Source organism: Diceros bicornis, chromosome 18, assembly GCF_020826845.1.
Source record: "Diceros bicornis minor isolate mBicDic1 chromosome 18, mDicBic1.mat.cur, whole genome shotgun sequence".
Taxonomy (NCBI): domain Eukaryota; kingdom Metazoa; phylum Chordata; class Mammalia; order Perissodactyla; family Rhinocerotidae; genus Diceros; species Diceros bicornis.
The window spans coordinates 60914764-61130349 of NC_080757.1; the positions used below are offsets into that span (position 1 = coordinate 60914764).

Below are 215586 nucleotides of genomic sequence, written 5' to 3' on the forward strand. Positions count from 1 at the left end.
CGATGCGGGGCGGCCGCCCCGTCCCCAGCGCCGCGCTGCCCCGGCCCCTCCTCCTCCCGGGTCCCTTTCCGCGCCCGCCGCCGCCTCGCCCGCCCCCCGCCCCGCAGCCGAGCGGCAAGGGGAGGAGACTAGGCTTCGGGAGAAGTTTCAAGTCAGCTCTGCTTCGGGGAATAACTAACAGAATCAAGGGCGGCTGCGACCCCCGCCGCTTCCGCGGAGGTGACTCATCCCGGGTTCTGAAGGGCCCGCGGGGACCGGGGGTCTTCCAGGGCGGGAGCTCGCCCCCTGCCTCGGGAGCTCGGCCTCTCGCGGGCCCCGCCCCCGCCTCTGTCCGGCCGCGCGCTCCCGCCTCGGGCCCGGGCGCCCGGGCGGGGCTCTAAACAAAGGCTGCAGGGACCCGCAGCCTTGGCGGGGAGTAACTCGGTCCTGTGCCCGGGCCGGCTGACCGCAAGCGAGGCCCCTCGGGGGGAGGGGGACCTCCAGGAAGGGGAATGGGCTGAGTGAGAGGGCCGTCGAGCAGGTGCTGCCTCCACTCCCTCCTCCCGGGAGCCCAGCTCAGTGCGGGGAGCCTTTGGAAAGGGACATGGGTGCCAGGGCCGGCAGCACCAAGTCCCTGTGCACGATGGAGGCCGCGCTGTGGGGACATGTGACCGCGAGAACAGCGGGAACCGTCGGCCCCATCTCCCTTCCCGTCCCCCTCCCTGTTACAGGGAGGCCTCGAGGGGCCATGTTAGACCCTCACAAGGCCTGGGCCTTTGCTCCCCAAGGGCTGCCTGGCTGTGGATCAGAAACCCCAAGTCCCAGAGGGGAGGGAGGGCGGGCAGACCAGGAGGTCCTCAGAGGGGCCTGTGGACCCAGGGCTGGGGGGCTCTGACTCCATAAACCTCTGTAAGTCCCTCTGCTCCCAGCCTCAGGGCTCGCTCCCCAAACTGGGAATCCCCTTTAGCTGCCTGCTTGCGCCGCGAGAGAATTGACGCCTGCTGCCCAGCCCTCAGAGAAGCCCAAGTCCTCCCGGAAAGCAGACCCCACCTAATCTGCCCTTCTCTCCGCTCTGTCTGCCACCATTTGGTGGCGATAGACTCTCACGGCTCCAGATGCACTGGGCTCCCTGCAGTCCCTGAAATACACCCAAGCCTGTGCACACCCCAGGGCCTTTGCACTGTTCCTCCCTCTGGGGACTGTTCTTCTCCCACCAGCTAGCTGCCACCAATCTCCTCCTTCAAATCTTTGCTCAAATTGTCTTCTTTTGTTCTCCAAGGGGCCTCCTCTAGCCCCCTATTTAAACTTTTGACCCCCTGACTCCCTGTCCCCTCGTCGTCCAGCCGTGGCTTTGTAGCTTTGTTTCTCTGCAGCTCTTGTCTCCTCTAACCTACTGCACGAATGTTTCCCTGGACAAGGATGTGACTTCTTCCTGCCCGTTGTCTTGCCATCTGTGTCCTGCCTGGCTCCCAGGAGGCCCTCGCTAAGTATCTGCTGACAATAAAGTAGTGAGTATGAATCCACATAAATCTGTAGACCACCCTTCAGGTCAAGGCCAACCCTCCTCCCAGCCCCACACGAGAGCCAGTGCTGGGGCAACAAACCAGCCACTACGTACAACATACACAACGGAATATTAACATTCTCAACATGTCGGAAGGTGTTTGTTAATCAGCGAGGAAAAACAGCAGCCCCTCAATAAAAAATAGGCAACAGTTGTGAACAGACATTCCACCGTGGCCCCAGACAAGTGAAAAGATGCTCCAGCCCTCCCAGATCAGGCGTGCACATTCAGACAACCAGGAGGTGTCATTTCTCACCTTCCGGATTGGCAGACATCACAGGGTGGTCGTGGCTGGTGTTAGGGGATACAGGGAAAAGGCACCCACAGGGAGGGAGGGAGGGGGGACAGTGGCCCCACAGGGCCCTTGCAGGTTCATGCTGAGGACCCTGGAGAGCACAGCTAGTGGGGGCCGTCTTGGCTCCAGCTCCCGGCTGCTGAAACCCAGGCTGCTTAAACCCAGGCACAACTCTCAGGGGCACTCAGCTGAGCTCAGGCCGCAGTGTAGCCACACAGGAGAGCCTGGTCTTGAGGGCAGCCAGTGAGACCTTCCCCGGCCAGGACAGCCCCTCCTGCCTGCACCTTGCCCCTTCCTCGGCTCTTTCCCAATTCCCTTTGTATTGGATGTTCCCGAGGCACCCATTCCAGCACCAGTGGGTGCCAAGTCTGGGTGGCAGCTCCGCTCACGACCCCAGTGGAGGGGCCTGCAGGCACCATGTGGTTGGCAGGAGGCAGCCAGGGCAGCCCCAGAAATATTGATTAAGAAGCCGGTAAATCACTGCTCCACCCACCTCCCGCCCTCTCCCCTCCACATGGCTGCCTGCCGTTTTTATATTGCTGCATTTAATTTATCTTTAAAAATGGGCAAGACTGCTTGTTTGATTTCCACAGGGGCCATGCAGGGCAGAGAGCTGACAAATTATCTCCTGACCCTGGACGGCTGATGTAATGGGTCCCCGGCACTGAAGGCCCTGTCCCCGTCTCCCCGATGCTCCTCGGTTTGTCTCTGGGCCGCTCCCGGTGTGTCACATCAGAGCTGGTGCTGTGTTCGGCAGCTGGCTCATTTGCCCATAGCCAAGGACACGCATCAGTCCAGGAGGCCCCTGTCAGGCGGTACTGCCTGGGCCCATGGCCTCTCTTGGCCATGCTTCCCTGGGGGACAGGAGGTCTTGGGGCTGGGGTTGGGTGGGTGCTGACCCCTCCTTGGGCCTGATAAGGCTGCAGGGACAGCATGGATTATTCCTTTGCCTAAATCACCATGACAGGCAAGATCTTCAAGCATCACAAAAAGGAATTTATTTGCAGGAAATGAGTATTTTCAGCAAAAAGAAATCTGGAGAAAGTATCCAAGGGAATTCTTTGTCTACACTGGACCATCTGAGCCTGTAGGACCTCCCAAGAAAAGATTCCAGAAGAATCCCAGCAAAAGAGCCACATTCTATTTTCTAGGTGTTAACCTCAACCTGCTTCCAGTGGACCTGAGGCATCTTAATAACAAAACTGGCTAATTAGCTCTTAAACACATAGGCAGGCAGACACACTGTAGCAGCCATCCGTGGTGGGCCCAACGGCCCCACCTCCTGGTCCTCAGGCCCCTGTGTCCCCTCCCACCCTTGCCTGGGAGGTCTGGGTGACCCACGGCACTGCTAAGATTAGGTTGTAGACAGCTTGGCTCTCTCAGATCACTTCCTCCCCCGGCAAGGAACGGAGGCCTCCTGCCACCAGCCACACGAGCCAGTCCCAGTTAAGTCTTCAGAGACCATGGCCCAGCCCACAGCTTGACCACAACCTCATGGAAGACCTCGAGCCAGGACTACCCAGGGAAGTGGCTTCCTGACCCTCAGACACTGTTGTTTTAAGCCGCTAAGTTTTGGGGCAGTTTGTTACACAGCGGTACAGACGCACCACGGGAAGAAGCAGATGGAGTAGATGTAGCCAGGCACCTCCAGTGAGCTGGTTGTGAAAACAGAAGAGGAGGGAACCCTGTGGCTACACGATTTTCCTTTCCTGACAAAGGACAGAGGGTCAGAGCCCTGGGATGGAGCCTCCAGGGCCCCACTCCAGCCATGGCCCAGCCCTGCAGGTGCCCATCCCTGGGGCTGCCGGCCGGCTCTCTGGTGCTCCTTCTGCCCGTCCTGTGCACTGGAGGGCGCCTGCTCCTGCCCACCTTCCAGGAGAGTCTGCCCACACAGGCATTCCCTCCCACCTAGAGGCAGGGCCTCCCTGGCAGCAGGCATTATCTGAGCTCAGGGATCTGCTCACCACCAGAGGGGTGGGCTGCAGACCCAGCACCGCACATGGCATACAGTGGGTGCTTAATCAGGGCATGCTGCATCAACTTTCAGTCTCTGTTTTTAATCAGAAAGCAGAGGTGGAGGGGAGATAATAGCACTTACTCATTTTCATGAGTTAACTCATTATTCCCCACAACTGCCCTGCAACTGAAGGTAGGTACTCCAGTATTAGGATCCCCACCATATAGATGAGAAAACCGAGGCTGAGGAACAACTAAGATGGCACAATTGTTAAGTGGCAGGGCCAGGATTCAGACCCTGGCAGGCTGCTTCTGAAGCCGTGCTCTTAATCACTGCATTACTGCTTCTGCCTGTTGGGGTGGCCTCCCATCAGCCATGCCTCCCCACCTCCTGCATTAGCCATCACGCACACGGCACCAGCAGCCAGGGCCCCACAGGCCAATTGGATCAATGCTGCCTCCCCTCCAGGTGATTGGTCAAGCAGTCCAGGCCTCAACCAATCTGAACACAGTTCTCTCTGACCATGGATCAGCGTGGAGCTGGTGACTTTAGGTCTAATCCCACCTGATCCTCTTGAGCAGTGTGGGGTAGAGGCAGATCTGGAGACACTGCAGTTACTTTGCCACCTTGAAGCCAGCACAAGTATAAAGCAGATGTCTGGGATGGGCAGAGCTGAGAAAACAGAAGAAACCCTGTGGAGCCCTGATCAAACTGTGCCTGAAGCCTACATCAGTTATATGAAGCTTGATGTAAGACAAGGGCCGAATACGACCTCCCACTCTCACCCCTGTGGCTCGTGTACGCTGGCAGAGCAAACATTTCCATTGAGACCTGTATCTTGAGGTAGTGACAGAGAAGACTGAGATTCTTTGGATCAGCAGCAGCTGCACTGAGAGTTTTGGGCCCCACAGCAGAGAGTGCAATGCCAGGAGACCCCACAACTGGACCACCCTGGGTGCACTCGGGCTGGATGTCCGCTTCCTGGGGTTCCTGCCCACCTGCCAGGAATGGCTCTCAGCTTCCCTGAGGCTCCCTCCGGTGGGCTGCCTGATGTCATCCTGTAAGTGAGCATAAGTGAGGCCATCTTGTTACACTAAATGGCCCCAGCCCCTCCTCTGTGTGACTACTCACTGCTCTGCAGGTACTCCAAAAAATTCACATGCTCTCCTGATTTACGGCCTCTGCTTATATGTACTGATAATATAGCCTGATATGTACTCCCCAATAGCTTGATAAATTAAAAACTTTGTTCTATGAGTTTCTCTCCAGGAACAGGCTGACCACAGGTGGGAAACACAGGTGCAAGGTATCCGTCACAGCTGACAGAAGAATGGAACAATGTGATACCTGGAGACCAACATCCCTGGACCCCCCTCTCCTTACTGCCCATTTTCCCTATATTACTACTTTAAGATTCTGTAATCTTTGAAGACGGTTTTTTGAGACATTGGTCTACCATCTTCCCGGTTATGCTGGCTAATCAAATTAAAACTTCGTTTCTCGATCCCTAACTTGTTGTGATTAATTGGCTCTGGTCGCAGCAAGCAGAGCGAGCCCATTGCTGGGTATCAATCCCCAAACTATCTTTTCTTTGTTACCCAGGGTTGTATCTATTGCTTAGGACCAAGAATCCTGTCTGAGGACATAGCCTGAAATGGCCATTGTGGTATATAAAAGTGACGGCCTTTGTAAGCCATTGGGCATCGTGCAGATACACACATTTGTCTGCAGAGGCAAGCCCAAGTGTGTCCAGGTAGGAATGGGGTATTCGTTAGGAATGAACTCAGATACAAGTAACAGAATACCCAATTAACAGAAGAGTCAACTCATAGGGGCTTACTTTCCTCCTCTAAGCAGAAATCCAGAGGTGGAGGGTTGTCCCCCTCAGGGGCCCAGACTTCATCAGTCTTTCTGCTCCTACATCCATAGCAGGTGGACTTGGACTTTTGTCCTCATGGTTTGAAAGGTGGCTGCTGGGACTCCAAACATCACATATGCCTCCACAGTCAAGGCATGAAGAAAGGAGGGAGAAGTAGGGCTAGTTACATCTGTCCCTTTTTATAGGGAGAGAGAAGCCTTTCCCAGAAGCCCCTGTGGCAGATTCTCCCTGAGGCCTCTGTGGCCAGGACAAGCCACATGGCCTCCCACCCTGTGAGAGATTCCGAGACAGCAGAGAACCAGGGTATCATGATTGGCCTTGGCCAAGCATGCTCCATCCCTGGGGCCTGGCGGCCCCAACAAAAGTGAGGTTCCACAGGCAAGAAAGAAGTGGGAGTGAATATTGGGTGGACTACAGGCATGCGTGCCACAGGTGGAAGACCTCAGCGTATCCAAGCAGGAGAGGAATCTTTTAAGACAAGGGGGCTCACAGGTTACCAGGCTGGGAGGAATCAGGATCAAGGGTCATGTAGCTGAGTAGGAAGCCTGAGACCCTGCTGCAGAGCTGGACAGGTGAGCACAGCCTGCATCGGAAACCACCGATGCTACAAGCCAGTCGTCCCCTAGGCCCTCTGCCCCACCTGCCGTCCCCACTGCTGTCAGCCCTACCAGCATCACCAGAGTGGGCTCTGTGCTGCCTCTGCTCATGGTGCAATTCAAGGCTGGAGGTGGATGCGCCAGGTTGATGGAGCCTGGACCATTGGCCTTAGGTGAGAGGGAGGTGCCTTACCCTGCTGGACTAAATTAGCACAACTTTTTGGAAAACAATTTGTCAATACGTGTGAAGAGCCCACAAATGGCTTCACCCAGTGGCCCAGGAATTTCCCTTTAGGTAATCCCTCTTCCGGATGCTGGTGGGAGTGGTGGGCAAACCCTAACACTCGTGTCATCACAGCAAGGTTGCTTATAAGCACAACATGTGGCAGCAACTGCCCTGTCCAACAAGGAGAGCAGGTGAGTCTTGGCCCACCACCTCACAAAGAACACTTAACAACCTGGGAAATGCTTAGGTGCACCTGGCAAGTGAAAAGAGCAAGCTGTACCTGCTGTATCTTGGCACAGCCTGACGAAGTATTATTTATCGAAAGCAAGAAAGCAGTTGCACAGGCCTGCCTGATTTGAATTTAGTTGGCAGAAAGGTTTGGAAGAGTCTCCACATTTAAACAGAAATTGCCCCACGAAGATTAGGAAAAGTCTTAAAATGCAAATGCCATTGGATAAAGCTCAGGGTTGGTTGGCTGAGAGGTTTCAAGAAGTGGGCATTCCCAGACAAGTGCATAAAGATGTGTAAATAACAATGCCCATCACTGTGGGCAACAATGTGCCAACAATGTGCCACTGTGTTGTCTGTAATAGTAAGAAACTTAAAGCTTCCTCAGTAGCCATAAGTAGAGAGGTAGTTGACTGATGGTAATTTTACACAACAGAATACAGATATTCCTCAACTTATGATGAGGTTATGTCCTTATAAACCCATCATAAGTTGAAAATATAATAAGTCAAAAGTGCATTTAATACACCTAACCTACTGAACCTCACAGCTTAGCCTAGCCTACCTTACCTGTGCTCAGAACACTTACATTAGCCTATGGGTGGGCAAAATCACCTACACAAAACCTATTTTATAATAGAGTGTTGAATGTCTCATGTAACTTATTGAATAGTGCACTGAAAGTGAAAAACAGAATAGTTACATATGTTCAGAATAGTTGTAACTGTATCCGTTGTTCACCCTAGTGAGTGCAGGCTGACTGGGAGCTGCGGCTTGCTGCCACTGCCCAGCATCAGGAGAGAGCATCGTACAGCATATTACTAGCCGTGGAAAAGATCAAAACTCAAAATTCAAAGTATGGTTTCCAGTGAATGTGTATCACTTTTTTGCACCATCATAAAGTAAAAAATTGTAAGTTGGGTCATTATAAATCTGGGACCATCTGTACTACGTAGCCATGAAGAATATAGATCTAACTGTATTAACAGGAAAAGATGTCACTAACACGTTAATAAAAGAAAAATCAGGTCATAGAAGAATATATCCTTTATGTGTAAAAATATGTCGATATACACGTTACAAAATATAGAAGGAACTTCTGCTTGTGGCCATCAAGGGATAGCTGGGATTTGCCCTACTGCCATAAACAACTAGAAACCTGGAAGGAAAAAACATGAGGCAGCTGTTTTTAGGCACTGGACAATAGGCAGCCCAGGACTGATCCCTGAGAGAAGGAAAACATCAGATGTGAACCCTACAATTATCTTGGCTTTCTGCCTGGAGGAAGTTTCTGGACTGAAGCACAGAACACAGAGATCTTGTGGGTTGAGAAACAGAGATTAGAGTCTGAAGAGGCTGAAATGGTTGGAATTTGCAAGGCGGAGTGCCTAAGTGGAGGAAGCTATGCAGAGAATGAGCTCCAGAAATCGACATAGAGGTCCCCTTAAGGCTTTTGGTGAATTTTAAACTGTGCATGTGTACAAGGAAACCCCATGAGACTCTGCAAAAAACGACTGCTGGGGAGCTGTAAAGCTGAACAATCCCCAGAACCCATGCAGGATGAGAGACACTTGGGTTCCCAACAGATCACATCAAGCTCACAGGGCATTTAGCGGATTCCACAAGAGTCACAATAAAGCAGGACTAAACTATCCCAGAATAAAAGGCTAATCTAGACTCGCTCTAACAAAGCTTTATTTATTTATTTATTTATTTTCCCCCAAAGCCCCAGCAGATAGTTGTATGTCATAGCTGCACATCCTTCTAGTTGCTGTATGTGGGACGCGGCCTCAGCATGGCCGGAGAAGCGGTGCGTCAGTGCGCGCCCGGGATCCAAACCCGGGGCCGCCAGCAGCGGAGCGCGTGCACTTAACCGCTAAGCCACGGGGCTGGCCCTTTAACAAAGCTTTAAAATCGCCTCAAAAATATCAAACTGCTCTGCAAGTAAGTTGACTTCCTGTCAAAACAAATTTCAACACTCAAAAAAAAAGGACAGTAAAATCCAGAGATTCAACAATATAACATTTACAATGTCCAGCATTCAGTGAAAAATTACTAGACGTGTAGAAACAGGAAATTGTGACTCACAACCAGAAGAAAATGCAGCCAATAGAAACAGATCAAGATATGAGAGGGATGATAGAATTAGCAGACAAGGACTTTAAAACAGATATTATATGTGCATTCATGAATTTAAAACAAAGTATGAACATAATGAGGAGAAAGAGATGATATAAAAGAAGCCAAATGGAACTTCTAATGCTGAAAAATACAATACCTGAAATTAAAAATGAAATATGGACTTAGCATGTAGACAAGCAAAACAAAAAAAATCAGTGAGCTGGAGGCTCTGATAATAGAAACTATCCAAACTAAATCAGAGAGAAAATTACTAAAAAATGAATAGAACCTCAGTGACCTGTGGGACAATAGCAATTAGTCTAGCATATATGTAATTGGAATCCCAGAAGAATAGGAGGGGATAACAGAAAAAAATTTTGAAGAAATAATGTCTGAAAATTTTCCAAATTTTTGAAAACTATAAACCCACATATCCAAAAATTTTGACAAATCCCAAGCAAGATAAAGATAAAGAAAGCCACATCAGGACACATCTGAATCAAAATTTTGAAAATCAGTGATAAAGGGAAAACCTTAAAAGAAGCCGGAGAAAAGAGACATGTTTTATTTAGGGAAACAAAGATAAGAATGACTACTGACTTATTGTAAGAAACAATGCAAACCAGAAAACAATGAAATAAATTGCTAAAAGGAAAAAAAAGAAAACAAACAAACAAAAAAACCTGTCAACTTAGAATTCTATATCCAGAGAAAATGCTCTTCAAAAATGAAGTCAAAATGAAACATTTTCAGAAAACAAAGCTGAGATACTTTATGGCCAGCAGTGCTGCACTACAAGAAATGTTAAAGGAAGAGCTACAAACTGAAGGAAATTGATACCAATGGAAATAAAGAGTGCAAAAAATGGGAAATATGTGGGTAAAAAAGTTTCTTTTTAAAATTTCTTTAAAATATAGTTGACTTTAAACCAAAAATAATAGCAATGCATTGTCAGGTTTTAACACATTTAGAAGTAATATATGGCAAAATTAGCACAACGTTGAGAGGAAGGAAAGAGAAGTGTACTATTTTAAGGTTCTTACATTATATGTGGGCTGGTAAAATAATATATGAAGGTAGACTGTGATATGCTTTAAATGCATATCATAAACCCTAGAGCTAGAAAGAGAAAGAGAATGAGAAAAGATTTACCAAATAAGCCAGTAGAGGAGATAAAATGGAATACTAAAAAATACGCAATAACAAGAGGGTAGACCTTAATCTCAACTATATCAATAATTGCACTAAATGTAAATGGTCTAAACATGCCAATTAAAAGTCAGAGATTGGAATACTACTCAACCATAAAAAAAGACAAAATCGCCCCCTTTGCAACAACATGGATGGACGTGGAGGGTATTATGTTAAGTGAAATAAGCCAGAAAGAGAAACACAAACACTGTATGATTTCACTCATATGTGGAATATAAACCAACACATGGACAGAGAGAACTGTATGGTGGTTACCAGGGGCAAGAGGGGTGGGGGGTGAGCACAAGGAGTGAAGGGAGACATATATATGGTGACTGACAAACAATAATGTACAACCAAAATTTCACAATGTTATAAACTATTAAGACTTCAATAAAAAAAAAGTTAGAGATTGACATATTGGATGAAAAAACAAGACCAAAATAACTGATGTCTGCAAGAAATATACTTTAAATATAAAGCGGTTAAAGAATGGAACATGTTATGCCGTGGAAACACTAATCATAAGAAAGGGGATTTGCTGGGCTGGTCCGGTGGCGCAAGCTAAGTGTGCGCGCTCCGCTGCGGAGGCCCAGGGTTTGCAGGTTCGGATCCTGGGCACGCGCCGATGTACCGCTTGTCAAGCCATGCTGTGGCGGCATCCCATATAAAGTAGAGGAAGATGGGCATGGATGTTAGCTCAGGGCCAATCTTCCTCAGCAAAAAGAGGAGGATTGGCATTGGATGTTAGCTCAGGGCTGATCTTCCTCACAAAAAAAAAAAGAAAGGCGATTTGCTATGTTAATATCAGACAAAGTAGACTTAAGGACAGAGAATATTATCAGAGGTAAAGACACAACAATCTTAAAAGTATATACACCTCGTAACCAAGCTCCAAATACAGGAGACAAGATCTCACAGAAAACTCACAAGTAGAGCTGGAGATTTCAACAATCTTCTGTCAGAAATTGAGACAATAATTAAAGAAAAATAGTAAGGACATAGAAGACTTGAACAACAGTCAACACTATCAAAACTTGATCTAATTGACGTTTATAGAACCCTACACCCAACATGGCAGAAGGCACATCATTTTCAAGTGCACATAGAAAATTTACTAAGATCAACCAAATTCTGGGCTATAAAATGTCTCAATAAATTTTTAAAAATTGAGATAATATAGAATATGTTCTCTGACCACAACAGAATTAAGGTAGAAATTAACAACAAAAAGATTCTAGAGGGGCCGGCCCAGTGGCGTAGTGGTTAAGTTCACACGCTCCACTTCAGCGGCCCAGAGTTCACAGGTTTGGATCCCAGGCACGGACCTATGCACCGCTTATCAAGCCATACTGTGGCAGGCATCCCACATGTAAAGTAGAGGAAGATGGTCATGGATGTTAGCCCAGGGCCAGTCTTCCTCAGCAAAAAGAGGAGGATTGGCAGCAGATGTTAGCTCAAGGCTAGTCTTCCTCACCAAAAAAAAAAAAAAGAAGATCTGGAAAAATTTAAAATATTTGGAAGCAAACAACATATTTCTAAATAACCCATGGATTACAAAAGAAATCACAAGAGAAATTAGAAGACATTTTTAACTAAATGATATCAAAAACACAATATATAAAAATTTTAGAGATGCAGCTAAAATAGTGCTTAGAGGGTATATATAGTTTTAAATCTTTATATTAAAAAAAGAAAGGTCCTGGGCCCGCCCCGTGGCTTGGCAGTTGGGTGCACGCGCTCTGCTGCTGGCAGCCCGGGTTCGGATCCCGGGCACGCACCGACGCACCACTTCTCCCGCCATGCTGAGCCCGTGTCCCACATACAGCAACTAGAGGGATGTGCAGCTATGACATACAGCTATCTACTGGGGCTTTGGGGGGGAACATAAATAAATAAAATCTAAAAAAAAAAAAAAAAAAAAAGAAAGGTCCAAAATAAATTATCTGTGTTTCTATCTTAAGACCTAGAAAATATAAAAGCAAATGAAACCCAAAAGAGAAGGAAGGACAAAGAAAATAGCAAAAATCAATGATAATGATATAGAAAATGAATAAGCAGTAGAGAAAAATCAATGAAAGCAAAAGCTATTTCTTTGAAAACGTCAATAACTTTGATAAACCTCTGGCTACACTGGTGTTGTGGGCTGAATTTTGTCCCCCAAAATTCATATGTTGAAGTCCCTAACTCCTAGTACCTGAAAATATGTCCTTGGAGAAAGGGCCTTTAAAAAGGTGATCAAGTTAGGGGCCAGCCTGGTGGCGCAGGCGGTTGGGTGCGCGCGTTCCGCTGCGGCGGCCCGAGGTTCGCCGGTTCGGATCCCGGGTGCGCACTGACGCACCGCTTGTTAGGCCGTGCTGTGGCGGCGTCCCATGTAAAGTGGAGGAAGATGAGCATGGATGTTAGCCCAGGGCCAGTCTTCCTCAGCAAAAAAAAAGAGGAGGATTGGCATTGGATGTTAGCTCAGGGCTGGTCCTCCTCACAAAAAAAAAAAAAAAAAGTGATCAAGTTAAACTGAGGTCATGAGGGTGGGCCCTGATCCCATGTGACTGGTGTCCTTCTAAGAAGAGGAGATCAGGACACAGACATACACAGAGGAAAGACCACGTGAGGACAGAGGAGGAAGATGGCCGCCTACACACGGAGGAGAGAGGCCTCAGGAGGAACCAACCCTGTGGACTGACACCTTGATCAGAGACTTCTGGCCTCCAGGACAGTGAGACAATGAATGTCTGTTGTTTAAGACCCCCAGTCTGTAGTACTTTATTATGTCAGCTGTAGCAAACTGATAAAACTGGTCAAGAAAAATCGCAAATTATCAATATCAGGAAAGACAAGAGTGGATGTCACTATAGATCCCACACACTTTAAAAGGATAATAAGAGAGCATATGGACAACTTTATGCCAATAAATTTGACAAATTAGATGAAATAGACAAATTTCTTGAAAGATACAAATTATATAAAAGAAAAATTATATATGTATATACACATACACACATATACAGATAGATAGATACAGGCACATATACATAGAAACATATATACATTCTCTAGGTCCAAATGGCTCCACTGGTAAATTCTACCAAACATTTAAGGATGAGATAATACCAATATTATACAAACTCTTTCAGAAAATAGAGGAGGAAACACTCCTCAATTCATTTTGTCAGGCCAAAGTTACCCTGACACCAAAAGTTGGCAAAGATACTACAAGAAAATACTACTACATATGAACGAATATCACTCAAAAACACAGATTCAGAAACACTTAACATACTAGCAAACCAAATCAGCAATATATAAAAGAATAACACATTATAACTAAGTGAGGTTTATCCCAGGAATACAGACTACAGAATAAAGGGAAAAAACACATGATCTTCTCAATGATGTAGAAAAATAATTTGATAAAATTCAACACCTATTTATGATTTTAAAAAAAAAAGCTCTCATCAAAATAAAAATAGAAGAGAACTTCCTGAATCTGACAAAGAATCTGATAAACCCGGGGCTGGCCCGGTGGCGCAAGCGGTTAAGTGCACGCGCTCCGCTGTGGTGGCCCGGGGTTCGCCGGTTCAGATCCTGGGCGCGCACCGAGGCACCGCTTGTTAAGCCATGCTGTGGTGGCGTCCCATATAAAGTAGAGGAAGATGGGCATGGATGTTAGCCCAGGGCCGTCTTCCTCAGCAAAAAAGAAAGAGGAAGAGTGGCAGATGTTAGCTCAGGGCCGATCTTCCTCACACACAAAAAAAAAAGAATCTGATAAACCCACAGCTAACCATACTGAATAAAGAAAGACTGAAAGCATTCCCCTAAGACAAGGAACCAGACGCCTGTTCTCATCACTCCTATTCAGTTTGTTCAGGAACATACTGGAGGTGCCAGCCAGTACAATAAAACAAAAGAAATTAAATTAAATTAAAGGCAAAATTAAAATTAAATTAAAGGCAAATACATATGAAAGAAAAAAAGTAAAACATTAATTATTCACAGGATATGATCCTGTATGTAGAACATCTGCTTCTAGAATTAACAAGTGAATTAGCAAGATCATAGGATGCCAGATCATTATGCGAAAATCAGTTGTTACTATTTCTACATACTAGTATGAGCAATTGGAAAGTGAAAAGAACAATACCACTTACAAGTGTATCAAAAAAAATCAAATTCCTGAGAATAAATTGAATAAAAGACATTATTACTCCTCAACTGAAAACTATAAAATCTTACTGAGAGAAATTAAAGAAGACCTAAATAGATGGACGGATAGAAGATGTTCATTATTTGGATGTAACTGTTAAGATGTCAATGCCTCTCAAACTGAACTGTAGATTCAGTGCAGTCCTAATCAAAATCCCAGGAGACTTTTGTTTGTAGAAAATGACAAACTGATTCTAAAATGTATATGGAATGCAAAGGACTTAGAACAGCCAAAACAATTTTAAGAAAGAAGGACAAAGTTGGAGAACTTACACTACTTGATTTCAAGACTTACTATAAAGCTGAAGTCACAAGACAGGGTAGTGTCGGTATAAAGATTCACATAGATCAGGGACAGAAGAGAGAGGCCAGAAATAGACCCACACATATAGTCGGTTGATTTTTGACAATAGTGTCAAGATAATTCAATGGGGAAAGGAAAGTCTTTTCAACAAACGGTGCTGAAACAACTGGATATTTTTGTGGGAAAAAAATTAACTCTTACCCCACACCATTCACAAAAATTAACTTTAAATGAATCATACATCTAAATGTAAACATTAGAACTTCTGGGAGAAAAACAGAGGAGAAAATCTAATGGTAGGACACAAGAAGCACTAATGATAATAGGGAAAATGGGTAATTAGACCCCAACAAAATTGTAACCTTCTGTTCTTCAAAATGCACCATGAATAACGAAAAAGCAAATGATAGAGTGAGAGAAAGTCTGATACATTATTAATATCCAGAATATTTAAAGAGCTCTTACCACTCAATAATAAAAATCCCAACAACTCAATAAAAACAGACAAAAGATTAGAACAAGTACCTCACAAAAGAAGATATACAACAGGCCCAAAAAACACATAAGAACATGCTCAACATCATTATCCGTCTGGAAAATGCAAATTAAGACCACACTGAGATACTACTAACATCTAGGAAATGACTACAATTTTAAAACACTGACAGCAACAGATGCTGGTGAGGATGTAAGCAACAGGAACTCTCATACACGGCTGGTGAGAATGCAAAACGGTTCAGCCACTATGGAAAACGATTTGGCAGTTTGTTACAAAGATAAACATAATCTTGCCATACAGACCAGCAATTACACTCCTAGATATTTTACCTAACTGATCTGAAAACTTATGTCCACACAAAAATGTTTATAGCAGCTTTATTTGTAATTGCCAAAAACTGGAAGCAAACATGATGTCCTTGAGTAGGTGAAAGGACACACAAACTGTGGAACATCCACACAATGAATACTATTCAGTGATAAAAAGGAAGGAGCTGTTGAGCTGACACAAAAAACATAGAAGAGGGCCGGCCCGGTGGCTTAGCGGTTAAGTGCGCGCACTCCGCTGCTGGCGACCCGGGTTCGGATCCCGGGCGCGCACCGACACACCGCTTCTCCGGCCATGCTGAGGCCGCGTCCCACATGCAGCGACTGGAGGAATGTGCAACTATGACATACAACTATCTGCTGGGGCTTTGGGGGGAAAATATAAATAAATAAAATCTTTAAACAAAACAAAACATAGAAGAATCTTAAATGCATGTTGCCAAGTGAAAGAGGCCAGCCTGAAAAGGCTCCATACTGTATGATTCCATTTGTATGACCTTCTAGAAAAGGCAAAACCATAGAGACGGTAAACAAATCAATGATTGCTGGGGTTTGGGGTGAGGAGAGGATATAAATGATGAAGCATAGGGCATTTTTAGGGTAGGGAAACTATTGTTCATGGTACTGTGATGGTGGATACATGACACTATGTATTTGTCAAAACCCAGAGAACTTTACAGCAGAAAAAGTGAGCCATAATGTATACAAAGTTTTTTTAAAAAATTTAGGCTGTCAGAGGATCCCAGGAAGGAATGCAGACTGGGACAGAAGAATCTAGCTGCATTATGAATGCAGGAAACCTCCTCACCGAGGGGCTGGGGAAGGTGCTGAACTCAGTCACATTGGAGATGAGTGGGGTCTGAGAGATTAAAGGTGCAGGAACTGCACACAGACCGTGCTGTAGTTGCTAGAGTTGTTTCCCACAGGCTGCTAGTCAATTCTGAAACCACGGTCCATGTGCACTGGAGCTGAGCCACTGAGTACGTGGGTGACGGATGCCGGGAGCCAGGGTTCTCACTGCTGGAGTGGGAGCTGACAGATAAACAAGGAGGAGGGTAGATTGATCCAGGAGGTGATGAGTTAGAGTTCGAGACATCAGTAGGAACTCATGTTTAGCTTAATATAGATACAGATGGTTGCATACAGAAATATATATGTGTGTGTGCAGGTACATGGATTAATATGCACACATATGTCTCCTTCCTCTGTCACCTGAAAAGACCTAGAAGCAAGGACACCCGGCTAGCAATGAGCATAACCAGCACCCAGATCTTGGTCTCTAACACCATTCTCCAATAAAAGAAACCAGGGCTGATTTTAGGACTGAGACAGGAAATGTACGAGATGATCCTGGAACATCCCGTAGTGCCAGAAAGTAAGGAAGTGCTAAAACAAAAATCCACATTGATGGGGGCATGTCAAAGAGACACAGGAACCAACTGAAAGAGCTCCCAGTGGCCAAGGCTGGAACAATTTGAGCAACAAAATAAATGAAGTAGTACTGGATTATAACCCAAAGCATAAAGTAAATATCCATAAGTCCATACTGATATAAGTACACGATTGAATAGACAAATGAATGGAGGAGAATAGACAAGTCTCCTGTGCAGAATTCTGAACTATTTATAGTCATGCACCACATAACATTTCGGCCAACGACAGACCACGTATATAACAGTGGTCCCACAAGATTACTACCATACAGCCTAGGTGTGTAGTAGGCTACACCATCTAGGTTTGTGTAAGTACACTCTACGATGTTCGCACAAGGATGAAATCGCCTAACGATGCTTTTCTCAGAACATATCCTCATCGTTAAGCAACACATGACTGGATGTAGATTCTCCCTCCTCAAGGAGATGAAGCGTAAGTCCCTACCCCTTAAGTGTGGGCTTCGTGTAGTGACGTCCTCCCAAAGAGCACAAGATGGAAAGGGGGGAAAGAACAACAAGGGGAGACACCTGCAAACACACCTCAGCCGGGTGACCAAGGTCACGTCAACAGAGACGAGTCCTGAGAGAGCACGGACCCCTGACAGGACGTGAGGAGGAGAGACTGGACCCTGTGCTCTTCCTCCCCCAAACCCACAAGCCCAGGCTCATCATGAGCAAACATCAGACAAATCCCAGCAGAGGGACAGTCTCCAGAGTCCCCGACCAGCACTCTGCAAAGTGTCTCGGTCATCCGGGACCAGGAAAGTCTGAGAGACCGTCAGAGCCCAGAGGAGCCTCAGGAGACAGGACGACCAAACGTCAGATGGGATCCAGGATGGGGTCCTGGAGCAGAAAAAAGACACTGGGTAAAAACTAAGGAAACTGAATAAAGCCCCGATTTTAGTTAGTACTAATGTATTCTTGGCTCATTAATTGCAACAAATGCACCATACTCATGTAAGATGTTAATCACAGGGGAAATTCGGTGAGGGGTATATGGGACTGTCTGTACTGTCTTTGCAACTTTTCTGTACATCTAAAACTGTTCTAAAATTAAAAGTTGATTAAAAAGAAAAGAAGGAAGGGAGAGAGGGAGAGAGGCAAAAGAAAGAAAGAAAAATATAAAAATATGTTTAACTCAGGCGATAACACAGAATATTCAATATAATTGTCTTTTTTTTTTTTTGGTGAGGAAGAGTGGCCCTGAGCTAACATCTGTGCCAATCTTCCTCCATTTTTTATATAGGATGCCACCACAGCACGGCTGATGAGTGGTGTAGGTCTGAGCCCGGGATCCAAACCTGCAAACCCAGGCCACTGAAGCGGAGCACAGGAACTTAACCATTATGCCACTGGGCCGGCCCCTAATTGTCTTTTCTTTTTTAAAGCACGGGGAGAAAAATAAAGGATGTTACTGCAGTACTCACAAACTTTACCTTGGTGGTTATGGTGACTTTTTTTCCCTTACATTTTTCTATATTTTCCAAATGTTCTACCTTTGCAATCAGACATAATAACAAAGAAATACATGTCTGCTTCCCAGGGGCAGAATTTCCTCATGACTCAGCACGTTCGGGCCTTCCACCTTGCGGGGTCCTTTCCTTATGGGGACAGGGGCTGTGACGGGGCCAGGCCAAAGTGACCAAGTGTCGTGGTCATATGAGCAACCAACAGTTATGCGGCCCTCCGCCCCACCATGGTGCCAGCCCCACACAGCAGGACAGGCAGTCCAAAAGCTGGCCCAGCCTCCAGCGGCCACTCGCGTCCTGCTACAGTGATGCGGCCCGCGGAGCCATCCCTCCTGGGCACCGGGAAGTCCGAGTTCTGCTGCCTTGGGCTCTCCCCTCCTTGGCAAGAGCCAGCTGGTCTGCAAGGACCAGCCCCCTTGCTCTCACTGGCCAGCAGCGACAAGCTCGGCCTGGGCGGAAAGAGCAGCAAAGCAGGAGCAGCCGTGGACTAGTGGTCAGGCTGCAAGATGGCCATCAGACAGTGGACAGGCTGATGCGGAGCTGTGTCCAGGGCCCCAATCCCCACGCTGCACCCCCGACCACAGTGCTGGGCAGGACCCCAGGGCAGGGGCACTCAAGTCCCCCAGGGTCTTGGGATCCTGGAGCCTCTTCCAGAAGCACAAGCTGCCTTTCCAGAAAGGACAGGGAGGCAGGCAAAGGGTGGGTGTGATGCTGGAGTGGTGGGCAGCCGAGGGAGGGGCAGACAGACTGGACAGGGGCTGAGCTAGTCATGGGGTGCTTGCCATTGTTGAGGCTTCACCTTGGATGGTCTAGCCCACAGCCCCCAGGAACCCCCTCCCCGGTGGGACAGCTGAGTCATCCCTTCCCTGGGAGCAAGGGTCCCTGAGTGAGTGTCCCAGGGACTCGGGGCTCTCTTCCATGGTCCCCACCAACTTACAGCTCAACATCAGCCTCTGCTCTGGGGAAACGAGGTGGTGGGAAGGGGAGGGGCATGGCGCCAGAATCCTTACTTCTGGCTCAGGCTCAGGCCGCCTCTGCGCCTCCTCTTCTCCAAAGGCACCTGGGGGCAGTGACCAAAGGAGGGCGTCACCCAGCCTTTTTATTGAAGTATAAATGGCACCCAGAAAAGCGCACGTTGAAGCTTCTCTTTACCAAGAAAGTCCCTGGGGAGTTTCTGGGCTAACCGCCTGCCTCCACGCCCCTCCCAGGGCCCGTTTCTGAGGACGTGGGGAATTCTGTGGTTTCCCAGGAGATGCCGGGAGGCAGGAGACTTAGCCCACCCCCACGTGGTGCTGGGACCCCGCCCTTCACCGTTTAGGGAGCAGGATGTAATCCCCACAACGACTCAATTTACGGGGGGAGGAGAGTGCGAGGAGCTGCTGGTCCACATCCGCTGGACAAGAAAGTGACTCCTTCAGAAGAGGCGTCTGCAGGCAGGGACGTTACTGGTCACTTGTCTGAATTCAGCTTTAACTGGGCAGCCTCTACTCTTATTTGCTGACTCTGGCAGCCCTCCCTTCTCTCTGCCCGGCCCCCTCCCCAGGGAGCTGCCTCCTCGAAGAACTCCTTCCTGGGAGCAGGGAACAGCCTCAAGGACCAGATGCTCCCTGGTGACGGGACAGGGCCACGCCAAGGCTGATCGGGCCAACAGCTGGGCTGAGGGAAGGAGTTGGACTCGGGTTCCCTGAGGAAGGGGAAGGAGGGGGTGGATGCTGGGGGCCCTGAGTCAGAAGCCAGTTCCTCGTGAGGACTCCCTGGTGGCTGTTGACACCCCCCCCATCCACAGCATCGGCAGCGGCCTCACCCCCACGGCGCTCCCTCCCCATGGCCGGCCCTGCCAGCCCTACTGGGCTTCCTCCCCATCTCAGACCCCATTCCAGAGGAGTGGACCCGCTCTCTGAGAAGGGCTCACAGCATGTGTTTATGGCACTTGATGATTTGCAAAACATTTTCATGACTGTGTCCCATTTTGCCCTCATGCAGCCCTGCAGGCTCAGTGAAGGAGAGATGCTGATGGTCTGGGCGTCCTGTTCCTGCTGGCAAACCTTGTCCACACTGCTGTGACAGCCCACGGCCCCCCACCCTGGGCCCCTAGCCCGCCCTGCAGCAGCCCGGCCCCAAGGGCTTGTTAAGACTTCGCTGAGGAGCCAGCCTGGTGGCGCAAGTGGTTAAGTGTTCGCGCTCTGCTTCGGCGGCCCAGGGTTTGCAGGTTCGGAACCCGGGCGTGCACCAACGCACTGCTTGTCAAGCCATGCTGTGGCAGTGTCTCATATAAAGTGGAGGAAGATGGGCACAGATATTAGCTCAGGGCCAATCTTCCTCAGCAAAAAAAAAAAAAAAAAAGAGGAGGCTTGGCATTGGATGTTAGCTCAGGGCTGATCTTCCTCACAAAAAAAAAAAAAGACTTCGCTGAGCAGAAGCAAAGGGAGTGTCCACTCAGCGTGAGGGGACACAGCCCAGAGGGGGCACAGGGGGCTGACAGGGGCCTCTCCAGGCCATTCTCAGGGCTTTCCCCATGTACCATGTCCCAGCTGGGGAGGGAACTGTGGCTGCTGGGAAGGCTACAGAGCAGGGCTCAGTCCCTGGGCCAGGGAGTGTCAGAGGGGAACGAGCCATGGCGGGGGATCCCAGGCAGACTCTGACCCTGTAGGCCTGGAGGTGATGCAAAGTAGGGCAGGTGGGCTGGGCCCAGGGCAGGGGCTGAGCTGGGACAGACCCCAGGTGACACCCAGCAGCAATCAGCAAGCAGTGAGGCGCCCACAAGAGGACGGGGGGGCCTTTCTCTTCTGTTCCTCAGATGAGATCCCACCTCCGGGGCAGACGTTGGGGCCTTGGCTTTCCTCTGGGGCCTCTGCTGTGGCTCTCCATGCCAAAGGCCTTGGCCAGCTCAGGGAGGAAGGGAGCCAGGCCCCCTGGGGCATGGAGCTCGGGGAAGGGGTGGGTCAGAAAAGACAAAACTGCCACATGGCCAGGCTTTGGCATCTCAGTCCCCCGCCTGACCTCCATGGCAACTGACTGGTAAGTTCTGGACATGGCGTCCCCTCTGGGCTGAAGTCCTCCAAGTGGGCTAAGCTCAGGTAAGTTCGTCCTGAATACCCCTCCATGCTCCAAAAGGCCCCAGGCTCCCCTGCACCCTGACCTGCCCAAGGCCATGGACATGCACCGGCCCCCTCCCTGTTTCAGCCCTGCTCCCTAATTCTGAGCATACGAGTCTCCTGGGTGCTTTGTCTTATTGCCCTGAAGGCAGGGACTGAGTCTGTGCAAATAAATCCTAGACATGTCCTGGGCACCTACCCCATCCCAGGCAGGCCCCAGGTGAGGGGGCGAGAGACCAGCCTCTGCCCTCAGAGGATGCAGCACACCCACCAGAACGGCTACCACCAACAAAACAGAAAATGACACAGGTCGGCAAGGATGTGGAGAAATTGAAACCCTTGTGCACTCTTGGTGAGAATGTAAAATGGTGCAGCTGCTGTAGAAAAGTCTAGCAGTTCCTCAAAAAAGCAAACATAAAATTACCATGTGATCCAGCATTCCACTTCTTGGTATCTACTCAAATGAATTGAAAGCAGGGACACGAAGAGATACTTGCACACCCAGGTTCACAGCAGCATTACTCACAATAGCCAAAAGGTGGAAACAACCCAAGTGTCCACCAACAGGTGATGGGTAAGCACAATGTGGTCTATCCATACGATGGGATATTATTCAGTCTTAAAAAGGAAGGAAATTCTGACACCTGCTACAACATGGAGGAACCTTGAAGACAGTATGCTGAGTGAAATAAGCCAGACACAAAAGGACAAATATTGTATGATTCCACTTATATGAGATTCCCAGAAAAGTCAAATTTATAGAGACAGACTATCATTTGATGCACAAATTTTTTAAATCTTCATGAGGTCCAATCATTTATTTTTTCTTTTGTTACCTGTCACTTTGGTGTCATATCTAAAAAATCATTGTCAAATCCAATGTCATGAAGCTTTTGCCCTATGTTTTCTTCTAGGAGTTTTACAGTTTTAGGTCTTACATTTAGGTCCTTGATCCATTTTGAGTTAATTTCGTATATGATATCAGGTCAGGGTCCAACTTCATTCTTTTGCACGTGGATACCCAGTTTTCCCAGCACCATTTGTTGAAAAGACTGTCCTTTCCCCATTGAGTGGTCTTGGCACCCTTGTCAAAAACCATTTGACCCTATATGGGACGGTGTATTTCTGGGCTCTCTGCTCTATTCCATTGGTCTATACATCTGTCTTTATGCCAGTACCACACTGTTTTGATTACTGTAGCTTTGTAATAAGTTTTGAAATCCTGAAGTGTGAGTCCTCCAGCTTTGTTCTTTTTCAAGATTGTTGTGGCTATGTGGGGCCCTTGAGATTCCAAATGAATTTTAGGATGGATTTTTCTTTTTCTGCCAAAAATGTCATTGGGATCTTGATAGGAATTGCGTTGAATCTGTAGATCACTTTGAGTAATATTGATATTTTAACAATATTAAGTCTTCCAATCCATGAACATGGGATGTGTTTCCATTTCTCTTCTTTAATTTCTTTAAGCAATGTTTTGTAGTTTTCATTGTACAAGTTTTTCATCCCTTTCAGAAGCTTCCATTCATTAAGCTGAATGGCTTTTAAGACACTGTCAGGGCCGGCCCCGTGGCTTAGCGGGTAAGTGCGTGCTCCACTGTTGGCGGCCTGGGTCCGGATCCCGGGCGCACACCGACGCACCGCTTCTCCGGCCATGCTGAGGCGGCGTCCCACATACAGCAACTAGAAGGATGTGCAGCTATGACACACAACTATCTACTGGGGCTTTGGGGGGAAAAAATAAATAAATAAAATTATATATAAAAAAAAGACACTGTCAGCCTTTGAGGCTTCATCTTGCATAAGTTGCCTATTCATATGCTTTTCTCTCACTCGTCTACAGATTGTCCTGACTCGTTCTGTTGACTTGCAGTTCCGTGCATAGTCTAGAGATTAATCCCTTGTTTTCAACTTTGAAGACGTTGCCTCCAGGTACCTGTTTGTTGACTTTGTTGATGTTCTTTTTTTGTTGTTTTTTTGTGAGGAAGATCGGTCCTGAGCTAACATCTGCCAATCCTCCTCTTTTTGCTGAGGAAGACTGGCCCTGAGCTAACATCGGTGCCCATCTTCCTCCACTTCATATGGGACGCTGCTACAGCATGGCGTGACAAGCGGTGCGTCAGTGCGCGCCCAGGATCCAAACCTGCGAACCCCGGGCCGCCGCAGCGGAGCGCGCGCACTCAACCTCTTGCGCCACCAGGCCAGCCCCTGATGTTCCTTCTTGAAGAGAGTTCCTTTATTCTTCTTGTGCAAGTTGGCAAAAACTATTCATGTCTCGCTTTGGCTGGAGCAGACTCACAGTTACAGAAGTTGTGGTGGCTAACAGCTATCTTTCTTTTCTCAAGTTCCATCTCCTTTCTCAAAGCTCAGCGTTTCAGTGCACTCAGGACTCAGAGTTACCTGGAGAAATGATGCTGACAAACATGAGATTTTCCACAGGGGCCTGAGGTGACGCCACATGTCCTCACGAGGGCCTCGAGGAGAGGAGTCACTGTGACAGGCCTCCCTCGAGCAGTAGTCTCTTTTTGTGGATGTGAAGAATCGGGACCCGCAGGCCAAGGCAGTGTGCCGTGCCCTACAACACGCGCAGCCAAGCAGCAGCACCCCACAGCGAGACTTCCGCACCATATTCCCCCACTGAGTGGGTATAGTGATGGGGTCTGACGTCTGGTTACTGTCCCAAAAGCGCCCCCCAAAAAAATCCTGTGTCTTCTGTCCTGCAGAAATCTTGCTACCCCAGAGGCGGGAGGGAGGGACATGTGCCCCTACCACGTGTGGGCAGGGTATCCGGGGCCTCGAGTCCTCACATCCATGTGGAGTATACGCTGCTCTGTTTGCAGAATGGATGGACGCACGGAGTAGAGGGATGTGCCCACTGGTCCCAACGCCAGGAGGTGGAGCCACGACAGGGCCAGCCAGTGTGGCTGCCACACCAAACAGCTACCTCCTTCTCCTCCTGGTTCCTTAATAAAGGTGTCCTCTCCTCCTCTGCTGTTCTAAGCAATGTGTTGCCAACTCAGCATGGAGTTATCTGCTCTGTTCCCTCAATCCACTCACACTGCCAATGAGATCTTTCCTCCTGAAAAGTGGAAAGCTGCCCATGGCAAAAACAATTTCTTCTCATCACTCGGTGTGTTTCATGGGGAGTCAAAGGGCCGCTGTCAAACGCCAGCAGCAAAGCAGGATGGAGGCCTGAGCTTGGCAGAGTCCACTTTCTGCTTGACTCTCCACAGATCCGTCATGTTTTTGGGGCCCCTTGCTCCTGACCCAGCCTAACAGAGCCCCCTCCTCTGCCCTCCCATGGACTCTTAAGACCCCTCCCCAACTAACTGAAAGCACTGCTAGACAAGATCCCCGCCGGTGTAACCTGCTTCCCAGTGGCAAAGGCAAAAAGAGCATCTTTTCTCTCCACATTTGAAAATAAGTTCTTCCGAATCCTCAAGGTTTTTCAATCTAGTGCACCTTTACCTCCCTGACCCAACCTGCAAAGAATTAAGTTTGAAAATTTGTAACAGCTGCAGAAGACTCAAGTCTGCCCTCAGACATGCTAACCCTCCTTCACTGATGGGGAAGGACCTGGGAAGAAAGGTCTTGGGAGGACAGACTTGCCAAAGACCCCAGAGCCAGTTAGCCACATTCACACTGGAGTCCCGTGGCTCCGTAATTACGTTCCGTTTGTCAGTTCCACGGTTGCTGTCCTTTGATGTGCTTTTCAAAGAAAAACAATCCCCAACCCCACTCCCACCTAAACGTAAAGACCCGGGAATTCGCATGAAAGCCCAGGGTCCGTGTGGCTCCAAGCACTCCTGTCAGCACAGCATAATGCCAAATGCTCAAGTACCCAGGACATTTCTTCCTAAGAGTCCACAACATTGACTGCGGATCTCCAACCCTAAAACTGCGCTATGCCCCAGCCCTCCTTGTTCTTACACTACCCTCCAGTTTGAGAGAAACCACATCATTGCCCACCTGAGCTGAAGCTGTCCCACCCACGAGACCTCGCAGGCAGCCCTCCCCCACAACAGGAGGCCGCGCTCGGTTCACTGCAGCACTTTATTTCCTCACACAAGGACGCGTTGCTGGGGCCCAATGTTCTCACATGACAGTAGAAAACCAAAATTTGTCATCTCAAGAATTGAGAATTGCGTACAAAAACCTTACATAAATTAAAAGAATGAATAAATTTACAGGTGTAAATGCAAACCGTTTCCCAACTCAAGACAGGTAACAACCCATGGTGTTCTAGCGGGAAAACATCAAGGGAGAAAGGAAAGTGGGTCCTAAGGCTCGGCCCTTCCCAGTCCCATCAGACCAGCAAGACAGAAATGACAACTGCTCAGGACTCTGGCCAGCCTCCAGAGAAACCCTGGAACAGGCAGCTCTTACACGTTAATACCCTGCACAGATCAAGAAACTCGGTCTCAAATTCTCAAGCCAATGGACTTCTCTTCCATGGACATGTTCTCACCTCAGCCACCAGGTGACCAAGCTGGGTGTACCAGGGGATTAAACCAAAGATATGTACAGGGTATTAAACACATACCAAGATAACAGTTAACTTGAATACAAGGTCAAAATCAGCAACAAGTTCTACAATCCAGTGCTGATATCAAATACAAGCTTCAAGGACAAATTTCTTTTCAAAGGCTTATTCCAGTTTCATGAGGCTAGCAAGAGGAGTATACATTTGCCAGAGCAAATTTATACTTCTGAATTCACTCATGCAGCAAATGCTACGCATCTGCCCACAGTCCATTTAGAAGCATTTGCGGTGGACGATGGAAGGGCCCGACTCGTCGTACTCCTGCTTGCTGATCCACATCTGCTGGAAGGTAGACAGCGAGGCCAGGATGGAACCCCCGATCCACACTGAGTACTTGCGTTCAGGAGGAGCAATGATCTGAAAAGACAAAAATATGGCTTTAGCTCACGGCACTCCCATCCCAGCAAAGCCTTCTAGCCCAAGCCCTAGCACTTGACTCACCTTGATCTTCATCGTGCTGGGGGCCAGCGCCGTGATCTCCTTCTGCATCCTGTCGGCAATGCCGGGGTACATGGTGGTCCCACCAGACAGCACAGTGTTGGCATAGAGATCCTTGCGGATGTCGACATCACACTTCATGATGGAGTTGAAGGTGGTCTCGTGGATGCCACAAGACTCCATACCTAAGCAACAAAGTCATCCCTTAGCATCACATAACCCTTTCAAGGGGAACAGCACTGGCACCCCTTGCAGCCTCCAAGAGAACTCATGGAGCCCAACACCTACCCAAGAACGACGGCTGGAACAGTGCCTCTGGACACCGGAACCGCTCGTTGCCGATGGTGATCACCTGACCGTCAGGCAACTCATAGCTCTTCTCCAGGGAGGATGAAGAGGCAGCAGTGGCCATCTCCTGCTCGAAGTCCAGGGCGACATAGCAGAGTTTCTCCTTGATGTCACGCACAATTTCCCGCTCAGCCGTGGTAGTGAAGCTGTAGCCACGCTCCGTGAGGATCTTCATGAGGTAGTCTGTCAGGTCCCGGCCAGCCAGGTCCAGACGCAGGATGGCGTGAGGCAGGGCGTACCCCTCATAGATGGGTACAGTGTGGGTGACTCCATCCCCAGAATCCATGACAATACCAGTGGTGCGGCCAGAGGCGTACAGGGACAGCACGGCCTGGATGGCCACGTACATAGCCGGAGTGTTGAAGGTCTCGAACATGATCTGCAGAGGGCAATGGGCTCCTTAAGTAGTGGCAGAGACCCGGGGCCACCCCATGCACACACGCTACATGCTAGCATGCTACAAATGTGATGTGTGGAGAAAAGAAAAGGAGCAGGCACAAACACAAATAAGAAACCTTGAGACTTCAGGGAGGAAATGCCAGGAGAGGAACAGAACCCTGGAAACATTGAAAGAAATACTTGATTTTCAGAAAACAAACTCGAACAAAAATGACTTGTGAATCAGACCAAAAAGTGGAACTGCGGGGCGGCGCTTACCTGAGTCATCTTCTCACGGTTGGCCTTGGGGTTCAGGGGGGCCTCTGTCAGCAGCACAGGGTGCTCCTCGGGGGCCACGCGCAGCTCGTTGTAGAAAGTGTGGTGCCAGATCTTCTCCATGTCATCCCAGTTGGTGACGATGCCGTGCTCGATGGGGTACTTGAGGGTCAGGATGCCGCGCTTGCTCTGAGCCTCGTCGCCCACGTAGCTGTCCTTCTGCCCCATGCCCACCATGACGCCCTGGTGTCGGGGGCGCCCCACGATAGACGGGAACACAGCCCGAGGGGCGTCATCCCCAGCAAAGCCAGCTTTGCACATGCCAGAGCCATTGTCGATGACAAGCGCGGCGATTTCTTCTTCCATTGCGATCTGTTTAAAGATGCAACCGACTTACACGGGTTCCGGCGCCCCGGAACAGGCCCTGCAAAGACCCTCTTCACACAGAGGCTCCGCCTCCCCCAGCAGGACCGTAACCGCCTGGAACCGAGGTCGGGCCTTTCACGTAACGCCGCCCCCCCCCGCCCCGCGCCGTTCGTTCCGCGGCGGCGCGGCCGGGGTCTCTCCGCACTGCGGCCCGGCCCCGCCCTAATCCCCTCCCCCCACGGCCGCGCCCCGCCGCGGCGACCGGCGAGGCGCCCCCGTCCCAGCCCACGCACCCGGCCCGGGCCACCCTTTGTTCCGAAGGCGGCGCGGCCAGACTTCTCGGGCCAGGAACAGCCTGCGGAGAAAAGCACGGGAGCTCGGGCCCAGGACTTAGCGCGAAGGACCGGCCGCTTACCGGAGGAGGTGGCGGCCGCGGGGTGCGGAGGAGCGAGCAGACGAGTCACGAGAAGACACGGAACACGAGACGGCTGCAGCAAGTGAGACCGACTGCGGCCTCCCCCGCCACTATTTAAGTGGAGCGGGGCGCGCGCGCGGGCGGGTGGCGCGCGCGGCCCCAGAACATGTCCATATATGGCGATCTTTCCGAACGCCGGGCGCCCATTGGCCCGCCCGGCCGGGGCACGTGGGGTCCCGCTCACGGCCCCGCCCACAGCTCGCACCGCCCCCAACGCCCCCTCCCACCCGGTGCTGTCCCCGCACCCAAGACCCTACGTCCGAGACCCGACGCCGGAGGCCCTGCGCGCGAGACCCCGCGCGGGCCGGCGGGCGGGCAGACGTCCCTCGGGGGTTGCGGGGAGGGCCACGGGGCCGACCGGCCGGCCCCGCCCCGGGACTGCCGCGCGCCGTGGGGGAGGGCCCGACTGCACCCCGAAACTCTCCAGCCCGGCGCTGGGCCGCGCCCCGGCCCCGCTGGGGGGTTTTGTTCCCCGCGCGCCCCTTGCGAGCTTCCCCCCCGAGGCTCCTCAGAGTGCATGGGCCGCGGAGGCCGGTTACCGGCGCCGGGCTGGGGGAGGGAGGGATGGGGGTCCCCGCCGGCCGCCTTTGCGGCACTCTGGGCCCCGCGGCCCGGGGGAGCCCCGGGGAGCCGTGACCTCGCCCCCCGTCATGATGGGAAGCAGCCGCCCGTTCCCCAGCGAGGCCACGACCGCGCAGGCCCCTCCGCCGGAGGAGAGAGTGCCTTGGGGTCCCTGGCAGTGCAGAAACACTCTACCCACGACGCATTTTGCGTCTCAGACTGCAGGCCCGATTGTCCTCAGGAGCGGACCCCACTCGGGTTTGGGGCCACCCCACTCTCCATCCAGTGGGAGGGGATGGGGCTTTGCTTCATTTTAATCACCTGTAGGCAGTATAGGGAAACTGAGGCAGAGAGCATTCTGACTGCCCAGTGATCGACTCCCCCCGAGACTCGGGGGGCTCCCTCTTCTCTGCTTATGATACTAGAAGAGAGTCAGGGCTGGAGTGGGTTTGCTGACTCCTAGGAACAGGCCGACCCCGCTGCTCCCCTGCCCTCGACCCCAGCTGGCCCTGGGCCGGTGAGTTCTCCCGGGCCCAAGGCGCGCCCTTTATCCCAGCAGCCTGCGCTGAAGGACCTGTCATCGCGGCAGGGTCCTGGCTGCACCTGCTGGCGCCAAGGGTTTCCTTATGCCCAGGGGTGAACCAGGTACTATGGTTTTCTTGGGTTATTTGTAAGCTTCTGGAATCGCTGCGTACAGAATTAAACATCAGAGAAGATGTGAGGAAGACTCGTGGCCGAGAGGAGTGGCAGTGGGGCCCGGCAGAGTGAAGCGAGGCCCTCAGCTTGACTTAGACAGGTGTGTGACAGTGAGGGGCCTGGGCCGGGTGCCCCGAGAGTCCTGCAAGGCCAGGCGGTGACCACATCCAGGGATGAGAACGCTGGGCCCAGAAGGTAAAGCAGCTGCCCAGCTCACCTGCGGACTGCAGTCCTTTAGATGCCAAGGCCTTGCCTATGGCCACCCCTGCCACTGGGCCTAGCTGGGTCTCGACTCCCCAGACTTGCCAGGTGCGCAGGGCAAGGTTGCTGTCCGTCAGGTGTGTGCCCTACCCATGGGAGAACGCGGGGATGGGCCTCCAGAAACCCATGTTACTCGGGCCCTTGGGCACAACCATTGCCTGCTCAACCCCCGGGTGGGGGCGTCAACGATGTGAGGACGACTCCTCAACTTGGGGGCCCCAAGATGCCACACAGGACACGGGGAAGTTGGGAAGTAGCTAAGGTCTCCTGGCCGTGTGTGCGGCCCAGTCGCATTCCACTCCGGCTCCTCCCAACTCCGATTCCCTCTAGCCTCCCGTCTCGTGTGTGCCGGGAGCGGCGGCCGCACTTGGCTGCCCTGGCTGCTTCTGGGGAAAGATGGGGAGGGGGCGGAGGCCCATGGACCTCTATTCTCGCCCTCCCTTCCTTCTTCCCCATTTTGCAGTCTGCAGGACGCCAGGTGCACCGCGAAACGGTCGTGGGGGAAAGTGGGGCGGCCGAGGAGCCCCGAGATTCCCGCGGCTCCCCTTCGGTGGACCTCCAGCCCCACACCCGCAGGGCTGCAGTTACGGGGGAGGGGAGGGGGTGCTCCCGGCCGGCCTGGCGCGGGGGCGGGGGGGGCGTGCTGCGCCCTCTTCCGCAAATGTGTCACCCAGCGCGGGGGCGGGGGGGGGCAAGGTGCGGCCGCAGGTGTGCGGGCCGGGGGCGGCGGTGCGCGGCGCGGCCATATTTGGCGATTTCGGCGCCGCCTGGGAAGCAGCGGCGCGGGCAGCCCCGTCCCCGCCCGGCCGTCGGCCCTGAGTCACCGGCCGGGCGGGGGGCGGAAGTAACGGACGGGGGGCGCGCGGCGCGCTCCTCTCCTTATTTAGTCAAGGAGACCGCGGATTGGCCGGCGGAACAAAGGGGCGGTGGCGGGCGGCCTGGGAGGAGGCGGGGCGGTCCCGGCGCCTCCGAGCGGGCGGGGAGCGGAGGGCAGGGGCCCGACCCCCACCCCGGTTTTCCGCGCCCCTCCCCCCAGACTCCGCTGCTCCGCGTCAGGCCTGGCCGCGGGGGGAGTGGGGGCTGCCTGTGGCCCCCGAGGCCAGGTGTCCGCCGAGGGTGGGGGGATGCGGAGCTGGATGGTGGCAGGGGAGGGGAGGGGGCGCCCTCCCTCCTGGGAAGTACCAGCAGGAGCCGGGAGTGAGTGGACGCGGTGCGGCCAGGCCTCGCATAGAGCGAGGCCTTCAAGCCCGGCGCCGGGGCTGGGGAGCCTCGCGTTTTGCACTATGATTTTTCTGTTTTGCAACTGGACAGTGAGAGGCCTCCCAAGGTCGCCTCAGGGCTCTGCTCTTGGAGAGCAGGGCCGCTCTCACCCCTCCCGGAGTCTGGAGCTGGAGAGGGCCGGCGTCCCTGGGGAGGGGACCGCGCAGATGTGTGAGCCGGGAGGCCACGGGGGAGTGAGAGTCAGCAGCTGCGCTTCTGCCCAGAGCCGGTGTGTCCTTCCATCTTGAGGATGGAGACTTGGGGCTCAGAGAAATGCCGTGATTTTTTCTAGCTCAGCGCTGGTTTTGGTGGATTATTGTGAGCTTGCTGCGTCTCATTTTATCTTTCATCTGTTTAATCACAGAGAAAGGAGGTGGCATCACCTTGCAAGGAAGTGTGGCCTGGCTGAGACTTAGCCGGAAGCCTGCCTCCCTGGTCCTGGGCACTGCCTGGCACCCACCTCAGGGTCCTTTTTTTTGTTTTGTTTTGTTTTGTTCTTGTGTTTTTGTTTTTGTTTTTTGGTGAGGAAGCTCAGCCCTGAGCTAACATCCGTGTTAATCCCCCTCTTTTTGCTGAGGAAGACCGGCTCTGAGCTAACATCTATTGCCAATCTTCCTCCTTTTTTTTCCCCAAAGCCCCAGTAGATAGTTGTATGTCATAGTTGCACATCCTTCTAGTTGCTGTATGTGGGACGTGGCCTCAGCATGGCGGAAGAAGCGGTGCCTCAGTGCGTGCCTGGGATCCGAACCTGGGCCGCCAGTAGCGAAGCACGCACACTTAACTGCTAAGCCACGGGGCAGGCCCTCAGGGTCCTTTCTGAAGGGTCTTCTTCCTGACACCCAACCAGTCTGTCATCTCCCTGCTCCAGCCTCCAGGCTGCTCCCCAGGATCGGGGTCACCTCTGCACCTGGTAGCAGAGACCCCAGCCCACCTTCCACCCCCCAACCTCCCACCCCCTGCCTGCCTCCCACCTCTAGCTACCTCCCAACCAGCCAGTTACTTGTCAGGCAGACAGGATAGAGTACTTGGTAATAAGTCCCAGCTCCTGGCTTTTGCCTCTACTATTCTACCTGCTAGGAATGCCTTTCCTTCTCCTCCCTCCAAAGGCATCATGGGATCCTGGGTTGGATCCTGGAACAGAAAAAGGACAGTAGTGGAAGAACTGGTGAAATTTGAGTAAAGTGGAGTTTATTAATACAAAGTACCAAGGTCAATCTCTCAATGTAACAAGTGTACCAGGACTGTATAAGATGTTAACATTAGGGGAAACTGGGACTCATCCTGTCTTTGCAACTTTTCTATAAATCTAAAATTATCTCATAATAAAAACTTCATTTAAAAAAGCCCAGGGAAAACCAAAGTTTCCCTACCCTCAGCTCACTGTCCTGTTCTCCCAGGTCTGTGGGCAGATCAAATACGAGATGATTGTTCTGTCACCTAAAGCCCTCTCCAGGGTGCCAGGCTGGCTCCCATGGGGGCAGGGCCAGCCCCTGGAGTGGCTCTGTTGGGAACAGTGGTCCCCAGGGCTGCGCTGGTAGGCAAGGCCAGGTTCCTGCCGGCTTGGCCTGCCTGCCTCTGAGTTTCAGGTCGGAGGACAATGTCAGGGCCACACACTTCTGTCTCTGGTCTGGTGCCCAGCAGGGGCTTGTTCTCCTGCCAGGACTGTATAGACTGAGGCACAGAAGGTCCAGCTGTCTGGAGGCCGGCTGTGCAGTCACTTGGGCTGCTGTGAGTTGAGTTGGGTGCTGTGTGCTCAAAGCTGCCATTTATCCTGTGCCAGGATGCCCCAGGCCAGGCCTCTTCATGCCTGAGGAAACGCCATAACTGTGCCATTTTACAGGTGGGGAACCTGAGGCTCGCAGTGTGTGCCTCCCACGTGAAGTTCCCAAGTGCACAGAAACACCAGGCCAAGGGTCCCCCCCCCACCTCCCCTTCCCCCTGCTGCTCCAGTGGTGGAGGGCTCCAGGCCTTTCGAAGACAGGTCCCATTGGAGTTTATAGGAGATCCCTGTCTCTCCACTATGGTGCAGCAGGAACCAAGGAGGCCCCTGGAAGAACGCTGGGCTGGGAGTCAGGAGCTGGGTTCTGGGGCAATCTCAGCCCTGTGTCAGCTATGGCCTCCCTGGGCCTCGGTTTCTGTAAAGAAGATAGGCCAGGGGCCAGCCCCGTGGCTTGGCGGTTGGGTGCGCGCACGTTCCACTGCTGGCAGCCCGGGTTTGGATCCCGGGAGCGGGCAGACGCACTGCTTGTCCGGCCATGCTGAGGCCGCGTCCCACGTGCAGCAGCTGGGGGGATGTGCAGCTATGACATACAACTATCTACTGGGGCTTTGGGGAGAAAAAGGGAAAAAAAAAGGCCAGTGACATGAGGGGTATGAGGCTCTGAAGCTGGTGGTGGCCCTCTTGCACTGGACAACAGGTCTGGGGACAGAAGACCATTGGGTGACCCAGCAACTCCCCCAGGCCTCACCACTGAGGTTTTCCAGGCCTCTGGCCTTGAGGTTCAGTTTTTGGTGATGATTAAGAAGCAATCATTCAGCACCTCTGTGTCAGACCTGAGATTCCAGGGAGCAGAGGCTCCCCACTCTGCTTCCCAGGGCACAACCTCAGGCCTCGGTCCCTGGGCCTCCATAGACAGAGTGACAGTGCTCCCTACCCCATGGACGAGGGACCTGGCATGGTGCTCCCCACCTTTGCTGGACACACTGCCAAGAATAATTGTGTCACGGGCCCAGGAGTCCGGGCCTCCAGCTGCTGCATGGCACAGTCCTACCTCAGCACATGACAAAAGCCAGAAACCAGGGTGCCCGCCAGGCCACAGCACGCCCCACCCATTCCTGACCTGCCATGGTGTCTGTCCAGCCCAGCTGCCCACCCTCCTCTTCCCCACAATGTTGCAAATCAGGTGACTCTGCCCCCCAGTCTACCCACTGCCTCGAGATGGAAGCGGAGCCCCTTACCCTGGGGCTGGAGACTCTCACGGCGCCTCTGCCTGCCCCTCCGCCCCTCCGCTTACCACACCTCTCACTCACTGCCCTCCAGCCCCACACCAGCGGCTGGCTGTTCCTCTGCCTGGAAAGTTCTTCCCATTGGCAGCCTTCTCCCTACAGGTCTCTGAACCATCCCCTGGCCTGGGGTCAAGTCCTCACCTCCCATTGGAATACTGATTATTCACCGTTTGTCTGTCCTTGCCCCCCCGCCCTCCCTAGAGCTTAGGTTCTTGGAGCACAATGGTGAAGCTGGTTTCCCCTGTGCGTGGAACAGCATCTGACACCTACATGTCGGCAGAAGGCATGAATGAAGGGAGAAGGAATGGAGAGGGAGGGGCTCCCAGCCCTGGAGGAGGGAGGAACCTTCACTGAGAAGCAGAAAAGGGCCAGGAGGCTGGCCAAGCTGTCTCCCCAACCCCGATTCCAATGTGCAAAGGGGGGATATGGCTCTAGGGCTGAGATGGAAGGGAGCCCCAGAGCCTGACTCTCCCCAGGGACCCTCTCCCCGCTCCCCAGCTAGTAGGCTTGTGGCGCTTCAGGGGACAGAGGTGGGGCAGTGGGGAGACCCATAGCGAAGGCTCAGGCTAACTTCATGCCCTTCCCGTTCTGGCCCCAGGCTGCGGGGAGTGCAGCCCGCCGGCCGAGTTCTCCTGAGCTACACTAGGTCAGGGCCCCGCGCGACAGGTGTCCCCACTCCCAGGACAGCTGGTGCCACGCCAAGGACCAGGAGGCAGATCAGGGCGGGGCACAGGCAGGAGGCTGTTGGTCTAAGCAGCCTGTCCTCCCCGCCAGTGTCCCAAAGGCTGCAGCTCCGGTGGGCAGAGTAGGGGATGGCGGGGTTCAGGACCGGTCACCCTGGCCTTCGCTGCACCCTCCTTCTGGGGCACAGACTTCCCAGGGAAGTGGCACAGTGCTCCAGGGGCAGGCCCAGCGCAGGGTGGGTGTTGTGGGGAACAGGCCGGCGTAGACTGGGCATTATGCGGGGCGGGTCCGGAGGGGGTTGGATGTTGCTGCATTCGCCCTCGCCCTCCCAGCCGGTGATGGGGGCCGCACAGCCCAGAGGAGCAAGTCTGATCCTGCAGGGCACAGAGGGAGCCCTGCTGAGTGGGCCGCCGGGCGCTCACTCACCGGCCCGGCCCGGGCCTGGGTGCGGGCCCGCATGTCCCAATTTGGTCTGGGGACGGTGCCCAGGCCACACGTCCTCACGCACCCCACGCCGCGTCCCAGTACTGCCACGCCTCCGGGAGCCTAGTCCCCTCACCAGCTTTCCCTATGCCCTTTGGGGTCAGCACCGGTGTCCCAGGGAGAGATGGGGTCCCAAGAGACGGCTGGGCCCCGGAGGGAAGCCAGGGGGCGGCTGGGGGAATGTGGAAGAGGCTGCCCCAAAGCAGCACAAGCTAGGGCCGGAGGCCTGGGGTGCCCTGGCCAGTCCGGATTCTCACCAGCTCCAGGGATGTGAGGCGGCCTTGGGGCAGCCCTACCACCCGTGGCCATTCTGCACCCTGGCTGTCATCTGGTCTGAGACCTGACACCAGAGCCCCCTCTCCTCCACCACACACCTCCATCTCCTTTGCCCAGGGGCGTGGTGCGGGTAGGGCACAGCACCTGGGGCCCTGGGAATGGGGTAGGCAGGTGCAGTGGCTGCACTCAGCACGCACCTCTCCCGCAGGGCATGGGCTGGGAGCAGGGACACTCCCCAGGGCCAGCGAGCTTGGAGGCCTGGGCCAGGAGATGGCGCCCTGGCCAGCCGCGGCGGCTGCAGCCCTGAGCACCCAGCTGAGGCAGGTGCGGTGTTATTCCCAGGTGGGCCGTCAGGTGGGTCCCATTGTCGCGGCTGGGCCCCCGGGGCTGGGCAAGGAGTCCAGGTGGCACCTGCCTGCAGGCCCCACCCCCCATCGCCCTGGCCTGACTGTCCCCAGGATCAGGAGGGACCCCTACAGCCACTGACTGGGGCTGGAGAGGCACCTGGTGCTGCTGGCCGGCTGCTGAGTCACTGCCACCCCAGGGTTACAGGGGAGCGGCTGGTGACCTCAGCTAGTGCTGACGCAGGGAGAGAAGGTGGGATTGGGGTCATCTTGCACCCAGGGCAACAAAAGAAGGGAGGACCAGGGCCTCGACTCAGCCAGGCAGGGCCAGCCCACCCCAATGTCCAGGGCACTTTCTGCCCAGGGGCAGACAGCACCCGCAGAGAGACCCTAAAGCCAGGGCAGAGCCAGGATCTGACGTGTCCTGCCGAATACAGGGTGCCAGGGGATGGATGCCAGCTGCCATGTGCCATCTGCTTACTGGGCACGGTGGGTTATTTCAGCAATTAGGCCACCCTGGCAGATGGCTATTGATCACCAATTCAGAGACAAGGAAAGGGGAGCTCAAAGAGGCTGAGGCTGGTTCCAGGTCACGCAGCAGGAAAGGTGGAGCTGGGATTGGAGGGGTTGGATTCTGAGCCCACTCTCCCCACTAGGCACACCCTGCTGGCTGTGGGAGGCTGGGGTTGGGGGACACGGGGGGGTATGTTTATTCTGCTTTTCCAGGGGCTACCCCAGGGCTGTGTCCTGTGGGGCTAGGTTGTTTGGGGCTGGGTTAGCCGCAGGAAGTGGGAGGGGGTGCTGGTAGGGGGACAGCCTCAGGGGACCTGGAGTACCACACCAGGGCAGTGGGGAGCTACAGAATGCCCTGGGTGGGTGGGGAAGCAGAAGGCCCTGAAGAGGGGTGGAGGGTGGACAGAGCCTGGCTGGGGTCAGGTTATTCTGGGGAAGGACAGACAATGCCCATGGGCAGGTGGCCGGAGTGGCGCCTCCACCTTCCTCGGTAACAGGTGGATTGGCCCCAACTGTGTGTCCACCTGGGACTGTGGGAATGAATTGTCACAGGGAGCCCATCTCCAGGAGGCGCCCCTACCCACAGGCACCCTGAGTGAGCCTGGAGATCAGCGGTGCTGAGCACTTCCACAGACCCCTCCCGCCAGTCCCCACTTCACACGGGGCTGGCTGAGCCTGGTGGGCTACCAGGCTGGGCAGGGGCAGGAGGGGGCCTGTAAGTAGGAGTGTGAGTTTGCCCATCTGCTCACGCCTGCATCTTATCCTACCAGGGAATGGTAGTTTGGCGAGGGAGGGAGCTTCTAGATGAAATGTTCCCATGGATTTTGAAGACTTGACTTCCTGCCTCTTGCTGCCCTGTTGCTCTTGGGAAATGGTGTTATTCAAGTCCTGATCCAGTGTTCATGATGCTTAGGTGTTCCCCTTATCCTTGCTGATCTAAAATTCCTGCTATGCCCTGGGGAAGCCGTTTCATGCTTGTCTAGGCCCTGGCCACTCATGAGCCTTCAGTTCTGGGGAATGTTCTGGTATTATTTCTTTCACAATTTATTTCCTGTTTTATTTTTTCGTTCTTTTGTTTTGGAGATTTTTATTAATTGGGTGTCATACCTCCGAGATGAATCCTTTAACATTGTTACTTTTTCTTCTCTCTTTGTCTTTTTTTTGTTTGTTTTTTTTGCTTTCTGGGATATTTATTGATTCTTCTGACCCTGCAGTGGAATTTTTTATTCTAGTTAATATAGTTTTTAACCTTTTTGTTTTGAGATCATCTCACACTTACTAAATTTTACACATTTGCCACATTTGCCTTATTGTTATTTTTCTCTCTCTCTTTTCAGTTCTGAACCATTTGGGAGTCAGCCTCAGACACTCTGCCCCACCCCTTCATATGGTTTTCCTAAGAACAGGGACATCATCTTATATAACCACAGTACAGTGACCAAAATCAGGCAGTTTCACATCGATGTGACACTATTCATCTAATCTGCAGTCTATATTTCAGTGATAACAGTTGTCCCAATAATGGCCTCCATAGCACCTTCTCCTGACCTGCTCCAGGATCCTGGGTCACATTTAGTCTCATAACCTACCGCATGTTTACTCCCAGGACCTCTCTCCTGTTCTCTGCGCCGTTTAGAGCATCTCCTAGAGGTGAGAAGATCTTTATTAAAAGCAGACCAGCACTAGTGCCTCGAGCTGAGCAGTGTGGCACTGTCTCCATGGGAGTCACTCGACAAAGGAAGGTGACCAAGTGCAGAGCCTGTCTCACTGTAGGACGAGGCAACGGTCCACTTCTGTTTTGTCACAGAAGTCAGAGATGGAGTCACTTCCTTTTTGGACCCCCAGCAAGGTTTCTGGCACACAGTAGGTACTAAATGAATGCCTGAGATTGTTCAACATGAGGGGTCTGGTTCGTGGGTGACGGGCTAAGCCTCTGCAGATACATTCAGCATTGTGCATGCATGTCTGTGTGTGCATGTGTCTGTGCGCATGCACGTCTGGGCACGTGTGTGTGTGTGTGTTTGTGTGAAGGTGCACACAGATGGGGGGTGGGCAGAGGCTGCCATGGTCTCTTGTGGAGTTATGAGCTCATGACTGTCCACACCAAGTGTTGACACATCTCAGCTGTGCACTTGTGTGTCTGGAAGCCCAGGTGGGCAGCTCACTCTCAGATATTCTTGTGAACGCTCCCCTCTTGTCCCAGGAATGTGCACATGTCCTGGGGTTTGGGTGTTGGAAGATTGCCCAGTGGTCACAGGGCACCTGGGCTTGCTTTGATGCTCTCAGTCCTGTCCTTGTGGTCCCTTAGGGGACTCTCAGCCTTGCTGGGGCCCAGAAGCCTCTGGTTTCTCGCTCCCCTCTGCAAGGTGCTTTCCCTCTCCTCCCCTGCCAGACATAGCCCCCCTCCAACCTTACGATTTTACAAGAGACAAAAGCCAGGAGATGCCAGCTTTGGACCCTGACAACCCCAAGCGGGGGCTTCCCCAGCAGCTCTCCACTTGAAGTGGGCAGAGGCAGGAGAGGATCTCAAGGAGCTGCCTTGCCCTGATGGGGAATAGTCAGGGGTCATGAGGGATGGGGGGGGGAGGTAGAGGCAGGGGGTGGGGTGGGGGAGAGCAGGGGTCTTGGGAGACGGGCGTGGGGATGGGTCTTCATGTGGAGCCGGTCGGAGGCGCAGGCTGGGCAGCCCCATGTGTGCCCACATGACACAGTCTGCGATGCGGCAGCCCCTTTCTCACACTCTTCATCCCAGCATCGCCCCCTCCCTCCTGCCCTGAGCGGGGAGCTGTCACCCTAAACCTGCAGGCCTCCAGTAAACCAACCCAGGCCAGAGTAACAGAAGTGTGGGCCCCGCCTGCCCATGTAAGTGGAACTGCAGAGCAGCAGAATGCTCCACCATGAAAAAATCATGAGGCAACCAAGTTGTGAGCCTGTTTTCAGGAAGAATGCAGGAGGCTGGGCCCTGGGAGCAGGTGACAGGCCCAAGAGTGAGGAAATCAGGGTCTTGGGCAGTGCTCAGCACCGCCCAGGCCAACAGAAGGGCCCTCGCCTTGTGGGGCGAGGAGCCCTGGGGCCAGAGGGCGGAAGGGGGACAGCAGAGGCCCTGCTATGGGCTGGTCAGCATGGCCTGGCCGTGCAAGGGCAGAGCGCCCGGGGTGGGGCGGGACAGGAATGCCAACAAGAGCAGCAGCAGCCAGGGCCTGGGGCTGAGGCGGGGGCTCTGGACACCGGGGAGAGGCTTCCGGGAGGTCCTCTGCGTAAAGTAACTCCCAGAGCCTCGTGGCCCTGCACGGAGGGCACGTCTGGCACAGCTCAGAGCAGGGGGCCAAGACCTGGGTCTGGGAAAGGTGTGGCCTGTGGAGGTCCCTCAGCCAGTGGGGCTGCTCTGGGCTCTGTCCTGGGCCATTTCCCAGTTTCCTGGGCTCCAGGCCAGCCAAGGCAGGGAGCGCCCCCTCCCCCAGCCTGCACACACACAGCCTGTGCCAGCTCATGCCACCAGCATCAGTGTTGCCCCAGGCACCCAGCCTGGCACATGTGCTGGTCGCCATGGCAGCAGGCAGCATGCTGGCTCTAGTGTCCAGGGCCAGCAGTCTAGACATGCAGGGGCGAGAGTCTTCTCCCTGGTAGCCCCAGAGGGGCATGACTGGGTGAAGGGGGAGGGGGACCCTCCAAGCGGCCAGGCCTGCCCATCCCCCAGCATCCCTGGAGAGCAACAGTTTCCTGAGAGCTCTAGGGTGGACACTAGTGTCCTGGGGGGCTTCAAGGCCCTCTCTTCTCCTGGCTCCAGCTGGATACTCACTAAGAGGGGCAGGGGGCCAAGGATTGGCCCTGGCCTTGTCTGCTGGGGGCTTCTGACAGCTGAGGCAACCCCTGCCTTGCAGGCCCAGCTGCAGCCAAGAGGGTCCATCCAGCTGTGTCCATCTGCAGATGGCCAGTCCCTAAAGTAGGGGCCAGGGGTGCTGCTCGCCTAAGTGGCCTCTCGGTGCCCATCAGGAAAAGGTGCCCCTCCCCAAACATGTTTAAGTTGGTGCATTGGGCAGCCTGACATCTGTGCCCAGGCCTGGTCCAGTGGTCGCAGATGGCATCCCTGGGCAGTGGGCACACACCGGGTACATGCCACTCCCCCCCAGGGAGGGGACTACATTAGGTTCAGAGGTGAGTGGGGGCAGGTGAATGGGGCTCCCAGAGTGGCAGTGACTTTGGACGCCCCAGAGTGCGGGCTGGACAGGACACAGTGGTGGCCACGTTTGTGTGTCCCAAGTGGGTGGCTGCATGGACACCCTCTGCCACAGGGTTGTGTGAGGTTCCATGAGAGGGGTGACCCCTATTGCCTGAGGATGCTGTGAGGGCCTGGAACACCCAGCCCACCACAGTCTCTTGTAAGTAGTGTACATCTGGGGTGTGAGTGGTGCCCCTGAAACAGATTCCCTTGTGCAGTGTACAGCCTGATCACCCTGCTGGGCAGCCATGAGTGGGCTCTGAGGCTGGGATCCAGGGCAGCATCTCCAGGGCCAGGGCTGGCCTAGCAGGTGGCCATGGCTCACTCTGCGCAGTCCCCATCCATGTGTACTTTCACACACACATACCCAGACTGGCACATGCACTGCTGCATCTATCTGCAGAGTCTCAGCCCATCACACAAGAACCTCCACATCAAATATTCACAGACACTTAAGTACCTACTGTGTGCCAGAACTTTGTGGGGGATCCAGAAAGGAACCATGACCCTAGCAGGCAGGTGGGCGTGGGCCTTGGGTCCTTGGTTCCTGAGCGGGGGATCCATGCAAACAACCTCCCTCCAAGGACGTCTGGACTGGGAGGCCCACCTCTCAGAGTCTCCCTGTAGCCCAAAAGGCCACCCCTTGGCTCACACGCCTGGGTGACTGCCAGGCAGCCCCACCCCACCCCCACCTGGGGCTGCGGGGCCCCAGAATTGAGAGGCCACAGCCACTTCTGGTTCTGCTGCCGAGAGGCTGCCTGGAGCCAGGCACACTTAGCACCTGGCAGCCAGGCCTCCTCCCGCTGGGCACATGATGCCCATGAGAGCCCTGCCAGCGCGTCAGTGCTAATGAGGCTGTCATGCGAATTGGGACATCCCGGGCTCCTTCAAAGCCTGGCTGGGAGTTGGGGTGTGGAGGAGAGGCCAATGCCCATGCCTGGGGGGACCACGGGCACAGAAGAACTGACGTACAGACAGCACCGTGGCTTGTACCCCCAAACCGGGGACATTTCCTCGGCATTAAGGCTAGACTTGGGTCCCTGGTCCCCTGGGAACTTGGGGAGATTTTGTGTGGGCATCATCCCTGAGGAGGGGGTGCAACCCCAGATGGCGTCTTCCTACCATAGGGCAGGAAGCCTCGTCGGGCACACAGTCGGCGCCCCATGAACGTGTGTGGGTCACAGAGGTGGATGACACCAGCCCACAGGGAGAGCCCACCAGCCCCTTGCTCAGCCGACCCGCGGCACACACGGTGCTGTCTCAGGGATTTGTGCTCAGGTCTCCCCCTGCACCTTGCTCATGCCTCAAGTGAGGCGACAGGTCCCTGTTCTCAGCGTCTGCACGTGCCTGGCGAGGTCACTGCCCGGGGCTTGGAGAATGGAGGAAGGACTCTGGACCCCGTGCCCATTCCCTGGTCATCGATCCCTGTGCCTGGCTGCCCTGCCCACCCCCTGGGGCCCACACACACCCAGCCCATGGCCCTTTCACTCTGCTGGACCTCCACAGCATGGGGCCCCCGTCATGGCCTTGAGAAGGCTGGAGGGTGCTGCCTGGAGCATCAAGGGCCCACAAGGATGGGGTGAAACTCTGGAGGCTGTGTCTGGAAGTACCCCCTGGATCCTGGCCCTGATCCCCTCAGGGAGGCTTGAGGGCCACATGCTGTGATGAGGAAGAGGACACCAAGGCTGGCCCAGGCCCAGGATGGGCGGCTCTGGTTTCACTACTTGGCTCCCTACCCCTGAGGCAGGTGCAGGAGACAGATAGGCAGGGTGTGGCTGAGTCCTCAGTTCCAAAGATGGCCCCTTAGGCTCAGGGGGAAGGAGTGCAGCCAGGCGGCCCCAGCGGCTGGGGCTGGGAGGTGCCGGGAGTCAGGGGTAGCCAGGCATCGCTGCCTCTTCTAGTCTGCTGGCCTCATCCCTCTGCCAGAGGGCTTTGCCCTACATGGCCCCCTGGGACCAACCCCACAAAGACCCCAAAGTCAGGCCAGTCACTCCAGTGATGTGAAGAGCAGTTCAGGGGTGCCAGATGACATCTGCTCCACGCTCATGCTCTTGTGTCACCCTCCAGTTGTGCAACCCATGAGGCAGGGGTTACTGTCTCCATCATACGGCTGCCATCTCAGCCCAAACCAGGGCCCTTTCCCTAGGGCCCAGCACAGCCAAGCTGCTGGGCCCAGTATAGACACAGCCGAGCGGCTGCCTCTCCACACCACCTGCACCCTGCGTTGGAGCTGGGTGCCATGGGTGCCAGCACGGGGACCCCTGGGTACTTGGCCCACTCACTGGCACCAATGCCCCCACCTGCCACTTTCGCAACTCAGGCCACTCTCAGGGAAGTATCAGGCCCAGGGCTGCAGGTGGCGGCCAAGGAGGCCGGCGCGTGACTTGGGCCGCAGGCCACCCAAGTGGGGGGCCTTGTGGTGCTCCTGGCAGCAGGAATCAGAGAAGCAGTAACTGGATCTGGCTGAGGATCTGGCAGCCTCAGAGGGTGGAGGGCTGTGATCGGGTTGCGGTCACGCTGCGAGTTTTCCACCGGCAGCCTTTTCTACATTGGGAAAGGGCTGGGCTGGTGAGTTCGTGCCGTGTGTCTGGGGGCCTTGAGGTCGGGGCAAGAAGAAGAGAGGCTAACAGGTGCGGAGACCACGAGGCAGGGCACAGGACCCGAGTCTTGGGCCCGGGCAGCCGGTGGCCAGGGCGAGGAGGTGATCAGCCGTGCAGCAGGCGGTGCTCCCAAGCCCTGAAGGCCCTGGGCTTCGGCCCCTGGTGCAGTCGGGAGTGGCTGAAATCCAAGCTGGGGTAATGAAAGGCAGCCGCTGTTCTTAAGCCAACACAGCTCTGATCCGCCCTCCCACCCGCCCTTTGCTGCCGGCTGGCCATGTAAGAGCTGCCTGGGCCCACGGCCACTGGTCAGAGGTGGCGTCTGAGCAGACAGTGTGTCCATGACGCCAGCCAGTCTCGGGGGTCAAGGGCCAGCCCAGGCACACTGCACCTCTGGGGGACCTCGGGGGCTGTAAGCACTCAGAGAGAGCTTCCCAGGCCCCTTCTGGGGACCTGGGCCAGTCCTGAAGATGCCCACCAACAGCCTGCACCAGGTGCTGAAGATCCAGTTTGGCCTCATCAACGACACTGACCGCTACCTGACAGCAGAGAGCTTTGGCTTCAAGGTCAACGCCTCGGCACCCAGCCTCAAGAGGAAGCAGATGTGGGTGCTGGAGCCTGACCAGGGGCAGAGCCCGGCCGTACTGTTCCGCAGCAGCCACCTGGGCCGCTACCTGTCGGCCGAGGAGGACGGGCGCGTGGCCTGCGAGGCGGAGCAACCGGGCCGAGACTGCCGCTTCCTGGTGCTGCCGCAGTCGGACGGGCGCTGGGTGCTGCAGTCGGAGCCGCACGGCCGCTTCTTCGGTGGCACCGAGGACCAGCTGTCCTGCTTCGCCACAGCCATCTCCCCGGCCGAGCTGTGGACCGTGCACCTGGCCATCCACCCGCAGGCCCACCTGCTGAGTGTGAGTCGGCGGCGCTACGCACACCTGTGCCCAGAGGAGGACGAGATCACGGCGGACAGCAACACGCCATGGGGTGTAGACGCGCTCATCACCCTCATCTTCCAGAACCGACAGTACTGCCTCAAGTCCTGCGACAGCCGCTACCTGCGCAGCGACGGCCACCTCGTCTGGGAGCCCGAGGCCCGCGCCTGCTACACGCTTGAGTTCAAGGCAGGCAAGCTGGCCTTCAAGGACTGTGATGGCCGCTACCTGGCGCCCATGGGGCCCACCGGCACACTGAGGGCCGGTCGTAACACGCGGCCTGGCAAGGATGAGCTCTTCGACCTGGAGGAGAGTCCCCCACAGGTGGTGCTGGTGGCTGCCAACCACCGCTATGTGTCTGTGCGGCAAGGTAACGGGCTGCCACAGGGCTGGCCACGCTGACCTCAGTGTGGGGGTCACATGGGGAAGAGGCATCCTGTCTGTGGGGGTGGGGACACATGTGTTGGCACACAGTGCAGGTGGGTGGGCTGTGGGCCGAGGCCCATATGCTTGGTTTGTCAGTAAAATGCGGGCAACAGTGTGAAAAAGCTTCTTCTGTGAGTCGAAGGAGATGCTGGACACAGAAGTATCTGTACATGTGCAGCTGGCGAGCGAGACTCGTGGTGGTGATGCGGGGATGGTGGTGACAGAGATGGTGCTGGTGGTTCTGCTAGTGATGGTGGTCGTGTCAATGGTGATAGTGGTGGTTTTTGGTGATGATGATGGTCATGGTGGTGAGGGATGGTGGCTGTATGGACCACTTTTCATTCTCTGGACTACCCTGCAACTGACCCTGTCTCTTTGATGGGGGATCTCCCACCTAAGGACTGGATCTGCCTCCCACTGTAGAAGCCAGAGGTTCGGCTTCTACATTCGGCTCCCGACTTCCTTGCAATAAGGCTGACAGTGTATGACCTGGTGCCCCAGGTGTTCAGACGTTGACTTGGCAACCAGTGATTCGAGGAAGCAGGATGTGGCCTCTCACTTGTCTGGGAGGAGAGGGGTGGTGCCCCTAGATTCCAAGGCAGCCAGAGCAGTGGTGCCTTGATCCAGGTCATCTTCCTGGCCAGGCAGCCCCCAAGCCCGTCTTTCCCTGAGGTGTCTGTGAGCACCCAGGCTTGCCCGTTTTCTCCTCCTTATATCTCTCTTTTTGCGGCTCATCTCTGCTGCACCCGCAGCCAGCCTTGCTGAGGCGGTGGTGCTGACCGCAGCACAGCAGTCAGCGTCTGTTGCTGCAAGTAACAGAAAAATAGCTGCAAACTGGCTCAAGCCACGAAGACATTGATTATCTCATATAAGGGGAGTCTGGAGGCACAGGGGCGGTGGGGTCCCAGGCAGGACACCATCACCAGCTCAGTGGTGTCCCCAAAGTCCTCCACTCTTTCCTCTTTGCGGAACCACTCTCCTGGGATAGTTCTGACTTTAGGCTGGTGCCTTGTGGTCACAAGCTGGCTGCTGCTGTTCCAGGCCTCACATCCAGACAGGACAAAGTCCAGAGAAAAGAGGGGCAGTGGCTCTTCTTGTGTCTTCTTAGGAGTAAGAAAACTTCTGCCATAAATGCCCACAGACACCCTTTCTTCTTCACACCCACCGCTCAACCAACCCCTTCCGGGGAAGCGGGATCCACGCTCTTTGCTGGCTCTAACCAGGATTCTGTGTGCCTCTCCCAGCTTGAGTTCAGGGCCCCAGAAGCAGATGGCTGTGTGAGATGGAGCCCGTGGGTCGCATCCTGTCTGGAGGGGGTGCATGGAGGGCAACACTGGGGATACCAACAGGGTTGGCCTCAGAGATGACAGTGAAGGCGCGCAGCCCCCACCTGGGGACTCCTGGCCCCACTCCTCCCTCAGTACCTGCAGGGATGGCTCCCTCACCTCCTCAGCTCTGCTTCAACGTCACCTTCTCCCTGAGGCTGTCCCTGGCTGAGGTCCACAGCATTCATGGGCGTTGGACACACTGTTCTTGTTGTCCACCGCTCCCCACAGACTATAAGCACCAGGAGGGCAAGAACTGTTTTGTTACTGCTGATCATGGGCCCAGAGAAGCAGTGCTCACTTAGTTCAGTATTGCTGATGGATGCTGAGGATGGTGGTGAAAATGCTGGGCTGCCTCCTTTGCCTCTGAGCAGTGACCTGTGTGAGATGGGAGACTGAGACCAGCCTGGGACGGTTCTTGGGGGAGCAGCCTTTGGGAGCTGGTGAAGGGCGAGAGGTCCCACCCTCTCCATTATGGGCCCTGCCTGGTGCCTGCCCTTCCTTCCTGGAGGCTGGACAGGATCTGGCCCCAACCCTCAGGCCCTGATGGGGCTCTGTCCCCACTCCTTCTTGCTCCCCCAGCTGGATACAGAGTCAGGCCTTGTGGGAGAGCTCTGTGATCTGCCACATCCAGTCGTAGTGGCCAGTTGCCATGGAAACAGGGACGTGGTTTCCGGGAAGGATCCAGTGCCTGCCAGCTGCCTCCCACCCTGGGCATGGATGTCCTCTCCGTCCCCCTCCCAAGAACCCCAGGCAGAGCCCCGGGTAGCCTTGCCCTCCCCAGGGCTTCTGGGAGACCATGCACATGTGAGTGGGGGGCTGGGGAGGTGACAGGGGACCAGCTCCTGCCCGGTGCCCAGGAGTGGACCCCAGGCCCTGGCTGTGTCCTGGACCATGGCATGGGGAAGGATAGAGATCCTACTGTGCCCACCCAGTGTCTTAACGGCAAGTATAAAGAGAGGCTGGTGTAAGTCCTGGGTCAAGAGAGCAGGAGCAAGCAGATTACCCGATGATTAGCAGAGGTGGCGGATTTGCCGGCACGGAAGGGCCTGGCTCCTGGGGCTGTGGTAGGAGCTGGGTCAAGGACATTTAGGGAGCAGTGTGGAGGGTCCGCAACCCTGGCAGGGCTCCCAGACCCTCTGAGAAGTGCCTTCCAAATCTTCCAAAGTCCAGAGGGTTCTAGATGAGACCCCCTCTGGCTTCAGGGTTGCCCCAAGAGCATGCCTCCCCACCCTTCTGCTCCCCACCCCACCCAGGGAGAGGCGTGAGGGGCTTCCCATCTGCTCCTCCAGGGGTCAACATCTCAGCCAACCAAGATGAAGAACTGGATCATGAAACCTTCCTGATGCAAATTGACCAGGAGACAAAGAAGTGCACCTTCTATTCTAGCACTGGGGGCTACTGGACCCTGGTCACCCATGGAGGCATCCAGGCCACAGCCACACAAGTGTGAGTGCCCTGCCCCCACCTCCACTACCACCTTCACCTCCACCATCTTCACCACCATCATCACCATCACCATCATCACTACCACCTCCATCTCCACCACCACCACCATCACTCCCAATCATTACCTCCATAACCACCACCACCTGTACCACCACCTCCAACTCCACCATGAAGACCACTGTTGCAGCCCAGCCAGGGAGGAATGCCCACTGGGGTGAGGGGCAGCTCTTAATGGTGGTGGGTGTGTCAGTGGAAGGCAAGTGTCTGTCCCTCCCCCTGGGGGTGGTACTGGACCTGAGAGGGATGGGGAGGCCTGACCCTGAGCCTCCGTGTCCTGCTGCTCTGAGAGGACCTACCCTGCTCTCTCCAGTTCTGCCAACACCATGTTTGAGATGGAGTGGCGCGGCCGGCGGGTGGCCCTCAAGGCCAGTAATGGACGCTATGTGTGCATGAAGAAGAATGGGCAGCTGGCGGCCGTCAGCGATTTTGTGGGTGAGCATTCCCCACATGCCCTGGGGGACTGGGGCTGGGCTGTCTGCCCAGGGACAGCACCTGCTCAGAGATCTTGTCTCCACCAAGAGTGGGCCCCGCCTGCTCCCCATGGACCTGCTGCTGCCCCTGGCAATGGTCATACTTGCTGGTCAAGATAATCACTCTGGACATCAGGGGAGCAGTTAGATCCCAGAGCGCCCTTATCTCCGCTGCACATTTGGGGAACCCAGGGTTCAGTGGCAGCAGACCACTGTCAAGGTCACATAAGGCAATGGCAATGGCAGATCTGGCCCACAAGCTGGGCGTCCGAGTCTGGAGCTTCTCCAGGAGGAGCCAGTTTACACCCCCACGCGCTGCCGGCCCCTCAGCCCCCTCTCCCGCCAGGCGAGGACGAGGAGTTCATTCTCAAGCTCATCAACCGGCCCATCCTTGTGCTGCGTGGCCTGGACGGCTTCGTCTGCCAGCGCCGCGGCTCCAACCAGCTGGACACCAACCGCTCCGTCTACGACGTCTTCCACCTGAGCTTCAGCGACGGCGCCTACCAGATCCGAGGTGCGGGTGTGGTGGGCCGGAGGGGGGCGCAGGGCCGTGGAATGAGGGGGTTGCGGGACACGGGTAGAGTCGGGGCGCGGAGCGGCATGGCAGGTCGGCGAGGTGGGATGGAGGCGCAGGGCCAGGGAGTGAGCGAGGGGCGCTGCCTAGGGCGGGATGGGGGCGCGGGGCAGGGCCGGGGAGCCAGCGGGCCCCGCCAACGCCCCTCCCCCTCAGGCCGCGGCGGCGGGTTCTGGCACACCGGCAGCCACGGCAGCGTGTGCAGCGACGGCCAGCGCGCCGAGGACTTCCTCTTCGAGTTCCGTGAGCGCGGCCGCCTGGCCATCCGTGCCCGGAGCGGCAAGTACCTGCGCGGTGGCGCCTCGGGGCTGCTGCGCGCGGACGCGGACGCGCCGGCGGGGGTCGCGCTCTGGGAGTACTGAGCACGGGGCCCGCCTGTCCCGCATTAAACCATGTCTGTGACGCAGCGGCTCGGCGACTCGGTGGCGCCGATGGGGCGGGGCGGGCGCAGAGGGTTTGCACCTGGGGCCGCAGGCTGGGCCTCCTCTGCCCTGGGGTTCCTGCGGCCGTCGCTCCACCTCCCCATCCTCCAGGCCCAGGAAATCAAGGGTGTGTGTTGGGCGGCTTGTCTGGGAGAAGGGTCCAGCCGATTGAGCGCCCCCTACCCCAGGTCTGGACAGCCACAGCCCCGGGCCTCCTCTTGTCCTGTCCCCCCCCAATGCCCCCCCCCCCCCCCCCCCGCGGGACGCCTCAGCACACAGCTCCTCCCCAAAATGAAGAGAGAAAACCCCCCCTCCACCCAGTGGGACCAGGGTTGGGGTGGGACAGCTGGGAGGAGCCTGGTCCCATGCCCTAGCAGGTCAGGCCGGTTGGAGCGTCTTTGGGGTGACCGTGTCTCCATGGAGCACATCACTGCTCCCTTCCCCAGGGACAGGGTCTTAGGGAATCCGGGAAGCACCGGATGGAGAAACAACCCCCACCCCTCCCAAACAGGGCCCCTCTCAGCCCCTGCACCCACATGGCTGCCACCCAGCCCAGGAAGGGGGCTCCAGGCCTCCCCCCACACACAGACCTGGAGAGTCCTCACTTGCCTTGCCCCAAGCAGGCTGCCCACCCTATAGCCAGGGTGGATGACAGGACAAGGCCCATAGTTCACCCAAGTGTCTCCCCAAACTAGCCAGCACCCAGAATTCCTCAGCCCCCAAGGACCACAACCCAGGCCAACCCCACTTGGATGTGCTGGGTGACCTGGGCCACCAGAGGTGTGAGGTGGGAGACAGCCTGGGGAAGGCCTAGAGCCTGAAGGGAGGGTGAGACCACGGACGAAGAGGACCTCACCCCATGCAGATGCCCTCGCCACCCTTCCCTACACCTATACCCCTCTCCTGACCCCAGGCAGCACCTGCCTGAAGCACCCCTCTAGTGAGTCTGGCCAGCGTGGGTGGAAGAGAGGGTCAGCGGGGGCTGGGGTACTGTGGGAAAGGAGGGAGGCAGGGAGGGGGCACAGCATTTCCCGGGGAAAGTGGACTTGCACAGCCAAGGAGAAGGAGGGGGCCAAGAGGACCAGCTGGGTCCCCCTCAGCCTGCTCCAGGCCCCCCTGCCCTCCTCTCCCCATAGGGACAAAGAAGGGCCAAGACTGAGTGGGCTGGCTGGTTGGAGGCCAGCACGAACCAGACATCAAAGCCCAGTGGGCACTGAGAGGACAGGTGGTGCCTCTGCCTGCACTGGCCCCTGGAGTCCTCTGGGGCGGGAGGGTTGGGGGCCCACCTGCTGGGCACTTGAGGCCTGAAAGGAGGCGGCCCCAGGCCTGGAATCACAAGGTGCTCCCGCAGGTGCCTCTTAGGGCTCCCCTGACCCTGCAGGGCGTTGAGGAGGGGTCTCCCTTTTGCTGACCTTGGCCAGACAGTGCACATGGCCTCAGACCCTTGCTGAGCCCATGCAGCATAAAGCAGCGGCTGGAGAGAAGAGTATCTAGAGGTCCCCAGGAGGGGCCAGCTGGGGTGGCAATAGGACGCCCTGGACCCCTTGGGATGGGGAATAAAGGCCAGGACTGGAGAGAGGAGACACCCTGAGGCTGAGGCAGGTGGGAGCTATATGCAGGGCACAGAGAGCTCAGTGTAGATGTCCCGTGGAGGCCAGCCCGGGGCCTCACACACAGCAGGGATCAGCAAAGGGGCGCCCAGTGTCCAGCATGATGCCCATCCTGCTACAGCAAGGCTGCACCCTGAGTGGCTGCGGGGGACCACTCAGTAGAGCACCCAAGCAGGTGAGGGCTCCTGGGTCTTGGTTGTGGTCCAGGCAGCTCCCCAAGAAGCTCTCCGTGGACCTGTCGCCTTCCCTTGGCTGTGTGGCCTGAGGCCTCCACCCTGCCCCTTTGTCTGTGGATGTCCAGGTGGGTTCTTGCAGGTGGCCGAGTGAAGCATCACAGCTGGGTTCAGGTCTGTCATCCTGCAGCTTCTCTCCTGTTTGTCTTCCATCCCTCCTTTCTGACCCCTCTTAGATTTATCAAGTTTTTTTTATTATACCATTTTACCTACTCTTGGCTTTTTAGGTGTTCATGGTTTTTCTCCTTTTCTGGAGACTATGGTGTGCATCCTTAACGTGTTACGGTTTGCCTTGAATGGCTGTCACTGTGCCCACATCACTCGGGCCTCCGGCCAGCAGGCAGGGGGAGCGGCCCTTCTTACCACTGCCCCTGCTCAGTACCTCAAAGGCACTCATTTTTTTCAAACAGACCAGCGCCAACGCCCCAAGAGGGTCATCCTCAAGAATGAACCAGCAGAGGTGCAGGCTGGCCAGGAGCGCTGTCTTAGCTGTTGGGCCATCACACCTGTGTCAGGAGCTGCACAGTGGGAAGTGGGGTGGCCCAGCAGGCCCCCAGTGCCTGGGGAGCCAGTCCAGTGCTGCTCTTCCACACACCACATTGCTGCCTGCTGCCCCTGCACAGCTGAGGCTCACGGAGGTGGATGGCATCACTGCTCTGGGCCAAGACCCTGGTAGGGGGCATGGCAGAGGGGCAGGTGGTGTCCTTAGCAGTCTCCTCCAGCTCCCATGATCTAGTGGCAGCTGGCTCGGGTCTGGGTAGGTAAGCTCTGCAGGTCAGCTTTGGGCTCCCTGCCGCCTGTGCTGGTGAGTGGGGGACCTGGGGCAAGGACATGTCATCCTTCTCTGAGGCATGCAAGTGCCGTCCTCTGCCCATTCATAAAGGATGGGTCTGTTCCAGGGCCCCTGTGGGCTGGCCTGGCCATTCCATCCTTCCCGTGGCACTCAGAGATGTGACATGAGGATGAGCCTCAGAAACAGCTGCGGACAAGGCTGCTAACGGGGTGCGGGCCCTCCCTGGGACAGGCTGGGTTGGAGCACCCCTCCAGGCTGTGTGAGGACCACCCTAAGCCAGCAGAGGCCCCAGGTGAGCCCACCTGCTTGAAGGAAGCTGTCACAGCTGTTCCCAGCAAACACAGGAACAAGGGCAATACTGGGGGCCTCCCTCTCTGCCCTCCCTCACCCCCGGAGAACTCTCCAGCGCAGGGTCCATGTGGTGACCACCCCCTTTCTCAGCCTCTGACTCACAGCCTGCACCAGCCCCTCTCCCTCTATAGAGGGCAACCAGGAGGTGGCCTCGGTCCCCTGGGAGGGACCCTCATGCCCTGATTGGCTAAATGGGTGCTGCAGGGACCACTTCATTTGTGGGCTTCACCCCAGTGCTAGGGGCTCCCTACTGGCCCCAGGGCCACGGAGAAGCCCGTGCAGGGCTCATCCAAGCAACGTGGAGTGGGGGGGGCAGCCAGGAATGCAGGTCAAAAGTGCCACCTAATAGAGGGGGAGGGGTAAAAAACCAGTGCAGTACGAGGCAGCTCAACACAAAGGGTCAATGTCAGGTGGGGGCGCCTCACAGTGGGATGCCGCATGCACAGAGAAAGAGCACTGTCACCTCCCGAAATGCAAAGAACACCAGCACCGGAGGCAAGCGGGCTACTGCCCAGGTTGAGGGGGGCAGCTGGGGGCTGCGCCCACCCTGAGACACCTGAAAACAACGCAGTGCTGGGTGTCTGGTGCAGCTGGAGGCACCTAGCTGTTGAGTGTTCTGGCCATAGGCCCCCAGAGGCCACTGGGCACTTCCAGGAGCCGCTCCCTGCCCCCACTCTTTGTGCTTCAGTTGCAGCGTGTGCCCTCCGGAGAGGCAGGCCAAGGCACCCAGAGCCAGATGAGAGGTTCTGTGGGTGGACGGGGGTGCCGCCAGGAAGGGCAGCACAGGTCTCTAGGTGGAGAGGTGGGAACACATATAAACCGGCCCCAGGCCCCAACCCCAGAAACCCTGTTTCCGCATGGCCTCTGCAGGCCACTCGGGCAATGATGCTCCTGCTGTGGGGTCCAGACTCTGTATCCTGGGCCTGACTTCCAAGCGGAGGGGATGTCGCTGATCCAGCCCAATGCTCTGGGTGGGAGACTGCCCAGCAGTGACCAGGTTGCATGCGGAGGCCATGGGCAGCTGTCAGAGTAAGGGAAAGGACCGATGTGGATGGAGAATAGGAACTGGGGAAGGGGGACAAGGATGAGTGAGGGCAGACCTGGTGCCCAGAGGGCTCAGATACCACTTTGGCTGCCCTCAACGACTCACTACACGCTCCACTTTCTCCAATCACACCCACCCGTGAGGGCAGCCAAGCGGCCATTCGGGGGCCAGGTACCCTGTGTTCTGCTGTGCAATAGCCAACCTCATCCCGCCCCCCGACTTTCCCTGGCTATAACCAGGCCAATATGTGCCTCGTGGGTTGTGAGCAAGAAGTAGCCTCTCATATTCTGGGTTTTTCTCCATAAAACCACAAAGGCACTGTGAGTGGTCAGAGGGGCTGGAAGTGTGGACAGACCCGGAGGAGGGGCGGGGCCCACCTGCATCACAGCAGGAGGAGGCTGGGGCTGCGAAGCTGCCTGTACACCTGCAGGAGCCTCTCAGCGGTGGCGCGGGAGCAGGCTTCGTCCTCCATGCACAGCCGGTCACGCAGGGTATGCACCTCCCGCAGCAGCATCTGCGGGTGGGGGTGAGCAGCAATGGCTCAGGCCCCCACCTTCCTGCTGGGCATGGCACTGGGTCCCTCTGAGGGATGCCCACCATGCACACATCCTACTTGGGATGTGGTCGTTGGTCCAGGAAGAACACTCATCTGTGACCTTACAACGTGGAACATGCAGCCTGGCTGGCAAGAAAGCTGGCTGGGCTGAGGGGAGACGAGGGTCCTAGCCAAGGTGGAGCAGGTAGGAGGAACAGGGCAGACAGAAGCCACTGCACCTACCCTGTCCCCCAGCTCCCATAAGGGGAGCCAAGCCCACAGCCCAACCTGGCTGTGAAGAGCGCCTGCGTGTGTCCCCAGAGGAGCCCGGCCAGCGGTGGGAGGTTCAGGGGATGGGACCACCGAGGGGCCTCACCTCGTGGTTGGCCTGGATCTGGCGGAGACACTGCACACGGAGGTCAGGCGGGCTGGAGCCCTGGGCAGCCTGCTCCATGACCATCCTCTGGGGGGACACAAGGGACAGGTCACTGGAGAGAGCGCTTCCCACCACCTGTCCTCCACTCCTCAGAGCCAGGCAGCCCCGCCCCTCCCCTCCATCTCGGCCTCCCTGCCTTGCCCCCCCCGCTGCATCATCTCCGCTGTTCCTGCTCCAGCGGCGGGGCCTGACCTGACGGCTACTTACTTGAAAGTAACTTTCAGTTCTTTCCCCTTTGCTGCCCGACCCCCTTGTCCCCACAGAGCCACCCCTTCTCCCATCCTTGGCTTCAGGCCTGGGTCCCTGCTCCTCCTGCCCTGTCTCCATGGCCCTGACTTGCACCGTTTGCACCTTCACTCCACAGCCCACTCAGGGGCTGCTCCACGTCCTGCTTTCTGGAGGAAGCCCAGTGGCTCCCAGGGCTCAGATCCAAGCTCCCAGATGGGTCTGGGCAGTGAGGCACCTGTTGGCTTCTGAGGCGAAGCACTGAGAAGAGATCCCGACACCCAAAGGGGCAGCAGGAGGGGCCAGCCCGCAGCAGACGCTGCACATCTGGCAGGGTCCTGACAACTCGGCGCAGCCAGGTGATGAATGCCGTTCTCACAGGAACTCCCGCAACAGAGCTCGGTGTCAGCTGACGAAGTACAGATAGGTCTGTAGCCCACGTGGACTCCCATCAGGGGAGTGTCTACAGCACTATTAGGAGCTGAACTCTGACCACAAGCATTCACACGTGGAAGCCCTACCCCCACTACCTCAGCACATGACTGTCTTTGCAGACAAAGTCTTTTCTGATCAAGCCAAGGTGAGGTCGTGTGGGCGGGCCCTGATCCAATCTGACTGGTGTCCTTATAAGAAGGGATCAGGACACAGACATGCACAAAAGGATGACCACGTGAGGACACAGGGAGGCGACAGTTGTCTGCACGCCATGGAGTGAGGCCACAGAGGAACCAAGCCTGCCAGCACCTCGATCTCGGACTTCCAGCCTCCAGCACTGCTTTCCTCTTGTTCGCACCCCATCTGTGGTACCTTGTCATGGCAGCAGCAGAACACTAACGCCCCTACTTCTTGCTGGAAGTCCAGTCAGCACGCTTCCTCCCCCAGCTTCATGCTAACCATCCACCTCTTGGCCGCCACACTTGGCACAGTCTGCAGATGGCCCTGCACACGTCAGGCCCCGCAAGAGGATGCTGATGATCTGTTTGGCTCCTCTCTGGGGCAGAGAAATGCAGGTCCTAGAGCTCTGCTCTTGACAGGGAATGGGAACCATTCCGGGGACTGGGTGTCCCCAGGGGGCAGAGCCTTGACAGGTGGCACCACTGCCCTAGAGGCCATCTGGACGGCTCCAAGTGTTCATGACTAGATTCCTGAGCCAGGCATGAAGCCATGCAGCAAAGCGGGCCCATCACAGCACTGATCATCAGGGTCCCAGCAGGATCACGGTCACAGTGCTGGGTCACAAGCTCAAAAGAGCCATAGTAACTCATGGCACTGTGTGAGGTGGTCATCACGGTCACAGTGGGGTCACAGTGCTGCGTGACATGGTCATCAGGGCTGTCGACTGGTGCCTGCCTGGTCTGATGCAGAGCATCTGGCTGCAGCCTTGGCTCCTGTGCTCGCCTGGGCACACCAGTGGGTCTGGAACAGCAGCCCTCAGCTCCTTGTCAAAGCTCAGCTTGCAGGTTCTCTGATTCTCAGGGTATGGGGTGGAGCCTGGGAATGAGCACTGATAATGAGCTCCCAGGTGAGGCTGATACAGAGACCACACTCAAGAAAAATCATCAGGGCCGGCCCAGTGGCTTAGCGGTTAAGTGCGCACGCTCCCCTACCGGCGGCCTGGGTTTGGATCCCGGGCGCGCACCAACGCACTGCTTCTCCAGCCGTGCTGAGGCCGCGCCCCACATACAGCAACTAGAAGGATGTGCAGCTATGACACACAACTATCTACTGGGGCTCTGGGGAAAAAAAAAAAAAGGAGGAGGATTGGCAATAGATGTTAGCTCAGGGCCAGTCTTCCTCAGCAAAAAGAGGAGGATTAACATGGATGTTAGCTCAGGGCTGATCTTCCTCACAAAAAAAAAAAAGAAAGAAAAATCATCAGAACTGGTTGACAGCTGCCACTGCAGATCCCTCTGTGAAGCCCGGGGTGCCACAGTCAGAACAGGTGGGAGGAGACGGGCCACCCAATCCTGAAGCCAGGGCTGTGCCCTGCCAAGGACACCAACTGACAGATTTTCACTTGGAACACAAGGACCTTCTCAGGTCCGGGAGTCATGGCCCAAGCGCCCTGCACGGCATTGCAGCAGCCTGCTCCTGTGCCAAGTGGCAGAAGGGCCCCAGGGCCGCGTGATGGTTGGCCACCAACTCCTGCTTTCTTGGCAAAGACATGGAAGCTCAGACAAGCAGACACTTTGTCCTGGGACCTGCGCCTAGCGTGTGTGACCCAAGGGCACAGCCTCTCCACAGGGCCTTTGCTTGGCCAGCCAAGTGCAGAAAGCTCCAGCTGACCACAGCAGGTAATAAATGGAAACATCTTCCTTTCACCTATCGGCCACATGGCTTCACGGCTGCATTAAGAGCCAACGGCACACCCAAAAGACAGCGTCTGTTACTGGAGGATAAGCAGCAAAGTTCTGCCACATGCCTCCCAGCTGCCCACAGCTCACCTGCATGACATGTGCATGTGGGAGCGGAGACGTGGATGGAGGGATTGTCCTGCAACCCCTGTGGCAGGCAGCCACAGACCACCACGGTCCCATGTTCCCACCAGCCGGCAGAGACTTCCCCAAGGGGCCCATGATGGGCTGACACACCTGCATACGCCCGATGACAGCGTGGTGAGCCCTGCACATGTTGGCCAGAGAGGAGCTCTCCACCTGGATCTCCATGGCCTGGATGGGCCCTGCCAGGCACAGGTCAGTCACCACCACCTGCAACAAACAAGGAGCCTCGCTGCCGGTCCACAGCCCTGCCCAGCACAAGAGTGGCTGGACCTACAAGAGCCTCTGAGCCAAAAGGAGCACGTGAGGCTCTGGTGGCCCCAACTCCCTGGCTGTGCAGCCCCTCTACACCCTGTACGTGGGCAAAGCTGGGTACAGACGGGCTCTCGGACCTGGGTCATCTCCCCCAACATTAATTCCTACCTGAAGAACCAGCCAGTCAACCAACAGCGAATCTGCTCATTTGGAAACGTGTGCCCAGGAAGAACCCTATGCCCTCAGTATCCCAACCCACGGCACTCACTCCAGAATGAAGTGACTACTGCCCACCCCCTCCACCACCGCCAGGCCCCAGAATCAGGCCCAGGGATGCCCCAACCAAGACACGCTGGCCTGGTCTTGGCCTGGCCTGAAAGGGCTGTGCAACGGGCAGCCCCCACCCACTGCCCTCAGGGACGTGTGTCCTGGCTGCCTGGGCTACTCTGCGAGAGCCTCCAACTCTCGAAAGTGAGGGTCTGCTGGGCATGACCCTGGTCCACCTCCAGGAGGGTCTTGGGAAGGAAGGTGTGGTGAGGGGGCAGGGCTGGAGGACCAGCATCTCTGGTGCCCGTGTAAGCGGCTTCCAGGATGGGCCTGGCGCCCCCTGGTGGTCTATGGGTTAGTGACTCGGGCTGGTGACGGTTGGTGATGCTCCTGGGTTACAAACCATCATGGAGCAGCACTGGGAGACCCAGCTACGAGTTCCAGCAGTGCACGGGGTGGCAACCCACATGTGGAGAGTGTTGGACAGGCCGCTCCTCACGGGGACCTAAGACATGAGGCCGACACGGCCTCTGGCCCTGCAAAGGCTGCACCATTACAGCTGTGCCTCCACCTCCAGTGTGCATCGGAATCCTCTGGAGGATGAGTCTGAGAATCTGATTCCTCTCAAGCAGCCCAGAGATGCTGATGGCCCAGAGACCCCCTCTGAGCACCGCTTTCCCCACAGACAGGAAAGCTGACCCCCTGCTTGCCTCACGGACAATGAGGTGGACGTCAGTGCCATCTGGAGCCACTCCCTGTACAGAGGACAGTGCTCGGGCCCTCAGGATGTCCACGGCAGCATTCTCGGCCAGGAGCCACTGCAGGGTGGCACAGCACAGGGACACACCTGGAGAGAAGATGTGCCGGCCATGAGCTTGGGTGGATCCTGGGAGAGGGAGGAACAACCCCACATCCACAGGCCTCAAGACCAGAGGGAAGCCAGTCAACGTCACCAACCTGAGTAACTGTCCCCCAGGGTGGCCCTCAGCAGCTCCACTGACATCTTGATGGCGGCCACCGACGGAGGCAGGTACTTGGCCTGCAGAGACGCAGGTCCTGCCAGCTCACTGCCTGGCCCAAGGCAAGCTCCCAGGAAGGTGTCTACGGGGTCGCTGGCAGGGCTGAGTGGGCCGGGGCCCTGCATGTGGGGTGTGGCCAGGCTGGGGAAGCGCAGGCACTGCAACATGTCCACTGTGTGCTTGCTCAGGGGCAAGCAGATGCCCTCTTGCTCAGGCAGGACATCAAGAGAGTGCTCATCCAAAGAGGGGTCGTTGAAAGAGTCTGAGGGGATGAGGGCCCCGCCCACGACCTCCCTGAGGCTGTAGAAGAGTGTGCACGACACAGTCACGGGCAGATCGAGCACGCCGTCCTCGCCAGGGCCCAGGGGCAGTGTCACCTCCCACCGACTGCCAGGGCCGAGTCGGTCCACGGGGATGGTGTAAGTGACCGCCGAGCTGGCCAAGTCCAGCTCTGAGGCACGGGAGCTGGTGAGCACCTGGACGCACAAGGCCCAGCCCTGGTCCAGGCTGAAGTCACTGCTGTTCTCCAGCAGGCAGGTGGCTGTCAGCATGTCCTGCAGCTGCAGGCGGCTCCAGGAGGTGGTGGTGGTGCAGGAGATGGGCCTGGGGCCCTCCTCAGTTGACAGCAGGGCGCAGCTCACGTTCATGGCTTCATTGAGACACGTCAGGGCCTTGTTGCGCTGGTCAACAGCCTTCTTCAGAGAAGACACTCTGAAAAGAGCAGACGTGCCACCCAAGGGAGGGGCAAGGAGCCACAGTGGTGGGTGTGATGTCCCCTACGCCCAGGGTGGGAAAGGACAAGAACTTGGCTCCTTGACAAGCACAAAGGGAGGAATAAGCCCCAGCCTCATGAAAGCAGCTCTCCTTGTCCCGTCCATGCCAAACCCTGTTGAAGCTGTCCTCAGCCATCTGACCCAACCACTCCTCTTGGGCAGCAGGAGGACAGAGGATGGAGCTGGTGCAGCCGGTGCTCATGGGCCTGGCCTAGCCTACCGGGCTCATGGAGCCTGCCACCCCAGTCAGGGCCACGTAGGCCAGGTGGTGCCCGCAGGGAGCTGGATACGGCACCCTGCTCCTCGCCATGTTCCAAGTTGGCCCCTTTGCTCCTCTGCTCCACCACCGTGACAGCCTGGAGAGTGGCAGATGCTACAGAAACAGCCCTAAGCTGCAGAGGTCTGGAGCCTATGGACGCTCACTCAGGGCCATGGCAGGGCAAGTGAGGGCAGTGAGAGGAGCCACTTTCTCTCTCAACGGATCAGAGGACAGGGCTGCTGGTGCCTTCACTGAGGGCAGGGACGCAAAGGCCTCTGAGAAGAGGGGGTCCTGGGGGAGAGCTGAGGAGTCAGCATGGAGGGCCCCCTACCAGGGAAAATGCGGCATGGTCAGAGAAGATGGTGGAGGTCCCTTTCAACTTCCGAGGCAGCCGGCCTTTAGTGCAGCCTTTTGGCAGGCAATGCAATGTCTGGGGTTCTTGCTGGGGGCCAGAAGCAAAGGAACAGGCCTGGTCCAGACCAAGACCACTACCCAGGATGCCACCACCCAGGACGCCATCTCCTGAGGATGCAGCACCAGCCTCAGCCTAAGCCATAGCCCAGCTGCTCACCTCTCAGAGACAGTGAAAATTCCAGAGAGAAATTCCTTGATTTTTTGGCCAGTGTTTGCTGCAGTCACTCTGGTGGGGCAAGGTGTCTCACAGTTCAGGTCTAGCCTGCAGGTCATCAGGCGGCCTTTGGCAGACAAGGCCAAGAGCTCAGCGCCACCTGAAAATGGACACATACAGGGCCAGGTCAACAGGCGGAGAGGAGCAAGCTGCTGGGAACACCCAGCAGTGCCCCCGGGACCTGAGACAAGTGTTGGCAGAAGGCCAGTACCCAAGTGATGAAGAGAGGGTCCTCGGAGACATCCCTGAAGAGATGACCTGAAGAGCCCTGGCAATGCGCCAGAGGCTGGGCAGAGCCACGACCCACATTCATCTCACACACATATTCCCGAGGGCCCTCCCTGGGAATGGACGCCAGCACAGCAGAAGCAGCACCTTGGTGGCGTCTGGGCATATCTCATGTGGACAGGACTAAAAGGGGCCAAACAAGGACCTATGTGGGCCACCACATCAGCTGGGCATGCTTGACCTTCAACAGACCACAAGCAAAGTTGCTCAGAGGTTTCCAAAAACAAGTGAGTGCGGGGCAGGCCCCTTGCCCTCCCGCTGCTCTCACTGGGGCCTTTCTGAAAGCCTATGTCTCTCTAGCATCATTCTGCTTCCTCTCCAGCTCCTGGGCTACCAGGCAGCTCTCGAGGAAACAGACTTGATCTCTTGCTTGTCGCCCAAGCCCAACAGTGCTGAGGCCCTGAGCCCCGCTCTGAGGTGGAGCAGCTGACAGGCAGGCCCCTCCCTCAGCTGAAGGACACACGCCCAGGTGGGATCTCCGTGCTCTTCCCTTCCCTGCCACATGCAGTCCTCTTTCCCTGCGGGAGAAACAGTGGCCTTTCCTCTTTGAGGCACTCCTTTTATGTTGAGTATGGTCCACAGCAGGCCTTATGACGCACTCAAGGGCTGTCATTCATTCATTCATTCGTTCATTCATTTATTTATTTATTTAGTGAGGAGATCAGCCCTGTGCTAACATCTGTCAATCCTCCTCTTTGTTTGCTCGGGAAGACTGGCCCCGGGCTAACATCTGTGCCCATCTTCCTCCACTTTATATGGGACGCCACCACAGCATGGCTTAACAAGAGGTGTATTGGTGCGTGCCCAGGATCCAAACCTGCAAACCCCAGGCCGCCGCAGCGGAGCGCGCGCACTTAACCGCTTGCACCACCCGGCCAGCCTCTCAAGGGCTGTCTTAACGAGAATATGTGCTGGGGGGAAGGTGGCTCTACCTTCTTCCCCCAACATTGGGCAAGCACAGCCAAAATGCTCTCCAGAGGCTCTGTCTGGGGAAAACAAACACCGGGAGCTCCCCGGTGCCGCCCACCCTCAGGGCAGGGTGGGCTCAGCAGCAGCCACAGGTAAGCATAAGCGGAGCAGGTGTTTTCTTGTCTTTGGAAGAAATGTAAGGCTTGACCTAAACCAAGTTGAATTTCCCCCGGAGTACCCTCCACGTAAGATCTGGTCACGGAGAGACACGCTCTTGCCCCGGGTCACCCAGGTGCAGACCCCACCCAGGCAGGGCAGCACACCTCCTGCCCCTAAACCCACGAAGAACACACACAGCCAGGCACTCCCTGACCCCCAAACAGGAAGTGTCGATCATGAGGCTACAGCAGGTGAGAATAGGCCTACCCCATCAGCTTTATGGAAGACAAGAACGAGGCAGGGAGAAGACGACGAGGCAGTTCACAGGGGAGAAAGATGCCAAAGGGGAGGTTCCACCCACCCTGAGGCTTTGGTTTTTCAGGTTTAAACAGTGGCTCGTACCTTCAGGTGCCCTAGGTGACACAGACAGGGTGACAACGCTGCATACATTCAAGGTGGTTGGACACAGCAGAGAGGGCAGGCCTCCTGGGCTGCCATCTGGCTGTGTGGGGTCCCAGGGAGTGCCTCTCCAAGCCAGGTCCACCACACAGAGGTCTGAGGGGGTGCTGTGGTACATGCAGCTGCCCCTGCCACAGGCTGCACAGAGCACAGGCCCCGGGAGGCAGTATTCCCGCAGCACTGGCACCAGATTTCCAGCCTCATCCCAGCTGGCCTTCATGACCAGTGTCCGGCCATGGTGACCAAGTGCCACCAGGCAGTCAGAGTGTGACTCCTCCACGTCCTCAGCCAGCAGCTCTGTCCTCAAGGCCCCAATGAAGACAACGGGCTCCTCCAGGTGATGGAGGATCTTGACAAGGGCCTTCGGGTCACCAGGGGCCAACCTGGAGGTGACTAGGGTCTTCAGGACCACACAGCAAAGGTGGCCATTGGGGAGACCGCAGAGGATCACGGGTGACTCCAGGAGGGAGGCGTCAGCTCCAAAGAGTAGCCCAAAGAGGGTCTCCTCCAGCGTGAAGCCCCCGGATCCCCGCAGGTGGCTGTGTAGGACTCTGGAGCCCTGCGGTGACACACAGCACAGTACTGGGAGGAAATGGGGGGCTGTGGGCTCCCTGGGGCTCCCAGCTGGGGGGATGCAGGTGGATAACTCCACCTCACCGATCTGGCCTCTGGGCCTGGGGTCCTCCCCTGGACAGGGACACTCAAACAGCTGCATCTTCCACTGGGTGGGGCCCTGCGCCAGGGTGATGAGCACGTCGTCGAGCACAGTGAAAGTGCACAGTGTGGCATCAGGGAGGACACAGGCGTCTGGATCCACGGGGATCACAGAGGAAGGCGGCTCACTATCCTGACTGTCCTCACTGTCCCCGTCATCCCCATTATCCTTGTCATCTCCATCATCCTGGCTCACAGACCTGTGAGAATACAGGGAACTGTCGGTCACGATGTTCACACACACTTCACAACAACCTGCCACAGAGCACGTTGGGTCTGGGGTCTTCAGAGAGTGACCTCAGTGACCGTCACAGCCCCTCACAGGTATGGGGAAGGCTCACCAGGGAGCAGCTGGCCTGCCACACCGCCTCCCACTTGCCCCATGGACTGCTCTGCTTGACATTGGTCACCCAGGGACACACACGTAACCTAGGATGTACCAAGGGTTCCAGAAACAGAGTTCGGACAGAAAATTCTCATTGGTGCAAAACCGTCAGACCCCCGAGGCCTCATCTGTGATTCACACCCACTACCCCTTTCTGTCTTAAGCCAGTAGTGAGCAGCCACCCCCGTGTAGGCTCCACACTGGTGCCTGGGAGGGGTCCGGCTTCTCCATACTGGGCTTCTCTAACCACTCTGGGTTCACGATGTTTTTGCCATGACTACCAACCAGAGACCCACCTCGAAGGTGTGTCATGACAGACCGGATAGGACCCACCAAGGCCAAAGGGGCAGGATCCTGCTCCAAGCTGCAGACTCAGTTGCCCGAACCCCACTTACTAAGGATTCTCTGCAAGCAGCTGCCTGTTAGAGAATGCAAGTGCTGTGGGCAGGGACAAGCCAAGACTTCAGAGCTGGCTCTGAGCCCCATGCTGGCCGGCTGGTGACTGTTCACTCTGAACCCAATCGAGGGGCAAGCAAAACGTACAGGTCGCAGGGGTGGTGTTTGAGGAGGGCAGGGCAGGGTGGCCACGGATCAGAGAGAGCAGGGAGTTCATCTGAGGCCATGTGGCCTCGCCCAAACTGGTGCCACCCACGATCACTCCTCACCTACTCGCCTGGTCCAACGACAAGCAGTAGATGCCCCTGCGGGCGCACAGGACATAAAGCGCCCTGCGAAGGGCCAGGAGCTCCAGGTGCCACACTTGACCCGGAAACTTGTACACTGCCTGGACATCGGGGAGGCAGGCAACAGCACGGAGTCTTTAGTTTTAAACAAACTCCTCAATGCGCCAGCCCCTCGGAAGGAAGCCGGAGCCCGGCCCCCCCACCCCACCGCCCGGAACCCGGCACCTCCCTCGCCCAGGCCCACGCCCCTCCACTCCCCGAACCTGGGCACCCCCGCCCTCTCCCTGCCCGGGCCCAGTGCTCACGGTCAGCAGCCCCCGCTCCTGGTCGTAGACATAAACCAGCTCGCTCCCGGTGGACAGGAAGATTTCCGCCCCGAGGCACAGCATGCGGGGCTTGCCCGCCGCCAGGCCCCCGAGCGGGCAGCAGAAGCCCGCCAGGTAGTCGACACGCGGCGTGAGGCCGACCATCGTGCGCGCCCGCGGCTCAGGGAGCGCAAGACGGGCGGGGAGCCCCGGCCGCGGGGAGGCCGCTCGGAGGCCGCTCCGCCTCGGGGTGCTGACGCCGGGGGCGGGGCGGCGGCGCTTCACGGCCGCCCACGTCGCGCCGCGGCCTCCGCCGTAAAGCGGCGCGGCGCGGACGTGCTCCCGGTCGTGGCTTCTCGGCTGGAGCCCAAGCGCGAAGCGTGGGAGGCCAAGCCGCCGCGGTAAAGCTAGTGGACACAGAGCGGTTAGCAAAGGGCCAACGTGTTTAAAGCTAAACGCGGGAAACTAAGGGCCTGCCCTAGCGCACCCCGTCCGTCCTCCGAGCGGCCCGAGGCGGCTTCTTGGGGGGCATTGCGGATCTGTAGCATCTCCTACGCCCGTGCAGGGCCCTCGGGGTCCCTTGGTCCGGCACGAAGTCGCGCCTCCCTCATGCGCCCTAGAGCATGGCCGGCGCGGGGACCCGGGCTAGTACGCGAGCTCCCCCAGAGCGGGGTCGGGAACCTTGCGCCCAGCAGAACGCACCTCCTCAGAGCAGGCGATTTTCTAGGGTTTTGGGGAACGATTGGAGTCTGCAGAGAAGTCCGGGGGAGGGGGACGGGCGGCGCTCTCGGCCTAGGTATGGGTCTCCTCCCTCTGAGCTGCTGAGCCGCCCGACACCCGCCCCATCCCCAGGACACTGCCGGGTTTGAGCTAAACATGGACTGAAGTGTCCCATCCCTCCATGCCTGAACATGAGCTGTCCGTGGGTGTGTTGGCTCCACTGGACAATGCGGACAAAGGGTAAGCCAGAGGAATGCTGGGTTGGAGGCAGAGGACCGCAAAGAAAATGACCGGCTGGGCTTCAGGATGGGGCGGCTCACCAGCGATCAGCCGAGGGGTGAGGGTGAAGCCAGGGCAAGACACCTCTCCTCCCCACTGGGGCTGCTCCCTCTCCACATCCTCCAGGACTTTGGAGACAGGTGCTAACCAGAGAGGGACCGGGAGCTCGCCTCTGGATGAGAGACTGGGAGACCCAGAGCGTCCCTGCTTACAAAGTGAAAGAAAAGACCAGCCCCCTCTCCTTTGAGAAGCCGATCAGAATATCTCCCAAGACCAGACACCCACGAGTGAAAGAGGCATCTGGGGGGCATGGCCAGGCATCCAGCTGCCAATGTCTTCTGGGCTCGGAAGTTGAGCTGACATCACAGAGGCTGGTGTGGCTGCCACAACACAAAGCAGCAGTAGCACCAGAAGCACTAATCTCTCTTCTTGAGGTTGAGGTGGGCACTCACTGCCTAGGGCAGCGGACAGTCACTGTCTCACTGTTTGGGGTGCTGGTTGGACACAACTTGAGTGTGGTATTAGCAGTCTGTTATTTGCCCCTTCTGCTCCCAGGTGTTTGGGTTGGAAACACTGTCCTGGATGCTGGGACAGGAGGAGAGGGCCATGGGGGAATGAGGAAGACCAGCTCCCACTTGGGCTTTGGAATCAGGAAGAGACGGCACGCTCCTATCAAGCAACATACCACTTTGAATTTTCCCCTCAGTGTACAAGTGTTCTTGGCTGGTCTTCTGACCACCAATCCTTGTGAACCACATGCTCACACTAATCCCCATCCCCGTCCTCCCAGGCTGTTTTCCAACACCAGGGGAAATACGCCAAGATTGTCCTAGAGAAAATGACCACGTGGGGAACTGGACCTGGGAGGAGATGAGCTGAGCAGGTTCCGCCCTAACTGGCCAGGACAACCCTGCAAGCACTGTTAAGTTGGGTCACTCTGTGCCACTCCCTTCTGTTCATCTGTTGGGTCACTCTGTGCCATCTCCCATCTGTTCTGTTGGGGCCAGGGCTAGCAGGCTCCTGGCCCCAAGCCCAGGCAAGCCTCACTCTGATATAAGGATTCATGATCATCTCAACACGGGGGCCCTTGAGTGCTGATCCCTGGAGGTTACAGACATGAGCAAAGGGCTGAAGGCCCGCTGAGACGGCTAAGGGGTGATATGGAGCAAGGGTGAGTCTCACGTGGGTATGCAAGGTGCACACTCCTGGTGGGAAACCTGAGAGACAGCAGAGCACATTGCTGACAGTAATGCAAGTTTGGAGGCAGTGTAATCGTCCTAAAGACAAATTACACCACCAGACGGGAGAAAAACCACAGCATGCGCAGGGAAGTTGCAGACTGTGTCGGGCACTTCTCACAGGCAGCACAGCCTGCCAAGAGGTTGAACGTGCCAGGAAAGGGGGCAGGACCCCAGAGTTCTATTCCCAAGCAGTACACACTCCATTTGCTTGATTTCTTGGGGGAGGGAACCTTATCACTTCATAGAACCAACAAGTTCAGCAGCCTGAGATGCAGCAAGGGCCAGGCACAGCAATAAAACCTAACTCAGGAGCCTGGAGGCAGGTGCTGAGGACCTGCCTGCCTCACAGTCCAGAAGCGAGGCTGAGGCCTGCCTCACCCCAGGGCCTGTCAGACATCAGCGGGTAGTGTTTCCTATGTACTTGTTCAGGAGCAGTGAGTCACCCGGCTGGAGGACAAGAGTGTTGCTGGAAGGTGTGTGTGAAGGCTGGCACTCAAACATCAGAGGGATGCCTCCTGCCTGTCACGAGATACGGTAATTCAGGCGAAGCAGCGTGTCACTTCCAGGCCTCGCTCCCCAGCACCTGGGCAGTCTGGGGGCTTCCGGACTTTGTGCTTCACCTGCTGCCTGCTGGTGTGCACAAGTCTCACCACACAGAGGCCCAGGAAGAGCCACACGGCTGACAGGCGGCAAAGGGGCAGAAAGGGAGGCCAGGCTCTCCTCTTCCACCCAGATGTTATGCTGGAAGCACAGTGGCAAGGAGCCTGGGCAGGGGAGTGGGGCCCTACCCTTCAACTGTCCAAACACATCAGGGGAGGACAGTGACATGTGGAGGAACGTCGTCAGTCAGCCAACACAGAGCAAACACAACTCGACCTGCAGTGTGCAGGGAGAGGCCTTGGGGCCCAGAAATGACAGACAGGGAGCTCGGCAGTCGCTTCAGGTGCTTTTATTAGTTCCACTGCACGGCTGGAGTCCAGGTAACGTTAACGCAAACCCAACTGAAACACACCTTCGAGTCCCAAGCGGAGCCGAAGCGGGAGCACCAGGGGCAGACTGGTGGGAGGAAGCCAAGGCAGCCGGCTACGATCACCTGGGCAGGTGTGCACTCAATCACCCCTCACTGGGTTACAGTGCCTGGTAGCATGAGAGGGGTGTCCACATGAGGGCAGGTAGGATGCAGGTGGGGCTGGGGACCCCTTCCCCTGTGTGAGAGGAGGTGGCTGAGCTGCCTGGGCCTGAGCCCTCCAGCAGGGCACCCTCCACACCCTTTCACTGAGCTCTGACTCTCCTTGGACAATAAAATAAAGTGCATTACTGAACAAAGAGTGACTCAGAAGCAGAGAAATCACAATGCTTTTTCTTTAGCTAAAAGACAAAAGGAAATAAATGGAATTATGCAGATGCCAGAACTTCAGAGTGAGGAGAAAACTGGTTGAAGAGAAAAGGAAACCAGCTTGGTGGATCAAGGTGAGAGAGCAAGCAGAGGAGGAACTAGGGGTGGGGGCGGCGGGGTCTCAGAAATCTGCACTCTCTGACCCTACGCCAACGCTGGGAGACACAGAGTCTAAGCACAGGGCCTGCAGACACAGGCCATCTGCAACCTCACATCTGATCGCAGGGCCCAGGCGACACAGAGGCCAGAGCTCCAGCAGCACAGCTGTTAGGAGCAGGACCAGGCAGTCTCGCAGGCAGCCGCAGATAAGCTGGGGAGACACACACCGGCAGCTCTGCACCTCTCCTGCCCCTCCAGAACAGACAGCTCTGCCGCAGTGAGACCCAAACCAACGGGCTCCTGGCCCTAAGAGCAGACATTCTATGTTTTTCATTTGGTGTCCCACACCAGGTGGACCTGAAGGTGCCAGGCACGGCCTTCACCACAGGAGAAACCAACACGCAAGTATTCTCTGTCCACAGTGCCAAGGGTAAGGGAGGGTCACACAGGCCTGCACCCCACCCCCAGACCAGAGACATGAAGTCCCCAAGCACAGTCTGTGTCTGGGCTGGCCTCCCTGGTGGGCGCCTTACATCTCAAAGATACGGCTCTCGTTAAGGCAAAGAGGCATCAGGATGCCCACAACTCCCTGGGGAAGGGCCAGACCATAGCCTGGCCACAGAGGAAATGTGGGGACCCCAGAGCACATGTGTAAGGTCCAACCACGACCTCTGTCCTGGGATGGCCCGGACCTCACACCGTCAGCATAGTATCAACTGTCCGATGCCCCCACAGCAATGCCACACAGCCCTCATGACAGGCCAAGCCCCTACTCCCTCACCCAGGCCTGTCTCAATGGCCTCATCACTGTGCCAAAGGCCAGGGGCTGGGTGGGGCAACGGGAAGGGATGGTGTACAGGGCGAAGGAGACCAGAGCTTCCAGTCCCGAGCAACCCAGCTCACCCCATGCAAGCCCAGTCAGCAGTGTTGGCTGTCTGTAGGGGCTACCTACTTGGCGTGAGCCACCACTGCCCTCCTGCTCGGACTGCCCGTGTCTGCAGCTGTTGCAGCTGTGCAGCTTGGCAGAAAAGTCTCAGGCACTGAGGTTTACTTCCAAGGAGAAATGACTGGGGGTCCCCTGTCCACATTCACCCACTCTGCACACACCCACAAGGACTCACTAAAGGAGGGAAGGAACTGGAAACTAGTCTCTCTCACTCCCCTTTTATGCAGTTTTTATCTTAAAAAAAAATAAATAAAAGTCTTCTGGGCAGGAATTACTGATAACTATTATTACAACCAATGCAGACTTTAAAATCCCACCTGGATGTTGAGTGAGAGCAAGAAAAAGGGTGGGCAGCAATTAACCTGCAGATCAAGCAGACAGGAGGCCGGTGAGCCCGTGGCCACTTGAGTTCCCACCAGACAATGGCTACTGGAAGGGGAAGAAGTGGCCCTCACAGGCAGGGTCTGCCCCAGAGCAATAGGGTACAGAGGCCATCAAGAGCTCCCAACCAAAAACACGGGAGAGGCAAGAACAAAAAGCATCCAAGAGGAAGGAAAGAGAATGCTGGATGGCAGCAACAAGCTGTCCCCGCCCCTCCAATCCCAGGTGATGATTTAGAGGTACCCAGTCCTTCCACCACAGTGGGGGCTGGTAACCAGGTAGGCGTGCCAGGCGTCCGGGCCTAGCAGACTGGTTTCAGCCTGCAGAGCACCAGCCTGGCTCCCTCCCTCCAGGGAAGTCTGGTGCTAAGAAGCTTTGTCGGTCACAGACCCCAGGGCAGCCACCCCCGCCCCGCCCTTCAAGGCTGCCAGCTGTGGGGCACAGTAACAACGATCCTGACTTCAGAGAGGGCTGGGGTGGACCCAGTCCTGCCAGCAGGGGCCGGGAGCCCTAGGTCCTGGGGAGGCTGCACATCTCGCAGTGGCCAGTGCCTGGCTGGTTCATGAAGGTGCAGTGCTGACAGGCCCACATGGCGGCCGTGGTGGCGTGCGTGGAGCCCCCAATGGCTCCATACTCGTGGAGGCCCGGAAGCTGCACACCAACTGTGCCTGTGGGGTGGGAAAAGAAGTGAATGTTCATCATTTCTGCACAGGAAGACGTTCTATCCCGTCTGAGAGCTCTGTGCTACTGCTTATCAGAGTAAAAGTGGACTCAAAGCAATTACTACAGGCGCGGGCAGATGCAGCTCGAGAACCCCCACCACGGGTCCTCTGCTCACATATAGAACCATGCTAAATAAAGCTGTTGTCTGCAGAGCTTAAAGCTGTCACCTGTGACCAACTCAGTCCACCTGCCCACCCTCCTGGCTTGCTGTGTCAGTGGTTCCTTCCTCTTTATTGCTGAGTGGTACTTCTCTGTGTGAACATCATCATTGCATAGCCATTTCCCTCTTGACGGAAATTTGGGTCATTTCCAGTTTTGAGCTATTATGAACAAAGCTGCCATAAATGTTGTTGCACGAATCTTTGTGTGGACCTGTATTTTCATGTCTCTTAGGTAAAAACCTAGGAGTGGGCTTGCTGGGTCCTAGGGTAAGTGAGCATTTATAAGAAACTGCCAGACTGTTTTCACATTCTCACCAGTGTGTGCGAGGGTTCCAGCTGCTCTGCAAGCTCACTAGCACTGGATACTGTCAGTTTTTTTCATTTTAGCCACTCTATGAATGTGTAATGGTATCTCATTTGTTTTAATCTGCATTTTCCTGATGACTGTGGATGCTGACCATTACTATATCTCTTGTTGTGAAATGATGAAGTCTTTCACCCAGTTTTTTACCCACGCTCTTTCTGTTTTGGTTATCAATTATCCATATGCAGAGCTCTATTTTAGCTGTGAGTCCTGTGTCACTCACATGTGTGTTATTAGTTATCCTTATGCAGAGTTCTATTTTACCTGTGAGTCCTGTGTCATTCATGTGTATCACAAATATTCTTTCCTGGTCTGTGCCTTGCCTTTTCTCGTTTTTAACAGTGTCTTTGATGAGCATAAATGCTTCATTTTGATAAAGCCCAGGTGGCCAATCTTCACAGTCAGTGTTTTCTCTGTCCTGCCTCAAGGTCCTGCTTCCTGCCTAAAACAATCTTTGCCTGCCCCAAGGCCCTGAAGATACTCAACTTGGTTTTTTAAATAAATGCTTTATAGTTTTAGCTTTCACCATTAGGCCTATGATCCATCTTGAGTTGATTTTGTATATTGTAGAGGTCAAGGTTCATTTTATGCACACAGATATCCAGTTGTTCCATCACACTTTCCTGAAATGGCCATTGTCTCCTCACTTAACTGCTCTGGTGCCCTTGTTATCAACTAATTCTCAAGTCTCTATCTGTGTTGATTCTCACACAGACACCATGCTGTCTTAATCACTGCAGCTTCGTGGTCCTGAAATCAGGTAGTGCCTGTCCTCCAACTTTGTTCTTCTTTTTCAAGACTGCCTTCTAGGCCCTCTACATTCCCAGATAAATTTTATAACTTATTTTTTACTCCCCTCCCCCGCCAAAAAAAGTCTATGGGGATTTTCATTGGGATTGCACTGATTGTTTTGAGGGAAACTGACATCTTAAAAATATATTGAGTCTTCTGATCCAGAAAGATGGTATTTCTTTCCATTTACTTAGTTCTTCACTTGGCAAGGTGTTAGCTTTTAGCAAAGAGCTCTTATGCGGCTTCTTTAAATGCATCCCTAGGTATCTTATGTTTTGTGATGCTTTGTAAATGGTACTCTATTATTAATTTTGGTTACCAGTCCTATGCATAACATGTTGAGTTCCATGAGTAGATTATCTGTTGACAGGATCTGATAATCACATAATACACTTTTTAGCAAAGCGAGTGTCATCAACACCAGGAGCTCTCCAACCAGAGGCTGCAGGCAGATTGTCACCCTGCTGCTGTGGGACTGACACCTGACACGGGCTTGGGTTTCTCTTATCCCGTCTAAGCATGAGGGGTGGAGCCAACAGGCCCCAGCTCCTATATGGGCACTTGCTTTAGGTTGGTGTCTAATAGAGATGGCAAAAACATGCTAAATGCTCGGACTGAAACCTTTTCAGATCTAGTTTTCCTTTTCTCAAACCAGACCAATGCGTATCCAGAATAACCTCCTGGCAACCTGCCCTTCCTTTAGGTCCACATGAAGCATCTCTGCACATTCTTGGCTTCCCTGTGTGCAGTCTCTGCTGGCACTCTCTCTGGGCCGAGCTTAAAATATTAAAGCTGCTGCAATCAATGTTTCTGTGTGAAGGATCCGAAAATAACATTGGGGGTGGAGAGCCCATTACGTGGGAGTTATACCAGGTGCTGACTGCCAGTGGCCGGCACCACCCCACTGTCTACCCAAGGACACAAGGCTGCGGGGTTTCACTTTAGGGAGTTTGGTGAGAACAACTTGTCCTCTGTCTGTCTTAGAACATCTGAGCAATATTTCAGAACATGAGGGGAAGAAGAATACATGGCACACCTAGCCAGCCAAATTACAGTTTGGTTGTCAGAAGTGTATAAAAAGAAAACTTAACAAAAAGCACAACACAACAAATACTAAGGCTCTTCAAACCACTGAGCTTCTGGATATTTTAGTTCAAGAGAGAATAACTTTTTTTTTTTTCTTGTGAGGAGGACTAGCCCTGAGCTAACATCCGATGCCAATCTTCCCCTTTTTTCTTGAGGAAGACTGGCCCTGGGCTAACATCCGTGCCCATCTTCCTCTACTTTATATGGGACACTGCCACAGCAGGGCTTAACAAGCGGTGCGTCGGTGTGCGCCCAGGATCCGAACCTGCAAACCCTGGGCTGCTGCAGTAGAGCGCACGCACTGAACCACTGCGCCACTGGGCGGCCCGAGAATAACTTTCCACTAGACTCCTTCATGGCTCAGATTCCACTGAGGTTTTTCTTGGCTAATTTTGGCTCTATTATCTATCCACTAGATTGAGAAAATGGTTTAAACATTTTTTTATACATATTTTCAAGGCTGTCTTAAGAGGGCATTCCAGTATTTTTCAAAGCCACAGGGAAAAGGGCTGCCACAGCTGCCTGCCATGTTGAGTTCTTGGCTGGATGGGATCAGCTGCACACTGCACCTGCCCAAGACCAACTGACAGAAGGCTCTCACTAGAGCAGCGTGGTCTCAGGCTCCTGGAGACACAAGATCCCCACGTTCTATTCTATAAGTTTTTTCCTTCTTATCAAGAAAGCTCTGAGGACTGGTGGGAAAAAGAAAAGCCTGAGGAGCAAAGCAAAAGGTTTCTGTACTCTCAGCACTCATGTGAATGTAGTTTCTGTTTATCTAAAACAATGACTTTAAAATTGTTCCTAAGATGCCTGAAGATTAGCTTATCCAGTGAATACATGTATAAAAATTCACTGAGCTGTATACCAAAGATCTGTGGCCTTTATATATGTATGTTACATCAAGGAAAAAGTTTGTGTGCCCGGGCAGAGGTCAGTTTGTTCTTGTTCAACTGCCCATGATGCCCATCAGAATGCATCTTGGGTCAGGCTTCTAGGGCATAAGAAGTACTGGGGCTTTGAAGAGCATGTGTCTAGCTCCCTGGGCTCTGGCAAAGGGACCATGAGGGTGTGACCCTTGGGACCAAGGAAGGGGAGGACACTTACTGCAGAGCTGCTCGATGGTGGCCCACTGCTCAGACTTCTTCCACGTCTGGGCAAGCTCCTCATTTCTGGTCCTCACGGCCTCTAGCAGCAAGCTGATGCTGTCCTGCAAGAAGCCAAAAAAGAAGGTTCCAACTTGCTTTGCCTATGGTGGACAGAGTCTTGTTAATAGGTTTCTTCCCCAACATCAGGATACACTTCAGAGGGAATTTTAAAAATCTCACAGACTGTCACTATGAAACGCAAAATGCCACACACTTAGGTCTATAAATACAAGTGCTAATGGAGCTAAAATTTAAATTCTTGCCAAATCACCCCAAGTTGGCTACTGTGCTCCTCTCTGTCATGGGCTGACAGAGTGCTCAATCACCTAGATAATAAAGGCTCACGTCCCTTCTCCTGGGGGCTTAGATGGATGGACAGGAGCCCTGTGGTTGTGAAGTCCATCCTCCTCCCTCACACTCTCCCCTTGGGCTCTTTATCTTCTCAATTGTGTCTTTAAACATGCACTTTATATCCTAGGCCTCCAGTGTCAAAGGGCAGAGAATTAAAATAGTTTATACAATGAGAGATTTATAAAGCCTTCAGGGGGCTCTCAGTACCTACAGAAAATGTTTTCTAACAGGTGATTGCGAAACAGTACACATTTACTAGCAAGAAAGCCTTAATATCGAGAACCTAACTTTTCACCACCTGTCCAACTGGACGGGCAACGGCTGAACCTGGGCCCAGAAGTGCAATTCTCTAGGCTTAACAAGGAAGGCAAAGCCAGTGGGAAGTCTCAGGGTGCCTGGTGTCACAATATCAGAAGTGGGTAATGTGGGGACAAAACACAGACACAAGATAAACCCAGCAGGATACAAGAACAACTACAGGCCAACCTGACATAGAAAAGCAGTGGGGAGGGAGGGGCCTCTCCATTCTATGCTGTCACCTCCAGGGAAACGTGCTGAGTCAGTGGTATCAGTGGCTCAAAAAGAACTCATTCCTTTCTCTGGCATTTCCTTGGGTCTCAGGCAGAAAAAAGGCCAAAATAGAAGGACATCCATGACATGGCACATGCAAGGGGCCTCCTGGCTGGACCCGCTGCCCACTGCCCCCACACTGCTCAGATCACAACTGCCATCTGTAACGCTCGCCCTCTTCTTCCCCACAGCGTGTCTTAAAAATGCCAACTGTGCAGCTGTGCACTTGGGGCCTGGACACTGGCCAACCTTCTGGGCCAAGGCGATAAAACCAAAGTTGATTCGGGAGGAAGGGAGATATCAGTAAGAAGCAGAGGCTGTGATTCTGAAACTGTTAGGACAGGAATTTTTAAATCGTTGGATCTCTAATGCTTCATGCTAGAGGACACAGAGCTCAATAAGCTCTACTTCCCAAGTGATTATAGCAAACAAACTGTCCTCCACCACAGAGGACAGACACTTAAGAAGTTGTTTCCATGCAAATGCTAAACATGAAACAATTCATCTTTCCACCAACAAGCCCCCTGTGAAAAGCAACTGCCCACAGGATGTAAGGGGGCACTTCAACCCAAGTCCCAGCCATGCTCTGGTTCGTGAGCAAAGGAAGCAACTCTTTACAGGCAACCCCCCTCCCCAGAGACCACCAAAGCCAGGTGCTCAGCAGGCATGCACACTCAAACCTGTACCTGCAGAGGCATGACTTCATTGGTGACCAGAAACAGCAGGAGGTGGAAATCCGAGATGGTATCCAAGAACACAGATGAGGTATTCTGGGACAAATAGGTAGCCAAACTATGGAAGTCCTAGAGTGATGGGGGTGGGAGGGAAGGAAACAAACATGGACATTCCATTACAACTCCCCATGCCAGACTCAGAGGAGAGCCATTTTCCTCCTAAGACATAAATGAACACGTTTAATGATGATGGACATCTCTCTCCCTCTCTTTCTATATCCACTGATGAGGACCCAAGGACAGAACACACAGGTGCAGAATAAGGTGTGGCCTCCTCTCCCAGGAAGATGCTCTCAGGACATCTGACTTATCCAAGTGTGTTAAGAAAGCATATTTATGAAGCTAACCCAGATGTGAGCCACATTCAAACAGACAAAAAACGCCCCCCTTCCCTCTAGGTGGAGAGTGGGCTGTGGGAAGGGCCCACCTTGGGGCCAGGAGACCCGTCTGCTTTTTCTGTCTAGTTGCATTGCTGATCTAGGGCAGCATGATAGTGAGGAGTAGAAATTGTGTGTGGGCACGTGGAGGTAGACATTATGCAACACTAATACTTTCAGCAAAAGGAAAAAGAGGAGATTCAAGAGTGCTACCCCACTAAGTGGCTCTGCACCCCTACAAGCACCCTGAGTCCCTGGACAGATGGGCAGTGAGGAGACCAATACATCAGAGAGGTTTTATAAACAAATCACTGCTTCAGAAGAAAATCTCATTATAGATATTCTTTAACCAAGCCATTTTCTGCAATGCCTGTTAACAAATTAGGAACTAAGAACAAATGGGTGTTCATGGACCATCTCTGTGGCACACACAAGGCAGTCACAGCATTTCTGATCTGGCTGATCTGCCAGTGAGAGTGGAAGGCCACAACGTGAGATGTGTTGAATGAGATCAGCACCACGTGCCGGAAAGCCCGGGGGGCCAAGCCACACAAGACCCATGCAGCTCGGATGGTGCCTGAGAAACACAGCCGGTGACAGGGTGGGGAGCCAGAGCAAACAGTGAAGTGAGACATCTCCACAAAGAGATAATGCTGATTAATAAACAAACAAAAAAGTTACTGGAAGAGGACACAAAGTGACAAATTTGGGGGGAAAAAAGGAAGTCAGCTGAGAATGCTCCTTCCGGCAAATCCGTAGGCCTGAGGACTTATGGGGATTTGCCTTTGTGATCATCTGTCACTCCAGCCCCAGAGAGGGTCTCACAGTGATGAACAGTGTCTTAGAAAAAGGCCTCGCCAGGATTTGTCACAAGAATGAACCAGGACAGTTTGAAAGCTTGGTACTTTCTGGAAAAATACTGACACTAGATAAACAAGCAGTAGTTACTTTAAATTATGTTTCTAAAGACAAAGAGCTTACCTGTGTCTCACCCAATACATCTCGGTTTTCAATAGGAAATGGATTTTGCGAAATAGAAAAAGTATAAACTGGATCCTTGGGGAAAGTTGTTGTGATCTAATGGGAAAAAAACACAAACCCATGATAAACTGTGCTGTAAACAGGGGTGTGAACAATCCTCAAGTGCCCCAAAAGGCCCTGAGCACACACACCACCCCCAGAGCCCCAAGTTCCTCACAGTGGCAAAAGAACCCTCACCGTTCTACACTGAAGGGAATAGTTAACTATCAGTACCACCTCTAAATGAAAATTCTGAAACTTTGACCCAGGGAAGCAAACTCAAGAACCATTTTTAATAATTTTTTGTGTGTGAGGAGGACTAGCCCTGAGCTAACATTCGATGCCAATCTTCCCCTTTTTTCTTGAGGAAGATTGGCCCTGGGCTAACATCCGTGCCCATCTTCCTCTACTTTATACGGGATCCCGCCACAGCATGGCTTAGCAAGCGGTGTGTCGGTGCACACCCGGATCCGAACCTGCGAACCCCGGGCTGCCGCAGCGGAGCGCATGCCCTTAACCACTGTGCCACCGGGACGGCCCCTATTTTTAATAATTTTTAAGACTGCACCACCTGTGGGCAGTTTCTGTACACTGGCCCCTATAATACCTAACTTAGGCCCCACTGGGACTACCCAAGGTGCAGCTTCCTCATGATGAGCTTCTCACCCAGCTGCTCTCCTGCTTCATGGAAGAACCAGAGAGTGAACTACGGGACAGAACAGAGAGGCGAGGAGGCATCTCAGGAGCTGACTCTGCTCCCGTCACTGGGTCTGGAGGGCACGTGCAGAATCAGCCTGTGAAGGTTTTGAGGGATGCAATGACCTCCAGCGTGCTTGCTAAGGCCCTTCTGAATTCGAGCGCCCCACTCCAGGGAGGCAGGAAGAGAGCCGAGGCCTCTGCGACACAGGGCCCAGCTCTCCCGCTCTCCCTGAAGACGCAGGAGTTAAGAGCTGCATCCAAAGGGGAGCCTGAGCCCTTCATTTGGCTCAGACATGCTTTAGTAACGACAGAGGGCATTTTAAATCTAACATATAATCCATAGAAGCTACGGGGACAGTGGTTAACGTGCAAGAATCAATACAGGGCCGGCCCAGTGGCGCAAGCAGTTAAGTGCGCGCACTCCGCTGCGGTGGGCCCGGGGTTCGCCAGTTCAGATCCCGGGCGCGCACCGATGCACCACTTGGCAAGCCGTGCTGTGGCGGCGTCCCACATAAAGTGGAGGACGATGGGCACGGATATTAGCCCAGGGCCAGTCTTCCTCAGCCAAAAAAAAAAGAGGAGGATTGGCAGATGTTAGCACAGGGCTGATCGCCCTCACAAAAAAAAAAAAAAAAGAATCAATACAAATATAGCTCTTTACTCTTCCTGGCAGATGCCCCTCCCCACAAAAGCATCAGAGTGTGAGCCATCAGCCACCTTTTGGTTGACGCAGCTTCTCCTCTGTAACATGACACTAGCGGCAGCAGATTACACCTCGTCCAGATTTAGGGTAGCTATTCTGGTTCCTTTGGGACTATTTCTAAAGAATAAAAATGTTGTTCTGGTCTGTTTTCCACATCAGCAAAGGCAGCGAGCTGTTTCAGGCTGGCTGGCCCAGGATTTACTGTGCCTGTGCCAGCACTCTGAAGGATGAGCTGAGCCATCAGCAGCATCCACTCAAGCCCCGCTGGTCTTTTATTGACAAGACCTGTGGCTGTGTGGCGAAGGGTGTGGACTTAAGCTACAGTGCTATGTATCAGCCATGTAGCCTCTGTCAGCTACGAATGCTAGGCCTCACTTTGTTCATCTGCAAGATAAAGATGATCCAAGAGCCTATGCCTCCTAAGGCTGCTGTGAGGATTAAATGCGCTCAGACTTGTAAAGTCCTCAGAACCAGGCCCGGCACACACAGGGCTCAGTCTCGACTGCTGTCATGGTTCTAAAGACGGTGGAGGGGCTGTCCATGCTGCAGAGACAAAGGTCTGTGGACTGCTCAGGTCTCTCCCTTTGGGAAGGCAGAGTCGGTAATGGACAGGCAACAAGAGAATACCTACTACTAAGTAAATGTGGAATTAACGGAAGTATTTGTTAGACTTGCAATTGCCACTTGGAGAGCAACAGAACCAAAGTCCACCTCGCAGTTTGTGACTATCTCAGATGCCAGAGGGGAGAAGATGCAGGGCATCAGGCACCTGGTCTTGTGCTTAGACCCTCTCCCTACCCAGCCTGCCTTGGGGTCAACTAGCCCAGACACCTCCAGAGCACGGGCACAGAAGCCTAGAGGAACACAGTTCATCCCTTTCCCTCCTGAAACAACCACAGGTCACAAGATTTGAGGACATCAGATAGCCCTAGTCAGGCCATGGGTCTGGAGCCAGGCAAGGAGCTGAGTACACTTGTCTGGGTACCTGCTCTCAAGGGAATGCTTCAACCTCCTTCCACGAAAAAGGAAAGCCTGGGTATCACAGGGCGAAATGTTCCCTCGACAATCAAATACTTTCAAAACAATGCACTAAGGCAAGAACTTAGCTCCTTTAGGGAAGAAAAGGGGAGGCGAGGTCACTGGGAGGGACGACCTTAGAAAGCTGGCTTTAAATCATGCCGACTCTTCCTAAGCGTACGTCCCATCAATCTGCTTTCATCTTAATTACACCCTAGGTAGTCTAAAAAACAGATGCCTTTCCGGCCTAGGTAATAAATATGTTCTCAGGAGCTGTCAATTGGAATGGAGCATCGATGGACTTGGCTCACGGGGACCCACTGCTCCAAATGCAGTGCGAGTTTACAGTCTGAATCACATGCCTGTCCTGAGTCCAAACGCAGCCCGAATAGATCCTGGCAGGCAACAGTTAGGAAATGAGCTGCCTCCCATCCTCCCCTTTGGACAGAGCTCTGAGTGTCAGGCGTTCATCTTGCAGCATTCCGGGGCTATCTGGCCTGGGGCCACATCTCTGCGACCAGAGCACACTTCCAGAAAGGAGCTGAGACTATGGGAACATGCACTGGAGCTAGACCTTCTTGGCTCCTGGGTTCCCCCCACCAGGAAACCACACTGCCTCTCACTCAAGAACAGAGTCACAGCTGTGTCCCCTAGGGACCAACTCAGGTGAGGTGGCCCCCTTGAGCTCGGCTGTGGCAGCTTAGCTGTTACTGGGGTGGCAGGTGCACATGTGCATACGGAGCCGCCGGGGCTCACTGACCTGGAGGCTGCTTGGTCCGGCTGCTGGTTCTTTGTTGCACTTTAGTTTGGGAGAAGTTAACCTCCAGGTTGTTTTTAAGGAAATAAAAAACTGAAACTAAAAGAAAAAGCCCTTACAATTGTGAGCTTTTCAGGGATACCAGGAGCTGGGTGATTCAAACATCTCCTAGGTGCCTGTCCTGTGCCAAGCCGAGGGGCAACTGTCCAAGCCACTGCTGCCCTTGCGTGGCCACCACCTGGCAGTCCTGACCTCCAGTGCACCCACTGGGAGCTTGGGGCCGGAGGAGGACACACACTTACGTCTATGATCAGATACTCCACAGGCAGGGGGCGGGCCAACTGTGTGATCTCGTTGCCAAACTTGTCTATGTCCTGAAACAGGAGACAAAGGTGAACGGCAAGAGTGAAGGTGTGCTGATCAGTGACATGTTTTTCCTTTCACATGTTTGTCTCACTTTTCAAATTGTTACAATTCTTGTTGAAGTATACAAAAAGCAGAAAGGAAAATGTGCATATTTTTGCAATGACTCCACCTTCCCTCATTTTTTGGAGCTCTTTATGACGGTCATAGGATGAGAAAGCAGCCATGCTCTTAGCTAATGGGGAGTCTCCACTGGGAGAACATGTTAGAGCCTCCCTGCCCTCCCCACTCGGCACTCCAGCCCAGCACTAAAGCTGTCTGAGGCGTGGGCCCAGGGCTCCCGCCTGCCCCTCAGGCTGCATCTGTGCCCTCTCCTCCTCCACAGGCTCCCTCAGTCTCAAGTCTAAATGCTAATTCTTAACAATCTTACACCTCTGAAAACTCAACTTTATGGAAACTTAATACTCGAACATTAATAAAATAAATACGCACACAAATGAGTACACATACACACAAATACCCAGACATGGAAAACCCCACCACCAATCTGTCAAAGTCTACACTAGTTTTGCTTTGTCAGATGCACGGAACATAAAGTTTAATTATGGGGAAAAATGGCCAGCATATGTTCATTAATCATAAAATGACAATTAGATCTGATTTATGTCAAACATGCTGAGTTCAAACAGAGCTCTAGAAATAAATTCATATGAACCAATGCTTTTCATTAAAGATTCTGCAAGAGGGGGTCATATTTTCTATCTAAATCATCACTTAACATTATATAAATCATTCACTGAGTCATATATAAATTATACATCCATAATTTCCAATTATGGGGCCTTACATAAAAGTTTATGTTTATTAAAGCTCTCAGACCCGAATGGATGCCAAGCAGATCTCCCTGAGGCTGCCGGGTGAAGCAAGGTCCCCCGCCCCCCGTACATTCACACCTTCCCAGGGACATCAGAGGCCCACACCATCTTTTGAGACAACCCTCACAGGCTGCTCCTAAGTTAAACCAAGTCCATTATCGTAATGGCAAGTACAGAGGCCCCATTTGGCCTTGCTCCTTTTGTGTAGAAATTAACATTTCTGGTCTGCAAACCTCTCAGTTTATCCATTATCCATACCTTCTCTATCTTTCCTCTACCTTTTCTCTACCCACAACCTAGAGAGCTGCCAATGAAAACTTGCACCTTTGCCTTCCCAGAAAATGGTCCAAATATATCTAACCAGCTGGCTATACAGGGAACATTAGCACCCCATCAAAGGACATGTTCCTGGAAACAATACACAGCTGGTCTGCCTTCCTTTGAACTGGAATTACTTTCCACTCCATTTGGGTAAGAGCCGTTTGTCCTTCCATGTGACAGTGGCTGCCCTGTGTTCATTTCTGCAGTAATCAGGTTGGGCCCAGCTTTCCACGGCTCTACTGGCTTTGCCAGGGGCAGCCTGAGATATGAGCCTGCTGAGTGGGTCCTGGGGCCCCAGAAGTGGCAGTTTCTCGACGCAGGAGATTCGGTAGGAGGTGGGAATCAAATCCAATCAAACTAAATCACCATTTCCAAAAATACAGGCTTGCCCCTACAAGATATAACCTGCAACAACTCACACATAATTAGCCCATCTGGAATTCATCTTCAAATCTAATTAAGCTCTAATATGCAGAAACATTTTCCAGCACCTGTTCCTTTAATCTTTCCCTCCAGGGATTTTCTTGTTAAATGCCCCCTCACTTTTTTTGTGTCCTGCTATTCGCTTTCAAATTTAACTACCCAACTGTACCTTTCTGCTCCCCAAGAAAATAAAGATGTTGCATCTCCCTCTCTTCCCTGGGGGGAAAATCAGGTAACTCTCCCCCATGCCCTCACTCAAATGTTCTTGCCAGCCAATCCCTAGCCCTATATATCATTTTAAAAGGCAATTACTTTTTAAGGGTGTTAGCAAATGTCAGGCGGAATACACTAAGAGGAAGACATCTTAATTCTAAGTTTGGCAGCCGCCAAAGCGTCAGCAGTTTTATCTCCAACTGAAGCAAGACACTGGGCGAGTCAGAAATCGATGTCCCCAATGCCACCTCACTAGCTGCTATCAGCTATGTCTGGAAATAGCAGCACCACGGTTGTGACATCAAAGAGAAATCCAGGGATCTCTGTCTTTATTGGCTCGAAGGCATGTGGGCTTTGTGCCAGGACAACAGCAAACCCCACTGATTGGGTGGCACCATCTTGCTTTGGAAAAGGCAAATAAAACCCTTAATGTCTTGCTTTTCTCTCTAAAGAACTCACAAAAAGGGTAACTAGTGACACTATCAGCTTAATCAGATACTTCAAAGGATAAAGCAAGAAAAAACAAGGTTCTCAGAACAAAGTTTCTTAAAGAATCACAGTTGAGGAAAACAATCTGGTCGATAAGCACCTACAGAGCACCTGTTAGACGCAAACAGAACCAGCAGCTGACACTTAGGCGCTCACAGTGCCCGGTCCAGGCTCGACACCACACGCACACGGCCACTGGGTCCTCAATGCATGATGAAGATACGAAGGATCACAAAAATGAGTTAACCTGCCTGAGATCTAACAGCTAGCAGGGGCAGAGGAGGGGTTAGAGATCGGGTCCATCCACACCAGAACTCAGGGGGCTGGCCCTGTGGCTTGGTGGTTAAGTGCGTGCGCTCCACTACTGGCTGGCGGGGTTCGGATCCTGGGCACACACCGACGCATCGCTTGTCTGGCCACGCTGAGGTGGCGTCCCACATACAGCAACTAGCAGGATGTACAACTACGACATACAACTATCTACTGGGGCTTTGGGGAGAAAAGAAAAAATAAAGGAGGAGGATTGGCAATAGATGTTAGCTTAGGGCTGGTCTTCCTCAGCAAAAAGAGGAAGACTGGCATGGATGTTAGCTCAAGGCTGATCTTCCTCACAAAAAAAAAAAAAAATCAATGAAACAGAAAACGAAAAACAACAAAGAAAATCTATGAGACACACCAGAACTCAGGATCTCAGCAACAGAACTCGCCCATTCTACTCCTCAACACAGTGCTGGCGCCATGGGGTCAGCACATTCCAACTCCACTCTTGCCCTCATGGGCATCTTGTGGGCACAGGCCCCTGCCCTGACAGCAGACTCACACCGCGCAAGACTCACCATCTCCAACTCAAAGGAAAGAATGAAAACCAAGCTCGGACGTTTTTCCTGGACTGGGATATTATGCTAACACATTGTTCAGAATCTCTTCTCTTGTTGGCAACTTCTTGATTAATTGATAAATTTTCCTGAATAATGCTGGAAGCAAACATAATCTCCTGTGATTAAAACATTTGTTTAAAAAAGTTGAATACTGTAGGGTCTTGCCCCAACAAATACAAAAATGTATTATGGAGCTACAATAAATACATAAATAAATGGATAAATGGATTATGGATCTCAATGTAAAATTAAATTATAAAAGCACCAGAAAAAAATACAGGTAAATATATAGCTTTGGGGGGCCAGCCCAGTGGTGCAGCGGTTAAGTGCGCGCACTCCGCTTCGGCGGCCCGGGGTTCACAGGTTCGGATCCCAGGCGCGCACTGACACACCGCTTTTCAAGCCATGCCATGGCGGCATCCCATATAAAGCAGAGGAAGATGGGCACAGGTGTTAGCCCAGGGCCAATCTTCCTCAGCAAAAAAAAGAGGAGGATTGGCAACAGATGTTAGCTCAGGGCCGGTCTTCCTCACACACACACACAAAAAATATATATACAGCTTTGGGATAAAGAATTACTTTCTAAGTATGATGACAAAGGCAGAAATTATAATGAAAAAGGATTAAGGTATCTTTGAAATCAGAAAATATTTCAGCTTCTTTGTATGAAAAGTATAAAGAAAATGATAGCCTGGTATGTGTTTGCAACATATGACAAAGAGTTAACACATAAAGACCTCACAAATAAACGTAAAAATGATGAATCATCTTACAAATACCTAAGCTCACACAGAGGCGATTCACAAAGAAAACACCAATACCTATAAGAGGCTCCTGGATAGCACGAAGTGAGTGCAGAGAGCAGGGTTCCAAGAGCAGGGCACCTGGGTGGGCGGGAAGGCAGGCAGAACGAGGGTAGGGCTCGTCTGTGGCACAGCCTGTGAGTGTAAACTGTGCGACCTTCTAAGTGTAAATTTGGAAGAATGCATAAAACTCTTGAAATATATGTTATCCTTCAACAAAATAATGTCAGTTCTGAGAATCTGTCCCAAGTGATTTAGAGCACATGCAAAGGGTGAGCTACGGATGGCCCACAAATCACTGTTGGTAAGCGACAGATACTGGGACAAACCTGTGTCCGGCAGAGGAATAGGTCAGTAAAAGATGGCCCTCAGAGAGCCCCGTGCCCTCCACGGCCAGCTCCTTGAAGGCAGGATGCCTCTGGCTGCCCCCAGGCCCCTCTTCTCTGCTGCAGCCACTTGTCAGCTCTTCTCAGCCTCTCACCACTGACCCCACACCTGCCCTTCACGCCAGGAATCCACTCTCCTGGCCCTCCACCTGGGCCAGCCCCCTAAGAGCAGTGTTCCTAAGCTCTAACACCCTCTTCGTCTTCTGAACAATCTCAGCTCCTCTCGTCTACTTCCAGGGCTTCTATGCAGATAACCTTGAAAATGGCATTCTCGGTCCATATTCTCGACTGCCTTCCTGTCCCACCATGTCAAACTTTAAACATCAGGCATCTGAACCACCCCTCCACCCTCCACCCTTGCCTCTGCACTACTATTCACGGCAGTTTACAGCTCCAATACCCACCCATTCACCCAAACCACAAACCTGGTTCCCTTCTGGGTTCCTCCCTGTGACCCTGCCAGGCCTATGGGGCTCTCAGCCCCAGCACACCTTCTTCATCCCCAAAGGCCAAAACACATGTCACCTGGATTACCTTCTCACTGGGCTCCCCAACTCTGTACTCCAGAATTAATTTTCTACAATGGTGACCTCCCTAGACCTCAACCTGGTTTTCAGCTCCCTCCCACTGTGTCTCATATTGTACTTCAGGCCCACCTCACTTCTCTCCTGGCTCAGCCACCAGCATTTGATGCTTGTATTGCTGCAAAAGCCTCCTGCCTCCAGACCACTCTTCATGCCACATCCAGCAAAAATGTTCCAGAACTACCTTCCATCTCTCTTTCCATGTCTTCCCACCACCTACCACACTCATTATAAGCACACTTCAGCTAGACTGAGCCTTGGCCCCCTGGATGCACCTTGCCCTCTGGATGTGTGGCCCCTGGATGAGCTCCCTCCCCACCTGGCTAACTCTCACACTCTTCAGGTCCCGGAGCACCCTGCCACACCACACCAGGACACCTCAGCAGGCACCCAAGGAGGAGGAGGGGACGAAGCGTGACTTGCTCAGCACTGTAGTCTCAAGACCTCAGTGTTAACATCTGGCACAATATTTAAGTCTCGACTGAGTGCAGACCCTGTGGTGACGCCATTATCAACTTATATGCATCTATGCACGCACAGCGGGATGCTGGAAGGACAGGTGAAGGCTGGTGTTGAGGTGTCTATTTTCTTCATATTAATCTATAATTTTTGATTTTCCATAATAAACATACATTGGATTTCATGTTAATAAAAATGTTCTGTACATTAATTTTTAGAAGACTTGCACTCCTGATGCACATGAAACCATGCTGTGATCACATACTCCGAGGTCTTGCTGCCCATTCCCAGTCATCCCCTTGCCCACTGCCTTAGACGTTCGCTTCACAAACCTCTAGTACCTCTGCCTCCTCCTGCCTTACTCTCAGCTGATGACCTGGCTTCCCGTGAGCAAACTGAACTTCCAAGACTCCCACATCGCAGCCCTCCTGCACCTACCCGCCAGCTCGGCAGCCACGTCTGACTCCCGCCTGCTACCACTTGTCTCTAAATGAAAGCCCTAGAACCCTGCTCCCCAGGCAAGAGATGCTCTCTCCTCCTGTCTTCTCAAGGACATCACTCAGCAGTTTTCTCCTTCCTCTTACACCACCAAAAACCCCTCTCCACCAGACCAACACCAGCAGCACACACACGCAAGTCATTTCTCTCACGATTAAAAAAACCCAAACAAGAAAACACCTTAATCCTACTTCCTACACCAGCACTATCCACTGCCCTACCTCCTTTCACAGCAAAACTCCTTCAGAGTTGTCTGCCTGCTGACTCAATTCTTCCCCGTCTCTCCTTAAACCCACGCTAACCAGCCTCTCACCCTCTATGCAAGCTGCTCGTCAGGGCCTCAACGGCCATGTGGTGCCTGTTAACAGCACTCCCATTCTAGACCTAGCAGCACCGTTTAACAAGGAAACTCTTTCTCTGCCTGGCTTCCAGGCTGCCCCCTCACTCCCTGGGTGTGCATGCTCAGTCTCCATTCCGGGCCTCTGCTGTGGCCCACCTGTCCATGTTGGAGGCCCAGGGCTCAGCTGGCCCTTAGTTCTCATCTCTGTTCTCACTCCTTAATGATCTCTTCCAGGCTAATGGCCCCAAACACCACTGAAACACCATGATTCCAAATCCACATCCAGGGTCCACATCACTCTCCTTAGCTGCACCCTCACCTACCCCTGGCCAGGGTGACGATGGAAGCACTGGCACTACGTCCAAAGCTGCACCGATGCGCCACCAGCAGCCCTAATGACAACCAGACACAACTGATGTAGCCATCAGCAGAAGACCAACTAAATACATAAGATTTGGCCACATATTGAATAAATGTACTCATTTATTTTGTATAATTACAATTTTTTAATTTATTAAAAGAACAGAAAAAGAAATGAGAAGGAACTACACTAGATGCAAACAGTGGTTGTCATTAAATATGTCTTTTCATGTCTTTCTGCAGGGATCAAGCATGCTACGATGAACAGGTATAACTCATGCTTTAAATTATAAAGGACACACGGGTCGTATAAAAGCAGTACAGGAAGACAGAGGGCAAAAGTCACCCCTCTACCCCAAATGCCTAGGAGATGACTTGCGGCAAGCGTTGAAACCCTCAGGAAAAGCACCTGGTTTTTTAAAAAAAAAAAAACATGCTGGATATTACACATACAGGTCTTCAAATTCCTTCTTCAGCGTCATGGTATCTTTATGTACCCCTCTCCCCATCTTTACAGGAGGCACTTCCACTGGCTGCATGGTATTTCCCAGGAGAGACAGACCCAAGCTGTAGACAAACACTGCCCTCCTACTGGACCTTCGAACTTTCCATTCCTGTCCTCTGTGTGAATGCACATACAAATGTGTGTACATACACGCATAAACATCTACGTGTGTGTCTTTAAAAAACAAAAAATTGGGAAACACTGTATATACAGGTACATTTTTAAATTTACATCGTGAGTTTTAGCCCATATCTTTAAATAATTTTCAAAGACATGCCTTTAGTGATCACATAATATTCCACCACACAGATATATTATAATTTAATGTCCCATTACTGAACATTTAGATTGCTTCCAATTTTTTTTTTTTTTTTTTTTTTTTGTGAGGAGGACCAGCCCTGAGCTAACATCCAATGCCAATCCTCCTCTTTTTTTTTTTGCTGAGGAAGACTGGCCCTGGGCTAACATCCACGCCCATCTTCCCCCACTTTATATGGGACGCCACCACAGCATGGCCTAACAAGCGGTGCGTCGGTGCGCACCCGGGATCCGAACCGGCGAACCCCGGGCCGCCGCAGCGGAACGTGCGCACTTAACCGCTTGCGCCACCGGGCTGGCCCCTAGATTGCTTCCAATTTTTATCACAGATAATACCATGATGAACAGCCTTAGACAAATAGTGGTACATGTCCTGTTTACAAGGTATATATTTTAAATCTAAATCTAAAGCCCACAGGAGGACTAAAAGGATTACTTAAATGTTTGCTTTCATAGGTCTCTTTGCTCAAATTGATATTTCCTGAAACATATGAGAAATGAATGTCTCAAATCCTACAGGGCTATAAACAATCCTGGGAAGCACTTCTAGCCTGCTCTCACTAATGGGCAAGTAAGCAATCTAAGAAAACAGCAGCGTGATTAAGGAAATAACACATGTCCCATGACAAAAGGGAGCTCACTTCTCAAGTGCAAGAAACTTACAACAAGACAAGGAAATAAAAAGCAAATTTCAACCTGATAAAGGGTATTACAAAAAAAAAAAAAAAAAAAACCCACCGCAAACTCACGGTTAATGATGAAATCTTGAAAGCACTTCCTTTACGATTAAAAACAAGACAAAAGTGCTGGTCACTGGACATTGTTCCAGAAGACCTAGCCAGCATGAGGAGTCAAAAAGAATGGGGAGGGAGAAACAAAATTGTCATTCCTGGATAATAAGCTCATCAGTGTAGAAAACCCAGAAGAATATACATATAAATTAGAGGAACAAATAACAGCAAAGTTGCTGAATGCAAAAATTTACCAGTTTCAGGCCGGCCCTGTGGCTTAGCGGTTGAGTGCGCGCGCTCCACTGCTGGCGGCCCGGGTTCAGATCCCGGACGCGCACTGACGCACCGCTTCTCCGGCCATGCTGAGACCGCGTCCCACATACAGCAACTAGAAGGATGTGCAGCTATGACATACAACTATCTACTGGGGCTTTGGGGGAAAAAATAAATTAAAAAAAAAAAAAAATTTACCAGTTTCAAACAGTAACAGTTTGAAAATGTAATTTTAAAAAGAAGCTGTTTATAATATGTAGAAACTATAAAGCACCTAAGAACAATCTAACAAATGATGGGCAAGAGCATCGTGGAGAAAATCCTAGCTTGAGAGACACTAACGAACATGAAACAAGTGCAGCCCCTCCCCGTGCTCAGAGGAGGCTCAGCACAGAAAAGAGGTCGATGAAACCCTAACAAGACCTGTTTGTTTTGGTGCAACTTGCAAGCTAATTCTAAAATTTATATGAAAGACTAAAGGGCCAAGAACAGTCAAGCTATAACTTACCAGGTATTCAGAATAATTATAAAGTCATAGTGATTAAGAGTATGGCATGGGTGCTACTTGAGGAAAAGTGACCAATGGGACAGCATGGAGTATAGAAACACACCCACTATCATGGAGATGACGGATGACAGAGAAGCACCATAGATCAACAGGGAAAGAAGAGAGTTCTTTTCAATAAATGGTGTTCAGACAGTTCATTATCCATATAGTTAAAAAAAATTAAGAAAGAAGTTTGGCCCCTACCTCACACCATACATTTAAAATAATTTCAGGTGGGGCCAGCCCTGTGGCTTAGCAGCTTACCGACGCACTGCTTCTCCGGCCATGCTGAGGCCGCGTCCCACATACGGCAACTAGAAGGATGCGCAGCTATGACATACAACTATCTACTGGGGCTTTGGGGGAAAAATAAATAAATAAATAAATAAATAAAATTTAAAATAATTCCAGGTGGACTAAGAAGCCAATGTGTAAGACAAAATCATAAACCTTGTAGAAGACAAGAGAACAGACTATCTTTATGATTCAAAATGCCAAACCATAAAGACAAGAGTCACAAAGCTGACTACATGGAAACATAAGCCTCTGCATCAAAAGATACTACAGAGAGAATGAAAAGAGAAGTTGTGCTGAGAGCTGTGACATATCTAACTGACAAAGAGCTAGAATGCAGAATATAGAGAGAACTCCTACAAATCAATAAGAAAAAGACAAAACAACCCCACGAGAAAAAATAGGAAACAGACTTGAACATGTGCTTCATAGGAGATGGGGAGAGCCAATAAACAAACAAAAAGGAGCCCAAGCTCACTTTTAATCAGGTCAGTGCAAGTCACAACTCAATGAAACACCATCGGAAAGTCTGAATGGTGAGTGTGGCGCCTGTACACGGGGCAGAGTCTAATTGTGTACGGCCACTCTGCTCATGGTACAGTGACGTGCTGCAGCTGACGAGAAGTAAAACCACATAGGGGTCTTAGGCAACAGAATGGTAAGTGAACACATAAGTCTCTGAGAGTCAGGAAGAGCAGGATTTATCCTCTATCAAGTGCCGCAACATGCAAAATTAATAGGACGTGGGTTAGGAAAACAAACATATGAGGTAAAACTAGGAAGAAAAGCAAGAAAGTCATGCTTGACACTGAAGATAGTGTCACCTCTTGAGGGGGTAGAAAAGGAGATGGAAGCAGAGAGGAGGGTCCTAGGAGCTTCAGAGGCCACAGGAATGTTCTGGTCCTTAAACTCTGGTGTTTAGTATTACGTGATTTTTATTCCTTAAACGTATTTTATTTTAAAAACTTTGAAAAGAGAAACAGATGGCAGTTTGATTAATCTAAAGTGATGTATTCATTGATATTATGCATGAAAGGGTTTCTTGAGCATGGGCTGGGTTGAGCCAGATGCCCACATTATTGCTAAGTCCCCTGCTAACAGTGCCAGAGAGCCTGGGTGAAGAACCTCAGACATAAACCACACACTGAGCTTTTCAATGAGGACACCCGGCTCTGTCATCACCCACAGTCCAGCAGGCTTTTCTAAAAGGGTTAAATGAAATAGTTGTCCAAAATCTCAGGATGTCAGCCAGCAGGACCACCAGGTCCCAGGTTCTAAAAATCAGTCAAAACATTGATTTTACATTACACAAAACATTGCATTACAAATGCATCTTATAAGATAGGAACTTTTGGGAGAAATAGCTAACCCTCGTATCGATTCCTAGCATGGTGAGATTTGATGTGTAAACACTTAATAATGGTTTAAAACTAACGATCTTCTTTTGGAACAGAATCGAGAGGTCAGAAATAAACCCACACATCTATGGACAGCTAATTTTCAACAAGGGAGCCAAGAACATACAATGGAGAAAGGAAAATCTCTTCAATAAATGGTGTTGGGAAAATTGGACAACCACATGCAAAAGAATCAAAGTACACCATTATCTTACACTGTACACAAAAATTAACTCAAGATGGATTAAAGACTTGAATCTAAGACCTGAAACCATAAAACTTCTAGAAGAAAACACAGGCAGTACGCTCTTCGACATCAGTCTTAGCAGCATATTTTCAAATACCATGTCTGACCACACAAGGGAAACAATAGAAAAAAATAAACAAATGGGACTACATCAAACTAAAAAGCTTCTGCAAAGCAAAGGAAACCATCAACAAAACGAAAAGACAATCTAACAATTGGGAGAAGATATTTGCAAACCATATATCTGATAAGGGCTTAATCTCCAAAATATATAAAGAACTCATACATCTCAACAACAAAAAAACTAACAACTCAATTAAAAAATGGGCAAAAGATCTGAATAGACATTTCTCCAAAGAGGATATACAGATGGCCAACAGGCACATGCAAAGATGTTCAACATCACTAATTATTAGGGAAATGCAAATCAAAACTACAGTGAGATGCCATCTCACACTTGTCAGAATGGCTATAATTAACAAGACAGGAAACAAGTATTGGAGAGGATATGGAGAAAAGGGAACTCGCACACACTGCTGGTGGGAATGCAAACCGATGCAGCCACTACAGAAAATATGGAGGTTCCTCAAAAAATTAAGACTAGAACTACCATTCAGTCCAGCTACTCCACTGCTGGGTATTTATCCAAAGATCATGAAAACACGAATGCGTAAAGATATACGCACCCCTATGTTCATTGCAGCATCATTCACAATAGCCAAGATTTGGAAACAACCTAAGTGCCCATCAATGGACAAATGGATAAAGACAACATGATATATATACACAACGGACTACTACTCAGCCATAAAAAAAGACTGAAATCTTGCCATTTGCAAAAACATGGATGGACCTTGAGGGTATTACGTTAAGCAAAATAAGTCAGAGAGAGAAAGTCAAATACTGTATGATCTCACTCATAAATAGAAGATAAAGACAACAACAACAACAAACACATACAGAGATTAGATTGGTGGTTACCAGAGGGGAAGGGGGTAGGGAGGAGGGCAAAAGAGGTGACTGGACACACGTGTATGGGGATGGATGGTAATTAGTCTTTGGGTGGTGAACATGATGTAATCTACACAGAAATCAAAATATAATGATGTACACCTGAAATTTATATAATGTTATAAACCAGTGATGCCTCAAAAAACACAAAAAAACTAATGATTCTTCAAAGTACTTGATGCACAAACAGGATCTGTCTAAGGGTGAGGTCTGTGCTATCAAACCAGATAATTTTTATTAAACACAACAGGGGGTGGTGGGGGTGAGAATAAGAGTTCCTAAACAAGGGCTTAGGAACTGTTTCCTTACAAGACGGATATGGAGTACCCTTTCCCACTAGCTCCTTTACCCACCCTAAATCAGAGAGGTCGTCCAAGTGAGCTGTCACAGGAAAGCCTTACTTCATCCCTCAATTACAATATGTAGTCGGAAAGGAGCAGACACAGCAGAGCTCCCATCCTTCGTTCCGCAAGCACTCTGGACACACAGTTGACAGGAAAAGCATGCCTGATGCCTTAGGACACAGACTTCTACTTGCTGGTCCAGCTTTTCCAGCAAGGCTTCTGAGTCCCCCGCCCCAATGCTCCCACTGACCCCACAGCCCCTTAAGACTGTGGCAGCAGTGCTAATTCAAAAGCAGAAGTAACAACCTTCATTCCAAAGAGTTGAGGAGGAGACTAACAGCAAGGACAAAACCGCTGCTGTGTAGACAGACCCTTACTCTCTGTTCCTTTCACTCGCACAGGGGTTCTCTCCCCATCACCCTATTAACACAGATACAACAATATAAATGATCCAATTCCAGACACTAATTCAGCCTCTACTTCTGATCTGTGAGGAAGTGAATTCTTCATTACAAGTTAGGTCGTCTCCAGCTTCAAAAGTCACTTCTCAGGACAAGGCCTCAGAGCTCCTCTGCTTCTGGGTGTTCTCCCAGTGGTGTGCCGTGTCCCCTAGATAATATGCTATGCCCATACAACTGAATGTTATTGGCAATAAAAAGAATAAAGTACCACATTACTACAAACATGATAAACCTCGAAGATATTATGCTAAGTGGTGAAAGAAGCCAATCACAAAAGACCACACCTTGTAGGATTCCATCAGGCAAACCTATAGATAGAAAGCTGATTAGTGGTTGCCACTAATCAACTCTAATCTTAGAGTTGAGAGAGATGGGAGGATTGGGGCGTGACAGCTAAGGGATGTGGAGTTTCTTTTTTGAGGGACAAAGATGTTCTAAAATTAGATTGTGGAAATGGCTGTACAACCCCATGAATATACTAAAAACCACTGAATTGTGCACTTTAAATGGGTGAATTGTATGGTATGTGAATTATATCTCGACAAAGCTGTTTAAAAATTTAGACTTGGGCCGGCTCGGTGGCACAAGCGGTTAAGTGCGCGCGCTCCGCTGCGGCGGTCCGGGGTTCGCCGGTTCCGACCCCGGGCGCGCACCGACACACTGCTTGGCGGGCCATGCTGTGGTGGTGTCCCATATAAAGTAGAGGAAGATGGGCACGGATGTTAGTCCAGGGCCAGTCTTCTTCAGCAAAAAAAGAGGAGGAGTGGCAGATGTTAGCACAGGGCTGATCTTCCTCACACACACAAAAAAAATTTAGACTTGGTAGGACTAATAAAAACAATAAAACAATGACTACAAGTGCATGCATCGATTTAAAAAACTGCTGAAAGAATCAAATCATTTTAAAGAAATTAGATGATCAAATTTTGACCTGGATATCTTGGACATGGTATAATGGCCACAAGAGATAATACTCAACAACAGATGCTACAATTAGTAAAATTTGGTATAATTAAAAATGTTCACGAGCTGGCCCAATGGTGTAGTGGTTAATTAAGTTCGGCATGCTCCACTTCAGCAGCCTGGGTTCGCAGGTTCAGATCCGGAGCACAGACCTGCACCACTTGTCAGTCTTGCTGTGGCGGCGTCCCACATACAAACAGAGGAAGACTGGCACAGATGTTAGCTCAGGGCTAATCTTCCTCAAGCAAAAAAAAAGGAAGATTGGTAACAGATGTTAGCACAGGGCAAATCTTCCTCAGCAAAAAAAAAAAAAAAAATGCAGCTTCATTAGTGATCGAAGAAGTACATGTTTAAACATCAAGACACTACTTGACAACAGCAAGTGCTGGCAAGGATGTGGAGAAACAGGAACTCTCATCACCTGTGGTACCTAGTCAAACAGAACACCCCGAATGCCACCTCCTAGCAATTCCACACCTTCTTACACACTGGCCTCCAGGATGCAGAGAAGCTCGCACAATGTGCACCAGGTTTCAGAGACTAGAGTTGACAGCAGAGCTACTAACAGAAGCAGAAACCTACAGACTAGCAGCACGTCCACCAGAAGCAGAATGAGCTGGCCTGCAGTGTGTCCTACACACAGTGAAGATGAACGCCTTCCAGCTCTATATAACCACACGGATGCAGCTCAAAACCAATACGAGGAACATGAGGGAAGGTCACAGAAGAAATAATATCATATGTGGCCCCATTTAAAGACAGTCCAAAATGGCATATGAAGATACAAATACGTGGTAAAAATAACAAGAAAAGCAAAGGAATGATGAACACCATCAGGGAGGGGCTCCCAAGGGCTTCTCTGATGCTGGTGATATGCTCTTTCTTAAGGATGAAGACACGTGTGTTTTATTATTCTTATTTACCTGTTTTATTGACTCTTCTATATGTAGACTATTTCACAATAGAAACAATTTAAAAATGGATCATGATGAATTAAACCTTTACAAAATATGCCTGGAAAGAAACTCATTCTAATGAAAATAAACTTCAATACAACAAAAAGGAAAAAGAAAAAAATTACACCATGGTGAAAAATCATCAAGGAATTAAACTGATTTAAATGGCATACACTCTAGAGAATAAATTTTCTTGACAGAAGTCATCAATATTGGTATCAATTATTTAAAATTATTTTCTTCATAAACACAGTGTCTAAATATACTTGGAGTAAAAGAATCTCTCATCATTGTGGACACTTGTTTGTTTAAGAAAAGAATGTCAGAGACACTAACTACGGTACCAGAATGAGTTCTATTCTGCAAGTACTGCCTTCAAGCCTCTCTCAGCAAGTTATTTTAGAACACGCACTCCTGGGAATGAAAACATCTGGAAAGGGAATCAATTCCAAAGCTTTGTGCTTAACTAGAAAGAATCAGCAGAGACCATAGAAAGAGAGAAAGCTTTGGGCCAGGTTTCATGTGGGGTGTTTGGCTCACCAAATAGGATTCTTCACCCATTCTAGAATTCTTCATTTGTTAGGCAACTAAAACATTCAAACTGAGTGTTATAATTTTAAACTGTTTACAGGGACATGAGGCCCTCACAGCAGTGTGCTGGCAGCCCAGACTGCCATCAGACCAGCCTCCACCTGTGCCTCTCCCATTTGCCGTGCCTCTCCTGTTTGCCATGCCTCTCCCGTTTGCCGAGCCTCTCCCGTTTGCCGAGCCTCTCCCGTTTGCCGAGCCTCTCCTGTTTGCCGGCTGCGCTAACCTCTCTGAGCCTCTATTTCTTCAACTGGAAAATGGGGAGGATGGTAATGAAGCTAATAACAATAACAATCTTAGCACAACCTAACCCCATGGCTGCCATGAGGACTAGAAGAAATACCTATAAAGTTCCTAGAAAGCATGCAGCACATTGAAAGCCAGCAATTATAATTCCTGTGGGTCCCATGGTAGAGTTATAGGCAAACCAGGGCCATATTACTAGAATGAAAGTAAGTTCTTTCTTAGTTATCAAAGAACTGCAAGGAAAATTCAAGAACAGAAACATGATCAGGAACAATAAAATATTTTAAAAGTGGGCAAGAATAATAAAAAGATATCTGGAATTCCCCTTAACAGGATTCAAGAGGTCATGGCAGGTCAATGCTGCCACAAACAACAAGAGAAAAATACATTATAAAACCTGTATTTTTAAAGTTATTAGGTGTGGAAGCAACAAAGATTAATGAAGATTAAATGGACTAAACTCCAAAGGGGGGGAAACTGTTCAGAGGTTAGCAGCCTGCCCCCGGGGGGTATCTGCTGATGCTGGACTGAAGACCTGCATTTGGCTGGGTCACGCAGAGCCACTGGTGGGAAAAAAGAGAGCAGCAATGCTTTTAGCAGGTGGTAGGGTAGGCTGAGCTATAAAACTGGAGGTCAGGGGGGCCACAAGTGTAAGCCCAGTTCCCCCACAAGATACTGTTCAACTGTGAGATGTGTGGGAGGCTGCACACCTAAAGGGGAGGTTAACAGCCTCTGCAATCTCACAGTACTCAGGCCACAAAGACCCACCAACAGAAGGGGCCTGGAAACAAAACGGGCAAGCAATGAAAACCTGGAAGAGTGATCAGTGACACTAAGACTGAAAGCCCTCTCCTGCCTGAGAGGCTAGGTGCTGAGAGGCTGAGAATTCAGACTCTGCCCCTGGCAGAAGGCCACTGCTGGGAAAACAGACTCCAGCAGATACTCTGGCTTTCACACAGGGCTGGAGTGACAGCACTTGAGACACAGGGCCTTCAAACACACAGCTATTCTCTCCCTCAAGATAATGCAAAATTTGTGAAGTGTACGGGGTGGGATGTCCAGATGTTTAAACTGCATGAGGCAGCAGCCAAGCTGAAAACATCTTAAGGACGAGACTGAATCTCCCACAGTCTTTCAGGGCCAAGAAGACAAAGATTTAAGTCAGGCTGTCCTCTTACAAAGGGTTTGCCAGGCTCTCATGTGGAAACTCTGGAGGACTACACTATATGAAAAAGCAAGAATCAGCAATAGACTCAGTCTTACCCAAATGCAAGTCAGATCTGACCCAGCTAAGCACTACTTCGATGGAAGCGGACAGCCCACCACCCTGTTTCCCCACTGGAGGAAAGGGAAGCCCTCTCTGGTGGAAAGGCCCTCTGGGCTCTATGGTTTTTTAATATACTATGACCAGCACACAACAAAAACTTACCAAACACATGAAGAGGAAAGACAGACAATCCAAAGATGAAACAGACAACAGCTGCAAACCCACAGATGATAAAAATGTTGGACACAAGGACCTTAAAATAACATGATTACAATCCACTATTAAGAGGAAAAAAATCAACCAATCAAAACTCACCCAGAAATTACAGACGGAATTAGAAAAAGCATTACAACAGTCATTATAACTGTATCCCACATGTTCAAACAGTTAAGTTGAAACATGGGAAACACAAAAATGTCAAATTAAACTTTTAACAATGAAAACTACAATGTCGGAGATGAACAATATACTAGATAGGATTAACAGCAGATTAGACATTACCCAAGTAACAGTGAATAAACTTGAAGACATAACAATAGAAACTATCCAAAGTGAAATACAGAAAAAAAAAAACCAGACTAAAATAAAACGAACAGAGCATCAAGGAGCTATGGGATGACTTCAAGCAGCCAAACGCACATGTGATTCAAGTCGCTGGAGGAGAGGGAGCAATAAAATAAACTGAATGGCTGTCAAAGGCAGAATTCTAAAAACGGTCCTGAAATATTTCCTGCCCTCCTCCCCAGGACTGTGAATATGATGAGAAATCATGCCCATGAATATGGTCCCTTGCATGGCAAAGGGGATTTAGCAAGTATAATTAGGTTACTAATCAACTGACCTCAGAATCGGGAGATGACCTTGGATCATCTGAATGGGCCTAATCACATGACATGAGCCCTTTCAAGGGTTGTGCTGGCAGCAGAAGCAGAAGTCAGAGAGAGACGCTCCTGCGGGTCTCAAGGAAGAAGCAATAAACTGCCATGCTGAACGGCCAGAGGACCAGGCACCAAGGAACCAAGTGCTGCCAATACCTTGCACCTCAGACAAAATCAAAGTCCCAGCCAACACGACTGCGGCCTGGACAGACCCTGAGCAGAGCACACAGCTGAGCTTTGCCTACTCCTGACCACAGAGCTGTGAGATGATAAACGAGTGTTGTTTTACAGCCACCAAGTCTACAGCAATTTGTTATGGCAGCAACAGAAAATGAATACAATAGCCAAAAAATAACACTACCAACCCACAGACCCAAAAAGCTCCACAAACCCCAGACACAGGATACACGAGGAAAACTACCCAGGCACATCATGATCAAATTGCTAAAAACCAGTGATAAAGAAAGGATCTAAAAAGCAGCCAGTGGGAAAAGTCACATTATGGACAGAGGAACATATGAGGGTGACAGCTAACTTCCTGTTGGAAAACACTGCAAGTGAGACGACAGTGGAGAAAACCTGGCAAGCTAGAATTCTTTACACAGTGAAAATATCCTTCAAAACGAACACAAAATACTGTTAGACATACAAAAGCTGCCCTGCACTATAAAAAATAGTGAAGGAATCCTCCAGACAGTAGAATGCTGCCAGACGGAAACCCAGGTCTGCCCAGACTGGGGACCAGAAGGTGCCTTGATTATGACCAGGACCAACTCCCGAGCTGAGGATGAGAATCACGTCTCCAGTCCTACAGGGAAGCACCAAACTCCTACATGTTCAAACAGGACAACATTTTTCAATACAAACAGTTTTTATAGCTTTCATAAGAAAGAAAGATTTAGAAGTAGACAATTATATCTAAATTGTTAGCTTAGCCTAATTACTGACCACAGAGCTCCATTTTTCACTCCTGGTGAGGCCCTCACATATACCAATCTTCTCATTTTTAGAAACTGAAATTGTGTGTTGCAATGGTTTGATTTGGAGTTACATATCCCAAACCCAGTGCATGTTATTTCCACTTCTGGTTATAAGCCCTAACATCATAAATGCCTTAGTAGCTAATAATAAGCCCCAGAAATGTTATGGAATGCCTTTACCCACAAGCTAGGCTCTAGACAACCACAGCTGATAAACAGCTAATATGACCACAATGTACCAAAATTAGTAAAGTCCAAGACAGGTCAGTGTTCACACTGTTCTCCATCTATTTAATTCTTTTTTGTACCATCATATTTTTACCTTATAAAACACATCAGGCACATACTGCTCGCTGCTGGACTCCTTGGCGTAGCCGAGCTCAGGGGCGTCCTTGCACGGCAGCAGGCACTCATCACGGACCAGCGCCATGCACTGATTAGACACCTGGTACCCTTCAAAGTGGACCTGATTGTCGGGACCACCTGCAAGAGAGAGACCTTCAATGAGAATCCACCAAAGGATATTCAAAACAAGTCCATATCTGTTACTCTTCACTTCGGACCAACAGAACAAACAAACTCTCAAGAGTTTGTCTTGGGTAAGAATTCAAAAATGTTTGATGACAATTTTATGAGTAGCTTGAGCACAAGGCCTTGAATGCAGGGCATGGAGACGCCGCTGCAGCTCCTCAAACAAGTCACAACAATTACATGTTCTCTCAAAACTGAGAAACAAGATTGTTCAACATTCTCAAATATCTGCCCAAACCTAGGCTTAGTGTCATCAAGTACTTGGGCTTTTGGTTTTTAATTACACCAGCGGTGTGAACAACAGATAGAACCCTGCATTTCAGCAAACTTCTGTTCTTCAGTGAATGGGGGGAGACAGGGGGATGAATTCATCCGGAGGCAGGGAGAGGTATGGGAGCGGATGGGAGAAGAACGAGACAGAAACCATTTTCAGCAAAAACAATGCTAGTACTTCTCTACCTTACGGAAACCTGTACAGCCACCGCATTTAGTCGTTTAGTCACCATGTTCAGGAGTCGTAGATGCCGCCACAGGAGTCGTGGGCAGCACAGGGACCCCTAGCCCAGGTCTCCTCACTGACAATCCCACACATACTGCTTTCACTGCCCCGTGCATCACCCTCCACATCTTTCACTCTTTACCTCTCTCTCAAACCCACTCCATAAAAACCTCCAATCTGACTTACAATTAAGGGCAAGAGTAGTGCAAAAAGCTGCTGAGAGGGAATGATCTGGTCAAGTTAAACAGAGCAGGAACCTGGCTGAAACAAGAACAACCTGAAGCGAGAAGGACAGGCCCCGGTGTGAAAGGTGGGTCCCGAGCCTTTGGAAGAGGTAAGACCAGACTATGCAGATGGCGAACTCCACTCACCACAGATACTCGTGTTTCCAGAATCCAGGTTACACTCTGACAACTCTAACATCCGTTATTTTTTATGGCTTTGGAGAATTAAAAAAAAAAACCCTCAATATCTCTATTTTAGCTTCTTTGACAAAAACAGAATAAGTTACTGATCAGGGAACAGAAATTTTGCCTGTCTGGCTTTCAAAGATTTACCAGAAACCAGACCTGATGGCCAAGCAATCAGATAATGTGAAGGACAGGGGCAGAGCCAGCCTCCGGAGGGAGAAGCCATGGGCCTACGTCTGCTCGACTCTGCACACGGGAGGCCAACAGCAGCTGGCTTCCAAATGCTGAGTCAAACTGGGCTCCAAAGGCCCACTCGACAATCAAGTCTAGCACCTTCTCTCTGGCCCTCACTCACACACGCGGGAGAGGTGGCCAAGCCTGGGCAATGACCACTCATTAACACTGAGGAGGCAAACACGGGGCACTTCACCCTCTGGTGTGTTCCGTGATATGAACGTCAACCACAGTGAGCATGCTGGTTTAGAAGCAGCAGAGGTGAAGGCTGTGGAGGAGTGTGGAGGAGCCGCCCGTGGTGTGCGCGCCTGGCCACTGTTCTACTTTGGGCACTGTAAACCTGCACTGGTTTTTAGATTGATCATTAAAGTGTGATAGGTCATCAGAGAAAGAGAAACCTGGCCGTAGAGAACCAAAGAAAAATAGAAAGCAGTATATGTAAAATTGAAGCCTGTTAAAAAAAGCAAAATTAGTCCATATGGATAGTCTCCAAAGACAGATTCACTGAGAAGTGCAAGCTCCATTTTTCCACGTGGAGTAGCAAGAACCTAAGTCCTGGTGGGTTTATTTAACCTTGCCAGAAACCTAATACTGGCCGAGATGCAAAGAAGGCCAGATAAATTAACTATCATTACCTTTCCAAATCAGCCTGTCAGGAAATTCACACATGGGATGGAAAGGGGCAGTGACAGAAAGTACTCTGCTGCTACAGAGGCTGAGATGCAGCCTCAGAAAGTAAATTTGACAGCCCAAAGAAATGGGTGTGCCAATGACCAAGACACAGACACTAGCGTTGTGGCAGGGAGTTAAACTCGGGCTCTGTGATGCATTCTCCTTCCACAAGATCCTTCAGGTTCACGTGAGCAAACACCACACATAATCATTACTCTTTCTCTCTAAAGGTCTCAAGCTAGAGAAGTTCTTGAGGGGAGGGGTATACAGACAGGAGGCAAGGGGGCAAGGCCTCCGTGTCCCGGCCAGCACCTGGGCTTGCAGCTTCAGCAGCAGCTTTGGGCAGAACTGAGGTCACTGCGCCTGCAGAAGCACCATGAACCCAGTGATACAATGGTCAGTCTCCTGGGAGACAGCCACACAGACAGGCCTGCTTCTTCTCGTCCCATGAAGGTCTCAGGGATGGAAATGTGGTAAGTGTGTTTCAAAGAGCTCCACAGAGTACTGACACGTCCCTGGTCAAGAACCACTGATGTAGGGGAAGAGTACACTCAATTTGGAGTTAGGAAATCTACGATGCTTTTAATAACCACCCTTCCAGTGGTTGCCCCCCTGAAAAAGGGAGAGAATTGTAAGTCTGAGCATCTCACAAGAAGGATAACTCAGCAGACACGTGAAAGGACTCTAACTGCAGACTTTATCATAAATTATTTACTGTCTCATAGCTCTAAAACCTTTCAGTAAAGCGCCGATTTCAGAGGCAAAAATTCCATGGACGATTCATAATTTCCAAACTCTCAACAAGTATGACTCAATAATTGAAGGTACAGGCAGCCCCCAAGTTAGAAACTATTTATAATTCCAAAAATGTGCCAGTTCTTTTGGCCCATGGAATAATTCCCCATAGAAACAGTAATTAAAAGGGTTAGGTTACCATGGGAGCCCATGGAAGACTAAAACAGCAGTCCTCATGAGGAGCAGTTCTAGAAATCTGTGAAGGTGATTTTTGGTTGTCTCAACGATGAGGGGAGGACTGCCAGCTTTAGTGGGCTGGAGCCAAAGATGTTAGATGTCTCGCTGTGTTCAGGGGAGTCCCACAGAACAAAGAACTGTTCCACATTCCATCTGACCTTGAATGTCCCTGCACACTCATGTAGGCAAGAATCCTTATTTATGATGATCTGAGATTAGAATCACTTGTGCTTTTACATATATATATATATCTCCACACAAAAAATATACGTACAGTTTTAACACGCGATGAATTCTCTAAGAGTGTGCTACCATGTAAGCTGAGGGAAGGGACACTGTTCAGCTCAGAGCTTCATAGAGAGTCACTGAGTGTCTCAGGAAACCAGGTCACTGATGGTGAGGCCAGCGGATGTGACCTGCCATCCAGCCTGTGCAGGGCCCACCTCCACACAGGCATCAGTCCCCAAGCACTGACATGCTGAAATGTACTGTTTTATTACATATTTCGTTACTATTATTTCTCCTTTACGTTATAGTTAGGCTACTAGTCTGCTTTCTTTTTTAGAATTATGTGTGTAGACAGGTATGTTATCCATGAATTTTATTTTCTACATAGTACAGGGGCATCACAAAATGTTCTAAGAAGGGGGTGTCCGGTCTGATAGGTTTGAAAACTACCAGTCTAAACTACTTTATGCAGAATATCAGCCTAACTGAAGAGGGAAGGGTTATGTGATGCAGGCAGTAGAAAGATAATACTTTTATCCTCTTCGTCAAATACAGAGCTGGCTTGGCAAAATTCTGGATTCTGTAGAGAGTGTCTATTCCCTGCTCCCCTCCCTGGCGTCCAGTCTCAGCCCTTCTCCTGCTGCCCTGAGCGCTCTCATCACAACAGGGCCCTGCCCAGGCTCCCTCACAGAAGGATCCTATGCTGCAGAATCACTGTCTCCCTTAACCCTAGTAAAAAGTCCCAGCCACTCCCTTAAGCACCTGACCCAATAAGAATTTAGGAAAATAAATCTGATTCAACTAATTCAGACTAACATGTGCAAGATGCTGTCATTGCTTCTTACTCAAAAGTACATTCATTTCAAAAAGAAGGTGTCTATGAAGCTAAATGGATCTTAAATCAACAGATCTTAAAAATTCAGGTAGTATGAAAGATGTTTTTCTTCATGGCTCCCATAGCAGTGCTAACAGGCTTAACTGGAATTAACAGAGGATCCAGTTACTTACATATGTGAGCTGTCTGTAAACTGGTGTTTGTTAAATTGGGGGGTGTTTCTTTCCACAGAACTAGGGGAAGGATGGTTACCATGAATGAACTGGATTATCATCTCTGTGACAGTAGAAACCAGGTCTTCACAAAATCAAGGTTATTGTTTACATTTTTTTTTTTTTTTTTTAGTGAGGAAGATTAGCCCTCAGCTAACATTTGTTGCCAATCCTCCTCTTTTTGCTGAGAAAGACTGGCTCTGGGTTAACATCTGTGCCCATCTTCCTCTACTTTGTAAGTGGGACGCCACCAAAGCATGGCTTGATAAGCGGTATGTAGGTCCACACCCAGGATCTGAACCTGGGAACCCCAGGCTGCCAAAGCAGAGTGCAGGAACTTAACCACTACACCACCGGGCCAGCCTCTATTGTTTACTTTTACTTTATTTTATTTCATTTTTTTTGTGAGGAAGATCAGCTCTGAGATAGCATCCGATGCCAATCCTCCTCTTTTTGCCAAGGAAGATTGGCCCTGGGCTAACATCCGTGCCCTTCTTCCTCTACTTTATATGGGATGCCGCCACAGCATGGCTTGACAAGTGGTGTGTCGGTGCGCGCCCGGGATCCGAACCTGCAAAACCTTGGGCCGCCGAAATGGAGCGCACACACCCAACCACTATGCCACCGGGCCGGCCCCCCTATCGTTTACTTTTAAAAACTGACCAAATAGATTATGCTTTTATGAGTTGGTTCTCCAAGTTTCAAATTCCTATTCCTTTTAAATTGCATGGTCCTATGTCTGCTTTTTTCTAGGATAGGATCTCAAGCATGTTATAAAAGATTTGGTGGCACTTTTTTACAGGCTGCAATCTTTTATTATTATATATTTATGATGAACATAACACATAATATAATATATGTAACATCACAATATGCATGTCACCACCAAAAAAGCTTTACGGAAATGGTTTCTTAAAATGACACTCCCATTCATAATACCAAAAATAAACAAATAATAGAAACAGTAAATCTCTTTTCTCCTACATAGCCAGACAGAGAGTTATCTTTGGTTACTGGAAAGCAGCAAACGCAACCCCAAGCTCAGATCCAGAACCAGGTTAACATGGACTGGGGATGAGAGGGTGGACTAGAGAAGAGCTACACTGAGGACCCAATTCTAGTAATGTCGTGGGTGATGCTGATAAGTTCAGCCTAAGTTTTGGTTACCACAAACCAAAAAGAGGAATCTGTGTCTCACAGACCCATTAAGAAAACCTGTTGTAACTGAGTTAAGGATGAAAAACTACTGAAAGAGCAACAAAACATATTAACAAGGTAGTAATATTTACAACATAACTGTCCCCACTTATACCTGTAGCCACTGCAGTAACAAACTTGGAGCCAAAATGTCCGTCTGGAGAGAGTCGACATATATTGGGATGCTTATTTTGGAAGTCTCCTGCAGTGATACATTCTTCCGAACTCAGGAAATACGTGTCCTAAGATAAGAGAACCAGTATATCAAATTTTACAGCATCATGTCAAAATATGCTTCTACTTCTTCTTTAGAAAATATTAAGAACCAAACTATAACATGTCAAAAACTACGTTAAAACAAATACGTACAATTCCTAGCCATTACGGACTCTCCATATAAAACCATGCATAACTAGGAAGGCCCGAAGCACTAGGCAACCCACCCCACAGGCTGACTTCCAAAAAGAACTGGCTGTAAAGGTCAAGTGAGTTTTGCTCTATGAGACAGAATCAACAGACCCAGCCTTAATTTATCAAGAATACTGTGTTGGAAAATAATTTGGTCTAAAAGCCAGGACGAGCTGTGCAGAGACCCCCTGAGAGCATGAACCAGAGCTGGTTTGTAACCAAGATGCAGGCTAAGCGAGCATTCCTGTCCCACCTCACCTTATTTCGACTGTATCGAACTGTACCCTTTCGGGTGTCTTCCGAGACAAGGTCTGTAAATATCCAACCAACCTGCATAAAAAAGGAAAATATCCTCTGAGTCTTTCCCTGAAATAGATGACCAATGTTTTCTGGCTTCTGCCCAGAGAGCTTAATAATAATGGTCTCAGTAAGAGACTCTTGTGAGTCAGTTCCTCAACTAAGCTATTAGGCCACACCAGGGCTTTCAAACTCTGCTTAGCTGAAACCGGCCACTCTCCTTCTGGTGCTGCTGGGTTTGAGATGAGGGCAAATGAGCAGAGCTCATTTATTCATTAGAAAAACCCTTCCGTGGCACCAACTCTGTGCTCAGCACTGTGCTAGGTGCAGGGGACCCCAGAGTGAACAAGATTAATAGAATGTCAGTGAAAGGGGAACTTATATTCCAAAGGGGAAGACAGACAATGAGCAAGCAAATCAAGATGATGCCGTCTCAGATGCCAGGACTTTCTCTGCAAGACAACAAAATAGACTCCCTAGAGAAGGTACTTAATATAAGAAGGAATAACACAATGGAACTTCCCCCAGCTGCTCCTTTGAGCCCCACTTCAGGGCTAAAGGAAGCATCTGAGGGTACAAGGATCTGAAAGCCCCAATCATTGGGGCACCCTGACACCGGTCCCAAAGCTCAGGACAGGGTCAGCCTCCCCAGTGTGTTCTGCTGCAGCCACACTGTTTGTCTGTGTGCTCCGTGATCCCTGGGGACTTCGCCCGTGAACTTCACAGCTGGTTCCCCTTCCTGAACCAGAGCCTGGCTGGGAGGTTTATGAGTGGGGCTAGAATCCAGGTACCCCATTTCTGTCCTTTGGAGAAGTGATCTGGTGCCCGTGACCTGCTCCAGCACAACCCTGATATTGAACTCTTCAAATCCATCTCCTACATACAGGATCAGGCAAATTTGGAGACTTCCATTTTCTTTAAAAAAGCCCAATGAACAAAAAACCCAAGGAGGATGGCAATGAAGATGACGAGACTTAAAGGATAAATGGAATTAAGCAGTAAATAGAGCAGAATCAAGATTAAGCTGAGGGCCGGCCCCGTGGCTTAGTGGTTAAGTGAGCGCGTTCCACTGCTGGCGACCCGGGTTCAGATCCCGGGCTCGCACCGACGTGCTGCTTCTCCGGCCATGCTGAGGCCGCGTCCCACATACAGCAACTAGAAGGATGTGCAGCTATGACACACAACTATCTACTGGGGCTTTGGGGGGAAAAATAAATAAATAAAATCTTTAAAAAAAAAAAAAAGATTAAAAAAAAAAAAGATTAAGCTGAGATAAATAAGGGTGAGGAACCAGTGTTTCGGAGGAAGGCATTTAAGTAACTTCAAGAGGGCCGGCCCCGTGGCTTAGCAGTTAAGTGCGCGCGCTGCTGGTGGCCCAGGTTCAGATCCCGGGCGCGCACTGACGCACCACTTCTCCTGCCATGCTGAGGCTGCATCCCACATACAGCAACTAGAAGGATGTGCAACTATGATGTACAACTATCTACTGGGGCTTTGGGGAAAACAAAGGAGGAGCATTGGCAATAGATGTTAGCTCAGAGCCGGTCTTCCTCAGCAAAAAGAGGAGGATTAGCATGGATGTTAGCTCAGGGCTGATCTTCCTCACCAAAAAAAAAAAGAAAAAGTAACTTCAAGATCTTCTATTATAGTAACTTCAAGATCTTCTGTTATAGTTATGATTATCACAAAGTATATGTCTATATAACATAATACATGTAAGTAAAAAAATTGTACCGATTTCTCTTTTGAACAAGAAACTTCCAGAATTTAAACCAAAATATGACCCTAAATCAAGATGTAGACTCCTTGTAGAAGCAATAGGACATTTTTCTCGTAAAACTTTTTTCTTAAAATGGCCCAATGACTTGCTCTATAACATTCCTAGGTTACAAAGCACATTTCCAGCTTTCCCCCATTTATCTGTAGGGAGTTTATTTTTTCACTGTCTAAATTGATTAGGACACAAAAGATAAAACTTACATAGCTATTAATAGTGACCTTCTAAGATGTGTTCATATTCACAGTTCCACACGTATCTATAAAAACTCATCTTTAAAGTCCCTGGGAACTTTATCAAGTACACGAGACAAACTAGATCATTAGACTCAAAAAGAAATTTCTTCCCTATCTTCTAACTGCCCAGTAAAACTAGAAAGGCTTACATGCACAGACACCTAAATTATAAACAGGAAATTCAATGATGACTAAGGAAGGAACACCAGAAGCTCCAAGCGCATGGGACAGAAAATGGACACTGTGAACAGGGCCTTTGCGCTAGGTAGCAAAGACATATGAAGGGAGAGCTTACACCTAAGAGGACACAGCGGGGTAGGCAGGACACACAGCCTGGCATCTAGGTCCCCTCTCGGGTAGGAAGAAGGGGTCTTGCCCCTACTGCTTCTTTCCTCTCCCCTTTGAAGCAGTCCTCCAGAAGTGTGGCTGGCGGACTTAAATATAACAGCTCCTGCATTGGGATCAATTTTTTTTTATGCTCGGGGAAATGTTCTCATTTAACTTTAATCAGAGATATATAAAAGCTATTGGCACCCAATAAACACAAACAAGGCTTCAAAACGAGCCAGGCCTGCACCTGACTTTGTACAGCTGGGAGTTCAGTCCCAAAGGAGGCCTGGCCATGCCACCCACCTGGAAGTCCCCAACACAGAGCCCAAGTGCCCCCTCAAAGATGAACAGAATGCCTCAGTACCTTCCTCAGGCCGAGTTTGGCAGCAATTTCATCAACCACTTCGGCTTTTGGGTCTGCAAGAAGCTCCAAGCTGTTCTGTGTACCAATCTGTCGGGGCATTAAAGGGAGAAGACGGATTTAGAGCAGTGGGCTCAGAAAAGCAGCAGAACTACTCTGCTCCATCTTTGGCTCAGGGGTCACAAAGGAGCACTGTTCCCCCCTTTGCCAAAAAGGAGAATGACAGCAGCAGCAAAGCTCAAGGCAACCAGATAAAACACAACCCAAACCCCTCCAGGCTTTTCCCTTCTCAGGTTGCATCGTGCTTTTAATCAAGACTCAGAGATGTTCAAACATAAAAATGCACTATTCAGGCAGCTTTATGTCAGACAGCTCCATATCAAGTGTGTGGTTGTTCAGGACTAAGGAAGGCTCTCTACACAGTTTTTTGGGGTTCCTTCGTTGTGCAAAGAAGTTAGTTTCAAAACTCCCTTGGATAAACTGTCTCACTCCAAATAGACTGTGGCTAGGTTAGGCAAGATGAGAACTGTAAGGTAACATTTGTTCCCAGAAAACAGCCTTGAGAAATTCGTGTGCAGCTCCTACAGGGACAATGCTTAGCTTCACTGGTAAGATACTGAGAGAGCGACAGACACACATACCCTAAGCAAATGAAAAGGTATCTGCAATAGGTAACCTGCTGGCAGGTGGGCAGAGTGCTCAGCTCGGGGTAGTAGGTGGGCTCAGGCTCCAGCTGGCTCACATGCAACCTAAACTGGCCACAGGTCCCTAACTGCCTGCAGTGGACAAAGCTTGCTGAAACCTTTAATCTGCACTGAACTGCAGCTTGTGGGTCATTAATAGTAAGTATTATACAGAGCATAAACGCCGGCCATAGGAATAGGAAAGTGAAAGTAATCCCAAATTGAGTTATACTAACTGGGTATGCCCTTGTAAATTAGTCAAATTCTGGCAAAAACAACAAAAGAACGTTATACTGCTGGGTATTACTCATATGGAGATCATTAATACCTCCAGAGCATAGGTCAAGTCACAAATTCAGAAAAAATCTAAGGATTTTGTTTCATGACATGCAGCAGCATGAGCTTCAACTTCTAATGAGCTGGCGGTTATTAGAGGTCAACTGTTTCAACCTCCAGGATGCCCAAATTGGGAGCTCAGATGATGATGTTAGTAATCTGGTCACCAGAGGTTTCTTTTTTTTTTTTTTTAAAGATTTTATTTATTTATTTATTTATTTATTTATTTATCCCCCCCCCCCCCAAAGCCCCAGTAGATGGTTGTATGTCATAGCTGCACATCCTTCTAGTTGCTGTATGTGGGACGCGGCCTCAGCATGGCCGGAGAGGCGGTGCATCGGTGCGCGCCCGGGATCCGAACCCGGGCCGCCAGTAGCGGAGCGCGCGCACTTAACCGCTAAGCCATGGCGCCGGCCCATGTCACCAGAGGTTTCAGTTCCAATTTTTTGTTTAGTCATATTCTTGACAGAACAGTTGAAACTCTTCGTGAAAGAGATCCTCTACAGAAAGACAAATACCACACGATTTCACTCATAAGTAGAAGATAAACTAACACATGGACAGAGAGAACTGTTTGGTGGTTACCAGGGGGAAGAGGGGTGGGGGGTGGGCACAAGGAGTGAAGGGATATATTTATATGGTGACTGACAAATAATAACGTACAATAAAAATTTCACAATAAAGAAAAAAAAAAAGAGACCCTCTACAAAACCAACTTTGGACATCTTGTGCTTCAAAAAGCAGCCTCCCGATTGCAGAGCACACTTCGCGCCCTAAGGGTTGGGTAATCAGGGTCTCTTGTAGGGTGTCTGTTGCTATCTAGTGTCTCCTTTTTTTTTTTTTTGTGAGGGAGATCAGCCCTGAGCTAACATTCATGCCAATCCTCCTCTTTATTTGCTGAGGAAGACCAGCCCTGAGCTAACATCTGTGCCCATCTTCCTCTACTTTATGTGGGACGCCGCCACAGCATGGCCTGATAAGCGGTACGTTGGTACGCGCCCGGGATCCAAACCCAGGCCACCAGCAGCGGAGCGTGCACACTTAACCACTACGCCATGGGGCCGGCCCCTAGTGTCTCCTTCTAAATGAACCATCACAAAGGCCTTGTCAAACTCTTCATCTGCAGCTCTCAGGAAATACCGAAAATGTCAGGGGCAGGTAGACTACACACAAAATCCGCATAAATACAGCCAGGGAAAACAATGGCATTTATGCAAGAGCCACAGACCTGTATACCAGCCACTGGCGATGAGGCCTGCAGTTTTAGATCCTGCTTTATTTAAAAAGTAGGCCGGTGGCGGGGGGCGCCCGGTGACATAGTGGTTAAGTTCAGCATGCTCTGCTTCATTGGACCAGGTTCATAGGTTCGGATCCCAGGTGCAGACCTACACTACTCATCAAGTCATGCTGTGGTGGCGACCCACACACAAAAGAGAGGAAGATTGGCACAGATGTTAGCTCAGGGCCAATCTTCCTCACCAAAAAAAAAAAGTAGGCCAGTCATGGAGCAATCTCCAGAACACAGTGCAAAGCAACAAAGGTGTGAACAGTATGGTATATATCCAAAGAAACAAAGGAGGGGAATAGTATGAACGTCTGCGTTTGTATCTGCTTATCTTAAAAAAATCAAACTTTAGAAGTCTAAACCAAAAATTTTTTAAAGTGGCGGCTACTTATGGGGGAAGGGAAGAAACACGATGAAGGGGAATGTCTTGTTTGTAGATCTGATGTTGGAAATGTACAAATTTTTTTTCTTTTCCAACTTTTTTTTTTAATAAAAAGTGTCAAACATACAACAAAGTTTAAAGAATTTTAGGGTGAACATCCATATACCCACCACCTAGATTCAGCCATTAATATTTACTGCATTCTAGCCATCCCTCTAGTCATCACTCAATCCACCTTATTTTTTTGTTGCACTTCACAGTAAACTACAGACACAAGTACACCTCCCCCTAACTACTTCAGCATGCATTTCATTAACTAGAATTCAACATGTTTACAGTTTTCACTTTTGTAGTCAACTTACATATAATGAAATGTACCACAATATTTTATATAGTTATATAACAAGTAAAAAAATATATGCATACAGGGCCAGCCCCGTGGCTTAGCGGTTAAGTGCGCGCACTCCTCTGCTGGCGGCCAGGGTTCGGATCCCGAGCGTGCACCGACGCACCGCTTCTCTGGCCATGCTGAGGCCGCGTCCCACATGGGGGACTACACAAATGCCATTGTTTTCCCTGGCTGTATTTATACGGATTTTGTGTGTAGTCTACCCACATACAGCAACTAGAAGGATGTGCAGCTATGACATACAACTATCTACTGGGGCTTTGGGAGAAAAAATAAATAAAATTTTAAAATATATATACATATATGTATACAAAACCAATCCCTGAAGATTGAAAATAAAACAAATGAACATAAATGTCTAACTCAATATATAATTAGCTGGTGGCATAATCATACAGAGACGACCTTCCAAGTGACTTTAAAACATACTAACCAATCGCATGTCCCTAGTGGGATACACCCTAAAGACTCTCCCCCTCCCACCAAAAAAATCTTAAACTGTTTTCAGTTCTATACCAGTGGTGATTGTGGTACTGTTATTCCGGAACAGTGTGTATGGCATGGGGTATAGAACATGAGTAATTCTGTGATTCTCTAATTCCATCATCCCTGGGATAGCTGACTGTTGCTGGAGCAGACACAGAATTACAGACGGTCCCTGACTTAGGATGGTGTGACATGATTTTTCAACTTTATGATGATGCAAAAGCAATATGCATTCAGTAAAAACTGTACTTCAAATTTTGAATTTTGATCTTTTCCCAGGCTAGCAATATTCAGTGCTATCCTCTCTTGTGAGGCTGGGCAGTGGCACCAAGCCACAGCTCCTGGTGAGTCACATTATCATGAGGGTAAATAATCATATAACCACTCTGTTTTTCACTTTCAGTACAGTATTCAATAAATTACATAAGATATTCAACACTTTCTTGTAAAACAGGCTTTGTGTTAGGTGATTTTGCCCAACTACAGGCTAATGTAAGTGTTCTGAGCACATTTAAGGAGGCTGGGCTAAGCTATGATGTTCAGTAGGTTAGTGTATTAAATGCATTTTCGAATTACAATGGGTTTATCAGGACATAACCCCATCGTAAGTAGAGGAAGATCTGTATAAGAGAAGTGCTGAAGCAACTGTGAGACACTTTTGGGGCAACTCACAAAACTAGAATACAGATGGCAGCTTAAATTAAAAATGTTGTATCAACGTTCAATTTACTTAAGTTGATAAATATACTTGTTATGTAAGAGAATATTCTTATTCTTTGGAAACACTCACTGAAATATTTAGGGGCCGTGATCTTACTCTCCAATAATTCAGAAAATAACTACTGTGGGGGGGTGGGGTGGAGAGAGACAGATTGGGCAAATGATAAAGCAAAAGAAGCAAAATGCAATCTGAAAAGGCATCCCACACAGCCCTCAAACCAGAGAATGCAGAGACCCAGAAATCCTGTACATGTCTACCTGAGGAGGTTCGTAAATTGCAGCTACTTCAGCCCTGATGCCGAGAGGAATGTCTTTGTGCTCCGTATACCGGCCATACAAGTACCCGAAATGCTGGTTCCCTGTCTTCCTCCAGAAGTCAAGGAAGCGATCGGCAACTGTGTGATTCTCAAACATAATATTGTCCACATGTCTGTATTTCTGTAGAGTTAACAACAATGGGCTAAATGAAAACACTCCATCAAAAATAAATAATTCATTTTTCTAGTACAAACCATTCACAAATATCTCTTACCTAGCTCTGTAAATACACACACACACGCTCACAAGTTTTAAGAATGTGCTCTGTCCCTAAGACCATTTCAGATTCTAGTGGGTGGGTCAGGTAGGGGTGGGGTTCCTCAATGAATTAATTCAAATTAATCTTACTGAGATTTCACCTAAAATGTGGGTTTTCACAATCTCTAGTGCGAAGAACAGTTTTCAAAAAGAGAGAAGAGAGGTGGATGTAGGGAAAGAGAGAAAAAAAAGGAAGAAAGAAGTTTCCAAACAGTCAAGAAGGCCATGGAATTCTCGCTAAGAAGCCAAACGTGGGCCGGCAGTGGCAGGGAAAAGATGAGGTGGGTTATTCTCAGAGGGCACGACGACAAGAGCAGAAAAGGCCACAATAACCCCATCCAAATTTCCCTGATTCTTTCTCTCCTTCCTAAGCCCAGCTCCCTTCTTCGCCTGGCCTGGACAGGTGTCCTGAGCTAGTCCCAGTTCTGTTACCAACGTCCAGAGCCATGGTTTCTCAAAAGCCAGAGTTACAACCGCTTAGCATTTTAAACACTCACCAAGGAAATTCTGCCTCCATGCAAGCTGACAAAACAAAAAACCGAAGGCTCCCCTCTGTACTTGCAAGAGTTAGAGATCTTACAAACATTGTCTTCAGTGTGTGATCTCCACAAAAGGCCAATTGATCTGTCAAAAAATACCTGGGAATCTGTCACACGTAATGTATTTTGCTAGCGGCAGCTCCTCTTCAAGGAGGGGCTCTTCCAGAAATTTTCATTTCTCAGCCATGAAAACAAGTCTACTGCTTTCCGCTGTCTAGACGGACACAGCGAACATCTCACCTGTCTGTTCAGCGTGATGGCACTTGGCTGGCACTTAGTACAGATGCCGTTAGGCCACGGAAGATGTCCCTCACACCCTGATTTAATCTTGCAACTGATGTTCTCCAGGGCAACAAATTTCCCCCTGAATAAGAAGAAGCAACTTAATTAACTAAACATTACAATGGTGCAAAGTTTAGCAGGAGACTGGAAATAATATGTCAAATATCTTACACCTCCTGAACGGAGTTCTAAGGAGCTAAGCATGTGGTAGGCAACAGCAGAGAAAATGTGCTAAGAATTATTCTAATGGAGTTCTAGCTTCTGTCCTGTACACTTAGACTGTACTGTACATGAATATATAACTATTTTCCTATAAAAACAGTTTTAATTTTCACTGTCTATCACTAAGACTCATGAAGATTTCCAAGAACACTGTTAAATCTATTGATCTAACCTGTGCCACTAAGAGCAAATGAAGTCTTTTTAAGTTTCATTCATTTATCAGCAGCTTTTACATTAAGAGTCTAGTACTTAGATATCTGCAAAAAATTCTTGTTCATAAGAAAAATCTGATTTGGACACAAAACAAAGATATCTTGCCTCCACTTTGGCTAAAATAAAAACTACTGTTAGAAGACTACCATTGAGGAAGTCCTGGGCCCCACTCTGAACTTGGGGTGAATCTGCACAAGTGACTTCACCCTTTGCCAGTTGTCACATTCACAAGATGGCCCAGTAACTCGGTCTTATCTTCATAACCTAACAGAGCACACTAGTATGACGGCATCTGGGAAGCAATGACTGCTGCCAAGTCTGCATGTTAATGACAGCTACAGATGTGTCCCCACAGGATACTATGGTACTTGACCTAGAGTGACAAAAGGCTGACGGATTTCACCACAACGAATCTCTAGTCATTCACTAGTCCAGAAAGTTCCATAGCTTACCCCACTAACAGACAAGAATGAGTTTCTGGTGGGATTTTTTTCTCCTGGTATAACTTAGTCATTTTGGGATGTCAGTGGGTTGTCAGAGATAAAAGCTACAATCAGGCCAACGTGACATTCTTCAAAAAATGTTGCTGACAGATCCAGCCACCACCTCCTCCTGCTGCATGAACAGGAATTATAAAATCATGGTATGAAGCCCGTTACTCTCTGGTAAGGGGAGCACACAGTCAACACAAGGGGATGCACAGACAAGTACTTGACGTGGTTTAAAAAAAACTGAAATACCTCAGTTTGCCCCTCTCTGGCCACTGTCACGACCTACACTCAAGGAGCCAAGAGACGGCCCCAATTTGATGTACAACTAAGTTACCAGGGCACCAAATACCCAGGGGAAGGTTGGTGAGGTCGTCCAGTGACCTCCACAGTGACAACTGCCAGCCTGGCATCTGCCCAGCACCGTGGGCACTATGGATTACAGCAGGGCATCACATAGTCTCCACCCACCTGTTTCTTTTCTAGAATCAGGGCAAAACTCATGAATTCAAATGCTTCGTGACCATTCTGAAAGTTACTTCTCATTCATATGCGCAGTGGCTCTAAGCAACACCTCCCAGATACATAAAATGAACTTCTGCGCACCAAAGCCACACTGCTGCAGCCTAACCGCGTTCAAGCTGCTTACTTGTCGGCCCCTCCAGTCAACTTTCGGATGTAGGCGTGGAAGGACATGTGCTTCACGGGAGGTTCAAGATGGTTTAGGTAGTCCTCATCGAATGGCTGCCAAGACACACACAGTCAGTATGGTCATGCACCTGCTGGGGTTGCGAGGCACAGAGAGGTGGGCAGCCGAGCTTCCGTTGCACGCAGGGAGAGACCCAGGCAGCCGAGGCCTCTCCAAGCCAGGCCCCATGGAGGGCAATGAGGGAGAACAGGTGCTTTGTTCTCACTTATCATTCTAGGTCAGAATCAAACTTTTATTTGCGTACTAGTTATCTTTTCGAGATTAAAATGAATCTACATTAAATACAAAATGCTCTAAGTCAAGTAAATATCAGGAAAATTTTGCAAAAAAAAAGCCAGAGGGTGACGCAAGAGGAGCCTCACAAAGAAAATCAGGTTGGCCTTGCTGCCATAAATTCAGCATTAACCAGTTACCAGTCAGCATTATTATGGTAACTCTCAATCTCACCAGGACAAATCAGTAGAGGAGATGTGAGATTCAGGGCAAAGTAAATCAAAACAATGTCGAGCACGAAAACTGCCAGACCCAGCTTTGTGTTAGGTTTTAAAAGGATTGTCCAGGGAGCCTACTGTAAATGCTGCCCCTTTATCAGAGCAATACAAATGCTACAGCCATTCCTAATCCACCCAGAAGGTCACTCCCATAAATAAAGGCTCGTCCTCTTTGTGCAGCTTGCACTAGTGGGAATATGAGGCCCAGGGCAATAAATAGTTAAGTTCTTTGAGCCACTAGAACCAAGTGCAGGGAATTAGAGAAGTATTTAGACAGCTCTGGAAAGCAGCCTATCACTTCAGCCTGGAATTTAGTCTGCAAGGACTCTCACCTCTAGAGGAACGCAGTGCACACATTTCCCCAGAGGACCATGTCGGCATCTGAGAGCAAAAGAAACGCGCAGTGATTAGCCTGCCTGTTTTTCTGAGGCTGCCCCCTAACGATTTTGATATTAAAAATGTACATCATACTTAATAAAGTATTTTCCTACCCATGTGAAATTACTTTAAATGGTACGTGGTGAATGTTTTTCTTATTTTAATCATTTAGCATTTATTTTGATGTGTTTTAGAAAAAATTGACCAGCACATCAAACCTGTGATTTCATGGATAGTAACTGCTTAAAATGACACAAACTAAAAGTAAAAGTGAATGGATTTAAAGTCAATTCAAATACAAATGTTAAATAAATACTAAGAAAGGTGATATGCAGATATGTCAAAAATTCTCAGAGTGGTACATAAATAACTCAAGTTTGGAAAACACTCACTTCATGCACACTTTGGAAAAAAGCATAAAGGATGCTTGGCTCTGTGAGTGTCAGACATTTCAGTCACAAAAACCTTAGAAGCTCTATATGTACATGACAGCGGAGATGTGCTCAGGTGACGAGGGTGGTGATGGATTGATGGGAAAGCCAAGCAGTGGTCCCTCCGGGCTCAATCAGATAACTTTCTAAATGAGGTCAGCACTCTGATGCATGTGAGCTTTACATTTTAGAGTAGAGATGGCCTGTGTCTCCTAAAAGGCAGGCTCTCACAGATGACAGGTCATAATGTAGATGCAGGCGCACACGTGCACAAGCACCCTCTAAAAGATTCCTAATGAAGCTTTGAAGACACAGATCATGGAGGGAGCTAGCACTGGGTCCCTGGGAGGAAACGCAAATGGAAGAGGCATGCAGGCTAATGGCTATGACCACGAAGTGGCTCCATACCAACTGCAGCTGAGCACCATTTGGGGCTCTTTAATATAAGACGTACAAAAGTTGCTGATGCAGCATTTAGAATCCCAATATCTCAATGTCAGCACCCCATCATGTTTACAGATTGATGCAGTTACAAAAGACTCCACTGTAGAGACAAACAACCTTCGCTCAGATAATTTCACATCACTGAGTGTAAACTCAGATGTCTCTAACTGATTTCTTTAAAAAGAATTGCAAAAAATCTAAAATAAGCAAACATACACAAGCATAAGTATTTTATATAATCCTAAGTGAAAAGCAAATACTCAAAGAAGGAGCAGCACCTTTAGCAAATCAAACATTCACGTAAAAGAATGAAAACAGTGTACTGCATAGATGACGCTGAAACTGCACTACTCTAATTAAAGGAGAGAACTGAACAAGGATCGGGCACCAGCAGGTGCCCAAGTATCACCCCTTCTGCTCCGCCCTCCTCCTGCCTGTCACACTTGCTAAAGCCCCACTCTGCCTGTGGCAGTCAAGTATCCCCAGGGGTACATCATGGTAAAGACTCAGTTTAAGGCCCCTCCTGGGGCTGGCCCGGTGGCACAAGCGGTTAAGTGCATGCGCTCCGCTGCGGCGGCCCGGGGTTGGCTGGTTCGGATCCTGGGCGCGCACCGACGCACCACTTTGCAAGCCATGCTGTGGCGGTGTCCCATATAAAGTGAAGGAAGATGGGCACGGATGTTAGCCCAGGGCCAGTCTTCCTCAGCAAAAAAAGAGGAAGATTGGCAGATGTTAGCTCAGGGCTGATCTCCTCACCAGAAAAAAAAAAAAAGGCCCCTCCTTTCTTTCAAATCTCTTAGTTCCAAATACTTGGAGACTTTCAAAGCATATATGGAACATACTCTGAGATTCAAACAATGAGAAAAATCTTACAAAATAACTTGAAGTGAAATTTAATCTGGAAAGAGATAGTCAAACTCAAAACTTAACATTGCATCACATACTTATTCAAACAGGACATGTTGTCAATATTTCACTTTACTGATCCATTAGGATCACCAAAGGTGGGACTGAATCCCAGGAGCACTTACAGCTGTGGGTCTCGGCTTCTGTAAATCTTCCCGTCCTGTTTGCTGAGGTACTGGTCGATCTCATCTTCCACCACATTAGGAGCACCAAAGACCTTTAACCCCAGTGGGGTCGATGTCTCCATTTCAGATGAGGGTCCAGCAAGGCTCGAGGGAAACAGGAACAACAAATCGCCATGCCTGTTCAAACGACAAAGGCAAGTCGAGGTCTGCCTTCCTTCCTTCTACAACCTGAGCTACACAGGAAATCACCTCGGATCTGAGACTCGCTGACATCTGCAGAAAGCACACTCCAACCTTCCTCAAGGCCTAAATAACAAGGTTTCCAATTTTAAGAGATGGGAATTCTCTTTTCACATCTTTCCTATGCTTCTTAACATTATAAAGGTCAGCAGCAGGCTCTCTATAACTGTAACTTAATTTCTTTTACAATTGTATTTTAGAATTCATGATATGTATCCACCTACGTGTCTGATCTCATACAGATGAACAGACGTTACAACATACACACTGGCTCTGCGGGCAGTCTTCTTCCTCCTCCTCACTCTTCACTTGGCTCCCACTGTCCTTTGTTCATTCCTTAGCCTCTATTCAGCTCCCCCACATGTTATCTACCTGGTACATATCCTTCCATTTCTTTCTCTATGTTCACATACCCACACGTGTACATAGACATATATGTCGCTGCTTGACCACAATGAGATTATCAAAGATATACCTTTTGCATTTCCTTTTCTCATTCAACAATACCTCACAAAATCCCTCCAAATACGGTCTACATCAAATCATTACTTTTAATGGCTGCATAATATTCCCCAGTGAAGCTGCCTCATAATTTACTCTGCCACTCCCACACTGATGGGCATGTGCGCTATCTGTGGGCTTCTGCCACCATGAACACCACTTGAGGAAATGCCCAAAGACAGGCCGCGTATGGTTGTGCTTCTCTAAGGCGGATTTCCAGGAGTGGCCCTGTTAGACTGAAGGGTTTTTGTTTGTTTTTAAAGCCGCTGACATACTGCTTTCCAAAAAGGCTGCCACGATTTCAAATGGCAATGTTTGGTTTTCTATCATTTTCAATGTAAATTATGTTCTTCCCTTGCTCAGACTCACACTGCTACCTTACTGCAGGACCTGATTAACACAGCCAAACTGCTGCAACCTGAAGCTAAATAAGCATTCCCCATTCATGAGCGGTTTACAGAAGCACTGGGGTTCCTGCAGGACCAGAGATGGTTTGCAACACTAAAAGTCAACACCAGTCTTAGAGGAAAGCTGTAGCACTAGGATTCGGTAAATATTTAACTGCTGTCAACAATACACACACACAGGAAAAAGAGACTGAAAGAACAGCCTGCCACAGCACTAAACCAAAAAACTGAAAGAAGAGGGGCAGGAGGCCACAAGTGCAAAAACTATGAGGACACAGGACGTGAAGAGGCTCGGTCATAGCTTTTCAGTAGACTTGTTCTCTCCTCTTTTTCCTTCATAATTTAGGGGTGATAAAACTGCCAAATTGTAATCAGAGACCTCTGTTTCTAGCAGCAGGTTAGATATTCCTAAACATCCTCCAGCTACAGAATACCTCACTCAGCTGCCACATCAGTTTTAACAAATATACTCTAGGGGCCGGCCCCATGGCTTAGCAGTTAAGTGCGCGTGCTCCACTACTGGCGGCCCAGGTTCAGATCCCGGGCGCGCACCGATGCACCGCTTCTCCGGCCATGCTGAGGCCACCTCTCACATACAGCAACTAGAAGGATGTGCAACTATGACATACAACTATCTACTAGGGCTTTGGGGAAAAAAAAAGGAGGAAGATTGGCAATAGATGTTAGCTCAGAGCCGGTCTTCCTCAGCAAAAAGAGGAGGATTAGCACGGATGTTAGCTCAGGGCTGATCTTCCTCACAAAAAAAAAAAAAAAAAAAGAGTTAACTACGATGAGCAGAAAAAATCAATAAAAATACTTAAAAAAAAACAAGTATACTCTAAAATGCACTGCCAAGCTCTAAAGAAAGTAAGGAACTCCACAAGGGTCCAAAAATCCAACAATAGCGAAAATAAGAACAGCAAGGGAACAGAGCTCAGAGCTGCCCTCTAGCCAGCCCACTACAGGAGCCCCAAGCTTGGCTTACATGGCCGTTCTCTGGGAAACAGGAGACGATGCCTTGAGCCTACCTGCCTAAGGTGGATTGCTGAGCCTGAAACGTCACACAAAGTCAGATGTCTGAGGATGTCTCGAGAGCTGGGAAAAATCCACCAGCTGAAAATAGGAACCGAGGAGGAATCCTGTCTGCCTCCACTGACTACACAGTAGGAAAAGAAGTCACCTCGGAGACTCTGTAACCAAAAGCCCACTCTGCCATGCACCTAGGGTGGAATTAGGCATGCTACTTGGTTCAGGAAGCCCAAAGACAGAAGTTAACTCAAAGGAGTGCTAGTTCCACAGTGCCCCCTTGTGCCAACAGAAGCAAATGCAAGGCTTCTCTGTAGAAAAGGGGGGTGAGGGGTGGTCCTTCAGGACTCCCCAAGACCAAGTTTGGTCAAATACAAGCTCTCAAAAGAAGTTCACCAAGGGGCAAGCCCTGAGGTGTAGTGGTTAACTCCAGCACGCTCCGCTTTGGTGGCCCGGGTTCAAGGGTTCAGGTCTCGGGCACAGACCTACACCACTTGTCAGCCATGCTGTGGTGGCGACCTGCATACAAAATAGAGGAAGACTGACACAGATGTTAGCTCCAGGTGAATCTTCCTCAGCAAAAAGAAGACTGGCAACAGATGTTAGCTCAGGGCTAATCTTCTTCACCAAAAAAAAAAAAAAAGTTCACCAAATGTACAAGAGAAACAAGCCACCACGAGCAAGAGTGAGCAAGAGACAAGAGTAAACAAATTTAGACACCCAAGGAATAGAGATTTGGAATTACAAGATATAGAATATAAACCTATATGGAATGTTATACAAAAATGGAATGGAAAGAGTACAAGCAACAAGAAGCTATCCAAAATGACCAGGTAGGATTCTGGGAAGCGGGGTAGCAGGGACCACAGATGCAGTGGTTCTTCCCTAATCCCTCCCCTCATACAGACAGGCCAGACAACACGTCAAACTCGCTGACAACAGTGCAACAGGTACCCTCATGAACCCCAAATACACACGAGGGAGAGACCACCGACACCACGAGACCAGAGAGGGAAGCACCATGTGTGTGCCTGGCAAGGCAGAGCCCCCAAAGAACCCAGCAGTCTTCACTGGAAGCTTTGCAGGTCAGTGTGAGAGCAGAGCAGAAACTGGGAAAGAGGCTGGAGTGGCAACAGGGCCCCTGCCAGCGAGTGAGGCTAACAGCTGGGTTCGAAAAGGAATCAAATAGGATACTTAAAAGTGAAGAATGTAATCACTGAAATAATAAAGGGAAGGGGGAGAGGTAATATTTAAAGAGATAACGGCCATGAATTTTCCAGACTTGATCTGCAAGATACAGAAAACAAAATTTACATCAGGTAGAATTAAACAAACAAGCAAACCAGAAATCCACACCTGGACAGGTCAAACAGCAACTGCAGGACACTAGGACATCAGAAGATCTTAAAAGCAGCCAGAGGGGAAAAAAGATCACTTAAAATTGAACAACAGAATTATAACGGACTACTGAGCTGTGACAAGGGAAGCCAGAGGACAGCGGAATCAGATCAAATTAGAGCTCAAAGAGTAACCACCACCAAGACATGGGTGAAATGAAGACATGTTTCAAATAACTCACAAGCAGCGATAGAATGTAGTTCTCAAGTTTAGATAGACCCATGCTGGTCAGCAAGTACTACGACTATCATTGGAAAGACATACTCTAGGATAATTCACAAAGACATCCACTCCAAATGCCCCCTCCGGATGGCTGAGCTGTCCCTCTCCTTGGGTACAGTACTGGTACCACAACACTATAGTTTGATGGTTTTGTCTCAAAGGCATTTCACTCTGTAACCTCCCTTTCTTGTATCCAGCTTTCAGAATAGTTTTTAAAAACACAGCTACCATCTTTTGAGCGCTCACCATGTGTGGGCACTATGCAGCCACGTGAAGGAGGCACTGCTACCCCCTTGCAGACAGGGACGGTGAGGTCCAGGGAGGTTAAATAACTTCCCCAGGCACACAGCCAACGAGGGCGGAGTGTGAATCCAAACCTGCCTAACACTCACGAGAAGTGATTCCAAAAACCTTTTACAACCTGGGAGGAACGATGAACCTCATCTGTATTGGAAATGGACACAAACAAAAATGACAAGCTTTATCTAATTACAGGGGTAGAAAATAGCAGATGCCCAATAAGTATCTGTTGAAGAACAAATAAATGAATGCTATAATTGCATTTTTTCCCCTATATACACTAATCTGTGAACGTAAAATTCACACAAATTGCCAAAATAGCCTACTTTCTGACAGGTAAACAGGCACATGGCCAACTGCCAGCAAAGCCCAGCCCACCACTCAGCCAGTGGCCACAGCAGCCATGCTGCCTGCAGCCCCGACGGGAGAGCTTCCCACCCACTCTCTGAGGCCTGAAGTAACACAAAGGGCTCTGCTCAGGTGTGCCCAGTTTAGACAGGAGTCGGCAAACTTTCTGTAAAGGGCCAAAACAATAAAAATTTTTGGCTTTGCAGGCCATACAGTCTCTGTCATAATCACTCAGCTCCACCCTTGTAGTGTGGAAACACGTAAACGAATGCCTGTGGCTTTGCTCCACTGAAACTACAAAAACAAGCAGTGGGCTATGGTAAGAGGTCTTTGCATCCTGGAAACCCCTACTGACATTACTCATCAACTCCAAGGAACTCTATGGGGTCTCACCAGCAAGAAATATGGTCTGGGCAATGAGCCACTGCACTGCTGGCCGCTCCTCCCTAACAAGCAGGTCCCGAGGCAGAACCCACACAGCTCCATTCAAGGTCCTCCTCTGCAGAGAAGCAGCTGAGTGTGCAGCTCGACCCGCTGCACACACTCCGAGACCATAACTCTCTCCTTCGTGACACACATCTCAGAATTCTGCAAGTCACTCAAATCGGCTCAAGAATAACTGCCAATTATTCAACAGGTGACTGCTGAATACCTGGCAAGAAATACAGTCACCTGCGTTTTGGTCAGTGACTAGTATCGTAATTAGAGTGGCATGAGGAGGAAACAGGATGGAACTGAGCAACTCCGGGCGGGTAACTAGTGTCATCATCCCCACCCCGTCCTCCCGCCACAGGGTACTTACTTGATTTTCAGCAGGTTGAGGGATTTGTTGGATGATGCTGTTATCTCTCCAGTCTTGTTTCTATTGATGTAAACTGAGAAGCCATTATTCTGGAAGCCAAACTCCTTTGCGACCTAAAACAAGCCCCAAACAACAGAGATTTAATAAAATATTTAAGCATCAGTACTCTGACCACATACACATCAGACAATACTAGAAGAACACTCACTAAATTTAGAAACTGCTCCTCATTAACCAAATTTCTCTTCTTATTTTGCTCTCTTGTGAGGAAATTTGTATTGCTTATGCAGATGTCAAGTAAAATGAGAAAGTGGCCAAAAAGAAACAAAGCTTTGTGTAAACAACAAGACTGTATGACACTTTTAAGAGTTTGAAGCAAGCAAGAGTCATGGCCATATCTGGACAGTTTAATTTCTACTTTTGAAATCAACTGTAAAAACCCAATTGCAATTTTGAAACCTAAAAGAAAAATGAAGTACAGAAGATGCCACTAAATCAGTAACAAATGTGCACTGTGCCAGGTACTGGGAATATTCACTTATTCACTCAACAAATAGTAAGCAATCCTGTGTGTTGCTCCATTCTGGGTGCTCAGAATGCAACAGTGAATAAAAACAGACAAGGCTCCTGCTGTTGAGGACCTTACCATCAAGTGGGAGAGACAAAGTCAAAAAAGATGAGAACCACAGGTTGAGACAGGTACCATGGCAGGAAGGGAGAGAGAGAGTAGCACGGAAGAGGCCACCCCAGATGGGAGGACACAGAAGGCCTCTCTGAGGAGCACGTGCAAGGAGAGTAAGACTGGTACACACAGAGCTGGGAAACAAGGCAAGCAGGAGGAGGAAGTACAAAGGCCAGGAGGCAGGAAGGGGTTGGTAAGAGTGAGGCCAGAGCCCAGCGGGCAGGAAGGAAACCGGAAGTGACGAGACTGGCAAGGCAGACAGGAGCCAGCACACAGGACCATGCGGGCTGTGAAGAGTCTGCAGTCCAGGCCAGGAGCCGTGGGAAACCACAGGGGCTGAGGGCAGGGATTTGCCGAGCCACCGATCCTATTTCTTATTGCCACTCTGCTGCAGGTGGGAAGAAGAAGGACAGCCAGTTGTCCAGACAAGAGGAGACAGGGGCTCAGACGTGGCCAGGACAGTAGAGATGGAGGGAGGAGCACACCTCCAGTTATTATAATCAACAGCCCTTGCTAAGGGGTGGGATGTGGGGGCAGAATGGAGTGAGGGAAAGGAGGGACATCAGACCATTTTTCAGATTTCTGGGTTGAGAACTGGTGGAAGCTGTGGAAGGCAACACCTGTAATGGAACCACAAAAGAGGCTGAAGGAGGAAGAAGACTGAAAGGAAAATCAGACCTTCCATTTAAGGTTGAGACTTGAGGTGACTCCCAAACACCCTGGTAAAGGCATCAGACTGGCAGTTAGTATTTGAGTTTGAGGCCAGGAGAGGGATCCAAGCTGGTGCTCAACATTTAGGGGTCATTAGAGTAGAGTTAAATAAATGAAGAGACAAGGTCTTTCGGCAGAGAAACAGAAATGATAAAATAGAACCAAATGGAAATTCTACAAACAAAAAACACAATAACTGGAATGGAAAATTCACTAGATGAGCTTATGAGCAGAAGGGAGACGACAGAAGAAAGAGTCAATTAACCTGAAAATAGGTTGACAGAAACTATACAATCTGAAGACAGAGATTTGAAAGAAAAATGAACAGAGCCTTACCAACCCCTGGGACAATATCAAGTGATCCTCAAGAGAAGAGAATAAGTATAGAACTGAAAAATATTTGAAGAAAGAATGGCCAAAACCCTCAAATTTGATGAAAAACATAAGAGTAACAAATCAGCAAGTTCAGCAAACCCAAAGCAGGACAAATAAAAATAAAACTACCGCTAGGCACATCATCAAACCACTGAAAACCAGAGATCAACAGAGCCCAGAAAACAATCGGATAACATCTTTAAAGTGCTGAGGGGGACTAAAAATCCGTCAACTCAGAATTCTGTGTCTGGCGAAAATACCCTTCAAATACAAGGGTAAAAGGAAAACATTTTCAGGTCAACAAAACCAGAGGGAGCCTGTTGCCAGCAGGCCTCCACTACAGAAAATGCCCACTGACCTTCTTCAGGCTGAAGAAAAATGATACCAGACAGAAACTCAGACCTAGAAAAAACACTGGAAAAGTAAAAAAGGCAGAAATTATGAAGAACTCTAAATTATGCAAGCTGAAACTATCACATTAAATGTTTTGTGATTGGTTAAAAAAAAAAAGAACTGCCATGAGAATCCTGACAGAGCGCAGGTCAGGAAATGAGAGCAGGGAGGAGCCAGGCATTTCCCCAAGTCAAGTGAAGGCTCACCTACAGCTGATGCCTTGTTCTACCCGCTGCTTTTAACCTACGGCTGATTTATCCTTTAATGTGGATAAAATCTAGTATTGATTCACTGTAAGAAAAAAGGGTTGATTAACGACTAACCCTATGTATTTACTTTATTTTCTACTGATTTAAAACAATGGATTAATAGTAATTGCATATCACTTTGTCATTCTGAAAGTGATAATAAGAAATGTCATTAACACAAAGTTAAGATTTTATATCAGATATACTATAATAAGTATTTGATACCACATGATTTTTTTCTCCAAGCTATAAGTGGCATTAACAAAATTAAGCATCAGGAAATTAAGACCATGAAATTTGTATTTCCAAGTGCAAAAAAAAGGTAAGACTAAAAATAATGTCTTTGACTTTTCTCTGAAACAGCTTAGATATAAATTAACAAATTGTGGCGTTATCACCTATTCTGCAAATACATAATATTTTTCTGTATACAAAGCACTGCCAAGAATGAGAAATCTTTTACTAGGAGTGTTAGCTGTTGCAAGTTACCACAATACTCCTGAGATGAAAAGCAATTTCCAAAATGGGGTAGCGGGTGTTGTGTGGCCAGCGCTTTAGTAAAGGGAACTCCCCTCTGACCACATGACCAGAGCTTTATGCTTTCTATTAGCACTGAGATGCAGCTCCATTCTCAAATACAATAACCAGCAACAGCACTTCACATATGTTGAATCCTACTTTTCAATAGGGAGATACAGAAATATATGTATTAGGTTTTATCATGGTACTCCTCCGAAAATAACTGCTTCTGTGAACTTTGTGACTTCTTTATCTAAAGATACAGAAACTAACATAAGGCACTGGGTGTTTAAAAAAAAATCTTAGCATAGTCTTACAAGAGCATGACTAAAATCTTTAAAACTTTGGGCCAGCCCCGATGGCCTAGTGGCTAAGTTCGGCATGCTCTGCTTCAGCAGCCTGGGTTTGGTTCCCAGGCACGGACATACACCACTCGTCTATCAGTGGCCATGCTGTGGTAGCAGCTCACGTACAAAATAGAGGAAGACTGGCAACAGATGTTAGCTCAGGGCAAATCTTCCTCAGGAAAAAAAAAATCTTAAAAACTTTATATTCACACCTGAGGCAATCTTGATGTGTAATTACTGTAATAAAACCAAAAACATGGCATGAAATGAAATTAATACAAACATTTATAATCGAAGGTAACAAAAAAGAATACGTTACATGATTCCATTTATGTTAAGTTCAAAAATAGGCAAAACTAAAATTTAGGGTTTAGCAATGCATACTGAGGTGGTAAAACATACAAAGGTGGGGAGCAATCCCCATCAAGTTAGGAGAGGGGTAACGGGGTGAGGGAGTGGGGAAGGTTGACCGACGATTTATGGAGCGCTGGCACTGGCCCCCACCTTGACCTGGGTGTTTGCTTCATCATCAGTCATTCGGCTGTCGATATTTTTCAAGGATTTATTAGTATGTATTTTATTTCATAGTTAAAAAAAAGTTTACATGTTATAAGGAGAACAGACCGTGTCACATGCTGCTGAGATCAATTAAGACAGGACTGAGAACCCAACCACTAGTGCGAGCAGGTAGGACATGGGGTGATTCTCCATGGGTCGTTTCAGGGGAGCAAGCTGAAGAGCACTGGGGTGAGGAAGGGCACTGGTGAGCAAGACAGCCAGAAGAACTGGTCCTAGAGGGGTTTATGGTCTAAGATTCACAGAAAAGGAATTCCTGAGTGAGAAACATTAGATGGTCTCAAAGGAACCCACGACTCAAGATTCTGTGACAGGGGCTGGCCCCGTGGCTTAGCGGTTAAGTGCGCGCGCTCCGCTACTGGCGGCCCGGGGTTCGGATCCCGGGCGCGCACCGACGCACCGCTTGTCCAGCCACACTGAGGCAGCGTCCCACATACAGCAACTAGAAGGATGTGCAACTATGACATACGACTATCTACTGGGGCTTTGGGAAAAAAAGGAAGAGGATTGGCAATAGATGTTAGCTCAGGGCCGGTCTTCCTCAGCAAAAAGAGGACTGGCATGGATGTTAGCTCAGGACTGATCTTCCTCACAAAAAAATAAGAATCTGTGAGATATTTTCAATGTAAACCATCTCATCACACTTACAAACATCGATTTCTTTAGAGGACATAATACCACATATTAAATCAGGATCAAGGCCATCAAGTATGGGGACAGCAAGCTGGAGCCAACAATGTTCACGGTGGTCAACAAACTTTTCAGGCAATTTTGTGAATAGACAGGAAGGCCATTTCAAAGCCCACTTATAGGGCACATGTGCACAGCCAAATTATTAATTATTAAAAATCAGTATCATTCCACTTACATGAGATACCCGGAGAAGTCAAATTCACAAAGACAGAGAGTAGGATGGTAGTTACCAAGGGCTGGGGGAAGGAGAAGAAGGGGAGCTGTTGTTTAATGGGTACAGAGTTTCAGATTTGCAAGACAAAAAAGTTCTGGAGATGGATGGTAGTGATGGTTGCACAACAATCTGAACGTACTTAACACTACTGAACCATACACTTAATGGTTTAGATGGCAAATGTTATGTTATGGGTTATTTTTTATCACAATAAAAAAAAAAGATGTAAATCTACATTTATTGACATAGAACCGTGTCCATAACCTACCGTCAAGTGGAAAAAAAGCAGGTTACAAATTATCATATGATAAGATTTTAACATCTTTGAAATGGATGCATCTTAAGAGCAACACTGTCTTACAGTTTTTGCCTGCAGGGCACCAGGACTGACACACAGGTCACTGTCTAGGCTCATGTAAACTTGTCACCCAGGTGGCATGACTGGACAACTGCCACCCCTCACCATTTCTCTCGAACAAGCCATTTAATGATCAATCAAGGAAGGAACAGGAATCTTGGTTGTCAAGCTACTGGTAAGACGGAAAGAATCCCAGCACCAGCACCTGCAGAACGGGTGTCAGCAGGTGGCACACTGACCCTCCTGACAGTGCAGACAATGACCCTCTGTGGTAAGACACTGACAGCTGAGTCAAAAATGGTTCAGAAGGACTGGACTCTGAATGTGATGTTGTAGGGAGATCCTACTCAATTAATTTTACTGAGATTTTCATTCTTATGCATACATAAAAATAATATGTGGTTAAAATAAATTATTTCCAAATAAGTCTAAAAAAGCACTTTACGTAAGTATAAAATTCTAAATGACAAAGGAAAGCAGGTGTGACAGCATTTTTTTCTTTCTTGGTGATACATAAATGTTTCTCCTTAAACTCAATAATGCCTTAGATTTGATGAAACACAGCAATAGTACAGTATGATGCCATTTTGGTAAAAGGATGTGTACATATGTACGTAGGGGTATGTGTTTGTCTATGTGTGTGCACACGTGTGCACACACGTGCACACACAGAGACATGCCATGTTAACAGTTATTTCTGGGCAATATAATTTCAAATGATTCCTACTTGCTTCTTCATACTTTTCTGTATTGTTTGAGCCTTTTATAATTCATCCATATTATTTTTATAATCAGACGACAGGATTTTCATTTGAGGGGAAACATATTTCAGAGTAATAAATGTGTTTGTTTTTGAGTATTCCCAAGAAAATTTCTTCTAAGCAATGACTACTGTGTTGCTTATGGCTTCAACGATCAAGCAGTCAAAACTAAACCATATCTCCCCCCAACTCCAACCACTTCCAATGACTAGCTGTTGTGTCTGTATTTCCCTAGGTGAGGCAACAATGAACTACCCAGAGGGAAATACTAGGATTTCAGGAATATTTCTGAAGCAAACAGAAGTCAGAACTACAGTGTCATATTTCTAGGTTTTGCTAAAATCTTCTGAATTTAACCCATTTGACTACATTTGATACTAAGCACAAAAATCTAAGGTTAAAAACAAAATCATATCTCTACATGGTTACTATAGACTTAAGTTAAAAATTTTCCCTATCACAAAGCCTCAGAAAAGTAAAGAACAACTGGATGCAGTTCTCTTATGTCTGGTGTTTTATCCACACAATTGTCAAAGCAATAGCTACTTAACTCTTAATCTTTGTCCAGATGATCTCTCAAGAATTCTAGCACTTACCGTATCCTAGCACCATCCCTAAGAGCGTGCTACTAAAAGAGCAAAAAGTAGGATATTAAAACTTTCTTGAAGACTCAGAGATTCTCTTTCTGTTATCTATTGCACCTAATTCTTCTTCCTTTTATTCTTATAAAGATAGTACCTTAAGCAGTACTATTGGAATCATGACAGCAACTACGTTTTAGAAACCAAATTTCCCAAATAAGAGTTGTGGCTACACTAACAGCTCCCAGGCCCAGTGTGATCCTCAGCAAATCTCTTGACTCCCTTGGCCTTCAATTTCCACCTTTGTGAAAATAAAAAAATTGGACTATATGACACCTAAAATTCCCTCTGGCTCTAACAGTCTATGATCCTATGATTTCTTTTGCTTATGAAAAATGACAAACAATATTTTTTATCATTACAAAGGTAACACCTGCTTGCAACAAATTCAAAAAACATCATAAAATGTATAAAGTAGATGTTGGTAAACTTTTTCTGTAAAGGGCCAGGCAGTAAATATTTTTGGCTTTGCAGGCCATACGGTCTCTGTTCCAACTACCCATCCCTGCCATTGGAGCTCAAAAGCAGCCACACAATAAACCAATGGTTTAAACATAAACTAATGAGTGTGGCTGTATTTCAATAAAACTTTATTTACAAAAATAAGCAGCCAGTCCTTGAGCCATAGTTTGCTGGTCTCTGGTATGAAGTATAAAGCAAAAGCCACTCTCCTTACTGCAGGCCTCTCCTCCCAAAGTTACCCCTTTTAAGTCTGGCTTGTGCTCTTTCACATCACATTCTGTGCTCACAAAACAGATGTGTGTTATATGGTGTTAATTTTTTAAGAACAAAGTGGGATCTTTCTATACATGTTTTTAACAATTCCCCTTTGATGGACAATTCAAGTTTTTCACTGCCATAAATATTACTCCTATGAAATACTTTTACTTACCTTTGAGCCTTTGGTCCTACAATTGTAAGCAGTCAGCCGTGACATAACCTGATGCTGTATCAATCCAACCAATCATGATGGATTTTCTCTATTATGCAATGCAAGAGACTGAACTTGGGAGTGGGCGGAATCAGGAAATGAGGAAAAGAGAAAAGGTACAGAATGGGAAGGGAATAACAGTGGAAGATGAAGAAGATCCTGAAAGGTAAATACCCAGGCCACAGGTACCTTTTTCAAAAATGTTGCAGCCGTTTCCCTCTTCGTTGCTGTGATCCGCTTCACCCCATCCGGAGACTGAACACGAATTATCTGTTAAACGAGATGAGACAGCTACTGCACAGACTAGTAAGGTTCTGATCTATTTATAATTTTATTTATTTATTTATTTTTCCCCCAAAGCCCCAGCAGATAGGTGTATGTCATAGCTGCACATCCTTCTAGTTGCTGTATGTGGGACACGGCCTCAGCATGGCCGGAGAAGCGGTGGGTCGGTGCGCGCCCGGGATCCGAACCTGGGCCGCCAGCAGCGGACCTCGCGCACTTAACCGCTAAGCCACGGGGCCGGCCCCTGATCTATTATTGAGACTAACATCTGTAGTCTTTCAACATCTGGGTCACTGAAACTTAAAGCCAAACCTCAACCCTCCCCTTGCGATAACCAACCAAAATTTCTAGAAGATGAAGCAGAGGTATGAGATTCATCAACATATGGGAGGTCTTCCTGAGAGTACTGCCCTGATTCTCACTCTTATCGCTTCACTCAGAAAAACACAACTCCAATTTGTAACCATTACTTATTAAGAGTGTATTTGCAACACTAACATTTTTCTCTTCAGATTTACAAAAAAAAAAAAAAAACAGAAGAAAATCCTATCATGAATCATGAATGACTGGGTTCTTTAAAAAAGGTCTCACAGGGGCCGGGCCAATGGCACAGCGGTTAAGTGCGCGTGCTCCGCTGCAGCGGCCTGGGGTTCGCCAGTTCAGATCCCAGGCACGCACCGACGTGCTGCTTGTCAAGCCATGCTGTGGCAGCATTCCATATAAAGTAGAGGAAGATGGGCACGGATGTTAGCCCAGGGCCAGTCTTCCTCAGCAAAAAGAAGCATCAGATGTTAGCTCACGGCTAATCTTCCTCACCAAAAAAAATAAATTAATTAAAAAAAAGTAAAAAAGGTCTCACAGTATTCCAGGATCTATATACAGACATTAGACTGATTTAAAAGAATTGTAAGAAATATTCTAATTTGTTATTTACTTTTAATAAAAAGATTAAAATAAAAGAAATAAAGGTGCTTAACACGTGATAAAAGTTGGCAAGATTTTAAAAAATTGTTTTGTGGCTGAATAGTTAGCAGGCCTGGAAGATTACTGGACGAAGAGCTCCACTTTACGGCACTTGATCTTGACGCTGATCAAAGCCCTTCTGAGGGTGAGCTATCACATGTGGCCAACTGCAGAGGCTCCTGCTTCAGTCAGGGGGCAAGACACAACATGCCCTGCCACACACAGGACACCTGACGGGTGGGAGGAAAGTCAGACAGGAATGGGTGGAAGCACTCATGTTGCAGGTTCTCCTCTCAGCAATTACCACACTGTGCATTGTATTTAAAACAACACTATACAGATGAAAAATGTCACCAGCCACAAGCAGTTGTTTCCGAAAAGAGATTTTCATTGATACAAGACAAAATGCCACAATGGCTTTCAATCTATTGTCTGCTTTTATCAAACAAATTAAGGATAATCTAGATTTTCCTAAAATAGCTGCACTCTGTCTTGCTCATTTTCTAATAACTTTCACTTGACTAAAAAGGCTTTGCCCCCAAATTCTCAATTTTTAAGATTTTGTTTCAAATAATCCTTATGAAGGCCCAATTGTTAAGAGTCCCAATTGATAAAATATTTTCTTTTGGCTTCTTACCTACACCTGTTTAACCTGTGGAGTGCAAGTACAAATTCTTTTAACTTTTGATTTCTAGTACACTACACTCTGGATTCAACACTCAGAAAAATGTTTCATAATACGCAGCATGGGCATTAGGTAAATAATTCCATTTATTTGTTTCTGAAATCTGTCTCCACTATTGAGGCTTGTTAAGAATTGAAGAGCTCTGTTTCTCGTTCTGTGACCATGCCTTTGATTGATCACTTAGGAACCAGAGCATGACACTCTACTCCTTGAAAGACTAAAGGTCAGGCTTACACATTTCTGGAGAGTTCTAAAGCTTATGAAGTCATTCTACTCGATCCTGTACAACAGGGCATGGCAGTCCAGGTTTCCAAGCCAAGTCGAGTAGTTAACTCCAAGAGACAAACATAACTTGTACTGAGGGAACTTCTGGCTTGGCCTCTGACACAGGCTACAAAATTAAATACATAAGAAAAGACAGACCTAGCAACACAGACACACAGCCTCTTGGTAACTTAGGTTTCCCTATTTGTAAGAAAACGAGCCCAGAATACTTCTTGGGAAAGTCAAAAAACTGATGAGATAAAAATCAGCCCACAGAAATTTTTAGAAGACCTCTTTCTAAATTCAAAATAAGTTTTGTAATCAATTTCAGAAGAAGGATGTGTTTTAATTCCTCACAATATGAGAAATTCGATAAGAGACCCACGCTGTCAGCGTGCACGTAGCCTTATACACCCTAGAAGAAAAATGGCCTTGTCCAAAAAACAACTCACGCGTCCGCGATCACTTTAGTTCAGCTACAAGTACTACAGTCAAGACAAAGTCTGGAAGCAGATTTGAGTGCTAATTCTTAATCTATTTCTAGGAGAAGTCACCAATGATTGGTAAATCTTATTTTAAAAAGAGCAAGTTCTCTCGGGTCACTTGTTCCCTGTGCTCATCTCCGGGTCGGGAAACGCGGGCGGAGGGGACGCCCGAGCCCCTGGAGAGCCGAGTGCGGAGGAGGCATCAGAGGCAAATTCCCGCAGGCCCGGGACACCCAGAAAGGAGGGTCAAGGCCATCGGGCACCTGGCGAGGCTGCAGCTGCCGTCCCACGGCGAAAGCACCCATACTGCTCTGCTTCCCCGCGAAATCCCAAATATTCCCGAATGTCAACAAAATTCTTCCGTCCAACTGCTCTATTGGTTTGTCTTCCTGCCACATTACTTTTGAGGGAAACTTTGCACGGGTTAACGCGCGCCGGTTTTTCCTGATTTTCACTGACTTTTTTACTGTGAGGGGGAAGAAGGGAGTGTGCCGGCTCCCAACTCGGGTAGAAGCGCATCAGCCTTTCGGACGCTGCTCCACCGACGAGCAGCTGTCAGGCGTCCGGGCCACCAAGTCCCCCTGCGCTCCCTGCGGTGAAGGGCTCCGCGCCCGCCGGTGGGCAGCGCCCTGCTCCCGGCGCCCGCGACGAGGCACCGGCCGGCCGGCGAGAAGCAAGGAGGCCGCCGTCCCGCTCCGAGGAGCCGAGCCCCTGCAGGGCGCCCGCAAGTCTCCCGCCATGGCCCACTCCCCGCAGGCCGCGCCGGCAAATCTGCTGCCTCATCCCGGCGCCCCGCTCGCGCCCGCCCGGCCGCCCGACTCACGATGCTCTCGGCCATGGCGGCCGCTCCCGCCTCCGGGCTCGAGCCCCGGACCGCCGCCGCCTGTCGCCCCACGGGCCTCGCAGCCCCGGCCCCGGCCTCAGCCCCGGCCCCGGCCTCCCGCCGCCGCCTCCACCGCCGCTCCAGCTTCGCCGCCCGGCCGCCTCAGCCGCGACGTCCGGTGCTGGCGCAACGCGCTCCGCCGGCCGCGCAACCCCGAAACCACGTTCCGGACCCACCAACGGCCCACGCATGCGCAGGGAGGCCCCGAGCCCTGCGGCCGCGCCCCTTCCCCGCCTCGCGCGCGGCCCTGCGCCCCCACCTGGCCACACGGTAAAGAAACTCTCTGAAAGATGAGTTTATTAAAAAACATATGCTCCTTGTTAAAAAGTCCAAGCAATACAGAACAGGCCAAAGAAACAAAAGCAAGTATCCCAATCTCACCCAGAAATAACCATCGGTGGGTTACAATTGGGGAAAGTGGCATTCTGTACATCTCGATAGTCACATATAAATAGAGAAATAATTTCAGGAACTTGACGTCATACCTTTATGCTATAAAAAAAGACGGCATTTCCCCCGAATCTAACATAAGAGAAACAAATGAATTTAGACTGCGTTTTAGATAAATGTTTCTTTGCCACAGAGATATAATATCCTAAAGTATGCCGCCAGGGCCAGCTTCACGGGCACCCACCTCTGCCACTCAGATGGGCCTCATGCTTGGCTTAATGCTCTGCTGTGACCGTCTCGAAATTTTTAGTAATTTTCAACAAGGAGCTCTACAGTTTCATTTTGCACTGGGCCCTGCAAATTTCGTAGCTCACCTTGCATATGATTGTGAAAAAAAGTTATGAAAAGCCCTAAGAGGCTAAAATCTATGTTTTTAACCCCATGTTTCGATTTCTGATTGTATTTGTTTATCTCCTGTGCTGAAAAAAGTTAGGAAATTGTTACTAACATTTCCTCCCCATCCCCGCCTCTTAATTTCACTGATTTTGTTATTACTGCTACAAAGTCAGTGTTTATGACACATTCTGTTCCGTAACCTCAGTTCCAGTAGTTATTTGAACTTGGCTTATTCAGTCCATCAACAAATATTTATTAAGTGTCTATTTTGTGGGTGGCATGGCTCTAGTGCTGGGGATAGAGCTGTAAAGAGGTAGATCCCTGCCCTGGTGGAATCTACTAGCAGAAGGCAGACGTCAACAGATCAACATATAAATGAATAGGTAATGTCAGGTGATGACAAGCGCCAGGCTGACAACCAAAGCAGGAGAGGGGACGGAGGGTGGTACGGGCTGTTTTGAATAAGATGGTCAAGAAAGACCTCTCTGAGATGAGGTTTGAGCAGGTCCCAGATGAATGAGCCTTGCAGGTATCTGAGGGAGAGTGGAATAGAATGAGGGGAAGCATGTGCCAAGGTCCAGGGGCCTGAGAAGTGCTGGGATGCTCCAAGAACAGCACAGGGGCTGGTGTGGCTGAGTGCAGTGAGTGAGGGCAAGGGAGGGCAGGGTCAGGAAGAGCCACGTCAGACATGCAGAAGCCTCAGGTTCTGCTCTAGGTGTGTTAGGAAGCCTTTAGAGGGGTGAGAGCCTGAACATATATGAGTGAGAGCAGAGGAGATGAGCTCTACATTTTAGGATTCTTCTGGAGGCTGAGTGGAGAAGAGACAGTGGGGAAGGGCGAGGAGGAGAAGCAAGGAGACCCTGGAGGAGACTGATGTGAGAGTCCAGAGGACAGTTCATGGTGGCAGCGAAGGTGGAGAGGTGGCTGGACCCAGGACAGACATTGGAGGAAGAGCTGGTAGGCTGCCCGAAGGACTGGTTTTCCTTCTGCTGACATACATCCTTCTACTTACTACTTTCCCTGTTCTTCTTGTACGGACGGCATGGCCTCGGATCTTCTTGCTTCTCTTATAACCAAAGGTACCCCTTATACAGAAGGGCACTGCTGTGTCTTCTTCATGATGTCTCCTGCTGTGGTCGTGTTTGAGCACTGCCTGATGACAGACACGTTATTCTATGACACACTGCTTACTTTTTAACCTCTATTATGTTATTGTGAGGGTATTATATTGATTTTTTAAAGTTATCTTAGTTGTATTAGTTTTCTGGTTGCTGCCGTAACAAAATACCACAGACTGGGTGGCTTAAATTTATTTTCTCACAGTTCTGGAGGCTGGGAGTCCGTGATCAAGGTGACAGCCAGATTGTGAGGATTTCTCTGAGGCCTCTCCCCTTGGCTTGCAGACAGTTGCCTTCTCCCTGTATCCTTCCTCTGTGTTCAAACATCCCTGGTGTCTCTCCATGAGTCCCAATTTCCTCTTCTTATAAGGATATTGGAGAGCCAGCCCTGTGGCGTAGCAGTTAAGTGCGCGCGCTCCGCTGCTGGCGACCCAGGTTCGGATCCTGGGCGCGCACTGAGGCACCGCTTGTCAGGCTATGCGGTGGCGGCGTCCCATATAAAGTGGAGGAGGATGGGCACAGATGTTAGCCCAGGACCAGTCTTCCTCAGCAAAAAGAGGAAGATTGGCAGATGTTAGCTCAGGGCTGATTTTCCTCACAAAAAAATTTTAAAAAAGGATATTGGAGTCAGGCCCACCTCAATGGCCTCATTTTAAGTTAATTATCTCTTCAAAGGCCCTTTCTCCAAGTCACATTCGAGGTACTGGGGTTGGAACTTCAACATGTGAATTTGAGGGAACACAATTCAGCCCACAACCGTGGCGGTGACTATAATTTCATCCAGTATCAGGACAGGACTACGATGGAGCTGGAGAGGTGATGGCCGTCAACCTGAGAGCGTGGCTTTGGAGCCAGATGCAGCTTTGGTGTGTCACCTTCGGGGAAGAGGTGAGTGATGATTTGACTACAAGGTCTAATCTCCAGCTCCCGTCCTTGCCCTGACCTTCTGCCCACAGCTCAGCAGCCTGAGTGGGCCTTTTAAAGCATGAGTCAGGTCAAGATGCTTCTCTACTCGACGCCCTTCATCTCCCCATCTCACTTGGAGCAAAATCCATCCTGCTTCAAACTTACCAGGCTTGCTCCCACCTAAGGCACTTCCCATGCCTGAACGCTCTTCCAGCACATGGCCGTGTCGTGTGTGCTGGGAGCACCGCCCAGACCCACACTTAGACTGAAGCTGCTGAAAGTGTGAGCGGCTGAACTGCCCTTGCCGCAGATCACTGTCCAGTCCCCAGGCAGCCCCTGCCCAACAACAGTGGATGGCTATCAAGGCCCAGCCCCTTGTCTCAATTTAGGACAACTCTGCAGGCCATCCCAGCTTCAGAGCTCCTCATGGGATCACCGAGGCCTTTGTTGTGACTGCCTGACAGCTCACCTTCTCCCTCCACCCAGTCCTGCCTCCTTGGCAGATGTGGATCCTGAGAGCACTCCCTGGTCACCTTCTCAGAGTGGGCCTCTCAGGGGACTCGACCTGAGAAAATCCATATGGCTTGTTTCCTTGCTTCCTTAGGTTTCTTTTCAGTAATCATCATCTTATTTTTTTTAATTGACGTGAAATTCACATGACATACAATTAATCATTTTAAAGTGAAAAAATCAATAGCATTTAGTGCATTCGCAATGTTGTACAACCACCTCCTCTATCTAGTCCTAAAGTATTTTCATCACCCCAAAAGGAAACTCATCCTACTCAGCAGTAGCTCTCTCCCCACTCCTAGCCCCTGGCAACCACCAATCTTCATTCTGTCTCCATGGCTTTACCTATTCTGAATATTTTGTATAAAGGGAATTATATGATATGTGGACTTTTGTGTTTGGCTTGTTTCAACTGAGGGTAATATTTTCAAGGTTCATCCGTGTTATAGTGTGTATCAGTGCTTCATTCCTTTTTATGGCTGAATATATTCCACTGTGTGCAAAGACCACATTTTGTTTATCCATTCTTTGTTGATAGACATCTGGGTTGTTTCCACCTTTTGGCAACTGCAAATAATGCTGCCTTGAAAATGCATATATATATATATATTTCTTTGAGTCCTTGTTTAAAATTCTTTTGGGTATATATTTGCCTCAGAGCCAGATGTCTTCTCACAGTGAGGCCCTCCATGATCACCTTATATAAGATACCACCACCCCACACTCTTTATCTCCCTTTCCTTGCTTCATAACTCTTATGACCATAAAAAATAGCTTATATTTACTTATTTATTCACTTACTTTATGACTTCCCTGTACTAGAATGTAAGCTCCTGGTGACTGGGGATTGTCAGGTTTTCTCACAGCTGTATGACCAGGGCTCAGAACAGTCCTGACATAGAACAAAACCTTGTATCAGTTATCTCTTGTCACAGTAATGCTGTGTAATGAGCTCTCTCCAAACCTAGTGGCTTAAAACAACAACGGCTTCCTTGGCTCACAATCCTGCCTGTCAGAAACTTAGGCCAGGCTCAGCCTGTGGTTGTCCTGTGGGAAGCTCGTGGGGGAACATGAAGCAAAAACAGAGATAACTAGTAAACAAAGCAAAATCGAGCACATTAGAGTAGAAGCGAAAAGTGCTCCAAAAGCCCAGAAGAGGGAAGGCTCCCTGGGCAGGGGGTGGTCTGGAGCTGGATACAGGGAGGAGATTTCGAGGGACAGCAAAGGTCAGGTCACACCAGTGTGGGGCCATTTGGGGCGAGCAAGCAGCCATGTGGCTGGATTATAAAGTGGCAGGTAAAGCAAGGAAGAGAGGCTGAACGCTAAACCCCACAGGGGAGGATGGTAGAGATGGGATGGGGCAGGAGGCGTGCCCCGAGAGGTCACCCTCTCTCCCGCCATGAAAACACACATGTGCAGAGGGTATCCTCCCAGTCTCTGTCCCAACGACGTCCAGAGGTGCCCAGAAGCCAACAACTGACATACACATTATAACCTCACAAACGGAACAAGGGAGGTGTGGGAACATGCATGCCCAAGTAGGTGGGAATCTGCTCTGAGCTTTCCTTCCCACCACTGTCCAAGCCACTGAGAGAGGACCAGATGAAACAGTCAGAGTCTCAAGCACACCCTCTGTCCGTCCACTTGGTGGATCTGTGGCCAGGGTCCTTCCCGGCACTAGGGCACAATGGTGCCCACGACAAAATCCTGCCCCTGAAAAGTTCAGAGGGTGGGGGAGCCCAGGTACCACAAAACCAAGAAGGACGTGAGCTGGCCAGTAGATATTGTCTCATTCTTACCATGAATAAATCAGGGGAATAAACTGGCATTTAGCTGCGGGCAGGTCTCTGGGACTGTTCCTGTGAACAAGGGTCTGATCTCCTGGGTGTGCTAATGGAACAGCCGTGAGCCTGCCAGGCTGAGGCCCACCCTGGGGTCCTGTAGTGATGGCCATGAAGCCAGCACCCTGACAGCCCCACCCACATCGTGCCTGCGTAGAACTTCAGGGAATCCACAGAGTGAGGCCAAGAATCTGGGCTTGAGAAGAAAGATTGTCTGCATCTCATCAAGCAGAGGCTGTCTTAAGCCCTAAAATGTGACTCCTCACATGATCCTGTCGTGACTGCAGCGTCCTGGGGGTGCTCACAGCTCACAGAGCAGCCAGGGACACAGGAGCACCAGCCCTGGTGTCCCAGCCAGAGAGGCTGGGCAGGGGACCAATGCACCTGTCCTGGTGGAGGATGGAAGAGGGGGAAGGGAGCCCCCTGCTGTCCCAGGTAAGCCAGCGCCTTGGTGGCCTCACCTGGAGTTGGAGATGTCCCCGGCCCTAGGGCCCGTGGGAGGCCCCTGGGCCCAGTTCTCGCCCACCCAGGTCCCCAGCCCCACCACAAGCCTTGCTGTGTGCTGGGGTTAGCCAGGAGGTGGACGCCCACGAGATGCTGCTAAGATTGGGGTTGGGATTTTACCTGGGGTTAGCCAGGAGGTGGACGCCCACGAGATGCTGCTAAGATTGGGGTTGGGATTTTACCAATCAGATGCCTTCACCTCACCCAGCACCCTGTTCAGACTCTTAAATGTGATCCAGCCTTGTCTTTGCATTTGACACTGTGTGGGGTGTGTCCATGCCCTGAGGAAAGTGCACACCCAGGGCTTGGTCCCCCTCCGCCTGTGACCCACCCCCCAGGCCCCTCAGCCTTCTCACCTCCCCTGTGGCCCTTTCCCCACTGCTCCTGTTTGCTCAGCCCAGTGCTGGTTGCTGGACAAGGGATTGGGTAGACCACTGGCTCAGGGTGCAGGAGGGACTAAAGGCCAACATCCCTCCCACGGGACCGTGGAGCTTCAAGGTGACCTCCCCGGCCCACGCCCACTCCCATGGCCTCTCCAGCCCCAGTCCACCCAACCTGGGAGCAGCTTGTCCTTCTGCTCCTACTGACTTGTTGGCGTCTAGGGGGCTGATAAATAACCCTCCTTTCCTCTGCTCTGAGTTCAGAATAAATGAAGCATCAATGCAGAGTCAGACAGGTGAGGGGTGAGGGGACGGGCTTCTTCCTGGTAAACGAGACTGGAATGGGACCCCTGCCCAGATGGGGCAGCGGCTTCCTAATCCTTCCCCCATGCAAATTTCATCACCAGCAGAACTGGGCGCCTGTGGGTCTCCCCAGCGGGGGCTGGCAGGGGCAGGCTGTCCCTCTCCTCCTGCAGAGAGAGACCAGAAGGCCCTCTCACACCTGCCTGCGGGGAAAGGGGGTCGGGTGAGGAGGAAGGGGCAGGGAGATCTGAAATTGAGATTGTCCATTAAGGGGCCAAGTAGAACAGGATTCACAGCTTCTCCAAACCTCACCGATCAATGAGCCACTCCTCTGTGGGGGAGTTGAGGGGGGGAAAGGTCCCCAACATTCAGCACCCCTTTACTATTCACCTTGGTACAGCCAGGGGCCCCCAGGCTTGTCTGAGTGTCCTGCTAGAGGGTGAGGTGGAAGCGCCTACATCCCACAGAGCCCTGGTCTCCTGGTGGCCCTTCTCCCTGTCCTGGGAGCTGGGTGGCCGGGGCCCTGGCCTGTCCCTCACTGCCATGGGCCCAGCACAGCATCTGCACTCAGTTAGTGGGGCTAACCGAGTGGATCCTGGGACATCAGGGCTGGTTTCAGAGGCAGAAAAGGTGGTCACTTGGGCCAACCCCTGGCCTGGGTGGAAAAGCCTCTGGTGACCGCATCTTTCATCACACAAGTGCAGAGGGCAGAGGGGAGAGGTGTGCCTTGATGGAACACTCATTTCCCATAATCGCCTTGCTTAATCTCCACCGCAGACTTGCAGGGCGTAGTATTCTCCCTGTTCTAAAGGAGCTGGGTCCCTCACTGTCCCCTCTGCTGCATGGCCAAGCAGGACAAGCCTGGAGGCTCCCATGTCCCAGCCATCTAGGATCCCTGAGCACCCCTTCCCCCTCTACCGTCCAGCTTCCTCCCCACTGTAGGCTCTATCCCTTGCTGTGAGGGTTCCTCCCTGCTTATTATCAGGGGTCTATATGAATAGGGTGGTAATGGTGAGGTCTCCCTGGTCCTCCTCACTCTGTAGGATGCTGGGTGCCAGGAGCCACCCCTCTCTGGGAACAGCCCACTCACTTCAAGCCACCTGGGTCCAGCACTCCAGGAGGGCCAGGCCTGGAGGGCAGGCGTTGGGGGAGGCCTTGGGGGAGGCCTCAGAGGAGGCCTGGCCCCCTTCCTCCCCTGGGTAAGCAGTTACCTCAAGTGCCTGACCTTCTTGTCCAACTTCCTCCTCTCTCTGCTCAGCCTGCTGGCCCTGGCCATTGGGCTCTGGGGCCTGGCCATCAGGGGGTCTCTGGGACATAGTTGGGGAGGCCCCCTGCCTGCAGACCCCATGCTGGGGCTGGTGCTGGGGGGGCTGGCGGTCAGTGCAGTAAGCCTGGCGGACTGCCTGGGCACCCTCTGCGAGAATGCCTGCCTGCTGCGCTGCTTCTCCGGGGGCCTTCTCGCTTTTCTGGTGCTGGAGGCCGTGGTGGGGGGCCCTGGTGGTGGCCCTCTGGGGCCCACTGCAGGATGGCCTGGAGCATGCCCTGCGTGTGGCCATCATCCACTACCAGGACGACGCAGACCTGCGCTTCCTCATCGACCAAGTCCAGCTCGGGCTGCAGTGCTGCGGGGCCACCTCCTACCAGGACTGGCAGTGGAACCTGTGGTGCCGGAGCCTGAGAGGGAGCCAGCAGGGTCCCCGGGGCTGGAGGGGAGGTCGGGCCCCACACACACATGTGTGCATACACTCATGTATGCACACATGCACATGAACACACTTGGGCCCAGCCAGAGCCAGGTGGACACGCAGGGATCTTAATGGAGAAGCTCAGCCAGCAGACTTAGAGAGTCATTTTTGGGGGGTTTTCTTTGGTAAAGACATCGTACAAAACACCTCAATGCCAAATGAAAGTAACTTTTAGGTTAATTCTGGATGTCGTTCTGGACCACAACTCTGCAGTTCTCCCTCCACTGTGTGTGTTTAAGTGCTGTCTGCTCAGGCATGCAAAGCAGTATATTTTTTACATTCTGCTCGAGGATATCTGTTTTGTCAACTATCCCCAGTGCACAGACACCCAGGGCAGCACCTACTCTCTGCATGATGCCCACAACAGGTGGTATATGCCCCTCCCTTGGGCCTTCCTGGTGTGCGTATCCAAGGGAAACTGACCACGAGAGATGGAGTCACACAGAGACTCTTGAAAACCAGCGATCTGTACCCAACAGTCACTAAAATGTGTTGGGCCCTTCTGTGTGCCAGGCTCTCTAGAAGCATCCACATGGGTTGTTCTTGTTTGGTGGCTGTGTGTGACCTTGGATCAGTGGCAGCCCCCTGTGGTGTTGTGGCCACCTGTCCTTCAAGCCCCTGCCTTATGAGATCCACTCTTCTGGGAGATGAGACAGTGCCTGTGAGGGAGGGCGAGGGGCACAAGACTGCAGGTCACAGGGCCCTGGATACCTGTCGGAGGCCAAGGGCAACTGGGGACTGTGACTAGAGCAACACTCCTTGGCGGTCCTGGGAGCTCCTCCCAAGCCTCCCACCTCTTGTGGCTGTCCAGTTCTGCCCTCACTCCCCTGCTACGACCCGCTGGCCACTATGGAGGCCTCTGTCAGGCCTCAACCCACGTTCTCCTGCTCCAGCTCTGCTGCTCAAACCAACTCAGCAGCATCTCTCGAGCCAGGCCATCTTATTTCCACCCTTCATCAATGCTTGTCTCCCCTTCCACCATTTCATTAAATATGGCCCTTCTAGCCAGGAAGCTATTGCACGTGCCTGCACGTGCAGAGGGCTACCACATGCCAGGATCAATTATAGAAAGCTGGGTATTGTGTGTGTGTCTGAGTGTGCAAAGCATGTGTGCATGTGCATATGTGCATGTGTGTACATGCATGCCTGTGTGCATGTGTGCACAGCATGTGTGTGCATTCATGCCTGTGTATATGCATGCATGCATGTGTGCATGTGCACGAGTGTGTGGGCATGCATGTGTGCCTGTGTGTGTGTGTGGCCCTGGAAGCTTGAAGGTAGGTGGGAGACACTCCATGCAGCACTGGGTCCCAGCACAATGGGCACTGCCCTCCAGCCTGACACCCCGTGCATGCTGCAGGATCTTTAACTGCAGCTCCCCCAGGGTCCAGGCCTGCAGCCTTCCTGCCTCCTGCTGCATCAACCCCTGGGAAGATGGAGCCTCTGTCAACGAGCAGTGTGGCCTTGGGGCCCTGGGCCTGGATGAGGATGCAGCTCAGTCAGTGGTCCACCCGGAGGGCTGTGGCCCCCCACTCTGACAGTGGCTGCGAGGGAATATCCGGGCTGTGGGCGGCTACTTGATTGTGGTCGTGGTGGTCCAAGGGGCAGAGCTCCTGCTGGCCCTGGCTGGCTACAAGGGGACAGCAGAGAGCCCTGGAGTGGACGGGGAGGGTAGGCCTGTCCACTGCAGTTCCAGACCTGATGCCCAGCCCTCTGCCAAGCCATCTGGGGATGACTGGGAGGAGTGACAAAAGACGGGGGGCACCAGGATGGGGTCTGGGGCTGCAGGCCTCCCCTCCCTTCCCAGGGAAGGCATCAGAGTAACCTGTGTGGGTACTTGTGGACGTGAACCTTGAACACCCAAGCCTCCTCCACCTGCTGGGCCTCCGCTCCCTGGGGTCCCCTATCCCCAAGGGCCCGGCCTGCCTGCTTCCTTCTCAGTTCTGTTGTTTCCCTGAGGCCGGGCTAGAATGAGTCCCTAGCGGCTGCTTGATTTTGCTCTGTTTTGGAGGCTTTGCCCCTGGATCCACCGACTCGCACTCCTGCTCACTTGCAAGTGCCACTGTGGACTAAGTGTAGACCGACCCCCAACAGGTGCTGCCTGGCCAGCGTCTGCCTCCCACATAGGGTGCCAGGCAAAGCCACCTGGCTGGCAGGGAGAATGGGGTGGGTTGGGGACTGGATGAAACCTTGCTGTTGAGCCCCCAACTCTGGGCTCGCCTATGAGGTCCCACCTCTGAGGCCCACCTCCCACCTGCCTCTGAGGCCAGCCTCCGACCCCCACTTTCAAGGCCCACTCCTGAGACCAGCTCCTCACCACAGCCTGGCATCTGCCCTCCTCTGGGGCTACCGCCCCCTTTCCTGTCCATTGTGGCGGTGAGGGTGAGGCCCAGGCCTCTCCCTCCAGGATGCTTTTTGGGGAGGAGGGTAGTAAATGTTACTGAGATGTATCATTCATACAGTAAATTGCACCAATCTTAAGTGGGCAGCATGAGGAATTCTTACCTATCTAAACACCTGTGGAACCACCACCAGGTCAAGATCTAGCCCCAGCAGGCTTCCTCGTCCTCTCCCTGTGGTCACCCCTGCTTGGACTTCATCACCTTTGGTTAGTGTGGCCTTTTCTGGCTTTCACATAAATGGGATCACTGAGGGCCCTTTCTGAGAGTCACCATCTGGTTACTGCACCTGGTCCATGTGACATGCACTTGGGTGGCTTCTGGATGATGACCACTGCTAGGGACAATTATGCACAGGTCTGCATGTGGAAGAGTGCCCCTGCTTCTCCTGGCTGTGGTGTCAGGAGTGGAATCGCCGGGTCACGAGTGGGCGCCTGTCCAGCTTTAATGGACACTAAGGACAGGCTGGCTGGGCCACTGGGTGAGTTACCCAATCTCTCTGCACCTTTTTCCTTGCCTGTGAGGAGGGGATAGATGTTCTCTCCTCCTGGCGTGAGCTGTTCTTGGGCCTTGTCCAGTCCCACCTTCTCGGTGAGGCCTGCTCTGGCCACGGGAGTGCGCGGGGCTGCCTGCCTTGCCCCAGCCCTGGCCTGGCTGTGTGTGTCCCCGGCCGTCAGGGGCCCAGGCTCAGTGCCCGAGTGGTTTTCTTCCCTCTCAGCCTGGCTAGGCCCCTCCTGCCCCCACTGCCCTGCACCTTCATCCATATGCTCCTGCTGAAATGACCCACACTCTTGGCCCTACCCCCACTCACAACACGCCCCAAACAATCAAGTAGGGGCACAAAATTTTATTTTGAAACAGGGACAGCAAGCATGGGCAATGTTGGAAAGGGCAAGCTCCTGCCGGCGTGATGGGTTTGGAGTGGCCTTGCTCTCTCGCTCAGGCCCCCAGGACTCCTGCCGCCCACTACGCCAGACCCAAGGGCACCTGCTGGTAAGGGCTAGTGGGAGAGGCTTGTTCTCACTCCCAGATGGGTAGGACAGGGGACTAGGGTGTGGGGGACACTCCTGGGAGGCCCTCCCTGGCTTTCCAGCCCCCAGAGGAGAGGGTCTGGGGTCCAGTTCCCCCTCTCTGAGGGCAGGCCTGAGAAGCATGGGCCACAGTCTCTGGAAATTAAGCAGGGCCAGGCCGGCTCCCAGAGGGCGTCCTTCGGGGAGATGGTGGGCTCCTGGGAACTGGCGTCCAACGGCCTGAGGTCGCCGCCCTGCACAAGTCTCCAGACACAGTCTGGGCAATCTGGACACGTTGGACTGGGGGATGGGCCTCCTTCACAGGAATCCTGAGCAGGAGTCAGAACGGGCAGCAGGATGCAGGGTCCCGGGATCCTGGGTGCTAGATGATTCCGTACTGGGCCAGCTCGTGCAGCTCCAGGTGGTTGAAGGCCTCCCATGGGCAGATGACCGTGATGTCTGCAGGAGAAGGGGGCCATTGGGTCCAGGAGGGAGCCACCATCGTTCGGGGCCCTGCTGTCTACACCCAAAGTGGTGAGACTACAGGTGTTGGGTGTAGAGCCCTCCTCCCAGGACCCATAAGCTTTTGGGGGGCTGTGGAGTGGGCACCCTGCCCCAGAAGAGGGGGTACAGCAGGCCCAAGGGAGGGGCTAGAGGAAAATGGGCCTTGCTGCTGGGGGGAGGGGGACAGGAAGGGCTCCTCGTTCTTTTCCAGCCCCTCCAAGCACCTGGCTTGAATCATGAATGGGAACAACGCCACTTCAGTGGAGCCTGAAGCTTGATGTTGGGGGAGAAAATGAACGACAGGCTGGGGGCAGCACCCTAAATAAGCCTGGGCCTGAGAAAACAAGGGATGCTAGGCCAGGGCACACTGGTGGGTGAAAGAGGGACCAGGGCAGACCCTAGCAGCCATCATACCTGTTCCCAGGCCTTCCATTCCAGGGATGTCGTCCCCAAACCTGCAAGGACAGAGCGGTCAGGGACAGTGGCCAGGAAGAGAGCAGTGTGGGGACACGTCAGGGCATACGTGTACTCTAGTGCAGGTTTCTGAGAGCGTGGTGTGTCTGGGAGTATGTCCCTGGTGTGTACACATGGGCTGTGAGTATGTGTGCAGGGACACGCGTCAGTTGGTGGGGCTGTGGCTGAGTCTCAGGTGGGAGTGGGTGTTTTCCAGACCTGTTGGCAATACCAGCTAGACAGGGTGACAGGAGCCCTCCGAGCCCCACCTGTCCCCCATGCTGGAGAGTGGGGGTCTCTGAGACACGCCGGGCTCAGGCCCTCAGGAACTGCCCCATCCCATTAGCACGATGGGACCACCCTCAGCCAGGAAAGGGTGGCTGAGGCCCCTCCCAGCCCCCCAACTAAAGCACAGTTCCATCCTCCTGTGCAGCCTGGGGCTGGGCCTCCACCCCCTCACAGAGGCACCCCTCTCCCAGCTCTGCTTACCCTTGGACGCCTTTCTTAGGGGGCTTGCTCTTGAACTGCCTGGTTTGTCGCTGCTTAAATTTGGGGGGCCCTTTCCTGGGAGTGACGGGCCCCCCGGTCACCCTGGTGGCCGACCGGACCTCGGCCTTGGGCAGCTCCAGGTTCATGGCCAGGCTGGCAGAGACTCTGTGGTGACCTCTGGCTTCTGGACTCCCTCACACGGTGGGCTGGGGGCAGACCAGGCCAGGGGTCCCAGTCAGCCCTCCTGCTCCCCACCCCACTCAGAGGTCTCAACCCACCAGAGCAGAGAAAGCCCCAAAACATGAGACCCAGCCCTGCCGGCCCTCGGTGTGACCCAGACAGCAGCCCCCCAGCAGCTCCTCATGGGGCTCCACTCAAGGCCAGGCAGGGGAATGAGAATGCTCGGTGACCCCTAAGTGTACCCTCTCCTCACGTCTCCCCCTACTCCTGCGTTCTGCCTCCTAATCCACAGGGGTTGGGACAGTCGGTCTCATTCACGGTGGTATGCTGACGCCCATGATGAATGTGCCAGTGATGATGAAGAATGACAGGAGAAACGGGAGGGCAGGGTGCCCGGGCAGAGCAGGGCCATTTCAGAATGAGATGCCCAGCTGAGCTGTGTAACCCTCACCCCAAGCAGTGTCTTCCCTCTGCTGGTAAATCCTCTGGCAGCTCACTGTGCTTGGAGCCCACTCTGGGCACCAGCGTCACCTGCATGGCTCAGGCGTGGCTGAGCAGGTCTCAGCTGCTCCAGACGAGGCCAGTGTCCTTGCACCCACCTCAAAAGGTGACCTCCCCTCTTCCCCCCCGGAGCATCTCCCCAGATGCCCTAAGCCCCAGTGACCTTGGCCAAGGGTAGCTCAGCTTCCTCTAAGCCTATTAACACCAGAGGGAGACTCTAATCCCTCAGGGGCCACTATGAGCCCAGAAGGTCCTGGGGCTAAGCACATGACAGACAGGAGCCACTGCCCCTGGCACTGGAGGCCCCAGTCTCCACCTCTTGGGTCCCCTTTCTTGCCCCGCCCCCGTCTTGTGGGCTGTGATGCCTGACTCCAGCCTTGGGCTACCACCAGCGGCCTGCTAGAGCATCAGGACTGAGACCAACTGGGAGGCAAGGACAGGTGGTCCCACAGGGAGCAAGGCTCGCAGCAGGTGCCAGGGCACCTGGGATTGGGGTGGACCCTGCTATGGACCGTCCCTCCCTAAGGTTCAGCCTTTGTGCCAGGACTAGCACCAGCCTGGGAGGAACCAGGGCTCAGGAGCCAGATCTGCATGGAGTCTAAGGCGGATGGCAGCAGGCCTGGTGGTCCTGGCTGCTCAGACCCCATGGCACCCACTCCTCACAGCCCAGATAGAATAGGCCCAGCTGGACCCCTTCCCCAGTCCCAGGCCATAGGCCTGGTATGGGCAGCTTGGGGCCCTGATGGAGCTCCAACCACCAGATGCTGTCCCCATGGAAACTGCTGCCTGAGTTGCCCCGGCCCAGCCTGTGGCTGGTGCCCACTCAAGCTGGGTGAGCATGTGTGGTCCAAGGCTCCCAGACCATTGCTGGCCTTGGGGACAGCCTGTACCACTGTTTGACATGCAGGAGCAGAGAGATGGGCTGGGCAACCTCCTTGAAGAACAGGGCAGTGGATGGACCCCCACAGACCCAGGCCTAAGTGTGGTGGTGAAGAGCCCACCTGCTCCCCACCCTGTGGGCAGATGCTCAGTTAACACCCTTGGTAAGTGGCCACCAGGAAAGGCAACCTAGGAAGGTCACTACTCACCCAGGACTGGGGCAGGTCTCAGGGGTCACAGTGTGAGTGGCCAGGCCTCCCTCAGCAGGGTGCCGGCCTGGGCATTTATCCCGCTTCTGGGTAAGCCGATTAGGACTGTGCTCTGACCCCACACTAATGAGATTGTCAGGGTCCCTGGGGCAGGCACCACTACAGAGGAGTCTGGGGGACAGGGAAGGGGCTCGGGTGTGGTCAAGGGCCTGGAGGAAGGACAAGCCAGGGATGGGGCCAGGACAGGGAGGAGAAGTGTGATCATGAACAGCCGGAGAAGGGCAGGACTCTCTTCTGAAGCCACTCAGCTTTGAAATGAAGAAAAAACAGCACTGGCTGCTGTCTTGGGCCTCTCCCTCTCTTTCAGTCCTCTGACCTCTGAAGAACCTGTCTTTGTGGCCCCCAAAGCCCTGTGTAGCCTGGCCCTATCCACTTCTTTGGCTTCACCTTTTTTTTTTTGGTGAGGAAGATCAGCACTGAGCTAACATTCACACCAATCCTCCTCTTTTTGCTGAGGAAGACTCGCCCTGGGCTAACATCCATACCCATCTTCCTCCACTTTATATGGGACACCGCCACAGCATGGCCTGACAAGCAGTGCCTCAGTGCGCACCCAGGATCCGAACCTGGGCCACCAGCAGCAGAGCACACACACTTAATCGCTAAGCCAGAGTGCCGGCCCCTGGCCTTACCTTTCATCCCTCTCTCTTGCTCTTTGTGCTCCAATGAGCCCCTTCCACCCCAAGATATTTGCACCTGCTGCTCCCTGTGTGGTGTCTTTTTTATACTTCTCCCCTTTCCCCCAGCTCCTTCCTCTTAGGACTTCAGAGCTCTGCCCCAGTATCATTTCCCCAGGGTGACTCCTCAGACTGGACCAGGATACCTATTTCAAAGGACCTCACAGCAGCTGGAACTTTCCTTCATCACACTTATCATGTAATTGTATGTTTGGATAATTCTTGTGTTAACCTCTGTCTCCCACACCAGAGTGGAATGGGAGACAGATTTCCCCTGGATCCCAGTGTCTAGCCTAGTGCCAAGTATTTCAGATGCTCAATAAGTGTCTGTGGAATGAATGAACAAATGAATAAATGAACAAAGACAGAATCCACACTGGCAAGGTAGTTTCGGCAAGCTTGGTGCTGACACGTGCTGGCATCCTCAACCACCATGTTTACATCTAGGAGGGGGACTGCCCCACTGCAAGGCGCAAGGCCAGTGGCTTCTCTTTGGGGATGTCTCACACTGCATGGGCCTTTGCTATGACTGGTGAATTCTAAAATAAGACTAATTTTGTCAGATCCACTGGGTGGGAAGTATACACATGTACACACACGTGTATATGGATACATGTATACGTGTGTATACACAGATACATATAGAAGACCTTTTGTAAATCCCTATTTTTGAGGAAAATATAGAAACCCTCTTCCTACATCTCTGAGGAAATGCCCTCTATGCTGTAAACCACTCCAGGGGGCCCTGGAGCACACCAAGCTCTGTTGTGCTGCTCTGTGTGGGGAACATCTTTCTCTTCCCGGGCTGTTTTCAAATCTCTATGATGGGGTTACACTAGACACTGAGATAGAATCTAATAAATATGTGTCACTCTAATCACATTTCTCTGAACCCACCAAAATTCTGAATGCTGAATGACACTCATTAGCTGTCCAAGATGACAGCCTGAACTGCTGCGTGTCTTATTAGGCATTAGTACGGCGGCACGTTTTGTGGTTGTCTGGTTTTATTCTATTGTCCAAGGATCTCTATATCTCTGTGAAATGCTGGCTTTACATTAAAGGCCCCTACCTGGGAAAGCCTGTTTATCAGCTCAAATCCCTTGTGAAGTCATATTACAATCTTAGCTTTTCCCTTAAATGAGAGCAGATAAAACAGGCATAGGGGCCGGCCCTGTGGCATAGCAGTTAAGCGCGCACACTCCGCTGCTGGTGGCCCAGGTTCGGATCCCGGGAGCGCACCGATGCACCGTTTGTCAAGCCACGCTGTGGCGGCGTCCCACACAGAGTGGAGGAAGATGGGCACAAATATCAGCTCAGGGCCAGTCTTCCTCAGCAAAAAGAGGAGGATTGGCATGGATGTTAGCTCAGGGCTGATCTTCCTCGCAAAAAAGTAAAATAAAATAAAATATTAAAAAAAAAAAAACAGGCATAAATTCATGTAACTCTCACCCTGTCCAGGCCACTGGAATCAGAGCTTGGAGTTGTTAGGGGGAGGGGGATGACGTGGGAAACTTTCCATGGAGGAGAGTGAGCAGGAGATGGGGATGGGCAGTGAAGGCCCTAAGATAAAGTCCTACCTGGGCCGATGGTCTGGTGGCCAGGTCTGCAGCCAAGGACCAGGCTGGTGCCGGGAGGCTGGTTCCAGGGCTAATGCCTGAGACCTTCTCGTCCTTCCGCCTCAGCCAACTGCCTTGGGAGCCATGGCTAAGTGGGTTGGAAGGACTGGTGGCCAAGCAGTGCTCAGGCTCCTGCAGCTGATCTGCAGTCTTCTACCTGGTGGTAGAAGGGTGTCTCCCAGGGACCCCAGCAGCTGGACAAACGGGGTGCTTCCCAGGCTGCCTGCAGGTGTTCGTACCAAGGGCTTTGCTAATGGCAACCTCACAGGACCAGATGGCCTTCTCTCTGCCACATGCTGAGAGTAACCAGAGCTGACCTTTGGGCAAGACTTCTGGGATGCTGGGACACAACGCTGGGGTCACTGTCACTTGGACATTCAAGGAAATGAGTTTATTTCACCCTCACAGATTGGTGAAGGCTGTAGGTGTTCGGTAAGCGTCCGATGACCACCTGTACCTGTTTTCTTCGACGCAGCAACTCGAGCCTTACAGACAAGAACACAGAAGCCTCCTGTCTAACCACCACAGACAACTTATTTATTCTCAGGTAAAGTCAATAAATAACTCTTCCGGGAATATTCCCATCCGACACAAGCCCTATAAAGGGATCATGAATAAAGGAGACCATGTTGCTTCCCAAGAAGGAACTGCCAGGCTGGAGCCCATCAGGGTGAGGGTGTCTGGCCAGGCTGGCTCAGCCTCCACTCCTCACGCGGAGCTGGATCTCCATCCTGAGAAAAGCCTTGAGGTTCTCATCAGCCACGTGCTCCTCCAGGGCGGTCAGGGCCCACTCCCCGCCGTCCTGGTAGTGCTGCAGCAGTGCCTCGGCGTACTCCACCCACACGCAGTTGGGACAGCCGCTCATGCAGCAGTTTGTAGGGGGCTGGAGCTCAGGCGGCAGCAAGTACGGGTGTTCTAAGGGACCCCCACCAGGCAGGGAGGATTTGGATTGCCTGGTGCCATCTACACCTGATTGGGAGCCCACCTCCACATGGTCCTTCCCGAACTCTCTGCAGCCTTCACGGATTCGGATCCAGGCATGGTGCCTGTGAAGAATGCTGCCACCTCTAGGAAGCCTTTGGCACCAGTCCCAGCTGGAGAGTCGGCATGGCCCCTAAGAATGCAGATAAGCATATGAGTCTCCCTGAAGCTGGTGAGGCCTCGCCTGCCTCCAGCTCTGGGGAAATTTCGGCCTCCTGTCACTGGCAGAGGACTCCATGTCCTTCTTGGCTTCCTCATTTTCTGTGTGACATTAGACAAGTTATTTCTCCTCTAGACTCAGTTTCCCCATTGTAAAATGGACATGATGGTCGGTATGAACATGACACAATATTATTCATGAGAAGTGCTGGGTTCAGGGCCAGGCACTAGGTGTGCACTCCAGCAGATGGTGGGGTGAGGGGAAGCTTGGTACCTCCAGCTAAGATGATTCTGCTCCGTGCTCAGGAATGGGGCGGGGGAGGGGTGGAAGCCTGTAAGCTCCTGCGCCACACAGCCACCTCTCCCTCTCTAACCAGTACAGCCTTGCGAAATTTTCCCCTTTGGCCATCCTGACTAATCACATCACCCCTTCATCCCTGCGTCCCTCGGTCACATGAGAAGCCCAGGCCTCCCAGATCATCTTCCAAAGCCCTCGTAGGCAGCCTTCCCTCCCTCCTCCCTCCCCAGCCCCGGTCCCCGGGTACCCTTCCCTGCTCTGTGTGAACACTCACTGACACTGCCCAAACTTTATTTCTCTAACTCCTCCTACAAGAAGCATCAGCTCCTTGTTCACTGTGGCTTCCCCAAAGGGCTCATCCACAGCAGGCGGTCAACAGATACTCAGAACGAAGTGAACGAGGTGAGAACCCGGCTGGTACTATCTCGGCGCTCTGCCCAGCGGCAGAAAGGCCCTTCTATCACCCCGAGCGCGGTGCGGGGCGAGGGCAGATCGGACAAGAGGCGAGGCCCGCAGGCTGTCCTGCCCACCGGCGGCGCGACGGCTGCAGCCACCTCCCCAAGAGGCGGGGAGGCCGGGTGGTCAGGGCTTCTCCGGTCCCTGGCCTCCCGAGAGCGCCCCCGCCCCGGTCCCCGCCTGTACTTGCCGGGCCACGGGCAGCAGCGACCACGGCCCTGCCTCCCCCCGCCAAGCTCCGCAGCAGCATCGATCGCAGCCCAGCCCACGGCGCACGCGCGCCCCAGACCCGGGCGCCGCCCAAGCCGTGAGCGGCGGCCGCGCTGGCCAATCCCGGCCCGTCAGGGAGCTGTGCCGCCCCGATGAGCGTGGGCCTGAGCGCAGGAAGCGGATATAGCGGTCGTGGGGCGGGGCCGTAGGGGAAGGCGGAAGTGGCTTCTCTTGGGAGCGCGGGGCGGTTGGATGGTGAGAGCTGGGCGCCGAGTGGGGACTCCCGCGGGGATGGCGGGGCATGGGAGCCTGGGGCGACCGCAGGACCGGCGGCAGCAGCAGCAGCAGCGGGGGAAACAGTGCTCGGCGCCGTGGCCCCGGCCGCGCAGGTGGGTGTCACCGCCCTGGGGTTTCTCCCGGCACCTCCCCCGGGCAGGGCAGCGTCCTCCCTGTTAGTGCCGTGGGCGAGTGGGAGGATCGGCCAGTGAGCTCAGGCGGAAGCGAGTTTCCGCTGTGGCACCTGCCGCCTCCTGGGGTGCCGTCTTTGCGAGGTGGACCAGGTCAGGGAGCGACGGGCCTCCCCGGGACTTTGGGAGCGCCCCTTACCCAGCGTCCTGCGAGAACCCAGTTCGAGGACCGCCTCCGGGGGAGGGTGAGAGGAGAGGTCGCTGCTGCCTCGACCTGCACGCGCCGCAGTAGCCAGGGTGGCCTGCCAAGTCTTTTTCTCGAGGCCTAGCTTCGGTTTCTCTGATTCTGCTTATGCTGGACGTGGGACGCGTCCCACCCCGGTGTTCTCCTTTCTAGCAAAGAGAAGAAGAAAGTGAATTGCAAGCCCAAGAACCAGGATGAACAGGAAATCCCTTTCCGGCTCAAAGAGATTATGAGGAGCCGCCAGGAGATGAAAAACCTCGTCAGTAACAAGAAGAGGAAGAAAGAGGGTAACGTACAGAGCCATGCTGGGGAACAGTAAAGCTTTGTGTGTTCGAATCCACTTAATTGCCCAAGTATGTAATGGGCCATTAAGACCCAGTGATCTGAGGGTACAGGAGCACGCGGAGGACTGACTGAAGGCCACTGTTGCCAGGGCCAAAACGGTGGCTGGCAGCACGTGGCAGTGTGGTTTCAGGTGCTGCTCTAAAAGGAGGCCCTGGGCCGGCCCCGTGGCTTAGCGGTTAAGTGCGCGCGCTCCGCTGCTGGTGGCTGGGGTTCAGATCCCGGCGCTCACCGACGCACCACTTCTCTGGCCATGCTGAGGCCGCGTCCCACATACAGCAACTAGAAGGATGTGCAGCTATGACATACAACTATCTACTGGGGCTTTGGGGGGAAAAAATAAATAAAATCTTAAAAAATAAAATAAAAGGAGGCCTTGAGGCCTTGTGTAAGGAGTGTTGGTTCTCCCCCCAAGAGAAGTGGAGATCCTTCAGAGGGGATGGTTGGTTCAGATTAACTTTGAGAAGAGGTCACTGTGTAACAATTGAGAGAGTGTGAGTGGACACTGCAGGCCAGTGAGGCTCTTGCAAGTGAGAAATGATTGTTCCTTGGACCAGAGGGCAGAAACAATGGTGGAGAGAAGTAGATGGTTTCTAGAGATTAAGGGGGGAATTGATCAGACCCTGTCTGAGAAATGTACCTTTCCCACCCCTGCCCCAAGGCCAGGCCAGGTGCCCTCCTGTCAACCTCTGCCAGAGATAACACTCAGGGCATGGTGGGGAATGGAGACCAGCATGTTTGTGTTTTGTGTATACACATACTTGTTTTCCCAAATGTGGGACTGATTTTACAGCAATGCTGTTTATAATTTCTTTGTAAACCGTAGGTTTTTCATTCGGGGTTATAGCTGCCAGAGGGATAATGAAATAAAGAGTCAAGGAAGGGGAGGGGTAGAGGAGGCACGCTGGTCCTGCTGGAAGACGGCACATTTTGAACTGTGCTCCATTGAATCAGCACTTTTTTTGGTTAAGTTATTTACAAGATAGAAGTTTGGTAGAACCCAATAGCTCTGAAAGGTATTAAGCAAGGCCCAGCCCCACCCCCCAGCCCTGCTCCATCCCCTCAGAGATCCCACTGTTCATCGTCTTGTATGCCTTTGAAGGAGAAATACTATGTGTATCTTCACATATTTATGATGTAAAAGCTATGCCTTCATTCTCTACGTTGTTTAGTGTCCTGGGTTTTCACTTCCCAGTGGATTTTATAGGTCTTTCCACATCCTTACATGTAGCTCCTCTGTGCTCTCTTCCATGGCTGTGCATTGAAGTCTCTGGATGAACATAGGGAAATTCATTCAACCAGTCACCTACTGATGGACATTTAGATTGTTTCCTGTTTCCTTTTTCAGCTGAGCTACAGTGGACATCTTTGATGTTTACCAGTGGCTGTGGGGATCCCACCCCTAGGGGTGCCCTGAGCTGGGCATCTCAGATCCTTGTTAGCCACTGTGGTTGGGCTGCTCCTATTTGAGCTTGGTCTTGCCTTCCTGTGGCCTTAGGAGGGGAAATGAGCATGGACAACCAGCCTGACCACCCCGCCCCCGGCCTCCAGCCCCTCTCGCCACACCTCCTCTGAGGTCACCCTTTGTCCTCAGCCCGGGTGGCTTTCAGAAAGACATTGGAGAAGGAAGCAAAGGGAGTGGAGCCGGACATTGCCGTCCCCAAGTTCAAGCAGAGGAAGTGGGAGTCCAATGGGGCCTACATCCAGCGCATGGAGCAGGAGGCCCAACACATGCTGTTCCTCAGCAAGAACCAGGCCGACCGGCAGCCTGAGACGCAGGCAGCTCCCAAGAAGGAGAAGTCAGAGCGGAAGAAAGCGTGAGTGGGTGCTGGAAGGGGTTGGAGTCTAGCCCTGGAGGCCTGGAGGAGGCAGGGCTGTGGGGTCCCATGATTGTCTTCTACAACGACAGTCTTGTTGCCAGGGGGCATCCCCACCCAACCCTGTGATTCAGGGAAAGCGTGGAAAGAAGGTACAGCCCTCGTCAGTTGGCAAGTGTTTTTCTCTACATCAGAGCTTCTTAACCTCGGGGTTCAGGGAGGCTCCCAACCCACGGAACTCTGAAGGCCTAGCTGTGTCTTTGCCTTTCTCTGGAAAAGCATCAAGGGAGTCCAAGAACTAGCTGCAGTCCAGGGCCAGCTGTCCAACCCAGGTCAGTTGCTATAGGGAAGTAGAAAAAAGATGAGACTCAGCGCCCTCCCAGGAGGGCCTGCTGGCCACTGGGGATCATGCCTGCCCCCACAGAAATCGGTTTCTGGCTTTCACCTGTCTGATCTGAAAGAGATCTAAGAGCCTTTAGCTGTCTTATTGCACAAGTTCTGTGACCTCTCTCAGACTCAGCTTCCTTGTCAGTAAAGTGAAGATACTGGCACCTCCATTGGGGGCTCGGATGAGATCCTTGCAGGGTTCCTGAGGGTGGCATCCAGCACCAGGAGGGAGCCCACTGCCAGCTGCAGTTTCCCTGCCCCTTCTACCCCCCAGCCCCAGATAATTCTGGGACAGAAGCCGTGTGCCACCTCCTTTAGCCTGTGGGCAGGGTCTGGGAGGTTGTTTTGACAAACAAGGGCTTTTTGAGACGTGTTTCTGCCTTAACTGCAACTTTAGAGATGAACCGACCCAAGCTTTCATCAGAAGTTTTTCTACAAGCTGTGCAAGTTAGATTGTTTTCAGCTTTGTGGAGTTTCCCTTTGTTTGAATTCTTGTCAGATACATAGTCATATGAGCCAATGAAAATTACATCACAGAAAATCTATCCCAGATACTGACTAAAGCCTCAGTGGTCTCCAAAACCATCATTAAACATTAAGAGTCCAAGGTCACATTAAGGGCCATGACATATATTTGCTACTTTGTGAGGCCCTTTAGATGCAGCAGCACAATTGACACTTGGGGCCAGATAGTTCTCTGGGGTGGGGGCCGTCCTGTGCACTGTAGAGTGTTGAGCAGCATTCCTGGTATCCACTCATGAGGTGCCAGGAGCACCCCCCATTGTGACAACCCAAAATGTCTCCAGACATTGTCAGATGGCTCTGGGGGCACAGTCGCCCCTGCTGAGAACCACCAACTTGGAACTTTGGAGGGGCCTCCTGGGCTCAGAGCCCTCTCTGGTGGATAGCTGTGGGTGGTGGCAGGAGTGGGGACTCAGAGGCAGCCACCTGGCCTCTGCCACGGGGCAACCCTCGTAGGCAAGGGCGACCTCTGCCTCCTCCTGAGTCCAGTGAAATGAGAGTTTAGGAATCTCAACAGCACTGTGTTTTCTTCCCAGGTTCCAGAAGCGGCGACTGGATAAAGTCCAGCAGAGAAGGGAAGAAAAGGCAGCAGAAAGGCTGGAGCAGGAGCTGCTCCGAGGTAGCTCTTCCTGAATCCATTGTGTCAGCCCTGTCCTAGGGGGCAAGCTGGGTGGGCCTGGGCACCCGTGTCTCCCTGGGGTCAGTGGGCGGGTGGACAGTGGCTCTGGGTGCCAGGCGTATGGGGGCTGTGTGGACAGCAGGCTTCAGGCATGCTCTCTGCCCCTCCAGACACAGTGAAGTTTGGTGAGGTCGCCCTGCAGCCGCCAGAGCTGACCATCAGGCCCAAGGCGAGCATGAGCAGAGGCCAGGTGAGCAGGGGTGAGGGAGCTGCCCTGTTTGGCCCCCAGTGCTCACTGGGCATATGGCTGTTGGACCAACCTAGGTTCTTTGTCACCTCCCTTCCTTCCTGAACCTGTGCCTCAGCCCTCCATCTCTCTGTTCCTTAGCCTGGCAAGAAATCGCTGATGCTGAGGATGCTTTTGAGCCCTGGTGGTGTGTCCCTGCCACCGACCACCTCGCTGGCTCCACAGCGGATCATAGGGGAGGAGAGAGAGCGGGCCGTGCAGGCCTACAGGGCGCTAAAGAAGCGGCAACAGCAGGGGCCTCAGTCACCACAGCCACCGCAGTCACCCCGCCTCCCTTTTGGGAAGAAGCCAGAGCCACATCTGTGATGCCAAGAGACCTGGGCTGCTGCACCTGGGTGGGGAGAGATGGCAGGTGTCTTACCGATGTGAGTCCTTTCTCTGGAACACACCCAGGACTCACACACTCAGGGCCTTGCACACCAGCTCTCAAGAGCAGGAGAGGGTGCCAGGTCCTTGCTCTCTCTTTTCCTCCTTAAAGACTGCTCTTTCACAAGTGACTGTCTGCCGGGCCCATGTCTTGCACAGGACATCATCTGTTCCCTGAGCCCCCATAGATGGGGCCAGTGTCTGGTTGAGACACAGCCAGTTGGGCAACCTAACGTCACTCCCAGCTTTGTTTTGAACACATAGGTTCAGGCTGAGACAACCCAGGGCCACTTTAGGGAGGGCCAGTCCCATAATCCTGTCCCTAGATGCCAACTAATTGTAGACACTGCTGATTTAGGTCGACTAAATTGATAACTGAGGCTCAGCTGGATTCAACAGAGCAGCATGGCTGAATGCATGGGCCAGGCAGTGATCCAGTGTGGGGGAAGGAGAGACGGACCCCAGGGCTGGGGTCAGGGTCAGATCATGTAGACCTGCTCACGGCGCCACTGTGATGGTCTCCACAGAGGCAGGTGGAGCCCACTCAAGTTTTGGTTCAGTTGTGGAGACTGCTGACGCCACCCACTGAGAAGATTTGAGGAGGTTCAGTCCTTGTGTCATCAAGGTCCCTGTGGCGAGCAGGGTGGGCCTCTGAAGCAGGTCCCAAGTGGCTTGACAGCAAGGACAGGAGCCTGGCTTGGGACTCTTGTGGTTAGAGGGGGGTGAGTGAGAGTTCCCACCAAGTGCAGGGCCTGGCGAGATTTGAATCTCCCACTGGTGACAAAGGAGGGAGCATCCAGATTTTATCAGTGTGCCCAGATGTGGGTCACAAGGGCGAGAGGAAAGGAGTAGGACTGCGTACCCCGAGCTGAGAAGGATAGCTGCTGGCCCCTTCCTGGGACTCACCAGCTCAAGCTCCTCCCGCTGGCACAGATGGGAGCACAGGGAGCTCAGTAAATTCCCGTGGGCCTAACCAGTGTGTCTGTGCAGTGGTGTGGGGTCTTTTTGCCCTTGCTCTGACGCAGGGGGCGCTGTTTCCACAGGGTGTGGGTGGTTCCAACGCTTCTGTAGCCTGAGAACACAAACTTGTCAGGGTTTTAGACTCAGAGCAGCTCTGGTTCTGAGAGCCCGGAGGTACAGTCCTGGCTGCTGCTGGAGCAGGACTGCAGGCGGGTGAGCCAGTGAGTTTGCTGAGCTGACCCCCGACCCCTTAGGGCCCCGGCTGCAGGGACACCGGGCGAGAGGAGGGGGAGGCGTGCACCTGGGCGCCTGTCCTGAGTCAGCATTGTAACAATGAAAACCAAGAGCAGAGCTCAGGGTGAACAATACCACGGTGGTAGGGTAGGCTTCTCTGCCTCAGCCTGCAGGCCACTGGGCCTCCCTGGGACCAGCTCTGGAGCGTGCAGGGCAGTCAGGACCTGGAGACCCGGTCTGCTGCCCACATGCTGGGGACCAGCACTGCTGGGGCCAACCCCTGCCCCATGGGAAGACTGGTGAGAGCCATCCTGGAGCAGCAGGTCCCCCCAATTCCCCAGGGCAGCAGGGCATCTTGAGGGCAGGCTCAGTGACCACGCCTTCTGTGCAGAGGGAGGTGGGTCTGTAGGTGAGGCTTGCATGCATGCACTGGAAATCAGAGTAGAGGGTTTAGCGCTGCCTATTTCTAAGCAGTCCTCAAAGTCCAGCATTGTGGAAATGGTAACATTTGTCTTTTATTTAATGCCTTATTCATGGAATTATATGCATTAAGGGACACAGGATTGAATGAATGCTTGAGGGAGGTGACTTCCAAAAAGTCCCGGGGACCTCTGCTTTTCAAACAGAATGTCTCTCAATGTAGACATGGCTGGTCGGTGGTCCTACGTCCTCATGGTCGTTATCTTTGTTGCTTACTTCACACAGTCATTTATTGAAACTGGTCTGTACTCTGGGGACCTCCAGGCACCACTGGTGCTTCTAGAACTGTGGTTCTTAATCTCTTTCTGGCTCTTGGGTCTTGTCTTACAAAATACCAGGGAGATCATGAGGAACGGGACAAGAATTTCTACTGTCATCATTAATATTGTCCTAGAATTTCTGGTCAGAGGAATGAGCCAAGAAAACAAATAAATATAACAAACTGTTTGCAAATGATATGGTTGTGTACCTGAAAATAACAGGAAAACGTATAATATAGTTGTACATTTGTATTTATGAAAATAAATTTTAAAACATGCAATTTAGATGTGAAATATAAACATGTATATAGTGTATAGAGATTCTTGTATTTATATAAAATTGTATGTATAAAACAAATTTTATTTATATAAATACATAAAAATAACCGTGGCTTAGCAGTTAAGTGCGCGCGCTCTGCTACTGGCGGCCCGGGTTCGGATCCTGGGCGCGCACCAATGCACTGCTTGTCTGGCCAAGCTGAGGCGGCGTCCCACATACAGCAACTAGAAGGATGTGCAACTATGACATACAACTATCTACTGGGGCTTTGGGGAGGAAAAGGCGAAAATGAGGAGGATTGGCAATAGATGTTAGCTTAGGGCCGGTCTTCCTCAGCAAAAAGAGGAGGATTGGCATGGATGTTAGCTCAGGGCTGATCTTCCTCACAAAAAAAAAAGAAAAAAAAACATAATTCAGTAGATAGCCTGTTAAAAATGAGTAAAAGAGGGGCCGGCCTGGTGGTGCAAGTGGTTAAGTGTGTGCTCTGCCGCGGCAGCCCGGGGTTTGCCGGTTCGGATCCCAGGTGCGCACCGACACATCTCTTGGCAAGCCATGCTGTGGCAGCGTCCCATATAAAGTGGAGGAAGATGGGCATGGATGTTAGCCCAGGGCCAGTCTTCCTCAGCAAAAAGAGGAGAATTGGCAGATGTTAGCTCAGGGCCGATCTTCCTCACAAAAAAAAAAAAAATGAGTAAAAGAAGATAGTTTTTGGGCCGGCCCTGTGGCTTAGCGGTTAAGTGCGTGCGCTCCGCTGCTGACGGCCCGGGTTCAGATCCCGGGTGCGCACCGACACAAAGCTTCTCTGGCCATGCTGATGCCGCGTCCCACATACAGCAACTAGAAGGATGTGCAGCTATGACATACAACTATCTACTGGGGCTTTGGGGGAAAAAATAAAAATTAAAAAAGAAGATAGTTTTTACATGTATATCAGTAAAATGAGACAAGTTAATGAATTGTGAATTTCATTCACAGTAGTGACAGTTTTTAATATAGAAGTAAGTTTGTCAAGAACCTGTGAAGGAAACTACAAACTAGCTGGAACAGGAAAGACTGACATAACACAGGTTCCTGATGGGCAATTTTGTTGCCAGTGGACAGTCTGGAGATGCTTTGGGTGCTAACGGCTGAGGGATGAGGGATGAGGGCTGTACTCCGGCATCTAGTGTGTGGAGGCCAGGGATGCTGCTAAATATCCTCCAACACAGGACAGCCCCACAACACAGAACGATCTAGCCCAAAATGTCAACAGTGCCAATGCTGAGCAACCCTGGTCTAAAAGGAGAGATGTACCTTATTCCTGGATGGGAATACTCAAAATCAACCAGAAAAAGGCTTTTGCAGGGCTGGCCCCATGGCATAGCAATTAAGTTGGGCACACTCTGCTTTGGCGACCTGGGTTTGAGGGTTTGGATCCTGGGCACAGACCTACACCACTCATCAGCCATGCTGTGGCGGTGTCCCACATACAAAGTAGAGGAAGATTTGCACAGATGTTAGCTCAGGGCCTTTTGTTTTAGAAGGGTAAGCTGGGTTAGCAGGAACGGGGGGAGGGGCCAAGGCTGGATGAGCAGACAGCATATGGCCGGTTCACAGGGAATGTTTGTTTCAGCAGTCAGCTGATGCTGGATGCTTAGGAATCGTTAGGGGAGTGGGCTTCGGCTTTCCCAGCACCCCCATGGGCACACAACCCCTAAACACACACACACATGCATACCTCAGATACACCCACATGTGCACAATACCATCCCCAGACACACTCACACACCATACCCCAAACACATTAACACACGTGCACATGCTCTCACACTCCAACACACTCATACCTGCACAGTCTTATCACACATATACTACATCTGCCACACACACACTGTAAGTGCACTCAGACATACACACTGACCTACATACACTCGTGCACAAACCCCTCCGTCATCTAGACACAGAAACACACACATGCACGTGTATACATGCACCCACTCAGATGTAGACAGCCCCACAGTCGCACCCTTTCACAGCCCACATACCTCCTGTCCTCCTCCTCCGCCCTCTTTTTTTTTCTTAACTTTTTTTTTTTGGTAAGGAAGAATGGCCCTGAACTAATGTCTGTTGCCAATCTTTCCTCTTTTTGCTGAGGAAGATTGGCCCTGAGCTAACATCCATGCCCATCCTCTATTTTGTATGCGAGACGCCACCACAGCATGGCTTGATGAGCGCTGAGTAGGATTGCGCCCAGGATCTGAACCTGCGAACCTCGGGCCGCCAAAGCAGAGCATGCAAACTTAACCACTACGCCACTGGGCTGGCCCTTTGGCCTTCTCCTTTTGCCCTGGTGCCCAGCCATGCCCGTCCCCATGGGCAGGCGCATCCTTCTCACTGCACCCTAGCACTGCCAGCCTTCTCTCTCTTCATGCCAGGCCTCTGCTTTGCTCCCTCTGTGTCACCAGGAGGGAACCAGGAGGGCAAGGGCAGCCTGGCCCTTCTGCTTCCCCTTTGCAAGTGCCCAGCGCTGGGCTCTGAGCACAGACAGCTCCACTTTTGACAGAGCAGCTGGCCCGTGATGGCCTCCCCTGCTGGCCTGCCCACTGAGCCCACGTAGCAGGCTGTGCTGCTCTCCCTCCCACTGGAGGGAGGCACTTGCACCTACTGGCTGCAGCGTGGGAATGGAGTCTCACCCCCCCCATTCCCCCCCTCCACAGCAGTCAACCCGACCCTCCTTCACCCAGAAACTAGGAGAGGTGATAGCATCCAGGGACAGAGGGAGCTGCTGAGACAGATAGGGCTCTGGCTGGGCCACAGCTACACAGAGCAAAGTCTGAGTGTCTATTCTTTCCTAGCCCAGGACGAGCAGTCACACAAATTGCATCTGCACAAAACTGGGGGAACTGGGGCAAAACCAGCCATCCCAGACTAATTACCTTACTCATACTGAAAAAGCAGTCGAGGAGGGTGTTCTGCCCAGGCTCTGACTCAGGGAGCTGCATCTCAGCATCCTTCCACCTCTCACCTACCCTTCATTCCTAGGATCTTTAAGAGGAGATGTGGATGTACATCAAAGAGGACGTTTAAGAGGTGAAGGCTAGGGCCAGCCCCGTGGCTTAGCGGTTAAGTGCGTGCACTCTGCTGCTGGCGGCCCAGGTTCGGATCCTGGGTGCGCACCGACGCACCACTTCTCCGGCCATGCTGAGGCCGCGTCCCACATACAGCAACTAGAAGGATGGGCAGCTATGACATACAACTATCTACTGGGGCTTTGGGGGAAAATAAATAAATAAATAAAATTATTAAAAAAAAAAAAAAAAGAGGTGAAGGCTAGAGATGGAGCTTCTTGTGTGTTCCAACCTCCCACATGGTTGAACTGGTTTCTCTCTGTACAAAGGGAAAACAATCTGCACAAAATTGGGGGGTGGGGACGAAACCAGTGATCCCAGACGGGCCGTCTTACTTGTACACACAGGCCTCGCAACACCCTATGTGTGGACTTTCTCATAGGGAAGTGTTTTCCCAGACTAGCAACATTTATTTTATTTTACCTTTGCTGAGGAAGATTCACCCTGAGCTAAAACCTGTTGCTAATCTTCCTCTTTTTCTATTTGAGCTGGCACCACAGCATGGCCCCTGACAGAAGAGCCGTGTAGGTCTCCACCCAGGAACCAAACCTGGGCCACCAAAGCAGAGTGTGCCAAACTTAACCACTAGGACACCAGGGCTGGCCCTAGTCACACTTAAATGTAGTAACGTACAATGTTATACTTAACATTATATTGTTGCATAATGCTATCCCTTGTTATCCTAGTGTTGGATTTGATGGGAAGGCCAAACCATTAAAGAAAGTTCTTATCCAGATGCTATCAAAGTGTGCTGACAAGAATCCACAAGCAGAGACATCCTTTGGGAACGGTGGCTCCCTCAGCATCATCAGTTCCCAGATTTGGGAACTCAACTGAGCTTCAGGGGTGGGGGTGGCTAGGCCACGGGAAAGTGCACTCTGATGCCCCGGGTGCTTGGACCCAGAACAGACCCCTGAGAGCAGTGGAGGAACCCAAAGGTGGGAGGGGAGGAAAGGTCCCACCACAGTTAGGGTGAGCCACCTCCTCTCCAAAGGACACACCAGTTTACAAGAAGCGCCCTAAATCCAATGATAGGTGTCCCTATAAGAAGAAAATAGGCAGCCACACAAAGGCAGAAGGAGAAATTCAAGTTCTGCAAGCCGCAAGTCAAGAATTACCAGCAGCTAGAAGCCAGAAGAGAGGCAAGGAATGGATTTTCCTTCAGATCCTCCAGAAGGAACCAACCCTGCGGACAACTTGATTTCAGACTTCTGGCCTCCAGAAGGAACCAACCCTGCAGACAACTTGATTTCAGACTTCTGGCCTCCAGAATGTGAGCATGTTTATGTTGCTGTAAGCCACCAGTTTGTAGTTGTTTGTTACAGGGGCCCTAGGACAGAAATACACCAATCAATAGGTGTTCTCCTGCAAGCTCCTTCGGCTCTAAAAGGACACAGGGGACACAAGACCCTTGACCCTGAGGGCCTAGTGATGAGCTCGCAGGCAGCACCTCCCATGCTCCATCGGAGCCTCTCCTGGCCCTCGCCTACCTGCGGGAACCCTATATCTTCCAGGCTCCTCAGAGGAATAAGTGTTTACTTAACAAATGAACCAATGAAAACGCTTCTCTTGTTTCTGACTCGAGGCTTGGTTCTTCCCATGATAGCAGCTTTATCCAGTGAGGGTCACACCATCAGTGTATCAGAAACTTGTACCACAGTGGAGAGAGCAGGTCTGTGGTGGTTGGAGTCCAAAGAACCTGGGGAAAGAGGAGAAGGTTTCCTGTGGGGAGGGGATCAAAACCCAGTAGCGGTGGGACACCAGCTAAACTTGTTCTCTTCTCCCAGCCCTGGGGACAGAGGCCAGATGTCAGGAGTTTCTGTAACCTGGATGCCTCAGTTTACACATCACTGCAACTCAGCACACAAGCCCATCTTCCAGGGCTTACATTAGGTCATCCTGCCCCAATAAGAATAAACTGCCAGAGGCCAAGCAGTGCCGCCCTCTGCCTCCTCACCACAGAGCAAGACAGCCACATTCCTCCACCCTGTAGTCAACTGTGGCTTCTGTGGGTGTCCTGGAGCCATTGCAGCACCTCTGACAAGCCAGTGCCTTTCAAGGCACTGATTTCTGCTGTGGTGATGTTCTGTTTCGCGCAAGCAATGATGTCCGGGAGCCTGATTAATGACTGCATCTCCTCTATGGTCATATAACAGGGCAGATCACTGGAGCAAAAGAAGCGGTCAGAGTGGGCTGCCCCAAGCCCCGCCTCAGGCCCCACTGCACCCCCTCCTAACAAGCCACCCTCTTGGTTACATGCCAAAGGAGCTCCGCCCTGGGGCACCCCCTGCACTCCCTCTCGGCTCACAGACCCATACATTTTATTGAAGAGTATCAGGACCGATGCTTCTGCGAGTTGTTCTGCAGAAAGAAGACCCAAGAGCTGCACACAGGATGCAGAGAGCTGGGTGGGGTTAGACGCGTCGATCATGAACTGGGGAAGAAGGGAAAAAAGATCAGGACCACCCTGCGATGGAAGACAGTCCTTGCCAAATCTCCTCCCCTGGGCATCACAGACCTGACTCAGAAAGGGCAAAACGACTTTTAAACAAAGGGCTTTGGGGACAGGCAGAAGCAGAGAGAAACGAGTTGCATGAGAAGGACCTGTTATCACCTGTTTCCACCTACACGGAGTCTCTTTGTGTGGTCATCAGTTCTCCAAGGAAGGGGCCTGGAATTTGGGGCACAGGCCTTACCAGAACCAGAGGGATGCAGAATTCAAACATAAACATAAAAACACACCCAGGGCAACAAGGCAGAGAATAGATGTCAGACAGTTACACGCAGAGAAGGAACACTGCCCTCAGCAAGCCTCCTGTGAGCTTTTACGTTCCTCGAGAGCAGGAGCACTTGGAATCAGGTTGGCTTCCCAGAAGGAAGCAGCTCTAGCCAGGGCCCTGTTCCCTTGACTAGCAGAACCCAAATTGCATCTCATACAAAGTGAGGTCGGGGACTAGACACCTTCAGAATGGGGACATACTTCCCTAGGGGAAGTTCAAAGGATTATAACCTACCAGGAGAGAATGGCAATTTCCATAGTAACTGGACCAGATGGGGCCCATGCACCCCCCTAGCTCCCGGATGGTGATCTTTCTCTGGGCCACGATGTCAGTAAGGTTAGTGCCCACCTGTGGAAAAAACCACGAGGCAGAGAGAACAACAGAGGCGCCTTCCCACTGGGAACTCTTGGACAGCAACCTGCCCAGCCTTTTATGGTGTGATCTAAGCTCCAACAGATCCCTCTCAAGGGTTCAGGCCTTAAAAAAGAACCCATAAGCAAAGATGCTTCCAGGGGTCCAGGGCCTTGCCCCGCAGCGCTGGGTGTGGCCGGAGTACCAACGCCCATCAGTGGGATTCGATCTGTGGGGCGACCAGCGAAAACAGTCTCAACAGTTGTGAGGGGCGGGCGGCTGGGGACCCCTCGCAGAGCACCCACCTCCATCGCGGCTTTGTCTCAGGGGAGCCAGGCTCCTTCCGGGACTCCCCACTCGCCTCCCGAGGGCTATATTTAACTATCGACCGGCTGAATTTCAGCCTCCACTTAGAAACCAAAGCGCTTTGCAAATCGCCAAGCGTCCCCGATTCTACTACCCCTGCGGGAGGGTGGACGCCTACCGTAGGCCGCGTCGGGGGAGGATCTGCCAAGTCGCCCTTCCCATCCCGGGAGCTCAGCTGTGCGGGGCAGTCAAGGACCCAGAGCGGGCAGAGAAGGGCAGCCGGCGTCGGACCCCGCCCCCGCCAGCGCCCCCTGCAACTCCGGGCCCCGGGCGCCCCCCGCATCCCGCCCGTCCCCCCCGAGCCCCGGTCCTGCGGACACCCCTGCCCCCGAGCGCCCCCCGCACCTCCCTGGCGCCCCTGTGCCCCTAGTCTCCACGCCCGGCGCGGAAGGATAGCCTGCAGTCGTTTCACCAACAGCGTCTTCCCGACGCCGCTGGGCCCCAGGAGTAGACACATCCCGGCCCCTCGCTCCACCCGGCACCCTTAGCTCGGCGCCGTGGCGACGCAAGGCCCACCGCCTCTCCTCCCGCTCTCATTGGAGAGGCCTTGCTCGACTCCGGGCTGCTCATTGGTTCTCGGCGCTCACTAGCTCTACGGACGCGACCCAATCAGCGCACAGCGTGTGGAGCAGGCGGAGAGGCCCGCCTCCTAGCTGCTCGCGGGCGTGCGCGCGCCCGAGGAGAAGACGGAAGCGGAAGTCGGGGGCGCGCCGGCTCGCAGCGAAGGAGCGCCGCGGCGTCGGGTCGGGTCCGGGGTCGCCATGGGGCGCGGCAGCGGCACTTTCGAGCGTCTCCTAGGTAACGTGGCACCCGCCCGCCCCCGACGGCGCCTCCGCCGGCCACGGTTCAGGGCGCTCTACGCCGGCCGTTGCTGCCCGTCCCCGCCCGGGGCCGCTGGGAGGGAGCGGAGGGCGGCCGCCGCGCGACCTGGGCCCCAGGTGGGAGCGCCGGCGACACGGGGTCTCGGCAGTCCTGGCGCTGGGCAGGCGCCGCCCGGCGTGGGCGAGGGTCCGCTGAGGTGACCCCTCTCGGGGCTCTCTGTTCCTGGGGCCGGGAGCTGGAGGGGTGAACACCGAAACCGGTGACTCAGTCAAATAGTAAAATTTCAGCAGCTCCCCTTCCTTGAAAAAAGCCTAGGTTGCATGGGATTGAGGAGTTATGATCCAAACATTGGGCCCCAAAGGTTGGAGTCTAGTAGCGTCCTCCCTGGACCCGGCCGAGCTCTTTTCAGCTCTCCTTCCCTGAGGAGCCGGACCAGAACCCGGGAAGCGCCCGGTGGGTTCGGAAGGCGTGTCCTCTGTTTGTTGGAGGTGTACAGCTGATCCTTTCTGAGCCTCCTGAAAGTCACAGATTTTAGGAAGGAAAGAAAATAAATATTTAAGGGCATGTTCCCCTCCCCACAAAGAAGCTGCGGATGCGCTGTGTTTGGGACAGGCGTTCTGGGTGATGCAGCGGACAGCCCGAGCCCGCCCTCCTTTTCCCTTGAATATGGTTTTGCAGGAGACCTCAGATGAGGCACCTTCCTAGCTCTTGGAACATGCAGGCTGAGGAAGTCAGCCATACGAGGTGGTTCAGCCCTTTAGGGATCAATCCAGAAGTTACTACCAAATCAGTACTGAAATTGGACACCTCTTATTAGATCATTTGTGTGTCAGGAGGTGGTGCCAGCAGGGCTGGAGCAGCAGCTCCTCCTCAGGGAGATCTGCTGTCTGGGGCACCCGTGACAGAGAGTAAAGGTATTAGGTGGAGAATCCTTCTTGGAGGTCAATCCCATCTTTGTCCCACAAAACACTTGAAGCAGAGGATTGGAATCCGTACTGCATCTCTCTCCAGCCTTGCGCTAGCTGAGATCTGATTGAATAGGGTAAACTTCTGGAAAAAAACAGGGACTCTGAAAGACGAGGTGGCAGAGTTCTCTTTGTTGAGAAGCAGCCATGCATAGTGTTGAATCCTGGCTCTATCCCCAGCAAGCTGTGTGACTTCATGCAGTAGCCTCACCTCTCCTGCTTCAGTTTTTTTATCTGCAGAGAGGATGGAAATAGTATGTAAGTTGTAAGGTTGTATGAGAATTGAGTGAGGGAATAAGTTCACGTAAAGTGTTGGAACAGCACCTGGCGGATAACAAGTCCACACCAGGCACTCTAATCATCTTTCAAGCTGTTTGCTTCTCGTTTGGGCAGGACAGCACTCATGGTTATCCAGCGTCAGGAGGATTTTCACATGGTTTTCTATTTGGTCCAAATGTTTAAAATGAGAGGGAGGCAGTTGCTCCTGCCTGTTGCTGAGCTGGGGGCTGCCTAGGGAATCATGGAGCAGGACAAGCCCCCATAATGGTGCGTTTCTGCCTTAGACAAAGCGACTAGCCAGCTTCTGCTGGAGACCGACTGGGAGTCCATCCTCCAGATCTGCGACCTGATCCGCCAAGGGGACACACAGTAAGTGAGGGGGGCCTGTGCTCGCTTGGAAGCAAGGGTGCAGTCGCACCATGCATTGGGGTTGCTTGGTGCCCGTGGATCCTCCGAGATCCTGTGCCAGTCTATGAGGTGGAATTCTCCTTAGGTAGAGAATTGCGTGGTGTGCATGCTGGGGTTTTGGAGATCTTGGAACAACTAAAGGATTTTCTCTGTACGGCTTGGAGGTGCATGGTTACCTTAACATTTGCTTGAGGGTTCTCAAGGACCAGATGGTGGGTGGACTTTTCTCATCTTAGTTGCTGAGCCTGTTTCCTTTTTTCCTTGTCTTTCTGCTGTTCTCTCAGAGCAAAGTATGCCGTGAGTTCCATCAAGAAGAAGGTCAACGACAAGAATCCCCACGTGGCCTTGTATGCCCTAGAGGTAGTGAGACCCCTGCACTCCCATCATCCAAGCATCCCTGCCCCATCGGGATGGCAGAGATGAATCAACCCAGGGCTTTGCCCACCTGCCTGGGCATGCTGTCAGCAGTGAGGGTCCAGGAGGGAGGGCAGACTCAAGCAGCTCTGATGGAGGGCTGGGGTGGGAGTGGTGCCAGCAGGCTTGGGGCCCTGAGGTTGACTCTTGTCTGTCTTTGGCGATAAAACATGGAGATAGCAGCTGCTGCCTGTCTCAGAGGCTGCCAGGTGGGCTCTTCTGACTGGCTGGGTGGCCTGAGGGGCCTGTCACAACCACCTTCTCATGGGGAGGTAGGCCCATCCAGGAGGAGGGGCCTAGCCCTGACCAGCGGCCCAACCCTTCCCTTCCCTTCCTTGGGATCTGCAGGTCATGGAGTCCGTGGTGAAGAACTGCGGGCAGACCGTCCACGATGAGGTGGCCAACAAGCAAACCATGGAGGAGCTGAAGGAGCTGCTGAAGGTGGGGGCCTCACGGGGAGCAGCGAGGTCCAGGCTGGGGGTGTGGCCACCCTGCAGTGTGCCTTTGCAGGTGTTTGCCAGCACGTCTGGTGGGAGCAGTGCCAAGTGGGGCAGAGGATGGGAAGGCGTGCACGGGTAGTCCTCGCATGGCACTACTCCCAACACAATGAGGTCTCAGCCTTACCAGAAGTGAACAGGGTGCCAAGTCTAGGGGCACAGAGGAGACCTAGCTCTTCCTGCAGGGTCGGGGATGGCTTCTGGGGGCAGGGCTTGGAGCCGAATCTTGGAGGACGGGGGACATCACTGAGTGGTGGAGAAGGAGGCGAAAGGAGCTGCCTGTGCTTCGGGCAGGGTGTGCGAGCAGAGGCCTGGGGGGAGCCCCAGAAGGCAGCTGGGCGGGTCCCACATATGGGGCCTGGGAAGGAGTCTTAGCAGGGAGGCACGTGAGTCCCACGTGTTTATTATGGAGGGAGAGTTGCGGGGAGACAGCAGAGCAGGGATGCCTTGGGGAGTGGGTTTCACACCCTCATTTGGCAGAGGAGGAAGAGTCCTCCAGAGTCCCAAGAGATTGTTCTGAGCAAGTCGCTGCCGGTGGCCTCAGGCTGGCACTGCCCACTTGTAGGGATTGTGATGAGGGTGGTGACGCCGGGAGGTTGTGTGATGCAGAGTGGGTGGTGCAGCCGTTCTTTGAGGGGAAAGGGCATCCCCCACAGATGAGGCTGCCCAGGGTGGTAGCTGAGGAGCGCAGCCCTGGGCTCCATCTTTGCCACCACCAGTGAGCTGGGCCACAGTTTCCTGGGCCTGTCCAGGTGCCTGTGGGCCCACGCGGCCAAGAGCCCATCTGGGACCTGAGCTGACAGTGGGGCTTCTCCAAGGCCCTGACTGGAGGCCTTGGCTGGTCGCTCCTCTGGCCAGGCTGAAACGGCAGAAGGAGTTAGAACCTGCTCTCTCCTTATGTTGGCACAATTGTGTCCTGTTCGTGGGGCATGTGGTCTAAGGCAGTTAGTTGTCCCTTGAAGGAGCAGGGTTATGACCGGAAAGGGGGAGTCCACTGACTGGACACAGATTACAAGAACCAAAGCCCAGTGTGTGAGCTGTCATCAGTGTCTCCGTGAGCAGCTTTCTCATCCCACTGTTCTCCTGAGCATCATGTGCAGACTGTGTCCCCCAGAGAGCTCTGGAAATGTGATTGGCTGTGCTTTGACTTGGTGGGAATGGTTGCTGCCTCCCGCCCACCCCAGCTGGCTGTGACTGGAAGAAGGGGGCCAGCCAGCAGTGCATCAGCTCCCTCAGTCCAGGCCTGGTTGGCTCTGCATGTTAGAGGCCAGCATTAGCCAGGGCCAGAGTGGGTTATAGACTGAGGAGTTTCTGAGGCTGGTCAGGGTCCCATGGGGCAGGGGAGAGAGAAGCAGATAGTTACAGGATGGTGGGACGGGAGAGTTTTAGCTTCAGGTGTCCCTCAGCTTTTCTTGGGGTTAAAGAAAAGTCCAGGCCCTAAGTGGGCAGACAGATGCAGTGGGTTCCGTTCATCCTCAGGGACGAGGCTCCATGGAGGAGGGCTGGGTGTGGGGAGTGAGTCAGTATGTGGCCCCCGTGCCCCACTTGGGGGACCCATCCTGCCTCTGCCAGCACCATCTGCTCGGAGTAGTGGGGTCTTGCCAGCCACTTCCTCATGCTGAGACTTCTCTTGGCACCTGTGTTTCCCAAGGCCTTCCTCATTCTCCTTCCTCCCTTCTCTGCAGAGGCAGGTAGAAGTAAATGTCCGAAATAAGATCCTGTATCTGATCCAGGCCTGGGCACACGCCTTCCGGAACGAGCCCAAGTACAAGGTGGTCCAGGACACGTACCAGATCATGAAAGTGGAAGGTGAGTCAGGGCAGGCTCAGGACGTGGCCTCTAGGAGCCGAGAGGCCGCCCGTGTCCACCCCGAGCGGGGTTGGGGATGGCGCCTCACCGTGTGACCAGCGGTGGGAGTGTGGAGTGGGTGTCCCCACCGAGGAGCGTGGGATCAGCCTGGCTGTGGGCACCCGAGCCCCTGCCTTTCCAAATCTCACACCCCATGGGGGTCGGGGTGGGGATGGGGCAGTGCAGTAGACAACACACAAGTGAAAAGTTAACGGGAGCTAATTTCTAAGAGTGGTGGGTCCCACGAGGGAAATCAAGGCGAGGGACCTGGCCCCTGGGGGTACCAGGTTAGGACAAATGGTTGGGGAAGGCCTGGAGAGCAGGCAGCACTTGTGCCAGACCTGAGCCTGAGAATGGACCAGGGGGAGAAGGCCTGGGCCGCAGCGTCCCACAGAGGACCACAGTTCAGAGCCCCGGGGCTGGTGCAGACTGGCTGCCAAAGGTATGGGAGGCTAGGCGCCAGCCTGGAAGAGAGCCACAGGCCGGGCCGGGATGCCCTGAGTGCAGCGGGAAGTCCCTGGAGGGTTTTAAGCCAGGGTGTGGCAGCTGAGGTACATTTTTTAAGCATCCCTCGCATTCCTCCCGGCTGTTGCAGTGGCTGCAGAGAGCTGGTGGGGTTTGGCGAGGAGGGCAGTGGATTCAGGCTGTAGTGGGGAGGTTTGCTGATGCTTACGCTGGGGAGTGAACGAGAGGACTGGGGCTTCTCCCACCTGTGCAGAGTGCTCGGCCAGGTCCTCTGGCTCTGGAGATGAGGCATGGAATGTGAGCAGAGGTGGTGTCTGCTGACTGTGGGGTGGCAGGACCTTGTGGAGAATGTATGACACTGAATCCCTGGACACTGGACACGGGATGTTGAAATTGTGCTCACATTCATTTTCCTGGGAACAGTGCCCAAAGCTTTATGGGATTCCCAAGGGGTCTGTGCCTGAAAAAAAAAAACCTTGGGAACCTCATCTTTAAGAGCAGTGGGAAGTGTCGTTGGCTGGAGTGCGGAACCAGGAGCCAGACAAGAGGCCTAGGGAATATCTGTGAGGCCTTAATGTGGTGGGAGCAGGGCCTGGCTCTGTGCTGGGGCCCCCAGGATGGAGTGGCCGTGGGGAGCCACCTGGGTGTGGGGCAGACCAGCCGAGCCATGCACTAAGATGCTCTTGCCCGGTGCAGGTCACTGCACCTGCCGCCCAGGGGCTCTGGGCCTCCTCTTGTAGATCTGTTTGGGGAGGCCGATGTCAAGAGTTAGGATGTGGCTCCTGAAGGTCTCAGGGCAAGGACAGGTGAGGCTGTCGGGGCCTCGAACACCAGGGTGGCACCCGGCAATAACCGCGGCCTCCTTTTCCAGGATTCGTCTTCCCGGAGTTCAAGGAGAGTGATGCCATGTTTGCTGCAGAGAGAGTGAGTTCACAGGGGGCTGGGGATCTGGGAATTAGGTTGCTTTGAGGAAGCAGAAGGGAAGCCCTGGGATCTCGGCTTGTTGGGAGTGTTGGTGGATGAACTGCTGTTTTCAAATACGAGAATATCTGACTTTCTCAAGTAAACGTGCAGCCTTGTCTCTGCAGGCTGAGACTGGAACACAGTTCAAGGTGCCTTTGGACTGTGCCTAGAGAGTTCACATAGTTAAAATAAGTATTTACGTGTCCTCAAAGCTGCGGAAAGTCTTCCTGTCACGCCTGTAGGGAGAAAAGAACACTGTTTTGGAGGAAACTCCTTCCTCATGTCTGCAGTGACTTGGCCCTGGGCCCCTGCCCACACCAGAGTCTTCTCCATCTGTGGGAAGTGGTGATCTTGGCAGGGAGGGCGGGGGCTATGTGATCCTGACTCTGCCTGCCCCCCAGGCCCCCGACTGGGTGGATGCCGAGGAGTGCCACCGGTGCAGGGTGCAGTTTGGGGTGATGACCCGAAAGGTGAGTGTGCCCGCCCCTAGGGGAGCCCATGACCTAAGCAGCCATGTGGGAGGGCCAGGCTCCATGAACGGCTGGGCAGACCCCAGGCCACCTGCCGTCGTTGTGAAGCCACTGCACCCACACACGGTCCTTTCCCTCTTGGCTGTGACCTGGTGGTGCGGGGAGCCAGTCCAGTCCCCAGCTGTGTGGTGAGCATGGTCACCAAGGGGACCAGTGTCTGATGGTCAGTGCCATCAAAGTGAAGCTCAGGCAAGGCCCTGCTCCCTTCGGGAACTGGAACACCCCAAGCCCCGGGCTCGGGCGGCTCAGGTCTGCTTGCCTTGGCCGATGGCCCCTTAGCCGCATCTCCTCGGCCGACTCAGCCTGTCCAGTTTGGACCCTCAAGCCACCATTTCTCTTCCCACTTAAGCCCAGGCCGGCGGCGGCCAAGGCTGGGAACCTGGGGGATCTGAGCAGACTCATGGGACCCACCGCCCAACAAAAACTCTCCTTTGTCAACACAATTTGTGCACACTTTTTGTGTCTTTTTAATTTAACTTTGCTCCAAAATGGCGTCTGCAGCTAAGAGCCTGGAACAGTGCCCTGTTTCTCCAGGGCCTCTGTGGCCTTCCAGGCCTGCCTTCTGCCCACCCTTTGCCCACCCTGGGCTGGGAGGCCCAGCCTGGCGGTGCTGGGTGGGGTGGGGGCCTATCACCAGGCCGCCGCCCTGACCCACCCTGTGTCCCAGCACCACTGCCGGGCGTGTGGCCAGATCTTCTGCGGCAAGTGCTCATCCAAGTACTCCACCATCCCCAAGTTCGGCATCGAGAAGGAGGTGCGTGTGTGCGAGCCCTGCTACGAGCAGCTGAACAAGTGAGTCCCTGCGGCTGCCGAGAGGACGGCGCATGCTCCACAAGGCCAGGCTTCTGTCCCCCTGTCTTGGAGGGCCAGCCCCAGGCCTCAGAACCCGGGCAGAGCAGGCAGGCGGGGCCGAGACGCCTTGGCCTGGGGTCTGAGACTTGCTGGCCAATTGCTTGGGTTTGTTTTTTGGTTTGTTTGCCTTTTAATGTTTTGGTTTGGAAATAAAACTTAGAGAAAAGATGCAGGGGTGTAGGAAGACACCACGTGGTGGGCCTTCCCCTGAGTCCCTCGGTATTGACACTGATATGTTGCCATGTTGGCTTAATTGAGTGTCCCCGTGGTCTGCATGTTTGTTCACACACACTCGTTTTAGTCTGAATCATTAGAGAGTGAGCCACAGCCACCTTGTCCCTCTGTCCGTGAGCCTCCCAGTGCATTTCCCAAGAAGAACATTCTCTTGTGTAAGCATAGCACAGTTGTCAAATCAGGGCGTCTGACATCAATAATAACATCTACTTTGCAGTCCCTGTTCTGGTTTTTTCTGAGTCCCAGTGACGTCCTGTGGCAGGTCTGCCCCATCAGGACCCATCCCGCTCTGCAGGTGGCTGTCATGCCTTCTCAGCTCCCTGTACCCCAACGGGTTCTCAGCCTCTTTGTCTTTTGTGATGCAGACATTTCTGAGGGTCTAGGTTGTTGTAATGTGTCTCTCCGTTTGAGTTTGAGATTTCCTTGTGGTTACAGTCAGGTTCTGTGCTTCTGGCAGGATCCCAGGAGTGAGGCTATGTCCCTCTCGGTGCCCGCACTGTCCATCTGTCCCAGTGTTACGGATAGGAGCTGAACCCTTGGTTAAGTGGTGTCTGCAGGTCATTCCACTGGAAAGTCCCTTGTCCATGGAAAGCTGGGGGCCTGGCCAGGCGGGTGTTTGAACCTTGTTTCCAAGAAAGGGGCTGTGGCTTAGGACAAGTGACTTGCCCAGGGTCCTGTGGCCCGGAGGCAGCAGCTGGTTTGAGGGTCCAGCTTTTCTCTGGAGCGTGGCCTATGGAACCCCCATTGTCGTTCCATGGGGATGTTGGAGGGAAGTCCCAGGCAGCGTTCTTAAGAACCTCGGGATCCAGGGTGTGGTGCTCGGTCACCCACAGCATCCTGTCACCCCCAGGAAAGCAGAAGGAAAGGCCTCCTCCACGACGGAGCTGCCGCCGGAGTACCTGACCAGCCCCCTGTCACAGCAGTCCCAGGTACTAGCTGCGGGTCCTCTGGGGCACCTCTCCCCTGGGCCCTGCTCACCCAGCCCTGTCTGTCCCCAGCTGCCCCCCAAGAGGGATGAGACGGCCCTGCAGGAGGAGGAGGAGCTGCAGCTGGCTCTGGCCCTGTCACAGTCGGAGGCCGAGGAGAAGGAGAGAATGGTGAGCCAGGAGGGGACGCTGTGGGGGTCATGAGGGAGACCTAAGGCTTCACTGAGTCCTGGGTGCTGGGGGCATGCCCCTAGATGTTCAGGGAGGTCAGAGGAGTGTGGAGGCTTGGCCCACCTGTGCCACGTGCTCCCCACGCAACACCCTGTTCCCGGTTGTTCCACAGAGACAGAAATCAGCATACACCACGTACCCCAAGGCAGAGCCTGCGCCTGTGGCCTCGTCGGCGCCCTCCGCCAGTAGCCTCTATTCTTCGCCCGTGGTGAGCCCACCCTCTGGCTCGGCCACACTGGCTTGGACCACTTCCCATGGGAGGGGCAGGAGGATGGGCGGGAGGGCTGCCCCAGGAAGGACAGTGCCATGTCACACAGGCAAGCGTCAGGGGCACCTAGCCTGGTAGCCTAGCTCCCATGGCTCTCAGCTCCCTGGTCAGCGTCGGAGCAGAGGATGCCAGAAAGGCTAGAAGCCCCACTTGTGAGAACTCGGTCTCTTCCACATCCCCCACCTGAGCCCTGCATTTTTCTAGCCTCTCCCCATAGCTGTTATAGGACTTACTTTCTGACGGTCATCCAACCTCTTTCTGGCCTCAGCCCTCTCTGTAAATGGGAGGTGGGTTGGGCCAGAAAGTTTAGAAAGGCATTTGCAAGCTCTGCAGGGCTCTGTGGGTGAGACCAGCCAGGGGAGGAGCTAAGAACAGCCCTGCTGGGGCTGGTAGTGTAGCGGTTAAGTTCGTACATTCAGCTTTGGCGGCCCAGGGTGTGCCGGTTCAGATCCTGGGCACGGACCTACTCATCGCTCATCAAGCCATGCTGAGGTGGCATCCCATATAGAAGAGCCACAACTCTATGAAACACACTTATGTACTGGGGCTTTGGGGAGAAAAAAGAAAAAAAAAAAGGAAGATTGGCAGCACATGTTAGCGCAGGGCTACTCTTCCTCAAAAAAAAAAAAAAAAAAGAAAAACAAAAGAACACCCCTGCCACCTACTTGTTGGGACTGACTGTGCAGTTGGTGGGAGGGCTGGCGGGGCTCCCTGGGACCGGCTCCAGCCAGCCCCGGGGTCAACTTTCACTGCTGTACCATCCAGCCCTCCTGAGCAATGGCTCGGGAGGAGCTGGGGCAAGTGATTTCAGCCTGCAGGTCACTGCTCCTCTGGCCTGTGGCCCCTGAGACTCCTCCTGTCTCCCCAGAACTCATCAGCGCCTCTGGCTGAGGACATGGATCCTGAGGTGAGGGCACCCCGCATGCAGCACTTTCCCCCAGCTGCCTTCTGCCCTCGAGAGTGCAGGATGCAAGGGCATCCTGCCATTGTCTGTGTAGCTTGCCAGGTACCTCAACCGGAACTACTGGGAGAAGAAGCAGGAGGAGGCTCGGAAGAGCCCCACGCCCTCTGCACCTGTGCCCTTGACAGAGCTGACTGCCCAACCTGGGGAGGGGCACACAGCCCCTGCCAGCATGGTGGACGTAAGGGGGCTGCTCTCAGTGCTCGTGATCCACGGTCTCTTGGGAGGGGGGACACCAAGACAGGCCGGACGCCCCACTCACCCTCTGGTCTCTTCCAGATGCCCCTCCCGGACACAGACTCTCAGGTCATAACTCCCTCCAGTGGCCCCTTTAGTGAGGTAAGCTGTGGCTCCCTCCATGGGCTGGGGGAAAACATGGCCTCCAGGAGTGCAGAGCACAGGGCCGCACAGGCGCCTACCCTGACAGGAGGGTTGAGCAGCCCACAGTGACTTGATTAAACCTCTCTGGGCTGGCTGGCTGTGGTCTAGAGCTCAGCCACTTGCTGTCTACCCTGAATGGACTGGAATATTCTAGGGCAGCCCAGAACCACCCAGATGAGTCATTGGCCTGTACTGGGGCTTCTAGGCTTTGTTGGCCCTTGGAGAGAGAGACCAGGGCCTTAGGGAGGGAGGCAGGCCACGTGTCCCCACTGGTGGGAGCGCCCACGGGGAGGGGGCAGGGGGGCTGTGAGTCAGGCTGCCCGAGCCCCAGACAGCTCCATCCTGACCAGTGCTGTGCCCGTGGGCAAGAGGCGAGCCTCCCTGGGTCTCGGTGTCCTCATTTATAAAATGGGATGCGGAGGGTGTCCCCTCGCAGCTCCACGGGAGGATTAAGTCAGAGATGCACAGCTGGCTCAGAGCTCAGCGCCTGGCATGGCCAGGTGCCACCTGGGGCTTGTGCAGGTGGAGCTGTCAAGGGTTTGGACAGAAAGTCCTACCCAGGCAGTCTGATCCTGTTTGGGGGCCTGGGGGGCTTGGGCAACATTCAGCCAGACCCCACTGTGTGTCTCCAGCAGCAGTACCAGAACGGGGAGTCGGAGGAGAACCATGCGCAATTTCTGAAGGCCCTGCAGAACGCTGTCACCACCTTCGTCAACCGCATGAAGAGCAACCACATGCGAGGCCGCAGCATCACCAACGACTCTGCCGTGCTCTCTCTCTTCCAGTCCATCAACAGCATGCACCCGCAGCTGCTGGAGCTGCTCAACCAGCTGGACGAGCGCAGGCGTAGGTGCCTCCAGGGGCACGGGGCCTTCTGTGGAGGCCTTGCTGCACCCGCTTGGTACAGTGGATGCCCTCTGGGCCAAGCACCATCAAGCCCCCCGAGGTTGTGTGAGCACCTTCCCTGCCAGCCGGTCACTGTGGGCACTGGAAAGGTTCTTGGCTGTGGGACTGCAGCTTCTTACAAGTCTGTCTTTGGGCCCTGGGCTCTGCGGGAGGTGGTCCCAGTGATGCGAAATGCCCCATCAAGCATGGGACAATCAACTCAAGGAAGAATGCTCCTCCCTGCCCCCCTGGAAACCTAAATGCTAGCTACGCCCTGTTGACAAGCACTTGGTTGGGCCCTGCTGTTTTCCTGAGACCGGCTGGGCAAAGGCAGGCCTGGGCAACACCCAGGGCAGGAACCCACCACTGGGCAGCCCGTGCTTCCATCCAACACCAAGGGCTCCCCGCTCTGCCCTCTCCCCACAGTGTACTACGAGGGGCTGCAGGACAAGCTGGCGCAGATCCGCGATGCCCGGGGGGCACTCAGTGCCCTGCGGGAAGAGCACCAGGAGAAGCTGCGCCAGGCGGCTGAGGAGGCCGAGCGCCAGCGCCAGATCCAGCTGGCCCAGAAGCTGGAGATCATGCGGCAGAAGAAGCAGGTGCAGCGGCGGCCCAGCTGTGGGGGCACCAGGGCTGAAGCTGGCCCTGACTGCTGCCTTGTGGCCCACAGGAGTACCTGGAGGTGCAGAGGCAGTTGGCCATCCAGCGCCTGCAGGAGCAAGAGAAGGAGCGGCAGATCCGGCTGGAGCAGCAGAAGCAGACCATCCAGATGCGGGCCCAGATGCCCGCCTTCTCCCTGCCCTACGCCCAGGCATGTGCCTACTGCTCGTCCCACTCCCCCGGGACTCAGGCAACTGAGACCCGGCTCTGACAGCCATCTCTTTTTGTCCCCAGCTCCAGGCCATGCCTTCAGCCGGGGGCGTGCTGTACCAGCCCTCGGGCCCAACAAGCTTCCCTGGCACCTTCAGCCCGGCAGGCTCAGTGGAGGGCTCCCCCATGCACACTGTGTACATGAGCCAGCCAGCCCCTCCCGCCAGCGGCCCCTACCCTAGCATGCCTGGGGCCGGAGCAGGTAATGGGGGCGGGCGGAGGTGCCGAGGGGCCAAGACGAGCCCCAGACCACTACCTTTTTCTTCTTTTATTTTTATTTTGGCCTAATTTCACATTTACAGAAAAGTTAAAAGAATGGTACAAAGAATTTTCCTGGTTCCGCAGATGTTAACGTTTTACCACATTTGTTGTCTCTCTTCATATGTACACATGCTCACACACGCACACACTTTCTTCCCTGACCCATTTTAGAGCGAGCAGCAGGCGTGATGCCCTCCCTCCTAGCGGCTTCAGTGCACATTTCCTAAACCAGGACACTCCTCACAGCCTGGGCACAGGTACCAGACACCAGGAGCCACTGAGGCCATGGCGTGACCTCATCCACAGCCATGTTCACACTCACAGACTGTCCCAGTAACACACTTTGTGCCAATAGGAAACCCCATCATACAGGTTGTATTCAGCTGTCTTGCCTCTCTCATCTCCTTTAGTCTAGAACGTTCCTCCGTCTGCCTTTGTGTTTCATGATATTGACTTCTTGAAGAGCACTGGCCCTTCGCCTTGCAGACCACCCATTTGAGTTTGTCTGGTCTTCCATTGGTGTGACATCCCAGGGCTGTGTTTTGGCCAGATGTCACGGGAGCACGTGGTGTTCTGTGGGAGGGACAGCAAGCCGCTTTGTCCCATCACTGGTGGGGGGTAGCTCTGGTCATGTGGTTTGGGGGGCCACTGGGTTTCCTCACTGTAAAGTGACTCTTTTTCCCTTGGTAATCAACAAGTGTTTTGTGTGGAGATAAGACTTGCAAATATCCTTGTTCTTAAATTTTTACCCTCTATTTTTAGTATTTTTTGCTAATTTTTGCCTCAACATGTCATGTTTGCCAATAGTGACTATCTGACTCTGTCACTCCTGCATTCATTAGTTGTCTTTCCACTGTAGGGAGTTGTCTTTTCTTTCTCTCCTGTTTGTTTGTTGTTCATATCAGTGCGGACTCGTTCTAGTCAAAGGTGATAATGCTTTACTCTCACCGTTTATTTGGGTGCTCAGATTGTCCTGGCTGGGGCCCGGGAGCCCTCAGGCCAGCTCCTGTGCCGTCCTGACACGTCCCACTGGTGTGTGGGTGCTTGCTCTCTGGGACAACTAGATCTTCTGTGTTCACCTTGTACTTTCTCAGCCCTGGTTCCTTTTAGCAGAGGATGGCATTTGGACACCTAGATCTAGGTGCCAGGTGTGCTCAGTGCTTCCAGGCCCTCTCAGCAGACAGAGCTAGGAAACGTGTGGATCACACACACAGTGTACGTGCATATGTGTGTGGACACAGTATACATGCATAAACACGTGTGGACACGCACACACATCTTTATCTGTATGCGTTAGAAACACGAGATTACTCTGATGCCTTCGACTCCAACAGCAATCGGATTCCTCCCCTTTCTGTGTTGTGACTCCCTTCTCTGACAGTGAGGCCGCCTCTCATCCTCATCGTACTTACTTACTTGTTCATTCCTAGAATACATGGAAAACAGCTTCAGGAAAGCCGACTCAGGCCACTAGGAGAGGTGCCCTGACCAGGTTACTGTTTGTCGGGGGTCGAGGGGTTGGCGTCCCATGTCTGTAGCCTGAGGGCAGAGTCCAGGCTCTGGGTTTAGATGTTACTAGGGTTAGTCCCCCCACCCCCTTTAGTGTCATTACGTTACTTGTTTGGAATTCAGTTTGGTTCATTTTTTCTGATTTCATTCAATTTTAAGGTTTCTTCCTCATCCCTATTGATTTCATTTATTTTCCGTTTGTGAGAATGTGCAACGTGAACTTAGTTCCAAAAGGGACAACAAAGAGGAAAACTCAAGGGCTGGCCTGGTTGCCTAGTGGTTAAGTTCAGCGTGCTCCGCTTTGGCGGCCCAGGTTTGTGGGTTCGGACTGGGGCGTGGACCTCCACCACTCGTTAGCCACACTGAGGCGGCAACCCACATACAAAGTAGAGGAAGACTGGCACAGATGTTAGCTCCGGGCCAATCTCCCTCACCAAAAAAAAAGGAAAATTCAAGAGAATTGACCCCCCCTTGCTGTCCTCCCACCATCTTCTCCCCAACCTCCACCCTGCAAGGTCTCTACCTCATTTCTCTTTTCCTCCACAGATCCCAGCATGATGAGCGCCTACATATACCCAGCAGGGGCTGCTGGCACACAGGCAGCCCCCCAGGGCCCGGCTGGACCAACTGCCAGCCCAGCCTACTCATCCTACCAGCCCACTCCTACGCAGGGCTATCAGGTAGGCAGGCAAGGCCACTCCCCTCCCCCCAAGAGGCCTCTGCTCTGGCGTGCCTGGGCCCAGCTCTTCTCCCGTCTCACCCTTCCCTCCATAGAGCGTGGCCTCCCAGGCCCCACAGAGCCTCCCGGCCATCTCCCAGCCTCCACAGTCTGGCACCATGGGTTACATGGGGAGCCATTCGGTATCCATGGGCTACCAGCCTTACAGCATGCAGGTGAGAGACAGTGGTGGTGGGGGGATCCCTTGGAGAGAGGCTTGGGGAGCACTGTTCAGGCTCCACCCTTCTGCTCCCACCCCAACTTCCCCTCCACTGGGCTCTCCTAGCTAATCCGCTAGGAGACTTTTCCAGGTCAGAAACAACCCCATTTATCTGGTTACAGGGCTCTTTTCTCAGTGTCAGGGTTCGTTTTACTCTCCACAGAATCTCATGACCACCCTCCCCAGCCAGGACGCCCCTCTGCCACCCCCGCAGCAGCCCTACATCTCAGGGCAGCAGCCCATATACCAGCAGGTGAGCCTTTCCTAGGGCTGCCACCACAGGTCATGGCCCAGCAAGGGCTGTCCTGTAAGCCAGCTCACAGGAGAGACAGGCTTGTTTTGTGCTCCAGGCCCTCCTCAGGGTGGGGCTGTCCTGGGAAGAGCAGACAGTGCAGGTCAGGACTGCTTCTAGGCAGACAGAAGTAGGACGGAAACACACACAGGACACGTATAGATATCAAAACCACTCTGTTACTTAAAAGCCCAAGGCCACGCCAGCTCAACTCTGTAGATGTTGGTCAGGAACTCCTGGGATCTGTGCTCTGCCAGGGACAGGAAGAGGACAGGGAGCCCACAATAGGCTGGAAGGAGGGAGTCAGGAGGCCTCCCTCGGTGAGGCCCAGGCTGGGCCTGATGGGACTGACTAATGGGGATGAGGCCAGGATGGAGTGTTCTAGAGAAGCTGTAGAGGGTGGGGAGGCTGGGGCCTGAGGAAGGAGGACCAACGGCCCCCCCGTGTGTCCCTGCCCCAGATGACGCCCTCAGGTGGCCCTCCCCAGCAGCAGCCCCCCATGGCCCAGCAGCCGCCTGCACAGGGGCTACCAGCACAGGGTAGCGAAGCCCAGCTCATCTCATTTGACTGACCCTGGGCCAGGAGCTCACCATCCAGAGTAACACCGCAGTTCTCCAAAACCGCCGCCTCCGTCTCTTAACTAGCTGCGCCCTCTTCTCTTTTCTCTTACTGCCGTGTAGTGTCCCTGCTCCGTGTGAGCTGGGGCGGGGTGGGGGGTGGCCCTTCACCCTGGCCGTCCTCCCTCTTTCTGTCCTTGCCTACTGGCTCTTCATCCCCCCTGGCCCCATCCTCGTCCCTGTCTCCCTGAGTTGGTCTTTGACTTATTTCCCCTGAGCTGGGCCTCGGCCAGGAGGCTGGGAGGGAAGGACCTTCTCTGAGAGAAAGCCCCCAGCCCCCTGGGTCAGGTCCCTCTGCCCCGCGCAGCCCGCGCCCTCCCATCTCCACCCGTGAGGCCACAGGCCTGGTGGTTTGTGACTAGTGTGGGTGCTCCCCAGAGCCCTCCGGTGTGGCCGCTGGGCTGTCAGCAGGGGCACCCCTGGTCCTCACAGGAAGGGTGGAGGCTTGTCTCCAGCTTCTCTGCTTCTGAGCTGTCATCTCATCCAGTGCCCTGAGTAGACGGAATGGAACAGCGATAATAAAATGTCTTTCAACAAGTGTCCAAGTGTCTGCTCAGAGGGAAGGTGGTGGGGCAGCTGGCCCAGCTCTGGACAGGGGTGTGTAGGCACATCGCCGTAGGCCAGCCTGTCCCCCGCCCCAGGCCCAGATCCACAAGCAGTCCCCACTGGTGGACCCTGCTCTGGCCGCGGATGCAGATCTGCCATCTCCCTACCTGAGATCGACCACCTCAGAGCTGTGCCCTTCATGGGAGCTGAGCAACAATCTTCCCTACCCAGCCCTGCTCTACCTTGACTCCTGGGATCTGCCCTGGCTCCTGGGAGAGACTCACAGGGCTCATGGCTACAGTCAGACGCTACAATCCAGTTAGAACTGTAGTCTAGAAAAAAGGTTTAAGGTGATACAGACTCACAGCCCCTTGCACTCAAGAGTTCAGAATATTTCACACAGCTTAAATACCCAGACCTCTGAGGTGAGCCCAGCATTAGCTCTTCTATGAAAGAACAGACTAGTTGAACAGGCACAGAGAGGCTACCTGAGCTCAGGTCAAAGGCAGGTCCAGGATAACAGGAGGTGCTGGGCAGAGGGCAGCCCTGCTTCTCTGTTGGACTAAAGTCAGGACTCGCTTCCAATCCTGGCTCTTAGAAAATCATTTGTGGCGTGTGGGACAGCTGGGAACAGAGACGGCCAATTGCTGCATATAAAGAGCAATGGCTCAGGACCCTCGCGGCAGATGTTGGCAGAGGGGCTGGGGACACCTCACGTGCCGGACGTCTGGGAGGTGGACTGAAAGGCTGGCAGGAGTGCAGAGGATTCGGGTAATTGGAGACAGAACCAGCGCTTACAAATACTCTCCTCGCAGGTGAACTGCTAGCCCTTCTGCCCAGGACCCCGCCACTCGACCCCTTCCTGGCTCGATCACAATCCTAGCAAAGGCTGTAAGCAGAATCCCGAGACGCGCGCGGGCCCAGGAGGCGGCCTCGCTCCCGGGGTGGCATGGACGGAAGGACACACGTGCTCCCGTAGAGGAGGAGCCCAAGGGGAAGGCTGCCAGAGGGCAGCGTGAGCTCCCCGCGCTAGGTGACCACGGGCGGCAGGGCGAGCGTGGCCCCTAGCGCAGACCTATGAGAAGGGCGTTCGGGACCCCCGTGCCCGCCCTGCGGCAGAGCAAAGGTTATGGTTGAAACTTGCTGCAGCGGCCGCCAGGCTGCGACGGCGTCCCGGCCGCCCGGAAGCCGGGCCTGCCTCCCCGACTCGGATGGAGCCTGGCGCCTCGGCTTTCTCTGACCTCCGTTCGCCCCGCCAGGCGAAAGCCCGAGCAGATCACCGTCCGACCCCAGGTCCTAGACCCCGCACGCCGCCGCCACCGCCGAGGCTCTGCGCCTGCGCGGCTCGTCGCCTTGTGGGTAAGCTGGCGGAGCAAGAGAAAGCTGGCGCGAGGCGCGACTAGAGGGTCCGCCCTCAACTCGTATGCTCGGCGGCTCCGGAGGCTAGAGCGTCCTCCCCGAGCTCGTATGTCCGGCGACCCTGGCGGCTAGAGCGTCTCTCTTTCCCGGAGCCGCGTGTGACCTTCCCGCCCGCGGAGCGATGCTACCGGCGGCTCCTCGCTCCCTGTGGGGGCCGTGTCTCGGGCTTCGGGGTGCCGCGCTCCGCCTTGCCAGGTACCACAGGCGGTCGAGGACCGGCCGGCCGGCCGGCCGGCAGGCAGGGTGGGGGCCCTTGGCCGGGCACTGAGGGTGCAGATCGGGGCGGCGTCCGCTGGCGGCGGGCGGCATGCGGAAGGCCACCTCCTACTCGGCGGGTCCCGACGGGGCCGGGGGGCGCGAGAGCTCCTGCGTGCCGACCCCCTAACTGCACGTGCCGCAGAGAGGGCCGGGAAGGCCTCGATGACCTTGGACGGGTCCCTGCCTCTCTCCGGGCCTCAGTTTCCCGCGCAGCCGGGTGACGTGTCAGGACTGCCGTCAGTGGATCCGGCGTTCGGCCTCCAGGGGCCCCAGGTTGTGAAAGGTTTTGTGCAGCAAAATGCGTTTAAGCAGTTGTTTTATCACTTTGGGCTGATACAGTTCATTCAAATGGGAAACAACCTTGTGGGTACCCTGTCTGCATATGGTGTAGATTTTTCGGGGGGGGGGCAATGGTGTTTTTTATTTTTTTATTTTATTTTTATTTTTTGGTGAGGAAGATTAGCCCTGAGCTAACATCCGTTGCCAATCCTCCTGTTTTTGCTGAGGAAGATTGGCCCTGGGCTAACATCCGTGCCCATCTTCCTCTACTTGATGTGGGACGCCACCACAGCGTGGCTTGACAAGCAGTTGCGTCAGTGCACCCCAGGATCCGAACCTGCACACCCTGGGCCGCTGCAGCGGAGTGCAGGCACTTAACCACTGTGCGATGGGGCGGGCCCTAATTGTGTGGATTTCTAAGGCTCTTGGAAGAATGTGAGGTAGCTAGGAATGCCCCTTGTTATCCACGTGGACCCTCCAGTCTGATAACCCTGGGTTGGGACCTAAACTCATGGCACTTGCCTGCCTGGTCTGTGTCACCTACCTGTGCCAGTCCAGGCTGACGGCTCTGTGTGAATGGGGGGCTAGGCAACAGGTGCTGCGTGTGTGCGCTGTTCGGCTGATGAGATGCAGCAGCCATCAACGGGGGGAGGCCCTCGCTGGTGCACCCCTGGATAACGCCCGCAAGGAGTACCCCCCCAAGATCCAGCAGCTGGTGCAAGACATTGCCAGCCTCACGCTCCTGGAGATCTCAGACCTCAACGAGCTCCTGAAGGTATCACAGGCCTGGGCCTGGGCAGTGAGGTCTGGGGCTTGTGTCTTGTTCCTGGTGTATTTGCGGAGTTTGGTAAACTGTCAAAGGTGTGCTCCCTGAGTGTGAGGACTGTGCCGGGCTTGTTGTCCCTGAGTGTGTTTGGGTGTGATGGCCAGCTACTGAAACTGCTCTCTTCTGTTCCTGCAGAAAACGTTGAAGATCCAAGATGTTGGACTCATGCCAGTGGGTGGCATGATGCCTGGTGCTGCCCCTGCTGCGGGGGCAGCCCCTGAGGTGAGCCCAGGCCAGGGTCCTGTGCAGAAAGAGCTGTTTCTCTGGTGCTCAGTTCCCATCTTGCTTCATGTCATGTGGCTAGATTTCTCTTGTCCCTCCTCTTGGTCCTACATCCATCAACACCCCCTGAAAATCTGTGTGTGCTTCCAGCTGTGGGCTCCGCTGCAGCTCTCCTGGGACCTCCTCCTGCCAAGGATGTGCAGGTCCCTGCCCACATGGAGACCATATTTCTAGTGGAGGGAAACATGAGCCAGATGAGAGGAAAAAAAAGAAAGTATGTTGGTAGTAGAACATTATAAGTGTCATGGGAAAAAGGTAAGGAAGAAGTGTAAGGGGAGGGGAGGGCTACAGTTCCAAGGAAGGCCATGTTGAGGAGGCGATCCTCGGAGGGAAGTCCTAAGGAGCTGAGGAAGAGAACTAGGCATTCCCGGCAGAGGGATGGCAGGCACAAGGGCCATAAGGCATGTCCAGGACTGGAGCAGAGAGCAGGGGAGGTGATGGGCAGCTCCATCCTCCAGGTGGCTGGGGAAGGTTTTGGTCTCTGCAAGGAAACCAGTAGACTTGAAGCCACACACTAATCTTGGAGGCTTTTTTTGCAATTTTTATTGCAGAAAAATCTCAAAACATCCACAAGTAGAAATAATAACAGGATCACCCATATACCTGTCACCCAGCCTCCATAATTACTAAGGTTTTGCCACGTTTGCATCACCTGTCCCTTGAAGCTTAATTTCTGATCTGAACTTTCCTTTTTGTGTGTTCCAATACACGTCCCTGAAAACACAGGTGTTTTCTTATGGAGCCATGAGCCATTTGCATAACAAACGTAATTAGCAGCAATTTCCTATGCTGTTCTGTTCAGGTTTTGCTAGTAGTCTCAGACTTTCTTGGTAATAGTTGGTTTTCCTAAATCCAAACAAAGTCTGTGTGTTGCATTTGGTTGTTGAGTCTCTTAAGCCTCTTAAAATCTGGATTGTTGCCCTCAGCCCCCTTCCACCGGCCATCACCTACTGAGAAAACCAGGTCAGGGGTCCTGTAAAGTGTAACACCTTCCACATGTGTCTGATGGTTCCACAGCATCATCCCCCCCACCCCCCCATGAACTGGAAGGTAGTTTTACAGGCCGATAATATTCAAGCTGAACATTTGGGGCAAGGAGAAATAGAACTACTATGCCATGTAATTTGTTGTCTAAACTGGAACACTTTTGAGAATGAAGGAGGTGCTGTTAATAATTGGGCAGCAGACCCAAACCAAGACTGCCCCAGGCTGTGGGCCACGTGGCCCTGCCCTTGGGCGGTGCTGCAGTCTTGACACATGAGGGCAGGAGCTCCATCACACCCAGTCCCATTATTGGTCACTTGGTGAAGGTGGAGCTGAAGCTGGTTGTAAATTTGTTGTTGATACATAATCTTGGGCTTGGCTGAGGACTGGAATGGCACTGTCTTTTTGTAATGTTATTTTATCTGCAGATCACTTTTGGTGTCACTCTTCCCTGTCTCATAAGTCACAATTTTTAAGGGATGAGGAAGCTCGAATGTTGGGGGGAAGGGACAGGAGGCAGTTCAGAACAGCCTCTGGAGAGATGGGAACGTTTCTGGGTGATAGAGCCAGGTCTGACTCCTGGAGTGCATGAGGGAGGGAAGGCACTCAGGTTAAGGGGGGTGGACCAGTAGGGCAACCTGAGCCTGTCTGGCCCGGCGTGCCCTCCTGCTGGAATCGCAGGCTTTGCTAGGCCCTTGTGCCCTTGAGGTTACAGGACAGGGCGGCCCAGGAGCAAATGTGCTTGCTTCACCCCATCCTTTCTCCCTTGGCCACCCACTTTCTCCCTCCACCAGGCGGCAGAAGAAGACATCCCCAAACAGAAAGAACAGACACATTACACCGTCCGCCTGACGGAGGCAAAGCCCGTGGACAAAGTGAAGCTGATCAAGGAAATCAAGAACTACGTCCAGGGCATAAACCTTGTCCAGGTGCAGCTCCATGCGTTCCCCGCTTTCGGCTAACACCTTTAGGGAGGGTTTGGTTGTGGCAGCCCAGGTCCAGTGTCTGACTTTGCTCTCTGGCAGGCAAAGAAGCTGGTGGAGTCCCTGCCCCAGGAAATCAAAGCCAACGTTGCCAAGGCTGAGGCCGAGAAGATCAAGGCGGCCCTGGAGGCGGTGGGTGGCACTGTGGTTCTGGAGTAGGCCAGCTCAGAGGACTTGTGGACAGGGGTCCCTGGGACCTGGGCGAGGCGCCACCCGCTCCACCCCAGCACCCAGGCTCAGCTGACGGGATCGGCCTTGGAGCAGAACTGCGGACCGGCACCACGTGGCCAACTCCGTTCTGGGGCAGATGGATGGACCTACTGAGATGGAGAGGGAGGGGCGGCTGCTGCGAGCACCAGGGCAACAACTCCAGAACGCTCGAGGAGTTAACACGCGCTCCCCTGGTGGCTGCTGAGAAAAATACATTGTGCGGGCGCTGAGTGTGTGGAGTGGTGTGTCAAGTGGGCCAGCGGGATGTGTGAGGTCTGCAGGTGATCTTCCGATCATCTGGGTCCTCCGTCTGCAGGGGCATGTCTCTGAGACCCCACAGCAGGTGGCATCCTATAGGCAGTGCAGTGGGGATCCTGCCTGGGGCCAGCAGGTGCTGCGTGGCTGATAGCAGATCTTTGCCCAGGAGCTGGGTGTGGGGCACTGTGAAGTGCCCTGTTTTTTACATACTGGCAGTCTTGAGCAGGAATGTGTTATGCACTGGGCTAACAACACAGCACTGGCCTCACAAAGAGGCAGTCTTGGAGCCAGCAGCGCAGTCTCCAGCCCAGGTGGGCGGGCAATGAGGTATGTACCCCAGAACAGCACAGCAGGCCTGCAAGAGGGTGCTTGGCCAGCAGGAGGAGGGAGGACCACACTTTGCCACCCTGCAGCAGTTGGGAATGTCAGCTCCTGTTCTCATGGGGCCCTTAGAGGAGCTTTGGGGGGGCTGGGCCCCGGGGGGCTGGGTCATGGAGCTCTGAGGGAGGTGGCCTGGTGCCAAATTATGGCATGTACAGATGGTGACGGCTGCCCGACGCTGCAGGCCCCACCCAGCACCTGCTGAGTGAAGGCAGCTGTGCGGTCTTGCTCTGAGGACCTTTGGCTTCCTTCTCTCGGGGCAAGCTCCATCTCAGCAGAGCCTGGGAGAGAGGCAGTGGATTCCTTCCTTGACTGGCCCTTGAGAGGAGGCTGATGGGCATTTTGAGCACCCACTCTCAGGAGGCAAGGTTCCTGTGACCCGGGGGGACCCACACTCGCTAGCTTTAGTCTCCAGGTCCTGTCCCTGCACCCTCTCCCTTGGCCCTGTTGAAAGAATGACTTGCAAAGTCAGCTCTTTGGGACCAGAAGGGGGCACTGTGTGTCTGGGAGTGCTGCCTTCTGGGGGGGGACCAGTGGAGACAGGCCCAGGGAGCTCCCAGGCTCCCAGGTGGTTTGCTCAGCAGCCCCAACACTGCCTAGGGGCCCTCCCTGAGGACATGCTTCCTGACCCGGAGAGCCCCACTGGCCAAGCATGTGGCTTGTGCCATCAGCAGATCTCTGGGTGTGCCCGCCCTCGGCAGATGTTACTGCTGGGCCGCCTGGGCTGAGTGTGGCCGGCTGACCAGGCTGCCTGTTCCCACGGGAGAAGGGAGTGGTCTGAGCTCAGGGACAGCCCTCAGCCCAGGCCTTCAGGGTCACAGGCCCCTCCACCAGTGACCTGGAAAGTTGGCTTGTGCTCTGAGCCCCTTCGTCTTTCCAAGAGAGCCAGGGTGATGACTAGGAATCCCCCTTACCCTAGTCTGATGGGGCCCTCTGCTCCATCCTGGACTTGCTGGGGGTGGCTGCCCAAAGGTGGGATGGTCCTGCACCTTAGGGGCCATCAGGCCAACCTCATTCCACCTCACTTACACCAGGCTAGGATGGCACTTGGATGGTGTCCACTTGGTGCCTTCCACCTGAGCTCACAGTCAGATACCTGAAGGCACTGTGAAGACCCTGGGCCTTACCTTCCCAGGTAGCTCCCCTTGCCTCCTGATCGGGGTCCTGGCCCCCACAGCTCCCCTTGACCTGCTCTGGCCTACAGGTGGCCCATAAAGAGGTATCTCAGACCTGGGAATAGGTGGGGTGTGCCCCTGGGGGTTGCCTGAGTCTCAGGAGCCCACTTGGCCTTGGACCCTAGGCTTAGTGCTGGGAGGTGGGTCTGTTGTGCATCCTGAGTTGCAAGACCTTACAAGATCCAGATCCTAGTAGAAATTAGCATTCTGTGTCTCTGTCCAGGATGATGAAGTGGTCACAAAGGACACAGCAGAGGGAGATCTGCAGCTGACTCTGGCCTCCTGCCCCCACAGACCCCCCAATCTCAGGGACCCACGCGGCTCCATTGTCCATGCCTAGGCACCATGAGGAAATGTGCAAATGCCACAGAACAGACACCAGGTCCCACCTGAGAGGCCTGGCTGGGCAGCCCTGCTCTCCAGGGCCCAACCTCCCCATCACCCCCTCGGGCTCAGGCACATGTCTTTGTGATCCATTTGAGAATTAGGTTGGGAAGTCCTTGAGTTCCCCACCTGTAATTTGCAAAATCCATGTTTTTCTTAAAAGGGTGCTCCAGTCTTGGTGCATTTCCCATTTTCCAGGATCCCTCCCACATTTCTGACTGTTGCACAGTATTTCCAGTTCTCATGGGAGTTCATGCATTTCACTGCCCTGCTCTTTACATTTTTATTTTTACAATCTCTTCAGTTCCTGCTCCTAAGCCTCTGGGCCCTGCCCTTCCCAATTTGGGGGTGGTCCTCATTCAGCACAGAGCAAGCACTGGGGTTTCCCTGCAGCAGCAAGTTCAGGACGCTGTCTTACCGATGACCTTGGTGAGGAGACAGCCCCTCTACCCCCGAGGCTTGGCCCCCTGCTTCCTGGGCTGTTACACAGACTCGGGACCCTGGGGGTTTCTGTCACCTCTGCTTCACCGAGTTTTCAGGAACCCATGATGTTGCCCTTGGCCGACTGCAGAGTGGAACATCTTGGTTTACTCTGAATGAGACTCAGTCTTGAAGGGGGAACGGGCTCGGCTGGCGCTCATTACTGTGGGACCCTGGTCAAGGAGGCCGCTCCTCCCACCTTGTAACAGTCGGGTCTGTTAGCTCTGGTTTTTTAAAGAAAGTGCTACTCTGAGTCTCTTGTGTCTTTGGCTGTGAAAGCCATCTTGCTGTTCAGTAACACATTTTCACATTTCCTTGTGGAGCGTTGGTTTCCTCCAGAGAATGCCTGTGGCCCCTCGCCCACCGTGTGGTTTCCATCCGCATCTGACATCTTTCTCAATCCAGCCCTCCCCCCTTTCAGAAAAGGTGTGCTGCCCTCGTGGCCAACACTCCACCCGGCCGGACACCATCTCTGTGGCCCGCTGTTCACTTCCCCAGCTGATGACCTCAGGGGTGAGGGGACTGCTGGTGTTCTAGAAGACAGTCCCCTTGGTCTCCGAGTGGCCACTTTAGGCCAGTAGACAGTGGGGTTTGCTGGTGCACCTTATGCTCTGACACCGCTAGAGAATTGCAGGGTGCTCAGAGGCCAGGACTTGTTCTTCAAGGTGCTCGGTGGCTTCAGGCGACCAGGAGTTTCCCCAGTGCTCCTCACCCTCCTCCCTTGAGGTTGGGGGCTGAAGTGGCCAAGCTGGGATTGCAGGACATGCCTTTTTCCATGGGGAGGGGGTCTCTGGCTCTGCCTTCTCTGAGATCAGAAGCTGCCCCTTGCAGAGACCCCTGGGTCCCTGCGGCCCTGCCCCCAGCGGGGCTCGGGACTCCAATTTCTTTTTTTTTTTTTTCTTTTTTTTTTGTGAGGAAGATCAGCCCTGAGCTAACATCCATGCTAATCCTCTTTTTGCTGAGGAAGACCTGCTCTGAGCTAACATCTATTGCCAATCCTCCTCCTTTTTTTTTGCCCCAAAGCCCCAGTAGATAGCTGCATGTCATAGTTGCATATCCTTCTCTTGCCTTATGTGGGACGGGGCCTCAGCATGGCGGGAGAAGCGGTGCAACGGTGCACGCCAGGATCCGAACCAGGGACCCCAGTAGCGGAGCACGCGCACTTAACGGCTAAACCACAGGGCCAGCCCAGGACTCCAATTTCACTTTGCCCCCCAGGTGCGCTTCTGGGCAGTCAGCACACCTGCATTTCCTGTTGTTTGCTGGGAGGTGGGATGAGCGTTACAACCTACATTCACGTGCTGGGCCAGGCAGGGTCAGGCAGCCTGCCGATCGCTGCCTCCCAGGACCCTGAGCCCCCACGGCCCAGAGCCCTGCCTCCTGGGCCTCCTCCAGGGTGGCTGCCTGGGGCTGTCTGGTCAGAAGGAGGCCTGAGGCTGGACTTGCCGGGAGCTCCGGGCGGGGGTGGCGGGGGGTCTGTGGGGCCGCCAGTCTCTCCGAATTGCCTTTTGCCCTATTTTCCTATAATGCACAGGCTGGCCCAAGGAGGTTTCCTGCTGCACGTGTCTCTGGGCGGACCCCTAGGCCTGCGGCCGGCCTGGGAGCCGGGGCTCAAGTTCAGGGCCTCGGCTGGGGCGGGGAGTTTGCGGGAGGCCGGCCTCTGGGAGGGGTGGGGGCTGGCAGAGAGCCCAGGCCGCTGCTCGGCCGTGACCTTCGGAGACGTGCCCTAGCCGTGGGGGTGGCCCTGGGGGCAGGCCGGCGCAGGATGGGGAGGGGCTCTAGGTTCCCCGGAGGAGTGGGGGAGGCCCAGCCAGCAAGCTCCCTGGGGTGGGCGCGACCAGCGCCCGTGGGGGCCCCGAAGGCGGCTCAGCAGGGCCCTTCTGGCTGGGTTGCCCGGCGGCGGCTGCTTTAAGGCGCGGGGCCCGCCCTTGGGCTCTGGGCGGGCTCTCAGGCCCCGCCCCTCCTGCCCCCGCCCCCTGGTCTGCGCGGGCGCATTGGCTGCTCGGGGCGCGGGCGCGGGCGGCGCTTTGAACGCGGCGCGGGGGTGGTGGTGTTGGTCTGTGGGCTGGACCGGGGGGGGGGGGGGTCAGGCCGCGGGGTCGAAACCGAGGCCCGGGCCGGGGCCAGGGGTCGCGGTCGGGTCGGGGTCGTCCGGGGCAGCTGGCGCTACTCGGCATCCGCGGCCGGGCCATGGCGGCGGAGGCGCGCGTGTCGCGCTGGTACTTCGGGGGGCTGGCCTCGTGCGGGGCCGCCTGCTGCACGCACCCGCTGGACCTGCTCAAGGTGAGGGCGGCGCGCGGCCGGGGCGGGCGGCGGGGCGCGAGGAGACCGGACCCTGCGCCCACTCAGGCCGCCGGCCCGGGCACCCGGTGACCAGCGCGCCTGCCGAGGAGGGAGGCGCCAGTGGCCGCCCGCGCCCGTCGGCACCGACCAGCCTGGGCCTGCTCTGCCGCGAGGGCTTGGTCGGACCTAGGGCCACCTTGCCCGGGGCTTGCGGAGACGTCGGCCCACTGCTCCTGCCCGGCGATGCTGCGTGGAGGGGTAGGAGGAGGTGCCCGAGGCTCTGCCGACCCCGGGGTGGAGGTGCCCCGGTGCCCCGCGTTCCAGCCGGCTCCCGGTTGTTGGCGGGCCGCGTTCCAACCCCAGCTCTGCTCTTTACTACCTGTGTGACCTTGGCCTGTCTGAGTCAGTTTCCCCTGGCAGTTTTGCACTTTTGAGGACACGCCTTTTGCTTGGGTACAAGTTGAGGGGGTGATTCTGTGGGGTGCACAGGTGTTGGCACCTACAGACGTTTAGGGGCTCTAGAACACTCAGGGCATGGACCAAGCGGCCTCCTACCTATTGCGTGCGCGTCACACAGAGGGAGACGGATGAAGGATGTGGCCTGGGTGACCCAGGCTCCCCTGCTTTGGGCTGCTTCCCCCTGCACTTGGTGGGCACTTGGGAGCCATGGGCCCTGTGTGCATGCAGGTCCTGCCCTTTGAGGGTGAGCATTTGTCTGAGAGAGAAATATTCACTCTTAACATTTTTTGAAAAAATGCTTATGGGGCGGAATAACACAGAGCTTCCCTTGTCTTTCAGGGCCAGCCAAGGGGAGTTGTTTTCTGACCTTTTCTCACCACAAAGAACAAAGAAGGGCCAGAGGTGCAAAACATAGTCTGCCCAGGGGCCCTGCCCCAGGGAGCCTGGGCTTGGGGGGGGGACTGGGCAAAGGCCAGCCACCTGCCCCACACCTTTTTTACCCCCACCCACGAGCAGTCTGTGCCCCACACCGGCTCCCTGGGAGGGATTGGCACCTGTGGCCTGGAACCTGGCCAGGCCCCCTCTGCCTGAGGGCATCCATCTTTCAGCAGCCTTTTTCCTGAGGGAGGGAGTGGGTTTCTCTAATTAGTGAAAATTCTTGCCCCAGTCAAGGCAGGATTAGCAGATGGGGGTGGGGCGCGGGCGGGGCGGGGGCAAAGCTGTAGCCTCATGGGCCTGAGACCTGGCTGTCCTGGGAGAGGCCAGGCCTGAGAGGTGGCCTGACGGAGCAGGGCTGGGCCTGGAGCGTGCTTTGACCTCTAGAGAGCTGGGGTGAGTGAACTGGAAGGTTCTTTTTGGTTTGGGGAAAGAGAAGCCCCTCCCCCAGCTGAGTTATTTTACCTTCCAGATGCCCACACAGGTCCCTCCGCCCACCCCCACCTCCGTGGGGCCCTGGAAGGTCAGGTTTGCTTTCTCTGACCAGGGGTGGGCACAGCTTCCAGGGGCCCTCGGAGCCCTCCCTGGCCCCGGCCCTACTGGAGTCACCTGCCCATTGTCCAAGGCCCCTTTGGGCATCACTGCCCTCTGCCCAACCCCCCAGGTGCTGTTTTGCTGCAGAATGATGCCAGGAGGGGGTTAGGGGAGGCAGGCCATCCTCTGGCCCAGAGAGCATATGACCATGTACTGGGATTCAGAAGGCAATGCTGGCAGCCGTGGAGGCCAGCCTCGAAGGGAGGCCTTGGCCAGGGTTTTTACTTCTCGGTGTGGTGCTTGGAAAAATTATTTTAAAGCTTGATCTCTCCTTTTGCCCCATGTCCTGGCCCGGTCCTCACAGTCCCTGCTTCTTGCCTGGATGGGGGCTGCTGCCTGCGTGGCCACCCTGCCCCCAGGCCCAGGGCCCTCTGTCCCGTCTGGCTTGGCTCACACAGTGGGAGGACGGCACTCATGTCACTAAGCTGGGCATGAGGCCCCTCTCCATCCCACCCACCTTTGCTGCCCCACCACCCCGAGCCCACTGGGCAGAGATGGGGTGGGTGAGGTGTACCCACTGAGCTGCTTAATCCTCACAGCACATGGAGAGAAACTGAGGCACAGGAGGTCAGTGACCGGGGCTGGACAGAGTGGGGTGTTCAGGGACGGACTCCGAGGTGGCCATCTGGTGGCTTTCCCAGGAGTGCCCTTCCCCCTTGGCCCCCGCTGAATTCTCACCTGCCTCTTCCAAGTCTCCTGTGTTCCTTCAGTCCCAGCTCCACCCCCAGCTGGATGTCCATAGGAGGCCTCTTTGCCCCTGTGCCTCAGTTCCCATCTCTAAGCGGGCTGTGATAGCACTTGGCCCACAAGGTCGTCATGGGAGTGTAAAGACAGTAGATTGTGGGAAAGGGCTCAGTGCAGAGGTGGCCTGGGTGGGCCCGGGGCACTGCTCTGAGCGGGTATAACCCCCCCAGGTGCATCTGCAGACGCAGCAGGAGGTGAAGATGCGCATGACGGGCATGGCACTGCAGGTGGTACGCTCTGACGGCGTCCTGGCACTCTACAACGGCCTGAGCGCCTCCCTGTGTAGACAGGTACCTCGGGGGCTCCCCACCTCCCAGGGCGGTGGGTGGGTGGAACTCATGGCCAGGGCTCTTCTGCCTCCCAAGGCCGCCCCCCTCCTCAGGGGTTCCCTTAGGTCCCAGTCCCAGACCCCAGGCTCTGAGCCCAAGCAGGTGGAAAGGACGGCTGGCATCCCCCAGGCCTGGACTCAGATGCACCCACACCGTCTACCCGCTGTGGGTGCTCTGTGGGCATGGAAGCTACTTTCTCCTCCTTTTCAAAGCTGCTTAGGAGGAAGGAACCACAGGCCTGGGGAGCTGGAGACCCCTGAGTAGGCACAGGGCATGGCAGTGTGGGGTGTGCGTCTGCCTTCCGTGGGGTCAGCCTTGCTCTCACAGCTGGTCCAAGGCCTCTACTTACATATGGGGAAACTGAGTCCCGGGGAGGGAAAGAGGAAGGTTCAGGGCTCTGGACTCAGCCAGGCCTGGGTTTGCAAATTGGCTCAGCTACTTGCTGGCTGTGTGGCCTTGGGAGGGCTCCTTGGTGTCCCTGTGGTCCACGCAGTGATGACCGTGCACCAGGAAGGCTGGGGTGGGGAGGGCTGAGGGGTGCAGGGCATGCCCAGCATGGTCCCCCTACCTGCACCCTCTGGTCTGGGCCCTTTCTCCCGCAGATGACCTACTCCCTGACTCGGTTTGCCATCTATGAGACTGTGCGAGACCATGTGACCAAGGGCAGCCAGGGGCCCCCACCTTTCTACAAGAAGGTCTTGCTGGGCTCCATCAGCGGTGAGCAGCCGGCCAAGTGGGGGCGGGCTGGGGTGGGTGGGCACCACCAGTCATCACATGTGGGCTCCGGGGTCTGTCACCCCAGGTTGCATCGGAGGCTTTGTGGGGACTCCCGCGGATATGGTCAACGTCAGGTCAGTGCGGTCCCACCAAGGTCAGGGTCTTTCCTGTCCCCTCACAGGGCCAGGGCTCGCTTGCTGGGGTCTGCAGTTTTCAGCCCAGAACAAGCCTCTCAGACATTGGAGTCCTGGGCATTGGGGGGGATGCCCCTGAGCCAGGGGTGGGACGGCTCCAGGCAGGGCCAGCTGCTCACTGCCAGAGTGAGCCACCACTGCCTGCGGGGGTCTGTGTGGGCTGTGTCTGGCCCCCTGCTGGCCCCCTGAACCATCATGGTTGTTTCAGGATGCAGAATGACATGAAGCTGCCCCAGAATCAGCGCCGAAAGTGAGTAGCAGGGCCAAGTTTTGCCCTTGGGGTGTGGTGGGTGGGTGTAGGGGGCCTAGGCCAGGAAAACCCCAAAGCAGCTCTGCTGGGACCCAGCTGGGACTGCAACAGGCCTCATCGCCTGTGGGGTCACCTGGAGTGGAGTCAGGGAAGCTGATGGATTTTGGAAACACACTGCACACATCTGTTCTGGAATCATGAGGGGACCTCCAGAACCTCTGGATTCTTTCCCTGTGGGAGGAATTGGACTGGGAGTGGGCTGAGGGGCCGTCTCTCTTCCCCTCTTCTTGCACCTTGCACATGTTTGCATAGAGGATGGTTAGAAGTTTGAATTTTGGCCTTTAAAAGGGTTTGGCAGCTAGGATTTTTTTCTTATGATAAAAATGCTGTTTTTCCTGAAGTCTAAGACACTATCGATTCTAAGGCTTTGTTTATGGACTGACGTTGCAGTTAAGCTCCAGGCACCGGCATTAGTCAGTTCAGGGGTGAAATGTGGCTCCACAGGTGTCCGTTGGCCCTTCTCCAGCTGGAGCGAAAACCATGGTTAGGCGGATGAGTGAGTTGGGGGGAGGGGGCCAGGCAGAGCATCCCATCCCCCCACCCTCTGTAACTGGCTGCAGACAGGACCAGACTCAGGGCTGGCAGCCCGCCAAAGGAGCGGGCACCCAGGTGTTCTCTTGTGGGACTCGGGAGGATCTTCAGACATTGAGGTCCCCTGACGGGGGAGACTGCTCTGAGCTGTTGGAAGAGGCCCTGTGCCCTGGCCCCTATGATGCTTCTTGGAGAGCCTCGTGGCCTGTGATGGGGGCCTGGGGAGGACCCTCCCATGGGAGCTAGTGGTCAGGGAGAGCCTCATGTGGGCCTGTTCTGTGTCCCTCGGCAGCTACGCCCATGCCCTGGACGGCCTGTACCGCGTGGCCCGCGAAGGTGAGAGGAACAGGCCCTTTGCATGGGGGTCCTGGGGCCCGAGGAGGTGGGCGGGCGGGGAGCACTGTGCAGGACCTGAGGGGAGGCCTGAGGGATTTGGGTGGAGAGCCCAACCTCCCTCTTTCTCCGGCAGAGGGTCTGAAGAAGCTCTTCTCGGGCGCGACTATGGCCTCCAGTCGAGGGGTATTTGTCACCGTGGGCCAGGTAGGGCTTCTGCTCAGGGTGGGACTCCCGGGGCAGCATCTGGGGGGCCAAGCTCAGCTCTTGAGAGGCCCCAGAGGAAGGCAGTGGGCGCGGACCACAGGTGGGGCCTGGGGAGGTGGGCACAGGCGGGTCAGGTGTATGACCTTGGGCAGGCCCCTCCCTGTCTGGGCCTCACCTGTCTGCCCAGGCACAGTGACCATGTAGGTGACCTGCAGAGCAGGTGCTTCCTCAATCCAGATGGTGTCATTGTGGGCCCCTGTCTGCTTTCCCTGGAGCCGGGGATGTCCTGAGACCTAACCTCCTGCCACCCCCACAGCTGTCCTGCTATGACCAAGCCAAACAGCTGGTTCTCAGCACAGGGTACTTGTCTGACAGCATCTTCACGCACTTTGTCGCCAGCTTCATCGCAGTGAGTGCGGGGTGTGGCTCCTGACCAGCCCTGGGGGCTGAGGGCGCCCGGAGTGAGGAAGGAGGAAGGAGGCTTTGGCGGTCTGGTGTATGCTTCTCTTAGGCTGCATAAGGGGGCACTGGGGCGGAGCCTCGTGGGTCACCCGGTGCCTGGGCCAGAACAGTCCCTGGGGGTCCATGCAAGGGCCTCTTTTTGGAGCAGGCCTGTGGGGAGGGGATGAGGGTGCCCGCACGCCCTGCCTGGCAGGCCTGCTGGTGACGAGCCTCCTCTCCCCACCCAGGGTGGTTGTGCCACATTCCTGTGCCAGCCCCTGGATGTGCTGAAGACCCGCCTGATGAACTCCAAGGGCGAGTATCAAGTGAGTGGGGGCTGCAGGTGCCAGCCCCCTCGAGAGTGCAGGCCTGGGGGGTAGGGGGGCCCACCCTGCTGCTCCTGGGCTCTGTGGCTAAGTGAGCCCATGTCCTCGTCGGGATGTGGACAAATCCCTTCAGCCTGTAACTACATCCCTCTCAGTTGCCGTCCTCAGCCAGCCTCAGAGCAGCCCTTGGCCCTGTGTGTGTTTTTAAATCAGATTCTTTGACATGTTAACAGAGGCAGCCGGCTTGCTGCAGTCAGTGAAATTCCGTGAGGTGCCCTTTTAAAGTTAAAGTTGGCAGGCCCAGCGCCCACAGCCGAGTACCTGCTTGGGGCTCCCACCATCACACACGGTGTCCTCTCTGTCTTTACGGCGCCTGAGGCGCTGCCCCTGCTCTTCTCCCAGACCTTGTCTGTGAACACCCCCACACACCCGGCCTGTCCGCCTGCCCCTGGAGGGCGCCCTGGCAGCTTCTGGTTTTGCCACGTCAGAGGGCAGGGCGGCCTCTTGTGTTCACCTTTGAATGTTCCGGGCCTCTCTACAGGGTCATTGACGTCACCCCACATTTTACTGTGCGGGGCCACTGCCTGGCACTGAACAGAGGTGTTGTAATTTGTGCCTTTCGAGGGAGAAGCAGCTTTTCTTTTTATGGCTTTATCTTATGTTTTCTGTAGGGTGTTCTCCACTGCGCCATGGAGACCGCGAAGCTCGGGCCACTGGCCTTTTACAAGGTTGGGCGGGGGCTGGGCAGGGGCTGGGTGGGGCTGCGGGGGTCTCTCCTGGGTCCTTTGCACTTCCACTTCCCGTTGTTCCTTTCTCTGTCCAGGGCCTCTTGCCTGCCGGCATCCGCCTCATGCCTCACACCGTGCTCACGTTTGTGTTTCTGGAACAGCTTCGAAAACACTTTGGCATCAAAGTGCCGTCTTAACTGGGCCATGGGAGCGGGCTGGGCCACCCCTGGCCCCCAGTGCCAGGTTCTTCCAGAGTCCGGGAGGGTCACGGGACCGAGTGCTGCCCTGAGCCCACCTCCAGCCCCCGCTCTCGCCAGCCCAGGACCTCCCCCAGCCGGGCTCCTGCCCCCACCCAGCCTGCCAGGGCCAGAGCTCATTCCACTGACTTTCATCCCTCCAGCCCCAACCTGAGCACCTCAGGCTCTGCCCACCTAGCGTTCCAGCCACCCTCCCCTGCGCCCTGATGACTCACTTGGTGGGGCGGGCTGTCCAGGCTTTCTGGGGTCTGGGGTCCCCTGCCCCTTCTCCTCCAGCCCTCTGGGTTTCTTCCTTTCATGCACAGCTGCCTAGGGCCCACAGCACCATCTTCCAGCAGCTTCCTTTGAGGACCTGGATGGCAGAGTAGGGGGTTGCTCACCAAATTATGTGTGCGCACATGCACTTTTATCTGAGGAGAGGGACCATAGCTTTCATGACGTTCTCAAAGGTAGCTGTGCCCCCCACAGCTCCTGGGCCAGTGAACAAATGATGCAGGAGCAGAGTATGAGTGCCCAGGAGGGTGGGTCTGAGTGTATGACCCATGGGCGCCCCTGGTGGCAGGCCAAGTCCCCACCCACCCCTCCCGCCTCCAGCCAACCCCACCAACCCCCAGTTGCTTTAACAGTTTCGCCAAAACCTCTCAGTGCCAAGAGACTTCTGCTGTCTTCGTGGAGCGTGTAGTGTCCCTCACGCTGTCCATGCCTCCCCTCCCGGCTCCTTGGGCAGAGGTGGGAAGTGGTATGTCCTTGGGGGCTCCTCTGTGTGGACGGCAGTCGCCTGCAAGGCCCCCAGCAGCTGATCAGCCAAAATACCACCTAGGTTCCGCTGCCAAAACAGCCTGTCCCCCCGCAAATGAGGCTGGGGGCTGTATCCACCTGCCTTCCTGGGTCACCTGAGCACTGTGTCCCCATCCCAGCAAGGGGCTGCAGGCCCACGTCACTCTGTAGGGATGCTAATAAAGGACGGTGAACTGCTCCTTGTCTGGTCCCTGCAACTGGTCTGCAGGCTGCCTCACTGTCCAGGGGCAGTGAGACCCCCTCTGCATGCTCCAAGGAGGGCTCTCTGGTTTATGGGGGCGGCAGGGCCCAGAGGGAGAAAGAAGCTGCAGCCCTGGCTGGATACATTGGGCTGGCCTGCGGGCAGAGGAGTTGGAGGGTGCTAGGGTGGGAGCAGCCGAAAACCAGTGCAGAGGCATGGAGGGGTGAGGCTGGGGGCTGGGCAGTGCTGAGTTCCTGGATCAAGGTTGCTGTGGACCCCACAGGGTCACCCCTTCCCAGCAGCCACCTGGGTGCTTGCAAGACCCCCTGGGTTTGAGAGTTCTGGGCTGAGCTGGCCTACCTCCCTGGGGGCTCCCCTCTCTTGGCAGTGGGAGGTACCCCTTGAGTGAGAGCCTAGGCTCTTGGGTGCTGGCCCATTGTCCAGCAAGCCAAGAAGGGGCTATGGAGACCTTGGTTCTCTGGACTGCAGACCCTCAGGTAGACTGAGGCTGGGGTGGGAGCTCATATGGGTACTGCCTTAAGGCCTTTTGACATCCCAGGACAGGTGAAAGCTGCCTGGGCCTCCTGCTGCCCTAGCCAGGGCTTGGGACAGACAGACAGTCTGTTGGTAGCTCCTTCAGACATCACGACCTCTGACACCTAGTCCTGGAGCAAGGAGACTTTATTATGGAGAATTTCGAGCATGTGAAAAATAGGATTTTAGATAGTGGTGATGGTAGCACAGCTCTGTGAATGTACTAAGAACCACTGTATCTCAATAGAGCTATTAAAAAACAAGCTGGCACCCATGTGCCCACCCCAGCTTTGGCAGTGAGCACCCACCAGGCTCTCAGCGTCCTCCACAGCCTTCACTGGGTTATTTGGAAGCAAATCCCAGACATGTTTTAGATAAAGACTTCAGCACGTGTCTCTAAAAATAGTCTTCAAAAGTATTTTAACATACCTACAATAGTAATTAATTATTTGTAAAAAACCTAACGGTCAATCTACTACAGTCAAGTTTCCTGGATCACCACTTGCATGTCGTTGAGTTGGTTTTACTTGAGTCAGAGTCCAGCTGAAGTCTCCAGCTCAGTGTCTTGGTTGCCGGTGTCCCCTCTCCCTCCCCATGCTCTCTCTGCAGGATAAGCCAGGTCCTTCGTCCTGCTGCCTCTCCTATCAGATTTGGCCCCTTGCTCTGTTGCTGAATTTCCTAAAACCGGCAGATAGATCTGGATTTGTGTCCCGTTTCTGGGCAACAAGCATGGTGTCCAGAGTCTCAGGCCAGAGTTTGGAGGTCAGCAGGCAGGAAGCAGCCATTGGCCTGGAAACGCACAGAAGGAGCCAGACTTCCAGGATCCAGGGCAGGGGTACAGGGGTGCTGTGGAGGCGCATCAAGAGCCTGTCTGCAGCTCTGACGCACCAGGGACTGGCTCGGTGCGTCCGAAGAACCCTCTGGGCAGAGTGTGCACACACAGGCCTGATTCTGGGAGGTTTAGGGCCTGCACAGAGCCCCGAATGCCTGGGTTGGAAACATAGCCCCACCCCAAGGTAGTTGGGGTGAGGTGAGTGAATATGGTCATGGGGGAGGCTGCTGCTTCCCTCGGACCCCCGGCGAGTTAAAAAGCCAGCAAATTCCAGAAACTTTGGCCACTCGGGCCATGTTCTCTCTCCTGGCAGCTGCTTTGACTTGGAGCACGGCATGGTCTCACCCGCCTTGTAATGTGCCCAGGGCGTGCCTCCTTCCCTCCAGGCCCGTTTCTGCAGCGCCTCCCTGGACCAGGGCTGGAGGGGAAAAAGTGCCCCATCTGGTTTGGCAGGGACAGGCCTGGCAGGGGACCACTGCAGGGCAGGGTGCAGAGGGCGGACTGGGAGGGACACTAGGCAAAGCTCCTGCCCATCCACCCTCCAGAGAGTCTGTGGCTTCCTGGGACTCGGGGCGGCGGAAAGGTCTGGGGGCCAGCGTGAACGCTGGCCGTCTCCCAGGGAGTTTTCGTTTCAGGGACCCCCCATTCCTCATCTGTGTGGGGTCAAAACCAGCCTAGGAGTGTGAGCAAAGTGGTGGGCTGGCCCCAGCCTCAGTTCTGGGGTTCCACTGCCCCACCTGCAGGTCACCTGGCCCCAAAGAGTCAAGCTGATTAATTTCACACTTTGGTGGGAGAGCAGGACCGGCATCTGATGAGTCAATCTCAGCTGTTTTTTCTTAAGACTCAATCGTTCACGAAAAGTTACACAATCTGTATTTGTTGTCAAGAAATGTCAACCAGGGTGCCAAGACCATTCCATGAGGAAAGGATAGTCTGCTGGACAACTGGACATCCACGTGCAAAGAGTGAAGCTGGACCCTCACCACACACGTAGCCAAAAGTTAACTGGAAATGAATTATAAACCTAAATGTCAGAGCTAAAACTACAAAACTTGTAGAAAGGAACAAAAACCGCCCAAATGAGAACAAGCAGAGGCTGTGTACTCAGCTTGCTCGAGCAGGGAGGCAGCCACTGTCACTTGCATTTTGGCAGAGACTCAAAGGGATGTGGAGGAGGGGGACAGCTGCACAGTGAAGAAAGGGGGGCTCAGGTGTGCCCAGAGTGGAGGCTGTTGGCATGGGGAAGCTGCAGGCGGCTAACTAGAAGTGGGTAACCTGTGTGACCGGTTAGGGAGCATGTCTGGCTTTCTCTGGTTGGCTCTGAGCTGCAAGCGAAGACAGAAATTAGGGAAGCTGGCAGTTATTGATCACATTTGGGCCACTTGCTACAGGGGCTAAGAAACATATGTCCACACAGAAACCTGCACACAAATGTTCATAGCAGCATAATTCATAATAACCAAAAAGTAGAAACAACCCAAATATCCCTCACCTGGTGAATGGATAAATAAAATGTGGTATAGTTGTACAACACAATATTATTTGGCCATAAAAAAGGAGTGAAATAGTGATGCATGCTACAGCATAGATGAACCTTGAAAACATTATGCTGAGCAAAAAAACGGGACATGAAAGCCCACATAGTGCATGATTCCATTTATATGAAAGATCCAGAACAGGCAAATCCATAGAGATCGAATGTAGATCAGTGGTGGCCAGGGGCTGGGGGGATGGGAAAGTGGGGAGTGACTGCTAACAGGAATGGGGTTTTTTTGGGGGTGATGAAAATGTTCCAAAATCTGTTATTGTGATGGTTGCACAGCTCTACGAATATACTAAAAACCAATGAATTGTACACTTTATTCATTTTTTTGATGAGGAAGATTGTCACTGAGCTAACGTCTGTGCCCGTCTCCCTCTATTTTGTATGTGGGACGCCGCCACAGCATGGACTGATGAGCGGTGTGTAGGTCTGCATGTGGGATCCAAACTTGCGAGCCCCGGGCTGCTGAAGTGGAGTGCGCAAACTTGACCACTATGCCACTGGGCTGGCAACTGAATTGTATACTTTAAATGGGTGGATTGTATGGTATGTGGGGTATGTGGTGACAATGATTTTCTCTCCTTGCCCAAACACTAGCCAGGCTCCTCTGAGCCTGCTTCTTGATTAGGCCTATAAAAACCTGAACAGAGACCAGCCCCGTGGCCTAGTAGTTGAGTTCGGCACGCTCTGCTTTGGTGGCCCAGGTTTGGTTCTCAGGCGTGGACCTACACCACTTGTCGGCAGCAATGCTGTGGCAGTGACCTACATACAAAATAGAGGAAGATTGGGGCGGACCTGGTGGCATAGTGGTTAAGTTTGCATGCTCCGCTTTGGCGGCCCGGGGTTCACAGGTTTGGATCCCAGGCACGGACCTATGCACCACTTATCAGGCCATGCTGTGGTGGCATCCCATGTACAAAATAGAGGAAGATTGGCAACAGGTGTTAGCTCAGGGCCAATCTTCCTTACCAAAAAATAAAAGACCTGAACAAACACTAACACGGTTTCTAACAGCTCAAGGCCATATCCCCAGGACGACCCCAGCCCCCCTTAAAGTACCTGCCTGAGAAAGCTCAAGGCTGCCAGAAGAATTCACTGTCCTCACACCTGAGGACAGGGCCATCTCCCAGCCTCTGTGCGAGGGCAGGAGCCGAACTTTGATAAGTGCCAGTTAATAACCCAAGTAGGGGGCCAGCCCAGTGGCGTAGTGATTAAGTTCACTCACTCCACTTCAGCAGCCCCGGGTTCATGGGTTCAGATCCCGGGTGTGGACCTACACACCGCTCATCAAGCCACGCTGTGGCGGCAACCCACATACAAAGTAGAGGAGGATTGGCACAGTTGCCAGCTCAGGGACAATCTTCCTCACCAAAAAAACAAAAAATAACCCAGGTGGGTGTCACGTGGACCAGCCCCTTCCCGCTTTTTGTAGTTGTTGGCTCCCTGACTCTACTGAGCCATCTCCTCCTTGTTCTTCATCCTCCCTTTAGACCACCGGGTCACCTCTGCACTAATCAAAATTGAGTTCCGTTCACACTGGAACTTTCTCCATTGCAGTAGCATATTCCTGACTAAAATCTGTCCTTAGCGCATTCATGTCCAGCTGTGTTTATCTTAGTGAATTCTGTCTCAGTCAAGCTGTTTGCTGCTCTCTTCAGCAGCACATATGCTAATACTGGGAAGACACAGAGAAGGTTCGCATGGCCCTGAGCAAGGACGACTCACAAATTTGTGAAGTCTTCCATATTTTTTGAATTAAAAAAAAAAAAACCTGGGGCCAGCCGGGTGGCATAGTGGTTAAGTTCGTATGCTCCACTTCAGCGGCCCAGGGTTCGTGAGTTCAGATCCTGGGCACAGGCCTACACACCATGCATCAAGTCGTGCTGTGGCAGCATCCCCCGTACAAAGTAGAGGAAGATGGGCAGAGATGTTAACTCAGGGCCAATCTTTCTCACAAAAACAAAAAAATGTGTTTACAGAAAAACATCTCAAGCAATACAGAAAAGTAGAAAGAAGGGAGCAAAACAGATAAAAATCCCCCTGTCTGCCATAATCAGTGCTGGTGCTGGTGACACAGGAAGAAAACTATTCATTAAAATGGGATCTTAACATATGTGATAGTTTATGCTGTCATATAAAAACATTAAATACAGTATTCATTAACTATTTTGTTTAGAAGGAAGATAAGTATATTTAACTTTGAAAAGAGGATTCGATTAAGGGAATATATCAAGCGAGCGATGCAGGCTTCCTGTGAACAGCACCAGTGGTCTGAGAGCCACACTGATGTGACAGGCGTGGGGACGTGAGGGGACATGAGGACCGCTCTGTAATGTACACACCCTTCAGAAGTGCTCCAGGGCCAGCCCTGTGGCTTAGCGGTTAAGTGTGCGCGCTCCGCTACCGGCGGCCAGGGTTCGGAGCCCAGGCGCGCACCGAGGCACCGCTTCTCTGGCCATGCTGAGGCCGCGTCCCACATACAGCAACTAGAAGGATGTGCAACTATGACATACAACTATCTACTGGGGCTTTGGGGAGTAAAAGGAGGAGGATTGGCAATAGATGTTAGCTCAGAGCCAGTCTTCCTCAGCAAAAAGAGGAGGATTAGCACGGATGTTAACTCAGGGCTGATCTTCCTCACAAAAAAAAAATTAAAAAAAAAAAAAAGTGCTCCAGCCCTTTGAACCAGCCCGTCATGGAATTTTGGATCTTCGAGTGAGGCTGGTGGCCTTTGGGGCAGCTGGGGATGAGGGTCGAATCTTGACACCAGTCCCAAGGAGCAGAGGGCCACAGCAGGTCAGGGCTGGGTGGCCTGGGAAGGGAGCTGGCCTTCACAGCTGACCTGGGACATCTTCCCTTTCCTGCTGCCATGTTACTGGAATTAGTTAATCTATCTATTTATAAATAGTTGGTTGTTATGTGTGTGAGGAAAATTAACCCTGAGCTAACATCTGTTGCCAATTCTCCTCTTTTTTGCTGAGGAAGATTGGCCCTGGGCTAACATTCATGCCCGTCTTCCTCTATTTTATGTGGCACGCCACCACAGCACAGCTTGATGAGTGGTGCGTAGGTCCACGCCTGGAATCCAAACCTGTGAACCCCAGGCCGCCAAAGCGGAGCACGTGAACTTAACCAGTAGCCACCGGCCGGCCCCAATAGTTGTTTTTTTAAAGGAACCCACGCACTACCATGTAAATTCACACAGTAAAGAGGAAGGGTTTTCTTGGAACAGTACACCTTCCAACCAGACCCATCCCTGACCCCACCCCGGGAGAAACAATCCCCATCACCAGTTCTTGGGTATTTTCCCCACCTTACCTGAAATTTTTTTTTTTTAAGATTTTATTTATTTATTTCCACCCCCCCCCCAAAGCCCCAGTAGATAGTTGTATGTCATAGCTGCACATCCTTCTAGTTGCTGTATGTGGGACGCGGCCTCAGCATGGCCGGAGAAGCGGTGTGTTGGTGCGTGCCCAGGATCCGAACCCAGGCCGCCAGCAGTGGAGCGCGTGCACTTAACTGCTAAGCCACGGGGCCGGCCCTACCTTACCTGAATTTAACAGAAGAAGAGAAAAACAGAAGTGAGGTGGAGGAAACTCCAGTCGTTGGAAAAGTCTTTTCCACAAGAGACGTTAGTTCCCAAAAGATGATGGAAACACCGGAAAAGTGGAGTCAGGTGGTTTTGTTGCTCCTCGTCCCCTTTGTCTCTCCTCCCCTCCCCCTCCTCCTTCATCTGTAGGTGGGAAGATGGATGCTTTGACAGACTGAGCTGTGGTGCTCTGACACCACCCTCTCCCCCACCTCCTAACTGTTGACAGGCTGGAGGGAGTGGAAGGCGGTGGAAGTGGCACCAAACGCAGCGTCCCAGGGAACCAGCGCCACCCTCCGGAGCTGCTCTGAGCTCAGCTCCCACAGTGCCCTCTGCCATCTCCAGGGCCCGGGCAGCGACTTCCCAGACCACCCAACCCTCGGCACTGGGAGTCAGCTGTCATCCATGACCAAGTGGTCCAGCAGGTCCTACAAGCCGGAGCGGTCTGTCCCCGGAGCTCAGACCATGCTCTGTGACCAGCAGGGCCCCTTCTCAGGGCTGACAGGAGTGCGAGGCCTGCCCTCTCCTCCTGCCTGCACTGCAGGACCCTGGAACTTGCCCATCCCATGGTGCCCCTTCCTCACAGTCACACCGTGAGTTTACATCCTCGTGGTCTCAACGCCGTACACCCTTGTGTGTATTCTTGTTTGTGCAGAGATTTTTCCCCTGCTCTGTGTGTAAACAGCATTCCTGCCCCACCATGGCCCCGCTGAGCTCTTAGCCATGGTTCTGCTGGGATGCCGGGGTCTCCGGCCCTGCCTCCCTCAGGGGCCCAGAGGGCCGCTCTGAGGTGACAGGGCTGACAAGGCCTGTCTCTGGCCTCCTGGCTGAAGGTGAGAAATCACATGATCTTATCAATAGAGGCAGAAAAAGCATGTGACAAAATTCAACACCTATTTATGATTAAAAAAAGCGAGAGAGAGAAAACTCTCAGAAGACTGGAATAGAGGGGAACTTCTTCAACGTGGTGAAGAACGTCTACAAACAGGTGTCGCTAACATTGCACCTAATGATGACAGACTGGTCGCCTCCCCCAGGTCAGAGCAGGCAAGGACGTCCCTCTTACTGCTCTATCCAACGTGGTCCTGGAGGGGCTAGCCAGAGCAAGACAGCAAGAAAATCAGTAACAGGCATACGTGGAAAGGAAGAAATAAAACTGCCTCTACTTGCAGACGACATGACCGTCTATGTGGACAATCCCAAGGAATCTGCAAAAGAAAAAGAATCCTCCTACAAATAAATTTTTCTTTTCAGTATAAAAAGAAAGTTGTTTTATTTTTTAAAAAAAGAGTTCCATATGCTTAGAAACTAAAATGTACACTTCTAAGTAACTTAGCTGTTAAAGAGACAATCACAACTGAAAACGTGAAAAATTTAGAGTTGACCAACGATGAAAGTACACAACCAACATTTGTGGATGCAGCGAAAGCACCGCTGAAAGAGAAGCTGACAGCCTGAAATGCGTTTATAACAAAGTTGAAAGGGCTGAAAAAAGTATCTAAGCATTCAACTTAAGCAATTACAAAAAGAAAAGAGTAAAACCCAAAGAGAGCAGGAGGGAGAAAATGGAAAGACAAGAACAGAAACTAATGAAATAGAAATTAATAAACAAAACTCAAAACTGGTTCTTTAGAAAAACACATCAAATAAGCAAACGACCAACCAAGAAAAGAGAGAGAAGATGTGAGTCAACAGTGAAACAGAACACACGACAGCAATATTAGAGACTAAGATTATAAGCGAGTACTACAAACAACTTGTTGCCAATATGTTTGGAAGGTAGTGAAGTGGGTAGTGTTCTAGAAGAACAGAGAGAGACTGAACATACGACCGGACAACAGCTAGGTATGCCAACAGGGCTCTGGCCACAACCTCTGCACCCACTGGCCCCAAACGGCCAGGACTTGGTCAATAACCACCAGCTTCCCTCATTTCTGCCTCCGCTTGCAACTCGGCCAACCAGAGAAAGCCAGACATGCTCCCTAACTGATGGCACAGGTTGCACCACCTCTAGCCAGCCGCCCGCAGCTTCCCCACGCAACAGCCTCCCCTCGGCACAGCTGAGCCCCGCTTTCTTCACTGTGCAGCTGTCCTCCGAGTGCACAGCCTCTGCTTGTCCTTATTTGGATGGTCATCATTGACGTCCACATTATTTATTACCAAAATTCACACACACACAGGCACACCTGGTTTCACAGGTGAATTTTTACTAAACATTCATGGAACAGAAAAATCCCTATCTTAAAATTTTCACAGCTAGCATGATCTCAATTCCAGAATGAAAATTAATAGACTCATCTAATTCATGGCTATAGATGCAGAAAGCCTAAATAAACTGTTAATAAACTGAAGTCGGTAGACCTTGGGACCACTTTGAGCTTATGGCAGGATTTTAATGTTAGGAAATTGAGAAATGTAATAAAGGAGGAAAAAAAGCCGCAATCATTTCAATAGCCACAGAAAGAGCACTTGATACAATTTAATACTCATTTGTGATTTTTAAACAATCTCTTAGAAACCTAGGAATAGAAGAACAATTCCTTGACCTGGTAAAGGGCATCTCCTTAAAAAGTTAGAGCAAAATTAAAACCCATAAATTAGGGGCCAGCCCGGTGGCGCAGTGGTTAAGTGTGCACGCTCTGCTTCGGCAGCCTGGGGTTTGCAGGTTTGGATCCTGGGCACGCACCGATGCACCGCTTGTGAGGCCATGCTATGGCAGCGTCCCATATAAAGTAGAGGAAGATGGGCATGGATGTTAGCCCAGGGCCAATCTTCCTCAGCAAAAAGAGGAGGATTGGCATTGGATGTTAGCTCAGGGCTAGTCCTCCTCAAAAAAAAAACCCCATAAATTATAGGAGGAAAGATAGACACTTGATTATATAACAATTTCTTTTATTTATTTATTTATTTTTAATTTTTTGTTTATTGCGGTAACATTGGTTTATAATATTGTATAAATTTCAGGTGTACATCATTATGCTTCTACTTCTGCATAGCTCACATCATGTTCACCACCCAAATACTAATTACAACCCATCACCACACACATGTACCGAATTATCCATTTTGCCCTCCTCCCTGCCCCCTTCCCCTCTGGTAACCACCAATCCAATCTCTGTCTCTATGTGTTTGTTTGTTGTTGTTGTTATCTACTACTTAATGAAGGAAATCATATGGTATTTGACCTTCTCCCTCTGACTTATTTCACTTTGCATAATACCCTCAATGTCTGTCCATGTTGTCACAAATGGCTGGATTTCATCGTTTCTTATGGCTGAGTAGTATTCCATTGTGTATATATACCACATCTTCTTTATCCATTTGTCCCTTGATGGGCACTTAGGTTGCTTCCAAGTCTTGGCTATTGTGAATAACGCTGCAATGAACACAGGGGTGCATGTACCTTTACGCATTGGTGTTTTCCAGTTCTTTGGATAAATACCCAGCAGTGGAATATCTGGATCATATGGTAGTTCTATCCTCGATTTTTTGAGGAATCTCCATACTGTTTTCCATAGTGGCTGCACCAGTTTGCACTCCCACCAGCAGTGTATGAGAGTTCCCTTCTCTCCACATTCTCTTCAACACTTGTTGTTTCCTGTCTTGTTAATTATAGCCATTCTGACGGGCGTGAGGTGATATCTCATTGCAGTTTTGATTTGCATTTCCCTGATAGTTAATGATTTTGAACATCTTTTCATGTGTCTGTTGGCCATCTGTATATCTTCTTTGGAGAAATGTCTGTTCATGTCTTTTGCCCATTTTTTAATTGGGTTGTTAGTTTTTTGTTGTTGAGATGCATGAGTTCTTTATATATTTTGGAGATTAAGCCCTTATCAGATGTATGGTTTGCAAATATCTTCTCCCAATTGTTAGGTTGTCTTTTCGTTTTGTTGATGGTTTCCCTTGCTGTGCAGAAGCTTTTTAGTTTGATGTAGTCCCATTTGTTTATTTTTTCTATTGTTTCTCTTGCCCGGTCAGACATGGTGCTTGAAAATATGTTGCTAAGACCGATGTCGAAGAGTGTACTGCCTGTTTTCTTCTAGAATTTTCATAGTTTCAGGTCTTACATTCAAATCTTTAATCCATTTGCAGTTAATTTTTGTGTATGGTGTAAGGTAAGGGTCTACTTTCATTTTTTTGCATGTGGCTGTCCAGTTTTCCCAACACCATCTGTTGAAGAGACTTTCTTTTCTCCATTGTATGTTCTTGGCTCCTTTGTCAAAGATTAGCTGTCCATAGATGTGTGGGTTTATTTCTGGGCTTTCGATTCTATTCCATTGATCTGTGTGTCTGTTTTTGTGCCAGTACCATGCTGTTTTGTTTACTATAGCTTTGTAGTATATTTTGAAATCAGGGAGTGTGATACCTCCAGCTTTGTTCTTTTTTCTCAGGATTCCTTTACCTATTCAGGGTCTTTTGTTGTTCCATATAAATTTTAGGATTCTTTGTTCTGTTTCTGTGAAAAATATTGTTGGAACTTTGATAGGGATTGCATTGAATCTATAGATGGCTTTAGGAAGCATGGACATCTTAACTATGTTAATTCTTCCAATCCAAGAGCACGGAATATCTTTCCATTATATAACAATTTCTTAAATTTCGCACGATCAAAAATTCTATAAACAAATGCACACACAAACATGCACACGAATAACAGACCAGAGAAAACATTTGCAAAGTATGTGATAAAAAGTTCCTAATATACTAATTGCTCCTACAAATTACTATACTAAGAAAAGAACAACCTGATAGAAAAATGGGCTAAGATTGTTGATCTTGTGTGGGCCATAGACCCTGCAGTAATCAAGTGTCTTTTGATTACATGGTACAGAAATGCAGTTCAAACTGACTTGTGTAAGAGGAAATGTATTGGCTCACATAACTGAAAATGCTTGATGTTAGGCTTCAGGCATGGCTCAATCCAGGTGCTTCACCCATTTCTCTTTTCCTGTCTCAGCCCAGCTTTCCTCCAAATAGCTTCATTCCCAGGCAGCCTCTCCTTAAAACATGCCACATTCACCAGCTCGGATTCCCCATGAAGAGAGGGAGAGCAAAGACTTGGATGACCTCTCACTGACCCCACCTGAGCCATTTGCCTTCCTGAGTCAACTTCAGCTGCCCCGGGGCAGGCTGGCTGGCCAAGCCTGGGTTTCCAGCCTCCCCTAGACTAAGAGTGGGGAGAGAGTCCCCAAAGGAAAACCAAGATGCTGGTAACAGAAAAGTGGGGAGAGACTGGAGAATGTTCTGAAGGCAAAAGAGAGCTCTGCCCATCACAACCCCATCTAGAAATTAAAAGAGCTCTGGATCCTCGCCTGCTCAAAGAGCTTATTCTTCACCAAGTGATCTGGAACATCTATTATGTGCTTTTTTTTTTTTTTTTGGTGAGGAAGATCAGCCTTGAGCTAACATTCAATGCCAATCTTCCTCTTTTTTTTTTATGCTGAGGAAGATCGGCCCTGGGCTAACATCCGTGCCCATCTTTCTCTACTTTATATGAGCACAGCTTGACAAAGAGTGTGTTGGTGCACGCCTGGGATCGCCATCGAAGCAGAGTGTGCACACTTACCCACTATGCCACCAGGCCAGCTCTATTATGTGCTTTAAAACACAGAGTACTCGCCCTCCTGGAGCCCCCAGACTTGGACTCTTAATAATTAACTAATTGCACAAACACCATGGGAGCAATTTAGGGAAGGGGTGTGGGGGTCCTGCCTGGCAGAACAGGAGAAAGGCAGGAGTGCTCCAGGCAGTGAGTGCATGTGGATGCTCTGCGGTGGGCGGAGCTCGGCAGGCCTGGGCCCCCCCCCCACGGAAGCCAGTGGGCGGTAGGCGGATGGTGTGTGGGCAGCACCAGGCTATGTGGGCAGGAGCCGTTAGAGGGTCTCCATGAGGCTGTGACTGGTCGGGTTTGGGTTTTAAAAGGATTCACCTGGCTGGCAGTTCCTCAAACAATTAAACAACAGAGTTACCATCTGACTCAGTGATTTCTCTCCCAGGTTTATACCCAAGAGAAATAAAACATTGTCCACACAAAAAGCCGTACATAGAGAGTCATAGCAGCCTTACAACAGCTGAAAGAGAGAAACGACCCAAGCGTCCATCAGTGGATGGCAGGTGAAAAAGTGTGGCACGTGCATATAATGAACTCCTATTCTGCCTTCAAAAGGAAGGAAGCTCTGACACATGCTACAACACAGACAGACTTGAAGACATCGTCCTGAGTGAAAAGAGCCAGACACAGAAGGACAAATATTGCATGATTCGCTCACATGAGGCCCCCAGCACAAGCAACTTCGTAGAGACAGAAAGTGTATCAGCAGTTGCTTATACGGGGCTCGGGCTGAGGGTGATGGCTAAAGGGCGGGGGTTTCTTTCTGAAGTGATGAAATGCTCTCAAGTGGGATGTCTGCACGACCTGTCCATATGCTAATGTCAGGGAAGAGGGAGAATCCCCCTCCACCCTTTCCCTTAAGGTTCTGGCCAAATAATTAAAAGACAGGTTAGCAGGAGAAAATAATAACAAGTTTAATAACATGTATACATGGGAGAAACCAGGGAAACTGAGTTTCTCAACACAATGGCAGAGATTCTCGTCTTAAATACTATGTTCAGCTAAAGACAAAGGAGGATGTTGGGGGTGGGGAGGGAGACAGAAGGGAGACAGAAATTACAGTAATCAAGGGTATGCAGATTTAAGTCTTCTCCTTCCATACTGAAAAGAGTTTTCACAAATAAGGTCATCCCCCACATTTCCCAATACAGAGAGGGAGATATCTTTACAAATGGAGATTTTTCTTATAAATGTAAATGTTTGTCTGGCAACTCTTTGCAGGGCCACCTAGAGAATGTGGCCTGGGAGAGACAGAATTTTTGACAAGATGGGCTTGTTGGTGCCTTTCCTATTGAAACATCTATGTTGCATTATATTACAGCCATCATATGATAGTGGCTCCTTCCTGAAACAGGTCTTCTATGTTAAATTCTTTAGGCAGTTAGTGGGGGAGGTCAAATATCCGTCAGAGAAAACAATCAAAGTAAAGAAACATATTTCAGGGTGGCCAAATCTTGATCTCTCACATTAACAACCCCTAACCGTGCACTTTAATGAGTGAGTTATGTGGTATGTGAATTATGTCTCAATAAAGCTGTAAGAAAAAAAGGACGGTCCTCACAGCTGAGTGAAGAACGGAGGAGCTGTGGGGGGACCCCCTGGGGGACAGCCGAAGTCCACTGGTGATTTGGGCTACATACCCTTCCCTCTAGGGTGTCCACCACCCCAAAGAAGTAAGGTTTTGGTAGCCCAGAATGTGGGTGGAAGGGAGAATCCGTGAGACTGGGACAGAAATAACTCCTCCTTCCCCCATCCCACCTGCCAACTGCCCAGTTGTTTTAAAATTATATGCATCTTGTCTGTGTCTCTGCTGGAAAATTGGCCCTAGGAGGAGCAGGGCTGAGGGTGTTTTCTCTGGCTGTGCCCCTCCAGCCATGAGGCCCCCGGCCCTGGCTTGGCAGAGCTCACTGTGTTTGCTCAGTGAATGAAGGAATGAATAAGCAGGTAGGGAAGAATCAATGGGAGAATCAGCTGGGGGTGGGTGGGTCTGTTTAGCAGGCCAGCAGCCTTAGGAAAGGCCTGTCACTCCCTG

At 52.3% G+C, this 215586-nt stretch overlaps 12 protein-coding genes and 1 non-coding gene across 22 annotated transcripts; 7 read left to right on the forward strand and 6 right to left on the reverse strand.

The window, feature by feature from the left end:
* Positions 1 to 25397: 25397 nt before the first annotated feature.
* On the reverse strand, positions 25398 to 28230 carry ACTG1 (actin gamma 1). The gene is made up of 5 exons (XM_058561858.1): positions 28127 to 28230; positions 27349 to 27717; positions 26632 to 27070; positions 26347 to 26528; positions 25398 to 26262 (listed from the first exon to the last, which is right to left on the reverse strand). The coding sequence occupies exons 2-5, from the start codon at positions 27709 to 27711 to the stop codon at positions 26119 to 26121; spliced, it is 1128 nt and encodes a 375-aa protein (XP_058417841.1). The 5' UTR covers positions 27712 to 27717; positions 28127 to 28230; the 3' UTR covers positions 25398 to 26118.
* A 15147-nt stretch (positions 28231 to 43377) lies between these two features.
* FSCN2 (fascin actin-bundling protein 2, retinal) lies at positions 43378 to 48744 on the forward strand. The gene is made up of 5 exons (XM_058561859.1): positions 43378 to 44382; positions 47056 to 47212; positions 47583 to 47700; positions 47989 to 48256; positions 48473 to 48744. Exons 1-5 carry the CDS (start codon positions 43557 to 43559, stop codon positions 48676 to 48678), a joined length of 1575 nt encoding a protein of 524 aa, XP_058417842.1. The 5' UTR covers positions 43378 to 43556; the 3' UTR covers positions 48679 to 48744.
* A 3368-nt stretch (positions 48745 to 52112) lies between these two features.
* FAAP100 (FA core complex associated protein 100) lies at positions 52113 to 63797 on the reverse strand. Its single transcript, XM_058561860.1, has 10 exons — positions 63568 to 63797; positions 63245 to 63363; positions 61424 to 62394; positions 59609 to 59765; positions 57944 to 58716; positions 57697 to 57833; positions 56558 to 56674; positions 53682 to 53768; positions 53148 to 53284; positions 52113 to 52746 (listed from the first exon to the last, which is right to left on the reverse strand). The coding sequence occupies exons 1-9, from the start codon at positions 63730 to 63732 to the stop codon at positions 53153 to 53155; spliced, it is 2658 nt and encodes an 885-aa protein (XP_058417843.1). The 5' UTR covers positions 63733 to 63797; the 3' UTR covers positions 52113 to 52746; positions 53148 to 53152.
* A 2943-nt stretch (positions 63798 to 66740) lies between these two features.
* Positions 66741 to 133732, reverse strand: NPLOC4 (NPL4 homolog, ubiquitin recognition factor). Of its 4 annotated transcripts, XM_058561862.1 has the most exons (17): positions 133629 to 133730; positions 130313 to 130393; positions 122675 to 122787; positions 117431 to 117607; positions 115479 to 115527; positions 114596 to 114690; positions 112982 to 113105; positions 111885 to 112064; positions 107329 to 107415; positions 104583 to 104654; positions 104032 to 104158; positions 98449 to 98609; positions 79431 to 79502; positions 75914 to 76009; positions 74508 to 74624; positions 72860 to 72962; positions 66741 to 69297 (listed from the first exon to the last, which is right to left on the reverse strand). In XM_058561862.1, exons 1-17 carry the CDS (start codon positions 133641 to 133643, stop codon positions 69140 to 69142), a joined length of 1827 nt encoding a protein of 608 aa, XP_058417845.1. In that variant the 5' UTR covers positions 133644 to 133730; the 3' UTR covers positions 66741 to 69139. The 4 variants fall into 4 exon arrangements, with proteins under 4 accessions (XP_058417845.1, XP_058417848.1, XP_058417847.1 ...); XM_058561865.1 differs by lacking the exon at positions 111885 to 112064 and having other exon boundaries at positions 133629 to 133732; XM_058561864.1 differs by lacking the exon at positions 130313 to 130393.
* A 5495-nt stretch (positions 133733 to 139227) lies between these two features.
* On the forward strand, positions 139228 to 143529 carry TSPAN10 (tetraspanin 10). Its single transcript, XM_058562071.1, is given in 4 exon segments — positions 139228 to 139284; positions 141080 to 141520; positions 141522 to 141697; positions 143142 to 143529. Coding segments are annotated over 4 exon segments (1062 nt in total).
* Positions 143530 to 145021: 1492 nt separating this feature from the next.
* PDE6G (phosphodiesterase 6G) lies at positions 145022 to 147231 on the reverse strand. The gene is made up of 3 exons (XM_058559438.1): positions 146637 to 147231; positions 146109 to 146149; positions 145022 to 145649 (listed from the first exon to the last, which is right to left on the reverse strand). Exons 1-3 carry the CDS (start codon positions 146780 to 146782, stop codon positions 145573 to 145575), a joined length of 264 nt encoding a protein of 87 aa, XP_058415421.1. The 5' UTR covers positions 146783 to 147231; the 3' UTR covers positions 145022 to 145572.
* Positions 147232 to 151275: 4044 nt separating this feature from the next.
* OXLD1 (oxidoreductase like domain containing 1) lies at positions 151276 to 152831 on the reverse strand. The gene is made up of 2 exons (XM_058559439.1): positions 152512 to 152831; positions 151276 to 151875 (listed from the first exon to the last, which is right to left on the reverse strand). Exons 1-2 carry the CDS (start codon positions 152518 to 152520, stop codon positions 151456 to 151458), a joined length of 429 nt encoding a protein of 142 aa, XP_058415422.1. The 5' UTR covers positions 152521 to 152831; the 3' UTR covers positions 151276 to 151455.
* A 258-nt stretch (positions 152832 to 153089) lies between these two features.
* On the forward strand, positions 153090 to 158003 carry CCDC137 (coiled-coil domain containing 137). Its single transcript, XM_058561866.1, has 6 exons — positions 153090 to 153258; positions 153677 to 153803; positions 155453 to 155675; positions 157121 to 157203; positions 157374 to 157453; positions 157592 to 158003. The coding sequence occupies exons 1-6, from the start codon at positions 153118 to 153120 to the stop codon at positions 157814 to 157816; spliced, it is 879 nt and encodes a 292-aa protein (XP_058417849.1). The 5' UTR covers positions 153090 to 153117; the 3' UTR covers positions 157817 to 158003.
* A 4767-nt stretch (positions 158004 to 162770) lies between these two features.
* Positions 162771 to 167217, reverse strand: ARL16 (ADP ribosylation factor like GTPase 16). Of its 2 annotated transcripts, XM_058561867.1 has the most exons (6): positions 167091 to 167217; positions 166813 to 166871; positions 166212 to 166325; positions 165516 to 165631; positions 165155 to 165362; positions 162771 to 164896 (listed from the first exon to the last, which is right to left on the reverse strand). In XM_058561867.1, exons 1-5 carry the CDS (start codon positions 167149 to 167151, stop codon positions 165191 to 165193), a joined length of 522 nt encoding a protein of 173 aa, XP_058417850.1. In that variant the 5' UTR covers positions 167152 to 167217; the 3' UTR covers positions 162771 to 164896; positions 165155 to 165190. The 2 variants fall into 2 exon arrangements, with proteins under 2 accessions (XP_058417850.1, XP_058417851.1); XM_058561868.1 differs by lacking the exon at positions 166813 to 166871 and having other exon boundaries at positions 167040 to 167181.
* A 186-nt stretch (positions 167218 to 167403) lies between these two features.
* HGS (hepatocyte growth factor-regulated tyrosine kinase substrate) lies at positions 167404 to 183648 on the forward strand. 3 transcript variants are annotated; one of them, XM_058561869.1, is made up of 22 exons: positions 167404 to 167492; positions 169045 to 169129; positions 169453 to 169528; positions 169931 to 170023; positions 171765 to 171888; positions 173264 to 173316; positions 173757 to 173825; positions 174553 to 174677; positions 175822 to 175900; positions 175970 to 176068; positions 176241 to 176336; positions 177265 to 177303; positions 177395 to 177538; positions 177637 to 177696; positions 178371 to 178584; positions 179050 to 179222; positions 179294 to 179434; positions 179518 to 179695; positions 181810 to 181943; positions 182038 to 182157; positions 182365 to 182454; positions 182954 to 183648. In XM_058561869.1, exons 1-22 carry the CDS (start codon positions 167456 to 167458, stop codon positions 183062 to 183064), a joined length of 2340 nt encoding a protein of 779 aa, XP_058417852.1. In that variant the 5' UTR covers positions 167404 to 167455; the 3' UTR covers positions 183065 to 183648. The 3 variants fall into 3 exon arrangements, with proteins under 3 accessions (XP_058417852.1, XP_058417854.1, XP_058417855.1); XM_058561871.1 differs by having other exon boundaries at positions 178374 to 178584; XM_058561872.1 differs by lacking the exon at positions 182365 to 182454.
* Positions 183649 to 185161: 1513 nt separating this feature from the next.
* Positions 185162 to 189127, forward strand: MRPL12 (mitochondrial ribosomal protein L12). Its single transcript, XM_058561873.1, has 5 exons — positions 185162 to 185270; positions 186201 to 186387; positions 186574 to 186660; positions 188499 to 188633; positions 188730 to 189127. Exons 1-5 carry the CDS (start codon positions 185197 to 185199, stop codon positions 188844 to 188846), a joined length of 600 nt encoding a protein of 199 aa, XP_058417856.1. The 5' UTR covers positions 185162 to 185196; the 3' UTR covers positions 188847 to 189127.
* Positions 189128 to 193697: 4570 nt separating this feature from the next.
* On the forward strand, positions 193698 to 200481 carry SLC25A10 (solute carrier family 25 member 10). 4 transcript variants are annotated; one of them, XM_058561874.1, is made up of 11 exons: positions 193698 to 193858; positions 196261 to 196380; positions 197022 to 197136; positions 197222 to 197270; positions 197539 to 197580; positions 198464 to 198507; positions 198641 to 198711; positions 199028 to 199120; positions 199401 to 199478; positions 200150 to 200206; positions 200302 to 200481. In XM_058561874.1, exons 1-11 carry the CDS (start codon positions 193766 to 193768, stop codon positions 200401 to 200403), a joined length of 864 nt encoding a protein of 287 aa, XP_058417857.1. In that variant the 5' UTR covers positions 193698 to 193765; the 3' UTR covers positions 200404 to 200481. The 4 variants fall into 4 exon arrangements, with proteins under 4 accessions (XP_058417857.1, XP_058417858.1, XP_058417859.1 ...); XM_058561876.1 differs by lacking the exon at positions 193698 to 193858 and adding an exon at positions 194021 to 194719; XM_058561877.1 differs by lacking the exon at positions 193698 to 193858 and adding an exon at positions 195026 to 195148.
* Positions 200482 to 205998: 5517 nt separating this feature from the next.
* Positions 205999 to 206102, forward strand: LOC131418032 (U6 spliceosomal RNA). The gene has a single exon (XR_009222828.1). It is a non-coding gene; the product is annotated as a U6 spliceosomal RNA (small nuclear RNA).
* Positions 206103 to 215586: the final 9484 nt, after the last annotated feature.

Coding starts and splice junctions, on each gene's coding strand:
- MRPL12 (XM_058561873.1), top strand. CDS start 185,197: ATGCTACCGGCGGCTCCTCGCTCCCTGTGGGGGCCGTGTCTCGGGCTT. Junction 186,661..188,498: donor CTGCGGGGGCAGCCCCTGAG/GTGAGCCCAGGC, acceptor TCCCTCCACCAG/GCGGCAGAAGAAGACATCCC. Junction 188,634..188,729: donor AGGGCATAAACCTTGTCCAG/GTGCAGCTCCAT, acceptor GCTCTCTGGCAG/GCAAAGAAGCTGGTGGAGTC.
- FAAP100 (XM_058561860.1), bottom strand. CDS start 63,732: ATGGTCGGCCTCACGCCGCGTGTCGACTACCTGGCGGGCTTCTGCTGC. Junction 58,717..59,608: donor ATTTTCACTGTCTCTGAGAG/GTGAGCAGCTGG, acceptor TGCTCTTTTCAG/AGTGTCTTCTCTGAAGAAGG. Junction 57,834..57,943: donor CCTGGGGGACAGTTACTCAG/GTTGGTGACGTT, acceptor TCTTCTCTCCAG/GTGTGTCCCTGTGCTGTGCC.
- ACTG1 (XM_058561858.1), bottom strand. CDS start 27,711: ATGGAAGAAGAAATCGCCGCGCTTGTCATCGACAATGGCTCTGGCATG. Junction 27,071..27,348: donor ACCGTGAGAAGATGACTCAG/GTAAGCGCCGCC, acceptor TGCCCTCTGCAG/ATCATGTTCGAGACCTTCAA. Junction 26,529..26,631: donor GTTCCAGCCGTCGTTCTTGG/GTAGGTGTTGGG, acceptor TTTGTTGCTTAG/GTATGGAGTCTTGTGGCATC.
- SLC25A10 (XM_058561874.1), top strand. CDS start 193,766: ATGGCGGCGGAGGCGCGCGTGTCGCGCTGGTACTTCGGGGGGCTGGCC. Junction 197,137..197,221: donor CTTGCTGGGCTCCATCAGCG/GTGAGCAGCCGG, acceptor CTGTCACCCCAG/GTTGCATCGGAGGCTTTGTG. Junction 199,479..200,149: donor ACTCCAAGGGCGAGTATCAA/GTGAGTGGGGGC, acceptor TGTTTTCTGTAG/GGTGTTCTCCACTGCGCCAT.
- CCDC137 (XM_058561866.1), top strand. CDS start 153,118: ATGGTGAGAGCTGGGCGCCGAGTGGGGACTCCCGCGGGGATGGCGGGG. Junction 153,259..153,676: donor GGCCCCGGCCGCGCAGGTGG/GTGTCACCGCCC, acceptor TCTAGCAAAGAG/AAGAAGAAAGTGAATTGCAA. Junction 157,454..157,591: donor CGAGCATGAGCAGAGGCCAG/GTGAGCAGGGGT, acceptor TCTGTTCCTTAG/CCTGGCAAGAAATCGCTGAT.
- HGS (XM_058561869.1), top strand. CDS start 167,456: ATGGGGCGCGGCAGCGGCACTTTCGAGCGTCTCCTAG. Junction 177,697..178,370: donor CCAGTGGCCCCTTTAGTGAG/GTAAGCTGTGGC, acceptor GTGTGTCTCCAG/CAGCAGTACCAGAACGGGGA. Junction 182,158..182,364: donor ACCAGCCTTACAGCATGCAG/GTGAGAGACAGT, acceptor TACTCTCCACAG/AATCTCATGACCACCCTCCC.
- PDE6G (XM_058559438.1), bottom strand. CDS start 146,782: ATGAACCTGGAGCTGCCCAAGGCCGAGGTCCGGTCGGCCACCAGGGTG. Junction 146,150..146,636: donor CCTAAGAAAGGCGTCCAAGG/GTAAGCAGAGCT, acceptor CTGTCCTTGCAG/GTTTGGGGACGACATCCCTG. Junction 145,650..146,108: donor AATGGAAGGCCTGGGAACAG/GTATGATGGCTG, acceptor CTTCTCCTGCAG/ACATCACGGTCATCTGCCCA.
- ARL16 (XM_058561867.1), bottom strand. CDS start 167,151: ATGTGTCTACTCCTGGGGCCCAGCGGCGTCGGGAAGACGCTGTTGGTG. Junction 166,872..167,090: donor GTTGGTGAAACGACTGCAGG/CTATCCTTCCGC, acceptor ACTGCCCCGCAC/AGCTGAGCTCCCGGGATGGG. Junction 165,363..165,515: donor CTGATACTCTTCAATAAAAT/GTATGGGTCTGT, acceptor CTTTTGCTCCAG/TGATCTGCCCTGTTATATGA.
- NPLOC4 (XM_058561862.1), bottom strand. Junction 122,788..130,312: donor CTGCAACATTTTTGAAAAAG/GTACCTGTGGCC, acceptor GGCTTGTTTTAG/GTCGCAAAGGAGTTTGGCTT. Junction 112,065..112,981: donor CCATCACGCTGAACAGACAG/GTGAGATGTTCG, acceptor TTAACTCTACAG/AAATACAGACATGTGGACAA.
- FSCN2 (XM_058561859.1), top strand. CDS start 43,557: ATGCCCACCAACAGCCTGCACCAGGTGCTGAAGATCCAGTTTGGCCTC. Junction 47,213..47,582: donor CAGGCCACAGCCACACAAGT/GTGAGTGCCCTG, acceptor TGCTCTCTCCAG/TTCTGCCAACACCATGTTTG. Junction 48,257..48,472: donor CGGCGCCTACCAGATCCGAG/GTGCGGGTGTGG, acceptor CCTCCCCCTCAG/GCCGCGGCGGCGGGTTCTGG.